A 288,358-nucleotide genomic window follows, 5' to 3' on the forward strand; every position below is an offset into this window, starting at 1 on the left:
TATGGACCTTTTTTCACAACGTGGTTGAGTTAGTTAGTCTCAAGCGAGACAGTATAGATGGAGCAATATGGCCTTAGTCGCTGATGCTCCTAAAACAAAGAAAAAAAAAATTCAAAGCTGAAGTTCTTAACTTTGAAAATGATTAGATTGGTTGGTTGTTTAAGGATTTTATGGCGCATTAGTGTCTAAGGCTATAATGCGCCAAGTCAATGAAAATGATTAGGATTCTGATCCTAATCCGAAACAAGATTCTGTTCAGCAGGTAGGAAATAAATACAAACCATTAGAGTTTTATAGTTCCAACGTGTGTATGCAATGAAAAAAGCGAAAAGTCCTCTTCACAAGCAACATCACCTTCCATAACAATACACGCAAAACGTGCACGGCTTGTCTAAAGCTAACAATACTGCATTAAAATTACATTTAATATATGAATTCTTTTTTTTTTTTTTTTACTTTAATTGCTGGATTTCTATTTCTCCGATTTTAATGAAATTTGGTTTGGCTCGACAAATATTTTTAACAAGCCAAAATACAAAATTTCATGAAAATCCATTTATTGAGAATCCCTCTGTTACCTGCGGACGGACGGACGGACGGACGGATGGAAAATACAATAGGCGCTTAGTATATATACACTGAGTGATCCCTGAATTATGACTACCTACCTCATACTGTGTTGGGCCACCATTCGGACGGATAGCAGCCGCTATTCGCCTAGGCATTGATTCCACTCCAAACGTCTGAAGATGTCCATAGGGATCTGCAGCATGGCTGCAGATCCCTATGGACATCTTCAGACGTTATAAGGTTTTTCATAATGCCGGAATAATTGACAGTTGCTTGTCCAAAAGCCTCACTTTGCGTTCCAAAACATTCCACAGGTGTTCAATTGAACGGAAGTCATGCGAATTTGGAAGCGAATCAAGATTGGGTGATATCTTCACTGTGTTCCTCGAACAACTTGTGCACAGTGCTGGACAGATGACACTGAGCATTATCTCTTAGAAGATTCCATTGCTGTCTGGGAAAAATGCAACATAGCAGGGTGCACACATGGTCTTCCAAGACCTGCCGGTATGTATGTATATATGTATATTCCTGACGCACGGTGGAACCCAGACAATTAGTCTATCTTCACCAAATTCATTGTGGGCATTGTGTACATGTACCAATATCTGCTACCCGTCCCTGACACGTGGAGCCGAGTAAGTCAAATAAAAATTGTCAGTACCTTATGTACTATCTCACACCCACCAGTAGTGGTGCAAGACTGGTGGATGCCAATAATCTCGCTTCCAGGCCGCCCAACCTAGAACGCCAGCAAAAACAGTAAAATAAAATAATAAATAAATTAAAAATAGTTTATTACAACTAATGCCTACAAAAAAAAATGATGATAATAATAATAAAAAATAAATAAAATGAAATAAATAGAATAAAAAAAAAAAAAAAAAGTTTATTGCTTGCAGGCCGCAAGGAAAAATTGCAGACTGCAACAATCCCGCACTGGTGAACTCTACCAGCACCAGAAAATAGAAAAATTTGCAACTTGCAAGAACACCTGCCGGTAGGTCTCACCAGTGAAACGTTGGTCCATACGCACCAGCAGTCCTAGTTCTTGCCAGCAAAACATGCCCCATTAGCAACCACCGCCACTTGCCTGGATAGTGGGCACCATGCACGATGGGTCCATAGACTCGTGTTGCTTATTTTACACACGAAGGCGTCTGTGAACACACCAGGTATTTGGACTCATCCGTCCAGCCCACTCGTTTCCAGCCCTCCGACCATATTTTGTTGACACCACGGCATTCGTCGTCGACGATGATCATCGGTGAAGAGAGGGTGTCCCTTGGGTTGTGCTTGCTGTAGAATCCCATATGTCTTGAGTGTGTGGCGCATCGTGATTTAGGATGCTGTGCTTGCATTCCCCATATTGTATTGTAATGTCAACAGTCGTACAGTGACCTGCTGCTGACCCGTACAATACGCTGTGCAGCGGTGTGGTATCCAAAAACGACACTGGTAGTCAACAAAAGAACAGACCCAAAATAGAAATGACCCAAAGGACCACACTGCTATCAACAGTGCGCGCTTGCAGCACGGTAAGTACCCCAGCATTGCAGGTACTTGCTGGAGCGCTCCCTCTGGACCTGGAAGCTGTTCGGGCGGGCTACTGTTTTTGCTGGCCAGGGGAGTGGCCGCTAGCCACCAAGGATACACGACTGACCCGGCGGGCAACCTAAAAAACGAAAAAATTAGGCTACAGACCCACCTCCTAGACCTTTGGATATATTTTCCGGAGGTCTACCAGACCTCCGGAAAATATATCCAAAGCAACCGGCCTGGTACTTCCCAGGGTACCATATGACAACACTATTAACCGGACACGGACCCTACAAGGAGAAGTTGTTTGGCTTCGGACTCGTTGAGGACCCCAACTGCATATGTGGGGAGAGCGAAAGCTGGAGCCACATATGATTGTCTGTGATTGTCAACACTATGGAAGACCTCAGAGGGCTACTAATAACAAGGCTGAGATACCTCCCAAAAGGACTGGAGCACCACTTCCTGGACTACACTGAGGATGAATATAGGGCGCTCTCCCAGTATGCACAAGACCTATTCACCAGGAGAAAAACACTAATAGCTATCTACAGCAACGTACATAAAGATTGACAAAAATCGCCGCCATATGTGACAGAAAACTGAAACCGGCAGGGAACCAGTACTTGGACAAGAAGAGTGCTGATCACACGGAAAAGAAAAGCAAGGACGGGGCTCACCTCATATGTGACAAAACAGAACAGAATGCAGCACAGAGAGTAGAGAACAGACTAAACGCAGCACAGCTGCAAACAGCCTGATGGCGATCTGAAGAGGGCACCCTAGCCCTCTTCACGTACTATTCCCCCTTCCTTTGGGGGGACGTTTTATGTTCCCTCTCCTACACCCCCAAACTTCTACTCTGGTGGGGCATGCCCCACTGAAAACTGGGGCTATCTACTCTATTGGCCCTATATTTCTGTCTTTTTCCCCAATCTTCGGTCTCCCTCCTCTCTACCTTCATCATAGCGAAAGCCCCACACATCAAAACCTTAACATGATAAAATTACCTTAGCCCAAAACTCGGCCTAGCAAACCAAAGCGATATTACCCCTACGATAGCGCCGATTTTTTTTCTTTATTTATTTTATTTAATTTTATTTTTTATTTTATTTATTATTTTTTTATTTATTTATTTTTTTTTAATTAATTTATTTTTTTTAAGTCCTAGCCGCCGAAATCCCAGGAAATTAAGCGGCAGGACCTGCCAGAGTGAATCTACAGCTACTGGGCTCCTGGTCTGCCTCCACGGGGCGTAAGTGGGAGACTGTCCAAAAAACCAAGCTGAACTGGTCGCCGCTTTGAAGGCAAAATGGTGGAGAACACTTTTATAAAAATCGAATGTGTTCCATGGAAACGAGGTTGTTATAAAGGTTATAGGTTTCAGCAAGTTATTAGTTTTCCAGTAAATGAAGGTTATTTGTAGATACCCGAATATTAATGGTAGTATAGTGTATATCTCATATAACGACAGCGATAGGTACACACTGCAATGATGTGCACTTCACGCAGGCATTACTTTTCCATGGTTCCCCATCCCTCAGTGTTCTTATATTCTCTAGTTTCAACTTTCTATATGGAATTTAAATGAGAATTAAAGAGCTGAGTTATCTTTGTAAAGAAGTCTTTATCTCATTTGTGATAATCTCTAATAATTAAATGTTTATTAACCTATATGAAACTATATTAACCTAACTGAAGAAATAATTATTTTAATCTAAAAGAAATGTTACTCTATTTTTATAGAGAATATTTTGTTATGATTAATTGGAAAAAGTTCTTCAGTATCTGGTTCCATAAGGACTTTTTGTTTTGTTTTGGCAGCTTCGTACCTTATCGACGCAAACTTTTATGTGCGTCTCGGTTTTGCGGTTAATCGTTAATGTTAAAGGCCAGGGTCACTGGAGAGTGCGAGCATACTTCTAACGTTTAGCTTCCGATAAAGTATCCAGCTGGAAAGTGGAAAGGTACTAGGAATGAAATCGTTCAACCTCCATGATCCATCAGAGCCACTGTTGCTTTCATGCTTTGTATGCAAGTTTAAAATTAATCATTTCAGGTAAAAATTTCTCTAATTCCAACTTGATGAAATGTATAATTTGCTATTTTTATAATTCCATTTGACATTAAGAAAAGAAAAAAAAAATGTTACTAAATAATACTAAATTTCAACTTAACATAACTGATCAGTGTTATTGAATAAACGATTAAACATTACAATCTAATATTACATCAAACTGTAATTACATCAAACTGTAATATTAGAGAATATAGAATGTGGAGAATTATATATATAAAAAAAGAAAAATATATAGGAAACAGGCTATTGAAAGAAGGTATGTGTGTCGTAAGCTATAAACCAAAGGGATTAATTAGAAACACAATTTATAATTAATAATAATAAAATAAAAACTGACTATTTTTCTTTTATAATTAATTCATATTTATAAAATTAAATAATTAATTACAAAATAAAAAATAATAAAAATTATTTTTGTGGCTTCTCTTTTGTTTATAGATTACTAAGGCATACATACCTTTCTATATATACAGTATATAGACAAGGAAAAAGCAACGACTTTGATGTTTGAATCGAAAGCATTTCGTTTCTCGCATCCGCCATGTTCATTCTTCTAATCAACGCACGACAAAAAAAAAAATAATAATAAAATAAAATAATAATAATAAAATAAATAAAATAAAACAAAATAAATAAATAAATAAATAATAATAATAATAATAATAATAATATCCAGTGCTTCAGGCTTAACGACCAGCATTATTTCTCAAGGTTACAACCACAAAATCAAACGAAACAGCCTGTGGCGATTTGCATAACTGTGGCCGTGCAGTAGAAAGCAGGTGCACATGCAAAAATTTGAATCGTAATGAGAGGGCTCATATAAAAGCAGCAGTTATTGTTTTTTTGTAGTTGTTGGCGCATAGGCTTCTGTGGCCATAATGCACCTCCCAAGGTTTTTGCAGTACTTTAATCCAAGCCCGAGGCGGGAATCGAACCCGCGACTTTTGGGTTGCCAGGCAGGCACTTTACCCACCCGGCTAGCCCGGTCGGCCAGCAGTTATGTGCAAATTACCGAATGGTGTTAAAGATGTTCGATTGGCTTCATACAGTGACAACGAAATGGCCAGTAGACAACATCTGGATGACTTTACCCGAGGTCGAATAATTGGGAAGATCGAGGAAGGTCGAAGTGCGAGGAGTGTGACTGCAGAGTTCAGTATCGCTCATAGTATCAACTCACGTGCGTGGTCGGCCTTCAGAACGACAGGTACAGCTGTTTGAAGGACCAGTGGTGGTCGTCCACGAAAAACAACGCCCAATGATGGCCGCTATATACACCTACAGGCCAAGAGGGCCGACACCAGACAGCGGGATCCATTGCAAACCAGCTGCACATGAGTACAGGAAGCAGAACATCGCGGTTTACTGTGGCCAGGCAACTCCACAAAGATTGACAGTTTGCCCGACGGCCAGTATGCTGTGTCCTTTTAACACCTGCCCATCGGAGACGCCGTTTACAGTGATGCATAGAACAGAAGGCCTCGACAGCAGCGCAATGGGGTAAGGTACTCTTTACTGGTGAGAGTAGATTCAGACTCAGCAGCGATTCTGGACGACAGCTAATCTGGCGAGAGGTTGGCACACGGTATCACCCCGCAAACATCACTGAAAAGGATCGATATTTGCAAATTACAGCGTCTGGAGACTAGGCACCAGCGAGGTGATCTGATAGAGGTGTATAAAGCCTTGAATGGTTTAAGCATGCTCAATGCTAATGGGATTCTTCCTCTTGCTCAGAATAATCACCTGAGAAGGCATAAATTCAAATTGAGGAAAGACAGATGTAGGATAGACGTGCGGAAATTTGCCTTTAGCCAGCGGGTGGTTGGTTGGTGGAACAGACTTCCATCCCTTGTGGTGGAGGTTGATAGCCTAAATAAGTTTAAGGCTCAGCTGGACAGGTATTTTGAACGAACAGAGGGGTGAAGTGAAGTGGGTTTTTTTTTTTTTTTTTTTGGCCGATGCTGCATAAGCTTGCTTTCTTGCATCAAATGCCTCTACTAATGCTAATGCTAATATGACGGTCGAGGTGTTCTCGTCTGGGGAGGCGTTATCTTGGATGGATCGTAAACAACTCCACATACTGAAAGGCGGTACTGTACTGAGGTAATCTTTCCCCATGTGCGTCTGTTCCGAGGTGCCATTGGCCCCCGAGTTCGTGTTTATGGATGATAACGCCACATCCCATCGCATTGCAGCTGTTGATATGCTTTTGGAAAGTGAGGACATTGTTCGTATGGATTGGCCTGCCCGTTCCATCGATCACATATGAGACGCTCTGGGGAGAGGCCTAGCGGCACGTCCACACCCACCAGAAAATGTTCACCAGCTGAAGATGGCGCTGACAGAGGAATGGACGATGTTACCGCAAGAACTTATCAACAACATTCTTCTAAGTATGGACAGGCGGTGCAAAGCCTGCATCGACATTAGGGGGTGGCCATATCTTTTACCGAGCACCACCTCTTCCCTTTGTTCCATCTTTGGCAGTGATGCATCTGTATCATGGCAGCCAGTGCTATGTACTTCCATTGCATGATTTCCTGTGCGGATGTGCCTTTCTGCCGCTCTTGGAATAGAGAAGTTTTTTCTGATTTATTTTCTGCTTTATTAGTTTAAATTGACATATTAACTTATTTCTAGAGTAGCTTTATATTCCTATTTACGGTACTTAAAGTTAAAATAACTTAGATAGAGATTTTGTAGGTATTACTTAGTATCGGAAAGGGTATCAAATCCACGTGTTTACCGTTCATAAACGGCCGCCATTGCTACGTGAAAATTAATCAGTAAAATCTATTAATCTTGTCGAACTTCATTGGCAATTAAATTGTAATTTTAACTATACATATAACCACTTAGGTTACGGAACATAAATAATTAGTAAAAATAAATAATTAATACATAACTTGATACAGAAGTTATATAAAGGGATTTCGTAGATAACACTCGTTACTGAAGCGCGATACAGCATATCCGGAATTCGATAGCATTAGCTTTGTATAGTATAGTGCATAATATAATATTGTCAATTAATCAGTACATCTATTAATCTTGTTAAACTTCATTGTCAATTAAATTGTACTTTTAACTATATATATATAACGACTTAGAGTACAAACGTAGCAAATAATTAATACATACTTGATACGGAAGTTATATAAAGGGAACTCGTAGATAACACTCGATACCGAAAAATAAATATAGCGTTATAACTGTGTTAAGATACAAGTTTAAGGTTTTAATTTTGTTCTGAAATTGTAATTTTATTGACATTTAAATCGAAATCATGACTCTGACCAGAGCAGCAAAGCAAAAGGCTCAAGCTAATGGGAGTGCTGTGACTCAGGGGAGAACTGAGGGGGGCGGTTGCCCCCTGAATCACGGCCTTTTAAGATGCACTGTTTGCTTGATGTTTGCGGAGCAATCGGGTACGGGACATGATACTGCCATGGGGGATGTCTTTGTGTGTGCACGATGCAAGGAGTGCAAGGAAATTAGGCGACAACTCGGCGTTGTTATGGGCCTATATGAGACCTTGAAGGACAGGGTGGATGCCCTCGAAGGAAATAAATTGAGGGGCCCATCAAGCTCTCAGCTGCCCACATCAACACCAGAGCTTGGACTTGGTCATCTTGCAACACAGAGGCAGCCCCCAAGGCAGAATGCGCTGGTCCAACAGGAACTAGTAGTTGTTGGTGACTCAATTGTCAGGGAAACAGGGAACATGCTTTGTAAAAAGGATAGGTGGAACAGGACCAGGGTATGTCTGCCAGGGGCAAAGGTTGATGACATTGTAGAGCAGATATCATCTTTTAAGGGCACAAAAGGTGATATAGTTGTACACGTTGGCACTAATGATATTAAGAGTAGGAGACCAGCGGAATTACTTGACAAGTACAGGTCACTGTTGAAAAAAAGCCGTGAAGTAGGGTTGAATTTGAAAGTGTCTGCAATTCTGCCCAGACACGATAGGAGGGAGTATATGATGAGAGCCTTGTCGATCAATTCGGCCCTGGAAAGATTGTGCAAGGCTGAAGGGGTAGAATTTTTTTCAGCCTGGACTGTACTTGTTAACAGGAGAGATTGCTTCTACAGGGATGGGATACACTTAAATAGAAAGGGTGCAAGAATATTTGCTGATGCTATCGAGGCAGTGTTAGGTGGGTCGGAAAACTGCTAGCTTGGGGGGAGACAAAGACTAATGGATTAACAGTAGCCACGAGCAGAGGTGAAAGAGATTCTTGCACTGCTTCTATTGGAATGAGCAGAAGCCTGAAAAACAAGATGCAGGATATTTCAGAGACTGCTGGAAGTCATTGCGGTACAAGTAAACACATGGGTTGTGTTAGGGTAGCTAAGAATAGAAACAGGTGCATGTATACTTGCGTGTACACTAATGCTAGGAGTTTAGTAAATAAATTTGATGAATTTGAGGTATTACTCAAAACATCAAAGGCAGATATTGTTGGGATATCAGAGACGTGGTGTCACACAGATATAAGGAATGCAGAACTGGAATTTGGGGAGCACAACGTCTACAGAAAGGATAGACAGGGTAGGAAGGGAGGAGGGGTTATGCTATTAGTTAAAAAACACATAAAATCCAAGGAAGTGAAGCCAGTTGACATCGCTGGACAGTGCAGTGTTGAGTCAGTTTGGTGTGACATAAGCATAGGTAAATCAAAATTGAGAGTAGGAGTGTGCTATAGGCCTAATGACTCTGATGAGTATAATAAGATACTGTACAGGGAAATAGAGTGGGCCAGTAAATCAGAGAGTCTTATAATGGGGGATTTTAATTTCCCAGATATTGACTGGAATTTGTGGGTTGGTCACTCACACACTAGCAAGGCTTTTGTGGATTTATTGGATGATTGTTTTCTACACCAGCATGTTCGGGAGGCAACTAGAGGGAGTAATACTCTTGATCTGATTATCAGTAGTGATTCTTCATGCATTAGGAATCTGCAGATAAATGAACCACTGGGTGGTAGTGATCACAGTGTGCTGAAGTGGGATTTACTCAAGGAGGTAACTACCATCAGAGGTAAAGGGAAGTGTTTTTGCTTTCGTAAAGGAGACTATGCTGGTCTGAGACAGTATTTAAATTCTATACAGTGGGACCAACTGATGATGTTACCAACAGCAAATTCAAAATGGGAAGCATTCAAGGAACTAATCTTGGAAGCTACCAGGCTTTACATACCAACCAAGAAATATTGTTCAAGGTTCAGGCCTAAATGGTTGTCAGATGAACTAATGAGACATATGGCAGAGAAGAAAAATGCATGGGATACATACAAATTAATGGGTGACGTGGAAGCCTATGATAGATATAAGTTGGTCTGTAACCAAGTCACAAAGGAGATTAGGCAGGCAAAGGCAGATTATGAGAAATCCTTGGCAAAGGATGCAAAGAAAAACAGAAAAGAGTTCTTTACCTATTTAAACTCAAGAAGGAAAGGGATGAATCAGATTGGTCCACTGGATGTTGATGGTTCAACAGTTGAGGATCCAGCTCAGGTGGCTAACAATCTAAACGAGTATTTTGCATCTACATTCACACATGAGGAGTTATTCAGGAAGGGGAATGTCGTAGGTGAAGTAAACATTGGCAGTGAGCTAGATGATTTTCTAATAACTGAGAGGAAAGTGGAGGAGAAATTGTTGAGGATAAACATAAAAAAGGCACCCGGGGTGGATGGGATCTATCCAGTTATATTAAAGGAGGCAGCAAAGGAAGTAAGCAAACCCCTAGCCATAATTATGAGAGCTTCTTTGGACTCAGGGGAGGTACCCATGGACTGGAGATGTGCAAATGTAACCCCAATTCACAAAGGAGGATCAAAGGCTGACACAAGTAATTATAGACCTGTTAGTTTAACTTCGGTTCCAGGAAAATTAATGGAGGCACTGGTTAAAGAAGCACTGCAGGATCATCTGGACAAGAATTCAGTTATAGCTCAGACACAGCATGGGTTTGTTAAGGGCAGGTCTTGTCTGACCAATTTGATTGGATACTATGATGTAGTCACAAAAGAACTGGATGCAGGGAATAACTTTGATATTATATATTTGGATCTTAGAAAGGCTTTTGATACTGTTGCGCATGGAAGACTGCTGCACAAATTGGAGAAGTGTGGCATTCGAGGCAAATTGCTGCTATGGATAAAGGGATGGTTGAGTGGCAGAAGACAGAGAGTGGTAATCAATGGACACTGCTCAACGTGGACTAATGTTATTAGTGGAGTTCCTCAGGGTTCAGTGTTGGGTCCATTGTTGTTTTCTGTATTTATAAATGATATTGATGATGGTGTATCAGGCTTAATGTCCAAGTTTGCAGACGATACAAAGGTTGGCAGGGTTGTTAAGGACACTACTGATACTATGCTGCTGCAACAGGATCTGGAAAGGTTGAGCAGATGGGCTGAGAGGTGGCAAATGAAGTTTAACATTGACAAATGTAAAGTACTACATATGGGAAACAGTAACCCCAGATCAACGTATCAACTCTGTGGTACTACGCTGACAGTGGTAGAGAATGAAAAGGACCTGGGGGTAATTGTGCAGGCAGATATGAAGTTCTCTGAGCAGTGCAGACGAGCTGCAAGAGTAGCTCATGGTGTCTTGTCAATGATATACAGGAATTTTTCTAGCAGGGACAGGGATGTGATTATTCCCTTGTATAAGGCATTGGTCAGGCCACACCTTGAGTACTGTATACAGGTCTGGAGGCCTCATTTCAAGAAGGATGTAGAGCTGCTGGAACGAGTACAGAGAAGGGCAACAAGATTAGTGAATGGAACAAAGGGTTGCTCTTACGAAGAAAGGCTTAAGTTTTGCAAATTACAGAGCCTGGAGACTAGGCATCGCCGAGGTGATCTGATAGAGGTGTACAAGGCTTTGAATGGCTTTAGCATGCTCAATGCCGATGGAATTCTTCCTCTTGCTCAGAATAATCACCTGAGAGGGCATAAATTCAAATTGAGGAAGGACGGATGTCGGATAGATGTGCGGAAATTCGCCCTTAGCCAGCGGGCAGTTGGTTTGTGGAATAGACTTCCATCGCTTGTTGTTGAAGTTGATAGCCCAAACAAATTTAAGGCTCAGCTGGACAGGTATTTCGAACGAATTGAGGGGTGAAATGGGAGTAGTGGTTGTTTTTTTTTTTTTTTCTTTTATTTTGGCTGATGCTGAATAAGCTTGCTTTCTTGCATCATATGCCTCTACTAATGCTAATGCTAATGCTAATGTTGTCATTTTTGAATAAAGTCCCTCTGTACCGTTTTGTTTCTGTTGTGTCGGTGTTGTTTCCTTCATCATTTCTGTACCTCACGAGGTTCCTTTGGTATGCTTTTCCCATATCCAGGCCACTCCTATGAGAAGCTACAGGTGAAAACCTGACTGGTCCTTAAGTTTTGCGCACCAGTGTGTAATATTGCATAGGCTATATGGTTAGCCTATGCGATATTTATAAAAAATTAAATATAAAAATAATAATTGCCGGATTTCTGTTAGTCCGATTTTAAAGAATTTGGGAAGGCTAAATGAATCGTTCCAAATGGGCCAAATATTAAATTTAATTAAAATCAATCCACTGAGCTTTGAGTTATTACATGCGGACGGACGGACAAAGAAATAATAATTGTTCGATTTCTATCGGTTCGATTTTAATGAAATTTTGTAATGGCTCAAGAATTTTTTCTAAAAGTCCAATTGTAAAATTTTATGAAAATATCCATTAGGAGTTGAATTTATTACATATGGATGGACGGTCATGGTGAAAACAATAGGCGCATTATGCATATGTCATTTAGTTAAAAAATTTTATGCATGAACAGAGAGAATTTCATCCCATGCTTCAGCTACAATATATGGTAATATGCTATATATTACCATACATTGTAGCTGAAGTGGTATTTAATATCATATAGCTTAGTGACGTATCACTAAGCTATATGCTGAAGCATACAGCTTAGGTGATATTTAAGGGGGAGGGATCATAAATTTTGTTATTTCTTTTGGTTCGATTTTAATACAATTTGGTAAGGCTTAAAAAATAGTTCCAAACGAGCCAAATTTCATGGAAATCGATCGGAAGACAGTTGGCGATTCAGGCATATCATCATTCTTCTCTCTTTTGGTGATTCCCTCCTACTTCTCACTCTGTCTCTCAGGGGACTCAAATTTTTTTTTTTTTTGGCTGGTGCAGAAAAAGCCTCAGGCTTCCTTGCACCATATGGCTAATAATAATAATAATAATAATAATAATAATATGCTAACACACATAAAAATACAAACACAATTACCTTTAAGAAGCCTTTGAAGTTAACGCAGTTGATATAATCACTGTCTTCTCTGCACACGATGTAAAAAAAAACCCGAATTCGAATCTTATCAATCATGCAAGGTATTTTTGAGCCTTTTTTCACTACATGGCTAAGTTAGTTGATCTTGGCTGAGGGTTGCATGGCTTTATTTCCTGGAAACTTAGGTTTTTCATCCAGGAAATAATCAAAATCAATCATAGAATACACCAATATGTACAGCCACAATATAGTGATGCCCCAGTGTTAATTGCTGTGGCATCTAACATACATGTACATAATTACCCACCTACATTCATTATTAATGGCTGCCTTGAGAGAACAACCTCCCCAAAGTCACCATTGACTGTTCACCAGTTCCTCCAATTCTAGTCTAAAAGGTATTCTCCTTCATACAAGGAACATTTATATTCCTCTTCCAGTTGTGTATTTGATGTATGAAAAGCTCAAACCTCTTAATAAATTTATACACAGCAGGGTATAATTGGCTACTTTGTGGAAATCTGAAGGGCAGTGGTGGACTGGGCTGCCAAGAGATTTCCTCATGGACATTTCTCCAAAACAAGGCCCATTAGCATTAGCAAAGGCACATGATACAAGAAAGCAAGCTTATATAGCATCAGCCAAAAAAAAAAAAAAAAAACACCTTATTTCACCCATCCACTCGCTCCAAATGTTTGTCAAGTTCTGCCTTGAATCTATTGAAGCTATCAACTTCTACAATGACAGATGGAAGTTTGTTCCAGCAATCAACTACAAACTGGCTAAAGGCAAACTTCCACACATATATCCTACAACTGTCTTTCCTCGATTTGAATTTATGCCCTCTCAGACGATTATTCTGAGCAATAGGAAGAATCCCATCAGCATTGAGCATGCTCAAACCATTCAAACCTTTATACACCTCAATCAGATCACCTCGCAGGTGCCTAGTCTCCAGACACTGTAATTTGCAAAACTTAAGCCTTTCTTCATAAGAGCAACCCTTTGCTCCATTCCTAATCTCGTTGCCCTTCTCTTTACTCGTTCCAACAGCTCTACATCCTTTTTAAAATGAGGCCTCCAGACCTGTATACAGTACTCAAGGTGTGGCCTGACCACTGCCTTATACAAGGGGATAATCACGTCCTTATCCCTGCTAGAAAAATTCCTGTATTTCATTGACAAGACACCACGAGCTACTCTTGCAGACTGTCTGCACTGCTCAGAAAACTTCATATCTGCCTGAACAATTACTCCCAGGTCCTTTTCATTCTCTACTGCTGTCAGTGTAGTACCACAGAGTTGATATGTTACTCTGGGGTTACTGTTTCCCATATGTAGTACTTTACATTTGTCAATGTTAAACTTCATTTGCCATCTCTCAGCTTTTCCAGATCCTGTTGCAGCAGCATACTGTAAACAATGTAAACTCTAGAAGGAAGGGGATGAATCAGATTGGTCCACTTGAGATCGATGGGTCAACTGTTGATGACCCTGCTCGGGTAGCTAACAAACTAAATGAATATTTTGCATCGACATTCACACATGAGGAGTTATTCAGCGAGGGGAATGCCAGAGGTGTATTCAACTCTAGCAGTAAGCTAGAGAATCTTGTAATAACTGAGAGCAAAGTGGAGGAGAAATTGTTGAAGATAAACACAAGAAAGGCACCTGGGGTGGATGGGATCTATCCAGTTATATTAAAGGAGGCAGCAAAGGAGGTAAGCAAACCCTTAGCCATAATTATGAGAGCTTCCTTGGACTCAGGGGAGGTACCCATTGACTGGAGATGTGCAAATGTGACCCCAATTCACAAAGGGGGATCAAAGGCTGACACAAGTAATTATAGACCTGTGAGTTTAACTTCTGTTCCCGGAAAATTAATGGAGGCACTGGTGAAAGAAGCACTGCAGGATCATCTAGACAAGACTTCAGTTATAGCTAGGACACAGCATGGTTTTGTTAAGGGGAAGTCTTGCCTGACCAATTTGATTGGATACTATGATGCAGTCACAAAAGAACTGGATGCAGGGAATAACTTTGATATTATATACTTGGATCTTAGAAAGGCTTTTGATACTGTTGCACATGGAAGACTGCTGCACAAATTGGAGCAGTGTGGCATTGGAGGCAAGTTGCTGCTATGGATAAAGGGGTGGTTGAGGGGGAGAAGACAGAGAGTGGTAATCAATGGACACTGCTCATCGTGGACTAATGTTATTAGTGGAGTCCCTCAGGGTTCAGTATTGGGGCCTTTATTGTTTTCTGTATTTATAAATGATATTGATGATGGTATATCAGGCTTAATGTCCAAGTTTGCAGACGATACAAAGGTTGGCAGGGTTGTCAAGGACACTACTGACACTATGCTGCTGCAACAGGATTTGGAAAGGTTGAGCAGATGGGCTTCGAGGTGGCAAATGAAGTTTAACATTGACAAATGTAAAGTACTACATATGGGAAACAGCAACCCCAGAGCAACGTATCAACTCTGTGGTACTACACTGACAGTGGTAGAGAATGAAAGGGACCTGGGGGTGGTGGTGCAGGCAGATATGAAGTTCTCTGAGCAGTGCAGACGAGCTGCAAGAGTAGCTCATGGTGTATTGTCAATGATATATAGAAATTTTTCTAGCAGGGATAAGGAGGTGATTATTCCCTTGTATAAGGCAATGGTCAGGCCACACCTAGAGTACTGTATACAGGCCTGGAGGCCTCATTTCAGGAAGGATGTAGAGCTGCTGGAACGAGTACAGAGAAGGGCAACTAGATTGGTGAATGGGACAAAGGGGTTCTCTTACGAAGAAAGGCTTAAGTTTTGCAAATTACAGTGTCTGGAAACTAGGCACCAGCGGGGTGATCTGATAGAGGTGTACAAAGCCTTGAATGGTTTGAGCATGCTCAATGCTGATGGGATTCTTCCTCTAGCTCAGAAAAATCACCTGAGAGGGCATAAATTCAAATTGAGGAAAGACAGATGTAGGATAGATGTGCGGAAATTTGCCTTTAGCCAGCGGGTGGTTGGTGGGTGGAACAGACTTCCATCCCTTGTCGTGGAAGTTGATAGCCTAAATAAGTTTAAGGCTCAGCTGGACAGGTATTTCGAACGAACAGAGGGGTGAAGTGGAAGTGGTTATTTTTATTTATTTATGTTACTTTTTTTTTTTTTTTGGCTGATGCTGCATAAGCTTGCTTTCTTGCATCAAATGCCTCTACTAATGCTAATGCTAATGCTAATGCTAATTGGTGTCATTAACAACCCTGCCAACCTTCGTATCGTATGCAAACTTGGACATTAAGCCTGATACATCAATATCATTTATAAATACAGAAAACAACAATAGAGCCAAAACTAAACCCTGAGGGACTCCACTAATAACATTAGTCCACGAAGAGCAGTGTCCATTGATTACCACTCTCTGTCTTCTCCCACTCAACCATCCCTTTATCCATAGCAGCAATTTGCCTCCAATGCCACACCGCTCCAATTTGTGCAGCAGTCTTCCATGTGCAACAGTATCAAAAGACTTTCTAAGATCCAAATATATGATGTCAAAATTATTCTTTGCATCCAGTTCCTTTGTGACTACATCATAGTATCCAATCAAATTGGTCAGACAAGACTTCCCCTTAACAAACCCATGCTGTGTCTGAGCTATAACTGATGTCTTGTCTAGATCCTGCAATGCTTCTTTAACCACTGCCTCCATTAATTTCCCTGGAACAGAAGTTAAACTAACAGGTCTGTAATTACCTGTCTCCCTCTTTGATCCTTCTTTGTGAATTGGGGTCACATTTGCACATCTCCAGTCCATGGGTACCTCCCCCTGAGTCCAAGGAAGCTCTCATAATTATGGCTAAGGGTTTGCTTATTTTCTTTGCCGCCGCCTCTAATATAACTGGGTAGATTCCATCCACTCCAAGTGCCTTTCTTATGTCTATCTTCAACAATTTCTCCTCCACTTTACTCTCAGTTATTACAAGGTTATCTAGCTTACTGCCAGAGTTTAATACACCTCTGGCATTCCCCTCCCTGAATAACTCATGTGTGAATGTAGACGCAAAATATTCATTTAGTTTGTTAGCTATCTGAGCAGGATCATCAACAGTTGAACCATCAATATCAGGTGGACCAATCTGATTCATCCCCTTCCTTCTAGAATTTACATAAGTAAAGAACTCTTTACTATTTTTCTCTGTATCTTTTGCCAAAGATTTCTCGTAATCTGGCTTCACCTACCTAACCTCCTTTCTATTTATATTACCTCCTTAATATTTATATTATCATGCCATCCAGACTCACTATACACTGCCTATGCACCAGGAATTATCAATTTTATATATAGAGGGTGTGTGGGTGATTGTGTTAAGCAACTAAGGCTATGAGGCATCAATATATTATGTCTGTAAATTGATTAGTCAATTAACTTCTTTGCTATATGAAAAATCCAAGCTTCTGGGAAATAAAACCATGCAACCCTCGACCGACATTGTGAAAAAAGCACATAAAAATCCCTCATGTCACTGATGGGATTGAAACAAAGTCTTCTTTCACCAGATATGGGAACGATGGTGGTGAATATATCCAAGGGACACATATGGTGGGAATTGTGACAGTTAACAATCATAACAGACATGTTAAATAACTTTGGTGATACAGCAAAAGAAATGATTAAATAATTAATACACATAATTAAATGAATTAATAATTTGAAATAGGTGCAAAACATGTTTTATCATTCTAAAATACACTGCTCAACAAAATTAACAGAACAAAATGTTTTTCTTGAATATTTTGCTGTGAACAGTGTTGCCAGTGTTGCAAATATTTGATATAACAGATCTTAGATATAATAGATTTGATATAATAGATAATAGATTTTACCATTCTAAAATACACTGCTCAACAAAATTAACAGAACAAAATGTTTTTCGTGAATATTTTGCTGTGAACAGTGTTGCCAAGGCGAATATTTAATATAATAGGTATCATAGCATGCAAATTCCTAGTATCCAATAGAAATCGATCTACCACCTTACAGAGCCAAAACATTATGCAAATTATTCATTCCTACAACAACACTGGTTGTGACCACATCACTTCATTCCCGTTTTTTGGCTTGCTCAGTGCAACAGCCACATCGCCAGTACTCGGGATGGAACGTCATATTTAGATGATTCTTTGTGATGGTGGGCTGTTGGATGACTTGAAGCTGGGCAGTTGCAGGTGGCGGAACATTGGCTTAATGTGTTATGCAGTGTCGTCTTTGCACTGTGGAGGCAATTTCAGGAAACAAGTACCATTATAAGAAGAGCTGGTCAAGGTTGTACGAGGGAATTCAACTGGAACAGACTTCTCTCTGACTTTAACAGCAAGATGGAATCCTATGATGTCCTATCATCAACTGTCTGAGGTTGATGTGGTCACAGGTAAAAACATTTCCAACCAGACTATGTTAAGAAGGCTCAAGATGTTATTTTATTTGGAGACAGTTGGGAATGTGGCACCATCTCCTTTTAGATAGGGAGTACCATAACTGTGCAGAGCTAATAAGAAAAGATCATCGAACCGTATGTGCAACATATTAGGGGTGTGGTTGAACCAGATTTTCTTTTCATTCACATAGAGCTCAAGTGGTGGAGGAACATCATGAAACTGAAAATATCCAATGACTGCTGTGGCCAGCACTATCACCAGACTTAAATCAGATCGAACATATGTGGGATGCCCTTTGGTGTTGCATTGCACAATGACAGCCAACTCCTAAGTCAATTGTTAAGCAAAGATCTGCATTGGTGGAAGAATGGGGTTTTTCTACCAGCATAGTCAATATATAAGAGTGTACATGCTTGATATAAGAGTGTCTATAAGATTCTTGCTGCCGCAGAATCTTATAGGCACCCTTGTATCTAGAATGGTTCACTGCTGTCAGGACTGTTTAGCTGTTGGAGGAAATCATATGACGTACTGTCATGTGACCATATTTTCAAGCATCTTGTACCAACTTCTGTAACATGACCTTTTTGATAATTCTTATACAACTCCCATTAATGTCCCTTATACCTGTCCGAAGTTTCTTGCCATCTCTTTTCATTGTTATTCTATGGTACAACACCACACCATACCAAATGTTTTCCCACTTCATCATACGCTGAAAGAGCAACACCACGTTTTCTACGTGTTCTGTTAATTTTGTCAAGCAGTGTATTAAACTAATGAAACAGCACTTTAATACCACATTACTTGCTAATTTGTAGCATTTCTATTGGAATAAGCAGCAGCAGCCTGGAAAACAAGGTGCAGGGGATTTCAGAGACTGCTGGGAGTCATTGCAGAACAAGTAAATACATGGGCTGTGTTAGGATAGCTAAGAATAGGAACAGGTGCATGTATACTTGTGTGTACACTAGTGCTAGGAGTTTGATAAATAAATTTGATGAATTTGAGGTATTGGTCGAAAACATCAAAGGCAGATATTGTTGGGATTTTAGAGACGTGGGGTCACACAGATATAAGGATTGCAGAACTGGAATTTGAGGATTACAATGTGTACAGGAAGAATAGACAGGATAGGAAAGGAGGAGAGGTTATGCTATTATTTAAGAAACACATAAAATCCAAGGAAGTACAGCCAGTTGACATGGCTGGACAGTGCAGTGTCAAGTCAGTTTGGTGGGACATAAGCACTGGGAAAGCAGAATTGAGAGTAGGAGTGTGTTCTAGGTCTAATGACTCTGATGAGTATAATAAATAACTGTACAGAGAAGTAGAGTGGACCAGTAAATCAGAGTGTCTTATAATGGGGGATTTTAATTGCCCAAATATTGATTGGAATTTGTGGGTTGGTCACTCACACACTAGTAAGGCTTATGTGGATTTATTGGATGATTGTTTTCTACAGCAGCTTGTTCGGGAGGCAACTAGAGGGAGTAATACTCTGGATCTAATTATCAGTAGTGATTCTTCGTGCATTAAGAATCTGCAGATAAAGAAACCACTAGGTGGCAGTTATCACAGTGTGCTGAAGTGGGATTTACTCAAAGAGGTAACTACCATCAGGGGTAAAGGGAAGGGTTTATGCTTTCGTAAAGGTGACTATGGTGGTATGAGACAGTATTTAAATTCTATACGGCAAATTCAAAATATGAAGCATTCAAAGAATTAATCTTGGAAGCTACTAGGCTTTGCATACCAACTAAGAAATATTGTTCAAGGTTTAGGCCTAAATGGATGTCAGATGAACTAATGAGACATTTTGCAGAGAAGAAAAATGCATGGGATACATATAAATTAACAGTGACTCGGAAGCCTATGATAATATAAGTTGGTCTGTAACCAAGTCACAAAGCAGATTAGGTAGACAAAGGCAGATTATGAGAAATCTGTGGCAAAGGATGCAAAGAAAAACAGTTGAGAGTTCTTTACTTATGTAAACTCTAGAAGGAATTGGATGAATCAAATTGATCCACTTGATATCAATAGTTCAACTGTTGATGATCCTGCTCAGGTAGCTAACAAACTAAATGAATACTTTGCATCTGCATTCACATTTGAGGAGTTATTCAGGGAGGGGAATGCCAGAGGTGAATTAAACTCTGGCAGTGAGATAGTTGATTTTGTAATAACTGAGAGCAAAGTGGAGGAGAAATTGTTGAAGAGAAAGATAAGAAAGGCACCTGGGGTGGATGGGATCTATCCAGTTATATTTAAGGAGCAGCAAAGGAAGTAAGCAAACCCCTAGCCATAATTATGAGAGCTTCGTTGAACTTGGGAAAGGGTGTCCCCATGGTTTTGAGATGCACAAATGTGACCTGGTGCTGATGCTGCATAAGCTTGTTTTCTTGCATCATATACCACTATTACTACTACTATGAGAAATAATTCCAGATGGCATGGATACACAATGATAGAGTGCATGATACCATGCACTCTGTATCATTTAGAAACTTAGACAATATGTTTAATGTTATGCCTTCATCAATAATGTTAATAAATATAAATATTGTAACTTGTAAGGAGCCCAGAACTGAACTTCCTGGGGAACTTCACTAATCACATTAGTCCAAGACAAGCAGTGTCCATTGATAACCATTAACTTGCATTACCAGAAGAATTTGAGTGACTGAAGATGTGGTGCTTGCCCTATAAACAAATGTAACATGGAACTTGCCAGGAACTCAAGTAGCTTGTGACCTGCCAAGTGATTCTCTCCGATTCAGGTCCCGAAACAGAAGAGTTAAGTGCATACTTCTCTGGTTGAAGGAGATTTAGTTTTGTTGAGAGACTATTGTCAGGTAAACAGGTAACATTTTATGCAATAGAGATAAGTGGACCAGAAGGGTGTGTTTGCTAGGAGCAATAATATATAATTGATGTTACCAACAGAATGTTACACATTCACTGCTTCTTGGATGCAAATATGCGACTTCAGATTTTAATCCACTTGGAGGGGAACCACCCCACTTTTAGAACTTTTTCTTCCAATTTGAGAGAAAAAAAATGGATATTTTTTTCGAGAAACCTTTACTAGAGGCTGATTAATTCACTCATAAAGAGAAGAAAGTCCAAAAATGTTTCTGCCTTTTCCAATCCACATTGATTCAATACTGTGGTTTTCAATCCCAGATTCAAAACCATGATGGGAAAAGCAGCAGCGAAAGTGTAAATGAACATAATCTGACAATTTGGACAAAGCCCTGGGGGTAGGGGGAACAATTTTATCAGCATATCCTGCATTTGCAGGTAGAAGGAATCTGTTTTGTTGAAATGGTATTCATTTGAACAAAGGGGGTGAAATGGATTTTTCTAGTATCAGTGAGGATATCTTAAGGGTTCAGGGAAACTGCTAGTTAAGGTGAGAAAAGTAATGTAGACATGCATTTATCTGATTATATGGGTCAAAGTAATGCTTCCACACATCTCAAGGATTCTTATTTGTTGCTGCAACAGTGGTGGCAAGATGTTTTGAAGGTAGCAATGTTTCAAATGATCAGGAAGATAAAACTAGGGAAACAAGCCTAAATAACGCAAGGGGAGTATTGGGATGGTAAACTATAGAAAAATACTGACTCAACTGCATCTACAGTATTGTCAGGAATATTGTCAGTAAAATGGTTGAATTCAAACTCTTGGTTAGGACAACTAATGCTGACATAATATGGCTAACAGAATCATGGTGCCACCCAGAAACTGGGGATGATGATTTTTACTAAGGTATATATAATGTATTTAGGGAAGATAGAAGGGATGCTGGTAGCATGTTTCTTATCAAAAGCAGCCTGAACACTGACACATGTGAATGTCTTATTATGGGTGACTTCAATCTGCCCCTAATTGACTGTAATAAGTGGGAGGGAAACTCACTACAGTTAATAAAATTTTTAAATAAAACAGATGATTATTTGTATCAGCATGCTAGAGAAAATACTAATGGTAAGAATATTCTTGGTCTCATCATTACTCATGAATCAGATGACATTATAGGGCTTAAAGTACAGAAACCATTGGCAGGTAGTGATCATGCAGTTGTTAGTCGGAAGATAAAGAAAGATGTTACAGTAGTTAAAGGTAAAGCCACGGAATTTAATTTCAGAAAAGGCACTATGTGAGTTTAAGGCATTACATAGCATCTATTAAATAGGCAGATTAGTATTAGTAGTGGCAAATAATGCAAGCAAGTAAACTTATAAAGCATCAGCCAAAGAAAAAAAAAAAAACCTCCAATAATTTATCTAGTTCTTCCTTGAATTTATTCAAACTACCCACTTCCACAACAGATGGAAGTTTGTTCCAACAATCAACCAGCTTCTGGCTGAAGGCAAACTTCCAGACATATATCCTGCAACCATCCTTCCTTGATTTGAATTTATGCCTTGCCATATGTGTAGTCTGAGCAAGATGAAAAATACCATCAGCATTGAGCTAACTTAATCCATTCAAGGCTTTAAAACACTTCAATCGGATCACCTTGTGGATGCCTAGTCTTCAGATGCTGCACTTCACAGAACTGAAGCCTTTCTTGGTAAACCACGTAGCTGCTACTGAATTGAACAATTACTGAATGCTTCCCATTTAGAATTTGTGGTGATAACGTCAGATGGTCCCACTGTATAGAATTTAAACTGCCTGAGACCATAGTATTCACCCTTATAAAAGTAAAAGTGCTTCCCTTTACCCTTGACAGTAGTTATGTCTTTAGGTAAATCCCACATCAGCACACTGCAATCACTGCCTCCAAGGGGCCTTTTAACTGCAGTTCTTAATGCATGAAGAAATGCTGTTGATAAAGAGATCAAGGTTCCTCTTGTTGACTCTATAACATGCTGCTGTAGAAAACAGTCATCCAATAAATCCACAAAAGTTTTGCTAGTGTGTGACTGACCAACCCACAAGTTAGTCAATATCTGGAAAGTTAAAATCCCCCACTATAAGACAATCTGATTTACTGGCTCATTCTCTTTCTCTGTACAGCTGTTTGTTATACTCATCACATTCATTAGGCCTATAACATACTCCCACTTTCATTTTTGTTTTCCCAGTGCTTACTTCTCACCAAACTGACTCAACATTGTACTGGTCACCCATGTTGACTGGATGTATTGCCTTAGATTTAATATGCTTCTTATCCATTCCCCTTTTCATTCCTGTATACATTGTACTTCCCATATTCAAATTCAGCATCACTTGTCTGAGTGACACCATGTCTCCATTATTCCTGCAATGTCTGCATTCAACAACTTAATCAGTACTTCAAATTCATCAAATTTATTTACAATACTCCTAGCATTAGTGTACATGCAAGTATACATGCACATGTTCCTACTCTTAGCTATCCTGATACAGCCCACGTATTTACTTCTGTGACAACCTACAGCAGGGCTTGAAACTCCCTACACCTAGCTTCGAGGCTACTGCATGTTCCAATACAAGAGGTGCAAGAATCAATTTCACCTCTGCCTGCAACTCTAGTTAATATATTAATGTATATCCCCCAAGTTATCAGTTTTCTGACCCACCTAACACTGCCTTGATGGCATCAGCAAATATTCTTGCACCCCTTCTACTTTAGTGTATCCCATCCCTGTAAAAACAGTCTCTCATATTAACAAACACAGACAACACCGAGAAAAATTCTACCCTATGAGCCTTGCACATTCTCTCCAGTGGCAAATTGACAAGACTCTCAACATATACACCCTCTTATCATGCTGGGCACAATTGCAGACATTTTGAAATTTAATCCTAACTTGTGACTTTTCCCAACATTGACCTATACTTGTTAAGTCCTGAGACCTCCTCCTTTTAATATCATTAGTGCCAATGTGTACAACAATATCACTTCATTTGTCCTTAAAAGATGATATCTGCTCTACATCACCTACTTCTGCCCCTGGCAGACATGCCCTTATCCTGTTTCAACTATCCTTTTTACAGGAAGATTTTTTTTTGTGTCCTTTTTGTATGAATTTTTCTTTTAGCCACGAGTTGATTTATTGGGACAAGTTGTCTCCATAGACAGTTGAGGCTGACAGTTTGAAGAAATTCAAAGGTCAACTGGATAGTTACCTCTATACAGAGAGAAGTGCATAATTTGTATTGTCTTTTTGATGTGGAAAACATCTTTGGTGGCACTTACTAAATTTCGGAAGGCCTCTGTAGCCGAGTGGGCAGGAGCGGGAGTGCGGTAGCACACGCTCTTTGAGTAGACCGGGATTCAACCCCATGACTGCTGAATACGGTTGATCTGCCAACCCGCACTGGACCAGCGTGGCAGATTATGGTCCATTTCCCTCAACATGAATTGTTGAGGAGGCTTCCATCCTGCAGTGGGTTGATAATGGCTGCACTTTACTTTTTGTTTTTTTTTTACTAAATTTCGGACGGTAGTAAAATCAATTTTTCACAATTTTGTGCCACAGAAATGACGTCATTTGACATCATTTCCATTTCATAACAAAGAAAAATGGAGTCAGGAGGGGAGATCGTGCAAAGGATCATGGAAGGTGATCTTGGATGTGCTCAGAGCTGGCATAAACCAACTGGTTGCAGAAAAACTTTTATGATTTGGGGCATACCACTTAGGTGGCTTTGGGCTAACCATTGCCACCCATAGCAGAAACCTTTTTGTAACCAGAGAAACAGATATCTTGAGGGCAGTGATCTTGGATGTGCTCAGAGCTGGCATAAACCAGCTCTCAGCACATCCATGATCATTACACTGCATGCACTTCAGCCTTACCAGTTGAAGTGCATGTAATGTAGGCATTACAGTACCCGTCTGTATTACTGAAGCGGTTGTATATTTCCATCAAGGGGCGATTCATAAACGTTTTTCAACAACCAGCTGGGCCAGTCAAGAATATGTGAATCGGTTCACAATTGGGAGATAACAGACTCCAAATTATATGCATGAGTAGAATCTTTTGGTTGTCATTGGCCTTTCTCATTAAGTTGCAGAAGTCCTTGTTGGTTATCAAGTTTTCGCATTTCTTTGTGATTGTGCTGAGTCGGTTGAGCACGGCAAGCTTTAGATCTTCATTCATTTCACTGTTTGGATTGCAAAAGTTTCGAAAGGAGTCGTCTTCTTGCAATTGCGTTACAAGGCTATGTAGGTCATTACCGCATGATTTATCAGGGTCCCTGTCGTCATTGTCTTGACACATCATCTTACATATTTCAATTGTTTTGCAAATGTACAAGTCTGATTTATACAATTTACAATCTAGTACGAGCTCTTCATTGTTGTCGTAGATCTTGACATATTTCATCTCTGACAGTATCTCTGTTTCCTTATTGTTGCTCTTCATTGTTGTCGTAGATCTTGACATATTTCATCTCTGACAGTATCGCTGTTTCCTTATTGCGAAATAGAATATGCAACGTTACCATCTCGTGCTTATACTCATTGAGATCCTGAGCCAAGTCATAGTTTTGATAGTGTATTACACATGGATACTGTCGTTTCTTGCAGATCTCACTAGTGCTGAATGTGTAATTTGCTACAAAGTATGACAGAGTAACATGATAATATAATTGTATTGTTACAATCATACTATTCAACAAATGGCTACAATCAAATGAGTAGTTAGGCTATTGGCCTAACCTCTACCAAACGTTGATCTGGTAGAGTAAGCAGCAGGCATGTATATCCTATTTATCATTAACATTGATTCAGTAGAGTAAGTAGCGGGCATGAGCATAAATTACAATGTTCATGATTTTGGTCCTAGCTGTTTGAAATTTAGTAGGTGTTGTCAAAGATGTGTACACATAAAACACCTTTCGTGTTTACAGGGTACACATGCAATTTTTTTTTGGCCAGTGCAGCAAAGGGCAAAAGCCTGTGGCTTCTTTACAATATGGCTAATACCAATATGGTCTTCTCCCACTCTGTTATCCATTTATCCATAGCAGTAACTGTCCTCTAATACCACACTGCTCAGATTTCTACAGCAGTTTTTCTTGTCTTTCTACCAAGAGACACAAAACAGTACCAAAAGCTTTTCTGAAATAAGCATAATGATGTCAAAGTTATTTTTTGCATCCAGTTCCTATGTAACTACATAAGCGTATGCAATCAGATTGGTCAGACAAGATTGCACTTTAAGAAATCCATGCTGCAACTGCCTTCCTTCTTGATGGTTCTGCATTTTTTCTTTAACCAGTGACTCCATTATTTTCCTTGGAAGTCAAGCTTACAACTCTAATTACTCACTTCACTCTTTGATCTCCTTTATAAATCGTGGTGATAAAAAAAAAAGTAAAGTGCAGTCATTATCAACCCACTGCAGGATGGAAGCCTCCTCAACAATTCATGCTGAGGGAAATGGACCATAATCTGCCATGCTGGTCCAGTGCGGGTTGGCAGATCGACCGTATTCAGCAGTCAGGGGCTTGAACCCCAGTCTACTCAAACAGCGTGTGCTACTGCACTCCCGCTCCTGCCCACTCGGCTACAGAGGCAAATCGGGGAGATACACATCTTTAATCTTTAGGGACCCTCCCTGAATCTAAGGATACTTTTTTTAATTATGGCTAAATGTTTGCTTAACTCTTTTGATATCTATCCAATATAATTGGATAGATATCAAATGTCCCAGGTGCCATATTTACTTTAGATTCAACAATTTCTCTTTCATTTTGCTCTCAGTTATCACAAATTCATTTAATCTTTTAATTTGCTATACTTCTGGCATTCTCATCCCTAAAAAAATTCCTCATGTGTGAATGTAGATGCAAAAAATATCTATACAGTTTTTCAGCAACCTGAACAAGACAATCAACTGTTATACCACTCATACCTGGTGGATCAGTGTGATTCATCCTTTTTCTTCTGGTGTTACCATAAGTAAAGAAGTCTTTGGTACTTTTCCTCGCATTCTTTGCTAGAGACTTCTCTAAATCTTCTGTAGCTTTCATGAGTTGATTATAGGCTAGTTTATACTTACTGTATGTTTCTGTATCCTGATATTATATATGCATCCTGCCACAAGTCTCATAGTTGAGACTAGTGGCAGACAAGATCATGATTTAAGCCTTGACCAGTATCTCATAGCTGATATAAAAAACTTAATTAACTTCAGTTATCCTCTTTCCCATTTAGAATTTGCTGTTGGTAATTTCATCAGTTAAACTCACTGAATAGAATTTAAAAACTGTGTGAGATCACTGTAACGACCTTTTTGAATGCAAAATCCCTCCTCTTTACCTTTGATAGTAGTTACATTTTTAAGCAGATCCCACATCACTACACTGTGACCACTGCCATCTAGTGTTTCCTTTATCTGGAGATTCTTAATGTACCAAGAGTCACTCCTCATAATCATGTCTTTCTCAGCAGATTATAATAACAAAAACAGCATTAGCATGCATCTGTGATAATGTCATCTGCTCCACACCTTCTGAACAATTCTTTTGGTTAACCAACTTAAAGAAGATTATTATATTTAATACCACTCTTATACCATGTGAAATTAATAATATAGTTTATTAAGCTATTTGCCTAAACTACTATACATTAAGGTAACGTTTCAGATACTTACCGATACACATCATCAGACTGCTGCTGACAGACTCCTCTTGCTGATGCTCCCAGAATCCTGATGTGCATACTGGGAAGTCTGTCAGTAGCATGGTGTGATGATGGGTATCGGTAAGATACCTGAAACGTTACCTTAATGTACAGTAGTTTAGGCAAATAGCTTAATAAACTATATTATTATTATTGTGTGGTATTAAATATAGTAATAATCTTAATGGAAAACAACTACGTAATGTCCTTCCCTAACTATTTACAGCTTAAAGAAGGCCAATACTTTTTATCTTCATTAGCATTACACTGTTTCCATGATATCATTTAAGTTTTCTGAGAAATTTTTCTTCTCAATTTATCAGAGTAGATCTCTGGATATATGAGGGCTGTTCAATAAAGAATGATCTTTTTTTTTTTTTTCTTTTTTTTTTTCACAACATACCTTTATTAATCATCCATAGTTTGATGTGGTCTTTTTCAAAGTAGTCTCCATTTGATGAAATGCACTCACTCCAACATTTCTGCCATTCTTCAAAAACATAGTGGAAGCCAACATTAGACATACATTTGAGAATTACCTCCGACATCTTTACAACTTCTGATGACTGGAAATGGTTTCCTCGCTTGTAGATGGATGAGGAACACATCTGGCATTAATGCTGACTAAGTACTCAACGACAGTATGAGCAGTGAGAAGTCTCGCAAAGTGTGCAGTTGTGTAGTAAGTGTGCAGTTGTCTCGCAAAGTGTGCAGTTATGTAGTACAGTTGTGTAGTAAGGTGCCCATAACAGTCATATGATGTGGCACAACATGCTGGTAAACCATTCCTTGAATGTCAAAAAAAGAGAGATGACCATAACCTTTCCTGCAGAAGCCACAACTTTTGTTTTATTTTGGTGTTGGTGATGACAGAGACTTGCAAACAGTCTTTGTTGTTTACTTTTTGGGCTAAAATGATTAAACCGTATGTAATCTGCTGTTATCACCTTCAGTAAACATCCATTGCAGCTCCTAACAAACCCTCCATGCAAACTTTGTCATTCAGATATGAGTAGTCTTTGGAACCCATCATGCACAAACATGTGTCATATGCAAATGGTCATGGAGAATACTGTGCATGCTTCCTATTGATATTCTCATCTCTGTCAGATGCCTTACTGTTATACGATTATATTTTCTCATCATTACAGAAGCAGTGTTTATGGTTTCTGTGGTGACAGCAGTGGTTGGAGCTCCAAGACCATCAATTTTTGTGACTGAACCATGTCCATCTTTAAACGTTCTAAACCAATTGTCAGCTGTGCTATAAGGAAGCTTAGATTCACTATAAGACTCTTTAAACATTTCATACACTTCAGCTGATGTTTTCTTGAGATGGAAACAAAATTTGAGAGCAGCATATTGTTCCTCACATGCCATGTCCATTATTACATAGGCAAAACTGAACAGGCAGAAAATTGACTAATCACCAAGGTCCCACCATGCACACAAGTCAGCCGTGCAGTTGCTATGTGATACAGCTGGGTTTGGTCTAAAATTTTGCAGCTCAGCTATAAATAGCAAGCAGTAAAGTTGTTCATGAAAAATTATGATCATTCTTTATTAAACAGCTCTTGTAATTTTGACCAGTATACATAAAATTTGAATTTTAGATTTATTTTAAAAATAATATAGCTCTGTTTTTTAAACAACTGTTCTTCATTTAATCAATCTCTTATTTCCAAATGTATATACTCTACCTAGCAAACGGGTCCAGAACCTGAAATATTTAGATAATTTTTTTTTTTTTTTTTTATTTCTATCACATTTATTTCCATTTAAGGATTAAACATTTTTTAAATATGTACATGAACATAAGTTGTGATTTTTTTTAGCTATCAAAACCTTCAATACTGTTACATCTTTTTTAGTTGGATGTTCACTTGGTAGCAGTGGCATATCATGCTTGGGACCCCATGCAATATTTCTTTATTAGCAAACAAAATGTTCTCATTTCATTTTGGGCCCTCCTTGGGATCAGGATCCTAGTGGAGCTGCATTACCTGCATTACAGGATGATACACTACTGCTTTGTGATTGTATGAGATATGTCACTAATTTATTAAACTAGATTGTCAATTAGTATTGGTAGTGAAAACTGATGAGGGAAGCAAAGTTATACAGCATCAGTCATAAAAAAAAAATACCCACTTTATTTGCCATTCCTTCTATTCATGCAATGAACAGAAAGAATCAGCACCAGACTGAAACTTCCATTTCTGAAACTCATTCAAACACTTGAGGGTAAATTTACACACATCTGTTTGTTTGTTTGTTATTTGGTTTTTAGGAGCATTAGCAACTAAGGCCATATTGCTCCGGGATATGCGGTGGTCATTCCTTGACCTTTCCGCATACTCCATATTTGGTGGTGACGGGCTCGAACCCCGGTCTAATCAAGAAGCATGTGCTACGCACTGCTGCTCCTTCCCACCTGGCTACGGAGGCGCCCTACACACATCTCTGCCGCAACTATACTTATATCTTGGAGTCTGTTGTTCTTAACATAAAATTCTTATACTTGAAGAAAATCTGCACATGTAAATAATTAACAGAAATCAGAGATTTCTATTAATTATTTGGAGTTAGTCTGTTGGTACAGAAGATGGTTTCATGACATTACTAAAATGATGTTCATTATTAATGGAGACCAGAAAACAAAACTAATGTGGATCCATGAAAGTGTCAATCCCATTTAACATTCAGATAATCTACCAATGAATCTTAAGTAGATTATTTGAATGATTTTTGTCCTGCATGTCTTAAATATTTAGGACTTACAGGACAAAAATAAATTTTTTCCTCATATAAAATTTGTTATCTACTGATACATTATTTATATCCCTTCATTACTTTCTTCTCTGTAAAACAGAGATACAATGCAGAAAAACACCATTTAATTAGCTTAGTTGCAAAGTAGCACAGTTATAATAAAGTAGTTAAAACCTGTAGCAGTGTATATATAGCAAATAGCAAGATACAAATACCTAAGGCATATTTTCACCATAAAATGGTCAAAGAGATATATACAGAAATGAAGAATACAAAACAGTTCCTGAGTTTCATTATTTCTCCTCTGGAATGAGAGCTATTATGCATTCAACCAGACGCACATTTTTGCCACAGGCAGACAGCAGCAGGTAATGGTAGAGAGCACATTGCATTTAATTTGTGAGATTCTCAGATCACAGTGTAAGACTAATTTTTTTAAGAAAGATTGTAGATAAAAATATAACTGTTGTTTATTATTTTGGCATTTCAAATAGATGATCTTTGTTCTTCCTGATATACTGATTATAGCACAAGTGGAAAAAATAACTATAAATACAAATACTTTTTGTGGGGCTCAACATCTGGTGAGTATGAGTTTGGCACACCCAGGGTCCTGAGCTGGATATAATCATTCTTCTTCTTCTTCTTTCTTGGTGATTCCTTTTACTTCTGACTCTCTCTCTCTCTCTCTCTCTCAGGGTGACTCAAAAAGTTTGTGTTTTTGGCTGGTGCAGCATAAGCCTTAGGCTTCCTTGCACCATATGGCCATTACTAATACTAATACAATTTACATAACTATGTTACAAACTACTAGGGGGGGGGGATAAACTTTTATTTATATTTTTTGTTGAAAATTAATTTAATTTATTAAATGCTCATCCTTGAATAAACATTTTTTCTTAAAGTTCTGAATTTTTTTTTTAAAGTGTTTAATCGATTCCAGTTTTATCCTACATTGTTTTAAAGTTATTAATAAAAATATCTCAATAATGCATTCAACAACAAAAGAGTTGTTAAATTTTGCCAGCATTGACTGAGTAGCTTAAAAAAAAAAAAAAAAAAAAACTTAGGCAACATTAGGCATACTTTAGAAGTTGCCTTTCAAACCGTAATAACTTATTTGGAAGATGGTTGTGTAGTGTGTTCTTTCAAATGTAGTAGTAATAATGGCAAATAATCAAGTAGTATAGGCAATGGACATTTAGGTAGAAAGGGCATTCTGAAACAGCATGTCTTTGTTAAGGGAAAATCATATTTAACTAACCTAGTAAGTTATTTTGACACAGTTATTTGTGAGCTGGATGTAGGGAACAATTTCAACACTGTATTTGGATTTTTGCAAGGCATTTGACTCAGTTCCTAATGAGAGGTTACTGTAACATGTTGGAATCACTGGAAAGATTCTAAGATGGAATGCAGGGTAGCTGCAGAACAGAAGGCAGATGGTTGTGATTAATGGCTATTCTTCAAATTGGTGTAATGTCAGAAGTGGGGGCGTGACATCAAAATTTTGGGAGCTTTGCTAATGATCAGTGCCAGGTAGTGCTCCTTCAAGATGACTTGAACAGGCTTCAAGAATGGTCAGAAAAGTAGCAGCTGTGTTTTAATGCAGCAAAATGCAAGTTATTACACTTGGGGAATAGCAACCCCAAAATAACTTTTATGCTTGGTGGGATCAAATTGAAAACAGTAGAGGAAGATAGGGATCTGAGAGTTATGATATGGGCAAACGTGAAGTTTTTTTAGCAGTGTAAACAGATGGCCAGGAATGCCCATAGTGTCCTATCGATGATTTATAGAACAATATTCTGTAGAGATAGGGAAGTCATAATCCCACTGTATAAGGCAATTTGGAATACTGTGTCCCAGTAGAGGGAATCCACCTGAAAAAGGGCAGCTGTACAGGAAATACTTTGATTACATGTGCTACAGAACTTGGCAACCAGGTACCATAAATTCAAATTAAAGGGAAAGAGGTTTAGACTACACTGTAGGAAGTTATCTTCTAGCCAGCAAGTTGATGATTACTGGAACAGGTTGCCTCTACAATAATGAACATAATTTTTTGGCTAAATATAGTCTAAGATAAATCCTCTGGTAAAACTGTATTAAAAAAAAAATCATTGATCCCACAAACTCACCTTGCTAATGATACCCAATGTGATTACTCTTCCTGTAGCCTATTAACACCCAGTATTCACTGTTTTTGCAGCTTAGACTTTCAAGATAACTAAACTGAAGGTTCTCTAATATTTTAGTTCAGTCACATTTTGTAACCTCTCTGACAAGTAAATACTGTATACAATAAAATATATATATAAAAAAAAATTAGATATTTAACTAAATATATTAATAGCTCTTATTCTACAGGAGAAATAATAAAACTCAAAAACTATTGTGTATCTTTGTATAGCTCTTTGCTCTTCATCTTTGTATAGCTCTTTGAACCATTTTATGGTAAACTTTGCTTTTTTTTTCCAAATTTAAAAAAACAAAAAAAAAAAAAAAAAAAGAATTCTTTTTTACTGTTTTTTCCAGTCTAAAATAAAAAACCCAAAATTTACTTGGTGCAAAATGTACAGTATCCTGTCCTCTCTTACTTTTTTCTATTTCTACTTCATGTTTTTTTTTACTGATGTTTATTATTATTCGGCCTATATGCTATTGTTGTTTGTTTATTTGGTTTTTAGGAACATTAGCAACTAAGGCCATATTGCTCCAAGGATATGCTGTGGTCATTCCCTGACCTTTCCGCATCCTCCGTATTTGGTAGTCATGGGCTCGAACCCCAGTTTAATCAAGAAGCGTGTGCTACGCACTGCTGCTCCTGCCCACCTGGCTATGGAGGCGGCCCAGCCTGTATGCAAAAAAGGAGCTACTGCCATTCAATAATGCATGTGGAAGATTGCTGTTCATAATCAGATTGGCGCCTCCATTGCCAGGTGGGCAGGAGCAGCAGTGCATAGCACACGCTTCTTGATTAGACCGGGGTTCAAGCCTGTGACCACCAAATACGGAGGATGCAGAAAGGTCAGGGAATGACTATCGCATATCCCGGAGCAGTATGGCCTTAGTTGGTAATGCTCCTAAAAACCAAATAACAACATAACATAACATACCGTATTTCCCCATATATAAGATGCACCTTTTTTCGAAAAATTTGGGGTCTAAAAATTGGGTGTATCTTATACAGTGGTTGTAGACTTTTTTTACATGCATTTCCCGCTTGTTGTCTTTGCGCTCATTGTTTCGCACTTGTTATCGGTATATTAGGTTAACGTTTTGCCACGTTCTACCCAGAAATGGCTCAGAAAAGATTTTCGTAGAGTGCTGAATTCAAGTTAAAAGTGATCCAGTTTGCAAAAGTGAATGGAAATCGTGCTGCTGAACGTAAGTTTGGTCCTCCTCCAATTGAGAAAACAATCCGAGACTGTCTACGGGAAGAAGAAACCCTACTGAAAACGCCACGGCAGAAGAAGGCCATGAGAGGCAAGTCAGCAAAATAGCCTGATTTAGAGAGGGAATTGAAGATATAGATTGAAGAGCAAAGGGCAACTGGAATTCCTGTGTCCACAAAGATGGTTCAGCATGAGGCAAGAAGAATTGCTGATGAAAAAGAAGTTACTGATTTCAAAGGAGGACACAATTGGTGCTTCAGGTTCATGAAACAGAATGGACTAAGCATGCGTACACGCACCAGACTTGCCCAAAAGATGCCTGAAAGCTATGAGCAGAAGGTCCTTGAATTTCATCGTTTTGTCATTCAATGTTGGAAGACATCAGTTTGCATTGGGACAGATTGCAAATATGGACGAAGTCCCCCTTCAATTTGATGTCCCAAGTAACAGAACTGTTGATAAGAAAGGGATGAAAACTGTAACTGTGAAGACAAATGGACATGAAAAGAGCCATTATACAGTTGTTCTAACTTGTTGTGCCGATGGAACCAAGCTGCCTCCTGTGCTGATTTTCAAACGCAAAACAATGCCAAAAGAAGACATTCCTCGAGGAGTGATTGTCCACGTTCATGACAAGGGTTGGATGGATCTGGTTTGAGAAAGTTTGGAGCAGGAGACCAGGTGGGCTCTTACTCAAATCTGCCCTACTGGTGCTTGATCAGTTCAGGGCCCACATAACAAAAAACACAAAGAAGATTGCTGCAGAGCAAAAAAACAAAACTTGCCGTCATACCTGGAGGGCTTGACATCACAGCTCCAACCACTTGATGTCAGCATTAACAAACCCTTCAAAGCTGCCATGAGAGACGAATGGAACCAATGGATGAAGTCTTCTGGGGACAATTTGACACCAGCAGGAAGAGTGAAGAAACCAACTATATAAGTTTGTACCTGGGTGAAAAGATCCTGGGATAATATCAAGATTGAGATCATTGTCAAGTCATTTAAGAAGTGTGGCATTTCAAATGCCATAGATGGAACTGAGGATGAGGAAATATATGAAGACAGTAATTTGTCATCAGACACAGATGAGGACAAGCTAGTGGATGGGAGTTTTGACAATGATGAGCAGTTGTATGAATTTTATGATGAATAAAACTTGAGTTCAATAACTTTATGTAATACATTTTTTTTTTTCAAATTTCAGGCGCCAAAATTAAGGTGCGTCTTATACATGGGGAAATACGGTAATCAGATTTTATGATAACTAAGTCCTGTAGCTCAATATATATTTTAAATTCAAATCTCATTTAAGAATTGTTAAACAAGGTTTGAAATTATAATTTAAAAACCAAAGATATAATAATTACTCTTATTTTTGTTTCAGTCAACTTTTATTACTTGGAATACAGCACATAGTTTCAGTTTCCACAAAACAATAGGGTTCTGAAATTACAATCAGACTTAGCATATACATAAACTGATACAGTGCGCAGCACACTGAGTTCTGTTGTCAGGATGAAAAAACACAATTTTACAATTTAAAAAATCCATTATAAAGACTATACAAATTGAAAATTCATATAAATAATTAAATATAAATAATTTACATTTATATAAACTTGTTTCTTACAAATGAGATTTCTAGTTAACTACTCTCTACATCATTAATGACATGAAAAATTTAAATGTGCTATTTTTAATATGCAGTGTGATATAACAAGCATCTGTCTTATGATTTGCCTTTGAAATTCAGTAGCCACTTTTGTCTCTCACTATGGGCAATGGGATGGGAACACCAGCATTATTTGAGAATACCAGGTAAACAGTGGTAGTACCAAAGGGTCTATTCTTTCACACAGTTTTGCTAATGAGAGTACATTACAATCCATATCCCACTATGATTAACCCTTGTCTGCACATACTGCTACAAATGTCAAATACAGTGAAACTTCCCTTTAACGGACAGCTATGGGGAACGAAAATCTGTCCATTAGAGAGAAGTGTCCACTAACAAGAAGTCTGAGGGAGAAAAAAAAAGAAAGAAAAATCGTTAAACGTTTAATGTAAAATTAAATTAAAATATATACAGATTTTGAACAATATTTTTGTAAATAATATACAATTACATACACAAGAGATAAAGAAAAATCGTTAAACGTTTAATGTAAAATTAAATTAAATTATATACAGATTTTGCACAATAGTTTTGTAAATAATATACATACAATTGTGCTATGCATATTATGACTTTATCTTAAGAAAAATACATACAGTAATCACTTATTTTCTTCTGCACCTTCTTCCGGCTGATAATTTTGTTTTCAACATTTGTTTGGAGTGAAGAAACCATCGAAAGTCCTTCAGTATCTTCTTCAGTGGCGAAAAACATTTTTAAACGATTGATTTGTATGAGCGCTTCTTCTATTTTCATCGGTTGTTCGTCGTTAATATGTTCTTCGACAGAATGACCTCCTTCCATTTCTTCATCCTCGTGAGGAACTTCTTGAAAAATATCAATGATAATGTCGTTGATATCTAGAGCACCATCTTCTGTAGTGAGGTTCGAGTCTATATCTTTGTAACCAGGGTCACTTGTAGCGGAAGTATCGTACATTATCAATAGATGTTGAAGTTCTTGTTCTTCTTGGTGCTCCACATTGCTGTTCACAACTTCAATTTTTGCGTTTGAGAAGCCAGACTTTACAAAACAGTTCACGACAGTTTGTTTTCTAATTGCGTTTACTGAAGAGGAAATCCATTGAATCGCATCTAGGATGCTGAGTTTCTTTGCAAGGTCACTCGCACATGTTACATCGTTCATGTTTGCAATGAGATGTCTTAAAACAAGTTTTCTGTAGTGAAGTTTAAAATTTTTTATTATCCCTTGATCCAAGGGCTGACACTCTGCAGATGTGTTTGGTGGCAGAAAAACGATTTGAATGTTGGACAATTCAATGTGCGGGTGAGATGCAGCATTATCCATGAAAAGAATAATTTTTCTGTTTTGGCGAATCATGTTTTGGTTAAAGTGACTTATCCATTCGCTCATGATATCTCGTGTCATCCACGCTTTTTTATTAGACTTCCAGTCAACATTCAAAAGATTCAACTTTATGCCCTTGAAACAACGTGGATTTTGTGGTTTTCCTATAACAAGAGGTTGTTCAAAGTCTCCCAGCATATTTGTACACAATAGTACAGTCAAGCGTTCCTTAGAAATTTTTCCGCCCTGGCACTTTTCGTTTTTTAGACTCATTGTTTTTTCAGGAAGAGCTTTAAAAAACAACCTTGTTTCGTCACAGTTGTAAATATTCTTAGCTTCAAAATCACGGCATAAATCTTCCAATTTGATGGTCTACCTCTGTTACAACCCCAGTATCAACAGATCCACCTTCACCACTTGTGGTTTTCCAAGAAATTTTATACCGAGTTTTGAACTTGTCTAGCCATCCCACAGAAGCTTTGAACTCATTTACTCCCATAGATTTCGCAACCTCCAAAGCCTTTTCCCTAATAATAGGCCCATTAATGGGAATTTTTTTAGCAGTTGCGCGACAAAACCACTCATACGTAACATTGTCAATTTGAAGACCAACAGTTTTCGGGAATGATTTTTGAACCTGATCATTTACGTGTTGCCAAAATTGTTTGAGCAGTTCGTTTTTTTTTTTTTTAGGATGTCGCTTACCTGCGTCTTCCCGATTTTGAATTTTGCAGCAAGATTGCGAACACTATTTTTTTGCCGATCATACGCATTAATGAGTTCGACTTTATCTTTTAAAGTTAAATGTTTACGAGAAGACATTGTGCACTTCACACGACACTGAACAAAACTGAAAACTCAAACTCAAAAGACAAAAGGCCGACAAAATCCCCCCCCCTGCACATGCCGAATTCATCAGAAGTTTTACACGTGCCTTAAAATTCTTGAAAAAGGGTTTAGAACCGCAACGTAAACCTTGATAAAATTCAGAGAATCGGAAATAGAAAATAAACACACGATTGAGGCAATACGTGGAAGAAACGTTCCTAGAAAAAGGACCGTGAGCTCGCCCGCTGTCCGTTATTGGGAGATCAAATTAAGTGCTAATCTAAACGAAACAGAGCAGATTGCCTGTCCACGTCCGTTACAGAGAATGTCCGCTAGACAGAAGCTGAAAACATGTTAAAACCAATAGAGGAGAGTTGGGGAATTTGAAAATGTCCATTGTAGAGAGGTGTCCGTTAGGAGAAGTTTCACTGTATTCGCCACCAGTTCCTTAAAATGTTCATCTCTAGGTAATTCCTCCAGTGGAGAGAAGAAAACGTAGTTAATTTCAGTCCTTCTAAAACCCAGTCTTCTCTCATTTCTTGCCAAAAAAAAAAAAAAAGTCTGCTGCTCCCAATGCTGGCCATAGGTATTCCGCACACAGATATTAAAAGCTCAAAAAAAAAAAAAAAACTTTATACCTTAGAGTAGACTTATACCTGCTGGCATATAGGTGACTGTGGTCAAACAATCCATTGCAAAGCATATTTTGATTGATCATGGTGCATAGAAATGAAAATATAATTTTTTTGGAAAATACCAATGGCAAAAATCTCATTAATTACTTTCCTGATTTAGATTTCAAGTTTATTACATATTTTTTTATGTAAGTACCTAATTGGTGTTTTTATAATAAAAAGTTATAATTCTACAACAACGACATATTTCATTTAAAATAGGGATACAATTGTAAAAATTATGATAGGGTGATTTTGACTCTGTTTATTTTTAAAGTAGCTCATATGGTTGGAATGTTTTCCTAGATCTTGCTTTAGAGTAACTCTATTGGTCTAGGGGGTCTTCCTCTCCCTGAAACCTCGGAGTCCTGAAGCAATTGTTAACTTTGTAGGCTCATTACTTCTCTTGTTTGATTTAAACAGAATAGATGTAGTAAAAGTTATGCAAGAAATATTTTTTCAGTGGTGAAAAATATTTTTCTTTAAAGACATTGAATACGGAATATAATCATGATATGTTTTCACAGCCTATAATCAAGGTAATGTCATTATTGGCAGCTGTTAGAAACTTGGTGACTGCAATGGGTTATACCCATCTAAGATGCTTTAGGGAGATGAAATGGGGCACCATCCCCTTCCAGAACATTGCATTATGCACTCTTCTACAATATATACCCCAGGGGCTCACATTTGGTGAGTATGGGCTTGGCAAACCCAGGGTCCTGAACTGGATATCATCATTCTTCTCTTTCTTGGTGATTCCCTTCTACCTCTCTCTCTCTCTCTCTCTCTTTCTCTCTCTCTCTCTCTCAGGGTAACGTGGGAATTTTTTTTTTTTTTCTTTTGGCTGGTGCAGCATAAGCCTCAGGCTTCCTTGCACCATATGGCTAATAATAATAAAATAATAATTGTACCACTATCCCCTGGTAAATCTAGATTGGGCAGCTCCCATGATCGGTCAGCAACACTCAATATTTTGGGATAATCTTGATTTTTAACTGTTCTTGGTATAAGCTTATTGTAAATACTGCTTCCTCTGAAATGAAAAAACTAGCTTTTCTCTTTCGCCCTCGCTCTCAGCATTTATTTTAAATGACTACTGATTGTATGTATGGAATGATGTTCCCAGATTTGGTATGGTGCTCTCAAAACCTCTCTTGAACTTTATTGAAAACAGGACAGTCAGGTTATTTAATGATCCATCTCTTAGAACTCTCTCTACACTCCCTATCTCATAGATAGTAGTAATGGCAAATGATGCAAGAAAGCAAGCTTATACAGAATATCAGCCAAAAAAAACACCTACACATTTCACACATCCATATATTCCAAGAATTTGTATAGTTCTTCCTTGAATTTATTCAACCCATCCACATCAGATGGATGGAAGCCTGCTTCAACAATCAGCCACCTGCTGGCTCAGGGCAAAGATCCACACATCTGTCCTGCAATCATCCTTCCTTAACTTGAATTTATCCCCCCTCATATTTGTAGTGTGAGCAAGTGGAAGGATGCCATTAACATTCGGCTTACTAAGTCCGTTCGCGGCTTTAGACACCTCAATCAGATCTCCCTGCAGCTGCCAAGTCTCGAGATGTGGAAATTTGCAGAACTGAAGCCTTTCTAGATAAAAGCACATTTTGTTCCTTCACCAGTCTGATTGCCCTTCTCTGCACCCCTTTCAGCAGATCAGCATTCCTAAAGTGAGGCTTCCAGACCTGTATACAGTATTCAAGATGCAGCCTAACCATGGCCTTATTCAAAAGGATAATCACCTCCTTATACCTGCTAGAAAAATTTCTGTATATCATTGACAAAACTCTGTGAGCTATCCTGGCAGCATGTCTGCACTGCTCAGAGAATTTCATGTCTGACTGCACAATTACCCCTAGCTCTTTTTTCATTCCCCACTACCAACACAGATGATAAGTTACTCTGGGATTACTGCTACCCATATACAGTACCTTGCATTTGTCAATGCAAATGTTAAACTTCAACTGCCCCTTCTCAGCCCATCGACCCAATTTCCTAGATCTTGTTGCAGTAGCTCACCTGGATGACTGTTGTTAACCACCCTGCCAACCTTTGTATCACCGCAAACTTAGACATTAAGTCTGATATATGTCCATCAATATCATAGATAAATATTGAAAACAACAATGGGCCCAGCACGGAACCCTGGGGAACTCCACTAATAACATTAGTCCATGAAGAGCAGTGCCCCTGATAACTACTCTGTCTTCTTCCACTTAACTATCCCTTTATCCATAGCAGTAACTTTCCCTTAATGCCACACTGCTTCAATTCGTACAGCAGTCTTTAATTTGCAACAATATCAAAAGCCTTCCTGAAATCCAAGTATATGATGTCAAAATTATTTTTTGTATCCGATTCCTTCGTGACTGCATCATATGTGCATACTGCATGCACGTACATCATCGTGACTACAGATTGGCTAGACAAAACTGCCCCTTAACAAATCCATACTGTGACTGCAGTATAATTGCATTCTTGTCCAGATGGTTCTGCATTAAAGTTAAGCAAAGAGGTCTGTAATTACTCACATCACCTTTTGATCCCCTTTATGAATTGGGGATACATTCACACATATCCAGTCCATAGGGACCGCCCTTGAATTCAAGGATGCTCTCAATTAGCCCGACGTAGCCCAGTGGTCAGGAGTGAGAGTGCATAGTACGCGTTCGTTGAGTAGACTGGGGTTCAAGCCCGTGACTACTAAATACGATAAATATTTGTATTGACGATTTACTATAAATTCTACTGACTTGGTTGTCGTGCCGGAGTATATACAGAAAATTTATTTATTTATTTATTATGGCCAAGGGTCTGCTTACCTCCTTTACTGCCTCCCCTAATATAATTGGATAGATGAACAGCCCAGGTGCCTTTTTTTTATGTCCATCTTCAACAATTTGTCCTTCACTTTCTGTTCAGTTATCACGAAATCATTTAGCTCCTCTTTAGAGTTTGATAAACTTTTGGCATTCCCTTTCCTAAAAATTGCTTATGTGTGAATGTAGATGCAAAATATCTATTCAATTTGTCCACAACCTGAGCAGGGCCATCAAAAGTTAACCCACAGACATCAAGTCTAATTCTAATCTCAACGATGTCCATTTCCAATTGCAGTCAGCCAAACCCCATGTACTTTTACTGACAGAATCTCAGTTATCGGTTGATTCAATTACTGCTCATCTTAGTTGCCCAAATTATTCTCTGTATGATTCCTTTCGCCTCAAAGGTGGTATTAGTCCATATGTCTATTCCGATATTCCCTGTCAGAGACTTGGTAATTTGGAATCTCCTCTTTTCGATCTTCTCTGGCTTAAAATCTCTCTACCTCTGTGTCAAATTCACCTGTTGTCTCTACCGTTCTCCCAACTCCACTAATCACTTGGAGCTCTTTGACTCCTCTCTTTGCAACTTGACTTTCTCCAGTCCAACTTTACTAACAGTGAGGTAATTTTCCTTGGTGATTTTAATGTTCACAACTCCAGCTGGCGTTTTCTTGTCACACCGACACAGCTGGTCGAGATGCTGAGGCTTTTGCAGTTACTAATGACCTTGCACAGATTGTTCATTTACCTACAAGAATACCGGACAATCCTAACCATACAGCCAACACGCTTGATCTTTTTCTCACAAACAACCCTTCTAAGTACATGGTCGAAGTGAGAGGTCCTTTAGGCACCTCAGATCACAACTTGGAGATTGTCTCTTCTCCTATAGAGCCTTTATCTCATGGTTATTCCCAACCTCGTATTGTTTGGCATTACAAGAATGCAAAATGGGATGACCTGCGAGATTTATTTTCTTCTTTTCCTTCGTTGGATTACTGTTTCAAAACTTCTGATGTCAGCGTTTGCTCAGATCGTATCTATGAAATTATTCTTGCAGAAATGGAATCCTTTATTCCACACTCCACTTTAAAATCTCATCCTTTATCTAAACCTTGGCTTTCCAATAAATGTGCTAAGGCTGTTCAAGAGAAGAACGTTGCATATCATAATTGGCTTGTTTCTAATTCTTCAGTTTCATTTTCTGCCTACATCAAAGCTCGCAACAATTGTAAAGCAATTATTAATCAAACCAAACTAAGAGTCTGAACAGGCTAAGGGTAGAAAACTTGCTTCTTATCCTAATGGTAGCCAAGCATTCTGGTCTCTTGCCAAAAACTATTGGCCGCAACTTTTGCCCATCACTGCCACCCACCTCTGTCCAAACCTGATGGTTCTGTTGTCACTTCAGCCAAGGATAAAGCTGACCTGTTAGCATCCCATTTTTCTTCCAACTCATGTATTAATGATCTTGGTAAAACACCTCGCACCATTCCCAACATGCTCATTCAATGCCTCCTGTGGTTTTCCGTCAAAAGGATGTCAGAAGGATTTTGGTGAATCTTGATGCTAAGAAAGCTCCAGGTCCCGATGGTATTTCTCCACTTGTTCTCAAAGCCTGTGCTCCTGAACTTACTCCTGTTCTTTGCCGCTTTTTTTCACTTTCTTTTTCCAAAGGTATTTTTCCTTCTCCTTGGAAATTTGCTCATATCCAGCCAGTTCCTAAAAAGGGTGACAAATCCCTCCCATCCAATTATCGTCCCATTGCAATTACTTCTACTCTTTCTAAAGTAATGGAGAAATCAATTAACCGCCAACTCTTAAACTATCTAGAAACCTTCCGTCTGATCAATGATCGCCAGTATGTATTCCATTAGTGTCGATCCACTGGTGATATTCTGGCTTATGTTACCCATTTATGGACAATTCAATGGAAAGGTTCGGTGAAACACAAGTAGTTGCTCTTGACATCTCAAAGGCTTTTGATCGTGTTTCGCATAAAGGTCTTCTAAACAAGCTTCCACCTTATGGTTTGCCAACTGTTTTTAGTAATTGGTTATCCAGTTTCTCTCTGATTGCTCACTGAAGGTGATGGTAGATGGCTCTCTGTCTTCTAACTTCTCCACTAATGCCGGTGTCCCCCAAGGTTCAGTTCTTTCCCCCACTCTTTTCCTCTTGTATATTAATGACCTTCTTCCATTGACTGGAAATCCTATCCATAGTTTTGCCGATGATAGCACATTGCATTCCACTTTCCAGTTTGAGAATCCTTGGCCTGCTCAATCAGTGTCAACTTCTCGAATATCTGCTACCAATTTCTTAAATGCCGATCTCCAGGTAGTTCTCCAGTGGTGCAAAGACAACTTAGTTGTTTGTTTGTTATTTGGTTTTTAGAAGCATTAGCAACTAAGGCCATATTGCTCCGGAGATATGCGGTGGTCATTCCCTGACCTTTCTGCATCCTCCGTATTTGGTGGGCACGGGCTTGAACCCCGGTCTAATCAAAAAGTATGTGCTATGCACTGCTGCTCCTGCCCACGGAGGCGCCACACACAACAACTTAGTTGATTTCAATCCTTCTAAAACTCAGTCTTGTCTTATATCTCACAAAAAGGATTCTTCTGCTCCTATGCTTATTTTTGGTGACACTTCAATTTCTAGGCAAAATGATATATCTCTTTTGGGGATTACCCTGACTTCTCATCTCTCATGGCACAAGCACCTTACAAATATTGCTTCCTGTGCATCTAAAAAACTTGGTTTTCTCTTTTGCTCATGGCGTTACTTTTTTTCCAAACAGCTATTCACTCTGTACAAATCGCAAATCCACCCTACCATGGAATACTGTTCCCACATCTGGGGTGGTGCCCCCAAAACCTCTCTCAGGCTTCTTGATTCCGTTCAGAAGAGGGCAGTTAGGTTAATTAATGATTCACCTCTAACAGAGTCTCTCCACTCACTGTCTCATAGACGTACTGTTTCTGCTGCATGCCTCTTCTACAGATATTTCCATGGGCACTGTTCTTCTGAATTGGCTTCTATAATTCCCGCTCTCTCTTCCAAAACAGTCCGAACACGTGCCTTCACCAGACAACATCCATTTACTGTCCAACTTCAAACTCACAGAATCAACTTTTCATCTTCCTCATTTATTCATTCAACTGCCATTTTCAGGAACAACCTTCCTTCATACTTATTTCCTGAAAATTGCAGTCTACAGACGTTCAAGTCCAATGTCAACAAATATCTTCTTTCATCTTCTCAACCTCCAACCCAAGCATGGTACTAAGTACTATAGGTTCTAATACCTCTCGTGTTTGGGGTTTACATAAAAAAAAAAAAAAAAAAAGTGGTCCAATGTGATTCAACCCCTTCCTTCTACTGTTAATATAAGCATAGCAGTCTTTTCTTTCAGTTTTTGATGTTCAGTTTTTGCTGCATGCCCATCATACAGATATTTCCATTCTGTTTTTGTGAATTAGTGCTCAGATCGTATCCATGAAATTATTCTTGCAGGAATGGAATCCTTTATTCCACAATCCACTTTAAAATCTCATCCTTTATCTAAACCTTGGCTTTCCAATAAATGTGCTAAGGCTGTTCAAGAGAAGAACATTGCATATCATAACTGGCTTGTTTCTAATTCTTCAGTTTCATTTTCTGCCTACACCAAAGCTCGCAACAATTGTAAAGCAGTTATTAATCAAACCAAACTAAGAGTCTGAATGGGCTAAGGGTAGAAAACTTGCTTCTTGCCCTAATGGTAGCCAAGCAGTCTGGTCTCTTGCCAAAAACTACTGGCTGCAACTTTTAGTACCTGTAATTCCTCTTTCTTCTGCACCAGTCCAAACATTTCTAAGCTAGTCACCATTCACAGTTCAACTCTTAAAATCATGAAACTAATCTTTTCTCTTCCTCATTTATCCCTTTTACTTCTGTTCTTGGAAACAGCTGTCAGGAAATACATGCAAAGGCATATATTTTCTGAAATTGATGATCTGCAGAAATTCAAATGTTAACAATATCAAAAAGGATAATCTGCTTTCTCAACCTTCACAGTACTAAATTATTTAGAGGTTCTAATACAATTTGTGTTTGAGGCCACCATAAAAAAAAAAAGTTTCTTATCTCAAAACTGTCTTGTTGACTTTATGAACTCTAAGAGTATACAAGATGAAATAGTCAACAATATCTTTGCTGTCTTTCCACAGTAAATTTTAATTGTTTTTTTTTTTTTTTTTTTTTTTTTGGTCTCTTGGATATTTTTCTTTTGCTTATTCCTGGATAGAGGCAGAAACCTATATTTACAGTATGCATATATCTTTTCTTTTAAAGCAGATTATCAGTTGAATAGTTGAATAAATTAATTTTTATTACACAGAATAATCTTGTTTTTTTATACCATATCTACTCAAAGACAATACTTATTTCTATACATGCTACACAAAATTTCACACATGCATATCAAGTTAACATCAGTGGAAATACATGGCTCATAACAAATACAATAGCTTAGTTCAAAATAGTTTTTAAAATGTAATCAGTTATACTTTTTTTTTGGGCTCCAAGGCAGATGATTTTAATGACAAAATTAAGCAGTGTGTGTGTGTCACCTGAAAATTTTCCTTTACTTGCTGGACAGAGAGAAAAAGGAAGTGCACAATAAACAATGTGATATGTAAGACACAGCACAAGCTGTAAAACTGTTCAATCTGGTTTTTTGCATATTTTATTACTTTTACTTTTCATCTGAGTAGAGAAACAGAAATTGCTTTTGTTGTTTAGCCATACCCTGATCACTACACAAAACACCACAATGTACCAAACTTCAAAATACACATAACTAAACTAACATGCTTAAATTTGTCACCTTTCCATTTCTTCCCCATTTTCTTGATTGACTATATCTATACATGCTACACAAAATTCATAAAACAATACTGTCAATAAAGGGGCTGAAAATTAAAGCTTTTTATCTTTATAGTAACATCATTAGTGGAAAACCAAAGTACTCTGAAGACCAGAATGTAAGAGGTTACAATTTGCACTCTACAATTGATTGATTGTGGGTTTAGAATGCCAAAAATGTATCTTGAAAAGCAATTTTACTTTCAGTAGTGGGGACTTTTGGACTATAAGGGTGATGAGTTGTAGTCCAAAAATACATTAATTAATTTATTCATGAAATATTTAGCTTGCTTGTTCTGCAAGTATATTAAAACATTTATTACAACATAAATGTTTATTACAGCATTTATTTTAATGCCAGGCATTATAAATAAGGATTCAAAGTTTGAAATTTGTTTCTTGGATATCCATCCATGAAGTATTTTTTGTCACAAGATAGATTTATTAAATTAATTAATTTTTAAATAAGCTTCACCAATATCTGATGACTTTCTATTTTAATTTAAGCAGATTATCTGCCAAGGTTATTGTGGACTAAGCATCTGCAAAAGAATAATTAGAGACCTGCAGGTAATTTCTGCATCAGGTGAAAAAGTGATTAAGGATGTATTGTAGGATTACCTGAACAGAATAACAGGATTACAGAGACACAGCACGGTTTAGTTAAAAAGACATCATGCCTAACTAATCTGATAAGCTACTATGAGGTTGTCACAAAAGAAACAGATGTAACAAATAATTTCAGTATATAGACTTTAGTTAGACTTCTGGTATCATCTCACGCATATGCCTTTTATATAAATCAAAAAAAACATGCCATTGGTGGGAGGCTACTGCATTAAAGTTGTTAGTTAAATGATAGAAGATAATGGTTAATTATAAATAGGTGTTCCAACTATTGCTCGTACATGTTGCAGTACTAGGTGTCTTGTTTCCGATATTTGTTAATGACATTGAAGGCATAACAGGTTTGATATCAAAATTTGTTGATGGAGGGTGGCAAACAATAGCAAATGAGGTATATTTACTTTAACAAGACCTAGATCAATTATTCAGCTGAAATGGCAGTTTAAGTATAATGTTGGGAAGTGTAAGATTTTACAGTTGGGTAACGGTCATCTCAGATTCAGCTTTTTTTTTGATCAGGACGGCCTCCGTAGCCGAGTGGGCAGGAGCGGGAGTGCAGTAGCACACGCTCTTTGAGTAGACCGGGGTTCAAGCCCCTGACTGCTGAATACGGTCGATCTGCCAACCCGCACTGGACCAGCGTGGCAGATTATGGTCCATTTCGCTCAGCATGAATTGTTGAGGAGGCTTCCACCCTGCAGTGGGTTGATAATGGCTGCACTTTACTTTTTACATCTCAGATTACCTTATTATTTGGAAAGAAAGTAATTTAAAAAAAAGCTGATAACAAAAGGACTTTGGGAGTAATTATGCAATTCAATATGAAGTACTCACAGAGCAGACTTGGCTGATGCTGTATAAGCTTGCTTTCTTGCATCATATGCTTCTACTAATGCTCAAGTTGCATGAGCAGCATATGGTCTTTTATCTAGGGCTGAATAAAATAATATACCGAAACTTTTCTTTCAGAGATAAAGAGTTAGTTTCATTATATAAAAGCCTTGGTTAGATCGCATGTTGAGTATAGTTGAGTTTGTAAACCCATTTCAGAAAGCAGGTGACTTTATTCTTCCTTCTTTTTCTCTAACCACCCCAGAAAGAAAACTGATCTGATGGAAAAGGTGCGGCAAGTGCAATACATTTTTTTTTTATTGATATAAAGGTGGATTCTGAGAGAGAGACTGCAGTTTTGTGAGCTGCAAAGTTTTGAAACCAGATGGCTATGTGGGGGACTTCAGTAAATTAAACAGGGGAATATCTTACCATGTACTTTTCTGGAACTAAAATCCAGATGAAAACAGTTGACTTTTTTTCCTCTTTTTTTTTTATGGCTGAATAAGTCTGGCTTCTTTGCATCAAATTTGCAATTTGTAATATTAGTATTATTTTTAGTATGATTATGCGACTACAGTAGCTGATTACATGATTAGTCATACATGAGACAGACTTCATATAAATATATTTATCTTCTTTCATGTATATAGGATTTGAAGTGTCATGCTCTGTTCTATAAAGTATTGGCAGAATAAAGTTGTTTTACATTGTGTTGTTCATATATATATATATATATATATATATATATATATTTTTTTTTTTTTTTTTACCATAATGTTTAACACATACACCCATTATCCTTTAAAAATGATAATGTAAAGTATATTTTATATAAAAATTTTCTAAAAATTAAGTTTATAGCACATGAACAGATTTAGCAGTTCAGTATGATTCACTTTATTCTCTACTTCATTTAAAGAATTAAAGAAAACTTGTGCTAACCTGTACAATCATCACCAAAGGACCTGACAGGTCCTGCAGCAATGGTTGCACAGGTTCCTCTCCAAAATAACTGTTGAGCATTAACTGCTGAAACTTTCAATACCTTCTTAAATGTAGATGAAGTTTTATTTGAGCAGTTCTGGAAGTAATCAGTAAAAAAATATAATAATAATAAAAAAATACTGCAAACCACAAAATGCACTACATATGAACTCATGTAGAATATTTTACTTTGTCTTCTCAAAGTGTCTATCTCAAGAGTATTCCATAGCATGCACTTTTATTTTAAAATTCATTTAAAAATATGTTAGCAATTTTAAGTTATTCACAGTTATTTCCATTGTTAACGTTAAAACAAAGGGTGACATTAAGAAGTGCACAAGTTTAAACTATTTCTTGCCTATTCTAAGTCCTCCACAACAGTATAGTAGTTTTGTCACTGGTCACTTGTTTGGAGAGGTATGGGTTTGGTTCCTATCAAAAACTGGAGGAATTTCTAGGCTTCTTCAATCAAGGCTGTATTTAGCTGATCTCAGGCAGAGGAAGTAAGACCTTCCCCGAGAGTTATTCCAATTTTTTCAGCAACTACATGCAAATCAGCCCATGAATACATATTTCTACAGACATATGCACAGTGGTGCAATACGGTCTAAATTGCTGATGTGCCCTAAACTCAACAACATGACAGAACAGAACAGAACAGCCTATTTTAAAAACATTGAAAATTTTAAATATGCTTAGTGTTTGCACATTTAAAATCTTTTGTTATGCTTGCTGGAGGATAAAAGCCAAGTCCTCCGCCCCTGGTTAAATGTTGAAGTTAAAAATGCAGCTTTTCATTCCAGATATACTCAACTATATAAATATAATCTAAACAATAAAGTGATAAAAAAAAAAAAAAAAAAAATTAGGGAAAGAAGATTGGTTGGTTGGTTGGTTTGGATTTTATTGGCGCATTAGCAACTAAGGCTATAATGCGCCTTAGGGAAAGAAAGTGAGGGAGATAGAGAAGGTAGATAACTAATAGGTAACTAATAAAATATGCATAATAAGAAATAAATAATTATCAAAACTGATAAAATAATTATAAGATTGATAAAATAATGATGTTGACACACTTGTGAACACGAGCAAGCTGTTATTTTGCTTGCAATCCTGGCCATCGACACTCGATTACAGGCCAGTTTTGTAAGTTGTGTGGCAGCATCCTTATTTTGTCAATTTTGTAATTATTTTATCAATTTTATAATTATTTATTTCTTATTATGCATATTTTATTAGTTACCTATTCGTTATCTTCACTCTCTATCACCCTCACTTTCTTTCCTTAATTTTTTTTTTTTTTATCACTTTATTGTGCATGCTCTGCATTTGCTGCCTTTGACTGCACAAGACTACTTTCCCCATTTTTCTATCTTCTTATTTCCATTTTTATACCTTCTTATTCTATTCAAAATATAATCTAAACTATATAAATATATATACAAATCCTAGAATAATATAAAATTTGTCATCCAGTATGATACTGGTAATTTTTCTCTTTCACAAATGCTCAAAATTTCACTTTTCTGATAATATATAACTTGATTATCAACTGAGTAACATTTTCCAGCTGAAGCTTGCATTACTCGAGTGAGAAATAGAAAGAAAAGGTGGTTCAACTAGGTTCCAGTTTCCATCTAGTCCCTCCTCTACTACAGCTATACTACAAAACGGAATCTTGCTTGCTATACTTAATAGATTAGGTGCATCTCGTGGTTCTCGACGAGTCAGCTGCTGTGTACAGGACTCAAGAGATGGTGCATGTCCTACTAGGAGTATATTGCTCCCTAAAGGATAAAACAGTAGCAATATCACATTCAGAGGTGATATATATGATTAACTGAAATAATCATTATGTATATAGATTTAACATATAATTTTTAAATAAAATACTTATGACAATATTCGAAACTACAGGAGAAATATAACAGTAAACTCTTTAAAATCCGGCACCCTTGGGTATAGAGAGTACTGGATTTTAGGTCGGGGAGTTCCTGTATAGGAACTCCCGACTTGCATAATACTAGACTTATGCAAATTTGATTTTACATAAGTTTTTGTGGCCTGTGTAAACTGAAAAAAATATGAAAACGTATTTTGGATAATGTAAATATCGTAATGTGAACACAATAACATGTTGTTTTTTTGTTTTTTTTTGTAATTTGTTCCAAGTGCTTGGAAGTTGAAAATTTCAGTATATTACTAAGCTATTTATCTCTCTAAAAGGTCATATTTATAATGGAAATTGCACTACACTTTCATCGTTATCATATGTTCCCATCATAAGAATCAATTTTGAATACCTTTGTGATATTTTTCTAAAGCACGTTTCTAGAGGTCACAACCAAAAAACAATAAAAACAATTTGCACTTTCTGGTTTATTAGGCTTTTCTGTTAGCACAATCTATCATAAACAGGTAGTAAACTCGATCTTATTGTATTTGCAATAATCCCGATAACTGGAATTCTGTGTGTTTTTACGTTACGGTATTATGGTGAAATGAGTTCCCCTTCACTGAAATCTTCAGTCATATAAAAACAATAAATAAATTTTCAGAATCTTCTCTTCATTCCTATTTACTTATTACAATATGAAAAGAAAGCGATGAATGGAAAGTGCATGTAGCGGCAGTGCTAGGAAACCAAACAAAACTGATTTATAAATGAAGATAAAAATGATTAAGAAGTACGAAGCAGGACAAAGTTTGTCATCTATTGCACAGAATTAGGTCTCGCTGCATCAACAGTGAATACTATTTTAAGGGACAGTGTGCGTATAAAAGAACATGTTAAAGGAACAATGCATTTAAGATAAACAGTGATCACAAAACAGCATTCAGGTGCCATATCAAAGATGGAAAAGCTATTAATCATATGGATGGAAAATCTGATTCAGAAGCAAGTGCCCCCGAGTCCAATGGGCATTCAAGCAAAAGCAAGAAGTATTTATGAAGATATTAAGGATAAGTATGGCAAATAATGGATGGTTTAATAGGTTCAAGCATCGTGCTGGTTTCCAAAACATTAAAGTATGCAGAGAAGTCGCCAGTGGCGATTCTGCAGCTGCAGAGAAATTTTGTGATGTGCAGAAAAAAATTATTGATGAAGGCGGCTATTCAAAGCAGCAAATTTTTAACATTGATGAGACTGTTCTGTATTGGGAAAAAATGCCAGATCGAACATTGCCAAAGAGGAAAAGACAACACCAGGTTTCAAGGCTTCAAAAGATAGGGCCATGTTCTTGCTTGGGGCTAATGCAGTGGGAGATTACAGATTAATACCACTGCTGTGTACCATTCTGGAAATCCTTGTGCATTTAAGGGCATCAATAAAGCCACCCTACCTGTGCATTTCCAATCAAACCAGAGAGCTTGGATAACAATATCTCTCTCTCTCTCTCTGAGGATTGCTTTAAATGCTGCTTCATTCTGGAGGTTGAAAAATATTGTAAAAACAACGACGTTCCTTTCAAGATTTTGCTTCTATTAGTTAATTCTTCTGGACATCCTACACATCTAGATGATTTCAATTCGAACGTGAGAGTTATATTTCTACTGCCAAACATGACTTCACTCATCCAACCTATGGATCAGGGTGTTATTTCAAATTTAAATTTGAATTTAAAAGCATACTATTTATGCACAGCATTTTCTCAGGCATTGTCTGCAGTAGACGGTGAGAAAAAGTTTACATTAAGAGACTTTGGGAAATCTTACAATATTTACCATGCCATCTTAAACATTAATAATGCCTGGGCGGAAATTACTGAAAGTTGTTTAAATTGCGCATGGAAGAAAATATGCCCACGGCACATAAAAGCCTTCGAAGGACTTGAAAAAGACGAATCGTACGAAGAGGTTACAGATAAAATTGTAAAGGTTGCAGAGCTACTTCAGTTGGAAGTTGTTGCCAAAGACGTGGAGGAGTTAATAGAGGAAGAAGAGAAGGAATTATCTAACGAAGAACTTACTGACTTGCAGACAGCAATAGAAGAAAATGCTGATGAAGCTCAAGATGAACCAAATGAGGTGAACCAAATGAGGAGCTAAGACGCTTCATCACAAGAGATGGCAATGACATTTCGTGAAATTGCATTGGCAATGGCGAGGTTTGAGAAGGTGGATCCTGACAGCAAATGATTCTTAAAAGTTAACAGAGGGCTGAATGATATGCTTGCTTGCTACAAAGAAATCTATGATGAAAAGAAAAAAGCCACTGTCCAGCCATCCATTAATATGTTCTTTCATAAGGTGGGGCAGCCAACCTCTTCTAAATCTCCACAGCCCTCAACCTCCACAACAGCGTACTTATCAGCTGAAGATGCCGATTCTTGCAACAATGCTCGAGAGGTAAAACTTACTGACATTATGCCTGTCTCCTCTCTTTTTTTGTAATTTTATAATTTTTAAAATTGCACGCTTTTGTAATTTTTCCTGCACATGAGATAAAAAATTGAATGAATACAATAAATAATTCTATTTATATGTTCGTTGAACATTTTTTTTATTCAATCACTTCAGCAAGCATAGTTGCAAGTGGTGCACAAGCATGGGGAGCCGACCGGGCTAGCCTGGTGGGTAAAGTGCCTGCCTGGCAACCCAAAGGTTGCGGGTTTGAATCCCGCCTCTGGCTTGGATCAAAGTACTGCAAAAACCTTGGGAGGTGCATTATGGCCACAGAAGCCGATGCGCCAACAACTACCAAAAAAAAAAAAAAAGCAAGCATGGGGGAAATTCCGACTTATGTAAAGTTCCACGGAACGCACTCTTACGTTAATCGGGGAGTGGCTGTACTCAGTAGTTGAGCAGTTTTGGAGAAGCACATTTCAGCAAATATTAAGCACTAACAACTAAACTTATTTATTTTGTTAAATAAGTTCATTAATTTGTTAAGTGTAAACAAATAATAACAAAAAAAATAAAAATTTTATAGTCACTGTTCTCATGCACTATAATGTCAATTTTAAATGTATACCTAGCACAGTATCAAGAGCATATCAATGAATGTGCTTCATAAAACGATACTTTTTTGCACTGGAAGATTAAAAAAAAAACAATCCCCCCCAAACTTAACTGTTCTGTTAAAGTAATAATTATAATGAGGTATATCCAGTCTATCAATTTACATGACATTTGATTTTAGCAACAAAGGTGGAGAAATTCAATAAATTTCTCCCACATAATAGTTATTATAAAATGAAATGCACAATTTCATATGGATTTAGGTAACTAACTATATAATACACCATAGTTTACTCATAAATTTGAACTATGTATGTAGCGTAAAGGCATCATTTTAATTGTATCTCATATTGGAGCTGCCTTCACAGTGAGATAGCTGGTATTGCACTACTTCGAATAAATAATGCTCCTCTTGTAGAGAAGACCAGTGTTATTTATTTTCAGTGGATACCACCACCCAGACAATAATTTCGAAGCTAGTTGACTTCATCACCAGTGGCATCTCTCATATTGTGGAAATAACTTCGCAACTATGATGGCATGTTGCATTACCAGGGTATCTACCCACCCACTGATGATGAGGCCAACTAGCTTTGAAACGATTGTCTGGGTGGTGGTATCCATTGAAAATAAATAACACTGGTCTTCTCTACAAGAGGAGCATTATTTATTCGAAGTAGTGCAATACCAGCTATCTCACTGTGAAGGCAGCTCCAATATGAGATACAATCAAAATGATGCCTTTACACTACATATGTAGTTCAAATTTATGGGTAAACTATGGTGTATATATACCTATATTATATAGTTAATTACCTAAACCCATATGAAATTATGCCTTGTGTATTTCATTTTATAATACATTATTATTTACTCACCATTTGGCATCTCTCATATTGTGGAAATAACTTCGCAACTATGATGGCATGTTGCATTACCAGGGTATCTACCCACCCACTGATGATGAAGCCAACTAGCTTCAAAACGATCATCTGGGTGGTGGTATTCACTGAAAACAAATAACAGTAGTCTTCTCTACTAGAGAAGCATTATTTATTCAAACTAGTGCAATACCAGGTATCTCGTTGTGAAGGTTTTGGTTTGGTTTTTTTTTTTTTTTTTTTTTTAGGAGCATTTTTTTAAGAGCAACTAAAGCCATACTGCTCCGGGGATATGCGGTGGTCATTCCCTGACCTTTCCGCATCCTCCATATTTGGTGGTCACGGGCTCAAACCTCGGTCTAATCAAGAAGCGTGTGCTACGCACTGCTGCTCCTGCCCACCTGGCTACAGAGGTGCCGTTGTAAAGGCAGCCACAATATGAGATACAATTAAAAAGATGCCTTTACACTACATATGTAGTTCAAATTTATGGGTAAACTATGGTGTATCTACACCTATATTATATAGTCCCATATAATAACAAAAATCACTAAGTTTTATTTTGTTATGATTATAAGTAGTCATGTAGTTGACAGTCTGTATGGTCGTACAGCCTGTCAGCTGTATGACTAGTTATAATGGCAGCAAAAACACTGGTTGTGTGGAATGAAATATAATGTTTGTGCACGTTAGAAAGTCACTGTATACTATATTACATAGAAGAGATTAAATACAGATTTAACCAAGCATAGATTTTTCAGTTCTTCAAGGTTATCTCTTCAAATGTGATTTTAATTACCTGATTTCAGGTGGAGGGTACAGGATTCACCCCTACACAATTATTTTGAGGCTTTCGTTCTGCATAACATGCATAGTGAACATAGCATGAATACACAATTATACAGGAATAATACACTTCAACTATATGAATTAGAGTGCCATTAGAAATGGCATGCTATGGCCCAGATGATGACCAAGAAGACAATCTAAGAACAAAGAGCAAATGAAACAAAGTAGGCCTTGTTATAGACTAGCAAGTTTACATGCAAGTTAAGCAACTGTTGTAGAGTTGATAGTTTAAACAGATTCAAGGCAGAACTAGACAAACATTTGGAGCGAGTGGATGAGTGAAATGAGAAGGGGGTGTTTTTTGTTTTTTTTTTGGCTGATGCTATATAAGCTTGCTTCTTGCATCATGTGCCCTTGCTAATGCTAACACACTTCTATTTCCTTCTACCTCGCTGAGGACTGTCATGTGTGAAACATTTTTTAAATGAACAACCCTTGACTATTACAAGTTACTCAAATGAACACGATACTTTGATTGTTGAAACTTAAATAATGTATAACTGACATATAATTCAGTCATTAGCACTAAAATGCATTTAGACTTAAATAATGTGCCACCGTGGGTATAAATTAGTACTACTGCTTCTGTAACTACAGTTATAGAAGCAATAGTAATAATACCCAAACTGGGCATATGAGCCGTGCTGTGTGTATGTAGAAAGTGACACAGCACTGGAGACAATATAGCATTCAGAGTGATTGGTGCATCCAAGGTAGTACAGCAGAAATATATTGGCTTATGAAAAAGATATCATTAACAACTATGTCACACCCACAAACATGTGAGTGGGCAAATAATTAATACCATAAAGGAATAAAAATTTTGAAGGCTGGCCCTTGCTCAAGACAGGCTCGTGTATTTGTCAAAGAAGAAAATGTCTCAACAGATATCACTAGGGTAGTTCAGTGTATAACAGTTGATGATGTAGGAACCAGATATCAATAAAAGGATGGTTGGGTGGGAGAAGACAGAGAGTGGTAATCAATGGACACTGCTCTACGTGGACTAATGTTATTAGTGGTGTCCCTCAGGGTTCAGTGTTGGGCCCATTGTTGTTTTGTATATTTATCAATGATATTGATAAAGGTATATCAAGCTTAATGTCAAAGTTTGCAGATGATACAAAGGTTGGAAGGGTTGTTAATAACAGTAATGACAGTATGCTGCTGCAACAGGATCTGGAAAAGTTGGGTAGATGGACTGAGAAGTGGCAATTGAAGTTTAACTATGACAAATGCAAAGTACTGCATATGGGTAGCAGTAACCCCAAAGAAATGTACCAACTGGGTGGTGTTACACTCAGGGCGGCGGAGAATGAAGAGACCAAGGGGTAATTGTGAAGTCAGATATAAAGTTTTCTGAGCAGTGCAGACAGGCTGCCAGAGTAGGTCACAGGGTCTTGTCAATGATATGGTGAAAGAGGCCTATGCGCTCCGGATTCATATTATTGAAATGAAAAAATTATAATTCCTCAGAGCGGTTTAATACTAGAACATACATACAAAGAACGGTTAATATACAAAAGAGCTTTTGGCTGAGTAGACAGCCTTCTTCAGTTAAACAGAAAATATATTAAATGACAGTTAGAATGGAGATGTGCACTGCCAAGTTGGTGCGTGAGGCGCGTGGCTAATTGTTTGAGGTTGAAGTTTGTGGCTGTGACGTATGGTGGTGACGCAGCCAGCATTTGTCTATGGACAGAATTATTGCTTCTGTGATGGGGTTAACTTGACAATCACTGTTCCTGTTCAAAGAGGTATCCGAGCATTTTATGTTTAACGATTCCAACCAGGTGCACCGTAGGTAATGGTGGGACCTGTCCACAACCACGACATCGCGGTGTGGGTCAATGTCGTGGTGGGTTGTCCAGACATGCTCGGCAATAGCTGAGTGTTCCACATCTGCCAAACGGATCGCCCTTTTATGTTCTGAGAGACGTTTCTCGAGCCGACGTCCAGTCTCTCCAAAGTAGCAGCTAGTGCAGTCATGGCAAGAGATGCAATAGACCAAACCACTCTGCAGAAGGGTGGGGACAGGTGTTTTCACGTTGGAAATGAGAGAATGCAGTTTCTTGCCTGGGAGTTGGATGCACTTTATCCCATGTGATTTTAGGATTCTACCGATCTGTTGTGACAGGTTGGGGTAGTATGGGATAAATGCCCTCGTGGATGACTCACCACTGTTGACGTTACTGTTGGTCGCCACGTTGTCGCGTGCCTGTAGGTCACACCTGTCAAGGATGTCAATGGGATAGCCACACCTCGCAAGGTCTCAATGATATACAGAAATTTTGTGAGCAGGGATAAAGAGGTGACTATCCCCTTGTATAAGGCAATGGTCAGGCCACACCTTAAGTACTGCATATAGGTCTGGATGTAGAGTTGCTAGAACGAGCACAGAGAAGGGCAACAAGACTGGTGAGGGGAACAAAGGGGTGTTCTTATGAAGAAAGGCTTAAGTTCTGCAAATTGCAGGGTCTGGAGAATGCTGAAAAAAAAAAAAAAAAAAAGCTAATCGGTTGCAGCTACTACTACTTGGCTTTCACATTTTTGGGAACATGAAATATGAACTGGCAGAACATCAATTCACAATGAAGTGAAGGAATGAATCAAAAAAATGGCATCAGGTGCATACAAAAGACTTTCATGAACAGGGTATAAGAATACCCTGTTCATGAAAGTCTTTTAAGTGCCTAAACTGCAGTGGAAATTTTTTTTTTCTCAAAAAATAAAGTACAAGTTATTAGTGGGAGTGGGGGAGGGAGCTCATAACTGCAGTTCAATATCAAATATGATTATATTCTTACTTAAAATTACATTGACTTTATGTTTTTGCACCTGGAATTAAAACTTTTGAACTTAAAGAAAGCATATCTTTATAAGAAATGTATAGGATACTTTTTACCTTTTCTGGGTGTGTAATTCAAGGCAGATTGGACCACTACATGACTCCTGTGATAATACTGTTCTACTGTTTCCATGGCACTTAGTAGATCCTCTGCTGATATAGTAGGTTGATAAATCATATTAATATTATAACCTATATTTTCCAACTCCTTCAGAGTCATCCATACAGGTACATCATCCATATACCAACCCAGCCATTCAAATAGTCCAGGCTCTACATTGATCTTTGAGCATTCCTGGCCTGAAGCTATAAATAAGGGAGGAGGGGAAGAAAAGCAAGAAAGAAGGAAAGAAAAAGGCAACTGTAAGTGCATGAATTCTGAACAAGAAATTTTCTAACATGTTAAATGTAGAATAAAGGTTAGAGAAATTTTTTTTCTTATTGACAAAATTTGATAGGGGAAGGGGAAGCATATTCAATGCAGTTAGAATCATAATACATCAAAGGTAATAACTGTAATGACAGCATTTATAATATATATAATAGTGTGTTATAATATATATATAATAGAATTTGCACAGTCTGACAGTAGGCAGTAGTAGTGGCATGTGATGCAAGAAAGCAGGTGTATGAGCTTATGCAGCATCAGCCAAAAAAAAAAAAAAAAAAAAAATCACACCATTCCCTCCAAATGCCTGTCCAGTTCCTCCTTAAATTTATTTAACCTATCAACTTCCACAACGACAGATGGAATTTTGTTCCAGCAATTAACCACTCGCTGGCTACAGGCAAATTTCTGCACATCTATTCTACATCTGTCTTTTATTAATTTGAATTTATGCCGCCTTAGGTTCGTAATCTGAACAAGTGGAAGGATCCTATCAGAATTCAGAGTGCTCAATACATTCAAGGCCTTATACACCTCAATCAGATCACCGTGCAGGTGCCTAGTCTCCAACCACTGCAATTTTAAGAACTTAAGCCTCTCTTGGTAAGAGGATCCCTTCATTGTAGATTTACTTGAGCGTGTACAGAGAAGGGCAACAAGATTGGTGAGGGGAATGAAGGGATCCTCTTACCAAGAGAGGCTTAAGTTCTTTAAATTGCAGTGGTTGGAGACTAGGCACCTGCGCGGTGATCTGATTGAGGTGTATAAGGCCTTGAATGGGTTGAGCACGCTGAATTCTGATGAGATCCTTCCACTTGTTCAGATTACAAACCTAAGGGGGCATAAATTCAAATTAAGAAAAGACAGATGTAGATTAGATGTGCGGAAATTTGCCTTTAGCCAGCGGGTGGTTAATTTCTGGAACAAACTTCCATCTGTCGTTGTGGAAGTTGATAGGTTGAATAAATTTAAGGAGGAACTGGACAGGCATTTGGAGGGAATGGTGTGATTTTTTTTTTTTTTTTTTGGCTGATGCTGCATAAGCTCATACACTTGCTTTCTTGCACCAAATGCCACTGCAACTACTACTACTATTTCCCTCACCAATCTTGTTGCCCTTTTCTGTACACACTCAAGCAAATCTACATCCTTCCTAAAATGAGGCCTCCAGACCTGTAAGCAGCACTCAAGGAGGGGCCTGACCATTGCCTTATACAGAGGGACAATCACCTCCTTTTCCCTGCTAGCAAAATTCCTATAAATCATTGATAAAACCCCATGACCTGCCCTGGCAGCCTGTCTGCATTGCTCAGAAAACTTCATATCTACACCAATTACTCCCAGGTCTTTTTCATTTTCTACCACCTTAAGTGTAGTACCACACAGTTGGTACGTTTCTCTGGGGTTACTTCTACCCATATGCAGTACTTCACATTTGTCAAGGTTAAACTTCAGTTGCCACTTCTTAGCCCATCTGCCCAAATTATCTAGATCCTGTTGCAGTAGCACACTGCCATTACTGTCATTAACAACCCTGCCAACTTTTGTATCATCTGCAAACTTCGACACTAAGCCTGATATACCTTTATCAATATCATTGATAAATATACAAAACAACAGAGGATCCAACACTGAACCCTGTGGGACTCCACTAATAACATTAGTCCACGAAGAGCAGCACCCATTAATTACCACCCTCTGTCTTCTCCCACTCAGCCATCCTTTTATCCATTGTAACAACTTACCTTTAATACCATTCTGCTCCAATTTTTACGATAGTCTTCCATGAGCAGCAGTGTCAAAAGCTTTCCTGAAATCCAAATATATGATATCAAAATTATTTTTTGCATTCAGTTCCTTTGTAACCACATCATAATATCCTATCAAATTTGTCAGACAAGACTTTCCCTTAAGAAACCCATGCTGTGTCTGAATTATTGCTGCAGTCTTTTCTAGATGATCCTGCAATGCATCTTTAACCAGTGACTCCATTATTTTTCCCGGGGCAGAAGTTAAACTAACTGGTCTGTAATTACTCGTGTCACCCTTCGATCCCCCTTTGGGATTTGGGCATACATTTGCACATCTCCAGTCTGTGGGGTACTCCCCCCAGTCCAAGGATGCTCTCATAATTATGGCTAAGGGTTTGCTTAGTTGTTTTGCCGCCTCCTTAAATATAACTGGATAGATCCCATCCACCTCAGGTGCTTTTCTTATGTTTAACTTCAACAATTTCTTCTCCACTTTGCTCTCAGTTATTATAAAAATCATTAAGCACCCTGCTACAATTTGATAACCTTCTGCCATTTTCAAACTTTAATAACTCCTCATGTGTGACAGTTAAATGTTCTCTTCTTTCTTTTCTGTTCTGTTTCTTTCCCCTTCTCCCTTTTCTTTTGTCTTTTCGCTGTCCCTGATCCACATCTTAGCATTAGCATTAGTAGAGGCATACGATGCAAGAAAGCAAGCTTATGCAGCATCAGCCAAAAAACCCTCCCATTTCATCCCTCCATTCATTCCAAATGCCTGTCCAGCTCATCCTTAAATTTATTTAGGCTAGGAGCTTCCACAACAAAAGATGGAAGCCTGTTCCACCAATCAACTAACCGCTGGCTAAAGGCAAATTTCTGCACATCTATTCTACAACTATCTTTCCTCAATTTGAAACTGTGCCCTCTCAGGTTCTTGGTCTGAGCAAGACGAAGAATACCATCGGCATTCAGCTTGCAGAACCCAATCAAGGCCTTATACACCTCAATCAGATGACCTCGCAGGTGCCTACTCTCCAGGTGCTGAAATTTGCAGAACTTAAGCCTTTCTTGGTAAGAACACCCCTTTGTTCCCCTCACCAATCTTGTTGCCCTTCTTTGTACTCATTCTAGCAACTCTACATCCTTCCTAAAATGAGGCCTCCAGACCTGCACACAGTACTCTAGGTGTGGCCTGACCATTGCCTTGTATAACGGGATTATCACCTTGCTGTGCCTGCTAGCAAAATTTATATTTATCATTGACAAGACTCCATGACCTGCCCTGGCAGCCCGTCTGCACTGCTCAGTGAACTTCATATTTGGCTGTACAATTACCCCCAGGTCTTTTTCACTTTCCACTTCCCTGAGTGTAGTACCACCCAGTTGGTATGTTTCTCTTCGGTTATTGCTACTCATATCCAGTACTTTGCATTTGTCAATGTTAAACTCCAGTTGCCACTTCTCATCCTATTTTCCCAACTTATCTAGATCCAGTTGGAGTAGCATACTGTCATTATTGTCATTAACAACCCTGCCAACCTTTGTATCATCTGCAAACTTGGATATTAAACCAGATATATATTCATCAATATCATTGATAAATATACAAAACAACAATGGACCCAACACCGAACCCTGGGGACCTCCACTAATAACATTAGGCGCCTACGTAGCCAGGTGGGAAGGAGCAGTAGTGCATAGCACACGCTTCTTGATTAGACCGGGGTTCGAGCCCATCACCACCAAATACGGAGGATGCGGAAAGGTCAGGGAATGACCACCGCACATCCCGGAGCAATATGGCCTTAGTTGCTAATGCTCCTAAAAACCAAATAACAACAACAACAACTAATAACATTTGTCCACGAAGAGCAGTGTCCATTGATTACCACTCTCTGTTGTCTCCCACTCAACCATCCCTTTATCCATTGTAGCAGCTTACTCTTGATGCCATACCTCTCCAATTTGTACAGCAGTCTTCCATGTGCAACATATCAAAAGCTTTCCTGAAATCCAAGTATATGATATCAAAATTATTTTTGGTATTCAGTTCCTTTGTGACCACACCATAGTAAGCAATCAAATTTGTCAGAGAAGACCTCCCCTTGAAAAACCCATGCTGTGTCTTTAACTATTATTGCATTCTTGTGTAGATGATCCTGCAATGCTTCTTTAACTAGTGATTACATTATTTTTCCCGGAACACAAGTTAAACTAACAGGTCTGTAGTTACTTGTGTCACCTTTTGAACCTCCTTTGTGAATTGGTAATACATTTGCACACCTCCAGTCCATGGGGACATCCCCTGAGTCCAAGGACGCTCTCATAATTATGGCTAAGGATTTGCTTACTTCCTTTGCTGCCTCCTTTAATATAACTGGATAGATCCCGTCCACCCCAGGTGCCTTCCTTATGGTTAACTTCAACAATTTCTCCTCCACTTTGCTCTCAGTTATTACAAAATCACTTAGCTCTCTGTTAGCATTTGATAAACTTCTGGCACTCCCCTCATTGAATAACTCCTCATGTATGAATATTGATGCAAAAATACTCATTCAGTTTGTCAGCTACCTGAGCATGATCATCAATAGTCATCTGATCCATCTGATCAATCTGATTCATCCCTTTTTTTCTGGAGTTTACATAAGTAAAGAACTTCTTCCTGTTTTTCTTTGCATCCTTTGCCAAAGATTTCTCATAATCTGCCTTCACCTGCCTAACCTCCTTTGTGACTTGATTACAGGTTGGTTGGTTGGTTATTGGAAGTTTAATGGCGCATCAGCAACTAAGGCTATCGTGCGCCAAGTCTAGGGTAATAAAATATAAAATAGCATATCTAGTTAATATATTATACACAAAAATATGGCATAAACCATTTACAATATGTTAAACATGAGGGCAGTCTAAATAAAACTATGTAGATTAATCAGTTCTAAAAACCTGAATACATCTGACTTGATTACAGACTAGTTTATACCTGCCATAGGCTTTTGTATCTCCTAATACTTTATATGCATTCTTTTTCTCTGCCACTAGCCTCATTAATTCATCTGACATCCATTTAAGCCTAAACCTTGAACAGTATTTCTTAGTTGGAATGAAAATACTAGTAGCCTCCAAAATTAAGTCCCTGAATGCTTCCCATTTAGAATACACTGTTGGTAACATCATCAGTTGATCCCACTGAACAGAATTTAAAAACTGTCTGAGACCTCTGTAGTCACCTTTACGAAAGCAAAAGCTCTTCCCTTTAGCCTTGATGGTAGTTACATCTTTAAATAATTCCCACATCATTGTGGTAACTGTCACCCAGTGGTTCCTTTATCTGCAGATTCTTAATGCATGAAGAATCACTACTAATAATCAGATCAAGAGTATTACTCCCTCTGATTGCCTCTCGAACATGTTGCTGTAGAAAACATGTCATCCAATAAATCCACAAAAGTCTTGCTAGTGTGCAATCCACAAGTTCCAGTCAATATCTAGAAAGTTAAAATCTCCCATTATAAGACATTCTGATTTACTGGCCCACTATTTCTCTGCACAATTGCTCATTATACTCATCAGATCAGATTCATTATGTCTATAACACACACCTACTTTCATTTTCCTTTGCCAGTGCTTATTTCACACCAAACAAACTCAACACTGCATTGGCCACCAACATCAATTGGATGCACTTCCTTAGATTTTGTGTTTCTTCACTAACAGCATAATCCCTCCTCCCTTCCTATCCTGTTTATCCTTCCTATACACATTGTACCCCCCAAATTCCAACTCTGTAAAGGTATCAAATCCAAGTGTTGAACAGGTTTTGCAGCTCTCGCGAACAAAAAGTTTTTAATTATACTTAGCAACTATATTAACTTAATTGTTAGATTAAATTATTTTCCATAAGTAGCTTATAGACCTAGTCAAGCTCTGTGGTTTATTTTGAATTTAGATAGCTTGATTTGGAAAGTAAATAATACCTCGCGTCCGTAGATTAACAGTTCGTAACTTACCGCCATTGTTATACGATACAACTTGTGCACCGAACTAGATAGTGTAAGGTTTAACGGAAAACTAGATAGCGAGTATAGTAGTATCAATTAATCAGTAAAATTTATTAATCTTATTAAATTTAATTGTCAATTGAATTGTACTTTAACTAAATAAATATAGTGACCTAGTTTTTATGAACGTAACATCATAAATTAATACATGAAGTTCACAGGGGATAAGAAAGTCATATAACGAACTCGGAGACAACATTCAATACTGAAATACATATATATGTAGTGTTATAACTGCATTTGGATATAAGTTTAGGGTTATATTTTGTATTGGAATTTTATTCAACTTGAATAGAAATCATAACTCAGACCAGACCAGACCAGACCAGACCAGCAAAGCAAAAGGCTCAAACTAATGGAAGTGCTGTGGCTCAGGGGAGAACTGAAGGGGGCAGTTGTCCTCTGAATCACAGTCTATCGAAATGCATTCTTGTTTGATGTTTGTGGAGCAATCAGGAACGGGACATGATATTGCCAACGGGAATGTCTTTGTATGTGCACGATGTAAGGAGTGCGAGGAAATCAGGCACCAACTCAGCATTGTTATGGGCTTATATGAGAGCTTGTAGGACAGGGTGGATGCCCTCGAAGGATTTAAATTGAGGGGGCCATTAAGCTCTCAGCTGCCCACATCAATGCCAGAGCTTGAACTTCACGCAACACGGCGGCAAACCCCAAGGCAGAATGTGCTGGTCCCAAAGGAACTAGTTGTTATAGGTGACTCTATTGTCAGGGAAAAGGGGAATATATTGTGCAAACAGGATAGATGGAACAGGACCAGGGTATGTCTGCCAGGGGCAAAGATTGATGATGTTGTACAGCAGATATCATCTTTTAAGGGCACAAAGCGATATCATCTTTTAAGGGCACACGTTGCTACAAATGATATTAAGAGTAGGAGATCAGCAGAATTACTTAACGAGTACAAGTCAATGCTGAAAAAAAGCCGTGAGTTAGGGTTGAATTTGAAAGTGTCTGCAATTCTGCCCAGACACGATAGGAGGCAGTATATGATGAGAGCCTTGTGGATCAATTCGACCCTGGAGAGATTGTGCAAGGCTCAAGGGGTAGAATTTTTCTTAGCCTCGTCTGAGCTTGTTAACAGGAGAGACTGCTTCTACAGGGATGGGATACACTTAAATAGAAAAGGTGCAAGAATATTTGCTGATGCTATCAAGGCATAGTTAGGTGGGTAAGAAAACTGCTAGTTTGGGGGGATACATGGACTAATAGATTACCAGTACCCGCTGGCAGAGGTAAAAGTGATTCTTGCACTACTTCTATTGAAAGGCAATTAAGCAGCAACCTGGAAAGCAAGGCAATGGGGATTTCCAGGACTGCCGGGAGTCATAGTGGAACAAGTAAATACATTGGTGGTGTTAGGGTAACTAAGAGTAGAAACAGGTGCATGTATACTTGCACATACACCAATGCTAGGAGTATAGTTAAAAAATTCGATGAGCTTGAAATGCTAGCCAAGACATCAAAGGCAGATATTGTTGGGATATCTGAGACATGGTGTCACACAGACATACGCCGTGCAGAACTGGAATTTGGGGAGTACAATGTGTACAGAAAGGATAGACAGGACAGAAAGGGAGGAGGGGTTATGCTGTTAGTTAAGAAACACATAAAATCTAAGGAAGTGCATCCAACTGAATCTGTTTGGTGTGACATAAGAACTGGGAAAGGAAAAATGAGAGCAGGTGTGTGTTATAGGCCAAATGAATCTGTTGAGTATAATGAGCAATTGTGCAGAGAAATAGAGTGGGCCAGTAAATCAGAGAGTCTTATAATGGGAGATTTTAATTTCCAGGATATTGACTGGAATTTGTGGGTTGGTCACTCACACACTAGCAAGGCTTTTGTTGATTTATTGGATGATTGTTTTCTACAGCAGCATGTTCGGGAGACAACTAGATGGAGTAATACTCTTGATCTGATTATCAGTAATGATTCTTCATGCATCAAGAATCTGCAGACAAAGGAACCACTAGGTGGCAGTAATCACAGTGTGCTGAAGTGGGATTTACTCAAAGAGGTAACTACCATTAGGGGTAAAGGGAAGGGTTTTTGCTTTCGTAAAGGTGACTACGGTGGTCTGAGACAGTATTTAAATTCTATACGGTGGGACCAACTGATGATGTTACCAACAGAAAATTCAAAATGGGAAGCATTCAAAGAATTAATCTTGGAAGCTACTAGGCTTTTCATACCAACAGAGAAATATTGTTCAAGATTTAGGTCTAAATGGATGTCAGATGAACTAATTAGACATGTGGCAGAGAAGCCTATGATAGATATTAGCTAGTCTGTAACAAAGTTACAGAGGAGGTTAGGCAGGCGAAGGCAGATTAAGAGAAATTTTTGGCAAAGGATGTAAAGAAAAACAGCAAGGAGTTCTTTACTTATGTAAACTCTTGAAGGAAATGGATGAATTAGATTGGACCACTTAACATAGATGGGTTGACTATTGATGATCATGCTCACGTAGATGATAAACTGAATGAGTATTTTGCATCTACATTCACACATGAAGAGTTATTCAATGAGGGGAATGCCAGAGGTGTATTCAATTCTGGCAGTAAGCTAGATAATCTTGTAATAACTGAGAGTAAAGTGGAGGAGAAATTGTTGAAGATAAACATAAAAAAGGCACCTGGGGTGGATGGAATCTATCCAGTTATATTAAAGGCGGCGGCAAAGGAAGTAAGCAAACCCTTAGCCCTAATTATGAGAGCTTCCCTGGACCCAAGGGAGGTACCCATGGACTGGAGATGTGCAAATGTGACCCTAATCCACAAAGGAGGATCAAAGGGCAACACAGGTAATTACAGACCTGTTAGTTTAACTTCTGTTCCAGGGAAATTAATGGAGGCGATGGTTAAAGAAGTATTGCAGGATCATCTAGACAAGACTTCAGTTATAGCTTCGACACAGCATGGGTTTGTTAAGGGGAAGTCTTGTCTGATCAATTTGATTGGATACTATGATATAGTCACAAAGGAAATGGATGCAAAGAATAATTTTGATATCATATATTTGGATCTTAGAAAAGCCTTTGATACTGTTGCACATGGAAGACTGCTGCACACATTGGAGCAGTGTTGCATTGGAAGCAAATTGCTGCTATGGATAAAGGGATGGTCGAGTGGGAGAAGACAGAGAGTGGTAATCAATGGACACTGCTCCTCGTGGGCTAATGTTATTAGTGGCGTTACTCAGGGTTCAGTGTTGGGTCCATTGTTGTTTTTTGTATTTATAAATGATATTGATGATGTTATATCAGGCTTAATGTCCAAGTTTGCAGATGATACGAAGGTTGGCAGGGTTGTTAATGACACCAATGACAGTAAACTGCTGCAACAAGATCTAGAAAAGTTGAGCAGATGGGCTGAGAAGTGACAAATGAAGTTTAACATTGACAAATGTAAAGTACTACATATGGGAAGCAGTAATCCCAGAGTAACGTATCAACTCTGTGGTAACACACTGACAGTGGTAGAGAATGAAAAGGACCTGAGGTTAATTGTGCAGGCAGATACAAAGTTTCCTTAGCAGTGTAGACAGTCTGCAAGAGTAGCTCATGGTGTCTTGTCAATGATATACAGGAATTTTTCCAGCAGGGATAAGGAGGTTATTATTCCCTTGTATAAGGCAATGGTCAGGGCCACACCTTGAGTTCTGTATACAGGTCTGGAGGCCTCATTTCAAGAAGGATTCAGAGCTGCTGGGACGAGTACAGAGAAGGGCAAAAATATTAGTGAATGGAACAAAGGGTTGCTCTTACAAAGAAAGGCTAAAGTTTTGCAAATTACAGTGTCTGGAGACTAGGCACTGGCGAGGTGATCTGATAGAGGTGTATAAAGCCTTGAATGGTTTGAGCATGCCCAATGCTGATGGGATTCTTCATCTTGCTCAGAATAATCACCTGAGAGGGCATAAATTCAGATTGAGGAAAGACAGATGTAGGACAGATGTGAGGAAATTTGCCTTTAGCCAGCGGGTAGTTGGTTGGTGCAACAGACTTCCATACCTTGTTGTGGAAGTTGATAGCCTAAATAAATTTAAGGCTCAGCTGGACAGGTATTTCAAATGAACGGAGGGGTGAAATGGAAGTGTTTTTTTTTTTGTTTTTTTTTGCCTGATGCTGCATAAGCTTGCTTTCTTGCATCATATGCCTTTACTAATGCTAATGCTAATAAATGGGTAGTAAACTCGATCTTATCTACATTTTCGTTACTACCGATAACTGGAATTGTGTGGGTTTTTATGTTATTATGGTGAAATGTATTCCCCTTCACTGAAGTCTTCAATAATATAAAAAACATAAATAAATTTTCAGAATCTTCTCTTCATTCCTATTTACTCATTACAATGATGAAGGGATAGCGAACAATGGAAAGTGAAAGTGCTGGCAGTGCTAGGAAACAAAACAAAACTGATTTAGAAATGAAGATTTCTAAATCTTCATTTCAGCACTAACCAAAAAAAAATAAATAAGAATAATTCAATAAATAAAATGAATTAAAATAAAATAAAATAAACTAAACCATCTCTTTCTCTTCCTCCTCACATAGATGCCTATCCAATCCTATACTGATCTTTGAATCTTCCCAGACTGTCAGCCTTAACTACCCATGGAGCCAACTTATTCCAATAATCAACAACTTGTTGGCTGAAAGAAACCTTCCCACAATACAGTGTAATTCTCTTCCCTTGTACTTTGAATTTATGGCTCTAGTTCCAGAATTATTTATAACTGAAAATTTCACCCTCTTTCATTTTACTTTCTCCCCTCCCCCCATGCCCTCTAAGGTGTGTAGTTACCAAACCCTACAGTCCACATTATCACAGTCTTTCTTCATATAGATGTCCTCATGCCAATCTCACCAAGCATGTTGCCATCTTTGGACCCTTCAAGAAGCTCAATGTCTTTCTTTAGGTGTCGTCTCTATACTTGAACACAGTATTCCAAGTGCCTTACAATTTTCTTACACAGTGGGATTATGGCCTCCCTATCTCTACAAGAAAATGTACAATATATCATCAATAGAACCTTCCATGAGCCTTCCCTACTGCTTGTCTACATTGCTCAGAGAACTTCCATGTCTGAGCTCACTTCTGGTGAGTATGGGCTTGGTACACCCAGGGTCCTGAGCTGAATATCATCATTCTTCTCTTTCTTGATGATTTCCTTCTATTCTCTCTCTCTCTCTCTCTCTCGGCGCCTCTGTAGCCAGGTGGGCAGGAGCAGCAGTGCGTAGCACACGCTTCTTGATTAGACTCGGGTTCGAACCTGTGACCACCAAATACGGAGGCTGCAGAAAGGTCAGGGAATGACCACCGCATACTCACAGAGCAATATGGCCTTAGTTGCTAATGCTTCTAAAATAACAACTCACTATCTCTCTCTCTCTCTCTCTCTCCCTCTCTCTCTCTCTCTCTCTCTCTCAGGGTAACTCAGAATTTTTTTGGCTGGTGCAGCATAAGCCTCAGGCTTCCTTGCATCATATGGCTAATAATAATAATAATAAAGTAAGTCCTAAATCCCTTTCTACTTCTACTGTTTTTATTTCAACTGCACTAAGCGTACAAATTATTCTGGGGTTCCATTAGCATTAGTAGAGGCATATTATGCAAGAAAGGAAGCTTATGCAGCATCAGCAAAAGAAGAGAAAAAACCCTCCTATTTCACCCCTCCATTCATTCAAAAAATGTCTGTCCTACTCAGCCTTAAATTTATTTAGGCTATTAGCTTCCACAACAAAAGATGGAAGCCTGTTCCACCAATCAACTACTCGCTGGCTAAAGGCAAATTTCCGCATATCTATTCTACAACTATCTTTCCTCAATTTGAAACTGTGCCTCCTCAGGTTCTTAGTCTGAGCAATAGGAAGAATCCCATCAGCATTCAGCTTGCTCAACCCATTCAAGGCCTTATACACCTCAATCAGATCACCTCGCAGACGCCAACTCTCCAGGTGCTGCAATTTGCAGAACTTAAGCCTTTCTTGGTAAGAGCACCCCTTTGCTCCCCTCACCAATCTTGTTGGCCTTCTTTGTACTCGTTCTAGCAATTCTATATCCTTCCTAAAATGAGGCCTGCAGACCTGTACACAGTACTCTGGGTGTGGCTTGACCATTGCCTTGTATAATGGGGTTATCACCTCGCTGTGCCTGCTAGCAAAATTTATATATATCATTGACAAGACTCCATGACCTGCCCTGGCAGCCCGTCTGCACTGCTCAGCAGACTAATAACATTTGTCCACGAAGAGCAGTGATCATTGATTACCACTCTCTGTCGTCTCCCACTCAACCATCCCTTTATCCATTGTAGCAACTTACCCTTAATGCCATCCCTCTCCAGTTTGTACAGCAGTCTTCCATGTGAAACAGTATCAAAAGCTTTCCTGAAATCCAAGTATATGATATCAAAATTATTTTTGGCATTCAGTTCCTTTGTGATCACACCATAGTAAGCAATCAAATTGGTCAGACAGACCTCCCTTTAACAAACCAATGCTTTGTCTTAACTATTACTGCAGTCTTGTCTATCTAGATGATCTTGCAATGCTTCTTTAACCAGTGATTCCATTATTTTCCCTGGAACACAAGTTAAACTAACAGGTCTATAGTTTCTTGTGTCACCTTTTGAACACCCTTTGTGAATTGGTAAGAGCAGCCCTTTTGCTATTCCCCAAGTGCAAGGCCTTGCATTCTGCTGCATTAAAACTTGGCTGACACTTTTCTGACCATCCCTGAAGTCTATTTAAGTCATTCTGAAGAAGTGCCGCTTGACACTGATTATTAACTACTCTACCAATCTTAACATCACCTGCAAATTTTGACATCAAGTTCTGTATCCATTCATCAGTGTCATTTTAAAGAGTGGAGCAATGGTTCCAATACTGACCCGTGGGGAATCCCACTTCTTATATTAGTATTAGCCGCATGGTGCAAGAAAGCAGCCTATGGCTTATACTGCACCAGCCAAAAAAAAAAAAAAAAAAAAAACCGAATAAAACAATGATGTATAAAAAAAAAAAAAAAAAAAGAATAATTAATAAAAGAAAAAGAAATTAAACCTATCATCCTATGCGTTTCCCTCATCCGAAGGTACTATCCAGATGACCTCTGAATTTCCCCGAACTGTCAGCCTCTACCATCCATATAGGCAACTTATTCCAGTAATTTATAACTCGCTAGCTAAAATAAAACTTCCTGCAGTCCAAGCTAAACATCTCCCCCTGTAACTTGAATTTATGTCCCCTAGTTCTAGCATCACTTATAATCTTGAAAATATCATCCTCATTCATTTTACTGATGCCTCTCAGAGCCTTAAACACCTCAATGAAATCTCCTCTAATGTGTCTAGTTTCCAAACTCTGCAACCCATATATTCAAAGTCTTTCTTCATAAGGATGCCCTTTTGCCGATCTCACCAGGCGAATTACCCGTCTTTGCACCCTTTCAAGAAGCTCAATATCTTTCTTTAGGTGCGGTCTCCATACTCGAATAGAGTATTCCAAGTGTAGTCTAACAAAAGCCTTATATAATGGGATTATCACGTCCATATCTCTACTTGCAAAAGTTCAATAGATCATTGATAGGACACCATGGGCTTTCCTTGCAACCTGTTTACAATGCTCAGAGAATTTCATGTCTGACCGTATCGTAACACCCAAGTCCCTTTCCTCCAGTACTGGGTTTAGTTGAACTCCATCAAGTGAATAAATTATTTTGGGATTACTGTTTCCCAGGTGTAATACCTTACACTTTGTTGGATTAAAACATAGCTGCCATTTTTCTGACCATTCCTGAAGTCTATCTAGGTCTTTCTAAAGAAGCTCAGCTTGACAGTGATCATTAACTACTCTACCAATTTTAACATCATTTGCAAATTTAGACATCACGCCCTCTATCCCTTCACCAATGTCATTTATGAAAATTAAAAACAACAGTAGTCCTAATACTGATCCTTGGGGAACCCCACGTCTTACATCAACCCAATCTGAGGAATAGCCATTTATCACAACCCTCTGCCTCCTGCCCTGAAGCCATCCTGATATCCATCTAAGGATTTTCCCAGTGATTCCAACCTGTTCTAGCTTATAAACAACCATTCATGTGGGACTGGATCAAAAGCTTTGCTGAAAGCTAAATAAACAATGTCAAAACGATTCCCTAAATCCAGCTCATGAGTGACCCTTTCAAAATAGCAAACCAGATTTGTTAAACATGATTTTCCCTTCACAAAATCATGCTGAGTATCCTTGAGAATTAATTCTATCCAATTGGTCCAGTCTGAAGATTAAACCATTAGTCACAATCCACTGCCTCCTACCTTGCAACTACTCTGCGATCATGTGATTCATGTAAGGATTTTTCCTGTGATTCCAACATGTTCCAACTTATAGAACATCCTCTCATGCAGTACTGAGTCATATTGCTTTGCTGAAATCCAAATAAACAATGTTTAAATTATTTCCTACATCCAGCTCATGATTGACTATCAAATCAGTTTACCAGGTTTGTTAAACATGATTTTCCCTTCTCAAAATCATGGTGTCTTTTTCAGAATTCCATTTCTATTTGCTGGACTAAAGAAATTCAAGTGTAATGTAGTTATTAATATGATAGTGCCCACAGAATTAAGGATTAGTGAAAAAAAATAACTATTTGTGGCAGCATTATAGGCTTTAAAATTTGAAAACTGCTGAGAAACTACTTTCATTATGAAATTTATTTTTCAAAAAATAATAACTAAAATATAAAAATTATATATCTTGAGTCTATATAGTATTATCAAACAGAAAATTGAGAAATATTCATAAATATCCATTCATTCATAAATCTTCTGTTACGAAAAAAATCTGCTTATTGAGGGGTTGCTGCAATATGGCTGGATTGCTTGTATGTTAGTATTAGCCATACTGTATTAGTTATATTAGTATTAGCATATAGTACAAGGAAACCACAGGCTTTTTTGCTGCACCAGCCAAAATAAATAAATAAAAATAATAATAAACAATGATAAAGAAAAAAATAAAAACAAAAAATCAAAAAAATACAATAAAAATATAAAGAAATATATAAAAAAAATGAAATTTTAAAAAAAGTAGATAAGAAAATAGACTAATTATGGTGCTTCCCTCCTCACATTTAACTATCCAGTTGAACTTTTACTTGCTCAAGCTATCAGCCTCAACCACCTGCAGGAGTAACTTGTTTCAGTAATTGAACAACTCGCTAAAAGAAAACTTTCTGGAATCTTTAATAACATTTAAAATTTGCCTTCATCATTTTAGTCTCCTCTCAGAGCCCTACAGACCTCAATCAGGTCCCCTCTATGATACCTTTGTGCCGAGCTCTGTAACCCACAAAGTCTTTCCTCATGCAGTTGCCCTTCTGCAGCTCTCACCATGTGGGTTGCCCACTTCTGAACCCTTTCAAGAAGCTCAATGTCCTTTTTAGATGAGGTCTTCATACTTGGACACAGAATTCTAAGTGCAGTGTTACAACTGCATTGGCTTTCCTGACAATTTGTCTATTCTGCTCAGAGAACTTCACATTCACCCATATCATAACTCCTGGATTCCTTTCTTCCTCTACTGTTTTTAATTCAACTCTACTGAATGTATGGTATTTTGGGATGGCTATTCCCCAAGCGTAAGGATCTTATATTTTGCTGCATTAAAACACAGCTGTCCCTTGAAGCCTGTTAAAGCCATCCTGAAGGAGTGCTGCTTGGCACTGATCTTTAACCACTCTCACAATCTTTACATCACCTGCAAATTTTGATATCATGCCCTTTATCCCCTTGTTGGCGTTGTTTATAAAAATCAGAAACAACAAGAGCCAATCCTTGGAGGACCCCACTTCTGATATTACACCAATCTTAAAAAAATCCATTAATAACAACTCTCTGCCTCCTACCATGCAGCCACACTGTAATCTGTCTTAGAATCTTGCCCATGATCCCAACATATTCTAGTTTTTACAGTAACCTTTCATGAAGGAGTGAGTCAAATGTCTTGCTAAAATCCAAATAAACTATTTAAAAATTATTCTCTACATCCTGCTCATGAGTAACTGTATAAAAACAGTTAACCAGGTTAGTTAAACACAAGTTCCGCTTAACAAAACCATGCTGTGCCCTTCAGAATTCCACTTGAATTTAATTGAATTGAACAAAGTCGATAACTGCAGACCTGCCAATCTGACTTTAAATGTCCCTGTACTGCACTCTTTATCATTACTATCATGATTTTCCCTATCACTGAAGCCAGATTGTCAGGTCTGCAGTTATCGACTTTATTCTTAGAACTGTGTTTTCTTTGTGTATTCACAATACATTGGTACTTCTTAATTGCAAACAAATCTGTCCCGAGTCCAATGGTTCTCTCATAATTAACCTTCATGGTTTAATGCAGCCTCTGGTCGTCTCCCTTAAATTATTGGGTACACACCAACTACCAAGAAGCCTTACTTGCTTTTAGGCACGAAAGTTTTTTTTTTTTTTTTTAAATAAATGATCATCTGTAATTTCAAAATTGCTAATTTCACATATCTCAGCTTCTCCTAACCATGAAGGGTCTTCTGTGAGTAAAGCCTGATATGAAGTAATTAATTCAATTCATCAGCAATCATCTGTGTTATCCACGATTTACCACACCCAATACACAAGGGTCTGATCTGATTTACTTTCTTCTTCTTCTTTGTATTCACATATATAAAAAACTCCTTGTCTCTATTCTTTTCTCTCTTAGCTGGTGCTTTCTCATATTCAGCCTTTATCACTCTAACCTTTTCTGTGGTACTATTACAGACAAACTTGTAACTGTTGTAGGCTTTGCTACTTTTCACTGTCCCATGTCATTTTTCAGCAATATTAGTCTGGCCAGCTCTTCATTCATCCATCTGAGCATTCTCCTCACGCTGTATTTTTTTAATTATATATATACATTTATCACTTCAGTGACTATTGCCTTAAAGATATTCCATAATTCTAATGTACTCACCATTCCTCTGCAATCTGCCCAGTTGATAGATGCCATGTAACACCTTAGACTGTCATAGTCCACTTTCCTGAAATTAAAACCTATGCCTTTAACAACCACAACATCTTTCTTCATCTTTCAGCTAACGACTGCATGGTCACTTCCTTGCTAATGATTCTTGTACTGTGAGCCCTATGATGTTATTGATTTGTGAGTAATAATCAGATCTAGAATAATTTTACTAGTAGTTTCTCTAAGATATTGGTATAAATATTAATCATCTAATTTATTTTAAAAAAAACTTTGTTTCCATGGTGAGTTAACCTTCCACTTACTCCAATCAATTAAGGACAAATTTAAATACCAATAATAAGACATTCATACTTGCTCACTCATTCCATCTGCATGGAGAGACACTCATCGTACTCTTCACAATCTTCTGGTCTGTGGATTATTCCCAATGTCATTATACCTTTACTTCTAACTCAACACCACACAGATTCTATGCTGGCAGACATGACTTCTTGATCTGAGAAAGCTCTTTTCACACTCAGGCTGCTTTTGACAAGAAGCATTACCACCAACCCATTTCTCTCTTTCCTGTCCTTCCTAAATAAATTATATGTTCCATAGTGAAATTGATCAACCCCCCCATTTCTTAAAATAATTACTTTCAACCTCAGTACAGCCCAGTGTTAATGGAATAGATTTGTAATTTAGTTCTTTTTTTAAATTTATTTTTAGAGATTTAAAAGTAAGCATATTCTAATCAAATAACATTTATAAGTTTGGAAACCACAATCCATACACCAAAGGCAAAAATATATGACAGTAATGGTGAAACTTTTCCAGCTTATGTGCTGAAATCAGATGAAATCAAAGATTTAACAATTTACATATGTAATTTCTGCTAGATGCAACTGATAGACATACAATAAATTTGTCTTCAATTAAAAAATATCTTTTTTATAACATATTATTTATGAGATGCTATATGCCAACATATTTTCCCTTTAGTACCATTTGTTCCACTGGTTCACCATCACTGCCACAGAATAATTCATATCAGTATATACTGATATATTTGCACACAATGCAGTAAATAAAAATAAAAAATTAAACATAATCAGAATTAGTTGTGTATTTACTTAGAAAATATATTTTTAGTTAAAGTTCTCGTACCTTTTAATATATTTGAACAGGTTTCTATGCACCTCAATGCAGGTGATGAAAAAATCTGAGTAAATGTTATTCCTAATGATTTCAGTGCCTGTCCTAAATATAAAAAATAAATATATTTATTGATATCTATTAAAAAATCCCTTTAATAATGTTAATAAAATGTTACTAATCAATTAGTATGTACACACTGAGATATATTCCTAATGCAAAACTCCCCAACCTTGACTTCATGCAGAGTGTTGCCATATAGTGCACTGTTTTTAATAAGGGCAGTGAATTTGAGAGAGAGAGCTTGCAGGCTGAGAGAACTTTATCAGACTATTACAACCCTAAGATTCCTTTTATCTTCAATAGTGCTGAACCTCCAAGTCAATAATTTAATTTGGTGATTATGAACCTTGCACTTATAAATAAAATCTTTATTGTGGTATACAAAATTGCATACAAATCCCTTCACAACTAAGGAATTCCAGGAGTTTACAATCAGAATGATTTGATAAAAGACATAAATAACAAATAACAACAATTACATTAATGGGGCAATAGCATGTAGGAATAATTACACTGGTTTTTAACTTATATATAAATGGGTGCTGTTGTTGTTGTTGTTTTGGGGGCTTTACGGCGCAAGGACAGCAAAGGCCATAATGCGCCTAACTATGGTGATGTTAAATCTTGAATTGCGTCTGTATAGATGCTATACAAGTTTATATTGTGTTGTATAGTTTTATATGTTTGAGGAAATCAAAAATTTTGGTCACATGTGGTGTGTCTCCTAGTAGATCAGAAATGCTGAGAGAGGTGTTCGTCGTGGGAAATGAGATAAACATAGCTTGTCGCTGAATACTGTACTTCAGACAATCAATAAGTAGATGGCGGACAGTGAGCTGAGTGTTGCAGTTTGTACACAGTGGTGGGTCAGTGGCTGCCAGCAAATAAAGATGTGTCAGGTGTGTGTGGCCTATCCTTAATCGGGCTAATACGACTTCTTCATGTCAGTTCTCATGGATACTAGATCTCCATGGTTTTAGATATTTTTTTATGCCAAGTAGCTTATTGTTGGCTTTATTCTGCCAGATATGTTGTCATAGTTCAAGGCATCGCTTATTTATAATGTACTTATAGTCAGATATAGGTGTAGTGAGGGATTGGTCTATAAGATCGGTAGCAGTTTTGGCAGCTAGGTCGGCCTGTTCGTTTCCAGAAATGCCAGCGTGACCAGGGATCCAACATAAGAGAACCTGTTGTTTCTTCTGGTTTAACTTGGTCAGAGTATTCCAGATCTGTCTAAGTAAGGGGTTATCATTTTTTGTATTGTGTTGTATAGCTTGGATAGCACTAATGGAGTCGGTATAAATAACGCTGTGCAGTCTAGTTCTTGAGAGTGTGTAGTTTAAGGCTATGTGGATAGCACAGAGTTCTGCAGTATAGCTGCTACATTCAGTGGGGAGTTTTTTGGACAAAGTGATGTTAGGAAATACTGCTGCTGCACCAACATGCTTTTCAGTTTTAGATCCATCTGTGTAGATCGGTATGTACTGGCCGTGCTGGGTTCTCAGTGTGGCATGTATTTGTAGCAAGTTCTGTTGGGACATGGCGTGTTTTTCCCCAGGCTGTGAATGAAAAGTCACACGGCGGTATATGATACATCCATGGCGGGACTGCATGAGAGGCAGTAGGCTGTATCTTACTCAGGTCAATTTGCCAGTCAACTTGTAGTGAGCGAAGACGTATCCCAGTTGGTGGGTTTATTGATGGGTAAGCTCTATAAAGGTTTTCCCATTTAGGATAGAAAACACCATTCCAAGTGGGGTGGTTTGGATGCCCTTTGAGTTTTGCGGCATAATTTAATAAAAGCATTTGTCTCCATAGCTGTAAGGGTGTTTCATGCGCTTCGGTATATAGGCTCTGAACCGGTGATGTACGGTACGCGCCCAGTGCAAGACGAAGAGCACTGTGGTGTACAGGATCAAGCCAACGTAACGCGCTTGGTCTAGCAGAGCTATATACGACAGAACCATAATCCAGACGTGACCGTATTAGTGCACGGTAGAGATTTAGCAGCGTGTAACGGTCAGCTCCCCACATTGTGCCCGATAGAACTCTTAAAATGTTAAGCTTTTTAAGGCAGTTAGTCCGGAGCGTTTTTATATTATCAAGGAAAGTGAGTTTTTGGTCGAATATCACACCCAGAAAGCGGACACTAGGGACCACTGGTATGACCTGATTTTCTAGTCTAAGTTCCGGATGTTGGTGTAGGTTACGCTTTCTACAGAAGTGTATCCCAACTGTTTTTTGGTGTGAGAGATGAAAACCATTGTTTTGGGACCATTTAGCTATTTTGTTGATAGCATATTGCAACTGCCTTTCTATCATTCGCATGTTAGGCGAATGGTAGGCGATACTGAAGTCATCAGCGTACAGGGTAGTGGATATCGTTTGTGGTAGGTCATGTGTTATTGAATTCATTATTATACTAAAGAGAGTAGCACTTAGCACTGACCCTTGTGGTACTCCTTCTTCCTGGATGAATTTTGAAGATAAGTGGTTGTGAACTCTAACTTGAAATGAGCGGCAATGCAGGAAGTTTCTGATAAACTGTGGTAGGTGTCTGCGAAATCCCAGATCGTATAGGGTTCGCATAATACCATATCTCCAAGAAGTGTCAAAGGCTTTTTCGATGTCAAAGAAGACCATTGCAAGATGTTCTTTTCGGACGAAGGCATCCCGAATGTTTATTTCTGTCTTGATCAAAAGGTCAAGAGTGGATCTACCTTCCCGGAAACCACATTGCAGAGGATTTAGGAGATCATTTTGAGCTAGAAACCAGGTTAGTCGGGCGTTAACCATTTTTTCCATGACCTTGCTCATACAGCTAGTGAGTGCAGTAGGTCGATAATGTTGTGGATTTGTAGGGTCTTTGCCTGGTTTTGGAAAAGCCAGAATGTACGCATGATGCCATTTGTTGGGGAACGTGTTTTCTTTGAATATTCTATTATAGAGGAGTAACAGAGTCTTGAGAGTCGGTTCGGTGAGTTTTGCTATCATGATGTAGTGGATTCTATCTGGCCCTGCTGCACTGAGTTTAGTAGATGATAGAGCATGATGCAACTCTGACATTGTGAAAGGGAGATTGTACGCAGAAATTGATGCTGATTCAAAATTGATACGTTTTTTTTTCAGCTTGTGCTTTGTGTGCCTGAAAATATTGCGAGTATGATGTTGCGGCTGATATATTCATGAAAGCTTTACCCAGGGTGTTTGCGATATCCTCAGGTTTTGTGATATCTTGGCCATTGACAGTGAGCATGGGACAGTTGACACATGGGTGTTTTGCGTACATCTGCTGTATTTTTGCCCATATTGTTTGAGTTTTTGTCGTGCTTGTAATTGTGGATGCGAAGCGTCTCCATGCTTCCCTTCTGCTAGTCTGCCTGACTCGTTTTGCCCTTGCTCTTGCCTGTTTAAAGCGGATGAGGTTTTCTGTTGTTGGGAACTTCCTGAAGACGTTCCATGCTTTGTTCTTCTGTTTTTTAGCTGCATTACATTCATCATTCCACCACACTTTTGATTTGGCCGATATTTTTGTGGATTGTTTTGGAATTGCTTTGTCTGCTGCCTGCAGTATTTGATTAGATATGTATTCTACTGCCAGGTTTATGGATGTTTGTTGGATCTGGTTTTCTTCTAGTATTGCTAGCTGCTTGTACACATCCCATTCAGCTTTTGAAAAGTTCCATTTGGGGATCCGATAAGAAAGGTGGGGAATGCTTCTGTTAATGCGACATATTACAGGATAATGATCACTGCCCAGCGGATTGCTGTGAATAGTCCATCCAAATAGAGGATATATGGTTGCTGTACACAGAGAGATCAATAGCTGATGTAGATCCTGTCGGAAGATGTGTATAGGTGTGAGCCCCATTATTGAGAGTTATCAGATTCTGTTGATCGAGTAATTTTTCAATGATTTGTCCACGCTTGTCCAGATTGTGGTTTCCCCACAGCAGATTGTGACTGTTGAGGTCTCCTAAGATACAGTAGGGTTTGGGAAGTTGTATTACTAATTCTTCTAAATCGGCATAGCTTATATTTTGGTTAGGTGACAAGTATAGTGAGACTATGGTTAAATCAAAGTTAATATTGACTCGTGCAGCAACTGCCTCAAGGTTTGTTTTTAGCGGGAGTGACTTTGAGGGTATCTGGGCGTTGATGATCAGTGCTACTCCTCCATGGGCAGGATTGTTCGAATTTTGCAAACGATCTTGACGATGTATTATGTATTTCCGAAGGGAAACATTTATATTTGGTGTCAGATTGGTTTCCTGTAAGCAAAAGGCAATAGGGTCATATTGTGAAAGAAGATCTTGGATGTTGGACAAGTTACTGCGATAGCCTCTGAAGTTCCACTGTAAGAAAGTAAGCATTATTTGGGTTTAGTGGAACCCTCAACTTCTTTTCGAGGGACAGAAGATTTGCCTCGGTCAAGTTTACCTTTTCCCTTCTTTGGGAAATAAGGTTTCCCTGTATCCATATGCTCATTGGAGAAGTTCTAGAACCTGTTCGTCGTGATTCAAATTGTCTTCTGAGTCCATGTATTCTGTTTGGTTTAAGTCAGGAGTAATAGATACTGTGGTATTCTGTTGAATGGCATCAGGTTGTACTGAGATTGGCGTATATATGGCTTTGCTTTGTTTGTTTTTTGTTTGGGGCGTTGGTACTGGGGACAACAATGACCTTGCCCATTCAGCTAGTGATTTACTTGGTGGTATAGTTACTTCCGTTTGGGTAGAAATTGATATGTGTTTTGTGGTTATTTGTGCATAAGTGGGCTTATTAGTATTTGGAACCGGTAGGGATTTTTTGGCCTCTTGGTAGGTTACGTTATGTTCGGTTTGTACCGCTGTATCTTTTTTTCACGCTGCCAAAGGGAACACTCTTTGGAATATGCTGGGTGTGCCTCTTTACAGTTCAGACAGATTGGTCTTGTGGCTGTGCAGTCGGTACTAAAGTGTTTAATAGATCCACACGTGGCACAGACAGCTACTCCTCTGCAGACTGTCTGTGAGTGCCCAAACTTCTGGCACTTATAGCAGCGTAATGGGTTCGGAATGTACGGTTTAACTCAGCAGTTAAGGTAGCCTGCTTTTATCACTGTTGGTGGCTTGGGATTGTCAAAAGTAAGTATTATGTTCCATGTAGGAACTAGTATGCCATCTTTCTTTGTCATAATTCGTCTGGCATTAATGATTCCTTGGTCATGTAATTCTTGTTTTAGTTCTTCGTCTGACACGTTCATGAGGTCCCATTCGGTGATGACACCTCTTGACGTGTTCAGGGAAATGTGGGGTGAAACGGTGATAGAAGTTCCACCAAAAGTTTTCAGTTTTTGTAGTTGCTCAGCCTGTCGAGCAGTGGCAACTTCAACTAGTAGGTCACCTGATCTTAGACGACGAACTGTCTTTGGAGTTCCTATTGTGCTTTCTAGGCATTTCTGCACCAGAAATGGAGAGAGCTTTCCAACTAGTTGTTCGTCAGTTGAATGAATAATCAAGAAGGTTGGAGTTCGGATTCTGCCTACGTCAGTCTTTTGACGTTTTGCTGCGACAGAACCAGACTCCTCTTGTTCTTGCCTTGTCAAGGTTTCTTCTATGCACCCAGTGTTTTTCTGGGTTTTACGGACTTCTTGCTCCTGGAAGGGAGACCTTTTCCCCTCCAGGTTACCGGCCCAAAGGGGCAGTGCCACCTTTGTGACCAAGCAGTAGTGGGTTAGTAGTAATGCAAAATAAAAGAAAAAAAAAAGGTTACTTTTCCTCCTGTTCAAGTAAAGTGATTTTTTTACTGAAGCTTATTTAATTGATTGTTAGTGTAACGCTGTAAATAAAGAAGATGATTTTATTTATTCAAGAGAGCGCAAATTCACTGGCAAAGACACTTGATCACAAAATCGCTTGGCACCTGGGGCCATAAATGGGTGCACATAGATAGCTGTTTGAGAGAATGACATAAGGTATGCACAGGAGGCATCAGAAGAGGATGACAGGTAGCAGTAGATGCAGATAAGTCAGCTTTATTATGGATCCATGAACATTTCACCATTGAATGCAGAAGAAAGCAAGTAATCCCATGGTTGGTGATGTGGGCTTTGTAAAGGTGATTGTGGAGGAGAGTTCTCCATGATAATAAGAATGTGCATCCTGCATTTTTACTCTTTCACAAACTTGTTTAAGTTGGAATCTATTTTAGTGAGAGTTTCGAGCATTTGGTTCAGAAGGAATCTATCAGAAAGGGCTAGTCGGTTTGTGTGAGTCACTAGCATTGGAGAGGATTCAAACCAAGGTTATGGAATCCTCCAGAAGAAAGTTCCAGAATCTGCAGTTAGGAGCTAGACCTTGTTAGCATTTTAGCTGTGAAGATGATTCACCTTTCATTAATAAAAGAGGACATTTCTCTGATTGGTAAAACAGCTGCCATTTCAGTAGTAGTGATTCCAGATTGAGATGGAGTTTGGCAATGGCCCACTTCAATAGGCAGTGTAAGTTCTCTTCATATTAGAAGGAGCTGATGAAGCCCAAATTTCAGAATTTTACAGAATTGCTGTATAAATTGTACTGACTAGGAACCTCGTGAAGATGGAGGAGTCCCAAACATGAAGAAGCTGCTGCTTGGAGGCACACCTGAGTTGAAAGCCTTCTAGTTACTGGGTCAGTGTGGTTGTTGAATGATGATTGAGGAATGCAGAACTGGAATTTGGGGAGTACAATGTCTACAGAAAGGATAGACAGGATAGGAAGGGAGGAGGGGTTATGCTATTAGTTAAGAAACACATAAAATCTAAGGAAGTGAAGCCAGTCAACATCAATGGACAGTGCAGTGTCGAGTCAGTTTGGTGTGACATAAGCATTGGTAGATCAAAATTGAGAGTAGGAGTGTGCTATTGGCCTAATGACTCTGTTGAGTATAATAAGAAACTGTACAGGGAAATAGACTGGGCCAGTACATCAGAGTCTTATAATGGGGGATTTTAATTTCCCAGATATTGACTGGAATTTGTGGGTTGGTCACTCGCACACTAGCAAGGCTTTTGTGGATTTATTGGATGATTGTTTTCTACATCAGCATGATCGGGAGGCAACTAGAGGGAATAATACTCTTGATTTGATTATCAGTAGTAATTCTTCATGCATTAAGAATCTGCAGATAAAGGAACCACTAGGTGGCAGTGATCACAGTGTGCTGAAGTGGGATTTACTCAAAGAAGGAACTACCATAAGGGATAGAGGGAAGGGTTATTGCTTTCGTAAAGGTGACTACGATGGACTGAGACAATATTTAAATTCTATACAGTGGGACCAACTGATAATGTTACCAACAGCAAATTCAAAATGGGAAGCATTCAAAGAACTTATCTTGGAAGCTACTAGGCTTTACATACCAACTAAGAAATATAGTTCAAGGTTTAGGCCTAAGTGGATGTCAGATGAACTAATGAGACATATGGCAGAGAAGAAAAATGCATGGGATACATACAAATTAACACGTGACACAGAAGCCTATGATAGATACAAGTTGATCTGTAACCAAGTTACAAAGGAGGTTAGGCAGGCGAAGGCAGATTACGAGAAATCTTTGGCAAGGGATGCAAAGAAAAACAGCAAAGAGTTCTTTACTTATGTGAACTCTAGAAGAAAGGGGATGAATCAGATTGGTCCACTTGATATCGATGGGTCAACTGTTGATGATCCTGCTCAGGTAGCTAACAAACTGAATGAATATTTTGCATCGACATTCACACATGAGGAGTTATTCGGCTAGGGGCATGCCGAGGTGTATTCAACCCTGGCAGTAAGCTAGAGAATCTTGTAATAACTGAGAGTAAAGTGGAGGAGAAATTGTTGAAGATAAATACAAGAAAGGCACCTGGGGTGGATGGGATCTATCCAGTTATATTAAAGGAAGCAGCAAAGGAAGTAAGCAAACCCTTAGCCATAATTATGAGAGCTTCCTTGGACTCAGGGGAAGTACCCATGGACTGGAGATGTGCAAATGTGACCCCAATTCACAATGGAGGATCAAAGGGCGACACAAGTAATTATAGACCTGCTTCTTTAACCAGTGCCTCCATTAATTTTCCAGGAACTTCTGTTCCTGGAAAAGAAGCACTGCAGGGTCATCTAGACAAGACTTCAGTTATAGCTCAGACACAGCATGGTTTTGTTAAGGGGAAGTCTTGCCTGACCAATTTGATTGGATACTATGATGCAGTCACAAAAGAACTGGATGCAGGGAATAACTTTGATATTATATACTTGGATCTTAGAAAGGCTTTTGATACTGTTGCACATGGAAGACTGCTGCACAAATTGGAGCAGTGTGGCATTGGAGGCAAATTGCTGCTATGGATAAAGGGGTGGTTGAGGGGGAGAAGACAGAGAGTGGTAATCAATGGACACTGCTCGTCGTGGACTAATGTTATTAGTGGAGTCCCTCAGGGTTCAGTATTGGGTCCATTATTGTTTTCTGTATGTATAAATGATATTGATGATGGTATATCAAGCTTAATGTCCAAGTTTGCAGATGATACGAAGGTTGGCAGGGTTGTCAAGGACACTACTGACACTATGCTAATGCAACAGGATCTGGAAAGGTTGAGCAGATGGGCTGAGAGGTGGCAAATGAAGTTTAACATTGACAAAATAATGTCAATGTTAAACTTCATTTGCCACATTATATATGGGAAACAGCAACCCCAGAGCAACATATCAACTCTGTGGTACTACACTGACAGTGGTTGAGAATGAAAGGGACCTGGGGGTGGTTGTGCAGGCAGATATGAAATTTTCTGAGCAGTGTAGACGGGCTGCAAGAGTAGCTCATGGTGTATTGTCAATGATATATAGGAATTTTTCTAGCAGGGATAAGGTGGTGATTATTCCCTTGTATAAGGCAATGGTCAGACCGCACCTAGAGTACTGTATACAGGTCTGGAGGCCTCATTTCAAGAAGGATGTAGAGATGTTGGAACGAGTATGAGAAGGGCAACAAGATTAGTGAATGGAACAAAGGGGTGCTCTTACGAAGAAAGGCTTACGTTTTGCAAATTACAGTGTCTGGAGACTAGGCACCGGCGAGGTGATCTGATAGAGGTGTATAAAGCTTTGAATGGTTTGAGCATGCTCAATGCTGATGGGATTCTTCCTCTTGCTCAGAACAATCACCTGACAGGGCATAAATTCAAATTGAAAAAAGACAGATGTAGGATAGACGTGAGGAAATTTGCCTTTAGCCAGCGGGTGGTTGGTTGCTGGAATAGACTTCCATCCCTTGTCGTGGAAGTTGATAGCCTAAATAAGTTTAAGGCTCAGCTGGACAGGTATTTCGAACGAACAGAGGGGTGAAGTGGAAGTGGTTATTTTTTATTGATTTATTTTATTTTATTTTTTTTTTTGGCTGATGCTGCATAAGCTTGCTTTCTTGCATCAAATGCCTCTACTAATGCTAATCCTGTCTATCCTTTCTGTACACATTGTACTCCCCAAATTCCAGTTCTGCATTCCTTGTATCTGTGTGACACCACGTCAGCTATCCCAACAATATCTGCCTTTGATGTCTTGGTCAACACTTCAAATTCATCAAATTTATTTACTATACTTCTAGCATTGGTATACATGTACCTATTCTTATTATTAGTTACCCTAACACATCCCATATACCCACCTGTTTCACGATGACTGCCATCAGTCCCTGAAACCCCAACACCCCTCGGTCTACGCCACTGCTTATTCTAATAGAAGTAGTGCAAGAATCACCTTCACTTGCAGCTACTTTTAACCTTTTAGTCTGTGAATCACCCCAAGCTAGCAGTTTTCCGACCCACCTAACACTGCCCCGATAGCATCAGCAAATATTTAAGGGTATCCCATCCCTGTAGAAGCAGTCTCTCCTGTTAACAAACACAGACCAGGCTGAAAAAAATTTTACCCCTTGAGCCTTGCACATTTCCACCAGGGTCGAATTGATTAACAAGCCTCTCATCACGGACTCCCTCCTATCGTGTCTGGACAGAATTGCAGACACTTTCAAATTTAATCCTAATTCACAACATTTTTGCATCATTGACCTGTACTTGTTAAGTAAAGCTGCAGATCGCCTACTCTTAATGTCATTGGTGCCAACGTGTACAACAATATTACCCTCTGTGCCCTTAAAAGATGATTTATGCTTTACAGCGTCATCAACTTTTGCCCCTGGCAGACATACCCTGGTCCTATTCCATCTATCCTTTTTACACAATATATTCCCCGTCTCCCTGAAAATAGAGTCACCGACGATAACTAACTCCTGTGGGACCAGTGCATTCTGCCTTGGAGGTTGCCGCTGTCTTGCCTGGTGCCCAGGAGTGAGCTCTGGCGTTGAGTTGGGCAGCAAAAGCTTCTCTACTTACATTAACAGTAGAAGGAAGGGGTTGAATCACATTGGTCCAAAATGTTGATGATCCTGCTAGGGTTACTGACAGGCTGAACAGGTATTCTGCATCAACATTCACACACACAAGGAATTCTTTATGAAGGGGGGATGCCAATAATTTTATCAAACAGTAACATGGAGCTGAATGATTTTGTGATAACTGAGAGGAAGGTGAAAGAGAACTTGAAGTGAAACATAAAAAAGGCATCTAGGGTGGAATTGGATATAGCTAGTTGCATTAGGGAAGGCAATAAAGAAGGTAAGAAAATCCTTAGCCCTAATTATGAGAGCATCATTAGATTCAATGGAGGATCCTGTGGACTGAAGATATGCAAAAATGGTTAGGCACATCATAAGTACAGAATACAGGTCTCATTTTAGGAAGAATGTAGAGCTGCTGGAACAGGTACAGAAGAGAGCAACAACACTGGTGAGGAGAGAAAAAAAAGGGAATGTCTTACCAAGAAAGGCTGCTGTTCGAGAGATACTGTTCAAGGTTTAGACCTAAATAGATATCAGGCGAACTGATGAGACAAGTGGCAGAGAATAAAAATACATTGGATGCATATAAATTACTAGTAGATACAGTGGATACAGAGACCTACAGTAAGTATGAACTAGTTTGCAATAAAGTACAATGGAAATTAACAAGCTAGGGCAAATTACGAGTTCTCTGGAAAAAATGTAAAGATAAGCAGCAAAGACTTTACTTATGTAAACACTAGAAAGAAGAGGATGAACCTCTTTGTTCCACTAGATGAAGGTTTTAACTACTGATGATCCTGCTCAGGTTGCTGACAGACAATAGAAAGGAATAGATTTTTATGCTGCAGTCACAGCATGGGTTTTTTAAAGGAGCAATCTAATCTGAACAATCTGATTGGATATACAGCAGACTCTCGATTTACTGGGATCAGATTAACCGGGCCACTTCAAGACTCCAAATTAAAAAAAAAAAAAAAAAAACAACCAAAAATCATAAAATTCTAGTAATAACTAGAATTAGTATAAACAGATGATGTTTTGCAAGTCGTAAATAAGCGACAAGAAGCGGCATTATAAGTCGTCATTGGGAGATTAATGTACCTATTATCTTGTAACCCCCACTGTCTTCACATCCACCGCTCAAAAAAAAAAAAGAAAAAAAGACCAAATGTTTAGTTTGTTTTAGTGTGTTGCGTCGATTGTTGTGTTCCGTTGCACCGCAGAAAGACAAATTTTGTTCTGTTATTTATGTCAGGGATGTTGAAATTTTTTTTATAGTAAATAATTTTTTTTTTGTTTAGAAATCGCAAAAATGATGGGTAAACCCAAAGGAGTTGCGCTTTCATTTAAACAAAAACTTGAAATTATTCAAAAGTTTGAAAATGGTGTATCCATTAAATCTTTAATGATGAACCATTATAATGTTGGTGACCAAACCATACGCAAAATCCTAAAAAATAAAGGGATGCTATTAGATTTAATATCGACATCGCAAAAAATAAAGGGAAGCATCGTATTGAATATGCGAGTAGTACATGGTAAGTTTTTTCGTTTTTTATCTATCACCATATTTTTTAAGTAGGTTGCTGAATTCAATACAGTTAGTCTCCGACTTACACAACTTCGGACTTATGTAAATTTTTTTTCACTCAAATTTTTTTTTTTTTTTTTTTTTTAGCATTGTAAAATTTAAAACAAAAAAAAACATAAAATAAGCAATCAATAACGACGATCATGGCATGCACAAATTGCACAAGTGAGATACGGAGTAACAAGCAAAAAAATAAGAAAGAACAGAAGATTCTTACAATTTATTTATGTTTTTTTTTTTTTTTTATGACTGATTTCAGTGAAGGGGACACACATTTCATAATAACGTAAAAATCCACAGAACTGCAGTTTTTGGTATTTTTGCAATTGCAATAAGATGAGTTTACTATCGTTTATAATTAGATGCACGAACAGAAAAGTCCAATAACACGGAAAGTGCAAATTGTGCTTATTGTTTTTTGGTAGTGACCTCCAGAAATGTGCTTTACTAAAATGTGAGATCGCGCGGGGTGATAATAGTGAGTTTTCACCTTAACCCTGTGAAGTTCTTTACAGAAAATTCATTTTGACCGTTATCGTGGTGCCGGCGACTAGTGACAGCGGTACTAATAAATCTACTAAGAAAAGGAAAGTGATTGATTTGGATCAGAAAATTAAACTAATAATCAAGTATCGCGCTGAATTCAGATTTGTCAATAATAATATAGTAGCAATATGTTATTAATTTCTCGAGTTACATAAAACTCGATGAAGTAAGAAATCCTGGAACGTATCTCTTACGTACGTCGGGGACTTCTGTATTTTTGGATTAACCGGGAAACTGATTATATGGGATTTGTTTCTTACCATCTATCCCAGAAAATCGAGGGTCTACTGTATTGTGACGCAGTAATGGACTGGATACAAACAATAATTTAGTATCACTTGTCTGTATTAATAGTGACAAATGATGCAACGAAGCATGCTTATACAGCATCAGCCCAAAAATTAAATAATAAATAAATAAATAAAAATAAAAATTCCCATTTCACTCATCCATCCCCTCCAATTATTTGTCTAGTTCTTCCTTGAATTTATTCAAACTATCCACTTCCACAACAATAGATGTAAGCTTGTTCCAACAATGAACCACCTATTGGCTGAAGGCAAACTTCAACACATCCATTCTGCAACCATCTTTCTTCAGTTTGAATTTATGCCCCCTTATGTACACAGTCTGTGCAAGAGGAAGAATTCCATCAGCATTGAGGTGGTTAAGGCTTGAAATCCAATTCAAAGCCTTAAACACCTCAATCAGATCATCTCACAGGTGCCTAGTCTCCAGACACTGCAATTTGTGAAACCAAAGCCTTTATTTCCCTCGCCAATCTCATTGCCATTCTTTGTACTGATTCCAGCAACTCTACATCTTTCTTAAACTGAGGCCTCCAGATCTGTATGCAGTACTCAAGATGTTGCCTGACCACTGCCTTATACAATGGGATAATCACCTCCTTATTAACATACCAACTGCAACGTTAGAGGAAGGCTATTGCTATGGATAAAGGAATGAATGAGAAGGCAGAGTTGTTATCAATAGGCACTGCTCTTCTTGCACTACTGTTATTAGTGGAGTTCCCAAGAGTTTAGTGCTGGGCCCACTGTTGTTTTCAGTATTTATTAATGATACTGATGAAGGCATATCAAACTTACTATTTAAGTTTGCAGATGACAAAGGTTGACAGGGTGGTCAACGACAGTAATCAGGGTATTTTACATCAAAATCTAGACAAATTATTAGTGGGCTGAGAAGTGGCAATTGAATTTTAATATCAACAAATGCAAGGTTTTCATATGGGGAGCAATAATCTTAGCTTAACATACCAACTAGGTGGTACCACACTAAGGGAAGTGGAGACTTCATATACAATTACCTCAGGTAATTGTGCAGTCAGACATGAAGTTCTCTGAGTAGTGCAGACAGACTGCTAAGACATCACACTGGGTTTTGTCAATGATATACAGGAATTTTTCCAGCAGGGATAAGGAGGTGATTATCCCATTGTACAGACCACAACTTGAGTACTGTTGTTGTTGTTATTTAGTTTTTAGGAGCATTAGCAACTAAGGCCATATTGCTCCAGCGATATGCGGTGGTCATTCCCTGACCTTTCCGCATCCTCCGTATTTGGTGGCTCGTGGGCTCGAACCCCAGCATAATCAAGAAGCATGTGCAACGCACTGCTGCTCCTGCCCACCTGGCTACGAAGGCGCCCAACTTGAGTACTGCATACAATTGTGGAAGCCTCATTTTAGGAAATAATATAGATCTGATAGAATGTGTACAGAGAAGAGCAGTGAGATTAATGAGGGGAATAAAAGGGCACTCTTAGGAAGGAAGGCTTTAATTCTGCAAACTGCAACATCTGGAGACTAGGCACCTGTGAGATCTGATTGAGGTGGTGAAGCTTTGATTAGATTGAATAATCTAAAAGCTGAGAGCATCCTTCCTCATGCTCAGACAACACACATTGTGGGGGGGCATAAATTTATATTGAGGAAGCATGGGCATAGGATATGTGTGCAGAAATTTACCATCAGTCAGTGGGTTATTGTTATTGGAACAAACTTTCCATCTGCTTTTGTGGAAGTGCAGAGGTGGATAGTTTGAATAAATTCAGGGTAGGACTTATACAAATTATTAGAAGGAATGGTGAAATTATGTGGGAAGGGTGTTTTTTTTTTTTTTTTTTGTTTTTCATGGCTGATGCTGTATAAGCTTGCTTTCTTGCATCATTTCCCACTACTAATACTAATATCCTGGTTATTGCTGTTAACAACCCTGCTCATCTTAATATCACTAGCAAGTTATGACATGAAACTTGTCATATCATCTCTATATACATTAAAAATATATTACTACAGTATTTTATTATTTATTTATTTACTGTTAAAGAAATAACAAAATGATAAAAACAACATAAAAAACTTTATGCATTGTCACACATTTTATTCTGGAGCGAGTTCTAAGGCTCATACTGAAGAGAAATTTGGACAATAGGTACAATAAATAATATGCACACCATTTACTGAAAAAAAAAAATTAGTTACAAAATTTTTCACTGTATGGCATGTAACTATCTTAGTTACGATTATGCAAATAACTTACGTTATATGCATAATCGTAAGTTATTGCCAGAGCGCCACTACTCAGCTCTACTGTACTGTACTGTGCCGTATGCATAAAAGCAAAGCAGTCTCTTCGAAGTCATACAGTAGATGTTTGCCTCCACTACAGCAGCAATGCCAACAATGTTGCAGGAAAAGGCACTATTAGTGAAGCTGTACTATCAGAACCGCAACAATGCAGCTATGGCTATCAGAGAATTCTGGCATCAGAACAGCATAAGGCATGGACCTATGACTGTTTGTGCTGTCTGCAAAACGGTTGCGAAATTTGAAGCGACAGGACATCTTGGTGTTCAACCAGGTAGAGGTCGAAAACGAGTGGACTGCTCTTGTGTTGAAGATGTGGCTATGGCTGTCGTGGATTTATCAAGTCAATCTCCATGTGGTAGCGCAAGTGTGCCAGCTGTTTCTCGTGAAGTGGACATGCTGTATTCCACTGTAAAGGTAGTAATGAGTCAGGTGTTGTGGTACTATCCTTACAAGATGCACATGCTACAGCAGCTAAAGCATGGTGATGCAGATATTCGTTTCACATACGTACTTCAGTTTCTGGCGCGAATGACAGTGGATATCACTTGGCCATGGAACATCCTGTGGAGTGATGAAGCCCACTTCTGCTTAAACAGACACGTGAATATGCACAACTGTCGCATTTGGACAACAGAAAACCCTTGAGTTATCCAAGAGGTCCTGTTGCATTCTCCAAAAGTGACAGTGTGCTGTGGATTTATGGCCACATTCATGATTGGGCCATATTTTTTTGAACAGGTAACACCGACTGGACCCCGCACCTGTTCCATCACTGGGCAGCGATATTATGAAATGTTGGCAAATTTCGCAGTGATAGAGCTGCAACAATGTGAGTGCCTTCAGGATACCATATTCATGCAAGATAGTGCCCCACCCCCACATCCACAGTTGTGTCCAAAGATTGCTAAGGCAACACTTTGCAGATGAACGGGTCATCAGCCATGTTTCCAGTATCGGTAAGGGTATCCAATCCACGTGTTTTACAAATTTTGCAGAGCCAGCGAACAGGAAGTTTTTTAGCTATATTTAGCCACTTTATTGACTAATTCTTATATTAAATTATTTTCTATATGTAGCTTATAGACCTAGTCAAGATCCTTGGTTTATTCTGAATTGAGACAGCGAGATTTTGGAAGTTAATTAATACTTAAGTGTCCGTAGATTTACCGTTCATGACTTGCTGCCATTGTTATATGTTACAACATTATATCCCAAACTAGATAGTGTTAGCTTAATATAGTATAGTATATAATATTATCAATTACACAGTAAAACTTATTAATCTTGTTAAACTTCATTGTCAATTAAATTGTACTTTTTAACTAAATACATATAACGACTTAGATTTTACAAATGTAACATAATTAATTAATACATAACTTGATACGGAAGTTATATAAAGAAACTCAAAGATAATACTCGATACTGAAAAAAATATATATAGATATATAGTGTTACAAGTTTAGGGTTATAATTTTGTACTGAAATTGAAATTGAACCGAAATCGTGACTCAGACCAGAGCAGCAAAGCAAAAGGCTCAAGCTAAATGGAGTGCTATGGCTCAGGGGAGAACTGAGGGGGACAGTTGCCCTCTGAATCACAGCCTTTTAAAATGCACTGCTTGCTTGATGTTTGTGGAGCAATCAGGTATGGGACATGATATTGCCAAGCGGGATGTCTTTGTGTGTGTGTGTGTGCACGATGTAAGAAGTGTGAAGAAATGAGGCGACAACACAGCGTTGTTATGGGCTTATATGAGAGCTTTAATGACAGGCTGGATGCCCTCGAAAGATCTAAACTGAGGGGCCCATCAAGCTCTCAGCTGCCCACATCAACGCCAGAGCTTGCACTTGTTCATCACGCAACACAGCGGCAACCCCCAAGGCAGAATGCGCTGGTCCCACAGGAACTAGTAGTTGTTGGTGCCTCTACTGTCAGGAAACGGGGAACATGCTATGTAAAAAGGATAGCTGGAACAGGATCAGGGTATGTCTGCCAGGGGCAAAGGTACGATGCTGTAGAGCGGATATCATCTTTTAAGGGCACAAAAGGTGATATTGTTGTACATGTTGGCACTTATGATATTAAGAGTAGGAAACTGGCAGAATTACTTAACAAGTACAGGTCACTGTTGAAAAAAAGCCGTGAATTAGGTTTGAATTTGAAAGTGTCTGCAATTCTTCCCAGACACGATAGGAGGGAGTATATGATGAAAGCCTTGTCGATCAATTTGCACAATCTTTCCAAGATTGTGCAAGGCTCAAGGGGTAGAATTTTTTTCAGTCTGGTCTGTACTTGTTAACAGGAGAGACTGCTTCTACAGGGATGGGATACACTTAAATAGAAAGGGTGCAAGAACATTTGCTGATGCTATTGAGGCAGTGTTAGGTGGGTCGGAAAACTGCTAGCTTGGGGGGGGAATACAAGGACTAATAGATTAAGAGTAGCCACTGGCAGAGGTGAAAGTGATTCTTGCACTGCTTCTATTGGAATGAGCAGCAGCCTGGAGAACAAGATGCAGGGCATTTCGGAGACTGCTGGGAGTCATCGCAGTACAAGTAAACACATGGGTTGTGTGTTACGGTAGTTAAGAATAGGAACAGGTGCAAGTATACTTGCATGTACACCAATGCTAGGAGTTTGGTAAATAAATTTGATGAATTTGAGGTATTGCTCAGAACATCAAAGGCAGATATTGTTGGAATATCAGAGACGTGGTGTCACACAGATATAAGGAATGCAGAACTGGAATTTGGGGAGTACAATGTGTACAGGAAGGATAGACATGATAGGAAGGGAGGAGGGGTTATACTATTAGTTAAGAAACACAAAATCCAAGGAAGTGAAGCCAGTCGACATCACTGGACAGTGCAGTGTCGAGTCAGTTGTGTGTGACATAAGCATTGGGAGATCAAAATTAAGAGTAGGAGTGTGTTATAGGCATTAGCAGAGGCATTTGATGCAAGAAAGCAAGCTTATGCAGCATCAGCAAAAAAAAAAAAAAAAACCACTTCCACTTCATCCCTCTGTTTGTTCGAAATACCTTTACTTATTTAAACTTATTAGGCTATCAAGTTCATTAAACTTATTTAGGCTATCAACTTCCACGACAAGGGATGGAAGTCTGTTCCACCAACCAACCACCCGCTGGCTAAAGGCAAATTTCCGCACGTCTATCCTACATCTATCTTTCCTCAATTTGAATTTATGTCCTCTCAGGTGATTATTCTGAGCAAGAAGAAGAATCCCATTATTGAGCATGCTCAAACCATCCAAGGCTTTATACACCTCTATCAGATCACCTCGCTAGTGCCTAGTCTCCAGACACTGTAATTTGCAAAACTTAAGCCTTTCTTCGTAAGAGTACCCCTTTGTTCCATTCACTAATCTTGTTGCCCTTCTCTGTACTCGTTCCAGCAGCTCTACATCCTTCTTGAAATGAGGCCTCCAGACCTGTATACAGTACTCGAGGTGTGGCCTGACCATTGCCTTATACAAGGGAATAATCACCTCCTTATCCCTGCTATAAAAATTGCTCTATATCATTGACAATACACCAAGAGCTACTCTTGCAGCCCGTCTGCACTGCTCAGAGAACTTCATATCTGCCTGCACAACCACCCCCAGATCCCTTTCATTCTCTACCACTGTCAGTGTAGTACCAGAATTGATACGTTGCTCTGGGGTTGCAGTTTCCCATATTGCAGTTTCCCACGTTGGCACTAATGACATTAAGAGTAGGAGACCGGCGGAATTACTTGACAAGTACAGGTCACTGATGAAAAAAAGCCGTGAATTAGGGTTGAAATTGAAAGTGTCTGCAATTCTGCCCAGACACGATAGGAGGGAGTATATGATGAGAGCCCTGTCAATCAATTCGGCCCTGGAAAGATTGTGCAGGGCTCAAGGGGTAGAATTTTTTTCAGCCTGGTCTGTACTTGTTAACAGGAGAGACTGCTTCTACAGATATGGGATACACTTAAATAGAAAGGGTGCAAGAATGTTTGCTGATGCTATCGAGGCAATGTTAGGTGGGTCGGAAAACTGCTAGATTGGGGGGGATACAAGGACTAATAGATTAACAGTAGCCACTGGCAGAGGTGAAAGTGATTCTTGCACTGCTTCTATTGGAATGAGCCGCAGCCTGGAAAATAAGATGCAGGATACTTCAGAGACTGCTGGGAATCATTGGGGTACAAGTAAACACATGGGTTGTGTTAGGGTAGCTAAGAAAAAGAACAGGTGCATGTATACTTGTGTGTACACCAATGCTAGGAGTTTAGTAAATAAATTTGATGAATTTGAGGTATTGCTCAAAACATCAAAGGCAGATATTGTGGGGATTTCAGAGACGTGGTGTCACACAGATATAAGAAATGCAGAACTGGAATTTGGGGAGTACAATGTCTACAGAAAGGATAGACAGGATAGGAAGGGAGGAGGGGTTATGCTATTAGTTAAAAAACACATAAAATCCAAGGAAGTGAAGCCAGTCGACATCGCTGGACAGTGCAGTGTCGAGTCAGTTTGGTGTGACATAAGCATTGGGAGATCAAAATTGAGAGTAGGAGTGTGCTATAGGCCTAATGACTCTGATGAGTATAATAAGAAACTGTTCGGAGAAATAGAGTGGGCCAGTAAATCAGAGAGTCTTATAATGGGGGATTTTAATTTCCCAGATATTGACTGGAATTTGGGGGCTGGTCACTCACACAGTAGCAAGGCTTTTGTGGATTTATTGGATGATTGTTTTCTACATCAGCATGTTCGGGAGGCAACTAGAGGGAGTAATACTCTTGATTTGATTATCAGTAGTGATTCTTCATGCATTAAGAATCTGCAGATAAATGAACCACTTGGTGGCAGTGATCACAGTGTGCTGAAGTGGGAGTTACTCAAAGAGGTAACTACCATTAGGGGTAAAGGGAAGGGGTATTGCTTTCGTAAAGGCGACTACAATGGACTGAGACAGTATTTAAATTCTATACAGTGGGATCAACTGATGATAATGCCAACAGCAAATTCAAAATGGGAAGCATTCAAAGAACTTATCGTGGAAGCTAGTAGGCTTTACATACCAACTAAGAAATATTGTTCAAGGTTTAGGCCTAAATGGTTGTCAGATGAACTAATGAGGCATATGGCAGAGAAGAAAAATGCATGGGATACATACAAATTAACACGTGACACGGACGCCTATGATAGATACAAGTTGATCTGTAACCAAGTTACAAAGGAGGTTAGGCAGGCGAAGGCAGATTACGAGAGATCCTTGGCAAGGGATGCGAAGAAAAACAGCAAAGAGTTCTTTACTTATGTAAACTCTAGAAGGAAGGGGATGAATCAGATTGGTCCACTTGAGATCGATGGGTCAACTGTTGATGACCCTGCTCGGGTAGCTAACAAACTAAATGAATATTTTGCATTGACATTCACACATGAGGAGTTATTCAGCGAGGGGAATGCCAGAGGTGTATTCAACTCTAGCAGTAAGCTAGAGAATCTTGTAATAACTGAGAGCAAAGTGGAGGAGAAATTGTTGAAGATAAACACAAGAAAGGCACCTGGGGTGGATGGGATCTATCCAGTTATATTAAAGGAGGCAGCAAAGGAGGTAAGCAAACCCTTAGCCATAATTATGAGAGCTTCCTTGGATTCAGGGGAGGTACCCATTGACTGGAGATGTGCAAATGTGACCCCAATTCACAAAGGGGGATCAAAGGCTGACACAAATAATTATAGACCTGTGAGTTTAACTTCTGTTCCCGGAAAATTAATGGAGGCACTGGTGAAAGAAGCACTGCAGGATCATCTAGACAAGACTTCAGTTATAGCTAGGACACAGCATGGTTTTGTTAAGGGGAAGTCTTGCCTGACCAATTTGATTGGATACTATGATGCAGTCACAAAAGAACTGGATGCAGGGAATAACTTTGATATTATATACTTGGATCTTAGAAAGGCTTTTGATACTGTTGCACATGGAAGACTGCTGCACAAATTGGAGCAGTGTGGCATTGGAGGCAAGTTGCTGCTATGGATAAAGGGGTGGTTGAGGGGGAGAAGACAGAGAGTGGTAATCAATGGACACTGCTCATCGTGGACTAATGTTATTAGTGGAGTCCCTCAGGGTTCAGTATTGGGGCCTTTATTGTTTTCTGTATTTATAAATGATATTGATGATGGTATATCAGGCTTAATGTCCAAGTTTGCAGACGATACGAAGGTTGGCAGGGTTGTCAAGGACACTACTGACACTATGCTGCTGCAACAGGATTTGGAAAGGTTGAGCAGATGGGCTTCGAGGTGGCAAATGAAGTTTAACATTGACAAATGTAAAGTACTACATATGGGAAACAGCAACCCCAGAGCAACGTATCAACTCTGTGGTACTACACTGACAGTGGTAGAGAATGAAAGGGACCTGGGGGTGGTGGTGCAGGCAGATATGAAGTTCTCTGAGCAGTGCAGACGAGCTGCAAGAGTAGCTCATGGTGTATTGTCAATGATATATAGGAATTTTTCTAGCAGGGATAAGGAGGTGATTATTCCCTTGTATAAGGCAATGGTCAGGCCACACCTAGAGTACTGTATACAGGCCTGGAGGTCTCATTTCAGGAAGGATGTAGAGCTGCTGGAACGAGTACAGAGAAGGGCAACTAGATTGGTGAATGGGACAAAGGGGTTCTCTTACGAAGAAAGGCTTAAGTTTTGCAAATTACAGTGTCTGGAAACTAGGCACCAGCGGGGTGATCTGATAGAGGTGTACAAAGCCTTGAATGGTTTGAGCATGCTCAATGCTGATGGGATTCTTCCTCTAGCTCAGAAAAATCACCTGAGAGGGCATAAATTCAAATTGAGGAAAGACAGATGTAGGATAGATGTGCGGAAATTTGCCTTTAGCCAGCGGGTGGTTGGTGGGTGGAACAGACTTCCATCCCTTGTCGTGGAAGTTGATAGCCTAAATAAGTTTAAGGCTCAGCTGGACAGGTATTTCGAACGAACAGAGGGGTGAAGTGGAAGTGGTTATTTTTATTTATTTATGTTACTTTTTTTTTTTTTTTTGGCTGATGCTGCATAAGCTTGCTTTCTTGCATCAAATGCCTCTACTAATGCTAATGCTAATGCTAATATGTAGTACTTTACATTTGTCAATGTTAAACTTCATTTGCCACCTCTCAGCCCATCTGCTCAACCTTTCCAGATCCTGTTGCAGCAACATAGTGTCAGCAGTGTCCTTGACAACCCTGCCAACCTTCGTATTGTCTGCAAATTTGGACATTAAGTTTTATATACCATCATCAATATCATTTATAAATACAGAAAACAATAATGGACCCAACACTGAACCCTGAGGGACTCCACTAATAACATTAGTCCACGATGAGCAGTGTCCAGTGATTACCACTCTTTCTTCTCCCTCTCAACCATCCCTTTATCCATAGCAGCAATTTGCCTCCAATGCCACACTGCACCAATTTGTGCAGCAGTCTTCCATGTGCCTAATGGAAGACTGGCCTAATGACTCTGATGAGTATAATAAGGGACTGTACAGGGAAATAGAGTGGGCCAGTAAATCAGAGAGTCTTATATTGGGGGATTTTAATTTTCCAGATATTGACTAAAACTTGTGGATTGGTCACTCACACATTAGCAAGGCATTTGTGGATTTATTGAATGATTGTTTTCTGCATCAGTATGTTTGGGAGGAAACTAGAGAGAGTAATACTCTTGATCTGATTATCAGTAGTGATTCTTCATGCATTAAGAATCTGCAGATAAAGGAACCACTAGGTGGCAGTGATCACAGTGTGCTGAAGTGGGATTTACTCAAAGAGGTAACTACCATCAGGGGTAAAGGGAAGCTTTTTTGCTTTCGTAAAGGTGACTACGGTGGTCTGAGACAGTATTTAAATTCTATACGGTGGGACCAACTGATGATATTACCAACAGCAAATTCAAAATGGGAAGCATTCAAAGAATTTATCTTGGAAGCTACTACTCTCTACATACCAACTAAGAAATATTGTTCAAGGTTTAGGCCTAAATGGATGTGAGATGAACTAATGAGACATGTGGCAGAGAAGAAAAATGCATGGGATACATATAAATTAATGGGTGACATGGAGGCCTAAGATAGATAAAAGCTGGTCTATAACCAAATCACAAAGGAGATTAGGCAGGCAAAGGCAGATTATTGTGATTACGGTGAAGCATTACTTATTCGAAGTAGTGCAATATCATTGCAACTCGTTGTGAAGGTATTCACAATATGATATATAACTTAAAACGATGCTGCTTTGCTAATATTATGTTCATTCAGATTTGGCTATGTATTATTGATGCTTTCGCACTATACTTATACATAGTCTAGACTTTTCCATAGCTTGAGGTTTACGCCCCAAACGCTTTATATACTCTTTGATTTAAAATGAATACTAAGAAAAAGAGAAAAACGTATAATTTTCTTCAAGAGTGGGAACGAGGATACTTTTTTGTAATTAACACCAAGGGCTCACATCTGGTGAGTATGGGATTGGCAAACCCAGAGTCCTGAGCTGGATATCATCACCCTTCTCTTTCTTGGTGATTCCTCTCTCTCTCTCTCTCTCTCTCTCTCTCTCTCTCTCTCTCTCTCTCTCTCTCTCTCTCTCTCAGGGTAACTCAGGAATTTCTTTTGGCTGGTGCAGCATAAGCCTCAGGCTTCCTTGCATCGTATGGCTAATAATTATAATGATAAAATAAAAATGTTGTTGTTTGACTTGCAATGCTTTCGTGGCTATACCCAAAAAAAGGAAATTTAGAAAGGCACTTAAACGCGCTCCATGGTAAATACCAATCGGATTTTCTGCCTAATAGTGACCTTAGAAAAAATAAATTAAAAGAACTTAAATCCAGATTATTCGCACAACAAAATTTCTTCGTGACACCTAATTTACAATTTAAAGCAGTAACTGTAGCATCATTTAAAGTGAGTCATCATTTGGAAAAAAGTGCAAGCCATTTTCTGATGATCAATTCATCAAAGACGCATTTTTCGAAATTAACAGATTCTCTTTCTTAAAATTTTAAGAACAAAAATGGAATTAAAAGTGCCCTTCAAGATCTGCAATTATCTTGAAATGCTGTGATGCGACGCATCAAAAAAATGAGTAAAAATGTGAGCAAACAATTGCGTGCTCATATTGCTAATTGTGTGTCCTTTTCTTGACAACTGGATTAATCTACAGACGTCAGTGATACAGCTTAATTGCTCGTTGTTATTCGTATGGTTTTCGATGATTCTGCCACTAGAGAAGAACTGCTGGGTCTGGTCTCATTAAAAGAAAGAACTAGAGGTCTTGATATATTTAACGCATTCAAAAATTTTTATTGAAAAAATTAAATTACCACTATTTAAGCTCGTATCAATAACAACAGATGGAACTAAAGCAATGGCAGGGCATTTTAATGGATTCATCGCATTGTGCCGAAAGAATGATGAATTCACAGATTTTTTGAGTTACCACTGTATCATCCACCAAAAAGTGTTAGCCAGCAAAAGATTAATACTAAAAGTATTATGGACATAGCTTTCAAAATCGTGAATTCCATCAGAGGAAAATCTCTTAAAAGGAGACTGTTAAAAAGCAACTCGACGAAAATGAACCAGATCTGATATTACACACAGATGTGAAGTAGCTGAGTCGGAGTATTAGCATTAGCATTAGTAGAGGCATTTGATGCAAGAAAGCAAGCTTATGCAGCATCAGCCAAAAAAAAAAAAAAAAAAAACCACTTCCACTTCACCCCTCTGTTCGTTCAAAATACCTGTCCAGCTGAGCCTTAAACTTATTTAGGCTATCAACCTCCACCACAAGGGATGGGAGTCTGTTCCACCAACCAACCACCCGCTGGCTAAAGGCAAATTTCCGCACGTCTATCCTACATCTGTCTTTCCTCAATTTGAATTTATGCCCTCTCAGGTGATATTTCTGAGCTAGAGGAAGAATCCCATCAGCATTGAGCATGCTTAAACCATTCAAGGCTTTATACACCTCTATCAGATCACCTCGCTGGTGCCTAGTCTCCAGACACTGTAATTTGCAAAACTTAAGCCTTTCTTCGTAAGAGCACCCCTTTGTTCCATTCACTAATCTTGTTGCCCTTCTCTGTACTCATTCCAGCAGCTCTACATCCTTCTTGAAATGAGGCCTCCAGACCTGTATACAGTACTCTAGGTGTGGCCTGACCATTGCCTTATACAATGGAATAATCACCTCCTTATCCCTGCTGGAAAAATTCCTGTATATCATTGACAATACTCCATAAGCTACTCTTGCAGCCCGTCTGCACTGCTCAGAGAACTTCATATCTGCCTGCACAACCACCCCCAAGTCCCTTTCATTCTCTACCACTGTCAGTGTAGTACCACAGAGTTGATACGTTGCTCTGGGGTTGCTATTTCCCATGTGTAGTACTTTACATTTGTCAATGTTAAACTTCATTTGCCACCTCTCAGCCCATCTGCTCAACCTTTCCAGATCCTGTTGCAGCAGCATAGTGTCAGTAGTGTCCTTGACAACCCTGCCAACCTTTGTATCATTTGCAAACTTGGACATTAAGTTTGATATACCATCATCAATATCATTTATAAATACAGAAAACAATAATGGATGTGAAGTAGCTGAGTCGGAGTAACTCTCTACAGATTTCGAAATTTGCTGATTGAAATTAAAACATTTGTTGATCAAAGGAGAGATGATTATCAACAGCTGCAAGATATGGTGTGGTTGTCTGATCTGGCTTTTTTGGCAGATTTTACCAGTAAATTAAGTCATCTGAATTTGGAATTGCAAGGAAAAAATAAAAATGCGGGTGACATGATTGGTAGTATTTCTGCATATAAATATAATTTTTGGCAATGGCTAAGGATCTCAAAGAAAAAAAATTCGATCACTTTGCAAATATGCAAGATCATTTGCAAAAATATCCTGTTTTTGAATTTAATAGTGAGAAATATGTTTCATTTTTTTTTTTTTTTTTTTGGTAGTTGTTGGCACATAGGCTTCTGTGGCCATAATGCACCTCCCAAAGTTTTTGCAGTACTTTGATCCAAGCCCGAGGTGGGAATCGAACTCCCCAACCTTTGGGTTGCTAGGCAGGCACTTTACCCACCCGGCTAGCCCGGTTGGCTAAATATGTTTCTGAAATTGAGGAAGTTGTGGATGATTTTTAAACCAGATTCAGTGATTTTAAAACAATTGAAGACATTGTTCAATATATTTCTTGTCCATTTAAGGTCGACTAAGATACGAAACAAATTACAGAAAAAAAAAAGGAAAAAAAAAAAAAAAAACGCTGAGATTTTTCACACGGAGAAAATATTACTTGAAAATGAAATTATTACATTGCAAAACAATATCTTCCTAAAAGCCAGATGATCAGAAAAAGACTTTTGGAAATATGTTTGCCGAGAAAAGTACTGAAAAAAAAATGCAGTGAATTTTTTTGGTTCCACATATCTATGTGGAATCAAAAAAAAAAAAAAAAAACAAAGAATCGCTCTACTCTTACGGACTTGCATACAGAAGATTCTTTACGGTTGGCCTTATCACAGTATATCCCTGATTTTGAAAGCTTGGCAGATGACATTAACACACAAACTTCACATAAATTAAAAATTTAAATACGTATGAATCTAACATAAGAATTCTGAATTGTATTTAATTTTAAAATTTATAAACAACATTTTTCAATATGTGTTGATTAACCTTTTTCACCACGTGCAATGAACTTCTTGAGATGGTAGATCGTGGCACATTTTGAAGAAAAAAAGTCGATCGCATCACAAATTAAGTTGGCCACCCCTGATATACAGTAATTTTGCTATCAGGGATAAGGAGGTGATTATTCCATTGTATAAGGCAATAGTCAAGCCACATCTTGAGTACTGCATACAGATCTGGAGACTTATTTTAGGAAGGATGCAAAGTTCTGGTGTGAGTACAGAGAAGGGCAATGAGATGGGTGAGGGGAACAAAGGGATTCTCTTACCAACAAAAGGCTTGTACCATCTAGAGACTAGGCAGCTGCAAGGAGATCTAATTGAGGTGTAATCTATTCTTTGAATGGATTGAGAAAACTCAGTGCTGGTGTGATTATTCCTCTTTCTCAGATATGCACATGAGGGAGCATATATTCAAAATGAAGAAGCATGCCTGCAAGGTACATATGCATAAATTTGCCTTTAACAATCAGTTGCCTGCTTGTTGGAACAAACTTCCATCTGGTGCTGTAGAGGCAGGTAGATTGAATAAATTCAAGAAAGAACTAGTTAAACTGTTAGAAAGGATGGACAGGTAATATGAGAATTGTTTTTTTTTTTTTGCCGATTCTGTATAAGCTTCCTTTCTTGCATAATTTGCCACTATTAATACTAATAGCCTTTGCAATGTACAACTGTTTCATTGGTATGAATTTTTTTTTTTTTTTTTTGTTGGCCAGTGTAATCATTAAAAAAGTTCTGTGCCAGCAACCAGTTATCGTGAATTATTTCATTTTTTCGAATTACTGGAGACACACTGACCTCTTCAAATGGGACACCTCTGTATAACTTTCCTTGGCGAAGGTAAAAAAGTAAACACGAGAACCAAGAGAAACTATATATTCCGCACATCTATCCTATAGTTGTAGGATAGATGTGAGGAAGTTTGCCTTTAGCCAGCGGATGGTTGATTGGTGGAACAAAACTTCCATCTGTCGTTGTAGAAGTTGATAGCTTAAATAGATTCAAGGCAGAACTTAACAAACATTTGGAGCGAGTGGATGGGTGAAATAAGGGTTTTTTTTTTTTTTTTTTTTGGCTGATGCTGTATAAGCTTGCTTTCTTGCATCATATGCCTTTGCTAATGATAACTTAACGGACAAACTGGTTTGCTGCAGTTTCCCCTGCATTCTCGGTAAACAGATGGCACATGTTATCGTATCGGCAATAGAAATCGAGAACAATAACATTAAGTGATTCATTGACGTTATAACACACACACACACACACGGTATCTCAAAAATACACAGCATAACTTCAGGTACGAGTTCCTCACATGTAGACAATAAAAATATTTTATATCAACATAGTTCTGGAAATGCTTGGTTTCCGAGTTTTGAAGGTCTGTCTGTGACACTTAACTGTTCACATCACCTTATAGTAATTGTTAAAAATGTCCACCTTCTGCCTGAATACAGGGTTCACATCAACGTCTAATGGACTCACAAAGACAATGCCAAATTTCTGGCATGTTTCGTATTGTCTCACAACCTGCCACAATTCGAGATTTGAGTACATGATTGGAATGTAAAACCGCTAGATTCTGTCAGTACCTTGTGATGAAGGAAATCACCTGCAGGAGATAAGAATTCCGGTTAATAACTCGGGAACTAAGCATTTCCAGAATTATGTTGATATAAAATATTTTTATCGTCTACATATGAGGAACTCATTCCTGAAGTTATGCCATGCATTTTTGAGACACCCTGTATATATTACACACACACACGTGTGTGTGTGTGTGTGTGTGTGTGTGTGTGTGCGTGTGTGTGTGTGTGTGTGTGTGTGTGTGTGTAACCTGACCTTTAAGGTCAGGTTATGAAATATAATGAAAAATAAAGAAACCTTTTCTTTTTTCTAACCTATCCTTTAAGGTTAGGAAATCTAACCTTAAAAACATACAAAGAAATCAGTAATATGGTTTTTTCAATAGTGAAAAGACATGAACTCCAATAATCTGCTTGAGAAAATGAGAAAAAAAAAATCTAATCATACATAGTCTTTTGATGATCATGCTCAGGTAGCTGATAAACTGAATGAGTATTTTGCATCTACATTCACACACGAAGAGTTATTCAATGAGAGGAGTGCCAGAAGTTTATCAAACTCTAACAGGGAGCTAAGTGATTATGTAATAACTAAGAGCACAGTGGAGGAGAAATTGAAGTTAAACATAAGGAAGGCAACTGGGGTGGATGGGATCTATCCAGTTATATTAAAGGAGGCAGCAAACTATTAGCCATAATTATGAGAGCTTCCTTGGATTCAGGGGAGGTCCACATGGACTGGAGGTGTGCAAATGTATCACCAATTCACAAAGGGGGTTCAAAAGGTGACACAGGTAACTATAGATCTGATAGTTTAACTTGTGTTCCAGGGAAAATAATTGAATCACTAGTTAAAGAAGCATTGCAGGATCATCTAGACAAGACTGCAATAATAGTTAAAGACACAGCATGGGTTTGTTAAAGGAAGGTCTTGTCTGACCAATTTGATTGGATACTATGATGTGTTCACAAATAATTTTTGGAACTGTCCAAAAATAATTTTGATATCATATACTTGGATTTCAGAAAAGCTTTTGATACTGTTGCACATGGAAGATTGCTGTACAAATTGGAGAGGTATAGCATTAAGGGTAAAGTATAAAGGGATGGTTTAGTGGGAGACAACAGAAAGTGGTAATCAATGGACACTGCTCTTCGTGGACAAATGTTATTAGTGGAGTTCCCCAGGGTTTGGTGTTGGGCCCATTGTTGTTTTGTATATTTATCAATGCTATTGATGAAAGTATATCAGATTTAATGTCCAAGTTTGCAGAAGATACAAAGGTTGGCAGGGTTGTTAACGACAGTAAAGACAGTATGCTACTCCAACTAGATCTAGATAAGTTGGGCAAATGGGCTGAAAAGTGGCAACTGAAATTTAACATTGGCAAATGCAAAGTACTGTATATGGGTAGTAATAACCAAAAAGAAACTTACTAACTGTGTGGTACTACACTCAGGGAAGTGGAAAGTGGAAAAGACGTGTGGGTAATTGTGCAGTGAAATATGAAGTTCACAGAGCAGTGCAGAGGTGCTGCCAGGGCAGTTCATGGAGTCTTGTCAATGATATATAGGAATTTTGCTAGCAGGTATAATGGGAGGTGATTATCCCATTATACAAGGCAATGGTCAGGCCACTCCTAGAGTATTGTGTACAGGTCTGCAGGCCTCATTTTAGGAAGGATGTAGAGTTGCTAGAATGAGTACAAAGAAGGGCAACAAGATTGGTGAGCGGAACAAAGGGGTGCTCTTACCAATAAAGGCTTAAGTTCTGCGAATTGTAGTGCCTGGAGAGTAGGCACCTGCGAGGTGATTTGATTGAGATGTATAAGGCCTTGAATGGGTTGAGCAAGCTGAATGCTGATGGGATTCTTCCTCTTGCTGAGGTTAAGAACCTGAGGGGGCACAGATTCAAATTGAGGAAAGACAGTTGTAGAATAGATGTGCAGAAATTTGCCTTTAGCCAGCGAGTAGTTGATAATTGTGAAACAGACTTCCATCTTTTGTTGAGGAAGTTGATAGCCTAAATAAATTTAAGGCTGAGCTGTACAGGTATTTGGAACAAATGGAGGGGTAAAATCGGAGCGGTTTTTTTTTGGTTGATGCTCCATAAGCTTGCTTTCTTGCATTGCATGCCTGTACTAATGCTAGTCTGTCAACACCTACATGTCAATCAATATATCATTCTCAACTTCTATTGCCACTACTGATAACACGCACCATCTGTTTACCGAGAATGCAGGTAGAAACTGTGGACAAAACTAGTTTGTTCAGTAAGTTTCCTGAAGCCAGCCATCATTCTTGTGTTGGCTTTCTTTACCTCAGCCCATGGTGCCGGCAGCATGGTGCAAGTGCCCCATACTGCCGGCACCATTAATTTATTGAAACATTAAAACAATACAAATTCTTTCTTTCAAAATACAAGTACTTTCTCCCATCAATCACGAAACGTTGGCTTGGATGTGCATGTAAATCAGTCAGACATGACTTAATTAAAATATTGTATGCATTTGAAAAAAATTTACCACATGTATTTAACCTTGCAAAATATCCTGCCGGAGCCCATGCCTTAGCCCTTTCCTCACGTTCATTTTAATACAGATATTCTTCCAGAAGTAATCTTTCATACACTCATGAGTATTTACAATCAAAAAAAAATCTTATGCACATTAATTACAGTGGTCAACAAATTTTCAATATTTTTTTTTAAAAGTATTTTTTCTGTATTGTTTTGTTCAAGTTTTGAAAATACCTGCCATGTCTTATATTCTATCAAATACGCTACTTAGGCCTAAAACAGAATAAATAAAGAACATCCACCGTACTGTTTAAATATATCTTTATTGAAAAACATGTTAAATCACAAGGATTAGCAAAATACATAAAATCACTCAATTCACATTTTATGCTGCTTCTTTGCTTGTTTGTACCCCACACCTGGGGCCTCTCTTGTCACAGTCCAGCAGTATTCAGGTATCACTGCAGAGTTCCATTTATCTTAGTATCCCTTCTCCATTGCCGAGATGTCCTGATGGAATCTCTCGACATGCTCATCACTTAATGCACCACACTTTTCCAGGAAAAAATCCAAATGGGAATGAAGAAAGTGTATTTTTAATGACATGTTGCAACCTTATTTATGGTATGATATCAGAAGGTGCCTCACAAGCTGTTTATAGTTATCTGCTTTGTTGTTTCCCAGAAAGTTTGTTGCTACAAGTTTGAAAGCATCCCAGGCCTCTTTCTCATCACCATGAAGGATCTGATCAAAGTGTTCATCCTTGAGAAGCAAAGGTCCTGTATCTATGGATCAGTGAACATGCCTTCCTTTATTTTGGCCTCATTAAGTCGTGGAAATTTTTACTTCAGGTATTTGAAAGCTGATCCACCTTGATCCATGGCCTTAACAAATTGTTTCACAAGTCCCAATTTTATGTGTAGGAAAGGTAACAGGATTTTGCTTGGCTCAATTAATGGACATTTTTTATCCCTGGATCGAGTGATTGCCTTGAAGGCCAATATTTTCTTGTGTAATGAGAAGACTGTGCTCTACTCTGTCCCATTTTCAAAGAAAATGGCAAAATTTTGTTTCCCTGCTGCATTCCTAACAAGGTGGCAATAACTTTTGAGTCACCACAAATCTGCCATCAGTATTCCTTGTAGTTGATGGATTCAATAAGAAGATTCATATTATTGTATGATTCTTTCATATTAATTGCATGGCATATTTGGAATAGATGTAATACACTGCCATCATGCAGTAGCACTGCTTTTAAACTCAATTTAGAAGAATCTATCAAGTCTCCAGTCTTGACGGTTGTGGTCAATGTAAATGAGTCCATTAAACCATTATATCAGTGCAGGCAAGAAAGTTACTTTCCATTTTAAAAAACTGGGTTAAATCCAGTATACAGACAATTTAACATTATTTTGAAGGAGATTCCACTGTTGCAGTCTTGAGCCTAAAAGTTCTGCTTTTTTTTGGTAAATCAAGATATCTGATAAGATCATTTAATTCATTTTACTTTATTTTTATTTCTGCAGAGCCACACATTTAATTTTGTGTGGTTCTGCAGATGATAAATTGGAAATAAATCAGTATCTGTTGATGTGGAGGATTCAGGTAATTTATCTTAGCCATCACCTTTTGGGACCACCAATATAAGTAATATAAGTTTATATAAGTAAAGAAGTCTTTGCTGTTTTTCTTTGCATCCTTTTCCAAAGATTTTTCATAATCTGCCTTCGCTTGCCTAACCTCCTTTGTGACTTGATTACAGACCAGCTTGTATCTACCATAGGTTTCTGTGTCGCCTGACAATTTATGTGCATCCCATGCATTTTTCTTCTCTGTCACAAGTCTGGTTAGTTCATTTGACATTTGGGCCTAAACCTAGAGCAGTATTTCTTAGTAGGAACAAAAAGCCTAGTAGCTTCCAAAATTACTTCCTTGAATGCTTTCCCATTTAGAATTTGCTGTTGGTAACATTATCATCAGTTGGTCCCACTGTATAGAACCTAAAAAATCTCTGAGATCACTGGCGTCGCCTTTACGATAGCAAAAACCCTTCCCTTTACCCCTGATGGTAGTTACATACATCTTTAAGTAAATCCCCCATCAGTACACTGTGATCACTGCCATCTAGTACTTCCTTTATTTGTAAATAAATTCTTAATGCATGAATAATCACTGCTGATAATCAGATCAATAGTGTTACTCCCTCTTGTTGCCTCTCTAACATGCTGCTCTTTAACAAACAATCATACAATAAATCTACAAAAGCCTTGCTAGTGTGCAAGTGACCAACCCACAAGTTCCAGTCTATATCTAGGAAGTTAAAATCCTCCATTATAAGACACTGATTTACTGGCCCACTATTTCTCTGTATAACTGTTCATTGTACTCATCAGGCCTATAACAAACTCCTACCCTCATTTTTGATTTCCCAGTGCTTATGTCACACCAAACTGACTGAACATTGCACTGTCCATCTATATCAACTGGATACACTTTCTTAGAATTTTATGTGTTTCTTAACTAACAGCATAACCCCTCCTCCCTTCCTATCCTTTCTGAACACATTGTACTCCCCAAATTTCAATTCTGCATCCCTTATATCTGAGTGGCACTATGTCTCTGATATCCCAACAATATCCACTTTGGATGTTTTAACCAGCACTTAAAATTCATCAAATTTATCTACTATACTCCTAGCACTGGTGTACATGCAAGTATACATGCACCTGTTCTTACTTTTAGTACCACAGCCCATGTATTTACTTGTTTCATGACCCCCAGCAGTTCCTGAAATCTCCAGCAACTGACTTTACGGTCTGCTGTTCATTCCAATAGAAGCAGTGCAAGAACCATTTCACTTCTGCCTGCGGCTACTGTTAATCTATTAGTCTGTGAATCTCCCCAGTTCTTCTCCCACTCCAAAGAAAGCCAAGTCTATTTCTTCTGCTGGAAAAGTGATGGCTTGGTTTTTGGGATGCTGATGGTGTGTTGCTAGTGAATTACCTTTAGAAACGCCAAACAGTCAGAGTGATGTATTGTGCAAATATTATGAGGCATTTTCATGAAAACATCAAAGACAAAGCCAAGGAAATCTTAGCAATGGAGTCATGTTAATAGCATTAGTAGTGGCAATGATGCAAGAAAGGAAGCATATATAGCATCAGCAAAAAAAAAAAAAAAAAAAGCTTCCCATTTTAACCATCCCCTCCAATAGTTTGTCTAGTTCTTCCTTGAATTTATTCAAGCTATCAACTTATCCATTTCCATAAAAGATGGAAATTTGTTCCAGCAATCAACCCCTGCTGCCTAATGGCAAACTTCCACACATCTCTTTTGCAACCATTCCTCCTCAATTTGAATTTATGCCTCCACACGTGCATAGTCTGAGCAAGAGGAAGAATCCCATCAGCACTGAGCTTGCTTATTCAAAGCCTTAAACAACTCAATCAGATCACCTCGCAGGTGAACTGATTGAGTTGTTTATGTACCCATTCCACAACTCTACTTCTTTCATAAATGAGGTCTCCAGACCTGTATGCAGTAACTCAGGTTGTCCTGACTATTGCCTTATACAATGGGAAAATTACCTCCTTATCCCTGCTAGCAAAATTGCTGTATATCATTGACAAAACACCATGAGCTATCTGCTCAGACAGGCTGTCTGAGCAGTGCAGACAGCCTGTCTACACTGTTCAGACCTTCGTATCTAACTGAACAATTGCAGTTAGATACGAAGGTCGGAAAGCAAAAATGAGGGTAGGAGTTTGTTATAGGCCTAATGACTCTGATGAGTACAATGAACAATTATACAGAGAAATAGAGTGGGCCAGTAAATCAGTGTCTTATAATGGGGGATTTTAACTTCCCAGATATTGAGTATATAAACAACTCAATCAGATCACCTCGCAGGTGATCTGATTGAGTTGTTTATGTATCCATTCCACAATTCTACTTCTTTCATAAATGAGGTCTCCAGACCTGTACGCAGTAACTCAGGTTGGCCTAACTATTGCCTTATACAATGGGAACATTATCTCCTTATCCTTGCTAGCAAAATTGCTGTATATCATTGACAAAACCAAAACACCTTGAGCTATCTGCTCAGACAGGCTGTCTACACTGTTCAGACCTTCATATCTAACTGCACAATTACCTCCAGGCCTTTTTCATTTTCCACTATTCTGAGTGTAGTACCACACAGTTGATACAGTACTCTGGGATTACTGAAATCCATATACAGTACATTGCATTTATCAGTGTTAAACTTCAATTGCCATTTCACAGCCAAACTGGCTAATTTTTTTCTATATCTGGTTACAGTAGCATACTGCCGTTACTATCATTAACTACCCTCCCAACCTTCATCAATATCATTAATAAATACAGAAAAAAAAAAAAAAAAAAAATGGATCCAGCACAAACCCTGGGAAACTCCACTAATATTAGTCCACAAAGAGTAGTATCCACTGATAACCACTCTTGTCTTCTCCCACACTGCTCAAATTTGTACAACAGTCTTTTATGTGTTCCACCAGGACATTATATCTGCTCATAAGTCTGTCATTGCCATGGCTGAAATGCACAAGTGTGGCTTTGAAATCAACTCATCCCCCATATTCACCAGGGGTCTGGCCCAAAATCTCGAAAGTATCTACTCTAATGTAAAAAATTTATGAATATAATTTTATATATTTATTAGTAAGTAAAAATTTATCTTATTAGATTAATTTTGTATAGAAAGAATATAAAAAATAACAAAAATTTTAACGACAAATACCTCTTTCAATTTTAAGATTATGTTTTCTGTTACGGAAGCAAACAGTTTTAAAATACGATCATCAAATAAAGACAACTTAATTTTACTTTATTATATTGAATTTAATTAGTAATTTTTTGAGTCAAATTTTGGTATTTGCATAGAGTGTTTGAGCAATAATTATAGGTAACAGCATTGAAATGCTAAAGATAAAAAACTTGAAATAAGATTCCTTTTGGAATATGAAAATTTAGAGTAATGTATTTTGACAGCTGTAACATTTGTCATAAATATCATTAAGTAAAGTAAAGTAAAGTGCAGCCATTATCAACCCACTGCAGGATGGAAGCCTCCTCAACAATTCATGTTGAGGGAGATGGACCATAATCTGCCACGCTGGTCCAGGGCGGGTTGGCAGTTCGACCGTATTCAGCAGTCAGGGGCAGTCAGTCTACTCAAAGAGCGTGTGCGACTGCACTCCCGCTCCTAACCACTCGGCTACTGTTGTTTGGTTTTTAGGAGCATTAGCAACTAAGGCCATATTGCTCCGGGAATATGCGGTGGTCATTCCCTTGACCTTTCCGCATCCTCCGTTTTTGGTGGTGACGGGCTCAAACCCCGGTCTAATCAAGAAGCGTGTGCTACGCACTGCTGCTCCTTCCCACCTGGCTACGGAGGCGCTTGACCACTCGGCTACGGAGGCCGTTAAATATCATTAACATAACTAAAACTGTAATAATACAGGTACTTGTTATTAGCTGTACTTTTACAAATTTCCTTGACTAGTAAATTAGGCATGACCATGGGTGCCAGCAGGATATTTTGAAAGGGGTAACAGGAAAAAATATCCCATTTTCTTCTTATTATTATTATAATAAGATTATTTCCCCCAATATAATAATATATATAATAAGATTAATGTCCCTTATTATTATAATAATAAGAAGAAGAAAATGGGAAAAATATCCCATTTTCTTATTATTATTATAATACTTAAGATTATTTAAGCATTATTATTAAGATTATTTAAGTATATTAAGATTATTATAATACTTAAAAGTTTGATTATAATTTGTATGGCTTTTTGCAAATTTTAATCTGTGATTTTGATATCAACCCCAGGGACTCACATCTGGTAGGTATGGGCTTGGCATACCCAGGGTCCCGAGCTGGATATCATCATTCTTCTCTTTCTTGGTGATTCCCTCTTCTCTCTCTCTCTCTCTCTCTCTCTCTCTCTCTCTCTCTCTCTCTCTCTCTCTCTCTCTCTCTCTCTCAGGGTAACTCTTGGGAATTTTTTTTGGCTGGCTCAGCATAAGCCTTAGGCTTCCCTGCACCATATGGCTAATAATAATAATAATCATTAAACTGTGATTGTCAGTAATGTGGTTTTTGTGAACTGATTATAATATCTTTATTGCAATCAGTGAAAATAAGTAAATTTTACATGCATGCCTGATGTAATGCCACAACAGCAAAAATGCTAGGGGTTTAACATAGAAAGGAACTAAAACAGGAAAAAACAAGTTATAAACACATGAAAACAGTTTTTTTTTTCTCACAATAGCAACAAACCGATCAAGGAAAAATAATGACAGTCACTCGGTTGAAGACAAGAGCTTCTCCCTGATGATGCATCTTCTGTAGGCTTTGTCCTCAATGAATTTCTTGTAATCAGCATCCATCTCTTGGACGTTTTGGAGCATTTCCTTTGGCAGGAATTTGTCGCCCTTCCTGAGCCTCCACGCCATGGACTGTAAAGAAGGGAGGGCCCTTAAGGATTTAGGGGGGGGGTCCAATTACACATCTGCCAAAAACTTGCTGTATTGATTTCACCCGCCATCATTTTAATGGTGACGAGTAAGATGAGTAAGTAAGTGGAGGGTGAAGATCTGTTCTGAGACTTTTCTGTAGTTTAGAAGTTTGGTCATTTCTGAAGTGTGTGTGTGTGTGAGAGAGGTGGAAGTTTGTGCTTGAAGAGCACTCACTGAAGCAGCCAGTACTCATCAGATGAGATGGTTTTTAGTGTGGTTTCGCTGCCGATGCCCAGATTTCAGATCCATAGGCAATGACTGGCTGAAGAAACCAGTAAATATATTTAAGGGTGTACCGATACTCTGTGACATGAAGGAAGTGCTGTTTGGCAAGCTATCTGGATTAGCAGACCTTGTGAATATCTGCGACATGGAGTTTAGGGTCAAAGATGACCCCGAGATCTCTGTGCTTGGTTACTGGAGGGATGGAGGTTCCATGGATTTTCAGGTTTAGTTGAGCTGGGTGTGATTTGAGTGAGAACACCATTTGTGCAGATTTATTTGTGTTAATCTGAAGAGAGAACTGTGCTAAGTACGTAGCAAGAGTTTTTAAGCTGTTGATGATGGTTTCGGAAGCAGTCTCAAGTTGGTAAAAACTGATAAAAGTTCCTCGTGTCATTGACAGGATTTAAACACAGGCCTTTTCTACCCAGTGCAGTGAGGACTGTGACAATACCACGGTGCTACACGCACAGACAAAAATGTTCTTGTTTATATTCCAGCATGACCACCAGGTCAGTAGAGTTTACAATAAATCAATCAACACAAATGTTAATCGTATTTAACAGTCATGGGCTTGAATCCCAGTCCACTCAAAGAGCGCATGCTACTGCACTCACGCTCCTGACCACGCGGCTACATCAGGCCTCAGGATTGTATACTGTTAGTGTAAATATATATATATATATATATGTGTGTGTTGTTTATTCATTAATATGACATAAAACATTAACATTATCATATACCATTTGCAACTGCAATGTACATGTTCCATGTGTTCAAATAAAATTTTAATGTTTTTAGTGGCTGTTTTGATTACATGAAAAACATTTTTTATTGCAAGTTTCTGAGATATAGACTCTAATTTTGTATTTTTAAATACAATTGGTATGTCGAGATTTTGGCAGTCAGGATTTTGGACGGCACCGATTCACCAGATCCAGTACTACTGGACTTTCACCTATTTCCTATTTGGGGGGGGGGGGGTTAACCAGTCTGGCATCTATTTTCCCACTGACAGTGATGTTACTGCTACAGCGGATTAATTCTGGAGGCCTAAGAGAACTTTCTTCGCAGCTGGAATCAATGCATTACAGCATCAGTGGCAAAAGTGTATTGACTCCAGAGGACTATGTTCAAAAGTAATGCATTACTAGACCTCTCAAATAAACCCTTTATACTCTGGCCACAAACTTTTAAAATGCCCTTCATATGTATCCTGAACATGTCCATGTACCTGGAAAAGACTGGAAGGATTCCATGAGGTTTCACTCTTTATCAGGAAAGATTCCTCTGGGTCTCAACAGCAGTGCATCCAAGCTGGGGGAGAGGGCTTGGATTTGATGTAGGTGGTTCTTTCCCCCACAAAGATCAAGTTCAGGAAGCAGTGATTCATCCTATTCTTCAGGACCATGTGAAAATAGCTTCAGTAGTTACGCCATAAGCGCTCTTATTCTTGGGAGGGGGCATTTCGCATTTCCAACGAAGAACAAGCTTTTCATTTTGTAAATAAAGGATCACTTGCATATTTCTGATATTTTATACTTATATGGGAGAATCCATTTCCAATATGTGGAAAAAAGTTATTGTACTATTACCCATTACCCAGTTCCTCTGGAATGCCCTGCATATTACCATATAGACATGTATCAAGATCCACTATGATCTAGTGGATCTTGATACATCTAAACTTAAATCTCAGTTTATAACAACTCTCTTAAACTGAGATTTAAGACAGTTGTCTTAAGCTGTGTTACCACCCACTTGACCTCCACCACACAAGTAGATGGTGGATCTTGTTAACTCATTCATTCACATCATTTATAATGAGTTATTTGGCAGTCTTAAAAGAGATACAGTTACTCATGTAACTATATCGCTTGAAGAGCGATAATTCAGTTAATTAGTAACAGACAACCATGGTAAATACTGTTTGTAGGATTTTTGTTTTTGATTACTGAAAAATCTGAGAAATACTATTCTAGAGAAATCAACGCACATAACAGTGGGAGATTTATTCATTCTGGCACCTACGCCCAACTCACGCTTTGGTTCCTTTGTCAGCAATAGTCTTGACACAATAATTTAGATCAGTACTTTTTGATATTTCCTAGCTCAGAATCTCCCATACATTTAAGATTTTAAGGGATTTCATAATAATGAAACAAAACAAGATGTTATCTCATAAAATTGGATAGATCCTAATTAGTATATTAGCATTAGCATTATTTGATGCATATGATGAATTTGATCTCAATACATTTAAGCTTTACTTTAATAAGGATCTTTTCAAAGTTTGAGGCAATATCACATCTTATTTCATTAATATGTAAAGAAACTTACTTACTTTGATATATCTAGTGCAGTTGTGTCCAACCTTTTCCCATACAGGGGCCATATTCAAAGATTTGTTTCGTGGGCTGCACTGAGTGATTTGAGATAAATTAGTGTTACATTTTCAGTGAAATGTACTGCGCATACACTTTTGCACAGCAACAAAGATCAAGCAGAAGGTGCATCATAATTGGAGATCCAGAAAATTTTGATAGTACCGCATATATACTGAATCTTCTGGTCAGGCATGCACATATTTGATACAAAACATAGATAAAAGAAACAAAATTCACAACACCAACATGTGGCTTTGTAACTTCAACACTCTCACATATTTGCCGCAACAAGCACCACAGTCTTTTAAATTCATTTATTTCCACTTATTCTAGCATCAAATTTACATGGTTCTGGAAATAATTAATAAAATTTAAAATGCTGTTTTAGTTCACTTTCTGCGAGGGCTGCATAAAAATTATTTGCAGGCCATATCCAGCCTGGGGGTTTTCACACCACTGATCTAGTGGATCTTGATACATCTGAACTTTGCTCAGTTCAGGTTCCCCTCCCCATCATAGTCAAAAACGTAACAGCCCTGCAAATTTGCAGAATAGGATTTCTGTTATATGTTACATTTCATAAATATGCTGATTTCAAAATTGATAAAATTTTTGCATTAAATAAGCATTTTCTAAATATTTGGAAAATGGATTAAAAGTTTGATTACATTCATTGAAAGCAATTCTTTTTTTTCATTCAAGTTTGTTTTTATTTATTTTTCTTGTGGAGCATACAAATGGTCATCAGTAGTAATTAATCAAATAAAATTAATTTTGGAGCCATAAATTGTTCAGTGATATATTACACAATATCCTTATAGACTACATTTGCAAAATTTTTATGTTCAAAAACTTACCAATAAGGGTAGCTTGGTATAAGCCAATATTTGTTAATGGAGAATCCTTGGAAAAATCATTAGGTCCACCAGAACGATAGGGAACTGATAATGGCATGTTTAAGTCACTTCTTTTATATGTTCCTGATAAGAGAGATACTTTTACTACTAAGTTTAATTGTATTTTAAAATAAAAGACAAGGAAACAAAGTAACAGAAGGAAAACAAATTATGAAATAAAACTTCTGGTATATATGACAAGAATATTAATAAAAAAAAAATAAAATAATAAATAAAAAAAAAATATATATATATATATATAATCAAACCACCAAAACAAAATTAATCACTCTGGCAAGATGTGTACACCTGTATTAATAAAAGTATAAATTATGTAGGCCTCCCTTATATATATATTCCTCAAAAGAGTTGTTTCTATTAAAAGTTATATTACTGTGTTTATTTACTGGGCTTACTGAAAATGAAGAGCATGAACAATTCATAATCTGATCAACTGATGACTACCCAAATTAACATATTTATACCACACGTGCAGAAATTGCTGATAATGCAAAATGTTGCGCTTCCCAATGAAGCTGTTACCATGTCAACATCATCCCAAACTTTATTTTTAATTATTTTCATCTTTTAATGGAAGATCACAGTATTTGGTTTTGGGATTTATGTACAACTGTAGTTTTCTTGGGTTATTCCACAAGAAAAGTACACCTCGTGCACAAATAAAATTAAATCAATTAAATTAACCAGCAAGAGCTGATAGTCACCCTATACATTCCTGGGTGGATATCAGCTCTTGTGGGTTAATTTAATCTAAGATAAACTGCCTATGTTTATATATAAGTAAATATATAAATAAAGACTGTTTTACCATATGCAATGTGAAAAACAAAAAAGATTTTTATCAATACTTATATCAAACACAATATCTACACTAAATTGTTAGCAGGTTATGTTTTAGGATTCTTTCCAAATTCTATCATCAGACCAAAAGAGACCGAGTTATAGGGGAATATCCTAAAATGGTGGACAATCATACTACAGTTAAGATGATATTAAATATATGCAATCAATCAACTTGAGCTACTAGAAAGAGTACAGAGAAGGGCAATGAGATTAGTGAGTAGAACAAAAACTGCTAGGGTTGCTGTTACCAAGATAGGCTAAAGTTCTGCAAATTGCAGCATCTGGAGACTAGGCACCTACGAGGTGATCTGATTGAGGTGTATAAGGCCTTGAATGGTTTGAGCACAGTCAATGCTGATGAGATTCTTGTTCTTTCACAGATTCCGCATGTGACAGGGCATAAATTCAAATTAAGGAAAGACAGTTGTAGAATAGATGTGCGGAAATTTGCCTTTAGCCAGCTGGTGGTTGATTGCTGTAACAAACTTAGATCTATTATTGTGGAAGCTGATATCTTAAATAAATTGAAGGAAGAAGTAGACAAACTTTTCAAGCGAACTGGATGGGCGAAATGGTTTTTAATTTTTATTTTTTTTTGGCTGATGCTGTATAAGCTTGCTTTCTTGCATCGTGTGCCTCTACTAATGCTAATCTCAAAGCAGGAAATACTAATTAAGTTAAATTGGAACAATACTAGCTATGTATAAGGCAAAACAAATATTGGTAAAGTTATAATTTGTGATTGTAAAGATCACATTGCATTATGTGACATTCACTATCTGCTTCTAAAGCCAAATTCAGGGCAAGAGCTATTCCGAAGTAGATACACTTTTCCAGCACAATTAATTCTAATATGAGTAAGGTAAGTGATGAGTAAGGTATCAATAAAGGATTGATACCCGTTATTGTTAACACTGATTAGTATTACTAGTGGCAAATGATACAAAAAAGCAAGCTTATAGAGTATCAACCAAAAAAAAAAAAAAAAACCTTCCCACCTCACTTGTCCATCCCCTACAAGAATTTTTAGCATTAGCGATGGTGTACTTATAAATAGCAGAGAAGGCATAATTCAAATAGCAAAAGACTACTATAAAGAGTTATACAAGGAGTGAGGGAATGATGCCAGCAGTGGGGAAGATGGATCGCAAATTAGTAACACATGCAGCAGCATGTTCAAGAGACAACCAGAGAAAGTAATACTCTTGATCTGGTTATCAGCAGTGATCATTCGTGTATTAAGAATTTGCAGATAAAGGAACCACTAGGTGGCAGTGATCACAGTGTACTGATGTGGGATTTACTTAAAGATTTAATTTACATCAGGGGTAAAGGAAAGGGTTTTTGCTTCCGTAAAGGTGAGTACAGTGGTCTCAGACAGTTTTTAAATTCTCTACAGTGGGATCAACTGACAATGTTACCAACAGTAAATTCTAAGTGGGAAGCATTCAAGGAATTAATCGTGGATGCTACTAAAAGTTTCATACCTATTAAGAAATATTGTTCAAGGTTTAGGCCTAAATGGTTATCAAATGATCTAATGAGACTTGTAACAGAGAAGAAAAATGCATGGGATACATATAAATTATCCAGCAACTCAGAAGCCTATGGCAGATATAAGCCAGTCTGTAATCAGGTCACAAAGGAGGTTAGGCAGGCGAAGACAGATTACGACAAATCCTTGGCAAAAGATACTAAGAAAAACAGCAAGGATTTCTTTACTTATATAAACTCTAAAAGGAAGGGGATGAATCTGATTGGTCCACTTGACATCGATGGTTCAACTGTTGATGATCCTGCTCAGATAGCAAACAAACTGAATGAGTATTTTGCATCTACATTCACACATGAGGAATTATTAAGGTTTGAAAATGGCAGAAGGTTATCAAATTTTTGCAGGATACTTAATAATTTTGTAATAACTGAGAGCAAAGTGGAGGAGAAATTGTTGAAGTTAAACATAAAAGCACCTGGGGTGGATGGGATCTATCCAGTTATATTAAAGGAGACAACAAAGGAACTAAGCAAACCCTTAGCCATAATTATGAGAGCATCATTGAACTCAGGGGAGGTTCCCACAGACTGGATTCTGATGGGATCCTTCCACTTGTTCAGATTACGAACCTAAGGGGGCATAAATTCAAATTAAGAAAGGACAGATGTAGAATAGATGTGCAGAAATTTGCGTTTAGCCAGCGGGTGGCTAATTGCTGGAACAAACTTCCATCTGTTGTTGTGGAAGTTGATAGGTTGAATAAATTTAAGGAGGAACTGGACAGGCATTTGGAGGGAATGGTGTGATTTTTTTTTTTTTGGCTGATGCTGCATAAGCTCATACACTTACTTTCTTGCATCACATGCCACTACTACTACTACTATTACTACAATATACCTGATATCCTTCCTGATGAGGTAGAACATGCGTTAAAGAAAATGAAGAATAACGAAGCCCCGGGGAAAGGTGAAGTTACTGTAGAGTTGTTGAAATTGGGAGGAAGAGACATGACACAAAAACTGGCAGGACTCTTCACAAAATGCATTAACATTTAGCATTAGTAGAGGCATTTGATGCAAGAAAGCAAGCTTATGCAGCATCAGCCAAAAAAAAAAAAATTAAAAAAAAAAAAAATAAATAAAAAATAACCACTTCCACTTCACCCGGCATTAGAAAAGGTGTGATGCCTAAGGAGTGGAATAATGCAACCATAGTTTTGCTGCATAAGAAGAAAGGAGATAAATCAGAAATTGGAAATTATAGACCAATTAGTTTGTTATCCCACATCTACAAGTTGTTCACAAGGGTCATTACTAACAGATTAGAAAGAATACTTGATGAGAATCAACTGAAAGAGCAAGCTGTCTTTAGGACAAGATTCTCAACTATGGATCACCTTGACATATTGTCACAGCTAACGGAGAAAGCAAATGAATATAAAACACCATTATGCCTGGCATTTGTGGATTATGAAAAGGCATTTGACTACATACAGCATAAGGCAATGTTTCGGACACTGGAAAGACAAGGCATAGATACCTCATATATTATGATTTTGAAGAAAATATATGAGAATGCTACCTCCTTTATTAGACTAGACAATGACAGCAGTAAATTTAAAATTTAAGAAAGGAGTTCGACAAGGAGACACAATATCTTCAAAGTTTTTTACTGCTGCCCTTGAGGAAGCTTTCAGAAGATTAGACTGGTCGCAGAAAGGAGTCAATGTGAATGGAGAGTACCTAAACCATTTACGATTTGCAGATGACATTGTGGTCATAAGCCACGATCCCAAAGAATTAGGGGAAAATCTTAATCAGTTATGCAGAGTTAGTAAGGATTTTAGACTAAAGATGAATATGGCTAAAACAAAAGTAATGATGAACTAGTATGCCACAGAAAGGGATATAATGATTGAAGGAGCAGTAATTGAAAAGGTGGAGTCATATACTTATCTGGGACAAGTCATTAGTTGTAATAATGATAAATGGCTGGAAGTCAAGAGAAGAATAAATTTTGGATGGATAGTATTCAGAAAATTTAGTCACATACTGAGGAGCAATATCCCAATTTGTCTGAAACGTAAAATAATGAACCAATGTATACTCCCCACCATGACTAATGGAAGTGAAACTTGGGCACTCACCAAAAGAATGGAAGAGAAGTTGAGAACTACACAGCGAAGAATGGAACGAATTATATTGGGAATCAGACTGTTAGATAAGAAGAGTTTGTTGTTGTTTGTTTGTTATTTGGTTTTTAGAAGCATTAGCAACTAAGGCCATATTGCTCCGGGGTGAGTGCCTCCATAGCCAGGTGGGAAGGAGTAGCAGTGCGTAGCATACGCTTCTTGATTAGACCGGGGTTCAAGCCCGTCACCACCAAATATGGAGGATGCGGAAAGGTCAAGGGAATGACCACTGCATATTCCTGGAGCAATATGGCCTTAGTTGCTAATACTCCTAAAAACCAAACAACAAACAACAACAAAGCTCCAGGGATATGCGGTGGTCATTCCCTGACCTTTCCACATCCTCTGTATTTGGTGGTCACGGGCTCGAACCCCCGGTCTAATCAAGAAGCATGTGCTACGCACTGCTTCGCCTGCTCACCTGGCTATGGAGGTGCCAGATAAGAAGAGAAACACATGGATTAGGCAACAAACTCAAGTAAAGGACATTTTTATCAAAACTAAAATACTAAAATGGTCTTGGGCAGGACACACAGCTCGAAGACATGATGACAGATAGACTAAGAAAATAACAGAATGGTACCCAAGAGGAGCTAGAAGAAATCCTTGAAGACAACGACAGAAATGAACAGATGAAATTGAGTTTGTGGGTAGTAAATGGATGGCCATTGCACAAAACAGAAGGAACTGGAAAGTTGCTGGAGAGGCCTTCATGCTGCAGTGGATTGAAAATGGTTGATGATGAGAGGCACACGATTGAAGAAATCAAGCTTATAACAGCATCAGTCAAAAAAAAAAACATTTCATCCATCCATTCAGGCTAAAAGTTTGTTCACTTCTCCCTTGAATTTATTTAAGCCATCAACTTCCGCAACGACAAATGGAATTTTGTTCCAACAATCAACTACCCGCTGGCTAAAAGCAAGTTTCTGCATATCTATTCTACAACTGTCTTTCCTCAATTTGAATCTATGCCCCCTCAAGTTTGTAATCTGAGCAAGAGAAAGAATCCCATCAGCATTGAGCCTGGTCAATCCAATCAAGGCCTTATACACCTCAATCTGATCACCTCACAGGTGCCTAGTCTCCAAATGCTGCAATTTGCGGAACTTAAGCCTTTCTTTATAAGGGCATCCCTTTGTTCCCCTCACCAGCCTTGTTGCCCTTCTCTGTACTCATTCGAGCAGCTCTACATTCTTCCTAAAATGAGGCTTCAAGACCTGTATGCAGTACTCATGGTGTAGCCTGACCATAGCCTTATACAAAGGGATAATCACCTCCTTATACCTGCTAGCAAAATTCCTGTATACCACTGACAAAACCCCATGAGCTACTCAGCATTGCTGACAGGTTACTCTTGCAGCCTGTCGGCAATGCTGAGAAACCTTCATATCTGACTGCACCCCCAGGTCTCTTTCATTCTCCACTACCCTGAGTAACACCACATACTGGTATATTTTGTCTAGTAGTTGATAAATATAGCTGATAAATACTGAAAGCAGTAAGAGGCCCAGCACTGAATCCTGAGAGACGCCACTACTAATTTACATATAAATTAACATGTGACACAGAAGCCTATGATAGATATAAGTTGATCTGTAACCAAGTTACAAAGCAGGTTAGGCAGGCGAAGGCAGATTACGAGAAATCTTTGGCAAGGGATGCAAAGAAAAACAGCAAGGAGTTCTTTACTTATGTAAACTCTAGAAGGAAGGGGATGAATCAGATTGGTCCACTTGATATCGAAAACACAAGAAAGGCACCTGGGGGTTGATGGGATCTATCCAGTTATATTAAAGGAGGCAGCAAAGGAAGTAAGCACTCCGTTAGCCATAATTATGAGAGCTTCCTTGGACTCAGGGGAGGTACCCATGGACTGGAGATGTGCAAATGTAACCCCAATTCACAAAGGAGGATCAAATGCTGACACAAGTAATTATAGACCTGTGAGTTTAACTTCTGTTCCAGGAAAATTAATGGAACCACTGGTTAAAGAAGCACTGCAGGATCATCTTGGCAAGAATTCAGTTATAGCTCGGACACAGCATGGTTTTGTTAAGGGAAGGTCTTGCCTGACCAATTTAATCGGATACTATGATGTAGTCACAAAAGAATTGGATGCAGGGAATAACTTTGATATTATATATTTGGATCTTAGAAAGGCTTTTGATACTGTTGCACATGGAAGACTGCTGCACAAATTGGAGCAGTGTGGCATTGGGGGCAAATTGTTGCTATGGATAAAGGGATGGTTGAGTGGCAGAAGACAGAGAGTGGTAATTAATGGACACTGCTCATCGTGGACTAATGTTATTTGTGGAGTCCCTCAGGGTTCAGTATTGGGTCCATTGTTGTTTTCTGTATTTATAAATAATATTGATGATGGTATATCAAGCTTAATGTCCAAGTTTGCAGACGATACAAAGGTTGCCAGGGTTGTTAAGGATGCTACTGACGCTATGCTGCTGCAACAGGATCTGGAAAGGTTGAGCAGATGGGCTGAGAGGTTGCAAATGAAGTTTAACATTGACAAATGTAAAGTACTATATATGGGAAACAGCAACCCCAGAGCAACGTATCAACTCTGTGGTACTACACTGACAGTGGTAGAGAATGAAAAGGACCTGGGGGTAATTGTGCAGGCAGATATGAAGTTCTCTGAGCAGTGCAGACGGGCTGCAAGAGTAGCTCATGGTGTCTTATCAATGATATACAGGAATTTTTCTAACAGGGATAGGGAGGTGATTATTCCCTTGTATAAGGCAATGGTCAGACTGCACCTTGAGTACTGTATACAGGTCTGGAGGCCTCATTTCAAGAAGGATGTGGAGCTGCTGGAACGAGTACAGAGAAGGGCAACAAGGTTAGTGAACGGAACGAAGGGTTGCTCTTACGAAGAAAGGCTTAAGTTTTGCAAATTACAGTGTCTGGAGACTAGGCACCGGCGAGGTAATCTGATAGAGGTGTACAAAGCCTTGAATGGTTTGAGCATGCTCAATGCTGATGGGATACTGCCTCTTGCTCAGAATAATCACCTGAGAGGGCATAAATTCAAATTGAGGAAAGACAGTTGTAAGATAGATGTGCGGAAATTTGTCTTTAGCCAGCGGGTAGTTGGTTGGTGGAACAGACTTCCATCCCTTGTTGTGGAAGTTGATAGCCTAAATAAATTTAAGGCTCAGCTGGACAGGTATTTCGAACGAACGAAGGGGTGAAGTGGAAGGGGTTTTTTTTTTTTTTTCTTTTGGCTGATGCTGCATAATCTTGCTTTCTTGCATCATATGCCTCTACTAATGCTAAGTCCAAGAGCAGTGCACATTAATAACTGCCCTCTGTCTTTCAACACCCAGTTATCCCTTTATCCATAGCAGAAACTTGCTCCTCTTGCCACACTTCTCCAATTTCTATGGCAGCCTTTCATGTAGAGATGTCAAAAGCTTTACTGAAATCTAATTATATGTTGTCAGAATTATTTTTTACATTCAGCTCCTTTATTATTGCATCATAATAGTTAATCAGTTTGATAAGAGAAGAACACTCCTTAACAAAGCTTACAAGTCTGTTTGTCCTTTATGAATTGGGAGGTGAGGCGTTTGCAGATCTCTAATTTGTAGAGAACTACACTGAATAAGGAAGCTCTTATAATTATGGCCAAAGGATTACTTATCTCTTTTGCTTCTATCTTCAATAACTGGATATATTCTGTCAGCCCTATTTGCCTTAATTTACCTTTATCAATTTCTCTTCAACATTTCATCTGACTATCACTTAGTCAAGATATAACTTGGCTAAATAATTTTGTATACTTCTGGTATTCCTATCCCTAAAGACTCCATCATGAATGAACCATAGATAGAAAATATTTATCCAGTGTGTCAGTACATGAACAAGATCATCAGTAGTAATACCATTTATATCTAGGGGATCAATGCAGTTAATTCCTTTGCTTCTAATGCTAACATAAGCATGAATTCTTTGCTACTTTTCTTTGCACGCTTGTTCAATGACTTCTCACAATCTGCATTAGCTTGCCTCACTCCCCAGTGATGTGATTGCAGGTTAGTTTATACTTAGCGTAGCTTTCTCTGTCCCCTGATAATTTATAATTCTGTGCATTTTCCTTCTCTATTGCTAGTCTCATTACTTCATATAATCTCCATTTAGGTATAAACATTGAAAAAAATCTCTTTGGCAGTATAAAATGCTTAGTAACTTCTTCAGTTACTTCCCCAAATGCTTCCATTTATAATTTGTAAATTGGTATCATCATTTGGGCCCACTGAAAATAAATTAAAAACTGTCTTAGATCACTACAGTAAACCCCCGCTATTCGCGGGAGTTACGTTCCTGAGAAATTCCGCAAATACTGAAAACGCGAATACTGAGTTATGGCGCCCATAGTAATAAAAGGGTTCCGTTCCAAAGTATGAAATATATAACAAAAATTAGTCTAAAATTTTGTCTGTACGTATGTGTATTTACCTACATAATATGACTATGTACATAGACAAATGTAGAGATTACATAGAAAAATACAAGCATAAGGCATCGAAATGAAAATAAGAAACAATTTATTAAATGTAATACTGTACATATTTATTAGACATTTTAAACAAATCTTTCAAAAACATATCAAGAACATGGGTTGCTGGGCGAAAAATAACTCATAATCGAAGTTTGTTTCTTCATTTTTTTTATTGAGCTCCTTTTGTATTTCCCCGTAAGGCAAGAGTAATTGTTCTAGGTCTCGTTTAAACTTGATGCTTCTTTCCAAATTAGGATCTGTTTCTACCACCTTTTCTGAAAGTTGTATAGAGAGGCTAAAGATTTCCTTTAATGACTTACTATTTAACTCTGGTCTAACAACGTCGAGATCTTCCTCCTCAGGATCATTTTGGTTTTCATTTGACCTTATTACTAATTCATCCAACTCTTTTATTGTAAGTTCATCTGCATGAGTCTCAATAAGTTCCTGAATGTCTGTTGCATCGATGTTTTCAAAGCCCCCACCTTCTATTCCCTGTGCCATTTCTACAATATCGGCAACCAGTTCATTGACATTAGGGATTGTTTTAGCAACAACTACTTCTGGCCACAATTTTTGCCAACACGCGTTAATTGTTGATGCACTTATCTCATCAACTGATGAGATAAGTGCATCAACTTTGAATCCAGGAGCAGATTTTTCATTTTGTGTTATGTTCTGGCTGGCATTCTCTTCCAAAACAACCCAGTTTCGTCTGCATTGAACACCTGTTCGGGAACATATCCTTTGTCCGTAATTAATTTTTTTAGTTCAGTCGGGAAACTTTCTGCAGCCACGAAATCCGCTGATGCAGACTCGCCTACCAGTTTCACATTATGAAGGCCATATCGATTTTTAAATCTTTCAAACCAGCCTTTGCTGGCTAAAAAACTTATCCCGCCAGTGCTATCACCAGTTTCGCTGAAGCGCTGATAAACGTGTTTTGCCTTTTCACGAATGATGAGTAAACTTAACAGGATTTTATTTTGAGTTCGGTCTTCTATCCACAGATTTAAAGCCTTTTCCATTTTTTCTAATTTCACATCACGAGTTACAGAGAAAATTTTTGATGCAATTAACGCGTTTTCACGGACACTACGGCGGATTTTTTCTTCCGATTTCTTGATTGATCGCACCGCTGACTCATTGATTTTATGTTTTGCCACTGAGGAGACACTTTCACCATTAGAAATTTTGTCTAACAATTCAATTCTACTCGCTAATGTCATCACCTTCTTTGATCTTTTCACAATTCCCTTGTTATTCGCGGCCATATTTTTGTAGGATTAGAAAAGAACTTGTCCACAATAAAGTCACTTTCTTTTAACGTTAACACGCTCGAAAAAGTCTGTTTACACCAACACACTGCAAAATGGTAGATTTTTCACTTTTGTAAATGTATCAATTAAAAGCAAGAGATGAAACCTACTATGACAAGGGCATTACACATACTGAACAAGGATTAGCCTGAAACATCTGCGCTCACGATTTTGTCACCCCCCACCCATTGAGCACAGGACACTTCCTTTTTACACCTTTTAAGTTATTTTTACTCATTTTTAGGGAATAAAGCACAATTACAAAATGAGGAGGCACGCTTGATACACATAAACAAAGCTGTGAGCGTATAGCAACTGAATAAACAACACCATAAAGGCAGAGACAACTCTATTAACACCTCACTAGCTCACATTTTACTAAAGCACATTTCTGCTTTAGTAAACAATAAAACAATAAAAACAATTTCCAGTTGCTTTCCTGCTATTGGAATCTGTTATAAACGGGTAGTAAGCTCGATCTAATTGCATTTGCGGTAATATCGATAGCTGGAATTTTATGTTATTATGGTGAAATGTGTTTCCCCTTCACTGCTATAAAAAAATAAATACATTTTCAGAATCTTCTCTTCATTCCTATGTTGCGTTCAGTTGGGGTGATTCCTGTCCGACTGCCATTTCTTGTAATCACAAAGGCGAATCGTGCTTAAGCGAATTCGGTTCGTGTTATATAAGATATCGTTCCCCTGTTTATAAATTGTGTATGATCGAATTAGTGTAGTGCAAACATGTGTTATACGACAACTGACTGTACTACTCTGTGGACTGGGCAAAATGATTTTAGCCACGCCCATGTTTTTTTCATGGCGGAAAATGTTCACGGCGCTTTAAAATTCACATTTTTTTAGTTTTAAATCAGCAACCGTGAATATAGATACCGCGAATAGCGGGAGTTTACTGTATAATCAGCTTTATATAAGGAAAATTCTTTCCCTTTACCCTTGACAGTAGTTTTCTCTTTGAGTAGATCCCACTTCAATACACTGTGATCACTGCCACCTTGTGGTCCTTTATCTGGAGGTCCTTAATGCACAAAGAGTCACTACTGGTAATCAGATCAAGGTTACTGTTTTCTCTTGTTGCCTTCCTAACATGCTGGTGTAGAAAACAGTCATCCAATAAATCCAGAAAAGTTCAGCTACTGTGTGAGTGACCATCCCACAAGTTCCAGTCAATATCTAGAAAGTTAAAATCCTCTAGTATCACAAATTGTGATCTACTGGCTCATTACACTCATCTTAGTTATTTTACCTATAATACATTTCCCTCCTCTCATTTTTGTTTTCCCAGTGCTGATGTCACACAAAAGTGATGCGACATCACACTGGCCAGTCATGTGAGCCAGTTGCACCATATCAGTATCAGACAAAGTGAAAGTAAACCACAGGCTTTTGATGCACTGGCCAAAAAAAAAAAAAAAAAAAAAAAAAATAGATAAGAAAATACAAATTAGGCACTTCCCTCTTCATGCAGGTAACTATCCAGTTGACTTTTGAGTTTATTCAAATGTTCAGCCTCAGCTAACTGTGAAGGCAATTTGTTCCAGCGATCAACTACTCACTGGCTAAAAGAAAACTTCCTACAATATAATTTAAATCTATTCTAACCTGTAATTTGAATTTATGGTCCCTAGTTGTGGAATTATTTATAACAGAGAAAATTCTACCTTCATTCATTTTTACTAATCCCTCTAAGAGCTTTATAAACATAAAGCAGGTTTATAATCCTTGCTGAGTTGCCAAGCCCTGTAGCCTACACAATCAAAGTTTTTCCTCCTATGGTTGCCCTTTTGCCAATCTTACCATGCAAGTTGCCCTTCTTTGGACTCTTTCAAGAAGCTTGATTTCTTTTCTTTTTTTCCAAACGAGGTCTCCATACTTGGGCACTGTATTTCAAATGCGATCTTACAATTTCCTTATACAGCAAAATATGACCTCTCTATCTCTACAGAATATTGTTTGATAAATCATCAATAGGACACCATGAGGTCACCTGTTTACACTGCTAAGAAAACTTCATGTTTGCCCATATCATAGCTCTCAGATCCCTATCTTCTTCTACTGTTTTCAATTTGATCCCACCAAGCATAAAAATTATTTTGGGGTTGCTATTTCCCAAGTGTAAGATTTTGCTGCATTAAAACATAGCTGCAATTTTTTTTTTTTTTTAACATTCATAAAGCCTGTTCAAGTCATTCTGAAGGAGCAAGGCTTGGCACTGATCATTAATGACTCTCCCACTCTTCGTGTCATCTGCAATTTTTGATATCAATCCCTTTATCCTGCTGTTTATGAAAATCAGAAACAACAGTGACCCAAGACCAATCCTTGGAAACCCCACTTCTGTTACACCAATATGAAACACATTCATTAATCATAACAGCCTTCTGTCCTGCAACCTCCCTGCAATTCATCTTAGAATCTTTCCAGTAATCCCAATATGTTCCAGCTTATACAGTAATCTCTCATGAGAGACTGAGTCAAATGCCTTGATAAAATCCAAATAAACTGTCAAAATTGATCCCTACATCTAGCTCATGAATAACTGTGTCAAAATAGCTCACCAGGTTAGTTAAACTTGATTTTCCATTAACAAAACCAGTTTTGTGTCCTTCAGAATATCTAAATATCCATGGATTACACTCTTGATCACTGCCTCTAAGATTTTCCATACCACTGGAATCAGACTAACCGGCCTGTAGTTACTGACTCCAATCTTGGAACTGCATTTATTATTATTAGCCAAATGGTGCAAGGAAGCTTGAGGCTTTGGCTGCACCAGCCAAAAAAAAAAAAAAAAAATTCTGAATTATCCTGAGATAGAGAGAGAGAGAGTCAGAAGTAGAAGGGAATCACCAAGAAAGAGAAGAATGATGATATCCAGCTCAGGACCCTGGGTGTGCCAAGCCCATACCACATGTGAATCCCTTGTTTGTGTATTGGTGATATGTTGGCACTTCTTTCAATCCAAAGGAATCCCCCCCCCCAAGTCCAAAGATACCCTCATAATTAACTTCAACAGTTCAATACACACTCTAGCCACCTCCCTCAAAACTACTGGGTATATGCCATAAATCTAGGAGACTTACTTGTCTTCAGATACGATTAAAACGATGCCCATTATCAACTTGGATAGTTCACTACAAACAAAACATGGTGCAAAGGCACTGACCCATTCTATAGTCAATAACATGGCCAATGTACACCATCCAACTTCCTCAGAGTCTGATGGTTGATATTTTCTTTCTTCCCCTTATTTTTTCCTTTACTTCTCTCACTCCTATCTAATTGGTGTTCATGATCTGCACTGGTTCATTGTTATTGCATGCGTCACATTTTCTGTAACATAATGATGCTATGCCACAATGATTTTTTTAAAGTTAATAATGGAGCCTTTGCTTTTTTTAAAAAGTAATAAAAGCACTTTCAGTTCTTTTACGGCTTCCAGTTCTTTTATTATTTATCTATATATATTTTTATTGCTTTTATTCTTCACTGGTGTGCAAAACTTCAGTCAGGTTTTCACCTGTAGCTTCTCATAGGAGTGGCCTGGATATAAGAAAAGCATACCAAAGGAACCTCGTGAGGTACATAGAAATGATGAAGGAAACAACATTGACACAACAACGGAAACAAAATGGTACAGAGGGACTTCATTAAAAAATGGCAACATACCACTGACTGCCATAATACAGATGCATCACTGCCAAAGATGGAACAAAGGGAAGAGGTGGTCCTCAGTAGGAGATATGGCCACCCCTAATGTCAATGCAGGTTTTGTACCACCTGTCCATACTTAGAACAACGTTGTTCTTGTGGTAACATCGTCCATTCCTCTGTCAGCACCATCTTCAGATGGTGAACATTTTCTGGTGGGTGTGGACGTGCCGCTAGGTATCTCCCCAGAATGTCCCATATGTGTTCGATGGGATTTAAATCGGTGGAACGGGCAAACCAATCCATACAAACAATGTCCTCACTTTCCAAAAGCATATCAGCAGCTGCAGTGCAATGGGGTGTGGCGTTATCCATAAACACGAATTCGGGGCCAATGGCACCTCGGAACAGTAGCGTGCACCGGTTACAGTACCACCTTCCAGTATCTGAAGTCATGTATGTCCATCCAAGATAACGCCTTCCCAGACGAGAACACCTCGACTGCCATATCGATCCCTTTCAGTGATGTTTGCAGGGTGATACCGTGAAGTATCATCCACACTAGATTAGCTGACGTCCAGAATCGCTGCTGAGACTGAATCTACTCTCATCAGTAAAGAGTACCTTATCCCATTGCACTGCTGTCCAGTCCTTGTGTTCGATGCACCACTGTAAACGGTGTCTCCGATGGGCAGATGTTAAAGGGTTTGTTTGTTATTTGGTTTTTAGGAGCATTAGCAACTAAGGCCATATTGCTCCGGGATATGCGGTGGTCATTCCCTGACCTTTCCGCATCCTCCGCATTTGGTGGTGACGGGCTCGAACCCCGGTCTAATCAAGAAGCGTGTGTAACGCATTGCTGCTCCTTCCCACCTGGCTACGGAGGCGCCTATGTTAAAGGGACACAGCGTATTGGCCGTCGGGCAAACAGTCCGCCTTTGTGGAGTCACCTGGCCACAGTAAACTGTGATATCCTGAGTCCTGTGCAGCTGGTTTGCAATGGATCCCGCTGTCTGATGTCAGTCCCTCTTGGCCTGTAGGAGTATACAGTGGTCATCATTGGGCATTGTTTTTCGTGGATGACCGTCACTGGTCCTTTGAACAGCTGTACCTGTCGTTCTGAAGGCTGACCATGCACATGAGACAATGCTATGGGCGATACTGAACTCTGCAGCCACACTTCTCACACTTCAACCTTCCTCGAGCTTCCCAATTATTCGACTCAGGGTAAAGTCATTCAGATGTTGTCTACTGTCCATTTCATTGCCTGTAGCACTGTATGAAACCAATTGAAAGTCTGTAACAATCATGCTCACTATTCGGTAATTTGCACATAACCGCTGCTTTTATCTGTTTATGTGAGCCTCTCATCACGATTCAAATTTTCGGATGTGCACCAGCTTTCTACTGAACAGTCACAGTTATCCAAATCGCCACAGGCTGTTTCGTTTAACTTTGTGGTTGTAACCTTTAGAAATAATGTTGGTCCTTATGTTTTGCACACCAGTGTATATGAAAATAAATTTATATTTTGGTAGCATATTTTAATATAAAGTTTTATTTCTTATGTTTTGTTGATACTTGCAAGATTTCTTTTAGTATGCTTATTCCTGAAGCACAAGGCCTCTTTTGTTCTAATACTTCAAATTTGCCAATACCACTGCATTAGTGTACAAGCAAGTATATATATGCCTATTTTTGCTGTTAGTAACCCTAACACATCCTATATATTTGCTTGCCCCATGAGGATCCCTGGCAGGATTTGTAATCTCACATACTTTGTTTCCAGGCTACTATGTCCAAATAGAAGCAGCACAAGAATCAATTTCACTTCTGCTTACAGCTCTGTTAAACTATCAGTCTGTATATCCCCTGAAGTTAGTAGTTTTCTCACCTGCCTAACACTACTTCACTAGCATCAGAAAATATCCTTGCACCCCTTCTATTTAAGTGTATCATGTAAAAAGTCTCTTATGTTAACAAGCACAGTCCATGCTGAGAAAAATTCTACCCCATGAACCTTGCACAATCGCTCTAGGGCTGAACTGACTGGCAAGCTCCCAAATCATGTATTACCTCTTAACACCTGCAATTTCATCCTATTATGGAGTCTAGACACATTCTAATTTAAACCCCTAACATGTAGCTTACACTAGACCCATTAGGCACATCCTCAGATCTCCAAATATTAATATCCTTAGTACTAACATGTACGTCGCCACCTTTAGTGCCCTTAAAAGAAAACTGCTCTACAACATTGTTAACTTTTACCCCTAACAGACATCCTGATCCTATTCAACCTATCTTTTTGCAGAATATATTTCCCATTTCCTCAACAACAAAGTCATTGACAATAGCTACTTCTTGTGAGACCAGCACTTTCTGCCATTGGGTATGTTGCTGTATTATCTTTTGTTCAAGTGTAGGCGCTAACATTGAGCTGGGCAGCTGAGTACTTGATGGGTCTCTCATTTTAATTCCTTCAAGGGCATCAACCCTATTCAAGCTCTGACACATGTTCATAATGATGAGTTCGCACTTCTCCTCACACCCTTTTTATCAAAAATATGCAAAGGCTTCCCATTTAACTGTATCAGGCATGTTTCAGGAGCTTCGGCAAACATGTGACAAATAGCAGACTTTATAAAGTGTGGTTCACAGGAAAATTGCCTTTGGTAGTTCTTTCCTAAGCCAAAGCATTCCTGATATGTTTAGCTCTTTGCCTTGCTACTCTAGTCTGAGGCATGATTTTAATTTAAATTAAAATTATAAATAAATAAATAATTTTTTTTTTCTTTTTCTGTTTATACTCCGGCACGACAACCAAGTCAGTAGAGTTTACAATAAATCGTCAATACAAATATTTATCGTATTTAGTAGTCACGGGCTTGAACCTCGTTCCAATCAAAGAACGCGTGCTATGCACTCTTGGTCCTGACCACTCGGCTACGTCAGGCCTGTAATCACACTAAACTAAGAAATACACAAGTATATTAATGTACAGATATGAGATTGATGATAATAATAATATCACTATTGCCAGGTTATGTAATAGATGCAAAATTGTTTTTTTTTAGAATTTTCCATCACACAGAGACAGCTGCAGTTTTTTGAGATGAAAAACTGGCAAACTGATGGAAGTGGATGGATTAGAAGGATGGGTGAAAAAACAGATTTAACAGCTCAAAAAATTTTAGATGATGAGGAATAGGATAAATTAAAGTTTAAATCCAAATTTAGTAAAGAAATACTTAAGTTTAAGAAAATAACACATTGTAACATATTTTCTTAAACCAAATTAAATCTTAACAAATAAAAAGGTTAAAAAGGTTTCCAATTCAATGGTGGAAAAAAAGTAAAAATAAAATTTTATAATAATCAAAAATAGAATTTAAAAGGCACCATGTGATAATTCTGTTGCATTTTGGGATGCAAACAACAGTTAAAATATTTTTGACCCATTTTAATAATTCCTTCAAATAAATAATGAATACTTTATTAATAAAAAAAAAATAAAATAAAAAACTTGCCTGATGTATCAAAATTATCAGAAATCCAGTTCTTAAATGAAAAGTCCATCCTTTCGCCATGTCGAACAATATAAATTTGACGGGAATTAAGACGGTTTTCTGTAGTTCCAAGGAATCTTATGTGGCTAATACTGAAATAAAAATTTTTTGTGAGTTTAATAAATTCCACATTAAGTCTACAAATAAGTAGTTAGAAGATTTTACATTAAAGAGAGGAGAAACCAAAATATGATTGTGTGTATATATAAATATATATAATATTATATAAATATATATAATAAATCAAGAATTTATAAAGGAAGAACAATGGAAAAAACATTATGAAGAATTGTGGAAAGACCCAACATATCAAACAGAAGAGATACAGTTAGAACCAGTTAGTGACATAGATCCGATAACGAAGGAAGAATTGGAAAAGGCACTGAAAGCTACAAAAAATAGGAAAGCAGTAGGAATGGATGGTATAAATGCAGAACTGATCAAGCATGGAGGAAGTTTTTTAAAAGACAGGATACTAAATTTATTTAATAAATGTTGGGTACAATATAAAATACCAGAAGAATGGAAGATAGCAAAAATTATTTCAATATTTAAAAAAGGAAATAGAAATGATACAAAGAATTATAGAGGGATTAGCATACTAAATACAGTATATAAAATGTATAGCAAAATAATAAATAATAAAATTATGTCTGATGAAATATTAATAGAAGAACAGGCAGGATTCAGAAAAGGAAGATCATGTACAGATAATATATTTATATTAAAACAAATAATAGAGAAACGAAAAGAGTTTACTATAATAATTAATGATAAACACCAGCCAGGAATTAGCCAGGAAAAGAGTTTAATTTAGAAACGCATTTAGCATTTATAGATTATGAAAAAGCATTTGACCGAATAAACAGACAAAAACTATGGGACATATTGAGTAATAAAGGATACCCAAAGCATCATACAAAAATAATATAGAGTTTATATCAAGGAATAAAAATAGTAATAGATACAGGTAATAAATTAACAGAAGAAAGTATAATAAATCAAGGAGTTAGACAAGGATGTAGCTTGTCACCAACGCTGTTTAACATATATATATCAAGGATATGATATGTAAATAGAAAGAAGAAATTAATACAGGTACATGTATATATTTAAATATAAAGAATAGGATTAATACACTGTCTGTTATTTGCAAATGATCAAGTAATTATTCAAGATAGTGAAGATAATTTACAAAGAGCAGTATTAAAACTAAACAAAATAACAGAATATTATAAAGTTAAAATATCAACGACGAAAACTAGAACAATGGCTTTTAAAGGGAAAAAATACGATGAGAACAAAAATAGTTATAGACAATAAAATATTAGAACAAGTAAAACTAGGATGTGATATAACATATGATGTCGAAGAAGATATGAACCAGAAATTGGTAAAATTTTAAAATATATGTGAAACAATAAAAAGAACTCTGGCTAAGAAAACAAGGAAAGAAACACAATTGAAATTTTACAAAGTAATACCAATAACAACATATCTTTATGGTTCTGAAATATGGTAAAACATTTTCAGATAGCTTAAGAGTTGGTAGTTAATCATTTTGGAAAGAGTACAGGTAAGTGCAGTGGTGTGATAATTGGAAGAGAAGGAATTGTCACTCATTTCAGGAATGGCTGGATGTGGTCAAATTTCTGAGCAGAAGGAAAAACACCAGTGTAATAAAGTGTTAACACAGAACAGGAGTACAGGTTTTGAGAGCAAGTGGAGAAATGCCATCAGATCCTCGAGTTTCTTGGTATCATGATTTTTCAGAATTCTGGTAATGTCTTTCTGTCTGAAAATCATGGGGAGGTATTAATTGGGTATGATAGCTATTAGTGTACCAAGATCACTGATACAACAGAAAAAAATATATGCTGTAAGTGAGCTTTGTCTTTAGCTGAGGATGCAATACAACCATCGGTTTTAACAGAGATAGTAATATCGATAGACAAATTGATGGCCAACAGTTTTAGCAAGAGACCAGAATCATTGGCCAAGAAGCAAGTTTTCTACCCTTAGACAAATCAAATTTGGACAGATTAATAAATGTCTTACAACTGTTACGAGCTTAGTGTAAGCAGCAGAAAATGAAGCTAGAGATCTGGATACAAGCCATTTGTGATATGCTACATTCTTATCTCAAACAGCTGTGGCACATTTGTTGGAAAGCTAAGGTAAGATTAGGGTGTAATGTGGAATAAAGGATTTCGTCCCTACTAGAATAATTCTTCTGACGTGATTAGATCCCAAAAAAAAGCCCTCGAATTTAAATTTAATTGAATCACAACACCGAGGAGCCTTTTTATATAAATTCTTTCTTAAGATCAGATGATTTAAACCCAGGGGCTGCTTTAGGGTAAGGCCCAGTAGGCACCAGCCTAGGGGTGCCAAGGTTTAGTGGGCACCAATGCCCCATACACCTTGGCACAAATTGGTAAAATTAATCATTCTTAAAAATTAAAATCGGCAGGGGGGGCTGCCATCAATCAACATGGCCTAGGGGCACCATATCTTCTTGAGTCAGCCCTGTTTAAAACAGTAATTTGACCAAGATAAAGAGGAGTAAAAATCAAGCAGATCATCCCATTTCCCCATTCCATTAATGCCAAACAATATAAGGCTGAGAACAGCCACAAGAGAAGGGCCATCATTGGAGATGATGCTATCACCAAGTTGTGAGCTGAAGTGTCTAGAGGACCACTAACACTGACTGTGTGCTTTGAAAAGTTGGTGAAAAAGTGATTAAAAGTGAGGGGTGTTTGGTATTTTAGTAGGTAAAGGAGCAAGCTGCATGAGGTTATTAGTATTGTAAAAGTTTCGGTATCTCAAATGGCTTGATCCATATAACTAGAAAACTGAAGCCAACTGGAGTCGTGAACATTAAAATCACCAAATTTTTCTTACTGTTACAAAAGCAACAGCCAAGTTTCAAAGTGATCCGAGTGATTAGAGGAGTTGAGTTGGTTGGTTAGTTGATTGAGGATTTATTTGGTGCATCAGCATCTGTGGCCATAGTGCACCAGAGGAGTTGGGAGAATGATAGGGGAAACAGTTGAATTTTACAGGTTGGGAGAGAGATTTCCAGCCAGAGATCAAAGAGAGGGCATTCCAAGTTAGGAAGTCTCTGATGTTATGTTGTTGTTATTTGGTTTTTAGGAGCATTAGCAACTAAGGCCATATTGCTCCGGGAATATGCGGTGGTCATTCCCTGACCTTTCCGCATCCTCCGTATTTGGTGGTGACGGGCTCGAACCCCAGTCTAATCAAGAAGCGTGTGCTACGCACTGCTGCTCCTTCCCACCTGGCTACGGAGGCGCCTAGGAAGTCTCTGAAAAGGAATATAAACAGACATATGCAGAACTATTTTGCCCAATGAATCATTGGGCGAAATAGTTAAATTCATCTTATGATGAAAATTTTTTTGAATGTCATTAAATTAATGACATTAGGAACTTGTTATAGTATAACTTGGTGGACTTACGCATTTAAAATTGAGGTTAGACTGACATCATAGTTTTTATCATTTTCACATAAACAAATTTCTGCTCAGCTTAGTAAAAATTTTGTTTATATAAAAAAGGGCTGTGGAATGCAGTCAAGGAGCCTTTTTATATAAACTCTTAATGTTTCTTAAAATTCAACTTTTAGCAAATTTTTTAAATAACATAAAGCAATAGAAGCAGATATTTCACAAAGCTTTACTCTCTCTTTCTCTCCTCCACCCCTGGTGGATGCTTTAATATACAAAGGGAAGATAGCACTGGTTAAAAATAAAGATGGGAAACGAGGAGGCACTTTCTCCATGAATTTTTGACATTACTTCATAACTTTAACTAAATAGTTGGCAAAATATATATATATTTAACGTCTACTGTTGCATCCTTGGCCCTTTATAAATAGATCTAAAGACGCTCATGATCGTACATAATGCCTAGCAATGTTTATCATATTATAAAATTACCATCCATAGTGCATCTTTAGTATCTTGTAACATAATATAATAGTAAATATAAAATTTAATTTTCAGCTCAAACATTACCTGATTTCAAATCTAAACGACCGTCGCAAACACCCTGATATATGAAAGAAGGAAACATTCGGAAAACGATGATGGAACATCTTAAATGCTTCCTCCTTTTTCTTCCTACTAAACGACTTGTAACAGAATCTCTAAAACCTTTTTTAGAAATTCTGTTATATTTCTTCACATGTATATATATATATATATATATATATATATATATACACACATATATTTGAGAAACTGTTGATAAAATTGCAAGAGCATAAAACAAACTGAAATTATTAAATAAAGTTCTTCAAGTTTAATAAATTCAATAGCTGAAAAAAAAAATTTCATCACAGTAAATGCATAAAATGGTTGGTTCTACAGAACTAGTTTTTAGTATTAGTTTTAATACCGCAATGACAAAGGATGCTTATACAACATCAAACAAAAAAAAAAAAAAAAAGAAACCTACCCACATCACTTGTCTAATCCTTCCTGAAATTTATTCAAACTACCCCTACTTCCACAATATCGGACGAAAGTTTGTTTTCCAACAATCCGTTACTCACTGAATAAAAGAAAATGTATTGTGTGCTGCCTTTATTTATTTATGACTTCTGTTATTAAATCTGACATGCAACAGCTTCCTTAATTGTAATTAATATACCCTACTTATATGCACCGTCCGACAAAGAAGGACGTTAACATTTAATTTATTCAATCCATTTCAAGTCCCTCAGGAGGTGCCTGATTTCCAGCCATTAAACATTAGGCATCTGCCATTTGGTTGAAATCATTCCTTAACTCTAAATACTTGCTGATCATATAGTTCCTTGGGCTAAATTCCATAACTTTAACTTCTTAAGCAGATAACTAAACATACAATGATTTGCCATCAGCTGAGCTGACTAAAAATCAAATAACTATACCCTAACAAAATATTAGGGAATCTCAGCACCCAATATGCCAACGCCATCTGTCGAATCTCGACAGATGGCGTTGTAATAACCTGTCATTTGGCAATGCATGAAAATAATTTTACCTACAAATAGATCTGCATAGCCAAAATATCATTACTAATATTTTTTTTATGGGAACACAAGTGACCAGCCGGTTCAAGATGCATGATCATACACTTGGATTTCATGAACGCTTTTGATACTGTTTTAGGTTTGCACATAAAAAACTACTGTACGAATTGGAGCAGTGTGGCATTAAGGGCAAGATCCTACTATGGATAAAAGATGGTCGAGTGGGAGAAGACAGAGAGTGGTAATCAATGGACACTGCTCTTCTTGGACGAATGTTATTGGTGGAATCCCCCAGGGTTCGACGTTGGGCCCATTGTTGTTTTCTATATTTATAAATGATATTTATGAAGGCATATCAGGCTTAATGTCCAAGTTTTTCAGACGATACAAAAGTTGGCACGGTGGTTAATGACGATATACTACTGCAACAGGATTTAGAAAAGTTAGACAGATGGGCCAAAAAATCGCAATTGAAGCTTAATCTTGACAAATGCAAAGTACTGCATGGGTAGCAATAACTCCAGAGTAACGTACCAACTGTGGATTGTACTACATTCAGTGTAGTGGAAAATGAAAGAGACAGGTATAATTGTGTAGTCAGATATGAAGTTCTCTTAAAAGTGCAGACATGCTGCCAGGACAGCTAATGGAGTTTTGTAAATGACATACAGGAATTTTGCTGGCAGACATAAAGAGGTTATTATTTCATTGTATAAGGCCATGGTCAGGCCATATCTTGAATACTGCAAAGAGGTCCGGAGACCTCGTTTTAGAAAGGATATGGAGCTGCTGGAACGAGTACAGAGAAGGGTAACGAGATTGGAGAAGTGAATAAAAGTGTGCTCTTACCAAGGAAAGTTTCAGTCTGCAAAATGCTGCGTCTGAAGACTAGACACCTGCGAGGAAATCTGACTGAGGTGTTTCAGGCTTTGACTGGTTTGAGAAAGCTCAATGCTGATGGGATTCTTCCTACTGGTCAGACAATGCACATGAGGAAATAAATTCAAATTTAAGGAGGGTTCCAGAATAGATTTTCGGGAATTTGCCTTTAGCCAGCAAGTGGTTGAGTGCTTGAAGAAACTTCCATCTGCTGTGGAAGTAGATAGCTTAAATAAATTTAAGGAAGAACTAGACAAACTATTATAGGTAATGGGTTGGTGAAATGGGAGGTGTTTTTTTTTTTTTTTTTGGCTGATCCTGCATAAGCTTGCTTTCTTGCATAATTTCCCGCTACCAATGCTAATAGGGTTTTTTTTGAAGAGAGAACGTCTTAAGGGCAAATATGGCATGAATAGTCGACCACATGAAAAAGAGAGGGGATGTCTACTTTCATGGGTCGCTAACTAGAGGGTAATGTTTTTTTGTCATTTTTGGCAGTAAAAATTATTTCACATTGTATTCATTGAAAACCAAAATCAAACGTTATTTCGAGAGGCGGAGGAGGCAAACCTACAATGCATACTATAGCAAGTATTTATCATCAGTGGCTATTAACTGGCAAAACCCTTGTGTAAATGCACAAGGAAAGCAAAAATTATGTACTAGAGGAGTGAGACCAAGGGCTTTTTTCAGGTGCTGATGGTCTTCACAGCTGATAGTAATAAATAAATGCACGCCTTCCTCAATAACGTTTTCTAATATTTAATGATATTGACGTATTTAAATTTAATATCTAAAGGTGTTGATGATATAAGTTGTGTAGGGAAGAAGGTAATAGCAATAATCAAGGTGAGCTACTTCTGAAACTAGCAGTAGGCGAAAAAATGACAATTGAAATATAACATTGATAAATTTCAGGTATTGCAGTTGGCTAACACTACACTCGAGGCCTCCGTAGCCGAGTGGTCAGGAGCGGGAGTGCAGTAGCACGCGCTCTTTGAGTAGACCGGGGTTAAAGACCCTGACTGCTGAATACGGTCGATCTGCCAACCCGCACTGGACCAGCGTGGCAGATTATGGTCCATTTCCCTCAGCATGAATTGTTGAGGAGGCTTCCATCATGCAGTGGGTTGATAATGGCTGCACTTTACCTTTTTTTTTTTTTTTTTAACACTACACTCAACATGGATAATAAAACGATCCGTGTATAATTGTGGAGTCCAATATTAGTTTTTCTGAGTGGTGCAGTCAAGTTTGCAGGACAACTTATTGGAAAGACAGAGTCCAATAAGTTGTCCTACAAAGACTTATTGGACTCTGTCAAATATGAAAATTTCCAACAAGTTAAAAGAGGTGATCGTCCCATTGTATAAACTGATGATTAAGCAACATTAGGTAGATGGGCTGAAAAGTGGCAATTGATGTTTAATATCGACAAATGCAAAGTACTTCATATGGGAAGCAATACTCTTGGGGACTTAATCCCCAAGATTAATATACGAAATATGTGGCATTATGTCTATAATGTCTAATTTTCATGACACTCAGGAAATGGAGAATAAAAAAGATCTAGAGCAGTGGAGTAGCTAAGTTTTTTGGGCCCTTAGGCAAGAAATCATTTTGATCCCCTTATTTTTATTAAAATTAATTTTAATTAGGTATAATATAAAAAAATGTTGAATCATTTTAATAACATAAATATGTATTTTGTTTACGATTTCTTTATAATTTTACAAACATCAAAAACATGAAAATTAATATTACAATATGATACTACTTATAAAATACAATTTTACAAACATAAAAAATTATACTATAACTAATAAATTTACGAAAAAAGTTAAAATGTTACTTTTAGCACTTTTACATTTGCGAAATCATTAATAAAATCCATTTTACTGGAATATTAATGCTCAATAGCCAATATTGCAAGATTGCACAGTCTACTTTGATCAATAGCATTTCTTTTATTAAATCTTTTATTATTCGTAATTTACTAAATGATTTTCTTTCGGCAGAGACAGCTGGCAGGGTAAAAAATAATATGAATAAAGTAAAAATTTCTAAAAAGTCAAATAAAAAATTGTTTGATAGACATGCTTGCTGATAAATCTTGTTTAATAAGTGTGATTAAATTACAATATTGAATCGGCTGTTGGGGAGAGAGAGTACATATTAATCCTTTTTTATGAGATTTTCACACTCACTTAATATAATGATATTAATATTTGACATACTGATTATTTTTTCGGTTCTAGTATTGCAAAATAATTTTTTACTAACTTCATACTTTCAAAACGATTTTTAATTTGTATTATGATTTTGTCTAAAACAGTAAAAAACACTGATTAAAAAACAAAAAATCTAAAGCTAATTCATCGAACTATCTTTTAGTTCTACGGTAGTCGTTTGTCTTCAAAATAGGGATCTACTCCGAACTCCTTGGCAATTTGCTCAGATTCGTATATAATTTGTTCGTATGAATTTCGAATGTTTTATAAATTTTTATTGACTCGATCCAATACAGAAGTACATTCATCGATGTCTATATCATGCTTCTGTAGAGTTTTTGAAACAATTAATTTCGCACATCACGTTATTCAAAGATATACAAATGAAAATAATATCAAATGTCATCATTTACTCCATTATTCTATGCGCTTCGTCTCGGTCTGCTTTTTTAGTTGATTAAAGATTCATTTCTGTCAAAGCTTTTATAATATCCACAAAATGAACTTTCATAGCTGTTATAGATTGTAATCTACCAGACCAGAGAGTAGGGTTGAGTTTTTTTAATGTAACTTCACATTCCCCAATAAATTTAGCAAAAAGATCCCATCTTTTTGTAATATTTCCAAAAAAAATTATACAAAACTTGAAGAATGTTGAAAAATGATGAAACGTTATTACAAAAATTTACGCTATCATTAATAACTAAATTTATATTGTGACTTGCACCATTATAAACCCCACTCATGGCATTAGCCCCATATCCACGACTGTACCATTTTTCAATGGGAATATTTAGTTTGTGTAATATTTTCATTATATTATTCGTCCTCGTTTCTGCCGAATGCCGAATTCATGTCATAGAATCCTAAAAACGTTTCACAAATTTCAAAATCTTTCGATTTTTCATTTTCGTCGCGAATTATGTGAACCTGTCGTACAATAACACTTAATTAATCTTTTTTTGTGAGATCTTGAGTAGTATCTAAAATTAGTGAATATAATCGTGCTGAATTAATTTTGAGTGTAACACATTTCTTTTATTAATTTGGTACCTAAACATTCTATTAATTCATTGGGGATAGTGGAGCTAAATACAAATTACTGAACCAGATGGCTTATTAATAATTTGTTTCATTACATTTGTTTCATCATAGCAGGAAAGTAAACGGACTTGCGATAAAAAAAATTGTCGTTGTAATCTTCCGAAAATCCTTCCCGATGACCGCGAAATGGTAAAGAATTTTTACCTAACATAAGCGTTATCCGAAATAACCGTTCTAGTACCATTTTCCAAAATGAGGATCTGTATCTTACTTGTTCCTTGTGAGTTTTTATCCTAAAAGATAGATTTTTCCAATCTCGTAGTAGTAGTGGCATGTGATGCGAGAAAGCATGTGTATGAGCTTATGCAGCATCAGACAAAAAAAAAAAAAAATCACACCATTCCCTCCAAATGCCTGTCCAGTTCCTCCTTAAATTTATTTAACCTATCAACTTCCACAACGACAGATGGAACTTTGTTCCAGCAATTAAACACCCGCTGGCTAAAGGCAAATTTCCGTACATCTATTCTACATCTGTCTTTTCTTAATTTGAATTTATGCCCCCTTAGGTTCGTAGTCTGAACAAGTGGAAGGATCCCATCATAATTCAGCGTGCTCAACCCATTCAAGGCCTTATATACCTCAATCAGATCACCGCGCAGGTGCCTAGTCTCCAGCCACTGCAATTTGCAGAACTTAAGCCTCTCTTGGTAAGAGGATCCCTTCATTCCCCTCACCAATCTTGTTGCCCTTCTCTGTACACGCTCAAGTAAATCTACATCCTTTCTAAAATGAGGCCTCCAGACCTGTACGCAGTACTCAAGGCGTGAGTACTGCGTACTGAGTACTGACCATTGCTATATAGTCCGGCCACAAACGAGGAACTGGACCATACGTTGAAGTAGAAAAGTAGTACGTGTCACTAAAACTTCTATTTTGTTGTTGAGGATCCCTTGGAAATGATCCGTTAGGCCTCTGAGGTGACAAACTCATAATGTTTCTTTTTGTTTCATCGGAAATGTTGATGTCCACGTATTCTCCACGATCGATTGAGGGAATAAACGGTACAGTGCGTTCAACACTAATTTCCGACAAAGGCATATCTATTATTGTAATAACACATTTCTTGAATTGTTTTCGAATTGTTGAATTGCATTTTTGAATTGTTTTCTTTTGATGACCCTGCTTGATTTAAATAATCCGCAGATATATTTACACTAGCAGCATTCTTTTCCGCATTTTCCGATTCAATCCTGGTCTTCTCTTTACCTTCTTCTGGACATAATTCATTACTGTGTTCTGTAAAGAAATTATCTAATTTAGGTAATTTATTGACTGCTTGTTCTTTTGCTCTCTCCATTGTTCTTTTTGGGGTCCACTCTTTCCCTTTTTCTTTTCATTCATTTTTAACTTAAAGTTTTATTAATTTAATTTTAATCTTTATATTTTAAATACAAATAGCAATAATAAACAAATACATTTTTGTATGTCAATTGCTGTTTTGATAATGCCTTGAACTTGAACAAACTTGAATTGAAATTAATCAACTATCAACTTTTGACCATCGTATATGGCTAAATGTTCGTATACGGTGGGCCTGTCACCCTGTCCTCCTGTCGAGTTAGGGAATCCCGAACACCATACGATGTGATGCGTACACATACAGTAACGAACGTTGTCGGATCACTAAACAAAGTTGCATTTGTAAAAGCAAAATAAAGACTGCCGCCGCCTGGGTTTGTTTTGGCGATAAGATATAAGAATTCCTTCCTTATTCTATCTGTGTATGGGCCCTGGTGAAGTAGGGCCCCTAGGCTTTGCCTACTTTTGCTATACCGTAGCTACGCCCCTAATCTAGAGGTAACCATGCTGTCAGATATAAAGTTCTCTGAGCAGTGCAAACAGGGAGCTGGTACAGCTCATGGGGTTTTGTCAATGACATACAGGAATTTTGCCAGCAGAGATAAGGAGGTGATGTCCCACTATACGGCAATAGTTAGGCCACAACTTGAGTATTACATACAGGTCTGGAGGCCTGATTTTATGAAGTACGACGCTCTGTTGAAAAGGTTTCAAACAGCAACAACGTTAGTGAGAACAAAAGGTAAGGCTTTGAATGGATTGAGTATGCTCAGTACTGATTGAAAATTAGCGTCTGAAGACGGCACCAACGAGGTTAACTGATTAAGGTGTTTAAGCCCTTGAATGAACTCGCTATCCCTATCGCTATCAGCGGTGTTTTTTTCTGGAATACTGTAGCGTAGCCGGTAGCTCTGAAGAATAGTAGGTTTAAATTGTAATAATTAAGTATTTGGGCATATATCTGTTGTATTTTTTGATTAGCTAACCGATTAATTTGTGTTTTACAAATACATTAAATAGGCTTAGTATAGTGTTCGTTAGCGTATTTTTTTAAATTTAGCTAGTGACTTTGTAAGTTACAACTCATTACTCTTACCGCGATCGCATTGGTGTTTTGGCTGTACATGTATTCAATAGCGTAGAAGAATAGCAGGGTTTAATTGTAATAAATAAGTATCTTGAAGGTTTTAATCACTTTATTATTATTATTATTATTATTATAGGCATATGGTTCAAGGAAGCCTGAGATTATGCTGCACCAGCCAAAAAAAAAAAAAAAAAAAATTCTGAATTACTCTGAGAGAGAGAGAGAGAGAGAGAGAATCAGAAGTAGAAGAAGATCACCAAGAAGGAGAAGAACGATGATATCCAGCTCAGGACCCTGAGTGTGCCAAGCCCATACTCACCAGATGTGAACCCCTGGGTTTTTTTGGGCATATATCTTATGTATTTAGCTAAGGTTATAACTGATTTAGCATTGTGATCGTTACGATATAGCGTAACTTTATAACGTATATCTCGAATTTGATAGCTAATGTATAACGTAAACCTATATAGCGGAATACGTATTACTGCATTAGTTTAGTACAGTATTGCATAGTCAAGTATAGTATAGTAAATTAAATCAATAAAATTTATTAATTTTTTTAAATTTTCATTTTTAATTAATTAAATCGTATTTAAACGGAAATCATGCCCCAGTCTATAGCAACAAAGCAATGTACACAAAATAGCGGGAGTCCTGTGGCTCTGGGGTGAACCGAAGGGGGAAATTCTCCAACTCATCACAGCCTAAAGAAATATGCACCTTGTGAAATGTTTGCAGGCCTCTGGGATGGGACATGATTTCACCAAGGGTGATATTTTTGTGTATGCTCGATGTAAGCAGTGTAAAGAAATTAGACGCCAACACAGCGTTGTTATGGGCCTTTATGAGAGCTTTGAAGAACCGGGTAGATGCGCTCGATGGACTTAAATTGGGAGACCAATGAAGCTCTCAATGGTCAGATCACAGCGCAGTGGCGGATTTCCGCACAGGCGCACGAGGCTCGCGTCTGGGGCCTCTTAAATCGAGGGGGCCTCAAATCTCAGATCTCAAAAAATAATAATAATAATAAAATTGTTTCATTTTAAATTTTTACACTCATCTTTATTACCGTTACTGAATAAAACTATAATTTAATATGAGAAGTTAGTAAACTCTTATGCGAATATCCCCACATATTATATGAAATATCTATGCGAACTAAGTGAATCTGAAGTAGAATACATATTATTATTAATGCTAGATTTTATGTATTAATTTTATATATTAATGTGAGATTTTGGAGGGATGGTAGTTGTGTCATTTTTTCATTTAAAAATTAGTTAAAATATGTATGAAAGAATTGCGCAACCAAAATGATTAAAACCGCAACACCAAATCTAGAGCGCGTGCTATAGTAAAAATGTGCGCGTAGAATGCACACTGTAGTGGTACAGAAAATATTTAGAAGGGAGCCTCAAAATTGAATTGCGCCTGGGGCCTCTCAAGTTCTAAATCCGCCACTGTCACAGCGGCAACCTTCAGGGCAGAATGCGCTGGTCTCACAGGAGCTAGTTATTGTCGGTAACTCTATCAGGTCCTATTCCACCTATGACTATTTCCTATATATTTCTAATATATTTCCTATGGCTGACTCACTGACTCTGTCAGGGAGACAAGAAATATATTGTGCAATAACTAGCTCCTGTGGTATATATTGTGCAATAACTAGCTCTTGTGGTATATATTGTGCAATAACTAGCTCCTGTGGGACCAACGCATTCTGCCCTGAAGGTTACCGCTGTGTTGCCTCATGATCAAGTGCAAGCTCAGGAATTGATGTGGACAGCTGAGAGCTTCATGGGTCCCCAATTTAAGCTCTTTGAGACCATCTACCCTGTCCTTCAAGCTCTCATAAAAGTCCAAAACAACGCTGAGTTGGCGTCTAACTTATTTATACTGCTTACAACGAGCACATACAGAGACATCACCCTAGGCAACATCATGTCCCATCCCAGAGGTCTACAAACAATTCTCAAGTTGCACATTTCTTTAGGCTGTGATGAATTGGAGAATCTCCCCTTTCGGTTCATTTCCAAGATATATTTTCACACCCGGAAATATATTGTGCAAAAAGGATAGGAGGAATTGGACCAGGGTAGGTGTGCCAGGGGAAAAAGTTGATGACGTTGGAAAGCAATATCATCTTTTAAGGGCACAAAGGGTGATATTGTTATACAAGTTGGCATTAATGTCATTAACAGTAGGAGATCTGCGAACTTAATCAACAAATACAGGTCAATGTTGAAAAAAAGTCGCGAGTTACGGTTAAATTTGAAAGTGTCTGCAATTTTGCCCAGACACGATAGGAGGGAGTATAAGATGAAAGCCTTGTCAGTCAATTCGGTGTTGGAGGATTGTGCAAGGCTCATGGGGTAGAATTTTTATCAGCGTGGACTGTGCTTGTTAACAAGAGAGATTGCTTTTACAGGGATGGGATACACTTAAATAGACAAGGCGCAAGAATATTTATTAATGCTATCGAGACAATGTTAGGCGGGTCGAAAAACTGCTAGCTTGGGGACTAATAGATTAACGATAACTACAGGCAGAGGTGAAAGTGATTCTTTCACTGCTTCTATTGGAATGAGCAGCAGCCTGGAAAGCGAGGTACTGGAGATTTCAAGGGCTGCTGGGAGTCATCATGGAACAAATAAATGCATGTGTTGTATACGAAAAATGCTAGGAGTATAGTAAATAAATTTGATGATTTTGAAGTGCTGGTCAAGACAACAAAGGTGAATATTGTTGGGATATCAGAGACTTAGTGCCACACAGATAGAAGCAGTGCAGAATTGAAATTTGGGGAGTACAGTGTGTACAGAAAGGATAGACAGGCCAGGAAGGGAGGACGGGTAATACTGTTAGTTAAGAAACACATAAATCTAAGGAAGTGCATCTACTTGACATTGGTGGACAATGCATTATTGAGTCAGTGTGGCGTACATAAGCATTGAAAAAGGAAAAATGAGAGTATGTGTGTATTATAAGTCTAATATATCTGACGAGTACAATGAGTAATTGTGCAGAGAAATAGAGGTGGGCCAGTAAATCAAAATGTCTTATAATGGAGGATTTTAACTTTCCACATATTGACTGGGAATTGTGGGTTGATCACTCACACACTAGCAAGACTTTTTGTGGATTTTGTGGATGACTGTTTTCTACAGCAACATGTTGAGACACAACAAGAGGAAGTAATACTCTTGATCTGATTATTAGGAATGATTCTCTTCATGCATTAAGAATCTGCATATAAAGGAACCACTAGGTGGCAGTGATCACAGTCTAGTGATGTGGGATTTACTTAAAGATGTAATTACCATCAGGAGTAAGGGGAAGGGTTTTTGACTTCGTAAAGGTGACAACAGTGGTCTGAGAGAGTTTTTTTGAATTCTATAAGTTGGATCAACTTATGATGTTACCAATGGTGACTTCTAAATGGGAAGCCTTAAGGGACTAAATCTGGGAGGGTACAAGGCTTTTCATACCAACTAAAAAGTATTGTCTGAAGTTTAGGCTTAAATGAATGACAGATGAATTAATGAGGCTCGTGGCTGAGAAGAAAAATGCATGGGATGCTTACAAATTATCAGGCGACACAGAAGCCTATGGCAGCTATAAGCTAGTCTTTAATCAAGTGACAAAGGAGGTAAAGGGAGATTGCGATAAATCTTTGGCAAAAATGCAATGAAAAACAGCAAAGAGTTCTTTTCTTATGAAAACTCTAGAAGGAAAAGAATGCTAATATACAATAAGGATGCTAATATACAATAGTGCCAACGTGTACAAGTATATCACTTTTTGTGCCCTTAAAAGATGATATCTGCCTTTGCCTGCCTAACCTCCTTTGTGACTTGGTTACACATCAGCTTATATCTATCGTAGGCTTCCATATCACCTATTAATTTGTATGAATCCCATGCATTTTTCTTGTCTGCCACATGTCTGATTAGTTCATCTGACCTCCAATTTAGGCCTAAATCTTGAACAATATTTCTTAGTTGGTATGTAAAGCCAAGTAGATTCCAAGATTAATTCTTTGAATGCTTCCCATTTTGAATTTGCCGTTAGTAACATCATTAGTTGGTCCCACCGTATAGAATTTAAATACCGTCTCAGACCTCGGTAGTCGCCTTTATGAAAGAGAATTCTGGAGAATAGGCACCTGCGAGGTGATCTAATTGAGATGTGTATGGCTTTGAATGGATTGAGCAAGCTCATTGCTAATGGGATTCTTCCTCTTGCTCAGATTACTCACCTGAGGGGGCATAAATTCAAATTGAGGAAAGACAATTGCAGAATAGATTTGCGAAAATTCGCCTTTAGCCAGCGTGTGGTTGATAGTTGGAACAAACTTCAATCTTTTTTAGCTGAGGTCGGCAACTTAAATAAGTTGAAGGCAGAACTGGACAAACATTTTGAGTGAATGTGTGGATGAAATGGAAAAGGGTTTTTGATGTGTTTTTTTTTTTTTTGGCTGATGCTATATCAGCTTGCTTTCTTGCATCATATGCGTCTGCTAATGCTAATGTTAAAGAGAGGAAAGGTGGTTTCAAGGTAGATGTGAGATATTTACCTTCATTGTTGAAACAAATCCACATCTGCTTTTGAAGAAATGAGTAGCTTGAATAAAAGCAAAGAGAACAAGAGAAACTGTTTGAAGGCGTGAACAGCTGATATGAGAAGTGTTGGCTGTTTTCCCTGGCTGATGCTGTTTAATCATGGATTCTTATCATTAATGCCAACGTGTACAACAATATCACCCTTTGTGCCCTTAAAAGGTGATATCTGCTCTACAACGTCATCAACCTTTGCCCCTGGCAGACATACCCTGGTCAGTAACTACTGGTCAGCACTAATTTGCCCTTAATGCCGTATTGCTACAATTTGTACAGTAGTCATTTTATGTGCAACAGTGTCAAAAGCGTTCCTGAAATCCCAAATGTATGTTACCAATATTTTTTTGCATCAAGTTACTTTGTTACTGCATCGTTGTATCTAATCATAATGGTCAGGTTATATTGACAGTTAACAAATCTATGCTATAAATGCACTATAATTGTGTTCCTCTCTGGATTGTCCTGCATTACTTCTTTCATCTGTGACTCTATTATTTTCCCTGAAACAGATGTTATGCTCACAGATTTGTAATTATTTATATAGTATTTTGATCACCCCTGTCGTAAATTCGGGATAAATTCGCAGATACCTCTCCAAATGACCATCACTGAAATCAAGGATGCTCTCATAATTATAGCTATGAGATTGCTTACTTCTCTACTTTCCTCCATAAATACAATTGGATAGTTCCCTCTCACTTGAGATGCTTTTTCATGTTTATTTGCAATAATTTTTCTTCTGCTTCCCTTTCAGTTTTCACAAAATCATTTAGCGCTCCATTAGAGTTTGGCCAAATCTAGCATTCTCCCCCTAAAGAATTCTCATGTTTAAATGTATATGCACAATACCTATTCAGTTTTTCAACAATCTGAGTAGGATCATCAACAGTTAAACCGTTGACATCAAGTGTCTCCACATGATTCAACCTCTTCCTTCTACTGTTAATATAAGTAAAGAAGTCTTTGTTTCTGTTCTTTGCATACTTTGCCAGACACTTCTCGTTATCTACCTTAATTTCCCTAACCTTCTTTGTGACTTTATTAGAGTCAATTATATCTACTTTAGGTCTCTGTATAAGCTGATTATTTATACGCATCCCATGCATTTTTATTCTCTGTGACTTGTCTCAATAGTCCATCTGACAATCAAATTTTTAGCACGAAAGAAATTAGAATCTATAGTATTTTTTGTTGTAGTGTTTTTGGCCCATCAAGTAAGTAACTTAGGGTTATCTTGCGCTGTATATAATATGTCTGAAAATTCCTTGTGTTCTGTGGTCGATTTCGTGTTTGCTTGAAGAAAAACCTTGATTTAAGGGAGAAAAGATCATGCTGCTCTCGTCCGTGAACAACTAACTAAGCCATGTTGTGAAAATAACCCGTAAACATTCCTCACGTCATTAGCATTAGTATTAGCATTAGTAGAGGCATTTGATGCAAGAAAGCAAGCTTATGCAGCATCAGCCAAAAAAATAAAGTAAAATAAATAAATAAAAAATAACCACTTCCACTTCACCCCTCTGTTCGTTCGAAATACCTGTCCAGCTGAGCCTTAAACTTATTTAGGCTATCAACTTCCACGACAAGGGATGGAAGTCTGTTCCACCTACCAACCAGCCGCTGGCTAAAGGCAAATTTCCGCACATCTATCCTACATCTGTCTTTCCTCAATTTGAATTTATGCCTTCTCAGGTGATTATTCTGAGCAAGAGGAAGAATCCCATTAGCATTGAGCATGCTCAACCCATTCAAGGCTTTGTACACCTCTATCAGATCACCACGCTGGTGCCTAGTCTCCAGACACTGTAATTCGCAAAACTTAAGCCTTTCTTCGTAAGAGTACCCCTTTGTTCCATTCACTAATCTTGTTGCCCTTCTCTGTACTCGGTGCAGCAGCTCTACATCCTTCTTGAAATGAGGCCTCCAGACCTGTATACAGTACTCTTGGTGTGGCCTGACCATTGCCTTATACAAGGGAATAATCACCTCCTTATCCCTGCTAGAAAAATTCCTATTTATCATTGACAATACACCATGAGCTACTCTTGCAGCCCGTCTGCACTGCTCAGAGAACTTCATATCTGCCAGAACTGCAGTCTTTTCCGCCAGGTGTTAGGAGGATGGTGGCTACACCAAATGGATTGAAGGGGTAGAAGGAGAATATATTTCTTTTTGACTTGGATTTCTGTAGATTATTATTAGTTTCGATACGTACATGAGAAGGAAGAATGTCACTGTAAATTTTGGTTCTATAAGTTTGGAAGAACTGAACTTCACAAAAAAGCCTTTCCACTTTCTGTTTGGACTGGTTTGGAAAAGAAAGGTGCTAATTCAGAACAGTACAACGGAAGTATCCACAGAAAGCCATGCAGAAGAAATTTAACGTGTATGAAACAGAAAGTGGAAAGGCATTTTTGTGAAGTTCAGTCTATTGTGATCAATATAATTGTTGAGTGAAATTCCAACGAAAACTTTCACCTTAGCCAGCTTGCTTTTTAAAAAGAGAAATATAACAAGGTTACTTAATAAAATGTAATGATATTTGATGAAACAATTTTTACCAAGAATTTCAGTTTGTTAAATGATATAATGCAGAGACGTATCAACACTTTTTTCTTTCTCTAAATTAAAACAACTAATGCTAAGAATCTTCAGCGTATTCATTATATAAATTTCATTCATTTGGTATCTGTTTGTCTGTTTTGCCGGATGTAAAAAAAAAAAAAAAAAAGATTATTTATGTGGGTTACCCGGAAAATTATTTCATCTACCCATGTGTTCTGTGGTTGATTTTCCTGTTTTTCAAGACGAAAAACCTCCAGTCCCTGGGAATAACCAGGCTATCTACACCTGAGACAAATTTATCCAGCCACGGAAAAAAAAAAAAAAACTCCCATGAAAATTCTTTTAATCACTGGCTGGAATCGAACCTAAGGCTGCTCCACCAGTGGAGAAGAACGGTGATGATACCACTGTTCTACCAGTGCACATGTTCCAGATCTGAAAATTATTATATTAGGGTCACTTGGAATGTCAATTCACTACTCATGTGTATTGCGTCTGTAAATTGCTTGTGTGACTGGTCGATTTTCCTGTTTTGCTGGACGAGAAATCCCTTATTTCCGGGGAGAAACCTTGCTATCTACACCTGAGTCAGAGTAATTCAGCCACGGAGTGAAAAAAGCCCATAAATGTTGCTCGCATCATCGACGGGATTCGAATCTGAGCTTTTCCACAAGGTGTGGGGAGGATGGTGGCGAAACCACTGTGTTACTCGCGCAGACTTGCCAGATGTTAAACCTGTTTCAAGGGTGGAGAGGACTGGTGCAGCCCCTACCCGAGACTGACGGTCTAACTAACAGATCAAGAGAATCTATTTTCCGCCTCCTTTCCTTTCCCTTGTTCTTATGTCCGCTATCTTTTTTCATTGTATTCTCGTTGGTAGTACAGTACTTATATTCACCGTCTTCCCACCATTGTAGAAAAAGCCCTTCGAATCTCATTAATAATACTAGGAATTTTTGTGAGCTCTTTCACAATGTGGTTGAGACCATAAAATTCCTTTGTCCTTTATAAGGTTGTTGAGTTACTAGATCTCCAGTAAGGGTTGTATCTTTTCTCTCTCTCTCTCTTTTTTTTTTTTTTTTTATTTTCATCCTGGAAATTTTGGTTTTTGTCTTACAAGCAGACACCTGAAGATCAGTGGCAGTTTTATACACACACGCACCTAACCATCTTAATTTTAGGGTTAACCAAGCAAAATATCCTGCTAGTTAGGTCATAATGCCTCGACAGCATAAATGCTGTCGAGGCAATGTTAGGTGGGTCGGAAAACTCCTAGTTGGGGGGGATACAAGGACTAATAGATTAACAGTAGCCACTGGCAGAGGTGGAAGTGATTCTTGCACTGCTTCTATTGAAATGAGCAGAAGCCTGAAAAACAAGATGCAGGATATTTCAGAGACTGCTGGGAGTCATTGCGGTACAAGTAAACACATGGGTTGTGTTAGGGTAGCTAAGAATAGAAACAGGTGCATGTATACCTGCGTGTACACCAATGCTAGGAGTTTGGTAAATAAATTTGATGAATTTGAGGTATTGCTCAAAACATCAAAGGCAGATATTGTTGGGATATCAGAGACGTGGTGTCACACAGATATAAGTAATGCGGAACTGGAATTTGGGGAATACAATGTGTATAGAAAGGATAGACAGGACAGGAGGGGAGGAGGGGTTATGCGATTAATTAAGAAACACATAAAGTCCAAGGAAGTGAAGCCAGTCGACATCGATGGACAAGGCAGTGTCGAGTCAGTTTGGTGTGACATAAGCATAGGGAAATCAAAATTGAGAGTAGGAGTGTGCTATAGGCCTAATGACTCTGAGGAGTATAATAAGATATTGTACAGGGAAATAGAGTGGGCCAGTAAATCAGAGAGTCTTATAATGGGGGATTTTAATTTCCCAGATATTGACTGGAATTTGTGGGTTGGTCACTCGCACACTAGCAAGGCTTTTGTGGATTTATTGGATGATTGTTTTCTACATCAGCATGTTCGTGAGGCAACAAGAGGGAGCAATACTCTTGATCTGATTATCAGTAGTGATTCTTCATGCATTAAGAATCTGCAGATAAATGAACCACTAGGTGGCAGTGATCACACTGTGTTGAAGTGGGATTTACTCAAGGAGGTAACTACCATCAGAGGTAAAGGGAAGGGTTTTTGTTTTCGTAAAGGCAACTATGATGGTTTGAGACAGTATTTAAATTCTATACAGTGGGACCAACTGATGATGTTACTAACAGCAAACTCAAAATGGGAAGCATTCAAGGAACTAATCTTGGAGGCTACCAGGCTTTACATACCAAATAAGAAATATTGTTCAAGGTTTAGGCCTAAATGGTTGTCAGATGAACAAATGAGACATGTGTCAGAGAAGAAAAATGCATGGGATACATACAAATTAATGGGTGACATGGAAGCCTATGATAGATATAAGTTGGTCTGTAACCAAGTCACAAAGGAGATTAGGCAGGCAAAGGCAGACTACGAAAAATCCTTGGCAAAGGATGCAAAGAAAAACAGAAAAGAGTTCTTTACATATTTAAATTCGAGAAGGAAAGGGATGAATCAGATTGGTCCACTGGATATTGATGGTTCAACAGTTGAGGATCCTGCTCAGGTGGCTAACAATCTAAACGAGTATTTTGCATCTACATTCACGCATGAGGAGTTATTCAGGAAGGAGAATGATGTAGGTAAAGTAAACATTGGCAGTGAGCTGGATGATTTTGTAATAACTGAGAGGAAAGTGGAGGAGAGATTGTTGAGGATAAACATAAATAAGGCACCTGGGGTGGATGGGATCTATCCAGTTATATTAAAGGAGGCAGCAAAGGAGGTAAGCAAACCCCCAGCCATAATTATGAGAGCTTCTTTGGACTCAGGGGAGGTACCCATAGACTGGAGTTGTGCAAATGTAACCCCAATTCACAAAGGAGGATCAAAGGCTGACACAAGTAATTATAGACCTGTTAGTCTAACTTCTGTTCCAGGTAAGTTAATGGAGGCACTGGTTAAAGAAGCACTGCAGGATCATCTAGACAAGAATTCAGTTATAGCTCAGACGCAGCATGGTTTTGTTAAGGGCAGGTCTTGCCTGACCAATTTGATTGGATACTATGATGTAGTCACAAAAGAACTGGATGCAGGGAATAACTTTGATATTATATATTTGGATCTTAGAAAGGCTTTTGATACCGTTGCACATGGAAGACTGCTGCACAAATTGGAGCAGTGTGGCATTGGAGGCAAATTGCTGCTATGGATAAGGGGATGGTTGAGTGGCAGAAGACAGAGAGTGGTAATCAATGGACACTGCTCAACGTGGACTAATGTTATTAGTGGAGTTCCTCAAGGTTCGGTGTTGGGTCCGTTGTTGTTTTCGGTGTTTATGAATGATATTGATGATGGGATATCAAGTTTAATGTCCAAGTTTGCAGATGATACAAAGGTTGGCAGGGTCGTTAAGGACAATACTGACGCTATGCTGCTGCAACAGGATCTGGAAAGGTTGAACAGATGGGCTGAGAGGTGGCAAATGAGGTTTAACATCGACAAATGTAAAGTGCTGCATATGGGAAACAGTAACCCCAGAGCAACGTATCAACTCTGCGGTACTACACTGACAGTGGTGGAGAATGAAAAGGACCTGGGGGTAATTGTGCAGGCAGATATGAAGTTCTCTGAGCAGTGCAGATGAGCTGCAAGAGTAGCTCATGGTGTCTTGTCAATGATATACAGGAATTTTTCTAGCAGGGATAAGGAGGTGATTATTCCTTTGTATAAGGCAATGGTTAGGCCACATCTTGAGTACTGTATACAGGTCTGGAGGCCTCATTTCAAGAAGGATGTAGAGCTGCTGGAACTGGTACAGAGAAGGGCAACAAGATTAGTGAATGGAACAAAGGGTTGCTCTTACGAAGACAGGCTTAAGTTTTGCAAATTACAGTGTCTGGAAACTAGGCACCGGCGAGGTGATCTGATAGAGGTGTATAAGGCTTTGAATGGTTTGCGTATGCTCAATGCCAATGGGATTCTTCATCTTGCTCAGAATAATCAGCTCAGAGGGCATAAATTCAAATTGAGGAAGGACGGATGTCGGATAGATGTGCGGAAATTTGCCTTTGGCCAGTGGGTGGTTGGTTGGTGGAACCGACTTCCATCACTTGTTGTTGAAGTTGATAGCCTAAACAAATTTAAAGCTCAACTGGACAGGTATTTCGAACGAACGGAGGGGTGAAATGGGAGTGGGTTTTTTTTTTTTTTTTTTTTTTGGCTGATGCTGAATAAGCTTGCCTTCTTGCATCATATGCCTCTACTAATGCTAATGCTAATGCTAATAATTTGTCATTATAAGAGAGCATTTGGTAAAAGCAGCCAACTTTGCTGAGATAATTAAGTTCAACTTAATTAACCGAGAGTAAGGTATGACTTACATAACACACCTTTCTCAGGTCGGTCCTTAAGGGGTGAAGTGCATATAGATCAGGAACTGAAAATTAAAAGGGTCCCCCTTCTGCCAACAGGGAGACTCTCCGTCATGCAGGCAAAGGGAACTCCTTCTCCCTCTCCTTTCTTTGCTAACCTTTGTCCCAACTTTAATTCGCTCGTCCAGTCTCTAGAATTGTAGGATCGGCTTATAATTTTCACAGTGATTACTTAATAAAATATTTATTAGTTCATCATTGAGGTATGTATGACAGTTAAAAAATACACACCCTCGTGGGTAGCACAGTTGATATGATCACCATTTTCACACAGGAGGAAAAGACCTCAGTTCGAATCCCCTCAATGACGCGAGGAATTTTTATGGATCTTTATCATAACGTGGCTGAGTTAGTCAGCCCCAGACGTGGTAGCGTGATTCTCATTCTAGAAACTAGAGCTCTTCTTCCAGCAAAAGGCGAATTGACCACGCGCAATTTATCGATGTATACGGCAGAATATGGCTTAGATTACTGATGCGTCTAAACCCTACAACAGTCAACCAAAAATATACGAAAGTTGATGTGTATATACTGTATATATAGAAGAAAAAAATTATCGGAAACACTTCCATTTCGGTCTTTGGAGACCGCAACATAAGCAATCGAAAATAAGCAATAGTGTAACTTTGATATCATAAAATCATCTATTTTTTATTTTGTTTATTTTATTTCCTGGACATTTGGCAACTTAGATGAAATACATAGTCAAATTATTAATTTTCATATATTGCTTATTATTTATTGTAATTTCCACGTTATAGAAAAAATAATCTTAAATTTCCTATCTTCATAAGCATCGATTCAATTATTTTTTCTCTCTCTCTCTCGTATTTATTTATTTTTGTTCATAATTGTTTATTATAAACCAACATTTGAATGTTGGTTTATAGTAAACAATTATATAGAACTTTGGCAATAGTATTACATGAATGATATTACATGAAGAGTTTGTTTGTAAGTGCAAGTGTTTGAAAAAGAAGGGAGAAAAAAAGACAAAGAAAAGGTGCTCTATATTTGGGAATATATATCAAAGGCGCTCTTTGCAGCCTTCTGACTATGTGTAAAAATAGCGCACTTGGCATTTGCTATTTTGTGAAAGTGGTTCAGAGCCTAGTCAGTTCTGAGTCATCATATGCATGGAACTTGTTAAGATATGATGTGCTCAATTTTCAATAGTGAAATATTTTTCAAGTACATGTACTGCCAAGAACTGATAATTCTCTGGTTATGATGAGTAAAGTAAAAATTTTCATGGGCGCTTAATAATTTCTAGGTGTCCTGTTCGGATATTAGAGTACGTAATTCTTTATTATTATTATAAAAGTTAGTGACCAGCACTCCGAATTTTAATTAACCTTTTAAAAATTACTGAACTGATTTTAAAAAGTAATCAAAATGATGAAATATTTTATTTTCTTTATGTTGATTTTAGTATAGTAAGACATTGCTATGCTCTGCCATCTGTTGGATTGTTTGTTAATCAGTTTTGATTTGTTTTCTGGTGTGTGAACTTGTGAAAAAATAAAAGAAAAGAAAAGAAAAAAATAATAATTACAAAAAATCCCACAACTAAATAATTAATTAGAGCGCGAGGTTGATTCGTGGTTGTAAGTCGAGATATATTATCATTTGTGGTGTTTTTTTTTTTTTTTGTTTCCTATAAATCTTTTAATGCCTTTGAGGAAATGGGAAAATTGTAAACAAATTGTAATCTTTTGAAGGCTGTGGGTCGACTAAATAACGATGTTAGAAGTCTAATTTGCAAACAATTCTTATAACACAAATAAAAAGAATCTTTTCTACTACAACCTTATTTTACAAACTTTTTACTTCAATTTAGCAAATACCACTAATGTAGACAAAAAATGAGAATAACTTATTGGTTCGCATTGGAGGCTGAGGACGAAAATTTTTTTTTCGTCCTCAGAATTGAGGACGAAAAAAAAAAAAAAAAATTCAGGATTGGGGTTACCATATGGCCCGATTTTTGGTTTGTTTTTTTTCCTGGCATCTCAGTAGACCTTTCAGGACTATTGAATATTCCTACATCACACACAAAAATCCATAAAACTGGATTCGAAGATGTCAAGCAACTGCTGCAAAATGTTGGATTATATAATGTATATAATGAAGACAAAAAATTGATGAAGGATGCCGTATCCGGTATAAAGTACAAGCAGATGTGTGTTTCTTGTTTAATTTAGTTATTTGTTTTTAAAAAATATATTTTTGTTTTATTGTTTGTTTGAAAGAAAGTTTTTATTTATTTTATGTTTATATGTTCATTTTGTTTTAATAAAAATGATTATGCACAAAGTTTTATATGAATGTGTGTATATTACACATCGATATATTGATACCAAAATAAAAATCTTGTTGTCCTAGTTTGGCCATAAAAAAATCTATGAATATGTGTGCAATCTTATTTTAAGATTATACACCTGCTCATTAGAAGTGATGGAGTCACATGAAATTAATGCTAGTAGACAATTTTAACTGTCGGTTAAAATTTTAATTGGTAACCATGATGTATTTATCAGTTTTTTAATTGGCATAAATAAAAGTCACACTTAAGACAAATCAGAGTACTGAGGGGTTACAGGAAAGTTAAGTATAAAGTTTCAAGTTATTTATATACAAGATTTTGTAAAATTTTCTGAAATCTCCCCAATCCCATAAAAGTGAATTGTAAATGTAAATGAAGAGAAAAGAGATTGCCAACAAGAGTTGTTGATCTAGAATGTTTGTGTGTGCACCATTTTTGTAACATAAAATTATATACCTTCTTGTGCAGTGTGAGAAGATACTACATAGAATTACCCGAGTAATGAAATGCATTGTGATAACTTGTTTCGGTTCCTCAGTATCTAGAGTCTGTTTTTGTTATGAGAAATTAATTATTTTTCTTTTTTGTTGAGTATAAAACATGTTTATTTATTATTATTTACAAAACTTATCTCATTTGAAATTTGTGTTTTGCTGCACTTTTTTAACTCCTCCCTTTTTCATCTGGAAAACCTCTTGAATAAAGCAATTTTCATACATGATGGGTATAATAAGTTGCAGTTGATGACGGTGTTTATACACCTCAGCTAATTTCAAAAAAGCAGCCTGTCACTCACACGGTGCCTTTTTGACTTCAAAGAAACAATTAACTTTTCATACTCTAGTAAATTGAAATTAAAGAAAATGTATATCTTCATTTAGAGAAAATTGGTGAAGAAAGATACATGGGAGGGTATGATTTCATTCCCAAAAATTTTAAAAAGGAACAAAAAAATTTTAACAAGTGGTATCAGATCCCACACAATAGACAAAGGGTTAACTCCCATAACACATTGTCAGATGATGGAAGATCTTGGCTTTGGGGTGGCTATTAAGAGGCAGGTAAAATTTTGAAGTCATGACCAAATCACCTGTGTCAGAACTTTTTGTTAAGGAATTCTTGTACATTGATGGTGAAATGAGCCATGGCTCTTCTTGTTGAAATCATGCCTAAGTAGTTTCCCAAATGTTTTGCCTGAGGTACAAACCAATCTCATAATGCAGAGCCTTCCCAAATAGGTGTCATGATGCCTTCAGGTATTGCACCATGTCTCAAAGGGATTCACCAAATTTTGACATGTTAGCATTATATTCACTTAGATTTCTTATCACTGCACATTGGTAATTGATTGATTACAGTACAGTTATTAATTATTAAAGTAATCATTATTAAAATACAATGATTAATTATTATCAATACAATTATTAAAAATTTACCACATTTATTTTTTACATGTTTCTTTTTTGGATTGATGAGCTCTGGGCTCATTTTTTCTCTTGGCTGATAATTGATGTAGATGATTTCAGATGGCCTTGGCTAAGCTTGGGCTTAGTACTGTAGTACTTGGGCTAAGTACTGTACTCCCTGGCTCTCACTCTTGTTAGGTTTTTGGTTTGGCCTAAAAAAAAGGAATTTTCAAACATTACATTTACTACTAACTTATAAATAGGGAACAAAAAAAGGTATGGTGTCAAATTATATTTGGCATGTGCATTGTGTAATGGTCAGTAGTAAAACTATAAATGCTGCCATACCAATGAATAGGCCCTCTTGTGTTCTAATTTTCCATCACTCATGCCCTTAATTTAACAAAGATACTTATGTGGTTTCTGCCAGACAGCCCTTTTCGTTTTAATTATAAAAAATTTATTTTTAGCTTTATTACTTAATTGCAATCAATGATATGTTAGTTATGATTTGCTAAACTCAATAAAAAAAATATCAAATGAAAATAAACAAGAGAAAACAGCAACAATAATAATGAAAGATTTTATTGTAGTCTGTAGAATTTTAAGGTTTTTTTCATCTTTTGAATTTTAAGATTTCCAGGTTAAAATAGATGCTCACATGGTGAGCAACATGACCATCTGTATTTTTATCAACCGACATGACTCTGATTTTTATCAGCTGATGTGACTCTATTTTTATCAACTGTTCATATTTAGCTGATGAAAACAAAGCCCCACATCAAGATAGGACAGGTATGAGGGGACATAAATTCAAATTGAGAAAGGATGGTTGTAGGATAGATGTGCAGAAGTTTGCCTTCAGCCAGTGGGTGGTTGAGTGTTGGAACAGATTTCCATCCAGTGTTGTAGAAGTGAATAATTTGAATATATTCAAGGAAGAACTAAACAAACTATTAGTGGAGATGGATGGTGACGTGGGAACTTTTTTTTTGGCTGAAGCTGTATAAACATGCTTTTTTGCATTGTTTGCCATTACACATACTAATAGTAATACTTGTCACTGTTGTCTTATGCTGAAAGGACAGAATTCATGGGATACCTGATTCCTGGGCAAAGTGGCACTGTCACCCTCTCTCGCTAGTGGACGAACCCACTGCTTGGGCAGGTATATAGGTATACTGCATTCACATAGATGGTAATTTGATGTCAATATGGATAAATGTTGTCAGTTAACCAACTTTTAAAGAGGGATGATAGGGGTGCCTGACGCATGGATCACTCTATCACGGAGGTGGTAGAGAAATTGTGCTATCCCAGTTCGACAGTATCACGAGTGTATCGGGAATACGTTATTTTCGGAATAACATCTCATCATGGACAGTGCTGTGGGTGGAGAAAGGTGATGGATGAACATGGCCATTGACATCTGTCTCACACTGTTTCAGCCAACCAGAGAGCGACAGTGGCACAAATCACCGCCGACTTCAATGAGGGAGGTCCCAGAAACGTCTCTGGCAAGACCATCAGGTGATCATTAGCCGCAGTAGGTTATGGGAGCCACTGACCCACCAGAGTCCCATTGCTAAAACCACAACACAGGACTCTACGCCTCAACTGGGTGAAAGAACATCGGCACTGGGCCTTGGATGATTGGAGACGGGTCTCCTGGTCCGATGAGTCCCGTTTATGTACCCATCATGTCAACAAGGAACTGTTTGGGCAGGTGGACGGTTGCTTTCAACTGGTGCATGTTGGGACCTCTGGTACATCTAGATGCATCTCTGAATGGTCCAGGCTATATGTTCATCCTTGCAGATCATCTGCATCCCTTTGTGGTCATCGTGCACCCACAGGGCAATGGACTCTTCCACTGCCCCGTGGTGAGCCTCCCCACAGAGTTGTGGTGACCAGATGCTGTAGAAAGGTCCATTTGAGCTTTGGATCCTCCAACCAGGAATGCGATGGAATTATGGACAATGGTGCAGCAAGCATGGATGGAAATACCTGTGGAATGCTTTTGTGAACCAGTGGACTCAATGCCATACCATGTGACTGCCCTTATCCCGGCGAAAGGTGGGCCTACCAGTTACTAGGTAGGTATCCCATGATTTCTGTCCACTCAGTGTACAGATGCCATGTAGGAATGGCCTAGAAGAAAGATAGACAATTTTGCCGACTTAGCATCTGCTAAATGCCAAACAAAAATTAATGTCTCATAATTCATAGTATATCAAAATGAAAATATAAAATACAATATAAACAGTTAGAGAAAATCATTGGAATACTGGCCTAGAAGAAAAAAAGATAATTTTGCTTACTTAGCATCTTACTTAAATGCCAAACAAAAAATTAATTCCTCGTAATTCATAGCATATTGAAATGAAAATACACAATACAGTAAAACCACTTAGAGAATATTGGGAGGGCAAAGGTACAATTTGATTTCATTTAGAAATTTTAAAAAATAACAGAAAAAATTTAAAAACGTGGCATCTGTCAGATGCCATACTAGCAACAAAAGATTAACAATAGGACTGTACAAAAGGTGGGGGGGGGTTGCACTGGGTCCTGACACAGAAAGGAGCCCCAAAAATATTTCTTTGATGGTTATAACCAAAGTATAACAAAATCAAGGAGCTACAAAACTAATTGTGATGAATCAGTTGACCCAGTCCTGTTTAACAGCCAGGCTAAACAAGCTGTCTGGGTCTCCTAACCCTTTGCATTTGATATAGAAAAAACTGAGGGTTTTGAAAATCATTACAGAATAATTCTTGAATAAAATTAGATACAGCTGTACATGTTGAAAATAGTTGCCATGTAAGATTATGAATTTTGATATTTATTGGTATTTGCTGAACTCAGTAAATACGAAATGTTATTCTGGACAAAGATATAGATAGGAGAATGAAGCTTCCATCTCGTAGATGGAAGATCTCTATTCTTCTCCCAGACTGCAATCCCATTAAGGAAACTTAATGGCTGCTGGAACAAGTACAGAGAAGAGCAACAAGATTAGTGAGGGTTGCTCTTATGAAGAAAGGCCTAAGTTTTGCAAATTAGCATTAGCATTAGTAGAGGCATTTGATGCAAGAAAGCAAGCATGCAGCATCAGCCAAAAAAAAAAAAAAAAAAAACCACTTCCACTTCACCCCTCTGTTCATTCAAAATACCTGTCCAGCTGAGCCTTAAACTTATTTAGGCTATCAACTTCCACGACAAGGGATGGAAGTCTGTTCCACCAACCAACCACCCACTGGCTAAAGGCAAATTTCCGCACGTCTATCCTACATCTGTCTTTCCTCAGTTTGAATTTATGCCCTCTCAGGTGATTATTCTGAGCGAGAGGAAGAATCCCATCAGCATTGAGCATGCTCAAACCATTCAAGGCTTTATACACCTCTATCAGATCACCTCGCTGGTGCCTAGTCTCCAGACACTGTAATTTGCAAAACTTAAGCCTTTCTTCGTAAGAGCACCCCTTTGTTCCATTCACTAATCTTGTTGCCGTTCTCTGTACTCGTTGCAGCAGCTCTCTACATCCTTCTTGAAATGAGGCCTCCAGACCTGTATACAGTACTCTAGGTGTGGCCTGACCATTGCCTTATACAAGAGAATAATCACCTCCTTATCCCTGCTAGAAAAATTCCTATATAACATTGACAATACACCATGAGCTACACTTGCAGCCCATCTGCACTGCTCAGAGAACTTCATATCTGCCTGCACAACCACCCCCGGGTCCCTTTCATTCTCTACCACTGTCAGTGTAGTACCACAGAGTTGATACGTTGCTCTGGGGTTGCTGTTTCCCATGTGTAGTACTTTACATTTGTCAATGTTAAACTTCATTTGCGGCGCCTCCGTAGCCAGGTGGGAAGGAGCAGCAGTGCGTACCACACGCTTCTTGATTAGACCGTGGTTCGAGCCCGTCACCACCAAATATGGAGGATGCGGCAAGGTCAGGGAATGACCACCGCATATTCCGGAGCAATATGGCCTAATGCTCCTAAAAAAAAAAAAAAAAAAAACCAAAAAACCAAAACCAAACTTCATTTGCCACCTCTCGGCCCATCTGCTCAACCTTTCCAGATCCTGTTGCAGCAGCATAGTGTCAGTAGTGTCCTTGACAACCCTGCCTACCTTTCTATCGTCTGCAAACTTCGACATTAAGCTTGATATACCATCATCAATATCATTTATAAATACAGAAAACAATAATGGACCCAACACTGAGCCCTCAGGGACTCCACTAATAACATTAGTCCACGACGAGCAGTGTCCATTGATTATCACTCTCTGTCTTCTCCCCCTCAGCCACCCCTTTATCCACAGCAGCAATTTGCCTCCAATGTCACACTGCTCCAATTTGTGCAGCAGTCTTCCATGTGCAACAGTATCAAAAGCCTTTCTAAGATCCAAGTATATAATATCAAAGTTATTCCCTGCATCCAGTTCCTTTGTGACTGCATCATAGTATCCAATCAAATTGGTCAGGCAAGACTTCCCCTTAACAAAACCATGCTGTGTCCGAGCTATAACTGAAGTCTTGTCTAAATGATCCTGCAGTGCTTCTTTAACTAGTGCCTTCGTTAATTTTCCTGGAACAGAAGTTAAACTCACAGGTCTATAATTACTTGTGTCAGCCTTTGATCCTCCTTTGTGAATTGGGGTCACATCTCCAGTCTGTGGGTACCTCCCCTGAGTCCAAGGAAGCTCTCATAATTATGGCTAAGGGTTTGCTTACTTCCTTTGCTGCCTCCTTTAATATAACGGGATAGATCCCATCCACCCCGGGTGCCTTTCTTGTGTTTATCTTCAACAATTTCTCCTCTACTTTACTCTCAGTTATTACAGGATTCTCTAGCTTACTGCTAGAGTTGAATACACCTCTGGCTTTCCCCTCGCTAAATAACTCCTCATGTGTGAATGTGGATGCAAAATATTCATTTAGTTTGTTAGCTACCTGAGCAGGATCATCAACAGTTGACCCATCGATATCAAGTGGACCAATCTGATTCATCTCCTTCCTTCTAAAGTTTACATAAGTAAAGAACTCTTTGCTGTTTTTCTTTGCATTCCTTGCCAAAGATTTCTCGTAATCTGCCTTTGCCTGCCTAACCTCCTTTGTAACTCGGTTACAGATCGACTTGTATCTATCATAGGCTTCTGTGTCATGTGTTAATTTGTATGTATCCCATGCATGTTTCTTCTCTGCCATATGCCTCATCAGTTCATCTGACATCCATTTAGGCCTAAACCTTGAACAATATTTCTTAGTTGGTATGTAAAGCCTAGTAGCTTCCAAGATAAGTTCTTTGAATGCTTCCCATTTTGCATTTGCTGTTGGTAACATCATCAGTTGGTCCCACTGTATAGAATTTAATTACTGTCTCAGTCCATCGTAGTCACCTTTACGAAAGCAATAACCCTTCCCTTTACCCCTAATGGTAGTTACCTCTTTGAGTAAATCCCACTTCAGGACACTGTGATCACTGCCACCTAGTGGTTCATTTATCTGCAGATTCTTAATGCATGAAGAATCACTGCTGATAATCAAATCAAGAGTATTCCTCCCTCTAGTTGCCTCCCGAACATGCTGATGTAGAAAACAATCATCCAATAAATCCACAAAAGCCTTGCTAGTGTGTGAGTGACCAACCCACAAATTCCAGTCAATATCTGGGAAATTAAAATCTCCCATTATAAGACTCTCTGATTTACTGGCCCACTCTATTTCCCTGTACAGTTTCTTATTATACTCATAAGAGTCATTAGGACTATAGCACACTCCTACTCTCAATTTTGATCTCCCAATGCTTATATCACACCAAACTGACTTGACACTGCACTGTCCAGCTATGTCCACTGGCTTCACTTCCTTGGATTTTATGTATTTCTTAACTAATAGCATAACCCCTCCTCCCTTCCTATTCAGTCTATCCTTTCTGTAGACGTTGTACTCCCCAAATTCCAGTTCTGCATTCCTTATATCTGTGTGACACCACGTCTCTGATATCCCAACAATATCTGCCTTTGATGTTTTGAGCAATACCTCAAATTCATCAAATTTATTTACTAAACTCCTAGCATTGGTGTACACGCAAGTATACATGCAACTATTTCTATTCTTAGCTACCCTAACACAACCCATGTGTTTACTTGTACCACAATGACTCCCGGCAGTCTCTGAAATATCCTGCATCTTGTTTTTCAGACTTCTGCTCATTCCAATAGAAGCAGTGCAAGAATCTCTTTCACCTCTGCCAGTGGCTACTGTTAATCTATTCGTCTTTGTCTCCCCCCAAGCTAGCAGTTTTCCGACCCACCTAACACTGCCTCGATAGCATCAGCAAATATTCTTGCACCCTTTCTATTTAAGCGTATTCCATCCCTGTAGAAGCAATCTCTCCTGTTAAGCATCTGGAGACTAGGCACCTGCGACGTGATCTGATTGAGGTATATAAGGCTTTGAATGAATGGTTGAGCATGCTCAATGCTGATGGGATTCTTCCTCTTGCTCAGAATAATTGCCTGAGAGGGCATAAATTAAAATTGAGCAAAGTGTGTTGTAGGATAAATGTGCGGAAGTTTGCCTTTAGCCACTGGGAGGTTGATTGGTGGAACAAACTTCCACCTAACAACTTGTAGAAGTTGTTATCTTAAATAGATTCAAGGCAGAACTAGACAAACATGAAGTGAGTGGATGGGTGAAATGAGAAGGTTTTTTTTTTTTTTTTGGCTGATGCTGTATAAGCTTGTTTTCTTGCATCATATGCCTTTACTAATGCTAACTTTAATAAGCATTGGATTAAGAGGGTTATTAAATTCTTTTTAAAACCCAAACAAGTTTAACCAGTCCTTTCACATGTCTATCGATCCTAATAATTCAAAACCTCCTGAAAATATTTCAGTGAATCTCTTAAAATTAATTTCGCATCTCTTAACAGTGTATGTTTATTTTAATTTATTAATCATTATAAAAATTCTTGTACTTTTAATTTTTGAAAATAACATTGTTTCATATAGCCATTCAACTGGTTATTTATATCTGTACAAAACACTTTTTACAAGGGAATGTTCTCTTACAGTTGCAAGATGTTTATTTGTTCTTTGTTATTTTCGTTATTTGGTTTTTTTTTTTAGGAGCATTAGCAACTAAGGCCATATTACTCTGGGGGTATGCGATGGTCATTCCCTGACCTTCCACATCCTCCATATTTGGTGGGCATGGTCTTGAACCCCGGTCTAATCAAGAAGCATGTGCTACGCACTGCTGCTCCTGCCCACCTGGCTACGGAGGCACCTTATTATTATTATTATTAGTTCTGCAATTAGATTGGGACCAATACACATTTCACCTGTTAATACTTGTATTAGAATGAGAGGTAGCTTGTTTAAATTATTTAAAAGAAATAAGACCTTGCTCATGTAATTTTGCTTTCAGTAATAAGAATTAATTAATTCAAGAGCTTATTGAAATTAGATTAAATGGTTTTGAGCTTGCACTTATTAATAATGATAAAGGGTTTGGTATGAATAACTAAAATGAAAAATTAAAATTTTATGAGTTGGCTTTGTCACTTATGAAATCCAGAATTTACTATAACTCCATAACTAGGGAAAAGAAAATAAAGTGAAGTGATAATAATAATAATCTATTTTTTGATGTCATAAAACTGATTAAGCATTTTGAAAATTATAACAGTGAAGGTAATTATTATTATTAGCTATATGGTGCATGGAAGCCCGAGGCAAAATTCCCCGAGTTACCCTGAGAGAGAGAGAGAGAGAGAGAGAGAGAGAGAGAGAGAGAGAGAGAGAGAGAGAGAGAACTAGAAGGGAATCACCAGGAAAGAGAAGAATGATGATAACCAGCTCAGGACCTTGGGTGTGTGCCAAGCCCATACTCACCAGATGTGAGCCCCCGGGGTTGAATTGAATAGATTAGCTAGTGAATAGAGTGCAAATCTGGAAATAGTTATAATATTTAGTATGAAGTATTATTATTTGTGGGATGTGGATAATTTATCCTCAAAATTTGATTTATATCTTATTTATAGCTAAATACTGAATGGCAGAAACACCTAAACTTCGGCAATTGTATATTGTAAGACATGCAGAGAGAGTAGATTTTACATTTGGTGCATGGATTCCTGCATGTTTCAGTAAGGAAGGTAAGAATTTGAGATATTTACATCAATTTTTGTTATAAAAATATTTAGAGAAATAGAATTTCTGAAAGTAAATTTCTAGCTTCATATCTGCAATTTTAAAGTAATTATAAATAACACTTAATACTGCTTGGATCCCACGATGTGGCTTTAGGATAAAGTTTTATAAACATACTAAATTATTCTGGGTATAACCTTCATGCACAAGTACTGGTGGGAACCAACGTAAGCAGGGGTCGAGGTGTGGCACGCACACCACATGGAGGAATGCCGCCCCTCTATGTTACCAGGCAGTACTGGATGGTACATGACTCTCATCAACCGGTGCAATACCACCACTTTGCTTATTGGAAGCTTGAAGTGGTGGAACCCATGTTTAGTCTCTATAGCTAAGTTCCAGTCAACCCTTCCCTATCTCTTCCATCATGCAGTATGACAGATGACTTTTGAGGTTATGATGAACATCATGGCGAGATCCAATATTCCTTACATTTTGAGGGTACAGCTCTAAAACGGTGTTTGCAGGCCGGCTAGGCGCCTCCGTAGCCAGGTGAGAAGGAGCAGCAGTGCGTAGCACATGCTTCTTGATTAGACCAGGGTTCGAGCCCGTCACCACCAAATAAGGAGGATGCGGAAAGGTCAGGGAATGACCACCACATATCCCGGAGCAATATGGCCTTAGTTGCTAATGCTCCTAAAAAAAACAAATAACAGTAACAGTAATAACGCAGGCCGGCTGCTAGTTAGTACCCCGGACCGAACCTATTGGTAACTCTCTAGGAGGCTTCCGGATCAGCTAGTGTATAATCTTGCTACCTCTATTCTGCCAGATAGAGACTGGAGGGAGTCCGAGTAGTGTGTATGCGGGGAGCATTGTCGAGGCCACGTTATGTCGAGGATCTGGGTATATTCTTACCATGTGTACGCCATATCCAAAAATTTCATTACTTCATATAGCATGTCCCACCCACTTTTTCTTGCTATTGAATACACCATGAATTGTCAAACTAATAGAGCAAGCTTATCTGCGAAAAGATTTAAACCTCCCAAGCACTTCCTAATTCATTTCCCTAATATACGTGGTCTCAATTCTAATCTCAACGATGTCCATTTCCACTTGCAGTCTGCCAAACCCCATGTACTTTTTCTGACAGAATCTCAGTTATCGATTGATTCAACTACTGCTCATCTCAGATGCCCATATTATTCCCTGTATGATTCCTTTCACCTCAAAGGTGGTACTTGTGCATATGTCCGTTCTGATATTCCCTGTCAGAGACTTGGCAACTTTGAATCTCCTCTCTTTGATCTTCTCTGGCTTAAAATCTCTCTACCTCATTGTGTCAAATTCATCTGTTGTCTCTACCGTTCTCCCAACTCCACTGATCATTTGGAGCTCTTTGAAATTTGACTTTCTCCAGTCCAACTTTCCTAACAGTGAAGTAATTTTCCTTGGTGATTTTAACGTTCACAACTCCAGCTGGCTTCCGTTTTCTAGTCACACCTACCCAGCAGGTCGAGATGCTGAGGCTTTTGCAATTACTAATGACCTTGCACAGATTGTTCATTTACCTACAAGAATACCAGACAATTGAACACGCTTGATCTTTTTCTCACAAACAACCCTTCTAAGTACACGGTCGAAGTGAGAAGTCCTTTAGGTACTTCAGATCACAACTTGGTGAATGTTTCTTCTCCAATGGAGCTTTTATCTCATGGCTATTCCCAACCTCGTGTTGTTTGGCATTACAAGAATGCAAAAGGGGATGACCTGCAAGATTTCTTTTCTTCTTTTTCTTGGTCAGATTACTGTTTCAAAACTTCTGATGTCAACGTTTGCTCAGATCGTGTCAGTGAAATTATTCTTGCAGGAATGGAATCCTTTATCCCACACTCCACTTTAAAATCTCATCCTTTATTTAAACCTTGGTTTTCCAATAAATGTGCTAAAGCTGTTCAAGAGAAGAATGTTGCAAATTGTAATTGGCTTGTTTCTGATTCTTCAGTTTCTTTTTCTGCCTACACCAAAGCTCGCAACAATTGTAAAGCAGTTATTAATCAGTCCAAACTAGAGTTTGAACAGGCTAAGAGTAGAAAACTTGCTTCTTGCCCTAATGGTAGCCGAGCATTCTGGTCTCTCACCAAAGCTATTAGCCGCAACTTTTGCCCATCTCTGCTCCACCTCTGTCCAGACCAGATGGTTCTGTTGTCACTTCAGTCAAGGATAAAGCTGACACTGCTAGCATCCAATTTTTCTTCCAACTCATGTATTAATGATCTTAGTAAAACCCCTCCCACCATTCCCAACACGCTCCATTCAATGCCTCCTGTGGTCTTCCGTCAAAAGGATGTCAGAAGGATTTTGACAAATCTTGATGCTAAGAAAGCTCCAGGTCCCGATGGTATTTCTCCACTTGTTTTCAAAACCTGTGCTCCTCAACTTACTCCTATTCTTTGCACCTTTTTTCACTTTCTTATTCTAAATATGCTTTTCCTTCTGCTCGGAAATTTGCTCATATCCAGCCAGTTCCTAAAAAGGGTGACAAATCCCTCCCATCCAATTATCGTTCCATTGCAATTACTTCTACTCTTTCTAAAGTAATGGAGAAATCAATTAACCGCCAACTCTTAAACTACCTAGAAACCTTCCGTCTGATCAACGATCGCCAGTATGGATTCTATCAGTGTCGATCCACTGGTGATATTCTGGCTTATGTTACCCATTTATGGACTAATTCAATGGAAAGGTTCGGTGAAACACAAGTAGTTGCTCTTGACATCTCAAAGGCTTTCGATTGTGTTTGGCCTAAAGGTCTTCGAAACAAGCTTCCATCTTATGGTTTGCCAACTGTTTTTAGTGATTGGTTATCCAGGCCTCCGTAGCCGAGTGGGCAGGAGCAGGAGTGCAGTAGCACACGCTCTTTGAGTAGACCGGGGTTCAAGCCCCTGACTGCTGAATACGGTCGATCTGCCAACCCGCACTGGACCAGCGTGGCAGATTATGGTCCATTTCCCTCAACATGAATTGTTGAGGAGGCTTCCATCCTGCAGTGGGTTGATAATGGCTGCACTTTACTTTTTTTACTTTTTATCTAGTTTTCTCTCTGATCGCTCACTGAGGGTGATGGTAGATGGCTCTCTGTCTCCTAACTTCTCCACTAATGCCAGTGTTCCCCAAAGGTTCAGTTCTTTCCCCACTCTTTTTCTCTTGTATATTAATGACCTTCTTCCATTGACTGGAAATCCTATCCATAGTTTTGCCGATGATAGCACATTGCCTTCCACTTTCCATTTTGAGAAACCTTGCCCTGCTCAATCAGCTTCAACTTCTCGAAAATCTGCTACCAATTCTTAAATGCCGATCTTCAGGTAATTCTCCAGTGGGGCAAAGACAACCTAGTTGATTTCAACCCTTCTAAAACTCAGTCTTGTCTTATATCTTGCAAAAAGGATTCTTCTGCTCCTATGATTATCTTTAGTGACACTCCGATTTCTAGGCAAAATGATATATCTCTCTTCGGGATTACCCTGACTTCTAAACCTCTCTTGACACAAGCACATTAGAAATATTTCTTCCTCTGCATCTAAAAAACTTGGTTTTCTCTTTCGCTCTCAGCATTACTTTTCTTCCAAACAGCTGTTTACTCTGTATAAATCGCATATCCACCCTGCCATGGAATATTGTTCTCACATCAGGGGTGGCGCCCCCAAAACCTCTCTCAGGCTTCTTGATTCCATTCAGAAGAGGGCAGTTAGGTTAATTAATGATTCATCTCTAACAGAGTCTCTCCACTCGCTGTCTCATAGACATACTGTTTTGCTGTATGCCTCTTCTACAGATACTTCCATGGGCACTGTTCTTCTGAATTGGCTTCTATAATTCCTGCTCTCTCTTTCAAAACAGTCCGAACACGTGCTGCCACCAGCCAACATCCATTTGCTGTCCAACTTCAACTCACAGAACCAACTTTTCATCTTCTTCGTTTATTCATTCAACTGCAATTTTCTGGAACAACCTTCCTTCATACGTATTTCCTGAAAATTACAGTCTACAGAAGTTCAAGTCAACAAATATCTTCTTTCGTCTTCTCAACCTCCTACCCAAGCATGGTACTAAGTACCATAGGTTCTAATACCTCCCATGTTTGGAGTTTACATAAGAAAAAAAATTTTCTTTTAATATATATTTGAAAAATAAAAAATAAAATTCACTTTTTAATGAATTATTTATGTGATGTGTGATTCATTTAACATGATATTAACTGTATAAATATCATATTAGGCAGTTTTGTCTTTTTTATTTGGTAATCAGTGTATAAAATATTTAAACTAGCCATATTAAAATGGTAATAATATATTTTATGTATAAGAATAAATATTCTCTGCATTAAATAAAGCTAGTTAATTAAGTTTTTGAGTATTACTATATATGTGACAAAGCTGAATAGTATTAGCATTAGTAAAGGCACATGATGCAAGAAAGCAAGCTTATATAGCATCAGCCAAAAAAAAAAAAAAAAACCTTATGTCACCCATCCACTCACTCCGAATGTTTGTCAAGCTCTGCCTTGAATCTGTTTAAGCTATCAACTTCTACGACAGATGGAAGTTTGTTCCAGCAATCAACCATCCGCTGGCTATAGGCAAACTTCCACACATCTATCCTACAACTGTCTTTCCTCAATTTGAATTTATGCCCTCTCAGGCGATTATTCTGAGCAAGAGGAAGAATCCCATCTGCATTGAGCATGCTCAAACCATTCAAGGCTTTATACACCTCAGTCAGATCACCTCACAGGTGCCTAGTCTCCAGACTGTAATTTGCAAAACTTTGAGCAACCCTTTGTTCCATTCACTAATCTTGTTGCCCTTCTCGGTACTCGTTCCAACAGCTCTACAAACTTCTTAAAATGAGGCCTTCAGACCTGTATACAGTACTCAAGGTGTGGCCTGACCATTGCCTTATACAAGGGGATAATCACCTCCTTATCTCTGCTAGAAAAATTCCCGTATATCATTGACAAGACACCTTGAACCACTCTTGCAGACCATCTGCACTGCTCAGAAAACGTCATATCTGCCTGCACAATTAGCCCAAGTCCTTTTCATTCTCTATCACTGCCAGTGTAGTACTACACATTTGATACATTACTCTGGGGGTTACTGCTTCCCATATTTTGTACTTTACATTTGTCAATTTTAAACTTCATTTGCCACCTCTCAGCCCATCTGCTCAACTTTTCTAGATCCTGTTGCAGCAGCGTACCATTATTAGTCGTTAACAACCCTGCCAACCTTCGTATCATCTGCAAACTTGGACATTAAGTTGATATACCATCATCAATATCATTTATAAATACAGAAAACAACACCTTTGCCACCTCTCAGCCCATCTGCTTAACTTTTCTAGATCCTGTTGCAGCAGCGTACCATTATTAGTCGTTAACAACCCTGCCAACCTTCGTATCGTCTGCAAACTTGGACATTAAGCTTGATATACCATCATCAATATCATTTATAAATACAGAAAACAACAATGGACCCAACACTGAACCCTGAGGGATTCCACTAATAACATTAGTCCACGAAGAGTAGTGTCCATTGATTAACATTCTCTGTCTTCTCCCACTCAACCATCCCTTTATCCATAGCAGCAATTTGCCTCCAATGCCACACTGCTCCAATTTGTGCAGCAGTCTTCCATGTGCAACAGTATCAAAGGCCTTTCTAAAATCCAAATATATGATATCAAAGTTATTCTTTGCATCCAAATTTTAGTATTAGTATTAATACTGGCAAATTATACAATAAAGCAAGCTTATATAACATCAGCCAAAAATAATAAATAAATAAAATAAAATTTCCCATTTCACCTATCCATCCTCTCCAGTGGTTTGTCTGGTTCTTCCTTGAATTTATTTAAGCCATCAACTCCCACAACAACAGATGGAAGTTTGTTCCACCAGTCAACCACCTGCTGGCTGAAGGCTAACTTTAGCCAGCAGGTGGACGAAAAAGAGGATGAAATTTTTAAGATTATAAATGATGCTAGAACTAGGGGACATAAATTCAAGTTACGGGTTTAGATGTTTAGATTGGACTGGAGGAAGTTTTATTTTAGCCAGCAAGTTATAAATTACTGGAATAAGTTGCCTTCATGGGTGGTAGAGGCTGACAGTTTGGGGAAATTCAAAGGTCATCTTGATAGTACCTTTGGGTGAGGGAAATGCATAGGATGATAGGTTTAATATCCTCTTCTTTCATTAATTATTAGTTTGTTTTGTTTTTTTTATTGTTTTATTCATTTTTTTTTTTTTTGGCTGATACAGCATAAGCCATAGGCTTTCTTGCACCATGCGGCCATTACTAATACTAATACTAAAATTTACATCTGTTCTGCAACCATTCTTCCTCAATTTGAATTTATGACCCTTCATGCATAGTCTAGGCAAGAGGAATAATTCTATCAGCATTGAGTTTGCTCTATCCATTCAAAACCTTAAACACTTCAAATCATCTCTTAGGTGCCTAGTATCCAGACAGTGCAGTTTGCAGAACTGAAGCCTTTCTGGTTAAGTGCACCTTACCCCAATTAACACCCCTAAATTTTAAGTCCATCAGTGAATGCATGATTAACTCTAATGGTTTAGCATGGTTCATCACAGTTCCTTCAGTATGACTAGGTAAATACCATCAGTAAGTGGGCCTTATTCCAGCTAAGTAGTTTTTCTGTTTAGCTATATTGACAAATGCAAGGTACTGCATATGGGTAGCAGTAATTCCAGAGTAACTTATCAATTGTGTGGTAGTACACTTGGGGTAGTGGAAAATGAAAAAGACCTGGGGGGTAATTGTGTAGATATGAAATTCTCTGAGCAGTGCAGACAGGCTGCCAGGACAGCGCATGGGATTTTATCAATGATATATGGAAACTTTGCTAGCAGTGATAATGATGGGATGGTTATTCCTTTGTACAAGGCCATGGTTAGGCAGCATCTTGAGTATTGTACACAGGTCTGGAGGCTTCACTTTAGGAAGGATGCAGAACTGCTGGAACGGGCGAAGAGAAGGGAACAAAAGGGTGCCCTTACCTAGAAAGATTTCAGTTCTGCAAATTGCAGCATCTGGAGACTAGACACCCACAGGGTGATCTGATTGAGGTATTTAAGGACTTGAGTAAGCTGAATGAATGCCATTATTCCCCTTGTTGAGACTACACACAAGGGGGCATAAATTTAAGTTGAGGAAGGATGGTTACAGGTTAGATGTACAGAAGTTTGCCTTCTCTAACAGGTGGTTGATTGTTGGAACAGGCTTCCATCTGTTGTTGTGGAAGTGGATGGTTTGAATAAATTTAAGGAAGAACTAGACAAATCCGTGGCAAGTATGGATGGATGAAATGTGTAGTTTTTTTTTTTTTTTTTTCGGAATATTTATAAGCTTGCTTTGTTTCATCATTTGCTACTACTACTATAACAAAACTGTACCAAATTCCACCTTCATTAATTTTACTAACTCCTCTTAGAGTCTATAAACCTCAGTCAGGTCCCCTCTCAGGTTATATGCTAGTTATACAGTTCTGATATAGTTAGCATTAGCAGAGGCATACGATACAAGAAAGCAAGCTTATGCAGCATCAGCCAAAAAAAAAAAAACCCTCTCATTTCACCCCTCCATTCTTCCAAATGGCTGTCCAGCTCAGCCTTAAATTTATTTAGGATATCAACTTCCACAACAAAAAAATGGAAGTCTTTTCCACCAATCAACTACCTGCTGGCTAAAGTCAAATTTCCACACATCTATTCTACAACTTTCTTTCCTCAATTTGACTCTAAATGCCCTCTCAAGTTCTTAATCTGAGCAAGAGGAAGAATTCCATCAGCATTCTGCTTGCTCAACCCATTCAAGGCCTTATACACTTCAATCAAATCATCTCGTAGGTGCCTACTCTCCAGGTGCTGCAATTTGCAGAACTTAAACCTTTCTTGGTAAGAGCACTCCTTTGTTCCCCTCACCAATCTTGTTGCCCTTCTTTGTACTCATTCTAGCAACTCTACATTCGTCCTAATATAAGGCCTCCAGACCTGTACACAGTACGCTTAGTGTGGCCTGACCATTGCCTTGTATAGCGTGATAGTCACCTCCCTGTCCCTGCTAGCAAAATTCCTATACATCATTGACAAGACTCCATGACCTGCCCTGGCAGCCCGTCTGCACTGCTGTGCAAACTTCATATTTTACTACACAATTACCCTCAGGTGGTGCCTCCGTAGCCAGGTGAGAAGGAGCAGCAGCGCATAGCACATGCTTCTTGATTAGACCGGGGTTTGAGCCCGTGACCACCAAATACAGAGGGTGCGGAAAGGTCAGGGAATGACCACCGCATATCCCCGGAGCAATATGGCCTTAGTTGCTAATACTCCTAAAAACCAAAAATAACAATAAATAATATACCCTCAGGTCTTTTTCACTTTCCACTTACCTGAATGTAGTACAGAGTTGGTATGTTTCTCTTCAGTTATTGCTACCCATATGCAGTACTTTGCATTTGTCAATGTTAAGCTTCAGTTGCCACTTCTCAGCCCATTTTCCCAACTTATCTCTTCCAGTTGGAGTAGCATATAAAAAGTACTGTCTTAACTGTCGTTAACAACCCTGCCAACCTTTGTATCATCTGCATACTTGGACATTAAACCTGATATACCTTCATCAATATCATCGATAAATATACAAAACAGCAATGGGCCAAACACAGAACCCTAGGGAACTCCACTAATAACATTTGTCCACAAAGAGCAGTGTCCATTGATTACCACTCTCTGTCGTCCCCCACTCAATAATCCCTTTATCCATTGTAGCAACTTACCCTTAATGCTATACCTTTCCAATTTGTAGAGCAGTCTTACATGTGCAACAGTATCAAAAGCTTTCCTGAAATCCAAGTATATGATATCAAAATTATTTTTGGCATTCAGTTCCTTTGTGACTACATCATAGTATCTAATCAAATTGCTCAGACAAGACCTCCCTTTAACAAACCCATGCTTTGTCTTAACTATTATTGCAGTCTCGTCTAGATGATCCTGCAATGCTTCTTTAATCAGCGATGCCATTATTTTCCCCGGAACACAAGTTAAGCTAACAGGTCTATAGTTACTTGTGTCACCTTTTGAACCCCCTTTGTGAATTGGTGATACACACCACCAGTCCATGGGGACCTCCTCTGAGTCCAAGGAAGCTCTCTAATTATGGCTAAGGGTTTGCTTACTTCCTCTGCTGCCTCCTTTAATATAACGGGATACATCCCAGTTATATTAAAGGAGGCAGCCAAGGGCGTAAGCAAACTTAACCATAATTATATATCCTTTTACAAGGTGCACAAATACTGTAATTAGAAAGTTTTAATTTTAGAACTTTATCTGTTGTAAATGTATTGAAGAGGCCATTTAAATCACCCCAACCTGGTTGCTACAGTGTTTCCATTGTGGTAAATTGTTAAAAGGCAATCAGATCCCAATAAAAATCATGTTTATCTTATGAGATAAATTAGCTGACTCTTTTTGTTGCCTTTTTAGTAAAAAAGGAAAGAAAATAAGTTATTAGTTATTGTGATATTTCTAGACTTTCATGTATCATTTATAACTAGTGTCTTGTAGTTAGAATAACATTTTAAATTCTTGTCATGTAACAAGATTAATATTTATGTGCATTTGCTCATTTTGTTATTTCAGGAATTTATACCCGTAGAGATCTCAACATGCCAATATCAGTACCATTTCGTACTGGTGGGCCATACGATTTCTTTAAGGATTGTCCTTTAACAAATATTGGCCTGTATCAGGCTACATTAACAGGTAAGTGAATAATATTGCATTGACAATGTAAAACATCTAAAAATAGTGTACTCATTCCATAAAAAAACTGACAGGATCTTCATTTGTTTTGAAGGCTATTTTTTAATATACCAAGGAATTACACCATGGCGAGATCCAAACTTCCTTGCATTTCGAGGGTACAGCTCTGCAACGGTGTTCGCAGGCTGGCCGCTAGTTAGTACACTGGACCGAACCTATTGGTAACTCTCTAGGAGGCTTCTGGATCAGCTAGTGTATAATCTTGCTACCTCTGGTCTGCTAGATAGTGACTGGAGGGAGTCTGAGTAGTGTGTGTGTGTGTGGGGACATTGTCGAGGCCACGTTATGTCAAGAATCTGGGTATATTCTTACCATGTGTACTCCATATCCAAAAATTTCATTACTGCATACAGCATGTCCCCCCCCCCACTTTTTCTTACTATTGAATACACCAAGAATTGTCAAACTAATAGAGCAAACTTATCTGTGAAAAGATCTAAACCTCCCAACCACTTCTTAGTTCATTTCACAAATATACATGGTCTCAATTCTAATCCCAACGATGTTCATTTCCACTTACAGTCTGTCAAAACCCACATACTTTTTCTGACAGAATCTCAGTTATCGGTTGATTCAACCACTGCTCATCTCAGTTGTCCAAATTATTCACTGTATGATTCCTTGTTTTCCTCAAAGGCCGTACTTCTGCATACGTCCGTTCTGACATCCCTTGTCAGAGAGTTGGTAATTTGGAATCTCCTCTGACTTAAAATCTCTCTACCCCATTGTGTCAAATTCATCTGTTGTCTGGCCCGTTCTCCCAACTCCATTAATCATTTGGAGCTCTTTGACTTCCTCTCTTTGCAATGCGACTTTCTCCAGTCCAGCTTTCCTAACAGTGAGGTAATTTTCCTTGGTGATTTTAATGTTCACAACTCCAGCTGGCTTCTGTTTTCTTGTCACACAGACCCAGCTGGTTGAGATGCTGAGACTTTTGCAATTACTAATGACCTTGCACAGATTGTTCATTTACCTACAAGAATACCGGACAATCCTAATCATACAGCCAATATGCTTGATCTTTTTCTCACAAACAACCCTTCTAAGTACACGATCGAAGTGAGTTGTCCTTTAGGCACCTCAGCTCATAACTTTGTGATTGTCTCTTCTCCAGTGGAGCCTTTATCTCATGGCTATTCCCAACCTCGTTTTGTTTGGCATTACAAGAATGCAAAATGGGATGACCTGCAAGATTTCTTTTCTTCTTTTCATTGGTCACTGGTGATATTCTGTTTCAAAACTTCTGATGTCCACGTTTACTCAGATTGTGTCAGTGAAATTATTCTTGTAGGAATGGAATCTTTTATTCCCCACTCCACTTTAAAATCTTGTCTTTTATCTAAACCTTGTTTTTCCAATAAATGTGCTAAGGTTGTTCAAGAGAAGAATGCTGCATATCGTAATTGGCTTGTTTCCAATTCTTCAATTTCATTTTCTGCTGCCTATGCCAAAGCTAGCAACAATTGTAAAGCAGTTATTAATCATCCAAACTAGATTTTGAACAGGCTAAGTGTAGAAAACTTGCTTATTGCCCTAATGGTAACCGAACATTCTGGTCTCTCACCAAAGCTATTAGCCGCAACTTTTGCCCATCTCTGCTCCCACCATCTGTCAAAACCAGATGGTTCTATTGTCACTTCAGCCAAAGACAAAGCTGACCTGCTAGCATCCCATTTTACTTCCAACTCATGTATTAATGATCTTGGTAAAACACCTCCCACCATTCCCAACACGCTCCATTCAACGCCTCCTGTGGTCTTCTGCCAAAAGGATGTCAGAAGGATTTTGATGAATCTTGATGCTAAGAAAGCTCCAGATCCTGATGGTATTTCTCCACTTGTTCTCAAAACCTGTGCTCCTGAACTTATACCTATTCTTTGCTGCCTTCTTTCACTTTCTTATTCGAAAGGTGTTTTTCCTTCTGCTTGGAAATTGGCTCATATCCAGTCAGTTCCTAAAAAGGGTGACAAATCCCTCCCATCCAATTATCGTTCCATTGCAATTACTTCTACTCTTTCTAAAGTACTGGAGAAATCAATTGACCACCTACTGTTAAACTATCTAGAAACCTTCTGTCTGATCAACGATCGCCAGTATGGATTCCATCTGTGTCGATCCACTGGTAATATTCTGGCTTGCGTTACCCACTTATGGACAAATTCAATGGAAAAGTTTGGTGAAACACAAGCAGATGCTCTTGATATCTCAAAGTCTTTCAATCATGTTTGGCACAAAGGTCTTCTAAACAAGCTTCCATCTTATGGTTTGCCAACTGTTTTTTGTGATTGGTTATCCAGTTTTCTCTTTGACCACTCATTGAGGGTAATGGTAGATAGCTCTCTGTCTTCTAACTTCTCCACTAATGCTGGTGTCCCCCAAGGTTCAATTCTTTCTTCCACTCTTTTCCTCTTGTACATTAATGACCTTGTTTCATTGACCAGAAATCCTATCCATAGTTTTGCTGATGATAGCACATTGCATTCCACTCCCCAGTTTGAGAAACCTTGCCCTGCTCAATCAGCTTCAACTTCTTGAATATCCGCTACCAATTCCTTAAATGCTGACCTCTAGTATATTCTCTAGTGGGGCAAAGGCAACTTAGTTAATTTCAATCTTTCAGAAACTCAGTACTGTTTTATATTGCCCAAAAAGGATTCTTCTGCTCCTGTGCTTATCTTTGGTGACACTCCGATTTCTTGCCAAGATGATATATCTCTTTTGGGGATTACCCTGACTGCTAATCTCTCTTGGCACAAGCACATTACAAATATTGCTTCCTCTGCATCTAAAAAACTTGGTTTTCTCTTTTGTTCTTGGCGTTACTTTTATTCCAAACAGCTGTTCACTCTGTACAAATCGCAAATCCGCCCTACCATGTAATATTATTCCCACATCTGGGGCAGTGCCCCCAAAACCTCTCTCAGGCTTCTAGATTCCATTCAGAAGAGAGCAGTTAGGTTAATTAATGACTCATCTCTAATAGAGTCTCTCCACTTGCTGTCTCATAGACGTACTGTTTCTGCTGCATGCCTTTTCTACTTATACTTCCATGGGCACTTCTTCTGAATTGGCTTCTATAATTCCTGCTCTCTCTTTCAAAACAGTCCAAACACGTTCTGCCACCAGCCACCATCCATTTACGGTGCCACTTGAAACCCACAGAACCAACTTTTCATCTTCACATTTATTCTTTCAAATGTCGTTTTCTGGAACAACCTTCCTTCATACGTATTTCCTGAAAATTACAGCCTACAGAAGTTCAAGTCTAATATGTCAACATATATATTCTTTCATCTTCTTAACCTCCAACCCAAGCATGGTACTAAGTACTATAGGTTCTAATACCTCTCGTGTTCAGGGTTTTCATAAAAAAAAAAAAAAAAAATTAGAAAAGTTATCTGCTTGATTGTAAATAAGACAGAATTGAACAAAATACTTTTTATTGCTGTTATTATCTCCAAATATATTTTAAGGTTTTATCAAATGAAAGTCATCTGTGGCTTACTGTTTATGCCATTTTATTGTAGCACTTGTGCACATCAGCATCACTTGAGAAATAGCAGCCATGTGGATTTCTTCAAGTAATGAAATAATTGAAAATCATTATTTAGTAGTTTTGGAACTTAAGATGGTCGGTTCCTTTTCTTTGGAATCACACCCCAAATATGGGTGTGAATTTTTGAGGCACTTACTGGAATGTTGTCGCAGAGGAAAAGAAAAATCATGAGTGTGAAAATTACTCTTATTTTTGGTTTGATCGATCATTATCTTTATTATCAATGTGAAGATGAGCAAGTAAATCGTAAATCATCATTCTCCATAACAATACAGTGGTTTTTAACATTTATCACCCATTTGGAAAGATTTTGTGGTTCAGTTCTTCTCTCTCCTGGCTTATAATTTAGGAATAACCGCCATATGTTTCATCTTGAAATCTTTGTCAGAGTGTTAAATTCAAAAGAAGGGCTTAAACACATGTATGTGCTTGCATCAGTGATGATTTTATTATCGTTTTTAAATTCTTTACTTGTCCAGAAACACAGAGTACATTACAGGTGACCCCCACTTAACGCTGATAATTCATTCTGGGAAAAAACAGAGCACTAAGTGAATCCATGCTAAGCGAGTGGCACATTCCCATAATGTAACATATGTATTTGTGAGTTGCGGTTGGTGCCACAGGATATTTCCTAATCAGTAATAAATGGTAGTGAAAAGATGCACACATATACTGCATTCTGCATTACATACGTATATAATTATGTGGTAACTACTTGCGTATCAAAATTAAACTTAAAATTCCAATTAAAATCATGAATTTAATTGATGAATTTAATCATGAAAAATGTGTCGATTTTGGGTTCTCCTTTGGCCCTCTTCTTGGAAAACTAAAAGGGGTTTTAATTTTAAATCCCCTGCAGCATTACCACCCAACAGTAAAGTCAACCGCTCCTTTGCCGCTTTGAAACCTGGCATGTTTTTTTCTTCATTTAATATGAAACTTCTTTAAGGCATTCGTTTCCAAAAACATTCACTTCATCCTCGCTAACAGAAGATATATCGTGAATGATGTTACTGTCCTGAACAAGGTAAATGTTGGAAGTGATCACAGAATGTTAAGATGCACACTTCATATAAATGTAAGAAAAGAAAGGAAAAAATGACTTGAGTAAATAATACGAAGGTCTTTGAGATAACAGAAGAAGAGAAAAAGCAGTATGTACTGGAACTTAAGAACAGATTTGAGCTTCTGCAGACTGTTCAGGACCAAGATATTGACGAGGAATACTACAACTTTCTGAAAGCAATAAAGCCCAAGAAATCTATAGGTAAAAAGAAATATAAAGAAGAAAAAAGTCAAGAAACACTTGTCATGATGAACGGAAGACGACAATTGAAGAGCAAAGTAAACACTGACAAGGATAAAATTGAGTATACTGAGTTATGCAGAGCCATTAGAAAGAGACTAAGAGAGGACATAAGAAGGCTTAACACAAGAAAAGTAGAACAAGCGTTAAGGGAAAACAAAGGATTTAAATCAGTAGCCATGAGCAGTAATACAGAAAGACAATGATACTGAAACTGAAGAATAGCAATGGTGTACTTATAAATAGCAGAGAAGGCATAATTCAAATAGCAGAAGACTACTATAGAGAATTATACAAGGAGCGAGTGATTGATGCCAGCAGTGGGGAAGATGGATCACAAATTAGTAACACATACGACATACCCGATATCCTTCCTGATGAGGTAGAACATGCGTTGAGGAAAATGAAGAACCAGAAAGCCCCGGGGAAAGATGAAGTTACTGTAGAGTTATTAAAATTGGGAGGAAGAGACCTGACACAGAAACTGGCAAGACTCTTCACAAAATGCATTAGAAAAGGTGTGACACCTAAGGAGCGGAATAATGCAATCATAGTTTTGCTGCATAAGAAAAGAGATAAATCAGAAATTGGAAATTATAGACCAATTATCTTGTTATCCCAAGTTGTCCCACATCTACAAGTTGTTCACAAGGGTCATTACTAACAGATTAGAAAGAATAATTGAATCAACCGAAAGAGCAAGCTGGCTTTAGGACAGGATTCTCAACTATGGATCACCTTCACGTAATGTCACAGCTAATGGAGAAGGCAAATGAATATAAAACACCATTATGCCTGGCATTTGTGGATTATGAAAAGGCATTTTACTCCATATAGCATAGGGCAATGTTTCGGGCACTGGAAAGACGAGGCATAGATACACCATATATAATGATTTTGAAGAAAATATATGAGAATGCTACCTCCTTTATTAGACTGGACAAAGACGGTAGTAAATTTAAAATTGAGAAAGAAGTTCAACAAGGAGACACAATATCTCTGAAGTTGTTTACTGCTGCCCTAGAAGAAGCTTTCAGAAGATTAGCCTGGTCGGTCACAGAAAGGAGTCGATGTGAATGGAGTGTACCTAAACCATTTATGACTTGCAGATGACATTGTGGTCGTAAGCCACGATCCCAAAGAATTAGAGGAAAATCTTAATCAGTTATGCAGTTAGTAAGGATTTTGGACTAAAGATGAATATGGCTAAAACAAAAGTAATGATGAACAAGTTTGCCACAGAAAGGGAAATAATGATTGAAGGAGCAGTAATTGAAAAGGTGGAGTCATACACTTATCTGGGACAAGTCATTAGCTGTAATAATGATAAATGGTTGGAAGTCAAGAGAAGAATAAATTTTGGATGGATAGTATTCAGGAAATATAGTCACATACTGAGGAGCAATATCCGAATTTGTCTGAAACATAAAATAATGAACCAATGTATACTCCCCACCATGACTTATGGAAGTGAAACTTGGGCACTCACCAAAAGAATGGAAGAGAAGTTGAGAACTACACAGCGAACAATGGAACGAATTATATTGGAAATCAGACTGTTCGATAAGAAGAGAAACACGTGGATTAGGCAGCAAACTCAAGTAAAGCTCATTCTTATCAAAACTAAAAAACTAAAATGGTCTTGGGCAGGACACACAGCTCGAAGACATGATGACAGATGGACTAAGAAAATAACAGAATGGTACCCAAGAGGAGCTAGAAGAAATCCTTGAAGACAATGACAGAAATGGACAGATGAAATTCTTGAGTTTGTGGGTAGTAAATGGATGGCCATTGCACAAAACAGAAGGAATTGGAAAGTTGCTGTAGAGGCCTTCATACTGCAGTGGATTGAAAATGGCTGATGATGATGATGATTCCAAAAAAGTCCTGCTTCACCTATGTTAAAAACTTGTTGAGAAGTATAATACATAATACCCCTCATCAATAATTTTAAGAAGTTGTTTTTTGAAAGTCTTGGCTGCTTGATCTGTACTTGCGGCTTCTCCCTGGATCTATTCAACCAGACCTTACTAGATTTAAATGGTTCCACATTTTTTTTTTTAAGGTGAGTTTTCTTCAGATCATCATATAGGCTAATCTTTCTCTCTCTCTCTCTCTCTTTTTTTTTTTATAATATTTAACTGAATTCTGCATTGGATATTATCTTCAATAAAATTAATTAAAGTCTTTCCATTTCAATCCTAATAGCCGAAATTTTCTTGCCCTGGTTTCTTGCAGTGGAACAGTTGTCTTTCCCGCTGCTAAAATTAATTCTTTATTTTTTATAATTGTTCGCACAGTTAAACTTGCCAGTCCTAAATTATGGCACACATCCACTTGTCATTGACCGGAATTGATTCACTTCAAAACGTCTAATTTAATTTTCAAATTCAGTCTTTTGCTTACATTTATAGTCTTCGTACTGCCTCCAGATATTGTTGCTTTACATTCTTATCCGTCATTATTAACACTTCGAAAATGTAACTGCGTTGATTGCATTAATTATGATATAATGTTCGAGTAAACTGTCCGTTACGCACGATGTCTAATGCTGTACTGAGTGATGACTAGACTTCAGATAAATGCATATATTGCAAATATTACAAGCAATGTACTTGATCATTTTTTAAAATGTTGTCTCGGAACTACATAACAAGTCACTGTACTGCAATTAAATTAGCGTGTGAGAAAATTTCACTGAGCATGGGAAAATTTCTCAAGTCGGTGTGAGAAACATTTTAATGCTGTTTTGCTATTCATTTTCAAGCTATCGACTCCATCAAATGAAGCGATTTTGTTAAATATGCCAAAAATGCAATCTGTAAAAAAGTGTTATAGTGATTTGTGACAGCGTTATATATAGTCAGATATGGGTTATAATATAAGAACAGCGTTATAGCAAATCAGCGTAAAGCAAACCGCGTTATAACGAAGGCCTGCTGTATATATACATATAAGACGAAAATACTAAGACAAAATCCCTCTATAGAAAAACTCCATTGAGATTGACATAAGCTTTTAATGCTCATGTTACCAATGTAAGTTATGGTATTGCAAATATCACAAAGAATGTACTGAAAAATTCTGTTTATTCTATCGAAATTTTGTTTTAACAAATATCACTGAAAATTATTTCAAAAGAACTGTTTGTTCAAATAAATTTTATTGCATTTTTCTGATATATAGAAGTAGAAATTTCAGCTTTATTTTAGTTAAATATAGACTTTAAATCTAATTTAAGTACTAAATAAACATAAGTAAAATTATTTGTTCAAAGAATAATTGTTTCAAAGCATATTTTATTTATAAGCACTGTGTCATGTAAAATTTTAATACACTGCACATCATAAATATAAAAATGAATATAACTTGGCATTTTTTTATATTAATTGTCATTGTTTATATTTAAGGTTAACTTTTTTTCTGCAAAGAATAAAATTTGATTGATTTTGATTGTGCAAGTTGAATTAGATTGTTAATTCTAATGTTTTTTTTTTTTTTTTTTGCAGTTTATGAGAATTATATAGAATAAAAAATCATAAAAACATGAGGTGTTTTTCATTATAATCCTGTGTTTTTTTTTTATATGGTTTCTTCAATTTGAGTATTTTTTTAAAAAATTTACTCTAGAAGTAAAAGAAAGAAGGAAAGTAACCACCAAGTGCACAAATTCGTCATTTCACTGACCACATCATCATTATCATCCTTTTTCCTTTTTTTGTGAAAAGGTGAAGTATATCTTACCATTGCATACTATAGGAGAGAAAATTGTATTTGAGCATAATCATTCAGATATACAGAAAACATAGCAGGGGTTATGATAATGAATTCCTTTCCATTTTTGTTTATTCCTTCAAGTGACTCTTCCCTTAACCATATTCACAATACACTGTGTCATTTGTAATTTTCACATGTCTTTTGTTGTAAAGCAATATATTTAGGTACATAGATGAATTTTGAAAATGACTATATTGCCAAAAGTACCTTAGGAATTTGCAAAAATTAACCATACCTACCATTCATATCAGCATGAATTGTTGAGGAGGCTTCCATCCTGCAGTGGGTTGACAATGGCTGCACTTTACCTTTACCTTTTACCATTCATATATCAGAAAAAGGTTCTTGCTAAATTCAATGAAAAGTTTTCTTTTGTTTTCCTTTTTTTTTTTTTTTTTTTTTCTAAGGTCAGTGAAATACACCATATTATCCAAAAGTACTGGAACACCAAGCAACAGTCACTAATATACTGACATACAGGAGCTTATGTCTGGTAAGTATGGACCCAGGGTCCTGAGCTGGATATCATCATTCGTCTCTTCCTTGACAGTTGGACAAACAACTTGAGTAGTCGAGAACTGCTAATTTTTATTTTGAATTTATTTTGTATGCAAGAATTTAGAACAAAAGTTTGCTTTTTCCTTCATCCCCCCTTCTAGATATATGCTATTTCAACACCATTTTGAATTCCATCTCATCTGGATGCAGCTGTTTCTGAAGAAAACCCCAGGTAAGAGAATTAAATTTCTAAAATTTAATATTTCAAAAATAGCCTATACTATCCCTTTTTGGAAAAAAATCCACAAAGTTTATTTTAAATCCATAATGAGATCGCAGATCCACTACAAGGAAAAATTACAATAAATTATTAGCATTTGTCTGACTTTATGAAAATTAGCGGGTCTCGACTACTCAAGTTGTCTGTCCAACTGTCTAATAAAGTTTTGAGATTTTAGGACCTCCATATTTTTTATCACTTCTCTTTCTTGGTGATTCCCTTCTACTTCTGACTCTTGTTCTCTCTCTCTCTCTCAGAGTAACTCAGAAATTTTGTTTTTGGCTGGTGCAGCAAAAGCCTCAGCCTTCCTTGCACTATACAGCTAATAATAATAATAATAATAACAGCCATCCCGATCATCGTATCAATCACCATATGGTGCCAAAGATCCTACATAACAGCCTAGCAGCAATAGATCTCCCAGTGAACACCTACAAGGAACTTCAGAAAGTTGCAATCACAACAACAAAAAATAACAACCACCACCTACTTGGTAGCAATATCTGTCATGAGATGGAACCCCCAACACTGGCAACCTGCAGAAAACCAATGGGGAAAATATCAGGAAGTACACTAACCTAAGGCAGGAGATCAAAGAAATGTGGCATATGGAACAAGTAACGACCATCCCAATCAATGTGTCAACCACCAGTATGGTGCCAAAGACCGGATAATCAGAGAGTTCCTCGACCAACGGTAACACCAGACATAACAACTACCTTGTGTACTTGGTAGCAATACCCGTCAGGAGGTAGAACTCCCAATCAGTGGGAAATAATATAATAATAATAATAATAATAATATGCAGTTTGAGTGGATTATATCTGTAAATCTTAAATAATTCATGCCAGTTGCAGGCTGGGAGCCGTTCCAGATTACCTGCTGAAGTTATTTAAAATTAAATAAGAAATAATTTATTTGCATCTGTGAATACTCAATATAATGCTTTGATTAATAACTCTGTTATGGACATCTTTCAACATTGGACCCCTTTAAATGTCATTGCAATATTTTTCCAAATGTTCATCACCCTACTAAAAGTATTTGAAAATCCCTCCAATTGGGTTCAAGTGCAATTATACAGAGCAGGAACAGGTTTAAAAGCAACAACAAAGATTATTTATTTGATTAATTTATATAAGTGACTAAAACCATAAATTTTAATACAATGAAAGCTGCTTTGATATCCTGTATGACACCATTTATTGTTTGTTATCTCTGTTCAAGCCTGTGTTCACTAGCAATTTTCTTGTTCTGCAGACTGAACTACCCAGAATAACTCATGGGAAAACCCTACTCTCTCTTGCTGAGTTTAGCTAATTGTGGCCCTGATTGAAAAGGCCTTAAAAATTATCCACTTTCCACTGGAACTCAAGCCTACATTTCTCTGAACTATGTGATTATCTTTTGGTGTCCCAGTAAATTTTTATATATAACATAATGCAGGGATAGCCAGCCCACAGCACACATGTGCAAGTAGCCAACAAAACTCTTATCAATGTCCTGCTTTTCAATTTGAGAAAAAATAACATAAAAAATTTATGCAATCCAGTTTAAATTTCACTGAATTATATTGCCAGAAATTATGACCCAGTTTCAATGTGATGGAAGCCTACAGTTCATATTTACTGCCTTTTAGCATTAATTTGTCTAAGGAAGAAGGAGGTAGAGTGCTTCTCATAACGTTGATTCTGTATGGGTGAATTATCACTTACAATATGAACTTATTCACATAATATTTAATCTTCTGGTGTCTCCTTAATACATTTTTAGTTACATTATGGCTATTTCTATCATGGCAAGGTCTGGATTGTCATTTGTTTTTATTAAATTTATTTTATAAGTATAAAATTGTTTTAATTTTTTTTTTTTTTGTTACCAGTGCTTAGCATAAAAGTCCTTTACATAGTTACTGAAAACATTTAATGGTGCCAGGTGCAGATCAATTGGTGTGGAGCAATTATTGATTGTGGTAGCTTCTAGATGTGTGCCACCCCTAGGTGGCACACATGGCATTTTCAGCAGAATATGTGACAAAACAAGGAAAAGTTGACCTTTACATAGCGTATACACGAAATACACCCTTTACATAGCATATACATGAAATTGACCTACTGAAGTTCATAATTTGCTATTTTTCCCACAAGATCATCATCAGCCATTTTCAATCCACTGCAGGATGCAGGCCTCTCCAGCAACTTTCCAGTTCCTTCTGTTTTGTGCAATGGCCATCCATTTACTATCCACAAACTCATGAATTTCATCTATCCATCTCCACCTTTGTCTTCCAGGTTTTCTTCTAGCTCCTGTTGGGTACCATTCTGTTATTTTCTTAGTCCATCTGTCATCATGTCTTTGAGCTATGTGTCCTATCCAAGATCATTTTAGTTCTTTAGTTTTGATAAGATTATCCTTTACTTGAGTTTGCTGCCTAATCCATGTGTTTCTCTTCTTATCTAACAGTCTGATTCCCAATATAATTCATTCCATTATTTGCTATGTAGTTCTCAGCTTCTCTTCCATTCTTTTGGTGAGTGCTCAAGTTTCACTTCCATAAGTCATGGTGGGGAGTATACATTGGTTCATTATTTTACGTTTCAGACAAATTGGAATATTGCTCCTCAGTATGTGACTATATTTCCTGAATGCTATCCATCCAAAATTAATTCTTTTCTTGACTTCCATCCATTTATCATTATTACAGCTAATGACTTGTCCCAGATAAGTATATGACTCCACCTTTTCAATTACTGCTCCTTCAATAATTATATCCCTTTCTGTGGCATACTTGTTCATCGTTGCTTAGGCCGACTGGACTAGCTGGGTGGGTAAAGTGCCTGCCTGGCAACTCAAAGGTCACGGGTTTGAATCCCGCCTCGGGCTTGGATCACAGTACTGCAAAAGCCTTGGGAGGTGCATTATGGCCACAGAAGCCGATGCGCCAACAACTAACAAAAAAAAAAATCATTACTTTTGTTTTAGCCATATTCATCTTTAGTCCAAAATCCTTACTAACTCTGCATAACTGATTAAGATTTTCCTCTAATTCTTTGGGATTAGAGGCTTATGACCACAATGTCATCTGCAAATCGTAAATGGTTTACGTACTCTCCATTCACATTGACTCCTTTCTGCGACCAGTCTAATCTTCTGAAAGCTTCCTCAAGGGCAGCAGTAAACAACTCCCCTTGTTGAACTCCTTTCTCAATTTTAAATTTATTACTGTCTTTGTCTAGTCTTATAAAGGAGGTAGCATTCTCATATATTTTCTTCAAAATCATAATATATGGTGTATCTATGCCTTGTCTTTCCAGTTCCCGAAACATTGCCTTATGCCTTATGGAGTCAAATGTCTTTTCATAATCCACAAATACCAGGCATAATAGTGTTTTATATTCATTTGCTTTCTCCATTAGCTGTGACATTACGTGAAGGCAATCCATAGTTGAGAATCCTGTCCTAAAGCCAGCTTGCTCTTTCGGTTGATTCTCATCAAGTATTCTTTCTAATCTGTTAGTAATGACCCTTGTGAACAACTTGTAGATGTGGGACAACTTGGAATAACAAGCTAACTGGTCTATAATTTCCAATTTCTGATTTATTTCTTTTCTTATGCAGCAAAACTGTGATTGCATTATTCCACTCCTTAGGTGCCACACCTTTTCTAATGCATTTTGTGAAGAGTCTTGCCAGTTTTTGTGTCATGTCTCTTCCTCCTAATATTAATAACAACTCTACAGTAACTTCATCTACTCCCGGGCTTTCTGATTCTTCATTTTCTTCAATGAGATAGTGTAATCTTATGTTTAATTTTTCTGGAAAACCTGGTCAGGAATAAATATAAAACCAACTGCATTCATGCTAGAAGTAAACAGATTAATGAATTGCAATAGATGGCTTGTGGCTTTGAGCTTTGCAGCTTTCACAGGTTGCCATATTAGCAATCAATCTGTTTGTGGAATTGTAGCTAAACTGCAACACCCTGGATCAATTGTAGCTGACATCACAAAATAGAAACATAGTACTATTACTACTACAGCCAGGAGTAGTACCAAGACATTTCAAGTAGACTCCAAAAATTGATGGAAAGAGACTGGAAAACACTCAGAAGAATGGTATAGTTAGATCGTGCCATTTCACACTGTAAACTGCCAATCAGGAGCTCAGAGAGGTCACAGAAACTAATATTACTGTAGGGACAATATGTATAAAGCTGCATGGCATCAGATTTTTTGGAAGGATTGCAGCCACACAAACCAAACATCACAGAATGTAATGCACAGTATTGGCTTGCATGGTGCTGAACCCTCATAATTGGTCCTCCTGGAACATTGGAATACTGTGTCAAAGGAATGATGAATCACAGGATATGGTTTTTTGATCTAATATCTGTGTTTGACTCCTGGAAGCTTCCAGAGAATATTAAGTGCATTAAGAATCTGCAAATAAAAGAACCACTAGGTGGCAGTGTGCTGAAGTGGGATTTACTCAAAGAGATAACTACCATCGGGGTAAAGGGAAGGGTTTTTGCTTTTGTAAAGGTGACTACAGTGGTCTGAGACAGTATTTAAATTCTGTATGGTGGGACCAACTGATGATGTTACCAACAGCAAATTCCAAATGGGAAGCATTTGAAGAATCAATCTTGGACACTACTAGGCTTTACATACCAACTAAGAAATATTGTTCAAGGTTTAGGCCTAAATGGATGTCAGATGAACTAATGAGACATGTGACAGAGAAGAAGAATTCATGGGATACATATAAATTAATGGGTGAATGGAAGTCTATGATAAATATAAGCTGGTCTGTAACCAAGTCACAAAGGAGATTAGGCAGGCAAAGGCAGATTATGAGAAATATTTGGCAAAGGATGCAAAGAAAAACAGCAAAGAGTTCTTTACCTATGTAAACTCTAGAAGGAAAGGGATGAATCAGATTGGTATACTGGATATTGATGGTTTAACTGTTGATGATCCTGCTCATGTGGCTAACAAACTAAATGAGTATTTTGCATCTACATTCACACATGAGGAGTTCAAGAAGGCGCTGAAATATTTTTAGATAATTTTTTTGTGAATTATTTTCGCGGGTTCAGTATTCTGCATTTAGGACGGCAAATTATATTTTGCTTACTGGCAGCACAGGAATGCGTGCTACTGTTCTAATATTGCTGTACAATATAAGTAAAACTAAAGCCAGTTGTTTGCTGCATTTTCGCGGGTTCAGTATTCTGCATTTAGGACGGCAAATTATATTTTGCTTACTGGCAGCACAGGAATGCGTGCTACTGTTCTAATATTGCTGTACAATATAAGTAAAACTAAAGCCAGTTGTTTGCTGCCAGGCTAAGAAAATCCTGAGAAAACTCGGGATTTACCTGCCTAATGCAAAATTAGCCAGATAAATGCCAGAGAAAATACGTTTCATTTCAGTCCTAAATTTGGAGGTATTATTGTTTGCTTCAGGTTATTATTGTATCCCGAGATATTTTGTGTAGTTCCAAATAACTTTTAAAACTAAAAACGAGATATCTCGGGATAATCCATGAAGGGGTTAACATTGACAAATGTAAAGTACTACATATTGGAAGCTGTAACCCCAGAGTAACGTATCAACTCTGTGGTACTACACTAACTGTGGTAGAGAATGAAAAGCACCTGGGGGTAATTTTGCAGGCAGATATGAAGTTTTCTGAGCAGTGCAGATGGTCTGCAAGAGTAGCTCATGTTGTCTTGTCAATGATATACAGGAATTTTTCTAGCAGGGATAAGGAGGTGATTATGTCCTTGTATAAGGCAATGGTCAGGCCACACCTTGAGTACTGTATACAGGTCTGGAGGCCTCATTTTAAGAAGATTGTAGAGCTGTTGGAACAAGTACACAGAAGGGCAACAAGATTAGTGAATGGAACAAAGGGGTGCTCTTATGAAGAAAGGCTTAAGTTTTGCAGATTACAGTGTCTGGAGACTAGGCACCTGCGAGGTGATCTGATTGAGGTGTATAAAGCCTTGAATGGTTTGAGCATGCTCGATGATGATGGGATTCTTCCTCTTGCTCAGAATAATCACCTGAGAGGGCATAAATTCAAATTGAGGAAAGACAGTTGTAGGATAGATGTGCGGAAGTTTGCCTTTAGCCAGCGGGTAGTTGGGTTGGTGGAACAGAATTTATCTTTTGTTTTGGAAGTTGATAGCCTAAATAAATTTAAGGCTGAGCTGGACAGGTATTTGGAATGAATGGAGGGGTGAAATGGGAGTGTTTTTTTTTTTATTTTTATTTGGCTGATGCTGCATAAGCTTGCTTTCTTGCATCAAATGCCTCTACTAATGCTAATTCTAAGTGTATTAACTAGTTACCCCACTTGGCATTTACAAATGGCATTTGTTCCTTCCTGATAACTCCATAACTATAGTTTTTTTATATTCAGGTAGATAAATTTATTGGTGACCTGCTGATATTATTTTGAGGTTTGATATATATTCAATATAAAAAAAAGCTTATAGATGACTAAAATTAGGATTCTTCACCAGCTACGTATAAAAATTCTCAAGGAAGAATTTAATTATGAAACTCAGAGGATACTGCTTTTATTTTTATTCACAGGCATTATGTACTTTTTGAAGAAACATGAACATCCATCTTTGTGGTTTATCATCTTTATTTACATCATTCTCCATCATCTCAGTTCAAATGGTTATCATTTTAACTCTGACTGAAGTCTACAATTACAAGTTGGAATGTGAGGAACCTTATATATGTTATGTGGTAATTGTGAGAAATTTAATCTATTTTTTTTTTTTTTAAGTTTATTTTGATTTGTAAAAATTACTCAATGCATGATAGTAAATAGCCACCATTGCAAGAAAAGAACTAAATTTGATCTCTGCAGATGAATCAAATAGTTAATTATATTAATGTCAAATTAATTATATTAATGTGAAGATATAGATAAAAGCCACATGCAGAATTCAGAAAATTGGATCATAAGACTGGTTGGACTTTAATTTCAGAAATGACTGCTCAGGTACTCAGTTGAGAGTACCTTAGAGTACTGAGTTGAGAGACACTCCCTTTTTCAGGGATTCTCTCATCTCAGTCCTTAATGGTTCTCCCACCATCCTGACATATTTTAACAATTTCTGGTTATTTAATGCTCCTTAACAACATAACTATATTCATAATTCAGAAAATCAGATCATAAAACTAGTATGCTTTAAGTTTCAGGTTGGCATCTAAGTATCCATTGGTTGAAAGATGAATGCTTTCACCTCAGCCCTTCCTGATTCTCCCATCGTCTTAACATATTTTAACACATCCTGGTTAGGTAATGCTCCTTGACATGTAGCGCATAGAATATACCATAAATATATAAAAGATGATCAGTTAAACATATATTTAAAACATATATTATTAATATTAATTAACTGTAAATATACTACCATTGGAGCAATACTTAGTAGAAAGAACTCACTCACTCAAGAATGATTAGCATTCAGCCAACAAATAACCTTGCCTGATGGGGTGTGCTACAATTTGATTGCATTCTGCATGTGTCTTTTGCCGTTATAAAAATGTCGTGATTAAAAGTTGTCTTGCTTATTTTTATGTTTAAATTGGCATTTTGACTGATCTTTAAATATGCATCATGCCCACTGTTGTACTAGCATGGTTTTAACTATATAATATCGGTGTAGCTACACCATGGTTTACCCATAAATTTGAATTACGTATGTAGTGTAACAGCATCATTTTAATTGTATCTCATATTGGCGCTGCCTTCAACATGAGATAGCTGATATTGCACTACTTTGAATAAATAACGCTTCTCTAGTAGAGAAGACTACTGTTATTTATTTTCAGTGGATACCACCATACAGATGATCGTTTTGAAGCTAGTGGGCTTTGTCATCAGTGGGTGGGCAGGTACCCTGGTAATGCAACATGCCATCACAGTTACGAAGTTATTTCCACAATATGAGAGATGCCAAATGGTGTAGATAATAATAATGTATTAGAATGTGATAGCATGTTGCATTACCAGGGTACCTGCCCACCCACTGATGATAAAGCCCACTAGCTTTGAAACGATCGTCTGGATGGTGGTATCCACTAAAAATAAATAACAGTAGTCTTCTCTACTAGAGAAATGTTATTTATTCGAAGTAGTGCAATACCAGCTATCTCGTTGTGAAGGCACCCACAATATGAGATACAATTAAAATGATGCCCATAAATTTGAACTACATACGTAGTTCAAATTTATGGGTAAACTATGATGTATCTACACTGATATTATATAGTTAATTACCTGAATCCATAAAAAATTATGCCTTGTGCATTTCGTCCTCTAATACATTAGCATGGTTTTGTATGGTAGGGCCGCATTGCACTGAACTAAAGATGTTATCGAGCTTTGATGTTACAGAACTTTTTAACTAATCAAATACCTTAATGCAAAGTAATTCACAATATTCCCACTACACATTGACAGACCATCCCACCTGAAGGTGAGTATTTCTACAACACTGTGGGTTTTGATGGATAGGATACCCAGTAGCAGGAATTGTGTCTGTTGGTGAAGCCATCTGAAGTAAAGGTGGCCTCATCAGTCTAGAGAATATTGCTAAGGAAACATATTTCCTTCTACCTCTTTTTTTTTTTTTTTTTCCTGTGATTTACTCTTGCCTTTGAAACTATACTGCCTGTGTCATTTAAATTATTACTTGATGTGCAATTCTTTCCATAAACAGGGTAGAATATTGTAAATTATTTTTATAGTGTGTATCTGCTATTTTAAAATTATTTGTTTTACATTGTTACCTTTCATTTGTGGACATGATAGCATCAGCCATACGGTGTTGTTGAATGTTACCAATAACTGATTTTTGATAACAGAAGAGCCAGAATTGTAAAGCCGAGCGCCAAATATCCATTACTGTTTCATTTATTTCTTTTTTTTTTTATTTCCTGATAGTGAATTTATTACTGCACATTTGCTTTTTCCCTTTAACTTATATTTCATTAAATTGCTGCTTTCCACCTTAATTATTCAATTTTTAAAAATAATTCCTGTCAATGTTATTTCTTTTGTCATGATTCACAAGAGGGAATGCAACACATAACTGTCTTTGTAGAGCTAGCTGTTCAAGCAGCTAAACATACCTATCGGAAAGCAACTGTCACCCATCATATACAACCATTGTGTTAGCATTAGTAGAGGCATATGATACAAGAAAGCAAGCTTATGCAGCATCAGCCAAGAAAAAAAAAAAAAAAGAAAAAAAAAAGCTCCCATTTCACCCCTCCGTTCGTTCCAAATTCCTCTCCAGCTCAACCTTAAATTTATTTAGGCTATCAACTTCCACAACAAAAGATGGGAGTCTGTTCCACCAATCAACTACCCGCTGGCTAAAGGCAAACTTCCGCACATCTATCGTACAACTGTCTTTCCTCAATTTGAATTTATGCTCTCTCAGGTAATTATTCTGAGTAAGAGGAAGAATCCCATCAGCATTGAGCATGCTCAAACCATTCAAGGCTTTATACACCTCAATCAGATCACTTCACAGGTAGGCGCCTCCGTAGCCAGGTGGGAAGGAGCAGCAGTGCGTAGCACACACTTCTTGATTAGACCGGGGTTCGAACCCGTCACCACCAAATATGGAGGATGCAGAAAGGTCAGGGAATGACCACCGCATATCCCGGAGCAATATGGCCTTAGTTGCTAATGCTCCTAAAAACCAAATAAAAAACAAACAAACAAACCTCACAGGTGCCTAGTCTCCAGACACTGTAATCTGCAAAACTTGCCTTTCTTCGTAAGAGCAACCCTTTGTGTTTGTTTGTTCTTTCTTCAAATAAAATCAGTTTGCAACAGGGAACAATGTTCCCATTCAGAAAATGATTAGGCAAAATTTTAATTTAGAAATTGTAAAATCTAAATGGTAACACTTAATTCAATTTTAACATCAAATTCAAAATTTTCAACCCAGGTATGACACAAAAGGTCCAGACCCAAGCACGGTACTAAGTACTATAGGTTCTAATACCTCTCATGTTTGGGGTTCACATAAAAAAAAAAAAAAAAGACTACAAATAGCCTAAACCTAAAAATAAGCAAGATTTGACCCTAGTGCATTTTAATTGAAAAACCTTCTGTGCACTGTTTCATATATATTTTGCATGTATATTTTTTTTTCAGTATTACAGCCACTTTTAATTTTAGTATAGGTTTTATTCTTATTTAAATTGTCTTCAGTTTTTTTTTTTTTTTAAGGCATATTCACAAATGCATAAAGTACATATTGTTTTTACTGTGTGTATATCTGTCCTAATGTAACATTACTCCTAGTGGACAGATTTTCATGAAATTTTATATTTAGATCTTTTATAAATATTTGTTTGGCCATCCCAAATTTCATTTAAAATCAGCCCAATATAAATTCAATTTATTTAATTTTTTTTTACCAATAAAATCAAGTTTATTTGTATAAAATAGAAAAATGTTTCAGATTTCAGATGTATATTGTTCAATAAATAACAGTGAGATCAATATAAATGATTTCAATTCTGATTCTGTCTTTCCCTCCCCAGTTCTCCCTTACAGGTGTGTGTGTGTGTGTGTGTGTGTGTGTGTGTGTGAGTGTGTGTGTGTGTGTGTGTGTGTAATTTTATGATGTTCAGGCTTAAAAAGGGAAAATCTGATAAACACCAAATTTTCCGTGTATTTTTGTTGGTTCCAGGGTATTTTGGTGCATTTCCAATTGCATGCCCTACTCAGTTTTCCCCATATAGGAATCTATATATATATATATATATACATACAGTAAATGAAAGTACATTTTAGATGTTTAGACATCTCTTGAGATGAAGTCGGATTGACATCAAATTTTAAGAGAATTTTTTGTTAGTCCCTGAAGATGTTTTAGGTTCAATTCTGATTGCAATTCAAGTTCCCTCCCACCACAGAATCACTGATATAAATCTAGAACAAATTTATCTAGATTTATTAATATACTAGATTTATTAATAATAATTTGTAGTATATACTATACTACAAATATATATTATTAATATATACTTTTTCTAGATTTATTAATATATATTTATATATAGCAATCTGTTCTTCAGGAAATTCATAAGGTGCATAATACACATATGTATGTGAGCCTTATAAATTTCATGTGATGAATTCAATTCCTGAAAAGGTAGTTAATGTACATAGTTTCATTTCAGGTTCATTTAGCAAACAGTAATAATTTGTGATTTTTATATATAAAACAAAAAAGAACAAAAAGCAACAACTTTTATTCATAAACCGAGAACGTTTCATTTCTGCACACATGCCATATTGCCCATTCATTCCATTGATCATCACCAGCAACAAACATAACATGATATCCCAGTGCTTCAGCTACAATATGAGGTATCAGTCTATGTGATATGTATGAAGTAAAAAAAAAAAAAAAAAGAAAATGAATTATTTGCTGGATTTCTATTGGTCCTGTTTTATTTAAATTTGGGAAGGCTTGAAATTGTTGTAAAAGAGTCAATTGAAATTTCATGTAAAATTTCATGAAAAACCATTCACTGGGAGTTGAGTAAGAAGAATAATCTTTATTGCAACGCTTAGAATGATAATTTACATAATAGTAGTTACAACAGCCCGTCACAGCACAGTGGCCAGGGGTTAACAATATAATACAGAGACATTATTGCCTCAAAAAGCCAAACATACATAAATAAATGAAATAAAGTACAGGAAAATGGAGAAATGACTTGAGTATACTACATATATAGAACATTAAGTGAGTGTACAACCATTTGTTTTAAAATACATACTATAAGGATATACATTGAAATGCATAAATATGTACATAGTTGGTTAGGTTAAGAATATACATTTCTGAAGGCTCATAAGAGTAGTAGCCTTGGCCACTCCACTGAGTATTCTTTTCCTATATTGTCGATCTTGACAGAACTCGTTGAAGTCGACATCTATGTCCTGGACTCGAGATAGCATCTGCTGAGGAAGAAACTGGTCCAATAGATGATGGCATCTTTGCAGAGGGCATTGCTGTGGAATTGCTTGTAGACGTGCCACTGAGATCCTCCATGCACAGTTGTCCCAGAAGGAGGGGTAGGAGATGAGACCGGTCATGAGTTTGACTGTTGTGGCGAGCCTCCTTTCATTAGGCACCTCCGTAGCCAGGTGGGCAGGAGCAGCAGTGCGTCGCACATGTTTCTTGATTAGACCGGGGTTCGAGCCCTTGCCCACCAAATACGGAGGATGCGGAAAGGTCAGGGAATGACCACCGCATATCCCCGGAGCAATATGGCCTTAGTTGGTAATGCTCCTAAAAAAAAACAAATAACAAACCTTTCATTAATGAACGACATGAGCCTTGGGATTTAAGTGCATTGGCCAAAGTGGTGGTCCAGAACTGGGGAAGCAGGCTAAGTTTGTGGCATACCCACTTGAGAAGCCAATACTCTGATGACAAAACTGGTTTCGGGGTAGAGGGAGATGCAGATGCCCAAACCTCTGCAGCATAGAGAATCTGGTTCCTAGGTCAATGTGATGTTAGAAAAGCGGAGTGGAGTCTCCATTAAGGGCTGGATAGATTTTTGTTGGCTGTTGCTTTAACGAGAAGACCATGATTTCTGACTACTCAGGATTGATACGCAGACCAAATTGTTTGAGGTATACTCAAACAATTTGGTTTGGAGGTAAGGTCTTCTGAGATTTGGTGAGGGTCTTGGTTTGCCTTACTACTTGCATGCAAATGGACCAACAAGAATATTAACTGCCAGATTTCTTTTGCTTCAATGAAATTTGGAATGGTTCAATATAATCTTTCTAAGAGAGGAAAATATAAAATTTTATGAATTCCATCCAATAGGAGTCAAGTTATCACATTTGGACAGGTGAATACAATAGACACTTTATGCAGATATGCTAATGTGCTTAAAAGTTAGCATTAGCATTAGTAGAGGCATTTGATGCAAGAAAGCAGGCTTATGCAGCATCAGCCAAAAAAAAAAAAAAAAAAAAAAACCCACTTCCACTTCATCCCTCTGTTCGTTCGAAATACCTGTCCAGCTGAGCCTTAAACTTATTTAGGCTATCAACTTCCACGACAAGGGATGGAAGTCTGTTCCACCGAACAACCACCCGCTGGCTAAAGGCAAATTTCCGCACGTCTATCCTACATCTGTCTTTCCTCAATTTGAATTTATGCCCTCTCAGGTGATTATTCTGAGCAAGAGGAAGAATCCCGTCAGCATTGAGCATGCTCAAACCATTCAAGGCTTTATACACCTCTATCAGATCACCTCGCTGGTGCCTAGTCTCCAGACACTGTAATTTGCAAAACTTAAGCCTTTCTTCGTAAGAGCACCCCTTTGTTCCATTCACTAATCTTGTTGCCCTTCTCTGTACTCGTTCCAGCAGCTCTACATCCTTCTTGAAATGAGGCCTCCAGACCTGTATACAGTACTCTAGGTGTGGCCTGACCATTGCCTTATACAAGGGAATAATCACCTCTTTATCCCTGCTAGAAAAATTCTTGTATATCATTGATAAGACACCATGAGCTACTCTTGCAGCCCGTCTGCACTGCTCAGAGAACTTCATATCTGCCTGCACAATTACCCCCAAGTCCTTTTCATTCTCTACCACTGTCAGTGTAGTACCACAGAGTTGATACGTTGCTCTGGGGTTGCTGTTTCCCATATGTAGTACTTTACATTTGTCAATGTTAAACTTCATTTGCCACCTCTCAGCCCATCTGCTCAACCTTTCCAGATCCTGTTGCAGCAGCATAGCGTCAGTAGCGTCCTTAACAACCCTGCCAACCTTTGTATCGTCTGCAAACTTGGACATTAAGCTTGATATACCATCATCAATATTATTTATAAATACAGAAAACAACAATGGACCCAACACTGAATCCTGAGGGACTCCACTAATAACATTAGTCCACGATGAGCAGTGTCAATTAATTACCACTCTCTGTCTTCTGCCACTCAACCATCCCTTTATCCATAGCAGCAATTTTCCTCCAATGCCACACTACTCCAATTTGTGCAGCAGTCTTCCATGTGCAACAGTATCAAAAGCCTTTCTAAGATCCAAGTATATAATATCAAAGTTATTCCCTGCATCCAGTTCTTTTGTGACTGCATCATAGTATCCAATTAAATTGATCAGGCAAGACTTCCCCTTAACAAAACCATGCTGTGTCTGAGCTATAACTGAAGTCTTGTCTAGATGATCCTGCAGTGCTTCTTTAACCAGTGCTCCTTTAACCAGTGCTTCCATCAATTTTCCTGGAACAGAAGTTAAACTCAGAGGTCTATAATTACTTGTGTCAGCCTTTGATCCTCCTTTGTGAATTGGAGTCACATTTGCACATCTCCAGTCTGTGGGTACCTCCCCTGAGTCCAAGGAAGCTCTCATAATTATGGCTAAGTGTTTGCTTACTTCCTTTGCTGCCTCCTTTAATATAACTGGATAGATCCCATCCACACCCAGGTGCCTTTCTTGTGTTTATCTTCAACAATTTCTCCTCCACTTTATTCTCAGTTATTACAAGATTCTCTAGCTTACTGCCAGAGTTGAATACACCTCTGGCATTCCCCTCGCTGAATAACTCCTCATGTGTGAATGTTGATGCAAAATATTCATTTAGTTTATTAGCTACCTGAGCAGGATCATCAACAGTTGACCCATCGATATCAAGTGGACCGATCTGATTCATCCCCTTCCTTCTAGAGTTTACATAAGTAAAGAACTCTTTGCTGTTTTTCTTTGCATCATTTGCCAAAGATTTCTCGTAATCTGCCTTTGCCTGCCTAACCTCCTTTGTAACTTGGTTACAAATCAACTTGTATCTATCATAGACTTCTGTGTCACGTGTTAATTTGTATGTATCCCATGCATTTTTCTTCTCTGCCATATGTCTCATTAGTTCATTTGACATCCACTTAAGCCTAAACCTTGAACAATATTTCTTAGTTGGTATGTAAAGCCTAGTAGCTTCCAAGATAAGTTCTTTGAATGCTTCCCATTTTGAATTTGCTGTTGGTAACATCATCAGTTGGTCCCACTGTATAGAATTTAAATACTGTCTCAGTCCATCGTAGCCACCTTTACGAAAGCAATAACCCTTCCCTTTACCCCTAATGGTAGTTACCTCTTTGAGTAAATCCCACTTCAGCACACTGTGATCACTGCCACCTAGTGGTTCATTTATCTGCAGATTCTTAATGCATGAAGAATCACTACTGATAATCAAATCAAGAGTATTACTCCCTCTAGTTGCCTTCCGAACATGCTGATGTAGAAAACAATCATCCAATAAATCCACAAAAGCCTTGCTAGTGTGCGAGTGACGAGTCCCCAAATTCCAGTCAATATCTGGGAAATTAAAATCCCCCATTATAAGACTCTCTGATTTACTGGCCCACTCTATTTCCCTGTACAGTTTCTTATTATACTCATCAGAGTCATTAGGCCTATAGCAGACTCCTACTCTCAATTTTGATCTCCCAATGCTTATATCACACCAAACTGACTTGACACTGCACTGTCCAGTGATGTCGACTGGCTGGACTTCCTTGGATTTTATGTGTTTCTTAACTAATAGCATAACCCCTCCTCCCTTCCTATGCTGTCTATCCTTTCTGTCGACGTTGTACTCCCCAAATTGCAGTTCTGCATTCCTTATATCTGTGTGACACCACGTCTCTGATCTCCCAACAATATCTGCCTTTGATGTTTTGAGCAATACCTCAAATTCATCAAATTTATTTACTAAACTCCTAGCATTTGTGTACACGCAAGTATACATACACCTGTTTCTATTCTTAGCTACCCTAACACAACCCATGTGTTTACTTGTACCGCAATGACTCCCAGCAGTCTCTGAAATATCCTGCATCTTGTTTTTCAGGCTTCTGCTCATTCCAATAGAAGCTGTGCAAGAATCTCTTTCTCCTCGGCCAGTGGTTAATGTTAATCTATTAGTCTTTGTCTCCCCCCCCCCAAGCTAGCAGTTTTCCGACCCACCTAACACTACTATTGGTTATAGTTATTGCTCTTTTAAAGGGAACCTTTAATGTTCTTTTTCTTTCAGTTTTTACTGAAATATTTCATTTTTGTTGTTGATTCAGTGTCTAATTCTGAAGTCCTGAGTGTAAATTTCATAATCTGAAGCAAAATATGGCCCAATGATACAATATGCTCTACAGTATATGATAATGACAACAAGGTGTGGATGAGATAATTTTTTTTTTTTTTTTGTGGCATATGCAGAAAAAAACTATTCTTTGCATCATTCATTCATCCATTATATACTCACCCATATCCATTATATACTAATGCTAATACTAATAATTTGGAAATAAAAAAAGGACATTGCTTTTTCCTACTTTCACACCTGATAATGTGATATTGAGATAGCAATGTCAGGATTTTTCATTCTAGTGGATGTTTGAAGAGGATATTTGAAGAAGATTTTTGATTCTAGAAAATTTTTATTCTAAAAGATTTAGGAATTTTAGAAGGTTGGATGATTCTAGAATATTTAGGAATTTTAGATGTCTGGAAGATTCTAGAAGCACTTCTAGAAAGAAAATTAAAAAATTGAGTAAAATAATCATACCTTTTGGACAAAACTACCAAGTTTATAAAGGTATCAGTAGTTGAGTAGTGTTGTAATTCAAATTACACAAATAAAAATATGATATACACATGATAATTTATCTTATAATGTTAGTTAGGAAAAAACAGGTACTTGACAAGTTAATATATTAATTTTTAGTATTTTGTATTACATTATTTACATTCAGAAACCTGAGCTACACCCAACCCTGCAAACTGGAAAAGTATTGAAGGCTTGATCTTCATTGTAGGTAATCTGTGGACTTTTATAGGTACCCAACATGATGCAGGACTCTTCCTTCAGAGTCATAATTGTGCAGAGCTGATATTCATTTCATCTATTTTTTTGTGTTGCACATATGCAGATTTCTGGTTGACTTGTTGCAACCAATTTGTGTCTTGAATCAGTCAATTTCAGTTATTTCTCAGATGATAAAAAAAAAACTTATTTTATTAATATTTAGCATGCTGAAAGGGGGATCACTTAGGTGTGAACTGGAAGAATACCCAGTTAATTCACAGAAAACAGGGGCTCACATCTGGTGAGCATGGGCTTGGCAAACCCAGGGTCCTGAGCTGGATATCATCATTCTTCTCTTTCTTGGTGATTCCTTTCTGCTTCTGACACTCTCTCTCTCGGGAATTTTTTTTTTTTTTTTTTTTTGGCTTGTGCAGCATAAGCCTCAGGCTTCCTTGTGTCATATGGCTAATATTACTAATATTAATTACTAGCTTTCTGAGTTTTCTGATTGCAGTCCAGAAATCTGGGCAGTTAATTGGAAAAATTAACTGAAAAATTTGATCTTCCAAAAATGTTCTCCCATTGAATAAAATTACCACATTCACTGGTAATTTTTGATTGAACCTTTTTATTTAGCTACATAAAAATACCATTTTAACCACTCTTTTCAGATAATAAATCTTTTTGTGTGCTCCTCTTTTGTTTTTTAATTTTAAAAGAACTTTGTCCTGTTACATTTCACAATTTTGTCATAAGTTGCTAGCTTGCTAAAAAAAATTTAGCCATTTCATATTCATTCTTGCTTGTAGTTTGTAGTTTTTTATTTATTATCACTATTTTCATTCAGTTAAATTCATTTGATTTGGAGAGCAGTCACTTTTACATGCATCATTGGACATTTAATCAGAAAACTTAATAAAGCATGGGTACTGTCTCCATCTCTGTGATTAGTATGATTTACAGGACAACAGGACAAATGTTCTTTTTATTCAGCAGAATTAGGATTTGTATTATCAGTATGTTTTTTACAAACATAAAATATGATCATGAAAAAATATTTATTTGAAGTATTAGTTGATGTTTAACTTGAAGGTCACTAGTGATTTACTTTTCAGGGGAAGCTATGGGATTGTGTGGGATTAAATTTTCTCATGTCTATGCATCACCTTCACTTCGTTGCATGGAAACTTGCACAAATGTACTAAAGGGTAAGTAGTTATCAGATATGATTTTTTTTTTTCTGTTATTGGTCTAAATTAACAAATCTGTACCACTGTTTTTTAAAACAAATAGCTTGTAATTGAAAGTTATGACAATGCTTATGCATAAATTGTGCATTTACATTTATTACTCAAAGACACTTTTCTAAAAATATCAAGAGCATATTTCTGCTTTAAAAAATTATTGGTGTTATTTAATTTGCAAATTCATCATATAATACCATTTGAGAGAGTACACACAACACAATTTCAAAGTTGAGCTTGCAGCTTGATATTTGTTCTAAGTACTAGAGTGTGTGTGTGTGTGTGTGTGTGTGTGCGCGCGTGCGTGTGTGTGTTATATAGCCTAGAGGTGGTAGAGTTTCTTATATGTTCTGCAGTATATTATCTAAATATGGGTGTGTTGGGGATGAGGATCTGAGGATGAGCCTTGAGACAGTCAGTCCACTTTTTAAAAATGATTTTGAGAAAGAATTTCTGAACAAGTTTCTCTCTTGAGAGCTTTTGTAGTTTGGTCAAATGCACGTGTAGTTAAAGAATGCTTTTAAGATTTCTTCATTTTTTCAGCTAGAGGAATCTAATGCTAATATAGTAGCCATGCTTAAGAGGTTATTTATAAGTGTGGTATGATAAGAGAAGTATAAAAGAGAATTGTTTTGGCTGCACTGAAAGTATTCTGGAGAACCACTTAACAAACCTAAAGTAGTGATGAACGTCCCATGGACTTTGTAACCTTTTGCTCATGGATCCGCTTCACACCTTAGAATGTAACTCTCACCCTTCTAGCTAATGGCTGTCCCAGGGGTGTCTCTTCAACAGAGAAATAAATTGATGATAATAATAATAATATGACGATGATGAATGTGTCCATAAACTCACCCTTGGGGCCCTTTTTTACAGTTGTAAAAGAAGATTTGAAGATTGAGTAGTCTGTCTTCATTTTTAGAGGAGAAAGAATTAATAGATCTATTTGTAAAGTGGGCATTCAGAATTATCAAGGATAAGCCTTCAGAAGTTTCGTTTCTTCAGTCCAGTGAAGAATGGAATCAGTGGACAATTGAAGTGTTACTGCCATCAGCAGACTGGATAATCATGAAGAGCTTCAAATCAACTGTATTGTGAAGACATTGAACAGAGAGACTGGATATAAGAAGGGGACAACTTGGTCCTGTAGGGGAGAGAGAGAGAGAGAAGACACAGCAGTGTAGGGTGTCACAAAGGTCTGGATGCAAAATTAAATTTATATTTTAAAAGATACTGTATATCACTTTTTTTATTATTTTGTAAGCCTTTATTTTTAGATCTTGCAACTTATTTTGTTTTAAACAAACAAGAAGCTGTCATCCAACTCTGAATCTCAAATATGTCAGTGTGAGGTATTAAAAAAGACTCAGCATCTTGGGGTATCTTCATATTATCTGAAATCAGTTTGCTTGCAAATTGTAAATACTTGAATTGTTTTAATTATTGCTGAATTATAATTAAAAATATCTACTATCTACTTCTAAATTTAAAAAAAAAATAGAAAGAAATATACCATTTATTATAGTAACCTGGAGCTGAGGTGAAAGAAAAGGGAGGGAGAGAGAGTGGTTGAAGGTAACTGGAAAAGAATAAATAAAAGAAAGCTCTTACCACCTGCAAGAAAACTAAACTACTGTAAAAGTTTAATAATAAAATTTAAAGTTAATTTGTCCGTTCAAACATATTAGTAGTTTAGTTTTAACAACTGATACTGCTGCTATATTATTGTATGTACTGGCATCATTCCTCTCACAAAGGATCATGAGAGGTGTTTAGAGTGTTGTATGCATGTACATGCAGTCTTGATGAGAGAAAAAAAAGGCATTCTATTAAAATCATTTTTATTTTGACATTAACTGGAAGAGTTAATACCAGATTTATTTATTCAGTGTTTCCTACTTCATATTATGTGTTACTTCAGAATGCATACTTTATCTGGAGTAATGCAAGGGATGTAGGGATCTCATGTCCTTTCATTTTTATAAGGACCATCATTTAATTTGGTCTGTATTTGGATATGAAGACCATGTCCAAATACAGACTCTCTCTCTCTCTCTCTGCATAGGGAATTGATGAGGATCTCTAGCTTCTTGAGCATAACATTACATTATTATTAGTGTGGTGGCAAGGGTAATGAGCTTCTTTTTATGGAGGATTAAAAACTCTGATTCCTATGTCAGCAATTGATGACTTAATCAATACCTCATATTCATCAAATCCTGCCTATTTTACATTGCATTTTATTTGTGCATAAATAAGTATATTCCCACCTGTAACATGCAGTAGTATATCATAGGTGTACTTTCCAGGCTATCGCATATCCCAACAGAAAGAAAGCAAGAATCAATTTCACTTCTGCTTATAGCTGCCATTAAAATAAGTAGCAGTTTTCCAAACCTCTTAATACTGCTGAGTATTAGTACTAATACCTATCCAGTATTAATACTAATATCTATCCAGTAACCACAATATGTTAAAAGCAGGATACTTAATCAGATGAACTAAAAATTCATGCTGTCTAAAGTGTGAATAAGTACTATATTAATAAGTTGACACAAATTTGATAATTTTTCTTACACATCTTTGCTCTGTAATAAATATGTCCTTTTTAGTGTCCTTATATGAGGGCGAGTCAAGCAGGAATTAGAATTATTGTTTTTAACAGTGTTTAATACTTTATTTTTCAAAAAATCTCCACCACAATTTAGGCACTTATCCCATCTGTGTACTTTTTTTAACATCCTCCATATTTGCAGGAATGTAAAAATGGTTGCCATTGGCACCATAGTCTCATGACTTCCTTCATTTCATCATCCACGTGGATAGTTGATATTTCCACTATATGTTTTGCTGGCTCTCTGGTTTAAAATGCCTGCATGACATCTTGTCCACAGTCTATGGGATACAACAAGTCATTTCCTTCTTCATATTGTGTTTGGTGCTGCAGACACAATCCCATTCACAGGTGTTTCTTATTATTGAGATACTTACAAAGCTACTCCATGGATTTATGTGCAACAGCATCAGCTTTTGATGCTGTTGCACATAAATGACTGCTGTACAGGGTGGCATTAAGGGCAAGTTACTGCTCTGGATGTAGGGATGGGTGAGTGGTTATTAATGGAAACTACTCTTCATGGACTAATGTTATTAGTAAAGTCTCCTAGGGTTCAGTGCTCTGCCCATTGTTTTTTCCTATATTTATTAATGATATTGATGAAGGTATATTATGCTTAATGTCTAAGTTTGCAGATGATACAAAAAGTTTGTCAGAGTGGTTAATGACAGTAATAATGTTAAGCTACTGCAACAAGATCTAAAAAAATTAGGCAGATGGACTGAGAAATGGCAGTTGAAATTTAACATCGACAAATGCAAGTTACTGCATATGGGCAATGTTCCCTCTAATTTTTCTTATAGCTGCGTGGTGCAGAAATGCACCTAAGTAAAAAATTTTCAGACAAGATTAATATTTGTAAAATAATAAGAGGAGTTTACCTCAATATACATTGATATACTGAGGGCTGATGACCCTCCTATGTGTGTGTCCTGTGGCACAATGTTAACGATCAGACACCTTTTAATTGACTGTCCAGATTTTAGCAGCACTCGTTCTACCGCTTTTAACCATCTGACTGAGCCGTATACACTCAGATTTTATCCGACAATGACAACGTGTCTGCTGTTTTTAGCTATTTTAAATCAATAAAAGTTTTTAATTGTATATAAAATTTATGTTATTGTTACGTCTTTATTGGTTTATTTTTTATATCTTTGCTATTATACATCTGGACATGGTGGCCTAACTACTTAGGTCACTGAATATTTTAATTTTTTACATATGACCGGTATTTGGCGCATTATAGCCTCAGTTGCTGATGCGCCAATAAACTCAAACAAACCAACCAACCAACATTGATATAATTGAGCATTACAGCTCTGATTCATACTATCTAAGACAAGATTAAATATGTGCAATATTTTTACAAATTGTTTTAATTATAAGTAGGGACATACATAATAATAAAAATATGTTAACAATAAATTTACACTTTACAGTTATTTATTTTTCTTGAAATTTTTCTCTTCTGTTCTTTGTAGAAGTCCATACTTTGTAGACATCATCTACATTTATTGTTGCACCATTAGCTGAATGCAGTTTGATTCTCATAAGGTCACTTAAGTGATCTTCATGTATTCTGTTTCGATCGATTTTTTGTTTTAATTGAATTCATAGTGCTAAATCCTCACTCGCAGTCTGCACTTGATTCTTGAAATATTCCCATGATATCATAGAGAATGGTTATGTTACAAAACTCTAAATTTGTAAGTACAAAATTTAAAGTGTCACTGAAAGTTTTAATTGTTCCAGTTTTAGTTATTTTAAGATTTATAATTGCAGAAAGCAATTATAAATCTTAATTCCCAATATTCTTCTGATATTTTAGAAATAACATCACTTTCGTTATTTGCAATAAATAGTGAATATTTTTTTGCAAGGCGTATCACATTAAGTTTTCCAAAGTCAAAATTATTGCTTTCATTTGTGATAGCATTAATATCAAATACTTTCCAATTGTTTAATTCATCATGAAATCTGTTATCTAAGTGATCACATACACATTTGATAAACTGATATAGCTGCAGTGTCAACATCGCTTTGAATTTTTGATAATACTTCTTTCACATTTTCACTCCATAAAATATTTTTTCCAAGATATTGGCTTCTTAATTTGTTTATTTTACTTTAACATATTGATGTGCATTAATAATGTTTGAACAACTTTTTTTAGATATTTGCAAAGCGATGCAAGCTCTCCTAATATATCATTGAGCGAAATTAATGCCACATGATATTGTGAATTTGTCAAAATTTGTAAACGATATTTACTAATAGGATCATTACATTCGTTAACCTGCTCATTGTAATATTCGATTAATATTTCATAATTTTTTACAAAAGCATCAACTGCAAAATGTCTGGATAACCATCTGACCTCATTTAATGGTCTAAAAGATACATCGTGTTCTGTAACCTGGGCTAGTTCTTCTAATTTTCCTTTTTTTATGCTAAACCTGCTAAACATTGTGTATATAGTTCTAAGCAATGTCTCTATATCTTGCATAATAGATACATTTTTCCATGCGTCGTCCAATCTTAAAATCTTCTAGGTTGGCAACACAATGTTGTTCAGATAGATGTAATATTTCCTTTTTTTGAGAATTGCTGCTACTCCATTTTTTCCTTCCAAGCATAACACTTGCTCTATCTGATGTGAACATTACCATCTTTTGAATATCAAGATTATATTCGTTGTACAAAAATTTTATTTTTTCTAAAATAGACATACTATCACAGTTTGTAAGCTTCAAAATACCTACAAATACTGTTTTGTAATATGTTTCATTTTTCACTTGAAATTTAAAATACAAAATTAATACTTTTTGTACCAAAATATCAGTACTTTCGTCTACAATTAACATGTGGAAAGTAGATTCTTTTATTTCGTTTAGGATATTTTTTATAAGAAACAGAACAGAAAAATATACATACAACAAATTCAAATGAATAATTTTTGCTTCTCCAATTTTTAGGTATATCTATAAATTTTTCCATGTGTTCATGAATGTCTTGTACAGAGTTCATTGATGCATTAATTTTTATGGCTAATATTACATCATTAATTAAAACCTTAACCATATCAAAATTTGATTTCAATCATTCACTTCTTTCCTTTTTTATGTTACATACTTCTACAGTTTCCATCAAAATACTTAAAATTCGACCTTTTTTCAGATTACGTAACTTGGTAACTGTGTCTATATGTATCTTCTGACTTAGATGCCATTTTTAAATAATCTAGTTTCCATTCTTCCTGGAGCAATATGGCCTTAGTTGCTAATGCTCCTAAAAACCATATAACAAACAAACAAACAAACAAACAACCATTCTTCCCATTTCCTTCCTGTACTAAATTCTCCTGTGACTTTTGCTTCTGTACAAAAAGTATACAAGACAACACCATTTTCTTCATTGTATTGAAAAATATCTCCTAAAGCTTTGCTTTTTGTTTGATGATGGAATTTCAGCATCAATTTGTTTTAAAAGCCAATCCTTTTTAAATGTTTTGCAAATTTTTTTTATTTACAGTATTTACGTCTTCAGTTTTTCTTTTGGACATTTTTTATCTGAAAAATTTTAAAATTAAAGAATTTTATTAATTCTCTGTATTTTGTAAATGAAGTTATTATAAAATATTAGGAAAAATCCAAATATTTAATGCATTATTAAAATAGTTTATAAAAATTTAAAAAAAGTTTAATTTTTCATATTTTACCTTCTTTAATAAAATATTAAGTAATACTAAACATTTTTGGTTATACATAAAAAAAAATCCGGATCATTAGATCCGCTGACATTCCATTCATATATTTTTACGTATTAATTAGTAAAAATTAATACGTAAAAATCTCGACTTCGAAAATTTTCATGATCACAATACATTCAAGGAATGTATAAGGAATGTATTGTCACCACAATACATTCCTTATACACTCTACCCTCACACATACTGTGTTTCTGTGTGGTTGAGTGGATGGAATGTAAAAATGCTGACCTTCCCTATTATATGATATTTATATTATTTTTATAATAATAAACTCACCTTAAAAACATACAATATAAGCTACAACTGCTACAGTCCTTTATATATTCGTAATGTAATAATTTTTTTTCATATAAATAAAAATCAACACATATAACTTTTCACTATGCACTATGTATTTGTAAATAAAAGATGTGGGAACATGTAATGCAATAGCGAATTTAATGGCACGAGCTATTCCCCCTTCCTATATCCATTCTTCCACTAATACTCCTGTCACCATCTAGTATGTCGGCTGTGTGTGCGGGAAGTAAAAGCACCTGTACAACTTCATAGAAATCAGAGTGCGGCCGCGCACATGTGCAACTTAGATAATCCCAAATTAACATACAACTGAGTGGTACTACACTCAGCCTACTGGAAAATGGAAAAGCCCTGGTGGTAATCGTGCAGTCAGATATGAAGTGCTCTGAGAAATGCAGACAAGATGCCAGGATGGCTTGTAGGGTTTTTGTCAATGATATACAGGAACTTTGTTAGCAGGGGTAAGGAGGTGATTATCCCATTGTACAAGGCAATGGATAGGCTGCATCTTGAGTAAAGCATGCAGTTTGGAGACCTCATTTTAGAAAGGATGTGATGTAGTTCTGCTGGAATGGTTGCAGAGAAGGGCAGTGAGATTGGTGAAGGGAATGAAACAGTTTTTACCAATAAAAAAAAAAAAAAAATGCTTGAGTTCTGTAAATTGCAGCATCTGGAGATTAGGCACTTGCAAGATGATCTGATTGAGGTGTTTAAGGCTTTGAATGGATTGATCAAGCTCAGTATTGTTGGCATTCTTCCTCTTGCACAGACTACATGCAAATGAGGGGCATAAATTCAAATTGAGGAAGGATGGTTGCAGGATAGATGTGTGCAGGTTTCTCTTCAGCCAACAGGTGAAGGTTGATTATTTGAGCAAACTTTCATCTGTTGTTGTGAAAGTGGGCAGTTGAATAAATTAAATGAAGAAATAGACAAATTATTGGAGGGGATGGACAGGTGCTGTAGTAGGATGGTTTTTTTTTTTTTTTTTGTTATGCTTTATAAGCTTGCTTTCTTGCATTGTGTACCACTACTAATACTAATGACCTTCCTGTACTGAAATCTATTTTCTTTGATGGTATAGGCAAACCTATGACTGTTATTTTGCTTCCCTGGCCACATCATCAGCTGTTATATGCTCATCTGCTCATCTGTCGTGATGGTATTGTCTTCCAAGGCAACATTTTCTTCTTTGATAGCTGTATGAGGGCCATCTTCCAGAGTTTTTCTTCCCTCATGGTAATTTATTAATCACACTTGTGGGTTTGACATACGGTTGTCAGTGTTCGGTGTACACCTTTTCCATATGCCAGCTACTTTCTGCTACAGAGAGAGAGAGAGAGAGAGAGAGAGAGAGAGAGAGAGAGAGAGAGATGGTTTGTGTTGTAAGAAACTGAATAAAAGTGTTATATTTTTGGATTCGCCGGTCACTATGTACAACTTATTGTCTGTGCTGCCGTTGTGCATCATTTCCTGCATGTACAGGATAGCCAGTATGCCCTATTGTTAATAGAAACATTAGTACCAGTCCTTAAATTTTTACACATGGCAGTGTGTAATTTAAATTTAGACAATTGACATATCATTTTAATTTGAATCACCTTTGTGTTACTTATAAATGTATAATTTATTACTAATGGTTGATGGTCTATTTATCAGGATCAGGTCAAAGTCATTTGGTGATTAATGTTGAGCCAGGATTATTTGAATGGTTGGCTTGGTATCATGATGGCATGCCTGCATGGATGACTATACAAGAATTAAAAGATGTTGGCTTTAATGTTAGCTTAAATTATAAGCCTGTGCTACAAAAAGAAGAACTTCACAATACAAAAGAATCATCGGAAGAATATTATATGCGGAGTTACTTGGTTTCTCAAACAATATTGAAAGATACCGCTAGTGTAGGTAGGTATTTTCTTAAAACAATAATAAGATAAATATAATTAGATAATAATAAAATAATAATAATATAATAAAATAATATATATGATATTATTTTTGTTTTTAATTGTGGTAGAGATACAGGGCAATTGTCCTTCAATTTAAATTTTGCCCCCTCCCATGTGTGTTATCTGAGCAAGAGGAAAGATGCCATCAGAATTTAGTTTTATTCAGTCCATTCTAAGCCTTCATTCCCCCCCCCCCCCCAACACACACAGGATTTAGAAGGTTATTGATTTCATTAGTAGCCTCCTAAATCCTGCCATTGACCTGCATTGAGAAGATGTGACTCTGTGCAAAACCTCAAATGTGGAAAATTTACAAAATTAAGAACTGAAGGAACCAGGATTGAAGAACACTAACTGTGTAACAGGTACATCACACTATTTTATCAAATGAAAACAAAAAAAACTTAAAATGAAAATATTTATGAGACTTAATGTCAGTGTAATTTTAGTTTTAGAGGAATACTAAAATTTTAGTAATTTTTTTATTCGTCTGGCATACTCCAATTTCAGTTTGTATCACTGATTAATTTTTAATTGGAGAAGTGTAACCATTAAAAAAATTCTTCATGGTTAATGTGTAGAATGCGATACATGTCTGCTCCTTTATTGATTTTCATATAGTTTTGGTTGGTTTCAACTTCAGTTTTTCTCACATCATCTCCATGCATTGGAAGTAAGATCATCAGAAAAAATATTTTTCGATAACAAGAATGCTGTTGCTGATGTTATGAATTTTTCTTATTATCCAAAAAAGTGTCAGAATAAAGAATAAAATTATAACTTGCACCATTTTGAACCACTGTATTTTCCATACCATAAGACATATTTTTTTTGCCCCTGGAAATGTTATCTGAAATTCTCCTGCATTTTTCTTAAGTCCAGCAGTTATACAAGGTACATGCAATGATATAACTGAGTTTTACTCAATTATATCATTGTAACTAGTAAAATTGAGTGAGACCTGTCACATGTCTCACTAGAGCTTGTTCTTTATCCCCCCACTTCACCAAAAAGAAAAGTACTTATTTCTACTATAACTTGAAGTCTTTCAAGAAACATGAAATCAGCAGTGCCCTTGGTGGCACTGAAGGTGACACACTCTTTGAAGAAAGTGAAAGTTTGGATCATGACACCAGTAATGACAAATATGACATTAGCAACAACAAGTTTTTGGAGTTCTTGATGAGTAAATTTGTTTTATGAAAAAGTATTTTTGTATTTGGCATTTAATTAATGGACTCTATAGCAGGTATGGGTTTCTAATATTATATTCTTTCTCATTTTAATTTTATTACTCTTCAGTATTTTACATATCATTACTGCTGTTTTCTTGGCATATATCAAGCACTTTTTAGAAATAAATAAATCATTATTGCTATACTTTCCTTTTACTAAAGTGAATGTTATATAATTTCATTAATAGACCTGATGAACATACTGAATGGTCAGAATTATTCATGAGAATAATTATAAAAATAATTATGAGAATGTATATTCTCATAATTATTTTTATAATTATTACAGAGTTATTCATAATGCTCATTCAGATTCACTCTTACTCTTCAATTAATACAGACTATTAATTCACTCTTCAATTAATACAGAGTTATTCATGATGCTCATTCAGATTCACATGGCACCATAAAATACAGTAATATTGTAATTTTGTTTTGTAAATTCCTTTTACCTTATGTGGCTATTTTGAAATATAAATATAAACATAATTTATTTTATTTTTAACACAGATGCTTTTTTGTGCTTCATATCAAAGTAATCATTGGTATCATTATGGTTAAAATTGCATTTTTCTTAATATATTTGTTACCGATTTAAATAAAAACAAGGACAATGAAATGTCAAATTTATTTTAATGTATTTCAGTGTATCCCATGCATTTTTCATGTGGTATGATGGAAGCGATGGACAAATTGCTTAGGAAGTTTTAATTAAATTTGTGGAGATGAGACATGTTAAACAGGTGGCTGACTTGAGGCTCATCAAATTCAGTAATCGTGGGGTGCAGCATGATTACAGCACATTGGCAATAGGCCTGTCTAAAAGAACCTTGATTGAAGAAATGGAGATTGATGGTGCAGTCAAAAGGTTATTTTTTGAGGCTGCAAGAAATATTTGTTTGGTTGTGGTGAAAAAAAAAATAATTGAAAAATTTCCATTTGATAATCAGGTGTTGAGTGACCTCAAAGTACTAGACCCAACTATTAAAAATAATCTGCAGTATCTACAGATTGGTAGATACTTTTGCTCTGCATCTCAATCAGGAAGCTCTTAGAGATGAATTTGGTGAATATTGTATGCTGTCTGATAGCTGTGTGCCTCTGCTGATGGAGAATGGCCAAAAAGAAGCTTCTGTAGCTACTGGATGTTATTGGACAGAGAACAAAATACTAGTCTCATCTGCTTCCCAAATCTGAAAGTGATTATTCAGTGACTACTGACCTCACGGCATTGCTGACTGTGAAAGATCTTTCTTCATGATAAAGAAAATCCACATATACTGTAAGAGGTCCATGAATGTAGACACACTGACTTCTTTTGTTACAGTTCAAAATAAATACTGACACCAATTATACAGGCAGAAAGTATATAAGGTTGTGAATATTTTAAATACAGAACACTAAACTAAAAGAGGAAAATATAGTTTCAGAAATGTAAAATTGTTTGTATATATGTTTAATTAATTTGTATATGTCAATTTGTTGTTTTCAAACTATTGATTTTTTTAATTTATAAAAATATTTAAGATTTTTTGGGTATTTGTAAGGTTTTTATTGATCCAGTGTACAGGTTTTCATCTCAAGAGGTTGACAGGCATGAGCTTTTGAGAAAATTGGACAGTGCAGTATTTGGTATATACAGGAAAGTGCAGAAAAATGCAAGAAAGTGCAGGCTTCGGTATATGTGCCCTGTAAATCTATAAATAAATATTGGTGGAATCATTACCTAGAGGTAACCATCCATCGTATCCAGGCAGTTTAGATGGAGTAAGGCTGATAATGGATTACCACCAGTGGACTGGAGGCAGGCAGAGTTGAATGTAGAACTTACATGGCTGTAAAGTGAAGGATTTGTTACTATTGGTATCATTGATTTGAAAAATAACACTGTACTGAGAAATGTAACCATCAGAATAGCTGAGAACTAGAAGATTCCTGGTATACATATAAATAAATACTTAAGTAATCTTTATTGTAATACTGAACAGTACACAAGACTTGTTAATACAACCTGTCAAGCATACATGGCCAAAGTATGAGATTAAACCAGGCAGAAGCAAAGTCTTTGTCTTTCTTCTTCTTCTTCTTCTAATTAGTATTAGTAATGGCCGCATGGTGCAAGAAAGCCTATGGCTTATGCTGCACCAGCCAAAAAAAAAACCGAACAAAACAATGATAAAATAAATAAATAATAATAATTAATAAAAAAAAGGAAATTAAACCTATCATCCTATGCGCTTCCCTGACCCGAAGGTACTATCCAGATGACCCTTGAATTTCCCCAAACTGTCAGCCTCTACCAACCATGGAGGCAACTTATTCCAGTAATTTATAACTCACTGGCTAAAATAAAACTTCCTGCAGTCCACTCTAAACATTTCCCCCCCGTAACTTGAATTTATGTCCCCTAGTTCTAGCATCATTTATAATCTTGAAAATTTCATCCTCATTCATTTTACTGATGCCTCTCAGAGCCTTAAACACCTCAATCAAATCTCCTCTAAAGTGTCTAGTTTCCAAACTCTGCAACCCACATATTCGAAGTCTTTCTTCATAAGGACGCCCTTTTGCCGATCTCACCAGGCAAGTGACCCGTCTTTGCACCCTTTCAAGAAGCTCGTTATCTTTCTTTAGGTGCAGTCTCCCTACTTGAACACAGTATTCCAAGTGTGGTCTAACAAAAGCCTTATATAATGGGATTATCACGTCCCTATTTCTACTTGCAAAAGTTCGATAGATCATCGATAGGACACCATAGGCCTTCCTTGCAACCTGTTTACAATGCTCAGAGAATTTCATGTCTGACCGTATCGTAACACCCAAGTACCTTTCCTCCAGTACTGGGTTTAGTTGAACTTCACCAAGTGAATAAGTTATTTTGGGATTACTGTTTCCCAGGTGTAATACCTTACACTTTGTTGGATTAAAGCATAGCTGCCATTTTTCTGACCATTCCTGAAGTCTATCTAGGTCTCTCTGAAGAAGCTTAGCTTGACAGTGATCATTAACCACTCTACCAATTTTAACATAATCTGCAAATTTAGACATCATGCCCTCTATCCCTTCATCAATGTCGTTTATGAAAATTAAAAACAACAGTGGTCCTAATACTGATCCTTGGGGAACTCCACTTCTTACATCAATCCATTTGGTAGCTGGATCTGAGGAATAGCCATTTATCACAACCCTCTGCCTCCTGCCCTGAAGTCATCCTGCTATCCATCTAAGGATTTTCCCAGTGATTCCAACCTGTTCCAGCTTATAAAGCAACCGCTCATGTGGGACTGAGTCAAAAGCTTTGCTGAAATCTAAATAAATAATGTCGAAATTATTCCCTAAATCCAGCTCATGAGTGACCCTTTCGAAATAGCGAACCAGATTTGTTAAACATGATTTTCCCTTTACAAAACCATGCTGAGTATCCTTGAGAATTTCAGTTCTATCCAAATGATCCTGAATTCCACCCTTGATCATTGCCTCCATGATTTTCACTACCACTGAAGTCAGACTGACAGGTCTATAATTTCCCACTTCACTTTTAGAGCCACCCTTATGTATGGGAGATACATTGGCACTTTTCCAATCCAAGGGAATCTCCCCAGAGTCTAGTGATGCTCGCATAATTAGCCTCAATGGTTCACTGCACTTACTTGCCGCCTCCCTTAAGATTATGGGGTATATTCCATCAACTCCAGGAGCCTTACTGGCCTGTAGGCTCAGAAGTTTTTTTCATTAATGGAAGCTTTTAAATGAAAGGATGATGTGTGTTTGTACCCAATTTATATATGCACTTTTACAAAGGGGAATTAACATTGGTTTTGAAAGGTGAACTGTGAATTGAGAGAAGATAACAGATTGAACTGAATGCAGCTGAATAATTGAACTTGTCTTAATTGAACTGAAGGTTGATTTGAACTTATGAATAATTGTGAACAGTGACTCAGTCCATTCATGTACATTTGGTAGCTGGAAGTATATAACTGGATTAGGTCACTGTTGAGAATAATGACTTCAACAGCAGAGGCAACAGAATATGCTTTTTGCATTAACAAGCTTCTTCTGTTTCATAACTATTATCACAGTTTGAATCAATCTTCATTTCTGTCCAAATCCATCTGAGATGTTTCAGTAGTATGCTGTCTGTTAGCTCTGTGCCTAGTATGTGAACTACTACTTGTATCATGGATGTCACTTTTTTATTTAAATAAGTAATATCTAAATAAGTAAAATCTAAATAACTAAGATATTATTTAGTGTAAGGTTATATGTTGTTCTGCATAGTAGGGAGTAGGGAAAAGTTGGTGACTTGGTTGTGAATAATTTTGTGAGAGGTTTTTGATAACCCATTGTCTTATCTTTCATTTTAGTATTAATTTTATTGGAGCTAACTGTTTGAAGCTATTTGAATTAATTTCCCATATATTTAATCTGAGACTTTACCAGCTTAGAAATTTATAAATTAAGTCAAATTTATACTCAATTAATTGGCATGTATATTTTTAAAAACATTCATATGTTGACTTAAATCAATTTTGGCATATTATGTCATCTCTGAGTTTCAAATACTGTATGTCGATAGGTGTGTCCATAGTTATATATAAATAATATTATTTTAAATAACACTTTTGGTTTTGTAGGTGGAAATGTATTATTTGTAGGACATGCATCGACTCTTGATACCTGCACCCGGCAGCTGGTTGGCCGTTCTCCCAGAAATGGCTATGATCTTCAAAATTTAGTGTATAAAATACCATATTGCAGTGTAGCAGTAGCAGAGCAGGGACTGGACAGCAATTGGTACCTTATAACTCCACCATTTCCTTCTCTTATGCATTCTAACAATATGAGATTTGATTGGAATGTTTTAAAGACATAACAGTAGAATTATATAAGATTATTGATAATTATATTTTAAGACTTGTTAATACAACTGAAAGAAAAGGTACTTTTATATTCAATTGCTGTTAAATTTCACTGTTAAGAACATTGAATATTTGTGTGGAACAGTGAAATATGGTACATCTACATGGTGATGCCATGTTACATCTTCATGGAGATTTAAAAATGCCTTATAAAAACTTAAGTAAACTTTATGTTCAGGAATATCTCACAAAGTTACAGTACTTGTACTGTTGATTCTTGAGAAGTGATGTGAGATGTATCAAACTCTGTAAACAAATTTTAAAATAATATATTACAATTGTTAAAATAGATAATTGTCTCTTTTAAGTTGGATTTTTATCATAATCAGCCAGAATGTTGTGTTTTATCACCATTTCTACCATCATCATAAAATTTGAAGCTGTGTGATTTTGAATAATATTTACATAATCTTAAAAATGTTTGTATTTCCTGCATTCTGTTCCCCCCCCCCATGATTCTGGCATATTTTTTAAACTCATGGTACAATTCTCACTTTAAGATTATATAAGATGTAATATTATATAAGTAGGATCCTTATACTAATGGGTTTTTTATGCTGTCAGAATTTACTCAATCATTGAAACATAACTTGTGAATATAACTACATTTATATCTCAACACCAGAACAGTCCATTTTGAAGGTTAAAAATTTAAATTCATTATTTGCTTGGGGCAGAGAGGCAAAAGGATGAATTTCACTTATGGATATACACCATGAATGATGCTTAATTTTCTTCATTTAATGAGAGCTGTTTCATTTAGGAGATCCTCCAGATATTTGAGGATTAGATATATCCATTCTGTATGCTGAACATAGTTTGCTGTTTTACTATAAACTTTGTAGTTAGCTTCTCACATGTCTTTTTTCTTATTAAACTTCCTTATTCCCAAACCCTTATGAAATTTCTGAAAGTCTTTGTGACCTTACTGTTAATATTTTAAGTCTAGTAATGTGTTGTGACTCGTTAATAATACTATCTAGATAAAATAAAAGTTTAAATCTACATTAAATAATGTATGCCAAGTTTTGGTGCTTCCATAGTAATTGATGATCGGGTTATGGTAATTTAATCTTAAGATTGGTTTAATGGTAACAAATATCCTTGCAAATATTTTTGTTAGCAAAATGATCATTAGTAGGTGATAGTTTCAAGTATATTGCAATGAATTTACTTTTAAACTAAATGTTTGCTGTATGTGATATACAAATCAAGGGAACTTCATAGTATAATAGCCTGAGAAGTTCTCCAAGATCCAAATGGAAACATGAGGAAGATGGGATTTCTGACTGCTTATAGTTCATTTTGTTCAGATCCTGATAGTTATTAGCTTGAGATGCTCAGTATCATTTCAATGGCTCTGAATGATAAGCAAGTGATGAAAGCCCTTGGGGTGGCACCAATATATTTCAAGAGTCCTTATATAAGTCTTCTGAATTAAGTTATGTTTGTAGTTGCAATTATGGCACAAGAAAGAATTTGTTGTTATGTGCGAATTTTCTTTGTGTTATTGTGCATACAATTAAGGAGGATGGGTTCTTTGGTAATTTGGGATATGTGACTTAAGAAGTACTCTGCATGGCTTTTCTTTTTTTACTAACTCCAGCTTTCATTTCTTAGCCTGCCAACGTCAACTTATTGTTTAGCCTAACAGTATTACTATAAATTCATTAAATTACGTTGGCATGTGGCTTGCAGCTCACTTTAAAATATTTGCTGTGGTATTTCATGCAAAGGAAGCTGACATTGTGTTATTTTAATGAGAGAATATGCAAAAATAGGTTTTGTATTTTAAGTATTTTATTCCTCATAATAAATATGAATATTTTTGAGCTACACAAAATTTGCAAAGGTAATAAAACTGTTATGAAATACTTACAGTGCATAACATAAAATTGGAATGCTAAAATTGAACACATCTAATTGATTTGATTTAAATTAAAATAATGCTTTGGTTCATATGTGTTCAAAGTGCACAAAAAAAGCAATCTGTTTACAAGGATAGTTTGTAAACAGTTTTTTTTTTTATTTTTTATTTTCATTAATGAAAGTTATGATTTCCATATACTATTTTTCCATCAATGAAAGTGATTGATTTCCATATACTAAATTTTTACCAATGAATAAATTATAAAGGAGTTTGGTAACAGAAACTCCTTTATTTGCCAGAACTGAACACTTAGGTTTATTGGCCCATACCGGTATTGGTTGATTACAATTTTTTTTCACATAGAGACTCTTTAAACTACAAGATTCAATTATATCAGGAGAAATTGGGCACATGTTTCAAATGAAAAAAGTCTTACTATTGAAGCCAAAATACTATTGTGATAGAAATTTAGGAAAGCAAAACTAGTTAATTTTAAATTATGTTTATCAAACAGAGGGATAATTTTACCTTGTGTTTAACCTGCAGCATCACTGCAGAAAGATCAATGATTATATCTGATCATTGGGGAAATCATACAGTAATATAGAGAACTTAAAGACTAACATTACATAGCCCTCAGTGTGAATCACAGTAATAATTTTAAAGATTCAATTAAAATTATCACTATTTTCCAGTAGTTCTCACAGATATTGAGAATACTGGAACTGAAAATGAAAGCAAGATATGAGTGGAAACTACAGTAGTTCATCGATTCTATGATGCACATTTTAATGTCACCAAAATTGGGGTGTCTTACAATTGATGGCATCTTGCAGTCACTGTCAAAAGAAAGTTGTGAGAGGGTAGTTGTCTGGCAGGAGGGAGATCACCAGGCATGTAGCAGTGTCTGCACAAGTGCATGTATATCTGTTTATCCTGTTGTCACTTCAGTCGAGTTATGTTCATTGGTAGTACATGTGTAACTAAAATTTAGTCCCCCTAATAGCTGTTTAAACTATGATGCCACATTGAAACAAAAACTTATTGTGTATGCAGAAAAGCACAGAAATAGAGCAGCAAGGCATAAATTTGATATTAATGAAACAAATATTCATCAGTGGAGAAATGACCACCATATTTTTTTGCAAAACAACAACCAAGTGCTTTACAGGACCTAAGAAAGGGAAGTACTCACAAATAGATGAAGCTGTATTATGTTTTGTTACTGAGATACATACAAAAGGATTGTCTATTACCTGCCAAGCAATGCAATTGAAGCAGGAGAAATTGCCAAATTCCTCGGAATAGATGAAAAAATTTCAAAGTAATGAGAGACTGGTGTGATCAATTCATGTATAATGTAGGGCTTATTGAAGTATTGAACATCAGTTTGTCAAAAACTTCCTGCTGACTTTCAACAGAAGCTGCTTAACTTCCACTGACACATAATAAGATTGAGGAGAGAACGAAACTGTGAGTTTAGTTAAATAGGAAATGTTGACAAAACCCCAGTATTCTTCGATATGCCTCAAAATTATATTGTCAATGCTAAAGGTGCTAACAAAATCGAGATCATTAATACGGGTTACAAAAAGCAGCATATACATAACTGCCAATAATTGAAGGTTGCCAACATATATGTTAAACTGCAAAATAAACCAAAGAAAAATCTTCCCCAAAGATGTTATTGTGCATGGACAAAAAAAAGGATTGCTGAGCTGATAGACAACTGGCTAAAGGTTGTCTGGAATAGACATCTGGGTGCTCTACAAAACCCACCTGGTATGTTTGTTCTTGATGTGTTGCTTCAATGTTTATCTGAACAGTTAAAGAATGAGCTGGCTGAAAAGTGTAGTGATTTGTTTGCTATTCCTGGTAGCATGACTAGCCAGCTGCAGTTCCTCAACCTTTCAGTCAGCAAATCATTTAAGGGCTATTTGAAGAAGGGATACAAGTCCTAATTGTTGACAGAAAACTTTCCATTGACACCTGATAAGTTAAAGAAAGCGCCAACATCAAAACTTGCGGAATGAGTGTCAGTGGCTTGAAAGAAAATCCTGGAGACAATAGTGAAGCACTCTTTTAAGAAAAGCTGCATTACCAATGCTTTAGATGCACAGAGCATGGGCAGCTCGTCCATAGGCACTGCGGCACCCCTAACTATTTAAATCTAGATATACAGTGAACGGAGTTATATGAAATTTTGTGAAGAACAATGCAACGCAATGAATATTTTTATTAACAGGACCCGCATATAGTATGCACATTCTCTATTTCCAGTAATCATTTCAATAATAAATTAATAAAAACACGGAATCATTTCCAACTTTGAAGTTTAATTAACCGTAGGCCTCACTGTGCACCAGGCAGTCACACATTTTGCATTCCAGTGAATATCTGGTAGTTGGTTGTAATTGGCAACTTGCCAATATACATTTTTTTATAGGTGAAATGAATCAAAGTCACTGTAAAGCACGCAGTGCAGATTTCATCGTTGGCCATGATGGGTGTGTAGCCACAATGTCAGTGTATTTTTGTTATTCGCCCGAATTCCCATTAAGTAACTAAATAATATCAGTGTTAAGTCAATACTCAACATTCAACAGTGTAATTATGTGATTACAGCTTAATTGTGAATTGAGCTTGAACTTGATAAGTTGAAGTGTAAGTAAAACATTATTTCTGCGACACACAATTTTGTGAAATTTGATTCGATCATGGCCTCCATGCTTCCTCATGAAGTAAATCGCGTGACAGTGAATAAACTTCAGCAACTTAATTTTTCACAATTATCTCTCCAAGAAAAAAAATGAGATTAAAAAAGAAGGCTGCCCCACACCAAAGATTCAAATTTCTCAGTGGGAAATAAGTAATAATAAGAAATATATTCGCAGTTTTAAAACTGAATGGTACCAAAGGAAAGGTTGACTTTGTGGCTGTGAAGTTAAAAATGCATTGTTTTGTTTTCTGTGTTTACTGATTGGAAGTGACTTAACGTGGACAAAAAGTGGTTTTACAAAAAGTAAACACAATGAAAGAAAAAACTCTAAAACATGAGAATTCGAAGAAACATATTGATAATGTGATTTCACTATCGCTTTTAGGAAGGGTAAATATTAAAGAACAGCTTAGTGATGCCTACAGACTTTCGATCTGCAAACATAACAGAAAAGTTACCACAAATCGTGAGGTATTATCTAAAATAATAGACTGCATTAAATTTTGTGGGCAGTTTGAAATTCCTTTACGTGGACATGATGAAAAAGACGATTCTAAAAATCCAGGAGTATTCAAAGGATTAATAAATTTCGCCTGTACATTATATTCCAATTTAAAGAACCATTTAGAAAGTAATGCCACATTTAAAGGCATTTCAAAAACTATTCAGAATGATATTCTTGACTGTTTGCTGCAAATATGCCGGGATGATATAAAAAGAGAAATTAAAGAAGTTTCATTCGTAGCTGTCATGGCTGATGACACAACAGATGTTTCAGAACATATACAAATGGTAATTGTTCTGAAATATGAACTGAATGGAGACATTTTTGAGCGTTTTTGGGGTTTTTTCACTCCGGAACGGCAGACGGAATATTGAAGTGCATTTTAGAACAGTTAAGCATAATCCTCGAAGGAAATACTCAAAAACTGGTTGCTCAGACATTTGATGGCGCAAGTGTGATGAAAGGCAAGAAAAGGGGAGTTCAGGCTAAAATATAAAAGAAGTGTACAGAAATGCACATTTTATTCACTGCTATGCACACCAACTGAATCTGATGATGAGATATTTAGCAAGTAGTACCTGAGATTCAAGAATATTCTTTTCGAAACTCATGTCAATACCAACATTTTTCTCGAGATCACCACAGCATCTCTCTGTTCTCAGAAAGCATATGGACAGCCATGTTGCCCGACCTTCCCCTACAAGATGGAACTTCAATATATGCACCGTGAACAGCATTTATGAAAATTTTTAATCCTTAAAACAGTGCATGGAGGAACGTCAAGTGGCAGCACACACAGATAAGACGATTTCAGAAGCAACTGGAATTTTGCACATCTTGAGTAATGAAAAATTCGAGTTCTCGTTAGAACTTTTCCATCAGATAATGCCTCATTTGGAAGTTATTTATAATCAAATGCAATCTTGAGAAATTGAGGCAGTTAAAATACATGAATATATAGGAAATGCCATTCTAAAAATCAGGAATTCAATGTACTGTGAAAATCCTTCAAAAACACTCATGATTGAAGCGAAGGAAATATGCGACTGTATAAGTGTTGACATAGGTGAGAGATATTCTTTTACAAAGCAATTAATTGCTGCTAAATTGTTTAACAATCAGAACTTTGTTATTTTTCGTATGAAAATGCCCACGGAAGAGGTACGGGAGACTGCTGAGGCATATCCCATGATTGAAAGAGAAAACTTCTTACGGAATTAAAAGTTTTCTTTAGCAGACAAGATCTACACAATTATTGCAAATTAACTGACTTGCTGAAATTTATCTCAGAAAATAATCTAGGAGAAGTTCTTGGTGTACTTACAAAACTCATAAAAGTTCTTTTGACCATTCCGATGACTACTTCAGAGCCCGAACACTGCCATTTGACATTAAAAAGAATAAAAACATTTTTAAGGAGCACTATGAATCAGGAAAGTCTAAAGCAATTAAGCTAAAGAAAGGCTCAAGCAATGCTTTCGAAAGAGAAAAGCTTGGTCAACAGTGCACCAACTTGAATGACAAAGTTATTAATCTATTTTCAACAAATAAAAACTGAAGAATGGACTTTGTTTTTAAATAAAAGTTCAAGTCTGTTAATGGTAAATGTCTAGTTAATGTTTTGTAGTATTTTTAACTTGCTTATTATTATTGCTGTATATTGCATGTCTTATGACCAAGGCAATTTAATGTAACTTTGACGCAGCACCCCCAAACATCAGAGTCACGAGCCACTACTGGCAGAGAGGAAGATGTATTGTGGGAAAACATGGACTCTGAGTCGAAGAATGATTCAGAAGAATCAAACTCTGAATGGGAAGACATTATAATCTCTGATACTACAGAAGTCTAAACTACAAAAATATAATAAAATGAACAGAACGATTAAACACCACTTCAGAAAACAAATGACAACTGAAACAAAATTACCACTGCATAACATCACTTCGAAATCAGCCCTCTTCTACAGCTGTGAGACTTGGGTAATAAATAAGAAAGATGCACAAAAACTAGAAGCAGCATAAATGAGATTTTTAAGACCATTATCAGGCTTTACAAGACTAGATCATCAAAGAAATCTAGATATTCATGAGAAATTAAAAGTAAATGACATAGTAAATGACATAAAATGGTATCAGAAAAAAATGAATCAGCCACATACAAAGAATGAACCCAAATCAGATCCCAAAATTAGCCTTTAAACTACAAACCTACAGGCAAGAGAGAGAGATGTGGGTCAACCAAGGCAACAATGGCAACATCAAGATCACCTCCAAGAGCTACAATGGAACAGGTCTTAAAAGTCCTAAGCCAGATCAAGTTCATAATGATGATGAAGCAAATGAAATATAATATATGGTAAAATGTTAGTAAATTGTATTCTGTTGAAATATTTTGTTTTAGCATTTCATTTTTTTCTTGTTAGTGGTACTGAAAATAATGGTGCATCTTACATCAATGAAATACAGTATTTATATATGTGTTGTCCAATTATCTTGAGCTTCTACAGCATGAGTAGTAAGAGAAACTTTTGTATCAGCTAACAGCACCTTGTTATGCCACAAAAGTGAAATAAATCCATGTTGATGCCATACACTTCTTTGTTTTATTTAATGTAGCTATATAATCCACATGTTCATACAAAACTATTAAAATTGCATTTCATTCTGTGTACCTTTTTATTTCTGTTGCATTAATACCAGTGAATTTAACTGGGATCATTCCCTTTCCACTTAAATTATATACTTAAAGTTACACAAAATACATTTCAGTTCAGTATATTTGGTGCTTAGGCTAAGCCAGTCTGATTTTTTTTTAAAAACATTCTAAGGACTGGATTGAGCAAGACTTACTCTTGGAATATCCATAAGGGATGAATTTATTACATTTTAGTGCTGAATATGATTAAGGCCCATCATAGTCAATTGTCCAGGGGCAAGAGTGCAGTAGCATTACTTGTTCCTAAATGAAACATTGTGTTTAAAGTGAATATTGGCAAATTCAGTTGATTTCGTAGAGAGTAGTGGGGGGGGGGGGGTGATGTCTAAATGATCTTTAGTGGAAACAAGGTGGCCAAATGAATTTAAAAAAGGTTTTGGATTCCAAATTTGCATGGAATCTTGCAAGTTATCAGTTGGCTTGTAAATTCTCAGTGAGTTGTTTAAGCAGTACATTGATTGGATGCCTATTTTTCATCCAATGAGAGCAATCACCATCAAAATAGGATAAGGGCAGTGGCATTATAATTAATGCATAGCATTTGTAATATTATACTTTTCTTATGAGAAAGAGTTTAGATTAACTTATGACACTAGAAAATCTGGGAGATAAGTGTGTTCTGGTTTTGTTTTTTTAAGTAACCCAATACATTTCTGTAAATAGGGGAAAAAGTTTTGTAGTTAATTTAACTTTTGATTATGTTGCTGTGCTTATATATATATATATGTGTGTATTTTATTTATTTTTTTCTTCAATTCCTCCTATCGTGCCAATGCAGAAGTAACATTTCTTTCCAAATGGAAGTCTACGTTTGAAGCCATTCTGCAAATAGGAAGTAATTACAAATTGGCTTGCTTTGAATTTTGTAGATGTTATAAAACAAAAATCTTGTTTCATAACAGTTTTAAAATTGTTAATTTCTAATTAAAACAAAATTCAGTGAGAAACGTGACTAATAATTATGAATTTGATTATGTCTGCATGTGCATGTTTGTAAAGCAAGTGCAAAAAAAAAAAAGAAGCAAGCAGGAGACTGTTCTGAATGCAGCATTTATTTTTCACCATAATTGTCAAAAACATTTATATACTTGTTCCAAGACTTTATCAAACTATAGAAACTTGTTGCATAAAACAACAACAACGCAACCGGTGCCACACATCATCTTCAATCTCCACATCTCCAGAAATGGAATTGTGTGGGTCTGATACTTTCAACTCAAATTCAGTCACCAAGCATCAGTTCATTCCCCCCCCCCCAAAAAAAACAAATAAGTTTAAGGCTGTACGTTCATTAGGGGAGATAATGATGGCTATATTCTGGAATGGCCATAACATTCTTCTTCATCTTATACATTTTCAAAAGCTTGCAAATACATTGAATTATCGAAATGTATAGAATGATTCTCTGCATCATCTTGTGCACTTAGGGACTCGATTTATAGAAAACTGCCTGGGTTATTGAAAGTGGAGCACTATTGTTTTATGGCATTGCAAGGCCATGTGCAATATATATACAACAGAAGAGACCATTAATGAGATTGAGTGAAAACTTCGTGATCATTCTCTCTACAGCCCTAACCTTGTTACTAGACATTTTCATTTGTTTGGTCCACTTAAACATCAGCTTAGTGGCAAATTTTTTTTTTTTTTTTTTTTGATGATGCAGAAGTTGAAAATGATGTACATTGCCCACTATGCATTTGGTTGCCTTTTTACAAGGCGCCTCCATAGCCAGGTGGGAAGAAGCAGCAGTTAGTAGCACATGCTTCTTGATTAGACCGGGGTTCGAGCCCGTCACCACCAAATACGGAGGATGCGGAAAGGTCAGGGAATGACCACCGCAAATCCCGGAGCAATATGGCCTTAGTTGCTAATGCTCCTAAAAATCAAATAACAAACAAAGAAACAGCCTTTTTACATAGTGGACTTCAAAAAATTTGATAAAGCAATGGAAACAAGTGATTATAAATGATTTTAGTGATTATGTTAAAAAATAAATGTTAAGCTCAGATCAGTTTTCCATGTTTGTCTTTTTTAACTTTGTGATTTACTGACTCTCCCTTGTAAAATGCATGTTAAGTTTTGTGTTAGTTAATGTTTTCCTATAAAATTACAGATCTATTTGTGCACTGTTTTGTGATGTAATGTTAGCATCACTAAAATTAGGATGCCCTAGAAAAGCCAGGGAGATAAAAATTACATTGCCCTTGCATTTTATAGCTTGGTCCCAGAAATGTTCCAGTTTATTTTCACTTTTAGGATGCCTTTTGTTCTTGTTTTCATCCCCAGTAATGATCAATCTAATTAGAATTCATTAAATCAAAATTTAAGAGTAAAACCAAAAGAATCAATAAATTCATATGTATAGTCTGGCAGCATAGATTATCTGGGCATTCTAAAATATTAAGTTCCAGAATAATAATCAAGGAAACTGTACTGTTAGTTTATTAATTACTATTATGAAGACGATATTAAATATCACAAAATTTAATCATTCAAAAAAACCAATAACTGTATCTTTTTAAATAGAATCAGTTTAATAATTTCTAGATATTAATGTAGAAGTCATTAAACTAAATGACTTAGAATTGAATGAATGGAAATGAACAATCAAGATTTGGCACAGGTACACTTTTGGGAACGTGTTAGTGTTCAACTCAAATGTAGTACATTTAAGCCACAGTTAAAAACTCCAAGAATTGATTTGGATAGTAAGTGTATGTATAGTTCAGTGTGTTTTTGTTTGAACTATAGATTGCTGAAATTTGACTAAAATTGATTGAACTATAGATTGCCTAACTTTTTTTTACATCAAGCATATAAAAAGCAGTCTCTCACACACCTACATACACATCCTAGTTGTATAAATATATTATTTTTCACTGTATTTTTAAACGAGTCAAGGACACACTACAAAACTACGTAATGTCAGAGGGTGCTAAGTAGCTAAAAAATGTAAGCTACATTACAGCTTCCATTGTATTATTTTGTCTGAAAACAGTGCTTATGTTTGTACATCTGTATTATATTTTCTGCTTTTATCTGTAAAATAAAATTGTTACCCAGTAAAGTTACATATTTTCTTATTGTTGTGATGTTTAATGACACAGATTTATTTCTTTGTAATAACAGAAATACCCGTATATCTAACACACATATTTACCTAAGGTTACAACATCTTAATCAAGATTTGAAGATAATCCCCACATATTTTTAGACAAGCATGTATATGTCTTATTTTGTTTACAAAGACATTCACCAACTCAATTTTGTTATTACTGGTGCACAGAGAAATTTGCAATCCCCTTTTATTACAGTGAAATGTGTATATGCAAAGTGTTGGCATACAATATTTTTAGAAATGCTGTTAAGTTTTCCTTATCGGAATCACCTCCCACCCATTGAGAGAGAAAAAAGAGAATGAGAAAAGTAGATATAGTGGAAGGCAATAATACCTGTAATGATAGAAACAGAATTATTCTATGTTAACTTCAATTCTGATATTTGGGTGCTATTGTCATTGACTGTTGTGATTATTACTGTGCCATTAATGTAAGTTTATTGCAAATCTATTGCAAATCTGTCTTAAGAAATAACTTGAAAAAGTTTGAAGACTAAAGTTTCTTCTTGGATTAAATACTTCTAAAGTTACAGTAATTATGAATGAGGCATCTGAATATACTGATCAAGAGAAATCATAATATTCAGTGAGTTCAGAAGTATGCCTTCTAGCTCAAGGTGATCAGATGTTCCAAATTCTGATGTCCTGCAGAGTTTTATTGGGATGTGCTATTGTATCATATTTTGTTTTAGTTATATAAAAGATATAGAACTTTTTTGGTAATGAATTTATTTAGATAGAGGTATATAGTTCAGTTTGTTTCTGTTTTTATTTTTATGTTTGGTTTCATTTTTATAGTGATTCTGTAGTTCACTTATTTATTTGCACTTAATTTTAGCAAGGTCATGCTATCAATCTGAGAATTGCTGGGTTTTTTTTTTTGTTAATATATTGTTACCGTTAACATGAACTGTCTTTAAGGTTTTAACAACACACAGAAGCATTAAGTGCTTTAAATTTTGGAATATCACCTTTCATTTTAAAATATCGCTGCAGTACAAGTTTATCCTAAACTTATACTGAATTTTCCCATTTGTACTTTCCTCCATATATGTACACTATCTTGTGAGGCATAAGATATGGTAATTACCTGAGTGATATCTTCAGAAGGTTAAAACAATTATTTCTTTTAAAATTTATTGCAGTTTAGCGATAATATTTAATGCACATTTTAAACACCTATACATGGCAAGCCGTATTACCTGTAACATCCGTAGGCTAGGGGTTAACATACATAAACTTAGAAAAATAATGTGTATACTGAAATCATTAAGATGAGCGATAGCTTATAAAAAAGTATATAACACACACTTATTCCTTTCTTATTTAAATATTATCTGTAGTTCATAAAGCTGTGTAGTAAATAATAAAAAAAAATTTAATTAAGACAGCAACTGTAGAAGCAGTTTTGAATCTAGGGGCTTTATTGCGTGTGGTATTCAAATTTAACATGTCCTTAACAGCTGTTAAACTACCATTGTTAGGTGCAGGTTGTATTCCCAGTAAGTGGCATAGCAGGGAATAGATATGTACAATATCAAATTCTTTCATTGTGTAATTTTTTTTAAAATCTGGGCCGTGTGCAAGGAAAATAGGATTCATAGATATGAGATCATTGTCAAACCCATGAGCTCCAATAGTACCTGGTCGGGGAGAACTTTTCTTGTTCTGCAAAAAGAAAAAATAACATACATGACTGCATTTGCGGAAATTGATTTAACTAATTAATTATCAGGAATTTCATAAATTATTAAGTGATATTTAAAGTTATTATTAAATGTTCATGATATACTCAGGGGTGTTCCTAGGGTATATGGTGCCTGGGTGCCAATTGAAATCTGCTGCCCCCCCCTTTAAAATTTTCTTCATATCTGTAGTTTCAGGTTTTCAGGTGCCTCTTGAACATTGCCGCCTTGGTGCAGTGCACCCCTTCACCTCTGGATATACTATACAGCTTCATATAATTTACCCTGCTAAAATATGTAAGCTAATTTTAGAACAGCTTGGTAAATGTACAAAAGATTGTGTGGATAAAATGTTTTGTTTTTCTGTATGCTAAATTTTTTAAGTCTGTGTCATAAATATCAGAGGTACACTTTAACATATGTAAGTTTTTTCCTTTCTTAATGTTGTTTCTATCAAAATTGAAAGTTATTTTGCCATTCATTTCCAGCTCATTGAAGAACAAATAGTCTATTTTTTTTTCTGTCAGTGAACATAATTACAGTTAGTTTCCTTTAAGAAAAGGGATTCCCATGTAGCAAATCTCCTGTATATTTCTAGAAATATGCTCTGTTTCCCCTATATCAATTTTCTTCCTTATTTTATATTAAAGGAATTTCTCTTATTATCCCCTTTCAGCCAACATTTTTGTTTCTTGTTTGTCTGTCTGGTGCTGAAATTAAAATTATCATTTTGGCCAGCATTCACCTTGATTATGAAGTGTCTTGTGATTTTGCCAAACGAAATCTTAAAGCTTGTTATTAAAAAAGGTAGGAATTGCCAACGTAAATAAACGGAATTAATGATATGACCAGAACAGCAATATGTAGTTTTTATTTAGCTCTAAATGTAATAGATAATTGCTCTCTCCATAAGATTGCTGTTTTTCATTTATTGCTATTTCATAGTCATTGGAATAGCCTAATTTTGCTATAGTCACCACACCATTGTTCCAAATCTGTTTCTGCAACTCCAACCTATCTTGAAAAACGAAGGTGTACACCACAAAAGTTCATCAGAGTTGGATGAAGAGTGGATAACATTATCTAGAATATCACAATATTAAAACAATTATCATATTAGGATTACGAAGGAGTTCACTTATGCATGGGTTAATGCGCACATGTCATTTATACTACCAAGGTAGTTTTAATGCATCGTTTTAATTATATCTCATATTGCAAATACTTTCACGAGTTGTGATGGTATTGCACTTGCTTGAATAAATAACGCTTCACCTATGGAGAAGAGACTATTGTTACTTATTTTCGGTGGATACTGGATGGTGGTATCCACCAAGAATAAGTAACGATAGTCTTCTCCATAGGTGAGTTACTTATTCAAGGAAGTGCAATACCAAGGAAACTCGTGAAGGTATTCACAATATGAAATATAATTAAAATGCATTAAAACTACCTTGGTAATATAAATGTGTGTGTGTGTGTGTATGCACATTAACCCATGCATAAGTAGACTTCTTCATACTCTGAGGCTTTAGTCAACAAATGTAGTAATAGTAATTGAGACATGTGATTTAAGAAAGCAAGCGCTTATGTAATCAGCCCAAAAAAAAAAAAAAATCTGTTTCACACATCCATTCCCTCTAAACGTTTGTCCAGTTTCTCCTTAAATTTATTTAAGCTATATCAACTTCCACAACAACAGATGGAAGTCTGTTCCAGCAATCAACTACCCGCTGGCTAAAGGCAAACTTCCACACATCTATCCTACTACTGTCTTTCCTCAATTTGAATCTATGCCCCCCTCAGGTTCTTAATCTGAGCAAGTGGAAGTATTCCATCAGCATTGAGCCTGGTCAACTCATTCAAGGCCTTATATACCTAAGTCAGATCACCTCGTAGGTGCCTAGTCTCCAGATGCTGCAATTTGCAGAACTTAAGCCTTTCTTGGTAAGACCACCCTTTCATTCCCCTCACCAATCTTTTTGCCCTTCTCTGTACTTACTCAAGCAACTCTAAATCCTTCCTAAAATTAGGCCTCCAGACCTGTATGCAGTACTCAAGGTGTGTCCTGACCATTGCCTTATACAAAGGGATAATCACCTTTTCCCTACTAGCAAAATTCCTGTATATCATTGACAACACACTAGACCTGTTCTGGCAGCCTGTCTGCACTACTCAGAAAATTTCATATCTGACTGCACAATTACTTCCGTGTCTTTTTTATTTTCTTCAACCCTAAGTGTAGTATCACACCATTGGTACATTTCTCTGGAATTACTTTTACCCATATGCAGTACTTTGCATTTGTCAATGTTATACTTCAGTTTTCACTTCTCAGCCCATCTGCCCAAATTTTCTAGATCCTGTTGCAGTAGCACTGCCATTATTGTCATTAACAATGCTGCTAACCTTTGTATCATCTGCAAACTTGGACATTACGTCTGATATACCTTCATCAGTATCATTAATAAATAAACAAAACAGCACTGGGCCCAACACCGAACCCTGAGGGACTCCACTAATAACATTAGTCCATGAAGAGCAGCATCCATTGATTACCATTCTGTCTTCTCCCACTCAACCACCCTTTTAACCATTGCCCTTAATACCATACAGTTCCAATTTGTACAGTAGTCTTCCATGCTCAACACTGTCAAAGCTTTCCTGAAATCCAAATATATGATATGAAAATTATTTTTTTCATCCAGTTCCTTTGTAACCACATCATAGTATCCAATGTCTTTTTGATATTAGGATTACTTGAGAACCTCATCCATGCACATGTGTTAGAGTATGTGTGTAATTGTATGTGCACTGTGGTCAGTTTACCCGTTTTGCTGGATGAAAAATGTGTCCTGATGAAAAAAACTTTCCATCCTCACTTGAGACTAATTAACTCACCCATGGGGTAGAAAAAGTCCATAAAGGTTCCTTGTGCAATTGAAGGGATTTGAACCTTTTCCACCTGGTTTGGCGAGGAAAGTGATTTTATCCACTGCTACCACAAGGACAACATCACAATATGGTTTACTGTTTTTTCTGTGAAGTACCATTCTGAGAAACCATTGGTCATCCAGCATTCTATAAAAGGTAGGCCCAAACATAAGACCACCACCATGTTTTGCAATTGGGACAGTGCAAATATTTTAATAATGTTCTCTGGGTTGGTGGTACATCCAAATTCATTCATGCAAAAAGCATATGACAGTATTCATCACTGCATCAAATCGTTTTCCACTCCTTTAGAGGCCAATTCTGAAAAATACACATGTTAACATTTTTAGCATTAGAGGCAGATGATGCAAGAAAGCAAGCTAATGCAGCATCAGCCAAAAAAAAAAAAAGCTCCGATTTCACCCCTCTGTTCGATCCAAATACCTGTCCAGCTCAGCCTTAAATCTATTTAGGCTATCAACTTCTACAACAAAGGATGGAAGTCTCTTCCACCAACCAACTACCTGCTGGCTAAAGGCAAACTTCCGCACATCTATCCTACAACTATCTTTCCTCAATTTGAATTTATGCCCTCTCAGGTGATTATTCTGAGCAAGAGGAAGAATTCCATTAGCACTGAACATGCTCAAACAATTCAAGGCTTTATACACCTCAATCAGATCACCTCACAGGTGCCTAGTTTCCAGGCACTGCAAATTGCAAAACTTAGCCTTTCATCTTAGAGCAACCCTTTCTTCCATTCACTAATCTTGTTGCCCTTTGTACTCGTTCCAACAGTTCTACGTTCTTAAAATGAGGCCTCCAGACCTGTATACAGTACTCAAGGTGTGGCCTGACAATTACCTTATACAAAGGGATAATCACATCCTTATCCCTGCTAAACAAATTCCTGTATATCATTGACAAGACACCATGAGCTACTCTTGCAGACCATTTGCACTGCTTAGAAAACTTCATATCTGCCCGCACAATTACCCCATGTCCTTTTCGTTCTCTACCACTCAGCATAGTACCACAGAGTTAGTAGTAGTAGTAATGGCATGTGATGCAAGAAAGCAAATGTATGAGCTTATGCAACATCAGCCAAAAAAAAAAATCACTCCATTCCCTCCAAATGCCTGTCCAGTTCCCCTTAAATTTATTCAACCTATCAACTTCCACAACGACATATGGAAGTTTGTTCCAGAAATTAACCACCCACTGGCTAAAGGCAAATTTCCACACATCTATTCTACATCTGTCCTTTCTTAATTTGAATTTATGCCCCCTTAGGTTTGTAATCTGAACAAGTGGAAGGATCTCATCAGAATTCAGCGTGCTGAACCCATTCAAGGCCTTATACACCTCAATCAGATCTCCGCGCAGGTGCCTAGTCTCCAGCCACTGCAATTTGCAGAACTTAAGCCTCTCTTGATAAGAGGATCCCTTCATTCCCCTCACCAATCTTGTTGCCCTTCTCTGTACACGCTCAAGTAAATCTACATCCTAAAATGAGGTCTCCAGATCTGTACACAGTACTCAAGGCTTGGCCTGACCATTGCCTTATACAGAGGGATAATCACCTCCTTTTCCCTGCTAACAAAATTCCTATATATCATTGACAAAACCCCATGACCTGCCCTGGCAGCCTGTCTGCATTGCTCAGAAAACTTCATGTCTGCCTGCACAATTACTCCCAGGTCTTTTTCATTTTCTACCACCTTAAGTGTAGTACCACACAGTAGGTACGTTTCTCTGGGGTTACTTCTACCCATATGCAGTACTTTGCATTTGTCAAGGTTAAACTTCAGTTGCCACTTCTTAGCCCATCTGCCCAAATTATCTAGATCCTGTTGCAGTAGCACACTGCCATTACTGTCATTAACAATCCTGCCAACCTTTGTATCATCTGCAAACTTCGACATTAAACCTGATATACCTTCATCAATATCATTCATAAATATACAAAACAACAGTGGACCCAACGCCGAACCCTGTGGGATTCCCCTAATAACATTAGTCCAAGAAGAGCAGCACACATTGATTACCACCCTCTGTCTTCTCCCACTTAACCATCCTTTTATCCATTGTAGCAACTTACCCTTAATACCATTCTGCTCCAATTTGTACAATAGTCTTCCATGCGCAACAGTGTCAAAAGCTTTTCTGAAATCCAAATATATGATATCAAAATTATTTTTTGCATCCAGTTCCTTTGTAACCACATCATAATATCCTATCAAATTTGTCAGACAAGACTTTCCCTTAGCAAACCCATGCTGTGTCTGAATTATTGCTGCAGTCTTGTTTAGATGATCCTGCAATGCATCTTTAACCAGCGACTCCATTATTTTACCCGGAACAGAAGTTAAACTGACTGGTCTGTAATTACTCGTGTCACCCTTCGATCCCCCTTTGTGAATTGGGGATACATTTGCACATTTCCAGTCCGTGGGAACCTCCCCTGAGTCCAAGGATGCTCTCATAATTATGGTTAATGGTTTGCTTAGTTGCTTTGCCGCCTCCTTTAATATAACTGGATAGATCCCATCCACCCCAGGTGCTTTTCTTACGTTTAACTTCATCAGTTTCTCTTCCACTTTGCTCTCAGTTATTACAAATTCATTAAGTATCCTGCTACAATTTGATAACCTGCCATTTTCAAACCTTAATAATTCCTCACGTGTGAATGTAGATGCAAAATACTCATTCAGTTTGTTTGCTATCTGAGCAGGAGCATCAACAGTCGAACCATCCATGTCAAGTGGACCAATCAGATTCATCCCCTTTAGCATTAGCATTAGCATTAGTAGAGTCATTTGATGCAAGAAAGCAAGCTTATGCAGCATCAGCCAAAAAAAAAAAAAAAAAAACCACTCCCACTTCACCCCTCTGTTCGTTCAAAATACCTGTCCAGCTGAGCCTTAAACTTATTTAGGCTATCAACTTCCACGACAAGGGATGGAAGTCTGTTCCACCAACCAACCACTCGCTGGCTAAAGGCAAATTTCCGCACATCTATCCTACATCTGTCTTTCCTCAATTTGAATTTATGCCCTCTCAGGTGATTATTCTGAGCGAGAGGAAGAATCCCATCAGCATTCAGCATGCTCAAACCATTCAATGCTTTATACACCTCTATCAGATCACCTCGCTGGTGCCTAGTCTCCAGACACTGCAATTTGCAAATCTTAAGCCTTTCTTCGTAAGAGCAACCCTTTGTTCCATTCACTAATCTTGTTGCCCTTCTCTGTACTCGTTCCAGCAGCTCTACATCCTTCTTGAAATGAGGCGTCCAGGCCTGTATACAGTACTCTAGGTGTGGCCTGACCATTGCCTTATACAAGGGAATAATCACCTCCTTATCCCTGCTAGAAAAATTCCTATATATCATTGACAATACACCATGAGCTACTCTTGCAGCCCGTCTGCACTGCTCAGAGAACTTCATATCTGCCTGCACAACCACCCCCAGGTCGCTTTCATTCTCTACCACTGTCAGTGGAATACCACAGAGTTGATACGTTGCTCTGGGGTTCTGTTTCCCATGTGTAGTACTTTACATTTGTCAATGTTAAACTTCATTTGCCACCTCTCAGCCCATCTGCTCAACCTTTCCAGATCCTGTTGCAGCAGCATAGTGTCAGTAGTGTCCTTGACAACCCTGCCTACCTTTGTATCGTCTGCAAACTTCGACATTAAGCTTGATATACCATCATCAATATCATTTATGAATACAGAAAACAATAATGGACCCAACACTGAGCCCTGAGGGACTCCACTAATAACATTAGTCCACGACGAGCAGTGTCCATTGATTACCACTCTCTGTCTTCTCCCCCTCAGCCACCCCTTTACCCACAGCAGCAATTTGCCTCCAATGTTACACTGCTCCAATTTGTGCAGCAGTCTTCCATGTGCAACAGTATCAAAAGCCTTTCTAAGATCCAAGTATATAATATCAAAGTTATTCCCTGCATCCAGTTCCTTTTTGACTGCATCATAGTATCCAATCAAATTGGTCAGGCAAGACTTCCCCTTAACAAAACCATGCTGTGTCCGAGCTATAACTGAAGTCTTGTCTAAATGATCCTGCAGTGCTTCTTTAACTAGTGCCTCCATTAATTTTCCTGGAACAGAAGTTAAACTCACAGGTCTATAATTGCTTGTCTCAGCTTTTGATCCTCCTTTGTGAATTGGGGTCACATTTGCACATCTCCAGTCTATGGGTACCTCCCCTGAGTCCAAGGAAGCTCTCATAATTATGGCTAAGGGTTTGCTTACTTCCTTTGCTGCCTCCTTTAATATAACTGGATAGATCCCATCCACCCCAGGTGCCTTTCTTGTGTATATCTTCAACAATTTCTCCTCCACTTTACTCTCAGTTATTACAAGATTCTCTAGCTTACTACTAGAGTTGAATACACCTCTGGCTTCCCCCTCGCTAAATAACTCCTCATGAGTGAATGTCGATGCAAAATATTCATTTAGTTTGTTAGCTACCTGAGCAGGATCATCAACAGTTGACCCATCGATATCAAGTGGACCAATCTGATTCATCCCCTTCCTTCTAGAGTTTACATAAGTAAAGAACTCTTTGCTGTTTTTATTTGCATCCCTTGCCAAAGATTTCTCATAATCTGCCTTCGCCTGCCCAACCTCCTTTGTAACTTGGTTACAGATCAACTTGTATCTATCATAGGCTTCTGTGTCATGTGTTAATTTGTATGTATCCCATGCATGTTTCTTCTCTGCCATATGCCTCATCAGTTCATCTGACATCCATTTAGGCCTAAACCTTGAACAATATTTCTTCGTTGGTATGTAAAGTCTAGTAGCTTCCAAGATAAGTTCTTTGAATGCTTCCCATTTTGCATTTACTGTTGGTAACATCATCAGTTGGTCCCACTGTATAGAATTTAAATACTGTCTCAGTCCATCGTAGTCGCTTTTACGGAAGCAATAACCCTTCCCTTTACCCCTAATGGTAGTTACCTCTTTGAGTAAATCCCACTTCAGCACACTGTGATCACTGCCACCTAGTGGTTCATTTATCTGCAGATTCTTAATGCATGAAGAATCACTGCTGATAATCAAATCAAGAGTATTCCTCCCTCTAGTTGCCTCCCGAACATGCTGATGTAGAAAACAATCATCCAATAAATCCACAAAAGCCTTGCTAGTGTGTGAGTGACAAGCCCACAAATTCCAGTCAATATCTGGGAAATTAAAATCTCCCATTATAAGACTCTCTGATTTACTGGCCCACTCTATTTCCCTGTACAGTTCCTTATTATACTCATCAGAGTCATTAGGCCTATAGCACACTCCTACTCTCAATTTTGATCTCCCAATGCTTATGTCACACCAGACTGACTCGACACTGCACTGTCCAGCGATGTCTACTGGCTTCACTTCCTTGGATTTTATGTATTTCTTAACTAATAGCATAACCCCTCCTCCCTTCCTATCCAGTCTATCTTTTCTGTAGACGTTGTACTCCCCAAATTCCAGTTCTGCATTCCTTATATCTGTGTGACACCAAGTCTCTGATATCCCAACAATATCTGCCTTTGATGTTTCGAGCATACCTCAAATTCATCAAATTTATTTACTAAACTCCTAGCATTGGTGTACACGCAAGTATACATGCACCTATTTCTATTCTTAGCTACCCTAACACAACCCATGTGTTTACTTGTACCGCAATGACTCCCAGCAGTTTCTGAAATATCCTGAATCTTGTTTTTCAGGCTTCTGCTCATTCCATTTAGTGCAAGAACCTCTTTCACCTCTGCCAGTGGCTACTGTTAATCTATTTGTCTTTGTATCCCCCCAAGCTAGCAGTTTTCCGACCCACCTAACACTGCCTCGATAGCATCAGCAAATATTCTTGCACCCTTTCTATTTAAGTGTATCCCATCCCTGTAGAAGCAATCCCCCCTTCCTTTTAGAGTTTATATAAGTAAAGAAATCCTTGCTGTTTTTCTTAGCAACTTTTGCCAAGGATTTCTCGTAATCTGCCTTCGCCTGCCGAACCTCCATTTAAGCCTAAACCTTGAACAGTATTTCTTAGTTGGTATGCAAAACCTAGTAGCTTCCAAAGTTAATTCTTTGAATGCCTCCTATTTTGAGTTTGTTGTTGGTAAAATCATCAGTTGGTCCCACAGTATAGGATTTAAATACTGTTTCACACCTCTGTAGTTGCCTTTACGAAAGCAAAAACCTGTCCCATTACCTATGATGGTAGTTAGTTCTTTGATTAAATCCCGCTTAATGCATGAAGAATCACTACTGATAATCAGATCAAGAGTATTACTCCCTCTAGTTGCCTCCTGAACATGCTGACGTAGAAAACAATCATCCATTAAATCCACACAAGCCTTGGTGTGTGAATGACCAACCCACAAATACCAGTCAATAACTGGGAAATTAAAATCTTCTATTATAAGACACTCTGATTTACTGGCCCACTCTATTTCCCTGTACAGTTTTTTATTATACTTATCAGAGTCATTAGGCCTATAACACATTCCTACTCTTAATTTTGAACCCCCAGTGCCTATGTCACACCAAACCGACTCCAGACTGTTCTGTCCAGCGATGTCGACTGGCAGCACTTCCTTGGATTTTATGTGTTTCTTAACTAATAGCATAACCCCATCTCCCTTCCTATCATGTCTATCCGTCTTGTACACATTGTACTCCCCAAATTTCAGTTCTGCATTCCTTATATCTGTGTGATCCCGTCTCTGATGTCTCAACAATACTGCCTTTGATGTTTTGTGTATACGCAATTATATATGCACCTGTTCCTATTCTTAGCTACATTGATATAACCCATGTGTTTATTTGTACTGCAATGACTCCCAGCAGTCTCTGAATTAACCTGCATCTTATTTTCCAGGCTAGTGCTCATTCCCATAGAAGCATTGCAAGAATCATTTTCACCTCTGCAAGCGGCTACTGTTAATCTATTAGTCCGTGTATCCCACCAAGCTAGCAGTTTTCCGACCTACCTAACACTGACAAATTAGCATTAGCATTAGCCATTAGCATTAGTAGAGGCATATGATGCAAGAAAGCAAGCTTATTCAGCATCAACCAAAAGAAAAAAAAAAAAAAAAAAAAACCAACCACTACTCCCATTTCACCCCTCCGTTCGTTCGAAATACCTGTCCAGCTGAGCCTTAAATTTGTTTAGGCTATCAACTTCAACAACAAGCGATGGGAGTCTATTCCACAAACCAACTGCCCACTGGCTAAAGGCAAATTTCCGCACATCTATCCGACATCCGTCCTTCCTCAATTTGAATTTATGCCCTCTCAGGTGATTATTCTGAGCAAGAGGAAGAATCCCATCGGATTGAGCATGCTCAAGCCATTCAAAGCCTTATACACCTCTATCAGATCACCTCGCCGTTGCCTAGTCTCCAGGCTCTGTAATTTGCAAAACTTAACCCTTTCTTCGTAAGAGCAACCCTTTGTTCCATTCACTAATCTTGTTGCCCTTCTCTGTACTCGTTCCAGCAGCTCTACATCCTTAGCATTAGCATTAGCATTAGTAGAGGCATTTGATGCAAGAAAGCAAGCTTATGCAGCATCCACAAACCAACTGCCCGCTGGCTAAAGGCAAATTTCCGCACATCTATCCGACATCCGTCCTTCCTCAATTTGAATTTATGCCCTCTCAGGTGATTATTCTGAGCAAGAGGAAGAATCCCATCGGATTGAGCATGCTCAAGCCATTCAAAGCCTTATACACCTCTATCAGATCACCTCGCCGATGCGAGGTGATCTGATAGAGGTGTCCTTCTTGAAATGAGGCCTCCAGACCTGTATACAGTACTCAAGGTGTGGCCTGACCAATGCCTTATACAAGGGAAAAAAATACATCCCTGTCCCTGCTAGAAATATTCCTGTATATCATTGACAAGACACCATGAGCTACTCTTGCAGCTCGTCTGCACTGCTCAGAGAACTTCATATCTGCCTGTACAATTACCCCCAGGTCCTTTTCATTCTCTACCACTGTCAGCGTAGTACCACAGTGTTGATACGTTGATCTGGGGTTACTGTTTCCCATATGTAGTACTTTACATTTGTCAATGTTAAACTTCATTTGCTACCTCTCAGCCCATCTGCTCAACCTTTCCAGATCCTGTTGCAGCAGCATAGTATCAGTAGTGTCCTTGACAACCCTGCCTACCTTTGTATCGTCTGCAAACTTCGACATTAAGCATGATACACCATCATCAATATCATTTATCAATACAGAAAACAACAATGGACCCAACACTGAACCCTGAGGAACTCCACTAATAACATTAGTCCACGTTGAGCAGTGTCCATTGATTACCACTCTCTGTCTTCTGCCACTCAACCATCGCTTTATCCATAGCAGCAATTTGCCTCCAATGCCACACTTCTCCAATTTGTGCAGCAGTCTTCCATGCGCAACAGTATCAAAAGCCTTTCTAAGATCCAAATATATAATATCAAAGTTATTCCCTGCATCCAGTTCTTTTGTGACTACATCATAGTATCCAATCAAATTGGTCAGACAAGACCTGCCCTTAGCAAAACCATGCTGTGTCTGAGCTATAACTGAATTCTTGTCCAGATGATCCTGCAGTGCTTCTTTAACCAGTGCCTCCATTAATTTTCCTGGAACAGAATTTAAACTAACAGGTCTATAATTACTTGTGTCAGCCTTTGATCCTCCTTTGTGAATTGGGGTTACATTTGCACATCTCCAGTCTATGGGTACCTCCCCTGAGTCCAAAGAAGCTCTCATAATTATGGCTAGGGGTTTGCTTACTTCCTTTGCTGCCTCCTTTAATATAACTGGATAGATCCCATCCACCCCGGGTGCCTTTTTTATGTTTATCCTCAACAATTTCTCCTCCACTTTCCTCTCAGTTATTAGAAAATCATCTAGCTCACTGCCAATGTTTACTTCACCTACGACATTCCCCTTCCTGAATAACTCCTCATGTGTGAATGTAGATGCAAAATACTAGTTTAGATTGTTAGCCACCTGAGCTGGATCCTCAACTGTTGAACCATCAACATCCAGTGGACCAATCTGATTCATCCCTTTCCTTCTTGAGTTTAACTAGGTAAAGAACTCTTTTCTGTTTTTCTTTGCATCCTTTGCCAAGGATTTCTCATAATCTGCCTTTGTCTGCCTAATCTCCTTTGTGACTTGGTTACAGACCAACTTATATCTATCATAGGCTTCCATGTCACCCATTAATTTGTATGTATCCCATGCATTTTTCTTCTCTGCCATATGTCTCATTAGTTCATCTGACAACCATTTAGGCCTGAACCTTGAACAATATTTCTTGGTTGGTATGTAAAGCCTGGTAGCTTCCAAGATTAGTTCCTTGAATGCTTCCCATTTTGAATTTGCTGTTGGTAACATCATCAGTTGGTCCCACTGTATAGAATTTAAATACTGTCTCAGACCATCATAGTCGCCTTTACGAAAGCAAAAACCCTTCCCTTTACCTCTGATGGTAGTTACTTCCTTGAGTAAATCCCACTTCAGCACATTGTGATCACTACCACCCAGTGGTTCCTTTATCTGCCTCGATAGCATCAGCAAATATTCTTGCATCCTCTCTATTTAAGTATCCCACATCTGTAGCAGCAGTCTCTCCTGTTAAGAAGCACAGACCAGCCTGAGAAAAATCTACCCCTTGAGTCTTGCACAATCTTTCTAGGGCTGAATTGATCGACAAGGCTCTCATCATATACTCCCTTCTATCATGTTTGGGCAGAATTGCAGACATTTTCAAATTCAATCCTACCTAATGGCTTTTTTCCAGCATTGACCTTTGCTTGTTAAGTACATCTGCAGATCTTTTACTCTATAACTTTTCTTCGCAGCTTGGCGCTTCGTCTATCTACAACGATGTTCAAAGAAAGGGCATCACCTAGGAATTTCACATTTCTAACCCTTTTTGGCTATGATATGTTACATTAATGACTAGCATTTGTAGAAATAAAAACAAGAATAAAGAAAAGATATTTATTAATACTTAAGGCAAAGCTAAGTAATATTTGACAGGTGCTCTCAAAATATTCCAAAATGAGCATTTTTCAACCTTTATACAACAGTTTTCGTAAACACGACAATTATGGCCGAAATGTTATCAGAAGCCCTGAGTTTGCTTCATTAGCATTAGCATTAGCATTAGTAGAGGCATTTGATGCAAGAAAGCAAGCTTATGCAGCATCAGCCAAAATAAAAAAAAAAACTACTTCCACTTCACCCCTCTGTTCGTTCAAAATACCTGTCCAGCTGAGCCTTAAACTTATTTAGGCTATCAACCTCCACCACAAGGGATGGAAGTCTGTTCCACCAACCAACCACCCGCTGGCCAAAGGCAAATTTCCGCACGTCATTCCTACATCTGTCTTTCCTCAATTTGAATTTATGCCCTCTCAGGTGATTTTTCTGAGCTAGAGGAAGAGTCCCATCAGCATTGAGCATCCTTAAACCATTCAAGGCTTTATACACCTCTATCAGACCACCTCGCTGGTGCCTAGTCTCCAGACACTGTAATTTGCAAAACTTAAGCCTTTCTTCGTAAGAGTACCCCTTTGTTCCATTCACTAATCTTGTTGCCCTTCTCTGTACTCGTTCCAGCAGCTCTACATCCTTCTTGAAATGAGGCCTCCAGACCTGTATACAGTACTCTAGGTGTGGCCTGACCATCGCCTTATACAATGGAATAATCACCTCCTTATCCCTGCTGGAAAAATTCCTGTATATCATTGACAATACTCCATGAGCTACTCTTGCAGCCCGTCTGCACTGCTCAGAGAACTTCATATCTGCCTGCACAACCACCCCCAAGTCCCTTTCATTCTCTACCACTGTCAGTGTAGTACCACAGAGTTGATACGTTGCTCTGGGGTTGCTGTTTCCCATGTGTAGTACTTTACATTTGTCAATGTTAAATTTCATTTGCCACCTCTCAGCCCATCTGCTCAACCTTTCCAGATCCTGTTGCAGCAGCATAGTGTCAGTAGTGTCCTTGACAACCCTGCCAACCTTTGTATCGTCTGCAAACTTGGACATTAAGCCCGATATACCATCATCAATATCATTTATAAATACAGAAAACAATAATGGACCCAACACTGAGCCCTGAGGGACTCCACTAATAACATCAGTCCACGATGAGCAGTGTCCATTGATTACCATTCTCTGTCTTCTCCCCCTCAGCCACCCCTTTATCCATAGCAGCAATTTGCCTCCAATGTCACACTGCTCCAATTTGTGTAGCAGTCTTCCATGTGCAACAGTATCAAAAGCCTTTCTAAGATCCAAGTATATAATATCAAAGTTATTCCCTGCATCCAGTTCTTTTGTGACTGCATCATAGTATCCAATCAAGTTGGTCAGGCAAGACTTCCCCTTAACAAAACCATGCTGTGTCTGAGCTATAACTGAAGTCTTGTCTAAATGATCCTGCAGTGCTTCTTTAACCAGTGCCTCCATTAATTTTCCTGGAACAGAAGTTAAGCTCACAGGTCTATAATTACTTGTGTCAGCCTTTGATCCTCCTTTGTGAATTGGGGTCACATTTGCACATTTCCAGTCTATGGGTACCTCCCTTGAGTCCAAGGAAGCTCTCATAATTATGGCTAAGGGTTTGCTTACTTCCTTTGCTGCCTCCTTTAATATAACTGGATAGATCCCATCCACCCAGGGTGCCTTTCTTGTGTTTATCTTCAACAGTTTCTTCTCCACTTTACTCCCAGTTATTTCAAGATTCTGTAGCTTACTGCTAGAGTTGAATACACCTCTGGCATTCCCCTCGCTGAATAACTCCTCATGTGTGAATGTCAATGCAAAATATTCATTTAGTTTGTTAGCTACCTGAGCAGGATCATCAACACTTGACCCATCAATATCAAGTGGACCAATCTGATTCATCCCCTTCCTTCTAGAGTTTACATAAGTAAAGAACTCTTTGCTGTTTTTCTTTGCATCCCTTGCCAAGGATTTCTCGTAATCTGCCTTCGCCTGCCTAACCTCCTTTGTAACTTGGTTGTATATCAACTTGTATCTATCATAGGCTTCTGTGTCATGTGTTAATTTGTATGTATCCCATGCATTTTTCTTCTCTGCCATATGCCTCATTAGTTCATCTGACATCCATTTTGGCCTAAACCTTGAACAATAAAGTTTATCATTTTAAATGGAAAACAAAATGAAAAGTTCACCAGGTGCAAACTAATATTTAGTTGAACCGTCTCTGGCCTTGGTGACAGCAGCACACCGTTGAGGCATTGACAAGATCAATTTCCGAAGATAATCAACTGATAGTTCGTGGATACAAACACGAATTATAGCTTCATGAAGGGTCTTTGGTTTCTTTCTAGCAACTACAAATTCCACACTATACCAACAGTAGGATTCAGGTCCGTGCTGTTTCCTAGCCAGCTATCAGTTGTAATGGATCGTTCTTTCAGCCATTTTTTCACCTGTAACAAATGTAAACACATTACTGTCGAACCTCTAATGCAGAAGTGAAGCTAAAATACAGTATTTGCAAGCCCAAAGCGAAAATGGTTCAGCTCAAAGATCCGTACACTGTAAAAAACAGTAAAGAAAGTCTTTAAACCCATTGAAAACCACTTCGTCTTCCTTTTGTCCAGCAAGAATATCACTTCCTGCAAAAAAGAACATTTAATACCACGTCCAGATGAGGTGATATCCTGCATGTGTTTCCCAGAAGTTGATAAGTTCATTCCAACACCGAAGTTTCTGATACATAATGTTGGCCTGTAAGTTTAACTTAAAATGCAAAAGTCTTCTGGGAATTTGTCTCTTGACGCGGTAATTAAGGCCCCGGTAAATCAAAAACAAATCCAGTGGAAGGGCTCCAGAAAGTACCTGCAAGGCTGCAGTGGAGGCAGCACGACAAGCTCTTGACACAACCAAAAGCATTGTATGCTGTAGTGAATTAAGCTGAATTTAAAATCTGGCAATTCTTGTCCTGAGGAACCAAGCTCCAGCAGCGAAGGTTCCCATCGGAAAAAAGATAGCATTGTAATACCAAAAAAAAAGAGTGTTTTATGAGTGGGTCCCGAACTTCAGTAAAGATTCGGATGTAGAGCCAGTGAATTTTTGAAATTTCTTATTGACATGTAGAAGATGAGGTTGAGAATATAAAATATCCAAGTCCAGGCAAGATAACAGTTGTCAGTTACTATTGGAAGTCGTACACTGTTGATTTTAATCTCAGGCGATCGACGGAATTCTAACTTCAACTTGGAGATCGCCATCCTCGTCTTCATGTGGCTATTTTTTAATTTATTCATAACTAGCCATACAGTACATTCAAAAGTGTTTGATTCGAATTGACTAACACATCTGTCATAGTGGCACTGGATTCCTCCACAAAAAAAAAAAAAAAAAAAAAACTCGCAGGAAGAATGAAATGGCAGTAAATCTTTCATATTTCTGTTAGTACTGTATATCGAATAATATTGTGTATTAAAATCAAGGTTATGGATGCTGCTGTTTTGTCCCAAATAGGACAAACACTACATGTTTATGCAGAAAACTGCTCAATGATTTTGTTTTCAGTTGTTCTTATTTGATTATTATTATTATTTTTTTTTTTATATGCTTGATAAAGCAACCATGATTCTTCGCCTATTCCAGCAAGGATGACTCAACCTACTATTACGATGACAGACCAAATGAATTGAATTGTTGTTTAGGGTTTGCTAACAACAATTCCTCAATTTGTTCATTGGCTTTGTTCATCTGTGCCAACAATCGCACTTTCTCACTCTCACAGTTCAAAGGAACCAGATAGGACTGATTTCATTTGAAGACGTATAACATTGAATAGTTTTCAGTTAGTAAGAAACGAAGTTTCCAAAGATAAGATAATCTACACCTATTCTGCAACAAAAAGAACATAAAAAATGGGAAGAATAAAAAAAATAATTCAAAGTAAGTATTTTTACAGAGTAGCTATTCATGCTGAATCCAGTTCTCGTATTTAATTTGTTGCTTTAATTAATCGAATTTCTTAATTTAAAAAGAATACTTCTTAGTACTTAAATTTCAGGAGGTTTCATTGATTCATCCTTCATTTAGTGTTTCAGTGCCTCAATTGAAACTCAGTTTACCAAAGGATTTCTGCCATCGTTGCTCAAAGGGTTTGTTCCCGATTACTCGAAAGGGACAAATATAATCATCGCGGGCCTATTGAAAAATACAGAGTTGAATATGGACGTAGTGTTAAATAAATGATTACAGCGCATTCAAAGATGTCATTTATATCAAAGGTGTTTATGGGCGTGTCTGGAAGAATCTCAGTTTAAATAATTTAGGCTTTTAATTGATTTAAATCCGGGTGTATTGAATGGAAAAGGGGTGTGTTTTGTGAGGGCTTTTTTATTGATTTTCTTGTGAGAGTGTTTCTCAAAAATATTTATTGAATTTATTGCGCAGGTTAGGGGTGGGGGAGTGATTGCCTGAAAGCAGCTATTAAGGCATTACATGTTAAATCAAATTAATAATAAATTTAATATAAATATAAAATTAAAAATGAAATACAAATTGGAGGTTTCATAACTTGTGTAACCGCCGGTATATTTGCATTTTAATTTTGTTTTAGCCACGATGGGCGAATCTGGTTTTTCATTTTGTTTCCGCCTAATCTATTAATTAATTTAAATTCATTTCTGTGATATTTCACTCTATATTTTATTTTAAACTAAAATTTATGTAATTTTTTTTTTTTAACTTTTTTTTCCTTTTTTTACCATTATTTCATTTTTAATTATTCTCTCTAAATCGTAATTTTGGCTTTTGCCTTTTCTTTCGGATTCCTACGTTTATCTTAATTTTAAATAATTTTTTTTTTTTAGTTCATTAGCCATCAATGTAGGGTCTTGAGCGAAGAAAGGAGAAAGAAAGAAAATCGACATAAAATATTTTTATATCACATCCTTCATTACTACACAGATGTAATCAGTGGCGTAGCTACCATGTAGGCAGGCAAGGCAATTGCGCCCGGGCCCTTTAGGGGCCCGGAGTCTTTGGCTGTCTTTTCTTTTTGCAATTTTCTTTAATTAATGGCCCGAACATGTTCTTTGCCTCCGGGCCCGAAAAAGGGTAGCTACGCTAGTGGACAAAGGCATGTTGCACAGTTAGCAACCCAGCCCTTCAAGCTCTTGCGGGCGTCCTTCCGCTTGATTTGGAGGTTATTCGAAGGGGCCTCCACTACTGTCTATCCAGGGGTATACCAGCAACTGTCCTTGGACACTCCATCAATAACCTGAATGAAATCAGGCAGGAAAAGAAACAAATTGCCATCCTACTACTTCAGACTTGGCAGGACAGATGGACTGCTACCGACAAGGGCCCAATCATCAAGAAATTTATACCTTATGTGAATGCCGTATTTCCCAAATCTCCAAATTGGTTTTCTCCTGGTCTTTATACCACCTACCTCATTACCGGACACGGATCAATAAACTATAAACTAACATCCATGGGAATCATTGACAACCCCTACTGTGCATGTGGTGAAATATAAGACTGGAACCATCTAGTATATACCTGTCAACACTATGAGGACCTCCGCAGCATCCTGTTTACTTGTATACAAGATAACCCTCGAGGAAATGAACACTTATTCATCACAGAAGAAAACTACTACTATGAGTTTACCAAGTTTGTACAAGCCCTCTTCACAAGATGGAGTGCCTTATTGCCAACACAAAATAGGAACAACCCAAACATCTGATCCTTACCTAACTGGTCAACTGATTTTAACCTGGATAGGATCAACTGGTGTACGGGCCACCTGATTCCTCAGTGGCAACTTACACACCGCTCTCTTGCTGTGTCTTATTTATCGTCCTTCCCGGGTTTCCCTTTCAACTGATGGCGCTTATTGCTCCATTGATAACCTGGAGGATGCTTTCGTCTACATCCTCCATATTTCTAGCTATACCCTTCTTTTTTGCGTACACTCTGTACTTCCCCGACTCTACCTTTTTTTTTCTCTCCGCCAGGGTTGCCAGAGCTTTCTGGACGGAGACAAGCCAGAGTATAATGGGCAGACTGGCTACTTCCTAGTGGTGTGTGCGGGCAACGTGGAGTCCCACCAGGGATCCTGTGGCCAAATGCCAGGACACACAACAGAACCTAACGCAATATGTCACATACAACACACAACACTTTTCTGGCATTTACAGTAGTACTGTATTTCTTCACAGCGAACATATGGGGCAGATGTGGGAAACCACGGGTGGCTCCTGACCCTAATACTATGCACACTATTTTTTTAGTGGATATAATACGGAAGAGTGTGATATGATCTCAGTCGCTGATCCACCTAAAATCCAACAACAACAATGGCTACAAAAAAAAAAAAAAAAAAAATCACTGACACCAAATAACAAACAAACAACAACATAGGTGTTGGCCCAGAACATTCTAGTTATTTTTCCTTATGGATTGCGTTTAGGGTTCTGAGTCTGGCAAACAGTTGTTCAGCATATTTGGTCAGGGCCTTATATTCCTCTAGTGAGTCCAGTAGATGCATTTCTTGGTCCTACGGGAGGTAAGTGATTTCCGTTATTAGCTTGCAACGTAGTGTGTACAGTCATGATGATGCGAGTCCCCGTTTCAGCCTCTCCGCAAACGCAGCGTCAGTCGTCCAGGATCCTAAAGGAGTTCATTTTCGCATTGAATGTTCCATGACCCGTTAGCAGGTAGGTCCTGTAGAGGCCGGGTTTGAAACAGGTTGGGGGCCCAGGAACTTTTTTGTGATCTCTCCCTTGGTTGTTGTGGACCAACTGTCTTGCCATGACTGCTGCAGATGTCTTTGGAGTCTGGTTTTTCCACTTTGGGGTTAGCAGTCAAGTCCACTGTAAAGTTCATGAAGGTGCAGGGTAGTCTTTTTGGCAATACGGTAGGAAATGCCACAGTGGGTGATTTCCAGATTCAGGAGGAGTGTTCTGCCAGGATTTGGATAGCGTTTGTACTGGTGGTATGGCAGCCACCGGTGATGGTGAGTACTATTGTCCTTTGGGTGGCGTCCAAGGTTCGCCGGTTGACGGCCATTGTAGTTTTAAGAAACCAAATCGGAGGTATTGCTGGTAGGAATGTCGTTTTGTAGTATAGAGACAGGATCAGCTTGCTAAGCCCCAACCCTGTCTCGTTATTCTAGACGCCAGTGCTGAGTACTTCCTAATTTTGGTTCTAATATAGTTCAAATGGTGTTTGAAGGAAAGGTTTGAATCTTGAATAACTCCCAGATATTTCAGTTGGTTCCTAATCCTGACAGTTGTGTTTTCTATCTTTATTTGTGGGAGCTGCCTGAGGTCCAGGGATTCCCCTAAGCAGGATTGAGGAGGTTTTGTCCGATGATATTTTCAGATGATGGGTTTGGGCCCGAGCTTTTAGGATTCTCAGGGCCTGGTTTACCTGGCCTTTCAACTTGACAAATTGAAATCTGCTGTCCACGGCAGCCGTCAAAATAAGGTCGTCGGCAAAGGTCTGGGAGCAGACGTCCCCAAAATCAAGAGTGTGGAATTCGTCAAGAACCATATTCCACAGGACTGGGTCCCTATAGACAGGTCTGCTCAATCTTCCATAGGGTATGAGGGTCTAACGGCTCCTGGGATTTCTCCCACCTCCGTGAATGCTCTATGTATCGGTAACAGTACCCTGTGAAAGCCAGAGATTTAGAAGTATGTGGGTCATGTGTAGTGTTATATGTTGTGCCCATTGTTTATCTGGCTTATTGGCCGCCAGACCCTTAATGGTACCCGACGTTGCCCACACCTCGCCACGTGGAGGCTAACACCGGGTGTTACCAGTGAGTCAATTGTACTCTGGCAGGTCCTGCCACTTACTTTCCTGGGATTTTAGTGGCTAGGACCTAAAATAAAATTGGAACGAGCGCGGTTGATTTTAGTTCAGTTACATTAAAGCGCTAATATGGGGTTTGACGCTGAAGGCCTATTTCTGAAGTGCCTAAAATGTAGGGCGAAATTTTTGTGTATTTTAAATTTGTATGTGTAGGGTTATGCGCTGTGCAAGAGAAAGTGCTGAGAGGGGAGAGAGTGAAGGCTGGAGGGGTGAAATAGGAAGAAGAGGATCGATAGGGTAGGTGATCTCCTATTATTCAGTGATCCATGAGGGGAGGAATGATGGCATGCTTATGAGGGAAGGAATGATCTGGCAGGGGAGAGTGGAGACAGTGAGCCATCACTTCCCCCTCCTTGCCGGGTGTGCGAGAAAAAGGGTTGCTCCGCACAAGAGAGTGCAGCGCCTTGAGCCAATATGGCTCCGTCAAGGCGACAATTTGGAGTTTCTATGCAGTATGAGATCTTCGTCGGTCTTCTCTGTCATCAGTAGTCTTTAGCGTTCAGGTTTGTCCTCCTCAGATATGAACACTGCTCAGGTCCGTTGTCAGTCTGTTATCAATGGCTGTGGTTGTCTTCATCATGAGAAGATCGCATCTGTCTCCATTGGGTTTTTCTTGCGTTCGGTAGATATTATTAGTATTATATAGCGACTTGGTCGCTAGATACTAATAATATATTAGTGACTTGGTCACAGACCAGCTTATATCTGTCACAGGCTTCCAGGGTCACACCATGGAAGCCTGTGACAATTAATGGGTGACCATTAATTTATATGTATCTCATGCATTTTTCTTCTCTGCCATATGCCTCATTAGTTCATCTGACATCCATTTAGACCGAAACCTTGAACAATATTTCTTAGTTGATATGTAAAGCCTAGTAGGTTCCAAGATAAATTCTTTGAATGCTTCTCATTTTGAATTTGGTGTTGGTAACATCGTCAGTTGGTCCCACTGCATAGAATTTAAATATTGTCTCAGACCACCGTAGTCGCCTTTACGAAAGCAAAAACCCTTCCATTTATCATTGATAGCAAAGGCTGCCGTAGCCTAGTGGTCAGGCGCGCGGGTGGATAAGTACACGTGCCTTGAGTGACCGGGGTTCAAGCACCGTCATTACTGAATACGGTGCTGTTTCTTGTATTCTGTCTACTTGTGAACTTCTCTGAGCATTTGGTCGTCCCGGAGTATAAACAGAAAATTTATTTATTTTTTATTTTAAATCCCACTTCAGCACACTGTGATCACTGCCACCTAGTGGTTCCTTTATTTGCAGATTCTTAATGCATGAAGAATCACTACTGATAATCAGATCAAGAGTATTTCTTCGTCTAGTTGCCTCACAAACATGCTGATGTAGAAAACAATCATCCAATAAATCCACAAAAGCCTTGCTAGTGTGTGAGTGACCAACCCACAAAACTTCCAGTGAATATCTGGGAAATTAAAATCCCCCATTATAAGACTCTCTGATTTACTGGCCCACTCTATTTCCCTGCACAGCATAGTTTCTTATTATACTCATCAGAGTCATTAGGCCTACAACACACTCCTATTCTCAATTTTGATCTCCCAATGCTTATGTCACACCAAACTGACTCAACACTGCACTGTCCAGCGATGTCGACTGGTTTCACTTCCTTGGATTTTCTGTGTTTCTTAACTAATAGCATAACCCCTCCTCCCTTCCTATGCTGTCTATCCTGCCTGTACCCATTGTACTCTCCAAATTCCAGTTCTGCATTCCTTATTTCTGTGTGACGCCACACGTCTCTGATATCCTAACAATATCTGCCTTTGATGTTTTGAGAAATACTTCAAATTCATCAAATTTATTTACCAATCTCCTAGCATTGGTGTACACGCAAGTATACATGCACCTGTTTCTATTCTTAGCTACCCTAACACAACCCATGTGTTTACTTGTACCGCAATGACTCCCAGCAGTCTCTGAAATACCCTGCATCTTGTTTTCCAGGCTGCTGCTCATTCCAATAGAAGCAGTGCAAGAATCACTTTCATCTCAGTGGCTACTGTTGATCTGTTAGTCCTTGTATCCCCCCCAAGCTAGCAGTTTTCAGACCCACCTAACACTGTAGAATAGCACACACCCCAAACCACGATCAACACCAGAAGTCATTTTAAGCAGAAAACCAATAAATAGTTTTTATTTAAAAGTACTTTTTCTTCATTAAATCTTTATTTTTCTGTTTAAAGAAGCAACATGATCGCCCAGTTTAATAATGAAGCAAAAATATTGTGACGAACACAATCCAAATACAATGAATTGTTTCTTGTGGTTTAATAAAAATAATTCTTTCGTTTCTTCATTGCTTTGTTCATCTGTTCCAACAATCGCATTTTCCACTGACAACGTACAACTGAATCAGATAAGACTAATTTCACCTAAACGGGTATAAGATTGAATAGTTTTCAGCCATCTAGTATAAAGAATTAAGGATGTCAGGGAAAAGAGAATCAACAACTGTTCTCAAACCAAACAGAATGAAAATGGGACACATTCAGAAATTAATTCGAAGAAAAGTATTTTTTTAAAGTAACTATTCATATGAAGCCAGCCCGGTGGGTAAAGTGCCTGCCTAGCAACCCAAAAGTCGCGGTCTCGAATCCCGCCTCTGGTTTGGATCAGAGTAGAAAATGCAAAAACCTTGGGAAGTGCAATATGGCCACAGAAGCCGATGCGCCAACAACTAACAAAAAATACTCATATGAATGTAGCGCTCATACTTCATTTGTTGCTCTTCTTCTTTACGTTTCGTTACTATATTAAGAAGAATACCTTTCAGTAGTTAAGTTGAAAGCGGTTTCATTTTTCGCCCTTCTTAAGAATCGAAGATTACTGTTTAAGTGATCAACTTAAAACTGTACTTATTTCTGCCTTTGCTTTTAATTTTTAGGGGCTTTTCCCTGCTTGTATCCAAAAGACTCAAGGGATTTTCATTTGGACGAACGTAACTACCGAATGAATTTTGAATTGGACGACCGTGACTACAGTGATGGAAAATACAGCATCTATACAAATATGTTAAAGTGGAGAAATGCGATAACGATCCCCTCAAGCCCCAAAATACTTACCTATTTACAGTAGAAGTCCACCGCATTAGAAGTTCACACGAACTCTTGGAACATATCCGGAGAGATAAGAAAGAAAAGAAGGGGGTGCATCTCTTATTGGACCCGGGGTAAGTATTGGTGAGAGCCAAATGCTTATAAATATATTTTATAGAAATAATGGTTAGCAGAGTATAAAAGGTGATGTAGTAATCCAAAGATATTAGAATTAAAACAGAATTCTAATTTCTGTTAGTATTACGTACAGAAGGAGAACTCTTTATTGAAGGAGAACTCATCTGAGCAAGAGCAGAAAGGTTTCAGCACTGGAGTGATGGTCAAATCCTCGGAAGCAGGTTATAATGTCCTTTGACTTAGTCTTGAGCACGAAGTCTTTTCCACCCTGTGTGGGGAGGACGGTGACGATACCACTGTGCTACTCACGCAGACAGGGTGTATGTACTATAGTATTAGGGTCAGGCGCCACCTGTGGTTTCCCACATCTGCACCATATGTACACTGAGAAGAAATACAGAACTACTGTAAATGCCAGAAAAGTGTTCTGTGTTAAATACGTAGTATTGTGTTGAGTTCTGTTGGGTGTCCTGGCATTTGGCCGCACGGCCCCTGGTGGAACCGCACGTTGCCCGCACACACCGCTAGGAGGTAGCCAGGCTGCACAGTATTCTCTGCCAGGGTCGCCTAAGCTTCCTGACAGAGACCAATGTAAAAAAAAAAAAAAAAGAAGTTAGAGTGGGTGGGCTTTAGAGTCAAGAAAGGGGGGACAGGTAGAAGTATGGGGGATGAAGAAGAAGGCATCTCCCAGGTACAATGGAATACATCCATCAGGCGAAAATAGGGTATGAGAGTGGGAGAAAATTTGCTGTGCAAGGAAGCACAAGCGTGATCGCCATTTGGCACAATCTTCTTACTTTTCTCACTCAGGTCCGGCCGTCAGTTTCAGTGGTGATGTCTAGTTTGGTAGTTAAAGTCCTATCCGGTGATCTGTAAGTCAGTAGGAATGCAGCTATCGTTGTCCTATACTGGATCTTCTCAGATATGGTGGTGGTGTAGCCTCATTTGCTGGTAGCACTCTGCATTGATTCCCAAAATATAGGTGGTTTTTTTCTCTTGGTTTAGATGATGATCCAGATAGAGACTACATCCGTGGTAGGGTCTTCCGTCGTGCGAATAAATCCAGTGCATAGCGCTAAATGCGACATAGTCTTCTTCTCTTTCGAGGATGTGCTGTTCTTGGTTTTTAGGAAGGTAATGTATCCTAGTCAGGAGGAGGCATCTCAAATCTTCATATATTTTGCACTCGTACATCAGGTGGTCCCAACTTTCAAGGGAACCATAGAGACATTGTGGGTTTTCGGTGATCCCGAGTGCAGTGAGCTTTCCTCTGATAGATCCGTGACCAGTTAACAAAAAGGTGACGTATAGGCTAGGGGAGAACCATGTAGGAGATTTTGGGTATACTGTTGCTATTGTAGGAATGAATTTTCTGGTGACTTCTCCTTTTGTAGAGTGTGTCCATCTAGCCTGCCAGACCTGCTGCAAGTATGCAGTGAGGCGCTTCTTCTAGGCCTTGATGTTATTTGAGGGGTCGGTGGTAAAATCCAGACAGGAGATGACTTTACCTTTGGAAAGCATATAAGGCAAATCACATTTGACTATTTCTAGATCTAGAGGTAGCACACTGGCCAGCACTTGCAAGGCATGTGTGCTGACCGTGTATGTACTGTAGCATTTGCACGAGTATCAAAAAAAAAACCAAAAAAACCCACCAAATTATGATATTAGGGTCCCCTTGCTATCGTCGCCAGAGACCAACTGTACGACTCATGAGGCCACCACATGGATGCCGAGATCCCATGTCAAGATGGAAGACGTCTGCAATGTTTCAGACGCAGACATCTAAAAAGTGAAAAAAAAATTCTAAAAAAAAAAAAAACGGAAAGAAATAAAAAGGACAGAAAAGAAAAACGTACACCAAATCCTCGTCACACGTCTTTTGGCCAAAATTACAGAAACAAGAGTTTGACGGTGAATCTTTGTAAAAGTAGATTGCCGTGCACCTCCACTACACGAGGTTTGGAGATGGTGTGTGCAAAATTTATCTCCAATCAGTTTTATCTCAAATTTAAACCATGTATAGATCTTGGAACATGCAAAGTACACTGCACTTACACATTTCTTGGAAATAAAGTATACACAGAAACTTCGTCCATCCAAGATACTCTAAACCAAAGAATTAAAAGTTTGAGGTTATATTCAAAGACATATCACAAAAACTCAGCAAACGCGGTGAACGCACGCACAAGGAAAAGGCTAAGCCTAATTAGAAGTAAGAAATGTAATCGAATCGGTGGTGGCAATTAATCTTCTTGAATCGAATTTTGCTATTTGTGAGAAAGCACCTTGTGATTCACAACTTGTGATTAATGTAAATTCTTATTGTGTTTATTAATTTCAAACAAATTTAATTCTGATAATTTCCATTACAGGTTTGAGCATGATCACGTAAAGATCATAGAAGAATTGAGCGAGTTTAAGAAGCTAACAAGAAAATGTTATACTCCTTTGAAAAATGTCAATGAAAAAAAAGTCGGGATCTGGCAAAGATTTCTATCCCAAATATTAGGTTGAACATTTTCAACCTGTTACAGATTTCGAATATCGACTTCGAGCACGCTTCTCAAAATTGTTTCTATACAAATGAGCATCTTTCCTGCGTGCTCAACAGTTTCTCAGCATTATCAGCAGAGCTGTATATGTGCTATTTAAATTCTTCCTTTGCAACAAAGATTTCAATGAACATTTATATTTATCATCGGTAAAGTGTTTATGTATTGGAAAGCTGTCAAGACCACGGTATTGTTCTGTTTTATTTATTTATTTTATATATATATTATATTTTTTTTTGTATATATGTATATATGTGTATGTAATTTTTTTTTTTTTTTTAAACTCTGGATTGGGGCCCCCAGAGTGATTTTATTTTCTCATAACCTGAGACCTTATGCGTCCCATCTACTGGAACTGGCCCATCTTCCCATGGTGTGGAAGGGTATCTAGAAGCAGCCTTCCTAGTGATAGCTGCATTTGGGTTGCCAATAGGCCAGAATAACACAACAACACAATGTGCATTAACTACACGAACATTACACTACTACACGCTGGCCTGTTTTGCACAGTTTGTTCAACTTACAAAGAAATGAGATGGATTTGAACAGACGTTCTAGGAGCCAACCTACCTATACACACACATGTCCACATGTCAAAGACCACGATGTCTGCGCGGGTAGCACAGTGGCATCGTCACCGTACTGGACACACCGTGTGGAAAAGGCCCGGGTTCGAATCCAGTCGTTGACGCGAGGAACTTTTGTGGGCTTTTTTCACTCCGTGGCTGAGTTAGTCGGTCTCAGGAGTAGACTGAGACCGACTAACTCAGCCACGGAGTGAAAAAAGCCCACACCGACTAACTATTATTATTATTCCATTTCTCTTACATTCTCTATTATCACTGTTAACCCAGGGTCTGTTGGCTGGGAAAGGCAATATTGCAATGTATCGATTTGTATTATTGCAATAGAAATTTCTGGATTTTTCTGCATTTTTATCCTGCTGTGACTACACACATCAGGGGGCATAGATACAAATTGAGGAATGAGAGTTGCGGGATGGATGTAGTAGTAGTAGTAGTAGCGGCATGTGATGCAAGAAAACAAGTGTATGAGCTTATGCAGCATCAGCCAAAAAAAAAAAAAAAAAATCACACTATTCCCTCCAAATGCCTGTCCAGTTCCTCCTTAAATTTATTCAACCTATCAACTTCCACAACGACAGATGGAAGTTTTTTTCAGCAATTAACCACCCGCTGGCTAAAGGCAAATTTCCGCACATCTATTCTACATTTGTCCTTTCTTAATTTGAATTTATGCCCCCTTAGGTTCGTAACCTGAACAAGTGGAAGGATCCCATCAGAATTTAGCGTGCTCAACCCATTCAAGACCTTATACACCTCAATCAGATCTCCGCGCAGGTGCCTAGTCTCCAGTCACTGCAATTTGCAGAACTTAAGCCTCTCTTGGTAAGAGGATCCCTTCATTCCCCTCACCAATCTTGTTGCCCTTCTCAGTACACGCTCAAGTAAATCTACATCCTTCCTAAAATGAGGCCTCCAGACCTGTACGCAGTACTCAAGGCGTGGCCTGACCATTGCCTTATACAGAGGGACAATCACCTCCTTCTCCCTGCTAGCAAAATTCCTATATAACATTGACAAAACCCCATGACCTGCCCTGGCAGCCTGTCTGCATTGCTCAGAAAACTTCATATCTGACTGCACAATTACTCCCAGGTCTTTTTCATTTTCTACCACCTTAAGTGTAGTTCCACACAGTTGGTACGTTTCTCTGGGGTTACTTCTACCCATATGCAGTACTTTGCATTTGTCAAGGTTAAACTTCAGTTGCCACTTCTTAGCCCATCTGCCCAAATTATCTAGATCCTGTTGCAGTAGCACACTGCCATTACTGTCATTAACAACCCTGCCAACCTTTGTATCATCTGCAATCTTCGACATTAAGCCTGATATACCTTCATCAATATCACTGATAAATATACAAAACAACAGTGGACCCAACACCGAACCCTGTGGGAATCCACTAATAACATTAGTCCACGAAGAGCAGCACCCATTGATTACCACACTCTGTCTTCTCCCACTTAACCATCCTTTTATCCATTGTAGCAACTTACCCTTAATACCATTCTGCTCCAATGTGTACAATAGTCTTACATGCGCAACAGTGTCAAAAGCTTTCCTGAAATCCAAATATATGATATCAAAATTATTTTTTGCATCCAGTTCCTTTCTAATCACATCATAATATCCTATCAAATTTGTCAGACAAGACTTTCCCTTAACAAACCCATGCTGTGTCTGGATTATTGCTGCAGTCTTGTTTAGATGATCCTGCAATGCATCTTTAATCAGTGACTCCATTATTTTAACCGGAACAGAAGTTAAACTAACTGATCTGTAATTACTCGTGTCGCCCTTCGATCCCCCTTTGTGAATTGGGGATACATTTGCACATCTCCAGTCCGTGGGGATGGTGTCTAGTCTCCAGCCACTGCAATTTGCAGAACTTAAGCCTCTCTTGGTAAGAGGATCCCTTTATTCCCCTCACCAATCTTTTTGCCCTTCTCTGTACACGCTCAAGTAAATCTACATCCTTCCTAAAATGAGGCCTCCAGACCTGTACGCAGTACTCAAGGCGTGGCCTGACCATTGCCTTATATAAAGAGACAATCACCTCCTTCTCCCTGCTAGCAAAATTCCTATATATCATTGACAAAACCCCATTACCTGCCCTGGCAGCACAAAATGTGCTGCAGTTCGCCTTCTGCCAGCGTTGCCAGGTGGTTGATTGCTGGAACAAACTTTCATCTGTTGTTGTGGAAGTGGGTAGTTTGAATAAATTCAAGGAAGAACTGGACAAATTATAATTGGAGAGGATGGACGGGTGACATCGGTAGATTTTTTTTTGCTGATTATTTTTAAACTTGCTTTGTTGCATCATCTACCAATACTAAAATTGATGCTAAATCCATCATCCCTGATAATGTTATCGTCGAAAAAAAAAATGAAACAAAACGAAAACACCACAAAATAAAAGATGCACAAATGATGACGGGTGGTCGTTTCAACAGAATTCATCAAAGAGGAAAATTCAAAAATAGCCGTACACTACACCCAAATTGTTTGATTCCACTTGTCCGTTAGGCAGCTGACATTAGGGCGTTGGATCTCTCGATACAAAATTAAATAAGTAAGTCTAGAAAACTGCACACACCGCGAGATGGATGAGGTGGCAGTAAACCTTTGTGGTTTCTGTTAACACATCGTATGAATTGGCGATTTAAGACCAAGGTAACTCTTTATGGAAACCATTTACCCAGAAACGGACTAAACGCCACAGGTGGATTTAAGCAAAATATCGCTCAATGATTTTATTTTGAGGTATTTTTATGTCATTAAATCTCTCCCTTTTTTTTTTAATTTTATTTATTTATTTCCTGGGGAAACAAACATGGTTGGCCCATTCCAATAATGATAACTCAACCTACTATTACGACTACAGACCAAATGGATTGAATTGTTGTTTAGGATTTGCTAACAACAATTCCTCAATCTGTTCATATCTGCTAACAATCGCATTTTCTCACTCTCACCGCTCAACTGAACGAGTCAGGACTAATTATCTTTAACGGATAGAAGATTGAATAGTTTTCAGAAAATAATATTAGGAAGTGAAAGGTGCCTGAAATAAGAGAATCTGTTTTAGAACAACAGGAGATAATGGGTAAAATTAAAGCATTTCTTCAAAGTGAGTATTTTCCCTGAATAACTATTGATATTCAATTCAGTGGTCGTAAATGAGTTGTTGGGTTAGTTAATGAAGGTTCCTTCGTTAAAAAATAATACTTTTTGTATTTATATTGCAAGAAGGTTCGTTAATTCGCACTCCCTAATAATGGACGTTTAGGTTTCACTGTCGAATTAAACCTGCAGTTTATGTCGAATTATACGTTTCTTGTGGAGGAATCACACCATTTCAAACTACACAACACTTTATCCCGACGCCTTTGAATGTATCAAAAGGTTGAAACCAACGTCCTCCAACCAGACACAAGTGGCGAGAGTTTCAATCTCTGAAGCGAGCAACTCTTATGGGCTTTGTACAAAATTCTCCCAGTTATTCGGTCATAAGGGAAAGTTGCATGACTTTTTGATTTTTTTTTTTTTCTCCAGGAAACTTGAGTTTTCATTAAATAAACCGATCAAGTCATTTTAGAGCGTAGATTTTTTTAGAATTCGACCCAATAACACTCGAAACGATGGATTAAAGGAAAAAAAAGATACTTTTTCGATGCAACGTTTATTAATTATATAATTCATGAACTTATTAACTAATTTCTGCACTTATTAATTAATTTATTGAAAAATAAATTTTAATTTACTGTCGGTTATTTATCGAAGGGTTCTAAGCGCATAAGCAATTCAGAGCCATATTGCACCGAATATAATATGTCTGCACGTGGCGTGTGTTCTGTGGTCGACTGTATGTTTCTGAAAGAACAACCCGATATTTCTTGAGAAAGAAAACCACTGTTACCCTCGCCTGACAGAAACGAACTCAGCTACATTGCCAAAAAGAGCAAATCGAATTCCTAGCATTATTTAAGTGGTTCAAACTTTAAGTGGGAGGAGGGTGACGGAGATTATAGCAACTTGACTGGCACGAGCATATCAAAATCCTTCTTATGATGATACAAGTTGATGAAGGTTCTCCATACTGTCCTCCCCTCCGTCCCCACAATAAAGGAATAACACCACAAGGTGGGTTACGCGGAAACTCGTTGAATGGTTTTGGTTTTACTTATATTTCTCTTCATTAATTTCTTATGCAGGTGACGCAAAGATGATTGGCTCATTGTAATAAAGAAACAAAGTGCTATTGTAAAAAACTCAAAATAAACTGAATTGTTCCTTACGGTTAAAATAATAATAATTCTTTCATTTATTTACTGCGGTTGTTTACTCTGTCGACAAATTCAGATGGTCACTCAGACACTCCAAGGAAGGGGATTTTATACATTTAATTTCAAGTGGTTTAAAACTGAATAGTTTTTAGCAATTAAATATTAGGAATCAAAGTTGTAAAAGGTAAGAGAATCAACAGAAAAGGAGAAAAATGGGAATCACGAGAAAATTATTTCAGAGTAAGTATTTTGTACAAAGTAACTACTGTAACTACAGAAGTGCCTACTTACACTTTTCGCCCAATGACAAGGAGCAGAGTCGTCCTAAAAGATGCAGCTACTTGGCAGGTTGAAATGGTCTCTAATGGTTGGCAGCAATTTGACTTCCAATATAGCCAGGTATCCATTGGAATTTACTGAACCTTTTATGAACTGCAGGTGACACCTACTCCGGGATACGAAATGCACCCCCATATCATTTTGTTGGTAGGGAATTTCACTGTAGACACCATACCGTGGTATTCTTCACCACGTCTACGGCGAATCGTTTGTCTCCCATCAGAGCCATGCAGGTTGAATTTCTTCTCATCCGAGAAAATAACTGACTTCCACTGCTCGGGGGTCCATTTGACGTGTTCCTTACACCAAATTAATTGGGCCTTTTTCATTTTTTTGTGTGAGGAGGGGCTTCTTCTTAGGACGACGGGCTACAAGTCCATTTTTTAAATGAGAGGCGTCTTCTGACTGTTACTGCACTTGCTACCACTTCTCGTTTGCGCCCGGTTCCTAACTCGCCATCCTGACACAAGCAAGAAATGACTGCAACTCTTTCAGAGCGTGCTTATATAGCTAAAAGTAACAACTGATGCAATATTGTGTCATCATCTACGCGTGTCTGTCTGTAAGAAATACTGCCATATACTTACGTTATTGGGATTATTTAAAGGGGTGATGCACTTTATTTGAACACCAGTCTATATTCCATGACTTCCTTTTTACCAAGCAGTGTATAAATTAAGTGTATTATTACATAAAAATTGTATTTTTCATATATAAAATAAGTGTAAGTGTATTCATATCATATTATAACTGGAGTATTTAATTTATTGGCAAGTATCTATATCAAAAAAGTAAAATAGTTTAATCAATAAATATGTTAATGTACTTACAAAATATATGGAATAACCTTCGTCTGGAATAGCGATAATTGGCGATATTCTTCTGTGATGAGTGTAGTGGAAGCGAAATGGAATATCTTCCTTCTTGTAAACAGTCATGTTGGGATGCACTTTATTCAGTTTGTCGAAGACATATGTAACGTTTTTGGGAATGATACCAGTTGTAGTGCTCTGTTCGATAATCATTTGTAAATCACTGTAGTCGATGAACGTATCCAGGTAGATTGTATGATTGGCATCATTAGTAATGTTTGTCATACCATGGTCGCTAAGCACTATAATATTGATAGCATCAAAGAGTTCCTTTTCTTTGAGCTGTTCAATCAGATAGCCCAATGTGTTGTCAGCTTTTAAAACTGCTTTGCCAACTTCAAGACTAGCAGCTCCATAGCTGTGTGCGCTCTTGTCTGGCTCGTCAAAGTATCCTAAAACTATATTTACTTTGTCTTTAACAAGCCAGTTAACCATTTCATCTACCCGTACTTCATATGGAACACTGCTATTATAGGAGACCTTATAATCAGCTGTCAAGTTCTTAAGTTTAACGGAACTTCCAGGCCATAAATACACTCCCGAAGTTAGTCCATGTAATTTAGCAGTGATCCAGATTGGTTCTCCTTCGTCCCACCACTTTGGATCAAGTGTAGACATTGAAAAATTTGATTTGAACAACGGGTCGTACATTTTATTTGAAATTATCCCATGACTTTCAGCGTAGAGTCCTAATAATAAGAAAATATAATTAAGTGACCGTATTCACTGCATAATACACGCATTGGCCAAAAAATACGAACCTTCATTCAGTATCGAATCAGGCCGCCTTTTTCTCGAATAACAGCAAGTATGCGGCGCGGTATGGATTCTATAAAGCGTTTTAATGCGTTTCAAGGAAAAGTCCTTCATTGCTGAATAGTTCTCCCCAGAATATCCCACACATCCTCAATAGAATTACAATCAGGTGAATGTGGGCACCAGAGAAGAAGGCGGGAATCTGTGCCATGTTCTCTGAACCATTCTTGCACAATTCTAGCTCGATGCGCTATTGCATTATCATCCAAATAGTGGATATCATCTTCGAGATAAAAGTGTAACAATGCAGAGCAATACATCTCATACATTATTCAGGTATTCCCTGGATGACATTCAACCTTCCACCGATGTCAACGGACCCAGTCTGTGCCAAAAAAATATTCTCCATACCATAATACCATCTCCAGATGTTTGGGTTGTCTTGATAAGGCATGCAGGGTCCATCGCTTCGTGGAGGTTCTCGCTACCTCTCTGCCTACCATTAGTACAAAACAAAGTGTATCGTGATTCATCTGACCACATGACTTTCTTCCATTGGTCCACTGCCCAATAACGAAGTTCTCGGCACCACTGCAATTGAATTTTTCTCCAAAACAAGTGGCTTCCGAATAGACATGCGACTGCCAATATTCAATTTCCTCAATTCCCTGCGCATGGTTCCGGTTGAAATAGGGCAGTTCTGGGACTCGTTGAATTCAGATGTTGTTTGCCTCACACTGGATGTCCTATTTTTCCATACAGTCGCTCATGATGTGTTGGTTTGCTTTCCAGTCATTAAAAACTTTTGAGATGGATGTGTTTGAGAAACCAGTTATGCCTTTCGTTTTTAGAATTGTGGCTCCTGATAAACGTACACACACGATTAGGCCTTTTTCAAAGTTTGATCTATCACATGTCTCATTGGCTTACCAATAATGAAAGAAAAAAAAAAGTTAGCTAAATAAATGTTTTAAGAAGGGTTTTCCTGGAAAAGGCCAAACCAGGAATTATACGGCGAAATGAACAGTAAGGTTAGTAAGATGGCCAAGGGCAGATCGGATTAAAGAGGATTAAACAATAAAAAGGGGAGGGGAAATGGGAGAACGTTTTCGAGATATAAGGGACGTAGAGTCTGGAAAATAGCGCAGTTCTTAGGTGAATTTGGAGTGGTGTTTTTTAATTATTTTTTTTTATTTTAGGGGGTTGTGGAAGTCGAGTGGGATATGGAGAAGTGTAGTCGCGTGTACGAGCAGGCGCGGAGAATTTCAAAGCCATGGTCTTAGCTAGCAGCATGGGTTGAAGTAAAGTTAGAAGGGAAAGACAGGATCAACTTTTGGCGAACGTAGGGTCCAAAAGAAAGTTTTCATAAAGTTATGAGGAACATTTTGGAAGCTTCAGAAATAAGAGAAAGGGTTGGAGATGATTCGAAATAGAAGAAATACCGCGCTTAGCAGACCCGTCCATCCTGGCAAACAAAGAAGGGAACTATAAGTAGAAATTTTTCTGAAGTACGCTCCTCTAAACTATTGTCCTGAGAAATAATAATAATTTGATAAAAAGAACCCCTTAAGAGGCAATCGGTGTTCCTAAAAACTCTTGACTTCGTACAAAATAGTAATTACAAATGGAATGAGTCTGAACTCAAAGAAGAAAGGTACTTTATAATGATTGCAAGGACGGTCCCTAGACCATAATGAATAGAAATTTTGTTGTGTGATAAACAGTAAGTAGCTTGGATTTACTAAGAATAATTGACTTGTATAATTTTAGAATGATTAGCATATATAGAAATAGAACTGCATTGAAATTGATATGGTGAAACTCCATTAGTGCAAATTGTGCAATGAATGTTTTATTAAAAATTCTTTAACCATCCTAATGTCTGGAGTGAGTTGTGTCACCCTACTTAGTTTTCTAATCGGATTTGGAACTTCCATTAGCAGCCAGAGGCCCTAAACCAAACACTGATTAAAGTAGGAAGGATTGGCTTAAGCTAAATTTTTAGCAATAGGTTTCAGCTAGAGAGAAAAGAGGAAGCCTACCCTGTCTTCAGATTACTGCATTCGAAGTGTCTGTGCAGTATTTATACACTCAACAAGTCAACGTATCATCAGTCCACGTTATACACTGGTGTGCGAAACTTAAGGACCAACACTATTTCTAAAGGTTACAACCATAAAATCTTTACTTAAGGTACTCTCTACTGATGAGAGTCACAGTCTCAGCAGCGATTCTGGACGTCAGCTAATCTGGCGAGAGGATGGCACACGGTATCACCCAACAAACATCACTGAAAGGGATCGAATGGCGTCGAGGTGTTCTCGTCTGGGGAGGCGTTATCTTGGATGGATGTACACAACTCCAGATTCTGGAAGGCGGTACTGTAACAGGTGCACGCTGCTGTACTGAGGTAATCCTTTCCCATGTGCGTCTGTTCAGGGGTGCCATTGGCCCCGAGTTCGTGTTTATGGGTGATAACGCCACACCCCATCGCACTGCAGCTGTTTATATGCTTTTGGAAAGTGAGGACTTTGTTCGTATGGATTGGCCTGCCCGTTCCCTTCCCCGACAATCTAAATCCCATCGAACACATATGGGACGCTCTGGGGAGACGTCTAGCGGCATGTCCACACCCACCAGAAAATGTTCTCCAGATGAACATGGCGCTGACAGAGGAATGGACGATGTTACAGCAAGAACTTATCAACAACATTGTTTCTGAGTATGGACAGGCAGTGAAAAGCCTACATCGACATTAGGGGTGGCCATATCTCCTACTGAGGACCACCCCTTCCTTTGTTCCATCTTTGGCAGTGATGCATCTATATTATGGCAGCCAGTGCTATATTGCCATTTTTGAATAAAGTACCTCTGTACCGTTTTGTTTCCGTTGTTATGTCGGTGTTATTTCCTTCATCATTTCAGTACCTCACGAGGTTCCTTTGGTATGCTTTTCCCATATCCAGGCCACTCCTATGAGAAGTTACAGGTGAAAACCTGACTAGTCCTTAAATTTTGCACACCAATGTACGGTAATTTTCTTTGCATCTATGTTCATTTCTTCTGTCTGTGAATGTCTCAATACAAAGGTTCGTATTTTTTTGGCCAGTTGTGCATTATATTGAATTGTATAGTAACAGCCAACAAAAAAACACAATAAAAGCATTTCTATTTTGATGATCCTGCAGGAGTTTATACTCGTATACAGAATAATATGAATATACAGAAGTCATGACCTATTATTATTTTTGCAACTCTATATAAATTTTTAATTAATTGATTGTTTAACAACTTTGTTAATATGGTGTGCCATTTCATATAGCTTATCGTGCATTATGTCTGTAGAAAGATCCACCCCGAGCCGAAAAGACCTGTGTTTAAATCCCATCAATGACGCAAGGAAATTATGTTTTTTTTTTTTTTTTCATGGTTGGAGTTAGTGAGTCTCAGGCGAGGTTAGCAAGATCCCCTGCCCCCCCGAAAGTTGGGTTTCTCTTCTAGCAAAACAGGCAGACCTACCAGAGAACACACGCGAGTTATAAACTTAATACAGTCTGCACGGGTAGCACAGTGGTATCGTTGCCGTCCTCTGCATACCGGGTGGAAAAGGTCCGGGTTCGAATCCCATCGATAACGCGAGGAACGTTAATTAGTTTTTTTCACCCCGTGGCTGAGTTAGTTGGTCTGAGGTGTAAATAGCAAGGTTTGTCTCCAAGAAACTAGTTTTTTTTTGGACAGCAAAACAGATAAATGGACCAGAGAACACACACGAAATTGTCGGTGGCCCTAATGTAATAATTTGAATTTTCTAGACTTAATAGATATGGCAGATGGAGTAATTCGCGGGTGGCCCTAATATGACTTTTTTTTTTTTTTTTTTTTTTTTTGCACATTGGCTGAAATCCCGTGAGTAGCACTGTCATTAATATCACCGTCATTCCCACACCGAGTGGAAAAAGACCGGCTTCGAATCCCATCAATGACGCTAGGACCTTTCATGGCTTTATCCAAAACGTGGCTGAGATTCGGTCTCAGAAAATCGAATTTTTTGTCTTGCAAAACAGGCAATCCGATCAGAAAACACACACTATTTACGAACACATTACACACAGGTGCCTGGGGTCGAGTAGCACAATATGGGAGTTTTGTATAAGGTACGATTTGCATTTGTGCTGACTGAAAAATTCGGAATAACTCATATTAGCATTAGCAAGGGCACATGACGCAAGGAAGCAAGCTTATATAGCATCAGCCAAAAAAAAAAAAAAAAAAAAAAAACACACACACACGCCCTTCGGATATCACGCATCCACTCGCTCCAAATGATTTTCTAGTTCTGCCTTGAATCTGTTTAAGCTCTATTAACTTCTACAACGATGTATGGAAGTTTGTTCCAGCAATCAACCACTCGCTGGCTTTTACTTAACAAGTACATGCCACTGTTCTAAAAAAGCCGTGAATTACAGTTGAATTTGAAAGTATCTGCAATTCTGCCCAGACACGATAGGAGGGAGTATATGAAGAGAGTCTTGTCGATCATTTCGGCCCTGGAAAGATTGTGCAAGGCTCAAGGGGTAGAATTTTTTTCAGCCTGGTCTGTACTTGTTAACAGGAGAGACTGCTTCTAGAGGAATGGGATACACTTAAAGAGAAATGGTGCAAGAAAATTTGCTGATGATATCGAGGCATTGTTAGGTGGGCCGGAAAACTGCTAGCTTGGGGGAATACAAGGACTAATAGGTTAACAGTAGCCACTGGCAGAAGTGAAACTGATTCTTGCACTGCTTCTATTGGAATGAGCAGCAGTTTGGAAAATAAGATGCAGGATATTTCAGAGACTGCTGGGAGTCATTGCGGTACAAGTAAGCACATGGGTTGTGTTAGGGTAGCTAAGAAAAGAACAGGTGCATGTATACTTGCGTATACACCAATGCTAGGAGTTTAGTAAATAAATGTGATGAATTTGAGGTATTGCTCAATACATCAAAGGCAGATATTGTTGGGATATCAGAGACGTGGTGTCACACAGATATAAGGAATGCAGAACTGGAATTGGGGGATTACAATGTGTACAGAAAATATAGACAAGATAGGAACAGAGGAAGGGTTATACTATTGGTTAAGAAACACATAAAATCCAAGGAAGCCACCTGATCCTGCTCAGGTGGATAACAAACTAAATGAATATTTTGCATCGACATTCACACATGAGGAGTTATTTAGCGAGGGGAAAGTCAGAGGTGTATTCAACTCTAGCAGTAAGCTAGAGAATCTTGTAATAACTGAGAGTAAAGTGGAGGAGAAATTGTTGAAGATAAACATAAAAAAGGCACCCGGGGTGGATGGGATCTATCCAGTTATATTAAAGGAGGCAGCAGAGGAAGTAAGCAAACCGTTATCCATAATTATGAGAACTTCATTGGACTCAGGGGAGGTACCTATGGACTGGAGATGTGCAAATGTGACACCAATTCACAAAGGATGATCAATGGTTAACAAAAGTAATTATAGACCTGTCAGTTTTTCTGTTCCAGGAAAATTAATGGAGGCACAGGTTAAAGAAGCACTGCAGGATCATCTAGACAAGACTTCAGTTATTGCTCGGACACAGCATGGTTTTGTTAAGGGAAAGTCTTGCCTGACCAATTTGATGGGATACTATGATGTGGTCACAAAGGAACTGGATGCAGGGAATAACTTTGATATCATATATTTGGATCTTAGAAAGGCTTTTGATACTGTTGCATATGGGAGACTGCTGCACAAATTGGAGCAGTGTGGTATTGAAGGCAAATTGCTGCTATGGATAAAGGGATGGTTGAGTACGAAAAGACAGAGAGTGGTAATCAATGGACACTGCTCATCGTAGACTAATGTTATTAGTGGAGTCCCTCAGGGTTCAGTAATGGGTCCATTGTTGTTTCTGTATTTATAAATGATATTGATGATGGTATATCAAGCATGATGTACAAGTTTGCAGACGATACGAAGGTTGGCAGGGTTGTTAAGGAAACTAATGACAGTACGCTGCTGCAACCGGATCTAGAAAAGTTGAGCAGATGGGCTGAGACGTAGCAAATGAAGTTTAATATTGACAAACGTAAAGTACTACATATGGGAAGCAGCAACCCCAGGGTGACATATCAACTTTGTGGTACTACACTGACAGTGGTAGAGAACGAAAAGAACCTGGGGGTAATTGTGCAGGCAGACATGCGGTTTTCTGAGCAGTGCAGATGGTCTGAAAGAGTAGCTCATAGTGTCTTGTCAATGATATACTGGAACTTTTCTAGCAGGGATAAGGAGGTGATTATCCACTAATATAAGGCAATGATCACGCCACACTTCGAGTACTGTATACATGTCTGGAGGCCTCATTTTAAGAAGGCTGTAAAGCTGTGGAACGAGTACAGAGAAGGGCAAGAAGATTAGTGAATGGAACAAAGGGTTGCTCTTACGAAGAAAGGCTTAAATTTTGCAAATTACAGTGTCTGGAGACTAGGCACCTGCGAGGTGATCTGATTGAGGTGTATAAAGCCTTGAATGGTATGAGAATGCTCAATGCTGATGGAAATCTTCCTCTTGCTCAGATTAATCATATGAGAGGGCATAAATTCACATTGAGGAAAGACAGATGTACGATAGATGTACGGAAGTTTGGCTTTAGCCAGCGGGTGGGAATGGCTTAAGTTTTGCACATTACAGTGTTTGGAGACTAGGTACCTGCGAGGTGGTCTGATTAAAGTGTATAAAGCCTTGAATTATTTGAGCATGCTGAATGCTTATGAGATTCTTCTTCCTCTTGCTGAGAATAATCACCTGAGAGGGCATAAATTCAAATTTAGGAAAGACAGTTGTAGGATAGATGTGCAGAAGTTTACCTTTAGTCAGCGGGTGGTTGGTTGGTGGAACAGACTTCCATCCCTTGTTGTGGAAGTTGATAGCCTAAATAAATTTAAGGCTCAGCTGGACAGGTATTTCGAACGAACGGAGGGGTGAAATGAGAGTGTTTTTTTTTTTTTTTTTTTGGCTGATGCTGTATAAGCTTTCTTTCTTGCATCATATGCCTCTAATAATGCTAATGCTAATGCTAATAACAATAGATCCAACTCTAAACCCTGAGGGAATCCACTAATAACATTAGTCCACGAAGAGCAGTGTCCATTATTTACCACTCTCGGTCTTCTCCCTCTCAAACATCCCTTTATCCTTAGAGAAATATGCCTGCAGTGCCACACTGCTCCAATTTGTGCAGCAGTCTTCCTTGTGCAACAGTACCAAAAGCCTTTCTAAGATCCAAATATATGATATCTAAAATATTCTTTGCACCCAGTTCTTTATGACTATGACTACATCATAATCTCCAATCAAATTGGTCAGACAAGACTTCCCCTTAACAAACCCATGCTGTGTCCGAGCTATAACTGAAGTTTGTCTAGATGATGCTTCTTTAACCAGTGCCTCCATTAATTTCCCTGGAACAGAAGTTAAACTGACAGGTCTGTAATTACCTGTGTCTCGCTTCGATCCTCCTTTGTGCATTGGGGTCACATTTGCACATCTCCAGTTCATAGGTACCGTCCCTGAGTGCAAGGAAGCTCTCATAATTATGGCTAAGGGTTTGCTTACTTCTTTTGATATAACTGGATAGATTCCATCCACCCGAAGTGCGTTTCTTATGTTTATCTTCAACAATTTCTCCTCCACTTTACTCTCAGTAATTACAAGATTATCTAGATTACTAGCAGAGTTTAATTCACCTCTGGCATTCCCCTCCCTGAATACCTCCTCATGTGTGAATGTAGATGCAAAATATTCATTTAGTTTGTTAGCTACCTGAGCCGGATCATCAACAGTTAAACCATCGATATCAAGTGACCAATCTAATTGATCCCCTTCCTTCTAGAGTTTACATAAGTAAAGAACTCTTTGCATCCTTTTCCAAAGATTTCTCGGAATCTTCCATTGCCTGCCTAAACCTCCTTTTTGTCTTGGTTACAGAACAACCAGCATATATCTATTATAGACTTCTGTGTCCCCTGTTAATTTATATGTATCCCATGCATTTTTCTTCTCTGTGACATGTCCAATTAGTTCATCTGACAGCCATGTAGGCTTAAAGCTTGAACAGTATTTCTTCGTTGGTATGAAAAGCCTAGTAGCTTCCAAGATTATTTCTTTGAATGCTTCCCATTTTGAATTTGCTGTTGGTAACATCATCAGTTGGTCCCACCGTATAGAATTTAGATACGGTCTTAGAACACCGTACTCACTTTTACGAAAGCAAAAACCCTATCCTTCACCCCTGATGGTAGTTACCTCGTTGGATAAATCACACTTCAGCACCCTGTGATCACTGCCACCTAGTGGTTCCTTTATCTGCAGATTCTTGATACATGAAGAATTACTACTGATAATCAGATCAAGAGTATTACTCCCTCTAGTTGCCTTCCGAACATGCCTCTGTAGAAAACAATCATCCAATAAATCCAAAAAAGTCTTGCTAGTGTGTGAGTGACCAACCCACCAATTCCAGTCAATCTGTGGGAAATTAATATTCTCCATTATAAGGCACTCTGATTTAGTGGTCCACTCTATTTCTCTGCACAATTGATCATTATACTGATCAGATTCATTTGGCCTATAACACACTCCTACTCTCATTTTTCCTTTCCCAGTGCTTATGTCACACCAAACAGACTCAACATTGCATTGTCCACCAACATCAATTGGATGCACTTCCTTAGATTTTATGTGTTTCTTAACTAACAGCATAACCCCTCCTCCCTTCCTGTCCTGTGTCTATCCTTTCTGTACACATTGCACTCCCCAAATTCCAGTTCTGCACTGCTTATGTCTGTGTGACGCCATGTCTCTGATATCCGAACAATATCTGCCTTTGAAGTCTTGACTAGCACTTCCAGCTCATCAACTTTATTAACTATACTCCTAACATTGGTGTACATGCAAGTAAACTTGCACCTATTTCTATTCTTAGTTACCCTAACACAACCCATGTATTTACTTGTTTCACTATGACTCCCAGCAGTCCTGGAAATCCCCATAGCCTTGCTTTCCACGCTGCTGCTCAAATGCATTTCAATAGAAGCAGTGCAAGAATCGCTTTCACCTCTGCCAGTAGATACTGTTAATCTATTAGTCTGCGTATTTCCCACCAAGCTAGCAGTTTTCCGACTCACCTAACTCTGCCTCGATAGCATCAGGAAATATTCTTGCACCCTTTCTATTTAAGTGTATCCCATCCTTGTAGAAGTAGTCTCTCCTGTTAACAAGCATAGACCAGGCTGATAAAAATTCTACCCCTTGAGCCTTGTACAGTCTCTCCAGGGCCGAATTGATGGACAAGGCTCTCATCATATATTCCCTCCTATCGTGTCTGGGCAGAATTGCAGACACTTTTAAATTCAACCCTAATTCATGGCTTTTTTTTCAACATTGACCTGTACTTGTTAAGTAATTCCGCCGGTCTCCTACTCTTAATATCATTAGTGCCAACGTGTACAACAATACCAGAATACTGCTGCTCAATTGCATTTCAATAGCATTTTTCAATAGCATCTCAATTGCATTTTGTGCCCTTAAAAGATTATATCTGCTCTACAACGTCATCAACCTTTGACCCTGGCAGACATGCCCTGGTCCTGTTCCACATATCCTTTTTGCACAATATGTTTTCCGTTTCCCTGACAATAGAGCCACTGACAACAACTAGTTTCTTTGGGACTAGCGCATTCTGCCTTGGGGATTGCAGCTGTGTTGCGTGATGTTCAAGTGCAAGCTCTGGCATTGATGTAGGCAGCTGAGAGCTTGATGGGCCTCTCAATTTAAATCCTTCGAGGGCATCCCCCCTGTCTTTCAAGCTCTCATATAGGCCCATAACAACGCTGAGTTGGCGCCTGATTTCCTTACACTCCTCACATCGCATATATTTGTTATCAATCATTCTTCATTGAAAACAAAGTACGCGATGTGGCCGTCGGCTGTTGTAGCCCATTCGCGAAAAAGTGCGACTAGTGGTCCGTTGCGATATTTTTTTCTGCTCATCAAGGTTGTATTCTGACGTGATGTGCGACAGTGTGGCCCGTCTGTTTGCTTGCACAAGTCTAGCCATCCTCCTCTGACCTCTCTCGTCAACAAGCGATTTTCTTCCACAGGAGTGCCGTTGAGAGGATGTTTTCTGTTCGTTGCACCCTTCTCGATACACCCCTGAAAATGTGGTGCGTGAAAAGTTGAGGAGAACTGCCGTTTCAGAGATGCTTTGTCCAGCACGTCTTGCACCTACTACCATGCCATGTTCGAAGTCCGTTAGATCACTCCTTTTCCCCATTCTTACTACTACGGTTTGTGCGCTTAACTGATACTAGAAAGGTTGTTCTGCTGCATTTATATCCACAACTGTGGTCATGTGACTTGCAATTTGTGGGCCAAACCATTTGTGTGTACAGCAGGTGTGTACCTAATAAAGTGGCGGCACAGTGTATATGCTGTTGGTAAAGCTCTATTACTAAAATATGTCGTTCTAATGTTAATGTTGAAGAACGGTTTCATCCTGTGTTAGGAGCTTAGCGAATAGGGAACTTTAATCATTGCTGCATGTCCTCAATAGTGGCGTGTGTCTTCAATAGTGCTTGCCTTATATACCCTCTTGATGCCTTCCTTCTTATGACTTGGTACTAGTATTTACTGAACAAAAAAAAAAAAAAAACCTCTCGTATTAGGCCGCGCTAGAATTATCTCATCTATCCATGTGAATAATGTTTGAAATCGCATGCACCCTGTGGTCAGTTTGCCTGTTTTTTTGGACGAAAATTTGATTTTCGTGTAATAAAAACCATAATATCCTCACTCGAGCCCGACTAACAGCCACTTCTGAATTGAGAAAAAAGTTCACAAAAGTTATTCGCTTCATTGACTGGATTCGAACCAGGCGGTTCGAATCCACTTGGCGTGGAAAGGATAGTGATTTTAGTGTGCTACGCGAAGACTAGAAATATACTCACATAACTGCATTTAAAATTCTTAAACTGATATTGCCATGTATACCACGAAGGCTGGATTTACCGAGGTACAATGGCTTGTCTGCGCGGTAGCACAGTGGTATTGTCACCGTCATCCCCACACCGGTGGAAAAGACCCGGGTTCGAATCCTGTCGATGACACGAGGAACTTTAATGGGCTTTTTTCACTCCGTGGCTGAGTTAGTCGGTCTCAGGCGTACGTAGCAAGGTTTTTTCACCTAGCAACTCGGGTTTTTCGTCCAGCAAAACTGGCAAATCGACCATAGAACACACGCAATTTACAGACATAATACAGAAGGCACGGCAGATCAATTTAATTATTCGGGTGGCCTAAAAATAACAGTTTTGTACAATGGCGTAACTGTGCAGCTGTTCCACGGACCCAAATCCTTTGCAATGGGGGGGAGCGCTTGTAGCAATGCCCCAGGACCCACTAGACCCACAACATACAAAATACTTCATTTTTAGAGGCATTTAAAATATGCCCACCAGAACTCCATACTGCCTAAATAAAGCTTGCGTTCTAGAGTTTTAAGCATATATTCAACCTAGGTCATAGTGCACTGTAAAAAACACAAAACAAATTATTATATTAGAGTCACCTGTAAATGATTACATCTACCATATATTGTATGTGTTTATCTGTAAATTGCATGTGTTCTCTGGTCGACTTGCCTGTTTTGCTGGACGAAAAACTCCCAGTTTCTGGGAAAAAAAAACCTTGCTATCTATGTCTGAAACCGACTAACTCAGTCACGAGTGAAAAATGCCCATTAAAGTTCCTCGTGACACACACGGGATTCGACCCAGGGCCTTTTTCATCCGGTGTGGGAAATAGTGCACTGTAAGTAATATGTCTGTAAATTGCGTGGTCGGTTTGTTGTTTGCTGGAGGAAAAACCCGAGTTTACGGCCTACCTTCGCCTGAGACCGCCTAACTGAGCCACGTTACGAAAAAGAAACAAAAAATTCATCGAATCATTGACGGGATTCGAACTCAGGTCTTTTCCACCTGATGTGTAGAGGACGATGATTATACCAACTGTGCTACTCCTGAGGGCCTAATACGGCATTGGATTCAAGGTAGTGAAGAATGAAAGAGACCTAAAGATAATTTTACAGTCCGACATGAAGTTCTCTGAGCAGTGCAGACGGGCTGCTAGTATACCTCATGGGGTGTTGTCAATGATATACAGAAAGTTTTCCGTTTGGGATAAAGAGTTAATTGTTCAGTTGTATCAACTTCCACAACATGAGATGGAAGTTTGTTCCATCAATCGACCACCCGCTAGCTGTGGGCAAATTGCACATCTATTCTGCAACCGTTCCTTCTCAGTTTGAATTTGTGCTTCCTTATGTGTAGTCTGAGCAAGAGGAAGAATCCTATCAGCATTGAGCTTGCTCAATCCACTTAAACATCTCATTCAGATCACCTTGTAGGTGCCTAGTTTCCAGACACTGCAATTTGCAGAACTGAAGCCTTCTTGGAAATCTGAGAGAAGATCTGATTGCGGCTTTCAAGACTATGAATGGATTGAGTAATGTTGATGGCATCCTTATTCTTTCTCAGACAACACACACTAGGAAACATAAATTTAAACTGAGGAAGGGTGGTTGCATTAGACGTGCGAAGATTTGCTTTCAACCAGAGTAATTAATTGTTAGAACAACCTATCATCTGGTGTGATAGAAGTGATTAATTTGAATAAATTTAAGGAACGATTACATAAATTATTAGAGGATTTGGGCAGATAATTTGGTTGGTTTTTTTTTTTTTTTCAGTAATAAATGTAGATATATGAAATGTAAAATAGCTACGAATTTAAAATAGATGTGTAAAGTAAAATGGAGCCATAAAAATCTAATTATTATAAAAAACAATATTAAATATAACGTAATTTAACAAATGTATAATCACTGGACAAAATGATGAATTGTGAAGTGAACTCAGGACCTTATCATTTGAAAGTTTTTTAACGTAAAACTTTTAAGTTACCACGTTATAAAAAAATTAAATAGTATTAAATAAGACGTACGTTTTTAGTGGAGACAGTTCACTAATAAACTCTGTCGTAAATATTATTAAATTGTAAATAATAACAACAACAACAACAACAACAAAAAAGAGATACCCTAAGCATATAAGAATGTAACACCCATCCTTCTGTTCGCAGTCAATGAGCTATAAAAGATCATTGAGTGCTCTATCTGTTATAGATCATTGGGTCAATGATCTGTTATAGATCATTGACCTAATCTACAACAGATGTCCGAAAATTTTTCTTTGGTCAAAGTGATTGTTCGAATAAATTCATACTGAAGAGAAACTTACCACCTCCAGAAGAGAAACTTTTGAAGGTGGTAAGTTTATTTAAAGTTAACAAGGGATTGAACAAATACTTGAATGAAATAGGCAAATGCAGTTAAGAAAAGTGACATTGGTACTTTCTTCCTTTTTATTTTTATTTTTGCATCGTTTTACCAATACTAAAGCAAAACACTCGATGGGTAAAAATAATTCGTTTCTAATCTATATAATTATAATGTAATTTATCAATAATAAAAATGCCAGTTTCACAAATAAGAATATCCTTCATGGACCCGGCAGTGTTTTTTGTTCATCTCTGAAAAATACAACAGAACGTGAGTGGTGAGAAAAACTGCAACCGTTAATGCAAAATATACAGCGACGAAACTACCATATTGCTAGATGGGCCACCGTTGGGTGGTGGACGGCTTGCTTTTTATATGGTTATTAAAGATGACAGAATGGGGCGTTCTGAATTATAGCTTAGTTACTCTCCATTGACCTTAGTATCGGTTAGTCTTTAAAATCTGGTACCACTTCCGATTGATCGTTGTGAGTTCCGATTGACGTGTGTAGCCTGCTATGGTTAGTCTTAGTTAGAGTGTTTAACCGTCCCTCCCCTTGCCACTTTTAAAATCGGGAATTCATTTTCCGATGTATTGCCCATTTGTGTATACAGTCGAAAAAATCGACATTGGTGGCTTTATCCAGCAAATTCAAATAGTTTAAAAGCAGGACAGTTTTATATTCAAGCCCAGGGGCTCACATCTGGTGAGTATGGGCTTGGCACACTCAGGGTCCTGAGCTGGATATCATCATTCTTCTCTTTCTTGGTGATTCCCATCTCTCTCTATGTCTCTCACGGTAACACAGAATTTTTTTTTTTTTTTTTTTTTGGCTGGTGCAGCATAAGCCTCAGGCTTCCTTGCACCATATGGCTAATAATAATAATAATTATAATATGTTTGAAACACACAAGAAGGCTCCTGGGAAGTTTTTTTTTTATTATTATTTTACAGAATGTCGTAAAATAAATAAACACCCTAAGACTAACCATAGCTGGCTAGGCATGTCAATCACTGCTATTCGCAAAAGGGGTACCAAATTGTAAAGACTAACCTTGGTATTTCTGTTAATAATAGTAACAATAATATAAAAACAATAATTATGATGATAAGATAAAAATAGTGATGGTAGGAAAATAGGAATAATTAAGAAGTAATAAATGAATTAGTATTGAAAGGAAAAAAATTACCTGTAGCAATGGTATAATGGTTTGGAAATGTTTTCGTCAAGAACACTGATTTCATTCCCCATTTCGCATATACGCCTGTTGATGCTAAAATATGAAAATTTGGAGTAGGGAATTTCTCTATATAATCCCATCGAAATCCATCAAAAGAAAGAAGTAGGACTTGGCAGTGTGTTTTGTTCGCCTCTGATAAACACAACAGAACGTGCGTGATGAGAAAAACTGTAACCGTTAATGCAAAATATAAAACCTGCATTGCGTCCACTATTTCAAAAATGTTTTGAAAGGTTTCCTCTAGCAATGTTATGAGCAACAGTAATATCAAATAATGGATGAATTTTGGCTCTTATGAAGCTGAACAGTGATTAAAAACTACACTACGTCACTCCAGATGAATTAATCATTCGCGACAATTTTAGTTACACAAAGTGAAAGTGACTGATGACCAATCAATTTTGTTTTTGTTTTATGCTGTTTTGATATGCTGTTCAGATAGCAGTGGCACAATCAGAACTAGTAAGCTAACATATAACGAAATGAGCACTCATGTACAAAGATGTCCATTCTTTGGTTGTCAACTTAAAAAATATCGAAGGGCATATGATAAAATACTGAATTAAGACTTCAAAGATATTTTCAAGGTCAGTAAACACGCTTATCAGATTTTTTTTTCCCTGAATGTTCTTCCACACCTTGTTCACTGTATCATTTGTAACAGAGTATATCAAGGAACTGCTGTTTGGGAATTCCTGCTCAGACTACATGTTTTTTAGGCGCATTAATGCCTTCATCATTTCCGCTCATCCATATTTAACAACTCGCCTCCCAATGGTCACATTTTCATTAAATTTTATATTTGAACCCTTTGGAACGATTTGTTGAGCCAACTCAAATTTCAATAAAATCGAACTAATAGAAAATCTGATAGTTATTATTTCTTTATCCATCCGTTCGCATATAATAACTCGACTCCCAGTAGAGAGATTTTCAGGAAATTTTATATTTCGCTTTTTTATAACGATTTATCAGACCTACCTAAATTTCATTAGAATCAAACCAATAGAAATCTAAGAAATATTATTTAATTTTTATATACATTGTATAGAAAATCACGAATTATTTGCTATCCATATAACGTACGTTGTAGCTGAAGCACTGTCCCCCAGGGTTCGGTGTTGGGCCCATAGTTGTTTTGTATATTTATCAATGATATTGATGAAAGTATATCAGGCTTAATGTCCAAATTTGCAGATGATACAAAGGTTGTCAGGGTTGTTAATTAATGATAATATATGCCACTAAAAGAGGGTCTAGAAAAGTTGGGCAGATGGGCTGAGAAGTGGCAACTGAAGTTTAACATTGACAAATGCAATGTACTGCATATGGATAGAAGCAACCCAAAAGAAACGTGCCAACTGTGCGGTACTACACTCAGGGTGGTAGAGAATGAAAAAGATCTGGAGGTAATTGTTCAGTCAGATATGAAGTTTTCTCAGCAGTGCAGACAGACTGCAAGAGCAGGTTATGGAGTTTTGTCAATGATATACAGGAATTTTGCTAGTAGGGAAAAGGAGGTGATTATCTCTTTGTATAAGGCAATAGTCAGGTCACGCCTTGAGTACTTCGTACAGGTCGGAAGGCCTCATTTTAGGAAGGATGTAGAGATGCTAGAACGAGTACAGAGAAGGGCAACAAGATTCGGGGAACGAAGAGGTCCAATTACCAAGAAAGGCTTAAGTTCTGCAAATTGCAGTGTCTGGAAACTAGGCACCTTTGAGGTGATCTGATTGAGGTGTATAAGGTCTCGAATGGGTTGAGCAGGCTCAATGCTGAGGGGATTCTTCCTCTTACTCAGATTACAAACCTGAGGGGACATATATTCAAATTGAGAAAGACAGTTGTCGAATATATGTGCGAAAATTTGCCTTCAGCCGGCATGCCGTAGCCGAGTGGTCAGTGCAAGGTACGTAACTACACGTGCTTCAAGTGACCATGGTTCAAGCCCGTGACTGCTGTTTCTTGTATTCTCTCGACCTTATGAACTCCTTTGACCGTGTTGGCGTTCCGGATTATAAACAGAAAATGTATTTATTTTATTTTTAGTTGATTGATGTAACAAACTTCCATCTGTCGTTGTGGAAGTTGATTGCTCAAATAAATTCAAGGAAGAACCGGACAAACATTTCTTTTTAATTTTCAAAGTCCACTTTGAAAATAAAATTTGCTGGTTTACAGCGGCAGAAAAACATTTTTGTAAAATTATGAATGATACTGTGCAGTTCATATTTCTGAAACATTCACTTAAAAAAAAAAAAAAGAAAAGAAATGGAAGTTTTAAATGATGTGATCAAAGAATTCATGATCGTACCCTCTACTTTTCGTTTTTCCATAATTTTGAATGAGTACGCTTTTTCTATTCTTTTTTAATTCTATGGTATTCAAATTTTTGATTGCATTAAAGTTGAATTTTCGTATTAATTTAGCAGTTGATGCGTAAAGTTAAAAGTGTGATATGTAAGATTTGCGTATCACACTTTAACATTTTATTATTATGTTAAAAATGTCAATAGTAGAAGGGTACGTTACTGTGAAATTTGTGAACATGATGACGAAAATCTGAGTGTCGAAGAAGAATATGAACAAGATGATTTTTCCATAGAATCAAAATGTAAATCCTGTAAAAATTGTATAATTTGTTGCTACATGTTGTTGCATAAATACAATTTATTTGAAGCTTATAAAATAATTTTAACTTTGTCTACTACGCAAGTTGCACGTCATAATCATTTTCCAAACTAAAGTACATATTAAACCTGACCAAATTGGAAACGTTTATTCTCATGAATTCAGAAAAAGACATACTAATGAAAATCAAAAACCAAGATATAATTTCTAAAACAAAATAAGCTTTATTTTTATAGTTGTGAAGCTGTCATCATTTATTTTTGTTGTTAAGTATTGTTGAATAAATGAAAAAATAATTGTTTTCTTATAAAATAATCAATTATGATTTATATTTAAAATTCATTAAAGATTGAAAAATTAATGATCGATAATTATTCTAGTTATTTGTAATCTCCCACTTCCTCACAATATTATTATTATTAGCCATATGGTGCAAGGAAGCCTGCTGCTTTTGCTGCACTAGCTTAAAAAAAAAAAAAAAAGAAAATTCTGAGTTACCCTGAGAGAGAGAGAGAGAGAGAGAGAGAGGAATCACCAAGAAAGAGAAGAGTGATGATATCCAGCTCAGGACCCTGGGTGTGCCAAGCCCATACTCACCAGATGTGAGCCCCTGAGGTTAATATGCCCATAAACACTAGCATGAGGCTTATACAAGTTTACTTCAGTAAGAATTTATGACCCAGTCCGCCTCTGTAAACAAAATTAACGTTTAATGTTGTGCCTACTGTACCGTATTCTATTTATTTATGTCTTATAAATAAAATACCCGTGTATTTTCAAAACAACACTCTCTGAGAGAGGAAAAATATAAATATGTATTTATTTATTTTTGTAATACACGTAATCGTCATTTTATTTATTTATTATTGATTGTAAAGTTGGATTTAAGTAAAATAAAAAAATACATTACTTATGTTCCACAAGCTTTTCCGTCATATTATGCTCTTGCCTATCAATATACTCGTGAATCCTCGCTATAGCAAGTCAGCACAATATCATGTGAATTCCAGAAAAGCCTGGGTTTCGAATGATCTATCTAGTGGTTCACATTAGGACAAAATCCTGCGTCCTCAAGTCTCACTCAACATGTCACAGTGAGCGTACTCGCAGCGACAGAATTGCGTTGTGTTTTTCATCCCGAAACAACTCTTAGCTAAGGGCTGGTTCGAAATGCCGCCATAAATGATTCTTTAAAAAAATGATAGTTAGTGATTTGCATGTATTGAAAAAGAATGATCACGACATAATTTTAACAAACAAAACAGGTTTATTTAACATATATGTATACAAATGAGTACAATATAACTGGTAAATAAAGCAGATTAATTGGTATTTAATTGTTAGACAAATTAATTGAATGCAAGCATTATCTTGCTGTTAGCTATATTACAATGTTGTAATATTCTTCATATGGTTTTTTCCACTAATTCCTTAGCAAGTACAATGTGATTAGTGTTTGTCTTAACATACCACTGTTCGAAATATGAGACAGGTAATTATATTATCTTAATAGTATAATTAGTAATTGACAATTAAATTAATAAGTCGCATTATTATTAAAGTTAAATACTAAGAAAATAATACAGTTGTCGGGGTATATTTATGTGAGGAAAGGTGTCTTATAAATGCATTAAAACGTATGCAGGTAATAGGTTGGCTTTTGGGTGATTTAATACAGTTTGTTATTAAACAATAAGGGTTGTCTTACCCGAAAATATTCTGCAACGCCTCTGGGGGGGGGAATCTGTTCCAGACATCAATATAGTTCTTTTCTCATCTTTTCCCTCGTAATTATTAATTTACATCTTCTTTACACAATCGTAAAAAATCGGCCAACCGTATCACTACTCTTTCTTCAGTCATGTCTTGCACAAAGATAACTGTGTCTCTGTGTCTTTCTTCCCCTTTTCCAATATATACCTCCGCATCCCCTCAACTGCGCTCCCTAAGAATTGTCTTATTCTCACGAGTCAACTATGTGGGGGGGGGGAAGAATTAAATGGATACTGTACCATGCACGGCGTCGTAGTGACAATTAATATCTTTATAAAGGTCTTGTTATGCAAGACCTGCTGTGCCTTGTTCTGGTAATTTCTACTCATATAACAATTCACCGTTCTTCGGACCTTTGCGTTCGATCAACATTCTTGTCCGCTCAGGAGAACGGGTGACGTCACTGTGGTGTAGTATTACGGCGAGCGCACCCCTGGGGTGTTTGAATTCGAAAGTAAAAGCTTAGCTCAAGTGACGCTATCGTTATATAATTTAGTTGTATAGGCCGTGAAAAATATATCAGGCATTATTAGGCCAAATACCTCTTGAAAATAAG

At 37.7% G+C, this 288,358-nt stretch overlaps 3 protein-coding genes across 3 annotated transcripts; 1 reads left to right on the top strand and 2 right to left on the bottom strand.

Moving 5' to 3' along the window:
- Positions 1-49,959: 49,959 nt before the first annotated feature.
- On the bottom strand, positions 49,960-139,304 carry LOC150080095 (ecdysteroid-phosphate phosphatase-like). The gene is made up of 6 exons (XM_090381563.1): positions 139,194-139,304; positions 135,113-135,243; positions 117,476-117,598; positions 76,367-76,459; positions 58,042-58,290; positions 49,960-50,231 (listed from the first exon to the last, which is right to left on the bottom strand). Exons 1-6 carry the CDS (start codon positions 139,271-139,273, stop codon positions 49,993-49,995), a joined length of 915 nt encoding a protein of 304 aa, XP_090237689.1. The 5' UTR covers positions 139,274-139,304; the 3' UTR covers positions 49,960-49,992.
- A 20,353-nt stretch (positions 139,305-159,657) lies between these two features.
- On the top strand, positions 159,658-222,622 carry LOC150080096 (ecdysteroid-phosphate phosphatase-like). The gene is made up of 6 exons (XM_090381668.1): positions 159,658-159,761; positions 170,266-170,379; positions 180,108-180,230; positions 207,742-207,834; positions 216,219-216,467; positions 222,384-222,622. Exons 2-6 carry the CDS (start codon positions 170,277-170,279, stop codon positions 222,620-222,622), a joined length of 807 nt encoding a protein of 268 aa, XP_090237794.1. The 5' UTR covers positions 159,658-159,761; positions 170,266-170,276.
- A 12,323-nt stretch (positions 222,623-234,945) lies between these two features.
- LOC150080097 (ectonucleotide pyrophosphatase/phosphodiesterase family member 5-like) lies at positions 234,946-283,600 on the bottom strand. The gene is made up of 3 exons (XM_090381669.1): positions 283,348-283,600; positions 267,949-268,679; positions 234,946-235,269 (listed from the first exon to the last, which is right to left on the bottom strand). The coding sequence occupies exons 1-3, from the start codon at positions 283,598-283,600 to the stop codon at positions 234,946-234,948; spliced, it is 1,308 nt and encodes a 435-aa protein (XP_090237795.1).
- Between the last annotated feature and the right edge of the window lie 4,758 nt (positions 283,601-288,358).

The sequence above is a fragment of the Mastigoproctus giganteus genome, chromosome 9 (assembly GCF_048544385.1).
Source record: "Mastigoproctus giganteus isolate SK-2022 chromosome 9, ASM4854438v1, whole genome shotgun sequence".
In the NCBI taxonomy this organism is placed as follows: domain Eukaryota; kingdom Metazoa; phylum Arthropoda; class Arachnida; order Uropygi; family Thelyphonidae; genus Mastigoproctus; species Mastigoproctus giganteus.

Excerpts from the sequence above, each read along its gene's own strand:
- LOC150080095 (XM_090381563.1), bottom strand. The coding sequence starts at position 139,273 with ATGTTCCATCATCGTTTTCCGAATGTTTCCTTCTTTCATATATCAGGG. Across the intron at positions 135,244-139,193 it reads TCGTTTAGATTTGAAATCAG|TATTAGCCACATAAGATTCC; the intron begins GTAATGTTTGAG and ends TTTTTATTTCAG. Across the intron at positions 76,460-117,475 it reads ATACCAAGCTACCCTTATTG|GACAGGCACTGAAATCATTA; the intron begins GTAAGTTTTTGA and ends TTTTATATTTAG.
- LOC150080096 (XM_090381668.1), top strand. The coding sequence starts at position 170,277 with ATGGCAGAAACACCTAAACTTCGGCAATTGTATATTGTAAGACATGCA. Across the intron at positions 170,380-180,107 it reads TGCATGTTTCAGTAAGGAAG|GAATTTATACCCGTAGAGAT; the intron begins GTAAGAATTTGA and ends TTGTTATTTCAG. Across the intron at positions 207,835-216,218 it reads TTGCACAAATGTACTAAAGG|GATCAGGTCAAAGTCATTTG; the intron begins GTAAGTAGTTAT and ends TCTATTTATCAG.
- LOC150080097 (XM_090381669.1), bottom strand. The coding sequence starts at position 283,600 with ATGCAGGTTTTATATTTTGCATTAACGGTTACAGTTTTTCTCATCACG. Across the intron at positions 268,680-283,347 it reads CCATTATACCATTGCTACAG|GACTCTACGCTGAAAGTCAT; the intron begins GTAATTTTTTTC and ends TCTTATTATTAG. Across the intron at positions 235,270-267,948 it reads AAGGTTATTCCATATATTTT|AACAAGAAAAGTTCTCCCCG; the intron begins GTAAGTACATTA and ends TTCTTTTTGCAG.